Source organism: Bubalus kerabau, chromosome 12 (assembly GCF_029407905.1).
Source record: "Bubalus kerabau isolate K-KA32 ecotype Philippines breed swamp buffalo chromosome 12, PCC_UOA_SB_1v2, whole genome shotgun sequence".
Lineage (NCBI taxonomy): Eukaryota > Metazoa > Chordata > Mammalia > Artiodactyla > Bovidae > Bubalus > Bubalus kerabau.
The window spans coordinates 8,036,286-8,324,643 of NC_073635.1; the positions used below are offsets into that span (position 1 = coordinate 8,036,286).

The 288,358-nt window shown below is 36.1% G+C and overlaps 1 long non-coding RNA gene and 1 pseudogene across 3 annotated transcripts; both read left to right on the top strand.

Annotated features, from left to right (window-relative positions):
- The first annotated feature begins 104,464 nt into the window (after window positions 1-104,464).
- Window positions 104,465-236,465, top strand: LOC129624817 (putative ATP-dependent RNA helicase Pl10; annotated as a pseudogene).
- A 33,359-nt stretch (window positions 236,466-269,824) lies between these two features.
- Window positions 269,825-278,577, top strand: LOC129624070 (uncharacterized). 3 transcript variants are annotated; one of them, XR_008700724.1, is made up of 7 exons: window positions 269,825-270,141; window positions 272,124-272,278; window positions 272,705-272,833; window positions 272,981-273,120; window positions 274,272-274,350; window positions 275,932-276,258; window positions 278,443-278,577. It is a non-coding gene; the product is annotated as an uncharacterized LOC129624070 (long non-coding RNA). The 3 variants fall into 3 exon arrangements; XR_008700726.1 differs by having other exon boundaries at window positions 275,932-276,136; XR_008700725.1 differs by lacking the exon at window positions 269,825-270,141 and adding an exon at window positions 271,059-271,528.
- Window positions 278,578-288,358: the final 9,781 nt, after the last annotated feature.

Consider the following 288,358-nt stretch of genomic DNA (forward strand, 5'->3'; position numbering starts at 1 on the left):
TCAAACTTTATCTGACCCTGAACATACTAGGGTCTTAAAGGAAGCCTGGAGGTATGCAACAGGGCTTCACATGTCCAGTGATAGATACCCAGTAGGGGAAACTGCAGTCCCCTCCTCCGATCCTAATTGAAATTATAATGACCCTGAGCACGCCTGGGAAAGAGATCATTTTCTAATCTGTGTGAAGGCAGGACTGAAAGCAGCCCAACAAAAAGTAATTAGCTATGCCCAGGTCTTAGCAATAACTTAGAAGCCCAATAGGAGAAGGCAATGGCACCCCACTCCAGTACTCTGGCCTGGAAAATCCCATGGACGGAGGAGCCTGGTAGGCTGTAGTCCATGAGGTCGCTAAGAGTCGGACACGACTGAGCGACTTGACTTTCACTTTTCACTTTCATGCATTGGAGAAGGAAATGGCAACCCACTCCAGTGTTCTTGCCTGGAGAATGCCAGGGACGGGGGAGCCTGGTGGGCTGCCGTCTATGGGGTCGCACAGAGTCAGACTCGACTGGAGCGATTTAGCAGCAGTAGCAGCAGCAAACATCCTGTTAGCATAGGGTCTCTTCAGGTGTAAGATGTTAGGCAAGACTAGCTAGCCAGTAATTTTCCAAGACAAAACTAGTTAGCTCTGAGTGGAAAAATGTTGTTACTGATTTTCCACTCAAGGCCAGCTACTTTGCCCTGGAAATGAACCACTTCAAGTTCTATTTCTTACAGAATATAAATTCAAATTTTGCCAAAATTATGTTTTTACACAACTTCATCGAAATAGATTTGACTACTAGGCAATAGAAAATTCATAGTACTAGTAGAGTATAGGAGCAACATGGAATGACATCTTTATGTATTTATTTACTATAATTGCTTTAAAGGCTTCAGTGTAAATTTTTGCCTGGGAAGTTGATACCGGTCCCCCTTTCCATCAGTCTGTTTCTCTTTCTCTCACATTTCTCCCTCTTTTACTCTCTTCCTCTCTCCTTTTTTTACTCACAATGATGGAATTTCTGCTTATATTTGCCTATCAAGTAAGGTAATTTCATCCTTGTTTTCAGAGTTATTATATATACTTAATGCATCACTTTTCACTTTCATGCATTGGAGAAGGAAATGGCAACCCACTCCAGTGTTCTTGCCTGGAGAATCCCAGGTACGGGGCAGCCTGGTGGGCTGCCATCTCTGGGGTCACACAGAGTCGGACATGACTGAAGCGACTTAGCAGCAGGAGCAGCAGCAGCAGCAGTGCATTTATCCTACGAAAAATTTAAAACATTATGTGTTTATTATATATTTGTATAAAATGTTCACCATGTTTTCTGTTTTGTGAATTAAATAACAAATCAAAATTATAAAATGATCGAGGATGCTCATATTAGTTTCTCATTAAAAGTGAACTTCCAGGATGTACATTCCAGAAATAAGGATTTTGCACGTTAAAACTTACTCATGTAAAATGTTATGTGATACTTTTCATTAGACTGAAAAAATAAGAGAAACTAAAATTACTATTTAATATTAATTATTACCAGCTAGTCAGTAAGTCCATCATGAGATTAGTAGTAACATTTCATTAGACTTTTCTGTTCTAGAAATATTTTTTTAAGAAATTTCCTGTTTTAGGATAGTGTTTAGCTTCTAATCAGATATTTGCTACTTCCATGTGACCGCATTATACTACTGAGCTGGATGAATATGTTTATGAAATAATCGGATTTTGTTTACAACAATATGACTGACAATAAGATATTTCCAATCCATTATTTTTCTTTTTTTTAATTTAATTATATCCACAATGATGGAATCTCTTTTCAAATAATTCTACTTAGAGCATTTTGACATAAACTGAGAAAAAAAATGTAAATAAGATCTCTGTTTGTTGTCATTCTTAGTAAAGTACCTACAATTTGTGGTGATAAAATTAGCATAGACATTTCCATGCATTTGCTAAATTCTTCAAAATATCAAAAAACAGTCTATCCTTATATTAGTTTACTCTTTTACCTGAAGAGGGACTAGATGATTTAAAGGATGCCCCGTAAATGTGTTCAGTAGAGGATTATTCTAAAAGCCACAAGATATTAGATTTTTGTATTCAGTGTTTCTGTTAATCGTAAATTAGTTTACTTTCTATTTATTGTGAGCAAATATTTGCTTTGTGTAAGTGTATTTTTGAGCTATTAGGGAAATGAAGGGGTAAAAATAATCTTATTTACTTTGAGTAGTTCATCATAATCTGAAAGTTTTTATTTTAAAAATTTTTATTTGGGGAATAGTTGATTTACAGTGTTGTATCAGTTTCAGGTATAAAGCAAGGTAAATCATATATATATATATATATATATATATACACACACACACACACACACACACACACATACATACATACATACATGTATATCCACTCTTTTTAAAGTTCTTTTCCTATATAGGCTTTTATAGAGTACTGAGTAGAGATACCTGTGCTATATACCAGGTCATTATATAGTTCTGTGTATAGGTCAATTCAGGCTTCCCAGACAGCACTGGTGGTAAAGAACCCACCTGCCAATGCAGGAGACATAAAAGACGCAAGTTCAATCCCTGGATCAAGAAGATACCAGAGGAGGGCATGGCAACCCCCTCTAGTATTCTTGCTTGGAGAATCCCATGGAAAGAAGAGCCTGACAGGTTGCAGACAGTCAGACACAACTGAAGCTACTGAGCAAGCATAGGCCAATCCTAGTCTCCAGTTTCTCTCTCTTCCCCCTAATCTTCTGGTAACCATAAGTTTGTTTTCCACATCTGTAGCCCTATTTCTGTCTTGTAGATAAGTTCATTTGTATCTTTTTTAGATTCCACATATAAGAAATATCATATAATATTTGACTTTCTCTGTCTTATTTCACCCAGTATGACAATCTCCATGCCCAAACATGTTGCTGCAAATGGCATTATTCCCTTCTTTTTATGGCTAAGTAATATTTTATTGTATATATGTTCCAAACATTCTTTATCCATTATTCTGTTGATAGACATTTAGGTGGCTTTCATGTCTTGGCTATTATAGCATAATAATATAATAGTATATATTATATAATATAATATTATATAATAGTATAATAGTACTACAATGAACATCTTTTTGAATTATGGTTTTCTGGATATATGCCAAGGAGTGGGGTTTCTGAATCATATGGTAACTCTACTTTTAGATTTTAACTCTACCAATTTACATTTTCATCCATAGGGTTGGAGATTTCCCTTTCTTCCACACCCTTTCCAGCATTTATTATTTATAGATTTTTTGATAATGGTCATTCAGACAAGTATGGGATTTTGTTTCTCTAATAATTAATGATGCTGTGCATCTTGTCTTGCAATTTTTAGTCATCTTTATGTATTCTTGGAGAAATATCTATTTAAATCTATTCATTTTTTGATTGGATAATTTTGCTTTGTTTTGTTTGATACTTTGCTGCATGAACTGTTTGCATATTTTGAAGATTAATATCTTGTAGGTTGCTACATTTGCAAATATTTTTTCCCATTCCTAGGGCTGTCATTTTGTTTTGTTTTTGGTTTCCTTTGCTGTGCAAAAATGTAGGTTTCACAAGTCGCATTTGTTTATTTTTGATTTTATTTTCATTAGTCTAGGATGTGGATGGAAAAATACCTTGCTGCAAATTATGTCAAAAAGTCTCCTGCCTATGTTTTCCTTTAAGAGTTTTTTGTAGTATCTAGTGTTACATTTAGATCTTTAATCCATTTAGAGTTTCTTTTTATGTGTATGGTGTTAGGGAGCATTCTAATTTCATTCTTTTACATAGAGCTATCCGGTTTTCCCAGCACCAGTCGTCAAAGAAACTGTCTTTTCTCCATTGTATATTCTTGCCTCCTGTGTCACAGATTAGATGACCATAAGTGTGAGGGTTTATCTCTCTACTGTCTATCCTGTTCTATTGATTTATATTTCTGTACTTATCTCAATACCTTAGATTTTGATTACTGTGGCTTTGTAGTATAGTCTGAACTCAGGGATCCTGATTCCTACAGCTCTTTTTTTTCTTTCTCAAGATTGCTTTGACTCTTTATAATTTTTTGTGTTTTTATATAATTATAAACTTTTTTGTTCTAATTCTGTGAAAAATTCCATTGGTACTTTGATAAGGATTTTACTGAATCTGTAGATTGCTTTTGGTGGTATAGTGATTTTGATAATATTGATTTTTCCAATCTAAGAACATGACATATCCCTCCATTTGTTTGTTTTCTTATATACTGATGTGCTTCTGTGTTGAGTGCATATGTATTTACAATTATTATATCACTTCTTGGATTGATCCCTTAATTCTTATTTAGTAGTCTTTCTTCTCTCATGGTAGTCTTTACAATGGAAAAATAGATTGAGAAAATATAAGAAATGTTTAACAAAGACCTAGTAGAACTAAAAAAAACAAACAAACATAGATGAACAATATAATAACTGAAATGAAGATCACACTTAGAAGGAATCAATAGCAGAATAAGTAAGGAAGAAGAATGGATGAATGAACAGTAAGATGTAATGGTGGAAATCACCACTGTGGAGAAGAATAAAGAAAAATGATTGAAACAAATCAGGACAGTCTCAGAGACTACTGGGATAACATTAAATACACAAACATTTGAATTATAGATGGCACAGAAAAAGAAAAAAAAATGGGGGTCTTGAGAAGATATTTGAAGAGAATATAGTAAAAAATTTCCCTAACATGGGAAAGGAAACAGTCACCAAAGTCCAGGAAGCTAAAACTGTCCTACACAGGATAAACCCATGGAGAAACACATCAAGACACACATTAATCAAACTAACAAAATTTAAATACATGGAAAAATATTAAAAGTTTTACAGGAAAATGGCAAACAACATTCAAGGGATTTTCCATAATGTTGCCAGCTGAGTATTCAGCAGCAATTCTTCAGGCCAGAGTTAAGTGGCAGGAAATATTTAAAGTGATGAAAGAATGAATGCTACAATCAAGAATACTCTACTCAACAAGGCTCTCAGTCATATTTAAGAGGATATGATTAGAAATAACAAAATCGCAAATGAGAAAGCTCACTGGTCAAGGCAAAGATACAGTAAAAAGAAGTCAACCACATACATATGATATCAAAACTAGCAACTATGATAAGAGGAGAGTACAAATGGAGGAAAGGAGAACTGAATTTGAAATCAAGAGGCCATCATCTGTTGATGGACACTTAGATTATTTCCAAAACTTGACTATTATGAATAATGCTGCAGTGACCATCAGTTCAATTCATTTCAGCTCAGTCACTCAGTCGTGTCTGACTCTTTGCAACCCCATGGACTGCAGCAAACCAGGCTTCCCTGCACATCACCAACCGCTGGAGCTTGCTCAAACTCATGTACACTGAATCGGTGATGCTATCCAACATCTCATTCTCTGTCATCCCCTTCTCTTCCTCTGCCTTCAATATTTCCCAGCATCAGGGACTTTTCCAATGAGTAAATTCTTCACATCAGGTGGCCAAAGTATTGGAGTTTCAGCTTCAAAATAAGTCCTTCCAATGGATATTCAGTACCAATTTCCTTTAGGATTGAGTGGTTTGATCTCCTTGCAGTTCAAGGGATTCTCAAGAGTCTTCTCCAACACCAAAGTTCAAAATCACCAATTCGTCAGCACTCAACTTTCTTTATAGTCCAACTCTCACACCCATACATGACTACTGGAAAAACCATAGCTTTAACTAGATGGACTTTTGTTGGCAATGTAATGTCTCTGCTTTTTAATATGCTGCCTAGTTTGGTCATAGCTTTTCTTCCAAGGATCAAGAGTCTTTTAATTTCATGGCTACAGTCACCATCTGCAGTAATTTTCGGAGACCCCCAAAATAAAGTCTGCTACTGTTTCCATTGTTTCCCCATTTATTTGCCATGAAGTGATGGGACTGGATGCCATGATCTTAGTTTTTCAAATACTCTGTTTTAAGCCAGTTTTCCCCCACTCCACTTTCACTTTAATCAAGAGGATCTTTAGTTCCTCTTCACTTTTTGCCATAAGGGTAGTGTCTTCTGTGTATCTGAGGTTATTGATATTTCTCCTGGCAGTCTTAATTCTAGCTTGTGCTTCATCCAGCCTGGCATTTCTCATGATATACTATACATATAAGTTAAATAAGCAGGACTTATTTAAGGCCTTATTTAAGACAAAATATAGCCTTGTTCTGTCCCAATTTGGATACAGTCTGTTGTTTTATGTCTGGTTCTGACTGTTGCTTCTTGACCTGCATATAGATTTCTCAGGAGGCAGGTAAGGTGGTCTGGTATTCCCATATCTTGAAGAATTTTCAACAGTTTGTTGTGATCCACACAGTCAAAGGCTTTGGCATAGTAAATAAAGCAGAAATAGATGTTTTTCTGGAACTCTCTTGCTTTTTCCATGATCCAACGGGTGTTGCAATTTGATCCCTGGTTCCTCTTCCTTTTCTAAATCCAGGTTGAACATCTGGAGGCTCATGGTTCACATACTGTTGAAGTCTCACTTGGGGAATTTTGAGCATTATTTTGTTAGCATGTGAGATGAGTGCAATTGTGCAGTAGTTTGAACATTCTTTGGCATTGCCTTTCTTTGGGATTGGAATGAAGTTGACCTTTCCCAGTCCTGTGGCATCTGCTGAGCTTTTCAAATTTGCTGGCAAATTGAACGCAGCACTTTAACAGCATCTTTTAAGATTTGAAGTAGCTCAACCGGTATTCCATCACCTCTACTAGCTTTGTTCATAGTGACGTTTCCTAAGGCCCATTTGACTTCACACTCCAAGATATCTGACTCTAGGTGAGTGATCACACCATCATGGTTATCTGGGTCATGAAGATGCTTTTTGTATAGATCTTCTGTGTATTTTTAGCACTTCTTAATATATTTTGCTTCTGTTAGCTCCATATAATTTATGTTCTTCATTATGCCCATCTTTGCATGAAATGTTCCCTTAGTATCTCTAATTTTCTTGAAAAGATCTCTAGTCTTCTATTTCTTTACGTTGATCACTGAGGAAGGCTTTCTTATCTATCCTTGCTATTCTTTGGAACTCTGCATTCAAATGGGTATACCTTTCCTTTTCTCCTTTGCTTTAGCTTCTTTTCTTTTCCCAGCTATTTGTAAGGCCTCCTCAAACAACCATTTTCCCTTTTTTCATTTCTTTTTCTTGTGGATGGTCTTTATCACTGCCTCCTGTACAATACCACAAACCTCTGTCCATAGTTCTTCAGGCACTCTGTCTATCAGATCTAGTCCCTTGAATCTGTTTGTCACTTTCACTGTTTAGTCATAAGGGATTTGATTTAGGTCATACCTGAATGGTCTAGTGGTTTTCCTTACTTTCTTCATTTTAAGTCTGAATTTGGCAATAAGGAGTTCATGATATGAGCCACAGTCAACTCCCAGTCTTGTTTTTGCTGACTGTATAGAGCTTCTTCATCTTTGACTGCAAAAAATATAATCAATACCCTCTCCCATTCAGTATGTTGCTTTTTCTTTTCACTGATAGTTTCCTTCCTTGTGTTTTATTTTTAGTTTGATATAATCTGATTTGTTTATTTTTTTATTTTGCTGCCCTTGCCCTAGGGTAGATCCAAAAATATTACTAAGACCAATGTCAATCAGTATCCTGCCTGTGTTTTCAGCCAGGCATTTATCATTTGAGGTTTCACATTTAAATCTTTACATCATTTTGATTTTATTTTTGTATATGGTTAAAAAAAATTGCTCCCTTTGTTCCTTTTATATATTGCAATATTTTGAAGAAATTGTATTTTCCTCACTATATATTTATTACTTCATTGTCCTAAATTAAGTAGCCACATAATTATGGGTTTATTTCTGGGTTCTCTATTTTTTCCATTGAGACATATATATATATATCTTCTGTGCCAGTTTCATACTACTTTGATTAATAAAACTTTGTTTCATAGTTTGAAATCATGGACTGTGATACCCAGCACTGTTCTTTTTTAATATTATTTAATTATTCAGGATATCTTATTGTTTGTTCAGTGTGAATTTTTTAATTATTTTGTGTAGTTCTGTGGAAAACAAAATGCTGTTGCTATTTCGATAGGAGTTGCATTGAATCTGTAGTTTGCTTTACGGTACTATGGACATTTTAATAATATTAATGTTCTGGTCCATTAGTATGGTATCAGTCATTTCAGTTGCTCAGTCGTGTCTGACTCTTTGTGACCTCATGGACTGCAGCATGCCAGACTTCCCTGTCCATCAAACTCCCAAAGCTTACTCAAACTAATATCCACTAAGTCGGTGATGCCATCCAATCATCTCATTCTCTGTTGTCCCCTTCTCCTCCTGCCTTCAATCTTTCCCAGCATCAGTGTTTTTTTTAAAATGAGTGTTCTTCGCATCAGGTTGCTAAAGTATTAGAGTTTCAGCATCAGACTCAATCCTTCCAGTGAATGTTCAGGACTGATTTCCTTTAGGATGGACTGGTTGGATCTCCTTGCAGTCCAACGGACTTCAAGAGTCTTCTCTAACACCATAGTTCAAAAGCATCAAATCTTTGGCATTCAGCTTTCTTTATAGTCCAACTCTTACACCCATACATGACTATTGGAAAAACCATAGCCTTGGCCTTTGTTGGCAAAGTAATATCTCTGCTTTTTAATATGCTGTCTAGGCTGGTCATAGCTTTTCTTCCAAGGAACAAGTGTCTTAATTTCATGGCTGCAGTCACCTTCTGCAGTGAGTTTGGAGCCCAAGATAATAAAGTTTCTCACTGTTTCCATTGTTTCCTTATCTATCTCCCCATTTATTTGTGATGTAGTCATTGTCTTTCACTAGTGTCTTATAGTTTTCTGGGTATAAGTCTTTTACCTCAGGTTGACCAGATCTATTCCTAGGTATTTTATTCTTTCTGATGCAATTTTAAATGGGATTGTTTTCTGAATTTTTCTCATAGTTTGTATGTAGTGTATAGAAATGCAAAAAGATTCTGTATATTGATGTTTTATCTTGTAAGTTTATTAAACTATTAATCTTAATCATTTTACTGGTGAAGTTTTAGGGTTTTCTATATATAGTATCATGCATCTGTTAATAGTGATAGTTTCACTTCTTTTTCAGTTTAGTTGCCTTCTTTTCATGTATGATTTCTGTAGCTGAAACATCTAATACTGTGTTGAACAAAAGTTCCAAGAGTGCATATCCTTGTTTTCTTCCTAAAATTAGAGGAAAAACTTTTAACTTTTCACCATTGAGTTTAGCTTTTCATCATAATGTTAGCTGTGGTTTTGTAATATTTGGCCTTTATTATGTTTCCTCAATATTTTTGTGGCTTGGTTACTGCTGCTGTTGCTAAGTCGCTTCAGTCATGTCCAACTCCTAGTGACCTCATGGACTGCAGCCTACCAGACTCCTCCATCCATGGGCTTTTCCAGGCAAGAGTACTGGAATGAGTTGCCTTTCCATGTGGCTTAGTTGCTGATTCATTTTTATAACTGAATGATATTCCACTGAAGAGAAATACCATAGTTTATCCATCTATTGAAGGACATCTTGTTTCCAGTTTTTGGTGATGATAAAGTTTTAAAAAACATTTTTGCACAGACTTTTGCTTGGTCATAAGTTTTGAAATCAATTTGGCAAATATCTAGGAGCACAATTACCAGATCATATGCTAAAACTATGTTTAGCTTTGTAAAATGTTGGCAGGCTGTCTTCCAAAGTCTCTGTACCATTTTTCATTCACAGCAGGAATGAAGGAGAGGTCTTATTTCTGATTTCATGCTGGTATTTAGTACTGTCAGATTTTTGGATTTTAGCCAGTTTAATTGGTGTGTTGTGCTGTCTCTTTGTAGTTTTAAATGTGTCCATAACAGCATATAATATTGACTGCCTCTTCATGTACTAATCTGTTGCTGGTACATCAATTTCATGAAGTGTCCAAATCATTTCCAGATTTTTAATTGTGCCATTTACTTTCACTCTTAAGTGTAAGTTTATATTGTACATTTTTCTACTAATTTTTTTTTTCTTTTCTTTCCTTTTTTTTTAGGTTTTACGTTTATTTTTTTTAATTGAAGACTAGTTGCTGTACAGAGTTGTGTTAGTTTCTGCCAAACATCAGTGTGAATCAGCCATAGGTATACACACGCCCCTTCCCTCTTGAATCTCCCTCCCTTCTCCTCCCCTTCCCACCACTCTAAATTGTTAGGGACCCCTGGTTGAGTTCCCTGAGTCATACAGCAAACTTCCATTAGCTATTCATTTTATATATAGTAATGCAAGTTTCCATGTTACTCTCTCCATACATCCCACCTCTCCTTCCTCCCCCACCTCCTTGTCCCTAATCTACTGATTTTTTATATATGATTTGCAATTTTATTTCTCCCAGTCAGTGACTAGTTTTTACATTTTCTTAACAGTGTCTACAGCAAAGCAGAGGTTTTTCATTTCAATAAACACTCAAATCAATTGTTTTATAGGTTGTAATTTTGGATTTTATATCTAAAACACATAATCAAACCAAAAATCACATCAGTTTTTGCCTAGAATTTTTTTTTCTATAAATGTTATAGTATTATTATTTTTTAAATTTAATTTTAAGATCCACTTTGGGTTAATTTTCGTGAAGGATATGTGATCTATCATCTGCCTCTAGGTTAAATTTTTGGCATTTTTAAGAACCATTTATTGAGAAAACTGTCATTCATACATTAAATTTTCTTTACTCCTGTCAAAAATTAATTTACTATATTTATGTGATTCCATGATAGGCTTCCCAGGTGGCTCAGTAGTAAGGAATCCTCTTGCCAATGCAAGAAACTCCGGAGATGCAAGTTTGATCCCTGGGTTGGGAAGATCCCCTAGAAGTGGAAATGACAACTCACTCCAGTATTTTTTCCTGAAAAATCCCATAAACAGAGGAGTCTGGTGAGCTATATTCCACAGGACTGCAAAGAGTTGGACACAACTGAGTGACTGAAAATATACTACAGGCTTGCTTTTTATTCCATTAATCTATTTGTCTATTCTTTCACTGATACCATTGTGTCTAATTACAAAAGAGTTGTTGTAAGTCCAGAATTAGAGTAGTGTCAGTCCTCAAATTTTGTTCTTTTCCAGTATTTTATTGGTTATTTCTGGGCTGCTGCTTTTTCATATAAAATTTTAAATTATTTGTTGTTATCTACAATGCAGCTTGCTTGGATTTTCAATGAAATGGCCTTAGATTTATAAATAAAGTTATTAATAATTGCCATCTTTAATATATTGTCTATCTATGGATACAAAATTACTCTCCACTTACTTAGATGATCTTTAATTTCTTTCATCATAGCTCTTTCTTTTACATATTCCCCATACAAATCTTGCAAATATTTTGTGGAGATGTATCTGCATGTTTGTTTGTTTGTTTGTTTTGCAATTATTGTAATACATGTACCATGGTAATGCTAACCAAAAGATGCTGGAGTAGCTGCATTAATTTCAGACATAGAAGACTTCAGAATAAAGAAAAAATTAAAAATTAGGTATAAAAAGTTATTAAAAATAACACAGGGATTAATTTTACATGAAGACTTTTTTTTTTGTCCTTTATTTGTTATTGGAGGCTGGGGTTGTTGGGAGATACAGTGCAAAATAGCCTTGAAGGAGAAGGTCCTTGGGAAAATGGCAAAGGGCCAGAAGTACCCAGGCATTGTGTACTGATAGCTGAAAACCATTTCTTGCTTTGGCCATGCTCAGTGCCAAAATTTAGCGATTAAACATTAAAGACGTTGTCTGAGAAAATGGGTCATGGATAAACACATGGGTTTTTAAGAACACGCTGGTCCTTGAAGTATCTTTTACTGACTATATCTTAGCCTTGTACGTGCTCTGCTGGCCGTATGCTCTAAGCTCTTTGTTCCTTGCTCCTATAAAAAGGCTTGACTGCAGAAATAAAGTTGTCAGTCCTTGCAGAGACTGTCTGACCATTGTTCTTTCAGGTTCACTGTTTCCAAGTCCCAGGGAAGAAAATTCCCCCAAGGGTCTCAGTTGAAACTATTGCAAATAATATTCTGGATCATAAACATGACATATACAAAATAGCTAAATTATTTCTAAGGATAATAAATTAATTAGATAATTATTTGTATTAGATTGTTATTCAAATCATTAATATATGTTACTAAATAATAGTACATAGATTTTACTTAAGAAGAGGTCTTCAGTGTAATAAATAGGAAATTTAGAAAAGAATCCTCATAACTTAAGATATTACCCATTGAATAATAAAAGTTATATATATTAGTTGTTTTTAAATGCTATTCATAGAACCATAGACATAACAACTTTTGAAATGTGTATGTACAGAATCAAATTCCATTATGGTTAAAATGTTTTCAAAATGTATTTAATTTTTATAGTCATCTGTAAATTGTTTCTGAGAAAATTCAGTGAAATAAAAATAGATCATGTAGCACAATCATCCTAATATTACAGAATGAAATTTCATTTTGAAAAAAGAAATGAATAAATGGTAGAAAGAGCAAAAGATGTTTGCCTACAAACATTAGTCATTTTGCTCTTAGCTATTTGAAACATTATTTATGAAGTATTTTATGGATATGATTATGCTCATTGAAAAACACACTTACCTGTTACTACACTTCTTCTCTGGTCTTAGACATGGGAAATGTTAGTAGAACAGTGATAAAAGATTAAATAAGTGGAAAACTATAGCTGAGGGTATGTATCAGGACATGTTGTCTTCAAACCAGGAAAAAAGCTAGATAAGTTTAATATCCAAGTTGACAAACAAAACATTGATCCAGTTACAGTGAAAGACTGAAGAAAATATTTTTTTGAACAACCTGAAGCACCTTGAAATGCAACTCCTGGTTACAAAAGCATAGTGGCCACAGTAGTGCCCCAAATTGTCTATGACAATTGCAATTAAACTGAGCTGTGGCGACATTTGTAATCTGAAATGAACATATAAGCATTTCCAATTCCCTACTGTTTGTTGTGTACTTCACAATGCAAATTTTAGAAATGTCAGGGAAACCTTTTAAGTTTGGAAACTTGAAAGCCCACCTTGACTGGCTCTATTTGAAAGAAGGCAAGCCATATTGTTCTCAAATTGAGTTACTATCTTGCATTTTCACAGAGTAAATCTTCAGTGAAGGACTTGTATTGTTTCCTGCATACCCAATGTAAAATAATACATTTCACTTGAAAAAAGAATGCACACAATGAAGGTTCCTTTACTCCACAAAGGATAAAGAGAGTCCTGTACAAGAGATTCAGGTTATAATGAAAGAATGAAGAGCCCTACAAAATGGAGCTCAAACTGAGCTTTTCTGCGTTCTTATAAATGAATCTGGAAAACTTCCCAGATCATTACTGCTTTTATAAGGCAATATCTGAATGGTGAGGCTGAAATTGGAGTGAAAATAAAAGAGCTTAGTCTCATCACCAATGCAAGGGCTTTGGATGTTGAATTCGTTCTAGTGTTGCCCAAGTATGTTCAGGAATTTTTACACCTTCATTGAGCCACCTGCAAAACTCTCTCATAACATACTCAATATAAGACACCTAAAGAATTCATTATTCTGAATAGACCAGTAAAAAAGAGTGACCTTTATGCTTTTCATTTAAATCTAAAAATAATGGAAAAGATTATGTCATATAAAAGTCTTAAATAATTCTTCAACACTTTTCAATTTTGTAAAACAAAGGGAAATTATCCCTGGCCTTTAACCCTAAATTTGGCTTCATTGTTTTCCTTGAATTTTGAGTTTAGAAAAAAAAAAAGGTCAAACCATCTAATAATTTGCTCTATAATTCATATCTTCCACATAAAATTTAATTTATGCATAGAACCTAAGCATAGACATTTAGAAATGAAAAAATTTGTTTGACAGTTTAAGCTTGGCAGTCAGACAATAAAAGAAGTCCCTAAAATCTTAATGAAACTTTTATTTATTTATTTTTATTTTTGACTCTCTTATATTATATATATTATTGGATAACTTTAATTGTATATATTGAATAGCAGTTACAATTGTTTAAAAAAAAAACATATCTTTTTTTGAAATCCAGCCCCATATGATTCCCAGATGAGAACAAATATTTACAGCCCAAAGTATTGAGCTGCCTTTTTCATTGCTTAAAAAATCAGTTATCTCTATATGAACTTCCCTCTTTTGTAAGCAGCCTTAAAGGAAGTCTTTTCCTTCCTGTAGTGGTCCAGAGACCTGGAAATGAAATGTAGGTATTTTTCACAACTGAGACCCTAGAATTATACTAGCTCCAGGCAAGTCAAGAGTAGGAGATTTACCTTGAGGATACATAGTCATTTAGGTTTCCCTCCTGTGGCCAGTGGTTCACTCCCTCCTGGCAGAAAATCTATGTAAATCTTGCAGGAATACAAACTCTTTCGGATTAAGGTAAGGATCCAGATATTCATGAAAACAAAAGATTGATTAAAAACAGCTTGAAAAGTTAATGTATATATATATAAAATTTTATTCAATATATATTTTATTGCATATATATAACACATAAGGAAGAAATGTATTAGAATCATGACAAAATGATTGAGTTGCTCTTTAAATATGTTTTTCAATATAAATCTGTAATAAAATCATTTATAAAAATATTATCTTAATACCCAATATTAACATTTATTTGTTAATGAAAAAATTAAATGTTCTTTACTAAGAGTTCGGGAAAATGATGTCACCAAAGCTTACTATTCTTGCAAACTTTGGAAGAAACCTTATATGTTCATGGTGAAAATTCTAGGAAAGTATATTAAATCAGAAATATATTGTGTTACACTCATATAATAAACTTTTGTCCAAGACATATATATATATATATATATATATATATATATATATAGCTTCCAAGGTGGCACTAGTGGTAAAGAACCTGGCTCTCAATGCAGTAGATGCATGAGATGTGGGTTCGATCCCTAGGTCAGGAAGATGCCCTGGAGGAGCACATGGCAACTCACTCTAGTACTCTTGCCTGGAGAATCCCATGGACAGAGGAGCAACAACTTGGACACAACTGAAGTAACTGAGTGCACATACACACACACACACATATAGACACTTCAATTAACCACCCACAGAAAAATAAAATGCAGTCATGAATAATATATCCATTTAATTGAAAAATTAAAATGTGACACTAAGAGGAAGTAAATATGAAATATTTCTAGTATCTTTTAAAGGACTCCAGTGTTTAGCCTTGTTCATTTTGTTGATCACATTTTGATAGATATATTAAGCAAATACATGTTGAACTCTTACTAATTTATTCTCTTTTAAAACTGTCCCATTTCGAAGAGTGATGTTCTAAGTAATGATATCATTGTATCAGCTAATGGTGATTAATCTAAATTTTGACATTATTCCCAGAAATTCTATTTTCAGTGTTAATTCTTCCAGTAACAATTAAGATAATATTCACATATTTATTAAAATAAAATGTCTTGTAAACATTTTTACAAACGAACAAAAAGAGGAATTTAAAAAATCAATATTTCTATGAAATCAAGATGACTATTTTTCATTATTTTTCAGCAAATAAAATAGAACTAAAACTAGAATAATAAGCTCCCTAACAAAAACCTGTATTTCATAATGCAATTTTAAGCATTCTGATATGGGTATAGCAAATGTTTTTAAATTAATACAAATGTATTAGGGAATTTCATTTTCAAATGCATACACCAGTATTAACTTAATCTTTTCTAATTTTCTCTTGAATACTTTTGTTTCAAAATTCTGAAAATAAATCTTAGACTTTGTTTTAAATATATTATCTATTACTATATACTAACCTTATGGATTCAAAACCTTCCAATCTCTTCTTTCACTCTGTAAAGGTTCTTCATTCCTTATTTTTTAATATAAATTTATTTATTTTAATTGGATGGTAATTACTTTACAATATTGTGTTGGTTTTGCCATACATCAACATGAATCCTCCATGGGTGTACACGTGTTTCATTTCTTAATGTAACATTCATTAAAAACATTTCATTGTGAACTAATATTCTCAAAATAAATAGATATTTAGCATAATAAAATGATAAGCATAATTTTCTTGACTCCATTAGTGATCGTATATATAATATTAATAATGAATAATCTCTATTAATAGGAAAAGACAATTTATGATATTATATTAAGTAAATATAAATATGAAGAGACGACAAATCCAGGAAACTAAGAAACAATAGCTACAAGCTTGAATCTATTTTTACTCAAAGTAAAAATACTCTCCTTACCTCAGTGAAATACTTTTTAAAAAATTCTCTCTTTTAATGTATTTATGTATAAGACTTCAGTTGGCACTTAAAGTATATGTATCTATCTATTTAACTGAGATTTTGGCAAATGATTATGTATGTTTCCATGTATAGGTTGAAAATGTTTAATTTGTATTGGCTCAAATTTAAATTGATTAAGACAGTTTTAAATAGATGGCAAAATACATTTTAGATTCTGGATGTTAAATAACAGTTTTTTCCCCCATGAAGCACACTTAGAACACTTTCCAACACATACTAGATCTTTAAAAGCAAATAAAAATTCTAATGGGATTTTAATTAACCACAAGTAAAAAAATAATTCAAAAATCATAAGACTTTGTAGCTCCATTAATCTAGATACATTATGTTTCAACATGGGCTGGAAATATTTTTTCAGCCTCTTACTATATACTTAAAGTAGAAATATCAATAACCTCATATATGCAGATGACATCATCCTTATGGCAGAAAGTGAAGAGGAACTAAAAATCCTCTTGATGAAAGTGAAAGAGGAGAGTGAAAAAGTTGGCTTAAAGCTCAACATTCAGAAAACTAAAATCATGGCATCTGGTCCCATCACTTCATGGGAAATAGATGGGGAAACAGTGGAAACAGTGGCTGACTATTTTTTGGGGCTCCAAAATCACTGCAGATGGTGACTGCAGCCATGAAATTAAAAGACGCTTACTCCTTGGAAGGAAAGTTATGACCAAACTAGATAGCATTTTCTAAAGCAGAGACATTACTTTGCCAACAAAGGTCCATCTAGTCAAGGCTATGGTTTTTCCTGTGGTCATGTATGAATGTGAAAGTTGGACTGTGAAGAAAGATGAGCACCGAAGAATTGATGCTTTTGAACTGTGGTGTTGGAGAAGACTCTTGAGAGTCCCTTGGACTGCAAGGAGATCCAACCAGTTCATTCTAAAGGAGATCAGCCCTGGGTGTTCATTGGAAGGAATGATGCTAAAGCTGAAACTCCAGTACTTTGGCCACCTCATGCAAAGAGTTGACTCATTGAAAAAGACTGATGCTGGGAGGGACTGGGGGCAGGAGGAGAGGGGACGACAGAGGATGAGATGGCTTGATGGAATCACCGACTGGATGCACATGAGTTTGGGTGAACTCCGGGAGTTGGTGATGGACAGGGAGGCCTGGTGTGCTGCTATTCATGGGGTCGCAAAGAGTTGGACACGACTGAGCGACTGAACTGAAGTGAACTGAACTGATATGTATCTATCTATTTAACTGAGATGTTAGAAGATGATTATATTTGTTTCAATGTATAAAAGAATTTCAAATGTATTCTGTAGACATAGAAACGTGGAGTTGATAAGTAAGATACTTATAGAGAAATTAAAAAAATAATCTAAGGTAAAAAGTATGCAAAATTTCATACAGAAGGGAAAAAATGTCAATGTGAAAGAGAAGACAGTTGTATGTATGTAAAACAAATATCATGAGGAAAGGCTTGAGACTGTGAGGAAATCCTCCAATTAAGAAGGAATTGGCCAAGCACTCTCTAGTATTGTCAGATTAGTTTCTCAAATGAATAACATTGCACGTGCTCAGGATAGGGTAAACAAAAATAAATCCTTAATGAAATTTCAAGTAAATAGCCCATTTTTTATGTAAGGAACTAGGAAAAGAACAAATCAAAGGCCTAAGTTAGTTGAAGAAAAGATTAGAGCAAAAGCAATTTAAATAGAGAGTAAAAAAAAAAATAGAAGTCATCAATAAAACTTCAAAGTTGCCTATTTGGAAAGATACACAAAATTGATAAACCTTTAGTCAGATTTATTAGGAAAAAAAGAGACAGCTCAAATGAATAAAATTGGAACTGAAAGAAAAGAAGTTACAATGGATCCCACAGAAATACAATAAATCATAAGAGATTACTAAATATTTTTATTCTCCAGCAAAATGAACAAGCTAAAAAAAATGGATAAACTTCTGGAAGCATACAATTTCCTAAGACAATGTGAACAGATCAAACAGATAATCACTGGTAACAAATCTGAATCAGTTTAAAAAAAAATTAAAAATCAAAAGTACAAGAACAGAAATTTCAGATGAATTCCAAATATTTAAAATATATTAATGTCTATTGTTCTCAAATTGTTCTCCAAAATTAAAGTGGGAACATTTCCAAACTCATTCCTTAGGCCAGCATCATCCTGATATCAAAACCAGAAAAGGACGCAAGCCAGTATCACTAATGAACATAGATGCAAAATCTTCAACAAATTATTAGCAAACCAAATCAACAATAATTGAAAGGATTATACACCTTGATAATATGGGAATTAACCCACTGATGCAGAGATGGGTCAATATTCAAAAATTAATCAATGTGATACACTACCTTAACAAATTGAACAAAAATTATATGATCATCACTGGAGAGGCAGAAAAAGCTATTGATAAATTTCAACATCCATTTATTATAAAAACTCTCAACAAAGTGGTTGCAGAGAAAGCATACCTCAACATAATAAAAGGTACATATGAGAAATCTACAGTCAACAGTATGCTCAATAGTGGAAAGCTCCAAACACTTTAAGATCAGGAGCAAGACAGGGATGCCTACTCTACATCACTGTTGTTCAATATATTATTTGAAGTCCTAGCCATAGAAATTAGAAGAGAAAAATAAGCTGAAAGAATCCAAATTGGAAGGGAAGTAAAACAGGTCACTGTTTTCAGATTGAATGATACTATACAGAAGAATTGAAGATGACACATACATGTGGAAAGGTACATCATGTTCATGAACTGAAAGAACTGGATATTGTTAAAATGACAATACTCCCTAAGGCAATCTACAGGTTTAATGAAATTCCTATCAAAATACCAATAGCATTTTTCACAGAACTGGAACAAATCTTTCTAAAATTTGTATGGAGCCATAACAGACCATCAAACACCATAGCAATCTTGAGGGGAAAAAAATAAGCTGGAGTTATCACATTCCCAGATTTGAAACAACCATGACAAAATAATCAAAATAATATGGTACTGGCATAAAAGCAGACGTATAGATCAATGAACAGAATAAGGAGCCCATAAATAATATAGTCAATCTGATAAATGAGTCATAAATATAATGCTGGGAAAGGCAGCCTCTTTATAAATAGTATTTCGAAAACTGGCTGCTATGTGCAAATGAATCAAATTGGACTACTCTCTCATAATATATACAAAAACTGAACTCAAAATTGATTAAAGATTTAAATATAAAACCTGAAGTCATAAAACCCCTTAAAAAATATATATGTTCTTTGATTCTATGACATCTGTCTTCCCAATGTTTTTCTTTTTTTTTTTTTGGATCTGTCTCTTCAGTCAAGGGAAACTGAAGAAAATAAACTAATAGGACTATGTCAAACTACCAATCTTTTGTACAGCGAAGAAAACTATCAACAAAAGGAAAATGTTACCTACTGACTGGGGAAAGAGATTTACAAATGATATATCTAGTTAAGGGTTAATATCTAAAATACATAAAGAATTTATACAACTGAACATTAAAAAAATGATTTAAAAATGGGCAAATCATCTGGATAGATGTCTTTCCAAAGAACACATACATACAGATGATCAACACAGACAAGAGAAGATGCTTAGCATCTCTAATCATCATGGAAATAAAAATGGAAACCACAATGAGCTACCATCTCAAACATGTCATAATACCTATTATCAAAAAGGCAACAAATAAGTGTTGGCAAGAATGTGGAGAAAAGGGAGCCATCCTGTTCTATTGGTGGAAATGTAAATTTTGGTATAGTCACTATAGAAACTAGTATGGAGGCTCTTCGGAAAATTAAAAACAGAACTACCATAAAATGCAGCAACTCCACTTCAGCATATTTTTCCAAAGAAAACTAAAACACTAACTTGAAAAGATGTATGTACCCTTATGTGCATTGCAGTATTTTTCACTATAACCAAGATATGAAAACATCTGTTTTCAGATGTATCAACAGACACATAGGTGTCTGTTGATAGATGAATCAGCATAGAAAATAATGAAATCTTGCCATTTGTGACATGGATGAACTGAGAGGTATTATGCTAAGGAAATTATTCAGACAGAAAAGGACAAAAGTATGATTTCACTTATATGTGGAATCTAATAAAAAATAAATGAGCAAACATAACAAAACCATAACAGGATCATAAATACACACAACAAACAAATGGTTGCCAGAGGGGAAGGGTTGGAAGGTTGAGTGTAATAGGTTAGGGAAACTAGGAGTGTAATTAGCTCCCAGTTACAAAATAAATAAATCAAGGGGATGAAACGTTCAGCATGGGGAATATGTTCAGTATTAATGTAATACTCAGAGAAGGCAATGGCACCCCACTCCAGTACTCTTGCTTGGAAAATCCCATGGACGGAGGAGCCTGTTAGGCTGCAATCCATGGGGTCGCGAAGAGTCGGACACGACTGAGCGACTTCACTTTCACTTTTCACTTTCATGCATTGGAGAAGGAAATGGCAACCCCACTCCAGTGTTCTTGCCTGGAGAATCCCAGGGACGGGGGAGCCTGGTGGGCTGCCCTCTATGGGGTCGCACAGGGTGGGACACGACTGAAGTGACTTAGCATAGCATTAGCAATGTAATACTTTTGTATGGTGACAGTGAAACACATTTATGAGTATTAACATGAATTAAATTCCATAATAATAATATTGAGTAATGAATGGCATTTGTAAAATTGTTATACAATATGATAGAATAGAATAGAAATTTTGTAAAGTTTAGAACACCATAAATAGTAATGCATAGTATGTGCAGTAAATTTCATATTGAAAAGATCATTGAAACTAATCAAAAGAAGAACACACTTCAGAACAATAGTTACAAGTGTGAGAAGGAGAAAGAAGGGGAGATTTATTCATAAGTGGCCTAGCAGTTCATAACTGTCCCCATTAACAGAGGAGAGAGACAGAGAGAGAACAGGGGATGGGGAGCACTTATTTCTTACATTGCTTTTGAGCTTTCTGCATATTTAAAGTTTTTCACAATTAAAAATATTTTACAATTGTACACATTTTTCATATTTCTGTATTCTTTTGGTATGATCTTGTGTATAGTTATTTCAAAATACAAGAAAGAAAAAACAGTATAAAACCAAATCAATGAACTTATTCCACAGGCACAAATGTGATATTGAGAGCATAAATTGCTAGACACTGGAGATTTTAAGGTAAAATTTTAAAATAACAACTTTAATTTCAAAAATTGATTTCAGATAGGCCACCCTGCCCAGTTCCAAAATATTCTCTGAAACATTAAAACCATTTTGATATCAATTTATAGGAACTAGGTACATAACTTGTGATCTAACAAGTGATATAACACTTGCAACTCCCTTTTCCCAAAAGGGAAACACCTTTTCACAAACTGCTTTACAATGATCATTACACTATACTGAAAAGTTACAAAACAAAACAAAGTAAGAGGCAGAATGATGTTTCACATATGAAATTTCTATGGACAATTTCATATTGAGAAATACATGAACAAAAGTAGGTTATGGATCCTGATTTTATTGAAGGCTGACTACTGCAACATTAAAGAATATGAAAAGTGTCGAATCATGTAGCCATCTGCTATTAAAGACCTGACTTAGCTTGGTAATTTCTTCATGTCAAAGTCTCTGATGATATTCTAAATTTTAGAAGTATGGAGATTTAGCAGTGCTCTAATTAAAACTGCAGCTTTAGTGCACCAGATGAAGACTATTTCAGGATAAATTAATATCAATTAAAAAAGAAGAAACTAGCCTGAGTGTTTGTGGGAAGTACCAGAGCAGTCCTGAGGGGTAGAATAATTTGTTTTGTGGCCATAGCAGCACAAAAAGTATACATTGTGTACCAGTGTCAATTAGAAGAAGTTAATGAGATCTAAAAAGCTACACAATAAAGCATGTATCCTAGGACTCTCCAACTTTTGATTAGACTGAGACAAACTAAATTCTTCGTGGTGAATAACACAATGTGTTGAAGCTCAATGAACAAATGCACTAATAAAGGCAAATACATGTAAAAGATTACTTGCATATGATCACAATGAAAAAAGTTGAAAACATATTTCATAAGGAGAATATTTATCTGCTTAAATATTATCAAAAGTATTTTGAAATATTTAGCATATAGTAAATTCATGCTTGCTGAAAATTCTTCACAAAGAAAATTCCTATATGAATGAATATAGTGTGGAGTAAAACAACTTTATTTCTTCTCAGACTTTGAAAAAAAAGTTATTGAATAAGTTGGCTCTAAAAATACTTTACCATAAATCAAATTTGTAAATTTTAAAATGTTGCTTTTTTTAAAATTTTATTTTATTTAACTTTACAATATTGTATTGGTTTTGCCATATATCAAAATGAATCTGCCACAGGTATACATGTGTTCCCCATCCTGAACCCTCTTCCCTCCTCTCTCCCCATACCATCCCTCTGGGTCATCCCAGTGCACCAGCCCCAAGCATCCAGTATCGTGCATCGAACCTGGACTGGTGACTCTTTTCGTATATGATATTATATATATTTCAATGCCATCCTCCCAAATCATCCCACCCTCTCCCTCTCCCACAGAGTCCAAAAGACTGTTCTATACATCAGTGTCTCTTTTGTTGTCTCGTATACAGGGTTATTTTAGTAAAGAGCTATCTTGCAAATTAATTATGGATTTTGGGTTACATTTTTAAAACATTTGAAATTTAAGATTCACTGAGTAGTTTAAGTTTCTTGGTGCTGCATCATGTTTCTTTACTATTTCTTTTGTTCATTTTCTCAGTCATGACTTTGTGACCCTGTGGACTGCAGCATGCCAGGCTTCCCTGTCCTTCACCATCTCCCAGAGTTTGCTCAGACTCATGTCCACTGAGTCAGTGATACCATCCAACAATCTCATCCTCTGTCGTCCCCTCCTCCTCCTGCCCTCAATCTTTCCCAGAATCAGGGTTTTTTCCAATGAGTCAGCTCTTCACATTAGGTGGCCAAAGGATTGGAGCTTCAGCTTCAGAACTAGTCCTTCCACTGAATATTCAGGAATGATTTCCCTTAGGATTGACTGGTTTGATCTCCTTGTTTTCCAATCAATTCTCTTTTAATACTTTATATTAAAAACTTTAAATGAATACATGCAAAAAATCAACAAATCAAACAAAGAAAATAACAATTTTTAAGATAATAATTGAAAACTCTATAGCAAAGCATGACAGCAAAGAGTTTACTATGCATTTTTCAAGATGTAACTGAAAGCATGTTATATAAAATATAGATCTATTGCTCTCTCATAGTCTTTTACTTAAACCTAAAGTTGTTAAAATAGCACAAAAGGGACTTGTTTTTTTGATAACAGTAGGTTAAGACAGAATTTTCAGGCACTTATAAGTCAATCATCTGAATAAAAAGAAAACACAGAGTAAAGACTCTAGAATTTGGAGTGCTTTTTCCTTAGAGTGATTTGCTTATTAAGAGTCAGCCAACACATGTATACCTGTGGCGGATTCATTTTGATGTTTGGCAAAACTAATACAATTATGTAAAGTTTAAAAATAAAATAAAAGTAAAAAAAAAAAAAAAAGAGTCAGCCAAGATCCGAGATATTAAGAAAGACTGTCCATACTTCATGAAACTATGAGGGCAAAAATTGCAAGAATCTTTAGCCTGCCAGAGGGACCATAATCCACCAAACCCTAGTGGTGGGGAAAAAAACGAGAAACACCAAAAGTGTTCTTCAAGTCCAACTTGAGATGATATCTGTTCTGTCACTGGATTTAGATACATAATAATTACTCTTGCTCCTAGGTTACTGCCACATGTAAATATTTTATAGAGAAACAAATCATTTTAAGTCTTATATTATTTCTATAATTATTCTAGTGTTTGCAAAAATCAAACAGTGATAAGATAGGAAACTATAGTCTGGAAAACAAGTATTAGAAAAAAATATGAACATTAATGATGTACATATATATGGCAACCAGTTAACCAAAGAATAATTTAATCTAAAGAAAGTAAAAGAAATTAAAGAATAAAGACAAGGAAAGAAAATAACAAAATAAAAAATAAACACATAATATGAGTATCAGTTAGTGATTAACTAATGTTTTAAATAAAACATTAATAATGATTTGTAATATAATATATAAAAAAAAGATCTTAATGACTGAGATAACCAAGATGGTGTGATCCTCACCTAGAGCCAGACATCGTGGAGTGTGAAGTCAAATGGGCCTTAGGAAGCATCACTACAAACAAAGCTAGTGGAGGTGATGGAATTCCAACTAAGCTATTTCAAGTCTTAAAATATTTTGCTGTTAAAGTGATGCACTCAGTATTCTAATAAATTTGGAAAGTTCAAAAGATGCCACAGGACTGGAAAAGGTCAGTTTTCATTTCAATCCCAAAGAAAAGCAATGCCGAAGAATGTTCTAACTACCACACAATTGCACTCATCTCACATGCTAGCAAAGTAATGCTCAAATTCGAGGCTTCAACAGTAGGTGAATCAAGAACTTTCTTACGTTCAAGCTGAATTTATAAAAGGCAGAGGAGCCAGAGATCAAATTGCCAACATCCAATAGATCATAGGAAAAGCAAGAGAATTCCAGAAGAACATCCACTTCTGCTTCATTGACTATGCTAAAACCTTTGACTGTGTGGATCATAACTAACTGTGGAAAATTCTTAAAGAGATGGGAATACCAGACTACCTTACCTGCCTCCTGAGTAATCTGTATGCGAGTCAAGAAGAAACAGTTAGAATCAAACGTGGAACAATGGACTAGCTCCAAATTGGGAAAGGAATACATTAAGGCTGAATATTGTCATTCTGTTTATTTAACCTATTTGCAGAGTACATCATGTGAAATGCTAGGCTGGATGAAGCACAAGCTAGAATCAAGATTGCTGGGAGAAATATCAATAACCTCAGATACAGCAGATGACACCCTCCTTATGGCAGAAAGCAATGAGGAACTAAGAGCTTCTTGATGAAGATGAAAAAGGAGAGTGAAAAAGCTGACTTAAAACTCTAAATTCAGAAAACTAAGATCATGGCAACTGGTCCCATCACTTCATGACAAATAGAAAGGGAAAAAGTGGAAGCAGTGGCAGACTTTCTTTATGGGCTCCAAAATCACTGTGGACGATGACTACAGCCACCAAATTAAAAGACGCCTGCTCTTCAAAAGGAAAGCTATGACAAACCTAGAGAATATATTAAAAAGCAGAGATATTATTTTGCTGACAAAGGTCTGTCCAGTCAAAACTATGGTTTTTCCAGTAGTCATGTATAGAAGTGAGAGGTGGACAATAAAGAAGGTTGAGCACTGAAGAATTGATGGTTTTGAACTGTGGTGTTGGAAAAGACTCTTGAGAGTCCCTTGGACTGCAAGGAGATCAAACCAGTCAATCTAAAGTAAATCAGTCCTGAATATTCATAAGAATGACTAATGTTGAAGCTGAATCTTCAGTATTTTGGCCACGATGCAAATAACTGACCCATTAGAAAAAATGATGATGCTGGGAAAGATTGAAGGCAAGAGGAGAAGGGGATGACAGAAGACGAGATGGTTGGATGGCATCACTGATTAAATGTACCCGAGTTTGAGCAAGCTCTGGGACATGGTGAAGGACATGTAAGCCCTGTGTGCTGCAATCCATGGGGTCGAACAGATTCAGACAGGACTGAGTGACTGTACAACAATGATGCTAATAACTTCACAACCTCTGGTGATAGTGATAAAGAGAAATTATGAGATGCAGTGTCAAACTTTTTATTCACCCACCACCAAAGTAGTTCTGTTTCTTTAAGATATTTTCATTACAATTATATGACAACATAAGTATATGTTAAGTTTATAATGGGATACAATCCTTAAAATGTCAACAGTAAAATATTAGTGATGGAAGTATGCTGCGTATCTTTTTTGTCTTTTTCCTTAAAGCATATTTAAGACTACTTGGACTTTGTGATTTAAATAATAATAAGGTAAAATAAAAAAAATAGTGTGAAGATTCCTTAAAAAACTGGAAATAGAACTGCCTTATGACCCAGCAATCCCACTGCTGGGCATACACACCGAGGAAACCAGAAGGGAAAGAGACACGTGTACCCCAATGTTCATCGCAGCACTGTTTATAATAGCCAGGACATGGAAGCAACCTAGATGTCCATCAGCAGATGAATGGATAAGAAAGCAGTGGTACATATACACAATTGAGTATTACTCAGCCATTAAAAAGAATACATTTGAATCAGTTCTAATGAGGTGGATGAAACTGGAGCCTATTATACAGAGTGACATAAGCCAGAAAGAAAAACACCAATACAGTATATTAATGCATGTATATGGTATTTAGAAAAATAATAACAACCCTGTATGTGAGACAGCAAAAGAGACACAGGTGTATAGAACAATCTTTTGGACTCTGTGGTGGGGGGGGGCTATGATTTGGGAGAATGGCATTAAAACATGTATAATATCATATAAGAAACGAATCACCAGTCCAGGTTCGATGCAGGATACAGGAAGCTTGGGGCTGGTGCACTAGGATGACCCAGAGGGATGGTATGGGGAAGGAGGTGGGAGGGGGGTTCAAGATGGGGAACACATGTACACCCGTGGTGGATGTATGTTGATGTGTGGCAAAACCAATACAATATTGTAAAGTAAAAATAATAATAATAATAAAATTAAAAAAAAAATACAAATTGCCAGTCCAGGTTTGATGCAGGATACAGGATGCTTGGGGCTGGTGCACTGGATGACCCAGAGGGATGGTATGGGGAGGGAGGTGGGAGGGGGGTTCAGGATGGGGAACACGTGTACACCCGTAGCAGATTCACTGTGATGTACTGCAAAACCAAGACAATATTGTAAAGTAATTAGCACACAATTACAATAAATAAATTTATATTAAAAAAATAAATAATAACTCTCCCCCCAAATACAACTATGATATGCATGGTAAAACTTGAAACCCTGGTTAACTTCTAATCACTGGAATATTACTTATTTCAATGGAGTGCAATTTATCAAATTAGTTGTTAGCTGACAACTGACCATATAATAACACATCCTTGGTTTGTCAAACATTTGGAAATTATTACTATCTAAATCACAAAAATAGCATCTATAAAGCTGAATTAAAATATTTAAATTTTCTAGCATAAATTTTTGTCATAGCAATTGTATTTTTAAGCCTATCCTAGTTAAACAGATAGTAAAAAATGTATATCACTCATGTAGCCAATGATTATATGACTTCTTTTTACAGTATTTCTCATTAACGTATATTCAAAATGTAAGTGTTAGTTGCTAAGTCATTTCTGACTCTTTGCAACCCCATGAACTGTAACCTTCCTGGTTCCTCTGCCCATGGAATTCTCCAGGCAAGAATATTGAAGTGGGTTGCCATTCCCTTCTCCAGAGGATCTTCCTGACCCAGAGAAGAAGTCAGAACAATATTGTAAAGCAGTTATCCTCCAATTAAAAATACATTAAAAAATAAAATAGATAAAACTGTATTTCCACCGGAAATGAGAAAGTCAAGTTGCTTCCACAGCATTTCAAATTCATAAGCTACTCAGAGAGCATATTCACTATCAGTGTAATTGTTGAAAGTTTTGTCCTTGGTCAAAGTATAGCCCCATGTAAAACTGTTCAGTTTGTTGAGCTGAAGTAGCAGTAGGTAAAGACGGTGCATTGATAACAACAAAAGGAATTTCAGTAGCATGCTCAGTACTATTTGCCATTGTTGCCTTTTAAGTAAGACCCATCAGTGATCCATGAGGAGTTACAGGAGGTGAGGTAGCTGGCTGAGAGATATGAATGTGATGAGAATTCAAGAGCACTTCCACTGCATGAGATTACAAAAGTGGCTAAAGGGGCTTCTGCAATAAAGTTTTTGGCAGCCCTAAATCAAATGGTTAGTGACCTCGTTCCACAGGGTCTAGAAGTTGGCTATAATACTCCCTGGGTCAAAAACAATCCTTGTTTTTAGGTAAGTACCCCAATGACATTTCTGTACTTTTTATATACAAAAAAAGATAAAGGCAAATATGATATGATGCCCAAGGGCAGGTGGGTTCTTCAATGTTTCTTTAAAGGTCTTAAAGGCTCTGTGAAATTGAATCACAGTTAAAAATTGGATCAGAGTTATTATTGGTCAGTAACATATGAGGGCTTCCGGACAGATCAGACCCAGTACAGGAGACACAGGAGATGCAGGTCCTGTCCCTGAGTCAGGAAGATTCACTGGAGGAGGAAATGGTAAACCATTCCAGTATTCTTGCCTATAAAACCGCATGGACAGTGGAGCCTGGCGGGTTACAGTCTGTGGAGTTGTAAAAAGTTAGACACAACTGAGCACCTGAGCACAAGCACAAATACATACAGAGGTTTAACCATAATAGAAAATAATTCTTTGTTTTTTCATTTTACTAGTAATCAGCCAGGATGAGCCAAGCAACATTTTGAGCAATGTGACTAGATATCTCTTCAACTAAACATCCAATTTCATCACTAGCAAGTTTTATCTCCCACAAAATACTAGAACATGAACACAATTCAGCCAACTTCTTTGCCAACTTTATTGCAAAAATTACTTATCTTTCTATTTCCAATAACATATTCCTCATTTCCATATGAGATCTCATTAGAAAGGCCCTTAGCAATAAATAGTTCCTTTTTTTTTTATTTTATTTTTAATCAGCACAGCAAGAGTCTCTCTCCCTTGGCTAGGCTGCTGGTGAGACAGGATGAGGGGCAGCCAGCTGAGCAGGTATTCCAGCCTCTCATCAGGTTTACTTTTAATGTGTTCAAGGCAATGTAGGTTTTTTTTCTAGCATGCACTTCCAAAATCTTCCAGCATCTTCCTATTATGTAAAGACAAACGGTTTCCACAATTTTAGGTATTAACTACAGCAGTGTCTCTCTTCATCAGTGCTCATTTTTGCCTTAGCCAGTTGAATTGCTATAGCAGAATACCACAGACTAGATGACTTACAAACAAAAATTGATTTCTCACAGTTCTGAAGGCTGGGGAGTACAAGGTCAAGGCACTGGCAGATCCCACTTTTGGTGAGATTTCAAGGGATGTTCACTTTGAGATCACACTTGTTTAGACAATATGAAGCTGTTCATTCCTCCTCACATGTCCCTTAAGACAATTATTTTTTTTTTTTTAATCAAGTGCTTCTATACGCTTAGAGTTGAAGCATTCTAGAAGACTTAGCCATCTGTTACTGAGATGGTTTTATAATCGGGAGAAGAAGACATTACTTTGGAAGGCTTTCAATACTCATTCATTTTCTAACCATCACCAAAATAAAGCTAAAGTTACTTATTAAGAACTCATATTTTCAGGGACCTGATACTATATTTATTCAGTATTTCCTGACATTCTCTTCTTTGTATTTAATTCTGTCATATTATCAAACTGTTTATAGTCTCCTGTTCGATTTGCTTGTGTTCAAGTTATCATCACTTGTTTTAGAATTCTGCTTAGACTTTTATCAATTTCTCAATCTCATGTTGATGTGCTTTACCAGTAGAAGGTTTGCTTAAAATCCTTGGTTGAGCTAGTGTCTTTTGCTATGTTGCCATTGTAACCTGAGCATACTTTTATCTCAAAACTAAGAAATCTTATTTACCTTTTTATTATATCTTCTTAGATGACAAGAACTTCAGAAAAAGTATTTTTCTTAATTATCTTCATATTTTCAATAATAAGATGCATGCCGAGACATAACTGTCAGAGAACAAACATTTTTGAGTCATTGTTTAATAAAAAATCCTTGTTATATTAAAGGTAAAGTATCATTTGGATGCAATAAGCTCCAAAGCCAGTTTGTCATTTTTATATAGAAACTTTAACATAACATAAACACATTTTTACAAATTCTGTTACATTTTGCAAGATGCTGTAATTAGAGGTGGAGAGAATGCATACTGCAATATCAAGATTTGGAGTTTGCATTTTTATTACATTTTGTAATTCAGTAAAATAATATTCCTCAATGTTATTCTGCAAAATTGAAATAATACTGGTAACATAATTAGATGTAAAAATACATGTGAATCTTCCTTAAATTAACATGTTAAACACAAGTTCACATATGTTAACTTATTCAAATTAAGAAACTATATTTTTATTCAAAACACTAGTATGAAATATTGTTTAAATTTAATATTTCATTCATTCATATTAATCCTAATTATAATACATCCACCTTTTATCAAAATTCCTCTGAGTAATACTATCACTTAGTAAGTATTTTACACATGTCCATGTGAGATATCTTACTATTCTCCCATGAAGTGCCCACAACTAATATCCCTTAGGTAGTGGTGAGCAATACTACTGTTTACAATGTAAAATTGTGTTTTCTAAGACTTAAAAATCTCACATATATAGGAATTTTTATGTTTAACTACAATATTGCCTTGACACTATTTCTTTGAGTTTTCTGGGAGAAAAAATTAGAGCAATTTGTATATATGTCCATTAATTAATATCCTCCATGTAACAAATTTGTTGGGATAGTTTTATCTATATTTTTAAACCTCTATAAAGTCTTCAGATAGGAATAGGTGTATCTAACATTTATCCAAGCTATTCTCTGACTTTATAAGCCCACTTTTCCTTAGGTGACCTCCCCATCAGATACTTTTCATACCTGTAAACATCGTATTGAATCATTCTATGATGAGGTAGCTCAGACTTATCCTGCACTGCCCCAAGTAAAATTTATCCATTCATTTATTCCTCTTCTTTAGTAAATATTTTTTGATTAGTTACTATATGTCAAGTGCTATTTTCGACATTCAAGAAAAAAAATTGCAAATGAAATAATTAGATCACTATTATGTTAGTTTGAATCTGGGACATCTCTATTTAATGACACATTTGATAATTTTTTGTTATTCTTCCAGAGTAATTCTGATGCTATATTTCTATCACCATTGCATTTCCGGAACTACTTACAAGGTGATGATAGCATGTCCTTGTAACCATGGTCTGTGTCTTGAAGTCTTAAGGAGATACCAAGTTTTTTCCAATGGTTGATTCCCAAGATGTAATGATCCCTTCTAAAGGAGAAGTCCTTTTCTTAAGTAATATTTAGCACATTCGCAAGGACACCTTGTTACAATAGGGAGAAATGTGTGTAGTTGCATCTATTAACATTTATTCTCCTGTTTTCTTCCAGGAACTCATTGGTACTTGAAAAATATATATTTAGGGGTGGACTTTGTCTTGGTACACAAAAAAATTCTCTTGGAAGCTTGAACCACTACTACTTCCTGGGACTTAGAAATGGATCTCAAACATCTCTGGTGTTTTTACCTTTGAGTGTCCATGCACCATATTCTCCACCGAATTTGTCAGAAATTACATAAATAGGTCAGGTCAGAGTTTAAACTTTATCCCATGTGGTATTCAAACTCTAGGAAAGTTAGAAAAGTCAGCATACCAGTTTCATTGTCTCAAAATATTCCAAGTGAATAAAATAAGCTAAGAGTTAGAGGACTGAAATTGGTACCTGTCATGTACTACAATTTTGTATAATTAATAAGCATTGTTGCAGCTTTTTTTTTTTTAAGATGAGATATTGGTAATGTAATGATTAACTGCTAATGTGGATGCTTGGGGCTGGTGCACTGGGACGACCCAGAGGGATGGTGTGGGGAGGGAGGAGGGAGGAGGGTTCAGGATGGGGAGCACATGTATACCTGTGGCAGATTCGTTTTGATGTTTGGCAAAACTAACACAGTGTTTCAGGTTTAAAAATAAAATAAAATTGAAAAAAAAAATGAACAGCTACAAAAAAAATAAATAAAAGCCTAAAAAAAGAAATATTTCAAAAATATTATAATTTAAACCAACACTTAACATATATTATCATAACAGATTCTGGCTCAAAGTTTTGCTGGTGGAGTCATGGTGGCCCAGTGTCTCTAATGACTTTGATTAGAGTTCTTAGGGTTTCTATTCCAAATTTATGTTACTAATCTTAAGCTTTTCAGGTTTCAGTTTAGTTCAATTCAGTCGCTCAGTAGTGTCCGACTCTTCACGACCCCATGAATTCCAGCACACCAGGCCTCCCTGTCCATCACCAACTCCCGGAGTTCACCCAGACTCACACCCATCGAGTCAGTGATGCCATCCAGCCATCTCATCCTCTGTCATCCCCTTTTCTTCTGGGCCCCAATCCCTCCTAGCATCAGAGTCTTTTCCAATGAGTCAATTCTTTGCGTGAGGTGGGCAAAGTATTGGAGTTTCAGCTTTAGCATCATTCCTTCCAAAGAAAACCCAGGACTGATCTCCTTTAGAACGGACTGGTTAGATCTCCTTGCAGTCCAAGGGACTCTCAAGAGTCTTCTCCAACACCACAGTTCAAAAGCATCAATTCTTCGGTGCTCAGCCTTCTTCACAGTCCAACTCTCACATCCATACATGACTACTCGAAAAACCATAGCCTTGACTAGACGGATCTTTGTTGGCAAAGTAATGTCTCTGCTTTTGAATATGCTGTCTAGGTTGGTCAAAACTTTCCTTCCAAGGAGTAAGCGTCTTTTAATTTCATGGCTGAAATCACCATCTGCAGTGATTTTGGAGCCCAAAAATATAACGTCTGACATTGTTTCCCCATCTATTTCCCATGAAGTGATGGGACCAGATGGTTTAGTACTGTTTTATTGTAGTATATAAATTGTCAGTTAAAATACAGTGTATTTTACTCATATTATTTTGTTCACACACATGTTAAAAATAAACTATAATTCAATAATATTTTATTAAATTCGTTTAAGCAAAGAAGATAATTTTTATCATTTTATTAAAAATGTTTAAATCCAAGCATTTTAAACTATATTTCCATTTTCTGTCATATATACTCTAAACTCATAGCAATACTTTTCCTCTTCATTGAAAATGTTACTTTTAGATATTTTTTTCATTAATAGTCTTGCCTACTATTCTTTGAAGTATTTTATTTTCCATTTCTGAGCTACCTCAATTTCTTCTCAGTGTGATGGCAGTCTCCACATTGACAAGGACCAGGCCTTTATCAGGAGTGACTGGAGTGCGAGCTAATGAAAGATGAAAGGAGATGGTTGTATTGGGGTCATTCTGGCAGGGAACCCACAGTACCAGGAAGGTTTCAATCTGTTATCTCTCTGCTGGGCCTGGGAGCAAGCAATCTGTGTGCACACCCCCCTTCAGGAGTGGAGTTTCCCACAGCCCTTCTATAAGTTCCACTGGTTTTCAAATCAGTCAAAAATCTTGTCTTCTTGGTGTCAGATCTCAGAGTTGGCATGCCTATATATGTGGTTCAAACCTATCACTCTTTAGGGAGGACCCCTGAATCTGTGATACTCTGTTCTGGGTAACCTGACAAGAGTGTGGATCCCAACTAGATCATTTCTCCACCTTGCTTAACAGACTCTATCCATTATAATTTTAGTTGTAGAAGAGCCATTCTTCTAGCCTACAGGTCATACCCAGAGACAGTTGCTGTGAATGTAGTTGAGGTTTTGATGTGCTCATGGCGAGAGGTGAGCCCAGGGTGTTTTTCCTGTGAAATATTAACCCCTCCTTCTGCATTCTTTCATTTAAATCTCATAAGAACTCTTCAAAAGAGGTTCTATAAATACCCTTTGTATCTAAAGGTTTAAGACATTAAGTTAGTTTCCTAAGTTTTCACACTTAAGAACATTTAGAATTGAACTTTTAGATAAATGTAACTCAAATTCATGGATTGGACTTAACTGTAAGTGTGTTAATATTATTTAACCTGAGAATGATGAACAAGTTATATTGTTTCACATGATTGTGGTTCATTCATGTGAAGGTATACTGTTTTTGTTTTAGAGCTTGAGTCAGTCAGATAAATCCTCCTGGGATTAAAAAACATGGAGATATTAAAAAGTGGAAAATTTATTTTTTTTTTATTCCTTGATAGTCTTCCTTGTATACTTTGTTTCTCTTCTTGCTTTAGAATAGTTATAGCATAGATGATGAATCTCTTGAGTTTGTGATTACTGTTGTTATTTTCTTATAATATATTAAATATGTTTGTGTTTTTCTACATTTTAATAATTTCCTCAGTTTACTTTATAAATAAAAACTTTCACTTTGAGAAGTGTATTTAAAAATCACAGTTGAAACATGAAAATTTTAATTTTTAGTTTCAAAATCATGTTTTTTTTTAATTCTAGAAATTGCCTTCTTTTATTATTTTTCAATATCTTTGGATACAATACCCTCACAAATCTCTTTATATATATATATATATATATATATATATATATATATATATATATCCCTTAAAATATTTTTTCTTTTTTCTAAAAGTGTATTATTTTAGATTTTTATAAAATATTCCAGAACTGCATGAATAATGCATATTATAAAGAATGCATATGTTTTTGTCACCATTCAATAATCAAACTGTTGGGGCTTCCTTGGTGGATCAATGATAAAAAAACCATCTGCCAGTGCAAGAGACATGGGTTCAATCCCTGATCTGAAAAGACCCCACATGCTGCAGCACAACTAAACCCATGCTCTATAACCACTGAGCATGTGCTCATGAGCCTGGGAGCCACAGCTACTCAGCCCATGTTCTGCAACTACTGAACCTGCGTAGCCTACTGCTCAGCTCTGCAACAATAGAAGCCACCACAATAAGAAACCCATGCACCACAACTGGAAAATAACCTACTTGCCACAGCTAGATAAAACCTACATAGCCAAAAATAAATAAATGATAAAATTATATATAAAAAAAGTAATCCATTTCTTCCAAGTTGTCCATTTTATTGGCATATAATTGCTTATAGTAGTCTCATGATCTTTTGCATTTTTGAGTTTTCTGTTGTGATTTCTCCATTTTCATTTCTAATTTTATTGCTTTGATTCTTCCTTTTTTTTCTTATGACTATGGCTAATGGTTTACCTATTTCATTTATCTTCTCAAAAAACCAGGTTTTAGTGTTGTTGATTTTTGCTATCGTCTCCTTCATTTCTTTTTTGCTTATTTCTGCTCTGATTTTTATTTCTTTCCTTCTACTAACTTTGAGGCTCTTTTTTTCTTTTTCTTCTAGTTGCTTTATGTGTTAAGTTAGTTTGTTTATTTGTTGTTTCTCTTGTTTCTTGAGGTAGGCTTGTATTGCTATGAACTCTTAGCACTGCTTTTAGTAAACCCCATAGGTTTTGTGTTGTCGAGTTTTCATTAGTTTCTAAACATATTTTGATTTCGTTTTCTATTTCTTCTTTGATCTGTTGGTTATTCAGAAATGAGTTGCTTAACCTCCATATGTGTGTAGTTTTAATAGTCCCCACCCCCCGAAGTTGTCATCTAATCTCACCACATTGTGATCAGAAAAAAATGCTTGAAATGATTTCATTTTTTTAAAAAATTTATGAAGTCCAAATTTATGACCCAGAATGTGATCTATCCTGGAGAATATTCCATGTGCACTTGAGAAAAAGATGAATTCCACTGTTTTTGGGTTGAAATGCCCTAGAGATATCAATTAGGTCTAACTGGTTCATTGTATCATTTAGAGTTTGCATTTCCTTGCTAATTTTGTTTGGTTGATCTATTCATAGGTGTGAGTCGGGTTTAAAGTCCTCCACTATTATTGTGTTACTGTTAATTTCCCCTTTCATAATTGCTAGCATTTTCTTTACATAATGAGGTGCTCGTTTGTTGGGTGCATGTATGTTTATAGTTGTTACATCTTGGTCTTGGTTTGATCCTTTGATCATTATGTAGTATCTTTCTTTATCTCTTATAACAGTCTTTGTTTCAAAGTATATTTTATCTGATATGAGTACTGATACTCCTGCTTTCCTTTGGCCTCCATTTGCATGAAATGTCTTTTTCCAACCCTTTGCTTTCAGTCTGCATGCGCCCCTAAATTTGAGGTGGGTCTCTTGTAGACAGCATATATAGGGGTCTTTTTTTTTTATTTCAATCTATTCAGCCAGTTTTTGTCTTTTGGTTGAAGCATTTAACCCATTTGCATTTAAGGTAATTATTGATAAGTACAACCCAATCCCATTACCATTCAAACTTTGAACAGTGATATTTAATTTAAATTATCATTCACATACTCCTCTTAGATTATTTTAAAGCAAATTCCAGGCATAATTTTAAACTGAGTAATACTCCACTGAATATATACCTTATATTCTATATCCATTCCTCTGCCATGGATACTTAGGTTTCTTCCATGTCTTGGATATTGTAAAAATTGCTTCAATGATCATTGGGGGCATGCATCCTTTTGAACCATAGTTTTCCCTGGATATATACACAGGAGTGGGATTGCTGGGTCTGGACTGTGAAGAAGGCTGAGCGCCGAAGAATTGATGCTTTTGAACTGTGGTGTTGGAAAAGACTCTTGAGAGTCCCTTAGACTGCAAGGAGATCCAACCAGTCCATTCTGAAGGAGATCAGCCTTGGGATTTCTTTGGAAGGAATGATGCTGAAGCTGAAACTCCAGTACTTTGGCCACCTCATGTGAAGAGCTGACTCATTGGAAAAGACTCTGATGCTGGGAGGATTGGGGGCAGGAGGAGAAGGGGACGACAGAGGATGAGATGGCTGGATGGCATCACTGACTCGATGGACATGAGTCTGAGTGAACTCCGGGAGTTGGTTATGGACAGGGAGGCCTGGCATGCTGCAGTTCATGGGGTCGCAAAGAGTCGGACACAACTGAGCGACTGATCTGATCTGATCTGATGGAGGGATTAAAGAACTTCTTGATGAAGGTGAAAGAAGAGAGTGAAAAAGCCAACAGGAAACACAGTATTTAAAAAAAAAATACAAATTAAGATCATGATATCTAGTCCCATCATTTAATTCCAAATAGAAGGGGGTAAAAGTGGAAACAATAACATATTTTCTTTTCTTGAACTTCAAAATCATTGCAGATGGTGACTGCTTCCACAAAACTAAAAGACACTTGTTCCTTGAAAGAAAAGCTATGAAAAAACTATACAGCATGTTAAAAATCAGAGACATCACTCTGCCAACAAAAGTCCATATAGTCAAAGCTATGGTTTTTCCAGTAGTCATGTGCTAATATGAGAGTTGGGCCATAAAGAAGCCTGAGTGCCTAAGAAGTGATGCTTTCAAATTGTGGTGCTAGAGAGGAATTAGGAGTCCCCTGGGCAGAAAGGAGATCAAACCAGTCAATCCTAAGGAAAATCAACCCTGGATATTCATTTGAAGGGCTTATGCTGAAGCTCAAGCTCCAGTATTTTGGCCACTTGATGTGAAGAGCCAACTCTTTGCAGAAGACCTTGATATTGCCAAAGACTGAAGGCAAAGGAGAAGGTAGTAGCAAAGGATGAGATGTTTATATAGCATCACTGGCTCAATGGACATGAATTTGAGCCAACTCTGGGAGGTAGTGGAGCACAGACGAATCTGGCAGGCTGCTGTCCATGAGGTGACAAAGAGTTGGCCATGTATTAGCAACTGAAAAACAACAACAGCAACAGCAAATATTGGCTGTAATTTTAGTTTTCCAAGGAACCTTCATAATGTTCTCCAAAGAGACTGTATCAATGTACATTCCCAATAGTATAGAAGGGTTTCCTTTTGTATACACCCTCTCCAGCATTTATTGCTTTTGGACTTTTTAATGATGGACATTCTGACTGGGGTGAGTTGATAATATTGTAGTTTTGATTAGCATTTCTATAATAATTAGGGATGTTGAGCATCTTTTCATGTGCCTCTTAGCCATCTGTATGTCTTCTTTGAAGAAGTGTCTATTTAGGTCTTCTGTCCAATTTTTCTGATTGGGTTTTTTGTTTTTCTGAGATTGAGCTACATGAATTGTTTATAAAATTTGGAGACCTATCCCTTGCTGGTCACATTGCTTGCAAATATTTTCTCCCATTCTCTGAGTTGTCTTTTCATTTTATTGTTTTCTTTTCTCTGTAAAAGCTTTTGAGTTTATTAGATCCTAATTGTTTATTTTTGTTTTTATTTCCATTAGTCTAGGTGATGCCTCAGATAAGACATTGAAGCAATTTATGACATAGAGTGTTCGTCTTATGTTTTCCTTTAAGAGTTTATAGTAGACAGTTCTATTTTTGGTCTTTAATCCATTTTGAGTTTATATTTGTGTATGGTGTTAAATTGGAGAGGGCAATGGCACCCCACTCCAATACTCTTGCCTGGAAAATCTCATGGACAGAGGAGCCTGGTGGGCTGCAGTCCATGGGGTCGCTAAGAGTTGGACACGACTGAGCGACTTCACTTTCACTTTTCACTTTCATGCATTGGAGGAGGAAATGGCAACCCACTCCAGTGTTCTTGTCCGGAGAATCCCAGGGAAGGGGGAGCCTGGTGGGCTGCTGTCTATGGGGTCGCACAGAGTTGGACACGACTGAAGCGACTTAGCAGCAGTATGGTGTTAAATAATGTTGTTCTAATGTTATTGTTTTTATTTTATTTACATGTAATCAATAATCTCAGATATGCAGATGACACCACCCTTATGGCAGAAAGTGAAGAGGACATCAAAAGCCTCTTGATGAAAGTGAAAGTGGAGAGTGAAAAAATTGGCTTAAAGCTCAACATTCAGAAAACAAAGATCATGGCATCCGATCCCACCACTTTATGGGAAATAGATGGGGAAACAGTGGAAACAGTGTCAGACTTAATTTTTCTAGGCTCCAAAATCACTACAGATGGTGACTGCAGCCATGAAATTAAAAGACGCTTACTCATTGGAAGGAAAGTTAGGTCCAACCTAGATAGCATATCCAAAAGCAGAGACATTACTTTGCCAACCAAGGTTCATCTAGTCAAGGATGGTTTTTCCAGTGGTCATGTATGGATGTGAGGGTTGGACAGTGAAGAAAACTGAGCAATGAAGAATTGATGCTTTTGAACTATGGTGTTGGAGAAGACTTGAGAATCCCTTGGACTGCAAGGAGGTCCAACCAGTCCATCCTAAAGGAGATCAGTCCTGGGTGTTCATTGGAAGGACTGATGCTGAAGCTGAAACTCCAATGTTTTGGCACCTCATGCGATGAGTTGGCTCATTGGAAAATACCCTGATGCTGGGCGGAATTGGGGGCAGGAGGAGAAAGGGACGACAGAGGATGAGATGGCTGGATGGCATCACTGACTCAATGGCCATGAGTTTGAGTAAACTCCGGGAGTTGGTGATGGACAGGGTGGCTTGGCGTGTTGTGATTCATGGGGTCGCAAAGAGTCAGACACGACTGAGCAACTGAACTGAACTGAAGTGTGGGGAAAAGGGGTAGATGGGGAGTTTTGAATTGGAGTGTAAACACTGCTATATTTAAAATAGATAAAACCCAGGACCAAAGGTATACCACAGGGAATGCTGTTCAATATTCTGTAATAACACAAATGTTAAAAGAATTTGAAAAAAGAGTAGATCCTTATGTATGTATAACTGCATCACTTTGCTGTACACCTGAAAGTAATATTACATTATTTCAATTATCATTTACATTCCAATATAAAATAAAATGCTAAAAGCAAATAGAAATACTTCATTAACTATGTTTAAAATATATTGATAATCTTCATGTATCAAAATGCCATTATTGTATGTAAAGAAATAACAGTAATACTTTAATGTCATGAAATATCTAGCCAGTAATCAAATATATTTGCTGTGTGTTTGTTTTATAGTTTATTTCTTGTATTCAATAAAGTGTTTATGTTTTTAGAGTATCATAACTTGTTTCTTATTAATAGTCATTTATTTTCTCTCTTTCCCTCCCTTTTTGCTTTGCAATTTGCCTGTTAAGTAACATATAATAACATACCTAATTTCTGGATTTGCTTGTTCATTGATTTATTTAAAATGTTCATCTTTGCTTTCCCTTTAGTTGCATTTAGACCTTGAGAATTTGGTAGATGCAGGTGAGATTTAATCATGCATTTTTTAGAGAAAGTATGCAAAGTCTGTTTTTCTATGTTTATGTCATATAAATCACCATTATTTATTATTGCTTAGAACTTGTATTTCATTAGAGATTATAAATAGGTAATATTCTAATATCATTCACTTTTCATTTATTAGCTATACCATCTCCATAGGAAAGATAATTCTTTTCATCAGCTCTTGTGTTACTTTGAAGTATGTTTATTACAATGAAGATAAATGCCTGATTTTCTACCATTCCCACCCTATTTATCAGTATTCAAATATCTGGTAATATCACTAGCATTATCTTAAGCTGTCCAAAGTACATTTTGTTTCTGAATCTTTGCAAACACTGAGACTTAGTGTGGTATGGCCTAATCTCTTACAGTTACTATTGCTATTGAAACTTGTTCTACTTTTGACCAGTGTGAGGCTCTTCTTCCTAATTTCTTTATAGACAAATGCAGTAGTCTTTGTCTTACTGTGAGATTTTGTTTCAGGTTCATCTTCTAAATATTTTATCCCAGCATAGATATAAACTATTTCTACTAGGACTCCTAACTTTAATAGAAAATGATGTTTGGATGCCATAATTAAGACACCAGAGGTTATCATTTCTACTGGGTTAATATGCCTTTTTTGTTTCCCAAAGGGCACAGTAGTAAAGAATCCTTCTGCCAGTGTAGGAGATGCAAGAGATGTGCGTTGGATCCCTAGGTCAGGAAGATCCCCTGGAGTAGGAAATAGCAACTCACTCCAGTATTCTTGCCTGGAAAATCCCATGGACAGAGGTGCCTGGTGGGCTACACAGTCCATGGGTTTGAAAACAGCTGGACATGGCTAAGCACAAATACAGCTCATCCTTATTGAAGAAAAAACCCATAATGGGCTCATTATGATATTCTATAGCCAAATTTAGGATCATGGGGTTTTCACTTAGCAATTTTTTAAATTTATATTATTATTTTCATATAAAACATGTTGAAAGGACACAAAACAAATACATAGGTTAATAAGAAAACACTTTTATGCAAACAGACAGATACAGTCTCTTTCTTTCCTTTTTTTTTTTTTTTTTACTGAAAAACAAAGTAGGTGGGAGAATAAATTTTGAAGCATAGATAATAAATTCAGATGGAGTTGCAATTCACATTGAGATATTCATATTGAGACCTATCTTAGGATTCAGAATACCATTGCCAAGAGAAAGTGGTTATAAACATAGACATAAATAGGATTGAAAATATCCCTTGAGTTTGTAAAGTTAGAGTGAATATATTAAAGTTGGGTTCCTATGAATTTTGGTTCTGTTAAAAGAGTAGAAAATAGGAAGCAGAACTAACCATAAAGATCAAAGGTGACAAAAGGGAGGCATAACTCAAGAGCTTGCAGTGAAAAAATAGAGAACAAATATTATATTCCTGCATAAAAAAATATTCATATGTCATAAACATGACAAATAAAAAGAATAAAAGAGTGACCAGGAAATGGCCATTCAGGTGATTATCTGCAACCATGTTCAGGAGAGTTGGATTGGATGGTTGTGTAAGAAATCATATTTCTGTGGTTGGGAAAGTGAATCATATTTTTGTGTTTAGGAGAAGAAATAAGCAGCCAAGATAATAAAGAAACTTTGAAATTGGAAAGCAAATTTCAGCCACTCAAATCTGCCCACTCTTCAATCATGTTAGTTTTGAAATGATGTCTTTACAGATCCTCCTCACTAATAACAAGCGAAGCCAGGTGACACAAATTTTATAAAATTTCATACACTAGAGTTCCTATGAATATGCTCCTTAAATAAGCTCTTCTATATTTTTAAAGTAAAAAAAATAAATCTAAAAGCCATTATTTTAAAATCATATTTTATTGATCTTTTTTTTTACTTCTTTTAAAGCAGGCAAGGAACATATAGCTTTAAGAAATTATTGCTAATTTTTTAGTCCTTTGGAAGGAAAAAAATTATTTTCTCCTTATGGTTCTTATGCATTACTAAGTTCTTTTGTATAATGTAAATCATTTGAAGTTTTCCATAATATGGAATTAAAAACATAGAAAATTATGAAATATTTCAGTTGATAGTCATATTACAAATATCTTCTTCTTTTAAAAAATAAAGCTATTTTTATTTATCATACTTATTAGAAGACAATTTTCTTGCAGTTTTCCAAGTGCTGCAGTTGGGTATTGTTGGAATATCCTCATATGAAGAAATGATACTTGCCAAAATTACCAATTTTTTATCAGTGGAAATAGCTGGTAACATTCCTATTATTACAAACTATCTATCATATATTATTTCCCTTAATCTAAAACAAAAATATGTAAATGTATTTTGAAAAAGATAAAATAAATTGATTAAAGTGAGAATTTTGTGATTGAGTTGGTACAAAGTATTATAAATAGTATTTTTAGTAATAGTCTTTAGATAAGCAACATGAGACTATCGCCTCTAAAATTTACCAATTATTTAAAAAAAATTTTTTAAATCTTCCACTGATAAATTACTTCTATTTTCTATCAATATGAGCTTTATCTTTTAATTATCATTTGAAAGTTAGGCAATAATTTGAAGATTATTCTTATACAAATTGTTCCTTTTTTTTTTTTTCCTGTGCTAAAGATAGCTATTCTCCAAACGTTTTTTTTTTTTTTTTTTTCATTCATGTGGTTGCTAGCTTTGCAGTATTTTTAAAATAGTATTTTGTTAAATAAACAAAGTACCAATGTGTCCACTCGCTCCCTCAACATATGGTTAACAGCAGATGGTGCAGGTGATTATTCATAGAATTTCTTAAAACAGATGAAAATTCCAGGTGTGTTTGTTGCTGGTACTACACCTAACCTAACCAATTAAATAAGTTCCTCTTTGAATGTAACCCCATTTATATAACACTGAGAAAGATATTTACTAATAGTCTTCTCTCAATTGGTTTAGCCACTTTTCTTATTACATTCATTCTTAGAATTCCATTGCTTCTCCCTGATACTTTTAAATATTTCAACTTTAAATTTTGATCAATGATATATTAGTGGGGGTGGGTGGGGGATGAATAAAACAAAAAGCGTACATTGGAGTTTATAATAAAACAATTTTCCTTCTAGTTCTCCTTGCATATATCCAGACAAATTGTGCACTACATAAGTATAAACATACTCATGAATACATATATACACACAAGTATAGACATCAAACTGTGGAAAATTCTTAAAGAGATTGGGAATACCAGACCACCTTAACTATCTCCTGAAAAACCTGTATGCAGGTCAAGAAGCAACAATTGGAACCAGAAATGGAACAATGGACTTGTTCAAAACTGGGAAAGGAGTAAGCCAAGGCTCTCTATTTTCACCGTGCTTATTAAACTTATGTGCAGAGTACATTGAAATGCTGGGCTGGATGAATCACAAGCTGGAATCAAGAATACCAAGAGAAATTTTGACAACCTAAGATATGCAGGTGCCACTCTAATGGCAGAAAGTAAGGAGGAGGTAAAGAGCTTCTTGAATAAGGTGAAAGAGGAGAGTGAAAAAGGTGGCTTAAAATTCAGAATTCAAAAAAGTAAGATCATGGCATCTGGTCCCATCATTGCATAGCAAATAGATAGGGAAAAAATAGAAACAGTAACAGATTTTATTTTCCTTGGCTCCATGATCACTGCAAATGGTGACTTTTAATTTCAGCCATGAAATTAAAAGATGATTGCTCCTTGGAAGAAAAGCTATGACAAACCCAGACAGTGTATTTAAAATCAGAGACATCACTTTGCTGACCGAAGTCCTTGTAGTGAAAGCTATGGTTTTTCCAGTAGTTGTGTATGGATGTGACAGTTAGACCATAATGAAGTCTGGACTCTGAAGAACTGATGCTTTTACACTGCGGTGCTGGAGAAGACTTTTGAGAGTACCTTGGAAAGCAAAAAAAGCAAACATGTCAATTCTAAAAGAAATCAACACTGAATATTCATTGGGAAGACTGATGCTGAAGCTGAAGCTCCAATACTTCGGCCACCTGATGTAAAAAGCCAACTCATTAGAAAAGATCCTGATGCTGGGAAAGATTGAGGACATGAGGAGAAGAGGGTGAGAGAGAATGAGCTGTTTGGATCGTATCTTTAACACAATGGATATGAGTCTGAGCAATTCTGGGAGATAGTGTACAGGGAAATCTGACATGTTGCAGTCTGTGGGGTCACAAATAGCCAAACACAACTTAGTGACTGAAAAACAAAATACACATATATGTGTATTATAAGTAACTTACATATCTTTTCATATCCACACCAAAATTTTATTGTTTTTTGCTTCATTATGTGCTTTATTTCACTGATTTTAATGTTTACTGCTTTTTAAAATCAGCAATAATACATGAGAACTGAGTAATTATTTGTGTGCTCTCTCTCCTCTAATGCTGTAATGAAGAATATAGGCATACTTAGTTTAATCACACCTCCTTTTGCTCTGCTTCATTGATATTGCATTTTTTTTAAACAAATTTAAAGTTGGTAGCAACCCTGTGAGAAGCAAGTATGTATTCACCATTATTTCTAACAGTATTTGCTGTTTTTGTCTTTGGGTCATATTTTGGTAATTCCTGCAATATTTCAAATATATTACTAATGCATTTGGTGTGCTGATCTATGATTTTGATGTTACTATTATAATTGTTTGGGGTCTCTATGAACCATCCCCTTAAAACAGTGAACTTAACTGATAAGTATGTGTGTTTTGACAGCTTGACTGACCAGCTATTTCCTCATCTTTCTCCCATTGGCCTACTCTATTTACTAAGATATGTTTTTACTGATTAATAAAAGTGAAATATTAGTCATTCAGTCATGTCTGACTCTTTGCAATCCCATAGACTGCAGCAGGCCAGGCTCCTCTGTCCATGGAATTCTCCAGGCAAGAATATTGGAGTGGCTTGCCAATCCCTTATCCAGGGGATCCTCCAACCTAGGGATCAAACCTGAGTCTCCCACATACTGGCAGATTCTTTATCATCTGAGTGACCAGTGAAGCCCATTAATTAGTTAATTAATGTTAGACTAGAAATGATTAAGCTTAGTGAGAATGGAATGCCAAAAGCAAAGATAGTCCAAATTGTGTACCTATTGTGCCAAACAGTTAATCAAGTTGTGAATGCAAAGGAAAAGTTCTTAAAGGAAATTAAAAGTCTTACTGTACTGAACACTAGAGTGATAATATGGAGAAGGCAATGGCAATCCACTCTAGTCCTCTTGCCTGGAAAATCCCATGGGTGGAGGAGCCTGGTAGGCTGCAGTCCATGGGGTCGGGAAGAGTAGAACACGACTGAGCAACTTCCCTTTTCTTTTTCACTTTCATGCATAGGAGAAGGTCATGGTAGCCCACTCCAGTGTTCTTGCCTGGAGAATCCCAGGGACGGGGGAGCCTGGTGTGCTGCCGTCTATGGGGTCGCACAGGCCCTTCCTCTCTAAAATTCTATGAGGGCTGAGAGAGGTGAGGGAGTCTGAAGCTAGCAGAAGTTGATACATGAGGCTGAAGGAAGGAAGCCATCTCCATAACAAAGAAGTACAAGGTGAAGAAGTAAATATTGATGTAGATCAAGTGCTAATGAAAGTCGTTCTCCACAGCTGGTTTTTCATGGTTTTAAGAGAGTCATTTCCTAGGCAGGTTGATCAGAAGTCTAGGGGTCCCCAAGGACAGAGAAGCTGGAATTCTAAAGGAGGAAGAAAGGACAAACTTTTTTCCTCTACATTCCTTAGATTTATGTAACAATAATATATCCTGCCTGAGGATAGTCTCTGGAATATATCTTCTGGCTAATCCTGTAATCTTAAAATGTAAATTATGGGAGTCAGTCAGTTCAGTCTCTCAGTCGTGTCCGACTCTTTGCAACCCCATGAATCGCAGCACGCCAGGCCTCCCTGTCCATCACCAACTCCCAGAGTTTACTCAAACCCATATCCATCCACACAGTGATGACATCCAGCCATCTCATCCTCTGTAGTCCCCTTCTCCTCCTGTCCCCAATCCTTCCCAGCATCAGGGTCATTTACAATGAGTCAACACTTTACATGAGGTGGCCAAAGTATTGGAGTTTCAGCATCAGCATCAGTCTTTCCAATGAACACCCAGGACTGATCTCCTTTAGGATGGACTGGTTGGATCTCCTTGCAGTCCAAGGGACTCTCAAGAGTCTTCTCCAACACCACAGTTCAAAGGCACCAATTCTTCGGTGCTCAGCTTTCTTTACAGTCCAACTCTCATATCCATACATGACCACTGGAAAAATCATAGCCTTGACTGTGTGGACCATTGGTGGAAAAGTAGTGTCTGCTTTTTAATATGCTGTCTACGTTGGTCATAACTTTCCTTCCAAGGAGTAAGCGTCTTTTAATTTCATGGCTGCAATACCATCTGCAGTGATTTTAGAGCCCCCCAAAAATGTCTGACACTGTTTCCACTGTTTCCCCATCTATTTCCCATGAAGTGATGGGATGAGATGCCATGAATTTAGTTTTCTGAATGTTGAACTTTAAGCCAACTTTTTCACTCTCCCCTTTCACTTTCATCAAGAGGCTTTTTAGTCCTTCTTTCTTTCTGTCATAATGGTGGTGTCATCTGCGTATGTGAGGTTATTGATATTTCTCCTGGCAATCTTGATTCCAGCTTGTGTTTCTTCCAGCCCAGCGTTTCTCATGATGTACTCCACACATAAGTTAAATAAGCAGGGTGACAATATACAGCCTTGACAAACTCCTTTTCCTATTTGGAACCAGTCTGTTGTTCTATGTCCAGTTCTAACTGTTGCTTCCTGACCTGCATACAGGTTTCTCAAGAGGCAGGTCAGGTGGTCTGGTATTCCCATCTCTTGAAGAATTTCCCACAGTTTATTGTGATCCACACAGTCAAAGGCTTTGGCATAGTCAATAAAGCAGAAATAGATGTTTTTCTGGAATTCTCTTGCTTTTTCAATGATCCTGCAGATGTTGGCAATTTGATCTCTGGTTCCTCTGCCTTTTCTAAAACCAGCTTGAACATGTAGAATTTAACAGTTCACATACTGCTGAAGCCTGGCTTGGAAAATTTTGAGCATTACTTTACTAGCGTGTGAGATGAGTGCAATTGTGTGGTAGTTTGAGCATTCTTTGGAATTGCCTTTCTTTGGGATTGGAATGAAAACTGATCATTTCCAGTCCTTTGGCCACTGCTGAGTTTTCCAGATTTGCTGACATATTGAGTGCAGCACTTTCACGGCATCATCTATCAGGATTTGAAATAGCTCCACTGGGGCTATTTGCCATTCATCGCCTCCACTAGCTTTGTTCATAGTGATGCTTCCTAAGGCCCACTTGACTTCATATTGCAGGATAGCTGGCTCTACGTTAGTGATCACACCATCATGATTATCTGGGTCATGAAGCCTTTTTTGTACAGTTCTTCTGTGTATTGTTGCCACCTCTTCTTAATATCTTCTGCTTCTGTTAGGTCCATACCATTTCTGTCCTTTATCAAACCCATCTTCACATAAAATGTTCCCTTGGTATGTCCAATTTTCTTGAAGACATCTCTAGTCTTTCCCATTCTGTTGTTGTCTTCTGTTTCTTTGCATTGATTGCTGAGGAAAGCTTTTTTTAATCTAGCCTTTCTCATCTTTGGAGCTCTGCATTCAGATGTTTATATCTTTCATTTTCTCCTTTGCTTTTGGCTTCTCTTTTTTTCACAGCAGTTTGTAATGTCTCCTCAGGCAGCCATTTTGCTTTTTTGCATTCATTTTCCATGGGGCTGGTCTTGATCCCTGTCTCCTGTACAATGTCAGGAACCTTCGTCCATAGTTCATCAGGCACTCTGTCTATCAGTTCTAGTCCCTTAAATCTATTTCTCACTTCCACTGTATAATCATATGGGATTTGATTTAGGTCATACCTGAATGGTCTATTGCTTTCCCCTACTTTCTTCAATTTAAGTCAAGTATCCTATCACTTTGCCATTCTGTCAGACCTCTCCACCATGACCCGTCCATCTTAGGTGGCCCCACATGGCATGGCTTAGTTTCACTGAGTTAGACAAGGCTGTGGTCCATGTGATCAGATAGGCTAGTTTTCTGTGATTATGGTTTCAGTGTGCTACCCTCTGATGATGTCTCACAACACCTACCTTCTTACTTGGGTTTCTCTTACCTTGGACGTGGGGTATCTCTTCACGACTGCTCCAGCAAAGGACAGCTGCTGCTCTGTATCTTGGACGAGGTCGCCCCTCCTGACCTTGAACGTGGAGTAGCTTCTCTCGGCCCTCTTGCACCCTTGCAGCCACCGCTCCTTGGATGTGGGGTTTGCTCCTCTCAGCTGCCCGCCCCTCACCTCGGACGTGGGGTAACTCCTCTCAGCCGCTGCCCCAGACCTCGAATGTGGGGTAGCTCCTCTCGGCTGCTCCTGCACTGTTCAGGATCATAGGAGTAGGTCTTGTCTTTACAAGGATTATATAACAATAATGTATCCTGCTATCTTAGAATGTAAATTATGGGAGTAGGTCTGGTGAGGTCTTTACAACCTCCAGACATTCTTTTGAATCATTCAGTTCAGTTCAGTCGCTCAGTCCTGTCTGACTCTTTGTGACCCCATGAATTGCAGCACGCCGGGACTCCCTATCCATCACCAACTCCCAGAGTTTACTCAAACTCATGTCCATCGAGTTGGTGATGCCATCCAGGCATCTCATCCTCTGCCGTCCCCTTCTCCTCCTGCCCACAATCCTTCACAGCATCAGGGTCTTTTCCAATGAGTCAACTCTTCCCATGAGGTAGCCAAAGTATCGGAGTTTCAGCTTTAGCATCAGTCCTTCCAATGAACACCCAGGACTGGTCTCCTTTAGGATGGACTGGTTGGACCTCCTTGCAGTCCAAGGGACTGTCAAGAGTCTTCTCCAACACCACAGTTCAAAAGCATCAGTTCTTCAGTGCTCAGCTTTCTTCACAGTCCAACTCTCACATCTATACATGACCACTGGAAAAACCATAGCCTTGACTAGACGGACATTTGTTGGCAATGTTTCTGCTTTTTAATATGCTATCTAGGTTGGTTATAACTTTCCTTCCAAGGAGTAAGCGTCTTTTAATTTCATGGCTGCAGTTAGCATCTGCAGTGATTTTGGAGCCCTAAAAAATAAAATCTGACACTGTTTCCACTGTTACCCCATTTTTGCCATCAAGTGTGACCGAGCGTGCCAGGCTGTGTGGGCAAAGGAGTGGCCAAGACGAGCTACCCCATGTCCGAGGTCAGAGGCGGTGGCATAGAGGAGCTACCCCATGCCAGAAGTCAGGGGAGGCGGCCAAGAGGAGCAACCCCACGTCCAAGGAGCGGTGGCTGCTCTGGCAAAGGAGGGCCGAGAGGAGCTACTTCACATTCAAGGTCAGGAGGGGCGGCCGTGAGGAGATACCCCTCGTCTAAGGTAAGGAGCAGCGGCTGTGCTTTGCTGGAGCAGTCGTGAAGAGATATCCCACGTCCAAGGTAAGAAAAACCCAAGTAAGACAGTAGGTGTTGCAAGAGGGCATAAGAGGGCAGACACACTAAACCATAATCACAGAAAACTAGCCAATCTGATAACACGGGCAACAGCCTTGTTTAGCTCAATGAAACTAAGCCATGCCGTGGGGGGCCACCCAAGACGGATGGGTCATGGTGGAGAGGTCTGACAGAATATGGTCCACTGGAGAAGGGAATGGCAAACCACTTCAGTATTCTTGCCTTGAGAACCCCATGAACAGTATGAAAGGGAAAAATGATAGGATGCTGAAAGAAGAACTCTCCAGGTTGGTAAGTGTCCAATGTGCTACTGGAGATCAGTGGAGAAATAACTTCAGAAAGAATGGCAGGATGGAGCCAACGCAAAAACAATACCCAGTTGTGGATGTGACTGGTGACAGAAGCAAGGTCTGATGCAGTTAAGAGCAATATTGCATAGGAACCTGGAATGTTAGGTCCATGAATCAAGGCAAATTGGAAGTGGTCAAACAGGAGATGGCAAGAGTGAACATAGACATTCTAGGAACCAGTGAACTAAATGGACTGGAATGGGTGAATTTAACTCAGATGACCATTATATCTACTACTGTGGGCAGGCATCCCTTTGAAGAAATGGAGTAGCCATCATGGTCAACAAAAGAGTCTAAAATGCAGTATTTTGATGCAATCTCAAAAATGACAGAATGATCTCTGTTCGTTTCTAATGCAAACCATTCAATATCACGGTAATCCAAATCTATGCCCCAACTAGTAACGCTGAAGAAGCTGAAGTTGAACGGTTCTATGAAGATCTATAAGACCTTTTAGAACTAACACCCCCAAAAGATGTCCTTTTCATTATAGGGGACTGGAATGTAAAAGTAGGAAGTCAAGAAACACCTGGAGTAACAGGCACACTTGGCCTTGAACTACAGAATGAAGCAGGTCAAAGGCTAATAGAGTTTTGCCAAGAAAACACACTGGTCATAGCAAACACCCTCTTCCAAAAACACAAGAGAAGACTCTACACACAGATATCATCAGATGATCAACATCGAAATCAGATGGATCATATTCTTTGCAGCCAAAGATGGAGAAGCTCTATACAGCTAGCAAAAACAAGACTGGGAGCTGACTGTGGCTTAGATCATGAACTCCGTATTGTCAAATTTAGACTTAAATTGAATAAAGTAGGGAAAACCACTAGAGCATTCAGGTATGACCTAAATCAAATCCCATATGATTATACAGTGGAAGTGAGAAATAGATTGAAGGGACTAGATCTGATATTCAGAGTACCTGATGAACTATGGACGGAGGTTCTTGACATTGTACAGGAGACAGGGATCAAGACTATCCCCATGGAAAAGAATGCAAAAAAGCAAAATGGCTGTCTGGGTGGGTCTTACAAATAGCTGTGAAAAGAAGAGAAGCCAAATGCAAAGGAGAAAATGAAAGATATATGCATCTGAATGCAGAGTTCCAAAGATTAGCAAGGAGAGATAAGAAAGCCTTCCTCAGCAATCAATGCAAAGAAAGAGAGGAAAAAAACAGAATGGGAAAGACTAGAGATGTCTTCAAGAAAATTAGACATACCAAGGGAATATTTTATGCAAAGATGGGCTCGATAAAGGACAGAAATGGTATGGACCTAACAGAAGCAGAAGATTTTAAGAAGAGGTGGCAACAATACACAGAAGAACTGTACAAAAAAGATCTTCACGACCCAGATAATCACGATGGTGTGATTACTAACGTAGAGCCAGATATCCTGGAATGTGAATTCAAGTGGGCCTTAGAAAGCATCACTATGAACAAAGCTAGTGAAGGTGATGGAATTCCAGTGGAGCTATTTCAAATCCTGAAAGATGATACTGTGAAAGTGCTGCACTCAATATGTCAGCAAATCTGGAAAACTCAGCAGTGGCCACAGGACTGGAAAAGGTCAGTTTTCATTCCTATCCCAAAGAAAGGCAATGCCAAAGAATGCTCAAACTACCCTCAGATTGCACTCATCTCACACGCTAGTAAAGTAATGCTCAAAATTTTCCAAGCCAGGCTTCAGCAGTACGTGAGCCGTGAACTTCCAGATGTTCAAGCTGGTTTTAGAAAAGGCAGAGGAACCAGAGATCAAATTGCCAACATCCGCTGGTCATGGAAAAAGCAAGGGAGTTTCAGAAAGCCATTTATTTCTGCTTTTGCTTCATTGGAGAGTATATGACTCCATTGCTAACACTAGCAAGCGGGTACTCTTTCTACCCCTTTCTGATGTGTATGTCAGAAGCTTTCTCTATCTCCTTTATACTTTAAGAACACTTTATTACACAAAAGCTCTGAGAGATCAAGCCTCGTCTCTGGTCCTGGATTGAATTCTTCTCCTCCAGAGCCAAGAAATCCGGCATCTTTGCGTGGTTCAGCAACAATCTCTCAGTTCTTCAGATGAAATTCTCTGTGACTTTGGAAAATCCTTAACAAAATATACATCTCAATTTTATTTGTAAAGTTATATATATAGCACCCACATCCTAAGGTTTTATTCAGGTATTTGTTATTTGCTTAGAACAAGGCCTACATAGGCAAAGTATCATACAAATGACTATTTATAAAACTTGGAATATCTAAGTCACCTCTTTTTTTCAACTTTGGTTACTTTAAGTCTGAATCCTTATTGGGGATAGTGTGAAAGTACTTTCAGGCTATAGTCCATAGGATCTCAAGGGATCTGACATGACTGTGTGCACACAAAGTCACACATGCACACACATGCATGGGTAGTTTCAGAACCTCACTTCCATTTCCATGAGTTCCATTTCTTTCTCTTATCCAGTATAGAGCTAGAATTTTTTTTTTCCATGTTCTTGGATTTTGGTGAAAGAGAAATAAGAGAATAGAAATATCTTACCTTCCTTGATTTGACATTAGCAAGTTCATGGATTGGTACCTGCCCATTTTGCTGTCATTGTGACTATACAATTGTAACTTCTTTGATGCTTCTTCACTGATTTCTTAAGACAATGTCCTTAAAGTTGTGAAACTGAGATGTCATTGATGATTAGAGTGTATATTGGCTCAATTATTTTGGAGAGATTTTAATTATACCAGAAAGTTAAAATGCTTATACTCTGTGACCTTTAAATTTCATTTCTAAATGTCTCTACTAGAGAAATTGTGATTGATATGTTCCTAAGGACACTAATATGAGACTGTTTATTGAAGAACTCCTGTATTAATGAAAAAGAAGGAGCTAACTAACTAGCCCTTAACTGATAATTGAACTAGTTATTCACACATATTACCTGACCTGTCAATATAGTTGGTCAAAATTTCTCTGCTAATTTTTACACTTCTTCTTCCTATACTATTTCATTTGAATGCATTACCTTTTTTAAGTTGTACTGTCTTTCTCATATCTGCTTTCTTACTCAGATTATTTTTAATTTTATTTATTTGTATTGAAGTATAGTAGCTTTACAATGTGTTAATTTCAGCCACACGACAAATTGAATCAGGCATATGTATTCATAGACCATTTAAAAAAAAATTCTTTCCCATTTAGATCACCACAGAGCACTGAGTAGAGTTCCTGTATTGTACAGTAGCTTAGTTAACTATTTGATACATGAGAGTATATCAGTCCGAATCTCCCAGTTTATCACACCACCCTCTCCTTGGTATCCATACATTTGTTTTCTACATCTGTGTCTCTTTTTCTGCTTTACAAATAAGTTCATGGCTGATTAATGTTGATATATGGCAGAAACCAACACAATATTGTAAAGCAATTATCCTCCAATTAAACATAATTTTTTTAATTAAAAAAGTTAATCTTTTTTATCTAGAAAAATGTTAATCTTTCATCTAGAAAAAGGGTACCTCATATAAACAATATGACATTTGTTTTTCTCTTTCTGATTCAGTGTGCCTCTCTGGTCTTCCCAGGTGGCTCAGATGGTAAAGAATCTGCCTGCAAGGCAGCATAACCAGGTTTGATCCCTGGGTTGGGCAGACCCTCTGTAGAAGAGAATGACAACTTACTCCAGTATTTTTGCCTTGAGAATTCCATGGACAGGAGAGCCTAGTGGGCTACAGTCCACGGGGTTGTAAAGCAATGGACACAACTGAGTGATTAACACACTTGCATGCAGTTTCTAGGGCCATCCACATCACTATAGATAGCACAGTTTCATTCAGTTTTATGGCTAATATTCCAGCGTATATATGTACTGAAAGTGAACGTGTTAGTCTCTCAGTCGTGTCCGACTCTTTGCGACCCCATGGGCTATAGCCGGATAGGCTCCTCTGTCCATGAAATTCTCCAGGCAAGAATACTACAGTGTGTTGCCATTTCCTTCTCTGGAGGATCTTCCAGTCTGAGATATCAAACCAGGGTCTCCTGCATTGAAGACACTTTTTTTTTTTTTTTTCCCTTTGCCATCTGAGCCACCAGGGAAGCCTATATATATGTACTACCTCTTCTTTATTCATTCCTCTGTTGTAGGACATTTAGATTAGTTTCATGCTCTGGATATTGTAAATAAGATTGCAATGAACATTTAGCTGTATGTATATTTTTGAATCATGCTTTTCTCTGGAGTGAGATTGCTGTGTCATATGATAATTCTATTTTTATTTTTTTAAAAGAACATCCATACTGCTCTTCATAATGGCTGTACCAGTTTATATCCCCTCAAGCAAGTAAGAGGAGTCCCTTTTCTCCAAATCCACTTCAGCAGTTATTGCTTGTAGATTTTTTTTTAAATGATGGCAATTCTAACTGATGTGACGTTTTGATTTGCATTTCTCTAATAATCAATGATATTGAGCTTCTTTTCATGTGTTTGTTGACCATCTGTATGTCTTTTGAGAAATATCTATTTAGGTCTACTGCTCATTTGTTTACTGAGTTGTTTGCTTGTTTTTGATATCACACTGCATGAGCTGTTTGCAAAATTTGGAGGCTAATCCCTGTTGGTTGCACTGTTTACAAACATTTCCTCCCATTCTGAGGGTTGTCTTTTCATCTTGTTTGTGATTTTCTTTCCTGTGCAAAAGCTTTTAAGTTTAAATAGGTCTCATTTGTTTATTTTTGTTTTTATTTTCATTACTCTAGGAGGTGAGTTAAAAAAAAAAAAAAGATCTTGCTGTAATTTACTTCAATGAATATTCTGCCTATGCTTTCCTCTAAGAGTTCATAGTGTCTGAGCTTACATTTTAGTCTTGAATCGATTTTGAGTTTATTTGTTGAATGGTGTTATGTAGTATTCTAATTTCATTCTTTCACATGTTTAAGGATGCATGGATTTTCAACTTATCAGCTTTGAAGACCACAATACTTAACAATGCTTATCTCACGTAACCATTAATACAGAAAATTTTGGATTAGTACAGCCAATAAATATTTAAACCATACTATCCCTCTCCATATGTTCAATATAATAAAATCACTCAATATTTTTCTAAGGCTTCTAACATGACCCATGATGTCCCACATGATTTGTCAATAGCCTGGATTCTTTATTTTAATGGAATATGCTTCCATATTATCCTTCTATGGTTTTATAAGTGGATCAGTGACTTTTCTTTTCATAGCCTAAAATTATATTTACATGCTAAAATTAACATATGTTCTTCCTTATCTCCCTCCTTCTCCCATAGACACACATACATACACATGAGCACCCACTGTACACCACATACATGCACACAACTTTAACATAGTCTGTACTTATACAAATTTTATGTCAGTGTTTAAATATGACTTCCTTTGGAAAGTCTCCTTTGATCACTTATATGGCCATAAGCTCTCACTGTAAACTGCAATCTGTTTTCACAGTTATCATTGTAACTACAATTGGATAATTATGTTTCCATTGCTTTTGTTTTATAAACACCTCTCCCACTATACGGTGCATATATTGTAAAATAAATGGATGAGTGCATGCATGAATGATTGAATGAGTGGAAACAAGCCTACCTAAATTAAAATATCCAATGAATGTCAATAAATATAGATTTCTTATATATATTTTAAAAAACTAGAGTAATACTGTATTTTACAAAGCAGTGAGGATTGAAATATATATAGTGCAGTAAATTATATAATACATAGTAAGTTGGTAAATTACTGCCTCACTATCAGGTATTAGTAATAATGTTCTTTTTTTAATTTTAGAAAGTCATCAAAAATCATAAAATTATGATAAAAGACTATATGAGAGATTAGATCATCTGAAAACTCTCTTACTGTAAGCGTTGTAAAATGCTTCAGAAAATTCCATTAAATGACTAGATACATTTTCAAGGAAACACAGAAAAAATACTCAGGAGTTAAAATCAAGTGGAAAAAAAAAAAGAACACTGAATATTTCATGGTAAAGGTTGTTAATTTGAGGAATTTAGAAGCTTAAGTTTTGATGCCTCACTGGGGACAGGAATTTAAACTTTGAACATGAGAAGTAGGTTAGAATTGAGATATATATCTATGTTTAGCATGCATGAAAGGCTTCATACTGAGCAAGGAGCTGGCTAGAAAAATAAAGGAATTAGTACAGAGACAATAAGGAATTTGAAAAGAACTGGCTAGCAAGGGGGAAAAAAAGAATTATCATCCCTGAAAGATGAAAAGAAACATTTTTTTTTTTTTCCTTAGAGTGTGGTCAAAAATAATGAGCTCACAATCCAAAACTATAAAACACATGAGGAAAAAAATCCTACTATGAGTTAGAGTTAGCACATATGTAAACAGGTTAAATACAAATACATAAATGGGTTAAATACAAAAACAGTAACTTTAACAATACTATTAAAAACAGAGTAGACAAAGTCTTCTCAAATTTATAAGTTAAATGGAGGCAAGATACACATAAACTGTAGTAAGATGCAAAATGTTTGCTTCTAATTCTTATAATATAGGATATATATGATTACTAAGTACTAGAGAACATATGTCTTAATGCCCAGAACCTGTCAACATATTTTATTATTGGCTAAGATAAATGAAGGTGACAGAGGGAATTAAGGAATTAAATTGCTACAGCAGAAATAAGGAACTAATGTAATTGCAATTTACCTTCACTTTCAAAGTGATGCAATGCATCTTTGCCCAGATATTGTGATGTATCTCCTGAGAATCTATATGTGAGTTAAGAAGCAACAGTTAGAACCAGACATGGAAAACGGACTGGTTCCAAATTAGGAAAGGATTATGTCAAGGCTGTATAGTAACACCTTGCTTATTAACTTGTATGTAGAGTACATCATGTGAAACATCAGGCTGGATGAAGCACAAGCTGAAATCAAGATTACCAAGAGAAATATAAAAAACCTCAGATATGCAGATGACACACCCTTTTGACAGAAAGCGAAGCACAACTAAAAAGCCTCTTGATGAAAATGAAAGAGGAGAGTGAAAAAGCTGGTTTAAAACTCAACATTCACAATACTAAGATCATGACATCTAGACCCATCACTTCATGGAAAATAGATGGGGAAACAGTGGAAACAGTGACAGGCTTTATTTTTTTGGGTTCCAGAATCACGGCAGATGGTGACTGCAGCCATGAAATTAAAACACGCTTGCTACTAGGAAGGAAAGCTATGACCAACTTAGACAGCATATTAAGCAGCAGGGACATTACTTTGCCAACAAGGGTTCATCTAGTCAAAGCTGTGGTTTTTCTAGCAGTCATGTATAGATGTGAGAGATGGACCATTACGAAAACTGAATGCCAATGAATTTATGATTTTGAACTGTGATGTTAGACTGTGAGGAGATCCAACCAGTCCATCCTAAAGGACTGAATATCAGTCCTGAATATTCATTGGAAGGACTGATGCTGAAGCTGAGGCTCCAAAACTTTGGCCACCTGATGAGAAGAACTGACTCACTAGAAAAGACCCTGATTCTGGGAAAGATTGAAGGCAGAAAGAGAAGGAGGTGACAGAGGATGAGATGGTTGGATGGAATCATCAACTCAATGGCCATGAGTTTAAGCAAGCTTCAGGAGTTGGAGATGGACAGGGAAGCCTGGCATGCTGTAGTTCACGGGGTTGCAAAGATTTGGCAACTACTGAGTGGCTAAACTGAACTGAATTCAGTGGCTTCACACAGCATTTTTTTCAGGCAAGATCTTAGTCACATGCAGCTATCTCCAGGAGTACAGGTATGATATCACACTGATAATATTTCCTCTGAAAGCAATTGTTTTAACACTAATTCAGAATTTATAAAAATACTCACAAAGGATCCCTCTACAGGGGGATGGACACAGGATGTAATCCCACCATTCCTAAAATATTATTTGGTTAGATAGAGGCTGCTTCATCCCTGAAACCATCAATTAAAAAAAAAAAAAAAACTTGAATAGACAACAAGCATAAACATTCCAGATAACCATGGATATGCTGATTAATGCTATGAGTATATTTTTGTAGATCATACCAGAAAACAACACCACCACCACCACCAAAAGCCTGAACATTAGTTCTAAATTTACACTTTGGCTAGGATGGCAAACAAAGGGAAAGCTCAAATACTGTTGGTTTTATCATAGTTCATGCTAGTTTGTGATTTAGCAATGACCAGTTAATTCAAAGAGGCATATACTATATGATTAAGATGAATCAAATTAAGATGGGTTTTGCATGGAACAGGCTCAATATTTACCTGTTTTCCTGGCATAATAATTCATAGCTCCCTTTTTTATTCTAAAAATAATTGCAATTTGAGCAATAAGCTACTTAGTCATCCTATCTGTAATCTTGTGTTTATACTACTATGCATACACTAGAAATACATTTACATGTGCCCAGATATAATCCTATAAGAATGTTATTGTGGCATTGTTTATCATAGAAAATTTACAAATGCCATCTATTCTCATTTTCTTAGAAATATAAACTCTATTTTATTTGGATATTATTGTGCTCAATAAACAAGTAAGAAGTAATTATCAGTCATTCATTGCTTTTAGAAGTTTCCATATGTCATGTGACTGGGTAACGATCTAATGTAGAAAACTCTGGGTGAGAGTTTCAGGGAAGCACTCTGAAAAGGAGATCAACTGGCCTATATATTTATACAACCTGTTTTCATCCTCTTTCTTCAAAATTATCACAATGTTTGCAGTTCCAATTCCTGAAATACAGTTAAAAGGGGAAGACCAAAAAAAAATCACACCACCTTCAGCATTGATATCCATGAGCTATGGATTCAATACTAGCAAGCAATTAACTCCCGTAGAAGAACATTATGTGGAAAAAGTAACCCTTTTCTAGTTGGGTTAATATTAGTTATATTTTTTCCTATGATATGTAATCTAAGTGTCCAAACATTGAATATAACAAAAAAGTATTGTATTGTCACAGAATGAATCATTATACAGGGGTTAAAGTACAAAAAAAAAAAAACAAAACAGAATTATATTAACAACGTGGACACATTTTTTTAAAGTCATTAAATGGTACATCAAATTTTATATAATTTTTAAATATGTAAAAATGTATTTCTATGTACACCCATAAAAATGTATTTACATAAAATATGTAAATAAATACTTCTATGTGGAAAATATATTTTCACATAGAAATGTATGTTCCACATACATTTGGGAAAACTTATCATCAGCAATATCATTCTTATCGGGAAAGATTCAAGTTTAAGGAAAGGTATCCAATTATTTAAATTTTATGATTCATTATTAATTTCTTTAAAAATAATAAAAGTGAAACAAATAGTGAAAGACATAGTTGACTTTCCTTTGCATAACCATTAGTTATATTATTCATTGGGTTTTGCTTTTTTCTCTAATAATTGATAAGTGATAATTGGATATATATATATATATATATAAATTGTGTAGGAAAGACAAAAGGGTAAAATATTTGTTAACTTCTGTGTAATTTCTTTTGGATTAAATTTCTTGTATGATACAATAAAAAAGGAAATATTGCTGTTACTCAAGGTAGGGTTTTGGTCAAACTATTATATTTAAACAGTGTGGATCACAAAAAACTGGAAAATTCTGAAAGAGATGGGCATACCAGACCATCTGACATGCCTTTTGAGAAACCTGTGTGCAGGTCAGGAAACAACAGTTAGAACTGGACATGGAACAACGGACTGGTTACAAATAGGAAAAGGAGTACGTCGAGGCTGTATATTGTCACTCTGCTTATTTAACTTATATGCAGAGTACATCATGAGAAACCCTGGGCTGGAGGAAGCACAAGATGGAATCAAGATTCCCAGGAGAAATATCAATAACCTCAGATATGCAGATGACACCACCCTTATGGCAGAAAGTGAAGAAGAACTAAAGAGCCTCTTGATGAAAGTGAAAGAAGAGAGTGAAAAAGTTGGCTGAAAGCTCAACATTCAGAAAACTAAGATCATGGCATCTGGTCCCATCACTTCATGGCAAATAGATGGGGAAACAGTGGGCTGACTTTATTTTTCTGGGCTCCAAATTCACTGCAGATGGCGATGGCAGCAATGAAATTAAAAGATGCTTACTCCTTGGAAGGAAAGTTATGACCAAATTAGATGGCATATTAAAAAGTAGAGACATTACTTTGCGAACAAAGGTCCGTCTAGTCAAGGCTATGGTTTTTCCAGTGGTCATGTATGGATGTAAGAATTGGACTATAAAGAAAGTTGAGCACCAATGAATTGATTCTTTTGAACTGTGGTGTTGTAGAAGACTCTTGAGAGTCCCTTGGACTGCAAGGAGATCCAACCAGTCCATCCTAAAGGAGATCAGTACTTGGTATTCATTGGAAGGTCTGATGCTGAAGGTGAAACTCCAATACTTTGGCCACCTGATGAGAAGAGCTGACTCAATTGAAAAGACCGTGATGCTGGGAAAGATTGACGGCAGGATGAGAAGGGGACGACAGAGGATGAGATGGTTGGATGGTATCACCAACTCAATGGACATGAGTTTGGGTGGACTCCAGGAGTTGGTGATGGACAGGGATGCCTGGCGTGCTGCAATTCATGGGGTCATAAAAAGTTGGACATGACAGAGCAACTGAACTGAACTGAACTGATTATATTTAAATGGAGTTCAATTGAAAACCATATATTTAATATAGGTATATATATATATATAATTATAAGCATTGATCAATTTTGAAATTATTCTCATTAAATTACAAATATTCATATATATATATATATATATATATATATATATATATATATATATATATATTACTCTTCCCTGAAATGTTTGACTTACCCTACATAATTTTCCAGGGCTGCTGTGTGGTAAATTCTATACTCAATGATCTGTTTACATATTGATAATTATTGTTTCCTTTTTAAAAAGATGTTGCACTTGTAAATCATCATGCATTTTTCTTCTTTTTTTTAATTTAAATTTATTTATTTTAATTGGAGGCCAATTACTTTAAAATATTTTATTTGTTTTGCCATGCATCAACATGAATTCACCACAGGTGTACACGTGTTCCCCATCCTGAACCCCCTTCCCACCTCCCTTCCCATACCATCCCTCTGGGTCATCCCGGTGCACCAGCCCCAAGCATCCTGTATCATGCATCGAACCTGGACTGGCGATTCGTTTCTTATATGATATTATACATGTTTCAATGCCATTCTCCCAAATCTTCCCACCCTCTCCCTCTCCCACAGAGTCCAAAAGACTTTTCTATACATCAGTGTCTCTTTTGCTGTCTCACTTACAGGGTTGTCATTACCATCTGTCTAAATTCCATATATATGCATTAGTATACTGTATTGGTGTTTTTCTTTCTGGCTTACTTCACTCTGTATAATAGGCTCCAGTTTCATCCACCTCATTAGAACTGATGCAAATGTATTCTTTTTAATGGCTGAGTAATACTCCAGTGTGTATATGTACCACAGCTTTCTTATCCATTTGTCTGCTGATGGACATCTAGGTTGCTTCCATGCCCTGGCTATTTTAAACAGTGCTGTGATGAACATTGAGGTATTCATGTCTCTTTCAGTTCTGATTTTCTCGGTGTGTATGCCCAGCAGTGGGATTGCTGGGTCATAAGGCAGGTCTAGTTCCAGTTTTTTAAGGAATCTCCACACTGTTCTCCGTAGTGGCTGTACTAGTTTGCATTCCCACCAACAGTGTAAGAGGGTTCCCTTTTCTGCACACCCTCTCCTGCATTTATTGCTTGTAGACTTTTTAAATGAGATAGTTGGTTCAAATAATCCGGTTTGCCATATTTTCAAAATAAAAGTTTGTTCTTTTATCTGTATTATTCATAGCACTTAGCACATCTTTCTACCTAAGGTACTTAATAAACACTTGCTAAATGATACAAAAAATGTCTCCTCCTTTCTTTTCTCAATTCTATTATGGGCAAAATTCCTCTATTTCATCATGGTGTATGTATGTGCACAAAAGGAACCTATATTAAAACAGAGCTGTGGCTTGGCTGCTGGTATCAAAGTTTTAGTCCCTCAGCAGTGTCCAACTCTTCCCCTTCCTGTGTAGTCAGTACTCACTACAGGGTTTTAATCTATTGCATCTGTCACTTCCAAGGCGGTTCCCTCTGTTTTAGCTTCTTCTGTTTGCTGGTCCCTTCAGTGTCTGATTTCCACCCTGACACAAGGGGGGCAGTGGTGGACACTTTTTTTAGGCTCACTTATTCAGTCGCGCTGTGGGGAGGGAGGGACGTTGCAAACAAATAACACTGGCGTGTGCTCACAGTGTCTCAGCCACACTGGGCCTGTTGCCACTCACGGCGTGTGTGCCCTCCCTGCCTATGCTGCTCAGGCTCTAGGTTTATCTGCTGGGAACCGTCCGAGGCTGGCCCTGGGCTGCATGCACCTCCCATGCTCCACCTCTAAGCCACTCAGGTTCAGGCACTCAGGTAGTCCTCAAAGGTGCATACTCGGTTGGGCCTACGTTTTGTGCCCTTCCCAGGTCCGAGCAGCTCAGGTGATGAGGTTTTCAGCGAGGGCAGTCACTGTGACTTATTGCCTCCCCCATCCCTGCTGCTTAGTTTTCTGAGTGTACAACCAGCACACCTTCTCAGGCAGATGTTGACCGTCCAGAATCCCAAGAAATCTTAGTTAGCAAAGAAGCCTGCTTGTAGTTTGGTAGATACTATCTCTCTGGGGCTGCGATTGGCCGCTTCCGGCTCTGGCTGCCTGTCACTGGAGGGGGATGGTCGGCAGCCGGCTAGTTCTGTTCAGTCCTTTGTTCTGTGCATGGGCCCCATGGTGTCTTAGGTTAGGGCTTTTCGCGTGGTAGCTATTCCACAGTCTGGTTTGCTAGCCCAAGTTAGTTAGCTCAGATTGCCCTCAGGGCATTCAGGCCAGGTCCTTACTCTAAGCAATGCAGCCTGCGCCTCCTTGTCCAGCCCCTGCTTGCTAGTGGCGGGTGCAGGCATCTGCGCTGCTTCTCCACTGGGGGAATTACTGTTGGGCTCATTATCTGTGGGGTTTGATTATTTATTTTTCCTCCCTGTTATGTTGCCCTCTGTGCTTCTAAGGCTCACCACAGACTCAGCAGTGAGAGTGTTTCCTGGTGTTTGGAAACGTCTCTCTTTTTAAGACTCCCTTCCTGGGACACAGCTCCATTCCTACCTCTTTTGTCTCTTTTTTTGTCTTTTATATTTTTTCCTGTCTCATTTTGAAGAAAATGGGCTGCTTTTCTGGGTGCCTGATGTCCTCTGCTGGCATTGAGAAGTTGTTTTGTGGAATTTACTCAGTGTTTAAATGTTCTTTTGATGAATATGTGGGGGAGAAAGTGGTCTCCCCATTGTATTCCTCTGCCATCTTAGGACCACCCATATTTCTTCTTCAATGAAACTCTGAAATTTCCCTGTAGAGAGATGAAAAGTATAAATGTAAACCATGAAAAGAGATTTTATATATTTTAATTATTTCTCATTATAGGAGGAATTACACATTTTACATTAAATTCATGCTATTAAATAAGTGTAAACTGTAAGGAGTTTATTATTTTTGTTCATTATTAGCTAAATTTCTATATTAGTATCATGCTGGTAAATATAACCAGCTATATAATCAGTTTTATCTAAATTAATACAAACAATAACACCCCCTTAGCATATAAGAGGAATATGAATTAAATAATCAGATGGTTCTCAATGTATCCATTTTACCCTACTGCATCTATTTGCAGAAATGGGGGCATATGTTCTCTTTACACATTTGCGGGATTCTACTCTTTCAATTTTCAGTGTGAGTCCGTGCCATGCATATTACAGATAAGTCACTCTTACCTACTTATGAAAGAATATCATAGGCATTGGAGCCTAACCTTTTGCTCCTTTCTGTATTATTTTCTGAGTAATAATTGGTATGGTTGGATTTCTCTAGTAAGTGATATAGTGTTTTTTTTCTCTCTCTGCTTTTAAGAGTTTTTCTTTAATTTGATTTTTAACAATTTAGCTTGTTATGGTTCTGGGTTGAATCTTTACATTTACCCTTCTTGAAATTTACTGAGATTTTAGTATATGTAAAATAATGTTTTTCTTCAAATTAAGGGAAGCTTTCAGTCATTGCCATTATGTCCTTGTGCACTATTTTCTGTCAATTTCCCTCTAATCTCTCCTTGAAATATCCCTATTACTCATATCTTAGTGGAATTAATGGTGTTCTACATTTCTCTGAGGTTCCCTTTGTTTTCATTTTGCTCTGTTTTGCAGATTGCATATTCCCTATTGGACTAAATTCAGGCTCGCTAGTTCTTTTCTTCCAGTCAAAATCTATTGTTGAGACACATTAGGAATTTTTCATTTCACTTGTTATACTTTTTAAACAAAATTTCTATTTGGCCCCTTTTTTAAAAAAGGCAATATCTTTTGTGATGCTCTCTAATTGATGCAATGTTGTCTCATATCTTCCTTTATATTTTTAAATGTCTCATTTGGTTCTTTGAACATATTTAAAGTAGCTGGCTTGAAAAAAGTGTATCCTAAATCCACCCTTAGGCTCCTTAAAAGAGTTCATATTGCCTGTTCTTTAGGTCTTATGTGTGGCTCACACATGCTTACTTTGTTCTGTTTTTACTCTTTTGTTCATTTGCTTTGATCTCTCAATGTTTAGTTGTATAAAAACTTGACTTTTAAATAATAAAACATAGCACTTTTTGGTAACAACCCCCATCTGCTTCCCTACTTCTGGTAGTACTTGTTATTATCATTATTGGTTAGACATTTTGTTTGTTTAAGTGACTTGGCTTAGCTTTTTCTGCAGATTGTATTTCTCATGCAGTGTGCAGCCTCTGGTACACCTGCTCATGTTTTTCTCTCTTGGGTTTTATCTTTCAGCTTATCTACTGAACTTTCACCTCTGAGTTTTCATAAGCCATTTGCTGATCAAAGATTGTGTTTAAATCCATTAGCCAGTTAAGTTGTTTCTAATATATTTGGAGAAATATATTAGAACTGCAGGTTGCCATTGCAGTTCACCGAGTTTACATTTTTGCCCTGCATTCAAGTAGGGACTAGTAGTTTAAAGTTTTCCTTCACCCATTCATTATTGAAGAGAAGGAGCATGTGGGCATGCCTACAACCTTCCAAACTAAGGGATGCGTGTGATTTCATTTTTAAACCTGGTTTCATAAGAATGGCTACTGGGTTGAGGAAGTTGATTTTCAGTCACTGGTCGGAAGTTCTGTTTAAGGCCCTTGTGCTATTAAAATCTCTGCTTTTTGTTGATTCAGGTGAAGCTTGTGGAATGCTTGCCCACCTGCCTTGTGTCCAGTTTTATTGCTCCCGAGTGGATGCAGTCAAGTTCACGAGCACAACTCTTCTAACTCCCAGTGCTGGCTCCCAGGAGGGTTATTCTTAATAACTGTCACCTTGCCCGAGTCTATTAAAATTTTGGCTTCTTATAACAGGGAGCTACCAATTCATTCAAAATTTTCTCTTCCAGTATTTCCATTCTTTCCAACAATGCCTTTAGCATGGGATTCTATAAGTTTTGCTCCAAGTGTCACTTCAAGGTGTGTGTGCATGCATGTTCAGTCATGTCTGACTCTTTGAGATCCTGTGGACTATAGCCCATCAGGCTCCTCTCTCTATGGAATTTTCCAGGCAAGAATACTGGAGCGTGTTGCCATTTCCCTCTTCAGGGGATCTTCCCAACTCAGGTATCGAATCCCACGTCTACTTGCATCTCCTGCATTGACGGCCAGGCTGAGTCACCAGGAAATAGTCACTTCAAGTAGAGCTGCAAAACTCTTTGCCTTTATGGCTTCTCCTTACCTGGGACAGATTTGCTGCCCTGCTGTCTGAGGACAGAAATGTGCTATTACAAGAGTGATACAGCTACTCCTACTAGGCACTTGATGGAGAATGGCTGAGTGATCCCTGATCCTTTTGGATTTTCCTTCTATCATGTACATCTCTGTCCTATAAGCAAGCTTGGGTTAAAGCTGATTGGGGCCCTTGGCATCTCAATCTGCCATAGCTGAGGTAGAGCTCTGACTCGAGAGGATGGATGCAGCCGAGGAGATTTCATCTTCTTAGCAGTACTTGCCAATGGTAGAGTTTCTGTGACATGTCTTTGGGATGGTGGGTGGTGAAAATGTCAGAAAACTGTCCCTGTCAGGTTGAAATCATAGTACCTGGACAAGACTGTAGCTGAGAAGTAAGAATTCCCATGTTCTTGTCCTGATCTACTCAAAGCAGAGCACCTTGTCTAATGCTTCAATGGCTCTGAGGTAGGGTGGGAGTCAGGAGGTGGAGCCTCCCGCACAGGCCACAGGTGCTCCTGCTCTTCTCACTGTGATGCTGTAGACTGAATGAGTGCTTCTCCGTTTGCTGTGCTCCCTTACAACAATTTCCACTGCCATACATTATCGTATTTTTATAGTTTTCTCTAGTGAAATTATTCTTTGGATGAAAAGAAGGTCTGTGGATGTTTTCTTCTGCTGTTACATAGTCCATCACCAAAATACATTACTTTAAGCGTCATAATATTAAGTAAATTAATGTGTGTAATGCATGCTTGTTATTTATTTATGCTATTTATTTGATGAGCTTAAATATGATGTTACCCCAGCAGCCATTTTCACAATGTATAGTCTAAACTTGGCTGGTTTCCTTCTCTTAAAACATGTCAGTTATTTTCTCTCTTATCACATGTTTTTACTTTCATAGCAAGCTGTATAACACATTGCTGCTGCTGCTGCTGCTAAGTCGCTTCAGTCGTGTCCGACTCTGTGCGACCCCATAGACGGCAGCCCATCAGGCTCCCCCTTCCCTTGGGATTCTCCAGGAAAGAACACTGGAGTGGGTTGCCATATATCCTCTTTAATATACCATTTGAGGAGTTACTTTTTGTTTCACACAAACACTATGCTCATTTTTTTTTAACCACTTAGAACACATATATGTGTAAATTTACTCTTTCTTAGGCAGACTCATGAATAAGTGAATGGATAATTTTACTATATATCTGAATTATATACATTTATAATAAATATGACAAAATTTCAACTTTTGACTGGTATGAAATTATACTAACATGGACTCGCCATTTGTGAAAAAATTATTTTAGACACAGCTACCTTGAAGATAATGAAGCTTAAGCTTCAGAGCCTTTCATTTGGAAGGGTCTGTTCAATATATATAGCATATGAGTGTGTATATATATATATATAATATAAGTAAACTATATGGTTTATGGTATGTGAATAAATATATATCTAAGTTAATGTAATAAATGATTTTTTAAATCAATATACACTATTCTGTCAATTTAAAAAGGAATTTTAGTAAATCTTCCTTATGTGTTGTTATCTGATTAAATGTACTTACTTTGAAAACTTAGTGGTTATATAAAATTGAAATATAATTGAAGACACTATTTTAGTTGAGACACAAAGCATATACTGAAAGGAAAAAGATCACATTCTTTGAAATGTAAAAACTTCTATATATGAAATAGAAAGTAAAACTTGATAGTCAATTTATGAGGATATTAATAGGAAATGGAATGGTGACAGTCACCAAACTATATGTAAAGAAAAAATATAACAAAAGATAAAGAACATTGTGAGAATTAAACACTGCCAAACTAGAAATGAAAAAGAAGAATATGAAAGTAAGAGTTAAGGCATGCACAGTTTGTAAGGTCTGCACAGCAGAAAATACTACCCAAAACAAGGTAGTTATTTAGTTCACAAAATGTTAAACATAGTCACCACATGTTCTAGCAATTATACTACATGGTATATTCCCAACATAAGTGAAAATATATGTTCCCAGAAAAGCTTATATATTAATACTTAGTGTTATTACACCTTAAAGGCCCAAAGTAGAAATAATGCATGTTTCCATCAGTGAATGCCTGGATGAATAAAATGTTACATTTTTGCCTAAGAAAGAAGTCAGAAAAAAGAAACACTTATTTTATGATTATGTTTATATGCAATGCAATGAAAGGAAAATTTATAAATACAGAAAGCACCTTAAGTGAAACTGAAGTCGCTCAGTCGTGTCCGACTCTTTGCGACCCATGGACTGTAGCCCACCGAACTCCTCCATCCATGGGATTCTCCAGGCAAGAATACTGGAGTGGGTTGCCATTTCCTTCTCCAAGTGTTGGGGTATTAGGGGTAAATTGTTAATGGCCATGTAGTACTCTTTTTCTTTTGAATTTTCAAAATGATAATGATTGTGATGTTTGCAATTCTGTGAATATACTCATAAACTCTGAATTGTACACTTAAGAGAATACTGACAACATCTTCACTTTGAAGAATTATTTAACTTTGAGAGGCACAGTGAACATTGACTTTTTTTTAAATTAAAACACAGTTTATGTTATCATAATGTTAAATGCATAATAAACCAATTTGAAGCTGAGAGCAAAACAGTGAAAAAGTATCACAAATTAAAAATTACTTAAAAAGATAGCTGAAATATCTCGAAATCAATCAACCCATATAATGGAAACACTTGAAGAAGTTTGAGTTTGCAACAGCTTTATGTTGCAGAGCTGTGGGAAATTTCTCTAGGTCATCAGCACTAATAAACAATATTAATCAACCATACTAAAGAAAAGATTGAATCTTCTTTCTCTTCTCTCTGTGAAATATCTTTTTCCATTTTTTTTTTGTATTCTGTAGAAAAAAGTAAAAAAAAAAATCGGCAAAGTTAAAATCAAAATTATAATTCTTTCAGAAAGTTAATATCTCTTGTTATGTCTCTGATTGTGCTTGTGATAATACAGTCCTTTCATAATGTGTAGTTTGTTGTAATTTTTATCACATCAAATACTTTCATATATGATTCATAATTTTGTGGATTATGAAATTGGATATGATCAGAGTCCTACAAAATCTGGATCTATGGTGTTAGATCATTTAATAGAGTTTCACCTTTCACTAATTTTTGTAACAGGTAACAAAAAGCATGTAGCATACATGTGTAAAGCACTAATAAGCACTTTTCCTGCATCTGCAAGTAATAGGATATTGCCCAACGATGACTCCAAAGTCACTCAATTTTCAAAGGCCCATATTAAAGAAATTCTTTGTTTGGAAATTGCCATCAGTCTGATAGTGCTGTGATGCACAAAATGAGAAGATGTTTAGCAACTTTAAGAAATCCTAAAGCATGAGAATGCATGGTGATTTGAAATTGCTGTCAGAGACGCAAAAACCACATGAGTTGCCTCTCAAGGATGATTGATTTGGTTTTGATAATATTACCTTAAGAAAACACTGCAGAAGGCAAGATGAGCAAATTGCAAAGGATATTAATGCCATTCCAATCAGGGGCACATGGCAGACACTCCTTTCCCCACTGAAGTCACCCTGATTGTGCTTTTAGTAGCATTGTGAGTGTTTGCTCAGTTTTGTCTGACTTTTTGTGATCCCATAGACTGTAGCTTTTCAGGCTCTTCTGTCCATGGACGTTTTGAGGCAAGAATACTGAATTGGGTTGCCACTTTATATTCCAGGGGAATCTTCCCAACCCAGTGATCAAACCCACATCTCTTGCATCTCCTACATTGGCAGGTGGTTTCTTTACCACTAGTTCCACCTGGGAAGCCAAATCTCATTGTCTGATCAGTTGCCCTCTCTGTAGGCTGGAGGTATTGCACCTTCAGGACTGGAATCAAGTTGGAAGCAAGAAGAGGAAGGTGTGAGAGAAATAGACATGAAGAGTAATGAAGTATTTGTTCATCTTGAACACAAAATCCCTGAAGATCTGACTCGATCAATCGTGCTAAGTGTAGGGGCGAGATTAAAATCAAGTATGAAATTGAATCATTAGAATTCAAAATACATTTTAATAACAGAAAGTGACAGAAAATATATAGAACTGCCCTGAGTTATCATTTTGTTCAATATTCTTTGGAAGCAAGTAGATACTTTAACAATGGAATTGAGTGGGTAGTTGTTAGGAAAAAATAAAAACATTGAATTTTTAATTCAATATATTAAGAGCAATAATAAGCACTTAATGCAAATGTTGATATTTTAGGAATCATATTTAGTTGTAGAACCAGATTTCTACTCTTCGTATATTTAAAAAACAAGAGAGTAAGTCTACTTCAAAATGTTATTCAATAAATGGTTGAGCATTAAATATTTTGGTAAAAATACTGATAAAATACTATGACATTTTAGGAGAGGAAAATACTTCTTTATGGCTATGGTTATTAGAAAAATATCTGCAGACAATGACTTTGCAAGCTTAGTGAATATTAAATTTATGGAGAAATATGAAAGGATATAACAAATTGGAAAGAGATTTCAAATAACAGATGCTGTTTGGGTGGGAGGTTAATGTTTATAAAGGAAATATATATGAATTTACTCAAGATGATTTTATGACAGTATTTCTTTGCAGCATAAATTATAGAATTAAAGATATATATGCATATATCAATGAAAGAAGAAATGACAGCCCAATCCAGTATTCTTGCCTGGAGAATCCCATGGACAGAGGAGCCTGGCAGGCTATAGTCCATGGGGTCGCAGAGAGTTGGACATGACCGAAGTGACTTAGCACACATGCATGCATATAACAAACAGTTAATGCATTTTAATGCTTATGGCTTGTTATTGGACCATAGGAAAAGAAATCCAGAAAGTTAAAGTAGTAGATATTTTGCTTATATTTTATTTTTATTGTTATTTAATTCATAAAGCAACAATATTTTGATTAAAACATTTTTTTTTAAATAAGTTACTATGGAACATATAGCTTTGCTATCAAACTTTAAAAGGGAGCATGATATAAGATGAGGACTAGACAGATGATTCATAGATGAAAACAATATCAGCAAAGTTTCATCTACCAGAAATATTTAAATCATTCTATTGGTTAAAATGTTGACTGCATTGCTCCCCATTAAGTAGGTAACACAAAAGACTTATTGTGCCATTTCTACTTATGTCCTAAATGTGATCTTGGAAGTGTACTTAAAAGAATCTCTGGGAAAAAAAAAAAAACAGCAAGAATTCTCAATTATTTTCTAAACATATGCATAAGAAACTTCTCCAGGGTAGAAATAAACTGAGCAAAACCCATTCTCCTTGAAACCAATCGTTAGCTGGAAACAGAGCGTAATTTCCTGTAACAAAAACTCTTGTAACAGAAACAACAAAGAAAAATGGTCATCTTACTACACTTGCTTTTGTTGATTTAAAAGTGTTTGGCAAACATCTTGAACATATTGAAATTTGATTCATATGTAAATTATTTCAAAATGAAAAATAAATTTTCTTTTCACCATGAGTATTTTAGAGAGACCTTATGAGATGTTAGAATGGTATAAAATACATTTTACTCTCTCCTTATGACACTTGAAAGCTTCATATTTTCAAAGATTGTTTATTTCAGAATATATGTTTGAAAAATGTAAAGATCATGTTTCTCTAGTTCACTTTTATTAGCTCATAGTAGAGCAGAAATGTATGTTAAACTACAAAAATAATTATGTAGGCTGTTTATTTTATACCATTGCATCTGCATGTAAAATAGGATAAAATTACCAATCAGACTAACATTTGTTTATGTTACAGTATAGATACATATATATCTTCTATTTTGAAAAGTTAGGTTAGTATACATATATTCATGGATCTGTGTCAAGATTTTATTTTAAGGATATAATTTATTGTTCTTAAAACCTGTGTATGCATACAGTTACTGTAATTTCCCTGACAAAACTTTGAGTTGACAAAGTTTGAATGCAATATAGGGTAGAATGGAGTTACTTTTGCAATTAGAGATAACAAATAACACATTTACATTTACATCAGTGTTGACCAAAATAAGGTCATAATTGTTTAAATGAACTGCTGAAATGTGCAAGTATTTCATACCTAACAGAAATCAAAATTTATGTTTCAGAAATTATGTTTCAAAGTGAAACTTTTTCAAAAGCAATCATGTTTTGAAAAGTACACAATTGAATAGTGTGATAACTGTGGAAGTTTACATATATATGTGTAAGTGCATGTGTGCTATAGTTTCAGTCATGTCCAACTGTTCGAGGCCCTATGTTCTACAGCCCATCAGGCTCTTCTGTCCTTGGGATTCTCCAAGCAAGAATACTGGAGTGGGTTGCCACTTCCTTCTCGAACCCACAATGCATCTCCTGAATTTGCAGGCAGGTTCTTTATAAATTAGTCCCTCCTGGGAATCCCATATATGCATATGTATATATCTATCTTTTACATATGTGTAATTTTTGCTGAATGCTTTACTATTGTTTGAAATGTATGTATTTTCAAGGTTTTTATGAAAAATTTTTAGACCTTAAAAAGATACTTAACCCAAAACTGTTGAAAAGACTAATCTATGTGTTTGAAAATTATTTTACATATACTCTTTACTTAAATAGTATACAATACTATAAAATATATGAAGGCACATATTTCAGAAGTAGATTTTCCTCAATGAGCACTTTATTGTAACTAGCACTGAAGATCAAGAAGCAGAACATTACAAGCACCACAGAAGCCATGATGCCCTCTCCAAGGATAAACAATATAGTGACTGTTAAAATAATTATAATTACTATGAACTCTTTCTAAATTTCATCAAAATGAGATCATATAGTATGTTGTTCTTATTATCTGGCCTTTTTAGCTCAAGTTTATTTTTTGTGAGAGTCATCATATTATCATGTGAAGAAACAGGTTGTTATTCTCATCATTTTATGGTGTTCCAGGGGAACTGATATTTAACACCTTATCCTTCACTCTACTGTTAATAAATAATCAGAATGTTTCTAGGATAAGGCTATTACAAATAATGCTATAATAATAATTCTGGTATATATATATTAGTGAATTTGTACATAAAATTCTACCTAGCATACATGGAAGAAAGAAATTTCTGAATCAAAGAATATAAATATTTTATGATTTAGTAGGTCTAGCCAAGAAACTTTCCAAAATATTTATACCAGTTTTCATTTCTCTGATGAATGAACTGAATTAATGACTAGTGATTAATGAACTAGACATTCTAAAGCCATACATCCTGGAGTCTGAAGAGAAGTGGGCCTTAGGAAGCATCACTATGCAAAAAGTTAGTGGAGGTGATGGAACTCCTATTGAGTTACTTCAAATCCTAAAAGATGATGCTGTTAAAGTGCTGCACTCAATATACCAGCAAAATATAGAAAACTCAGCAGTGGCCACAGGACTGGAAAAGGTCAGTTTTCATTCCAATCCCAAAGAAAGGCAATGCCAAAGAATGCTCAAACTACAGCACAATTGCACTCAGCTTACATACCAGCAAAATAATGCTCAAAAATATCCATCCCAGGCTTCAACGGTACATGAGCCATGATCCAGATGTTGAAGTTGGATTTAGAAAAGACAGAGGAACCAGAGATCAAATCGCCACATCTGTTGGATCATCTAGAAAACAAGAGAGTACCATAAAAGCATCTACTTCTGCTTTATTGACTATGCCAAAGCCTTTGACTGTGTGGATCACAACAAACTGTTGAAAATTCTTAAAGAGATGGGAATACCAGACCACCTGACATGCCTCCTGAGAAACCTGTGTGCTGGTCAAGAAGCAACAGTTAGAACCAGGCATGGAACAACAGACTGGTTCCGAATTGGGAAAGGAGTACATCAAGGTTGTATATTGTCACCCTGCATATTTAACTTATATGCAGTGTATATCATGTGAAATGCCAGGCTGGATAAAGCACAAACTGGAATCAAGATTGCTGGAAGAAATATCAATAGTCTCACATACACAGATGACATCATCCTTATGGCAGAAAGTGAAGAAAAACTAAAGGGCCTCTTGATGAAAGTGAAAGAGGAGAGTGAAAACGTTGGCTTAAAACAACATTCAAAAAATGAAGATCATGGCATCTGGTCCTAATGGCAAATAGATGGGGAAACAATGTAAACAGTGGCAAATAGATGGGGAAACAATGTAAACAGTGACAGACTTTATTTTCTTGGGCTCTGTAATCACTGCAGATGGTGACTGCAGCCATGAAATTAAAAGATGCTTGCCCCTCAGAAGAAAAGCTATGAACAACCTAGACAGAATATTAAAAATCAGAAACATTACTGACAAAGATCTGTCTAGTCAAAGCTATGGTTTTTCCAGTAGTCATGTATGGATGTGAGAGTTGGACTATAAAGAAAGTTGAGCATCAAAGAATTGATGCTTTTGAACTGTGATGTTGGAGAAGACTCTTGAGAGTCCCTTGGACTGCAAGGAGATCAAACCAGTCCATCCTAAAGGAAATCAGCCCTGAACATTCATTGAAAGGACTGATGCTGAAGCTGAAACTCCAATACTTTGACCACCTGATGTGAAGAACTGACTCACTGGGAAAGACCCTGATAATGGAAAAGATTGAAGGCAGAGGAGAAGGATTGACAGAGGATGAAATTGCTGGATGGCATCACTGACTGGATGGAGGTGAGGCTGAGCAAGCTCTGGGACTTGATGTTGAACAGGGAACCCTGGTGTGCTGCCGTCTATGGCATCCCAAGGAGTCAGACATGATTGAGCGACTGAACTGACTGACTGATTAATAAACTTGAACTTCTTAATGTGTTCTCTAATGATTTCGATGCCCTTATCCTGAAATTTCAAGTTTTACCTGTACTCATTGGATTATCTATTATTTTGTCATTAGTTTGTTATTTTTTAAAATTCAGGACACAGTCTTTCTTCTCATCAGATACAGATACCCTATGTTCTCTCTGACTTGAGGCTTAACTTCTCTTTCTATAATGGTGTCTTTTAATGGAGACACCATGTTAATGTAACTCAAAATATCAGTCTTTGGGCTAATAATTTGTGTGTTCTATTTGCAATCATAAAATTATTTTCACATGAAGAAAAATATCTTCTTTCATATTAAGGCTAAAGTTCATCTAGGATTAATTTTTAATGTGGCATGTGGTATGTTTCAAGACTAATTTACTTTCCAAATGGATATCCAATCAACCCAGCACCATTTATTTAAAAACTTATCCTTTACTTACTGCCTTATGAAAGTTTGTTTGTAAACTGTACATTCTATTTTATCAATCATTGTTTACTTGTGCCAATTTCATACAGTCTTAATTATTGAATATACAAATATTTCATACCTGTTATAATAAGTCTTCTAGATTTTTTTTAAATTTTATTTTATTTTTAAAACTTTACATAATTGTATTAGTTTTGCCAAATATCAAAATGAATCCACCACAGGTATACATGTGTTCCCCATCCTGAACCCTCCTCCCTCCTCCCTCCCCATTCCATCCCTCTGGGTCGTCCCAGTGCACCAGCCCCTAACATTTATCTTGGTTATACTTTTCTGTCTATACATCTATTTATCTGAATTGTCAGATTACACAAAAATCTTCATTAATAACACACATACACACATTGCACACACAGAGAGAGATGTATATTCTTCTATATGTTCAAACCTTTCAAAATGTCCTCAGTAATGATTTAAGGCTCATGTTTTTATTTCTAGGTATGTGATTTTTTTTATGTTTTTAAAATGGTTGTCAGTTAACACTTGCTCATTCTGTGTACACACACATTTATTTGATTGTTTTTCAATATCTAACAGTTTATCAAGGTATAATTTATAGAAAATAAGCTGTAGACATTTATGATAGAAAATTTGAGATGTCAACTTATATAAACATTCATAAATTCATTAGAGTTGCAGAATTGATGTTTATTATCCACAAAACATTATATTATTTTGTAAATCATTCTTCCCATTTCTTTATCATGAACCCAGTCAAACACTGATTGCATTCTATCACAAAGAATTAGGTTGCATGTTCTATACTTTTATATAAATAATATCAAGTAAGTGATTTTTGTCTGAGTTCTTTCACTTAGCTTATTTATTTGGAGATTCATCCATGTTGTCACATGTGTCAGTTGATCATGACTCTTAATTGCTGAATATCATTTAGTAATATGGCATTGAATATTATTATATGTATTTATCATAATTTTTTAGCCATCCATCTATTATATTGATACTGTGAATTACAATGATTATCAAATTTACATGCATCCTTCCCCCAAAATGCATTTCTATTTACAGTATATATGTCAAGCTAGAAAGCCAGAAATCTGCTATATATTTTTATTACCTATTAATTTTATACCATATTACCACATACAATCGGTTATCATGTTCTAAGAATGAAGTGTGTCTAACTTTGCTTTGACTACAAACAATAAACGTTCACATTCATTTATTTTGAAAATAATTTACAAATAAAATATATAACATGATTTTATGTCTAGACTTAAGACATGTAACTTCAATGAAATAACTTCTCTTTTTCTTATTCATATTTTCACTAATTATAATCTCATAGGCCATATAATTTTGAGCTTGATTTTTATTATTTAACATACATGATTTTTTAAAATTCCACAAAACAACTATTTACTTACCTCTCCTGAACTGAACATTTAAGTACTTTTCGCTTATTTTGCTATTATAAATAATGTTTTATTGAATCTCTTAGTGCAAGACACTTCCCTTTCATTTGCAGTTATTTCTATATGATTGATTTCTAGAAGTGGAATAAATGTCAATGAACATGAATAATTTGAAGACTCTTCCTACCTATTACCAATTTGTTTCCCAAAAGAGATGAAATAATTTGTACAATCTCCAGCAGTGCCCATTTCCTTTTAGTCTGGAGAGTATTGACCACTCTCTTTTTAAACAGAGTAAAACACATGGAAAATAAAATCTATGCTACCTTGATATATTTGTTACATTAATTCTACTTTTAAACAGTTTCTCCAATCAATCCACTATCCTTTATTATTGTAACTGGCTTGGATTTTACCCTTATGTGTCACCTATCACGAAGCATTTGCTTCTTAAACAGTATTTCTGCCTTTGTTCTAATCTCCCTTCATTCTTTTGTCAACACTGTTAAAAATGAACTTCTAAAACTCTAATTTAGATCTTTACCTCTCATGTGTATAACACTAACTCTGTATGCACAGTAAGTGCACAATAGAATCCCAATCACATGGCAGAGAATTTAGAAGAGTACTTATCTCAGCAGCTTCCCTGGTGGCTCAGACGGTAGAGTCTGCCTACAATGCTAGAGATCCTGGTTCAATACCAGGTCTGGGAAGACCTCCTAGAGAAAGGAATGGTTACTCATTCCAGTAGTCTTTCCTGGAGAATTCCATGGTCAGAGGAGCCTGCTAGGCCACAATCCACGGGGTCAGAAAGAGTCGGACATGATAGGGCTGAGCATCTAACACTTTCACTTATCTCAATCAAAATATGTTTCTGCCTTTGAGCTACAGCAAAATGCTACCTCAAATTTCTATCTATATCCCCAGTCCTTGCATCTTTGATTTTAAGCTCTATAAGGACAGGGATTGAGGACAGGGCTATGTCTGTCAATTTGTTCACATATCCCTAGTTCTAGGCTTAGTGCATGACACAGTCACAGCATAATGATACAATCAATTATGAGTATCTTTAATATGCTTTGCTTACTATTTCAGTTTCATTCTAACAGATTTCTAAAACAAATATTAATAATATAGTCACAGTAATTTACTGATATGCGGATACATTTCCTGGTATATTATGCTCTGTCATTTCCCTTTTCTCCAAATATGATGTAGTCTATTCTATATCTAACTAAATAATCATTTTTGGCAATGAAGACTTAACATGAATGAATTTTGCTCTGTAAATTTTTTAAGAACCTCTATTTTAGCAACTGTCTAGACTCTTTCTCTGTCCATACTTTGGTCAATTTCTTACCCTTACTGAGATTTCCATTTGGAAAAAGGACTTTTTCTTATACATCTATGAATCACTATTGTTGACATCATCTGCCCCGTTAAGCAAAAGCATGAAAAAGAATCAATTACTTCAAGTGTTTTGTGAGGAAAGTGACTAATAGGCATAAAATGTAAGTGATGTGCCCTGTAGGACCAAATGCTGAAGTGATTTCTTACTAGATAAATGCCCTAACAGAAAAAAGTATACTTTGGATGAACCATGGGGCCTAGTTCATAGTTTTTTTAATAATATAAAGTTCTGATACAGAGACTGTGTTCGTTTACTTCACAAGATTCTGGTGAATAAGACCATGTGGCAGATTATTAGTTCATGACAGTAATTTAAAATTGCATGTTGTATCACCAATAGCTGGAAATCCAATGTTTTGTGTTAGTATGAGCACCTGTTATTTAAGTCATAAAACCTAATATTAATCATATAGCTAACCTTTATATAACTGAGCTTTCAATTATTACAGAACTTCAATTAAAATTGAATTGCTAACAAAAGTTATTCCACTACTATATCTTTACCTGACTCCACCAGCATCATGCTTATGGTCTTGGGTGACCAGATTGACCTGATACTGTAGGTCATTTCTGATGTTAGTCCTTTAATCGGGTTTTAATTACTCTTATTGTTAACAATTTGAATTATTCCTCTGAAATTGCTGCCTCTGGTCACACTAGATATGCAAGCCACTCATATCTCAAGCAAACTCAGTTCTGTAAGATACTTGGTGCCATACGGGCATGCTAAATATGGGTGGGTAGAGAAGATGATTTTATTCAACATCAGCTCAGATTTTTATTAGTGTTTCAATTTAAGAACCATGTCTTTGATTGCCAGAACACAGAATAAGTTTTAATATTTTTATAGGTATTATTTAAGGCTAGTTTAAAGTTTCAGAGATGATACACACAAACCCAAACTGGTTAATGTTAATTATAAATTTTAAATAGCATTTTTATTTGAATAGCACTAAACATATGGATTTTTTTTAATTTTTAAAACATTTCCATAAAAACATTTAAAACTGTAGAAAATTATTTTTTTTAATGTGCTTTTTTCAAAAATGTTGGGGAATAGCCAAAGCCAGGATATGAGAAAATAGAAAATAAATGATGCTGTTTCCCAGCAGAGATATTGATATGCACATTAATGTGTTACTGGAATAGGATCAGAACAACAAAAGAATCAATGTGAGTCTGGTCCCAAATTAAAAACATATTTTTCCTTTACTGAGAGTGTAATATATAAGTATTCATCAAAAACCATGCTTGAACTCTTATTCCATTCAGATTCATTTTTCCAGATCTTTATCTGGATGCATTAACCTCAACTAGTTTTATCTTAGAATACTTGTTTTTTATAATCTTAACTGTTATCAACAATAGAGAACTTTGCAATTCAAAAAGTAAAAGTATTTAATTGTGGCAAAAGCATACTTCGTGAGAGATACACAGGAGTGTTGATTCTCATTCAACCCTCAATCACTTTATCAGAAACCAAAAATTATATAAGGGAATATTGAATTAGCATTAAAAGGAAAATTTACTTCTCAGTGGAAAGTTTCCATGACTCATCTAATATTTAATAGTACCATCATAATCAGTATGATATTATTCATATATTTCTTGTTTCTTCAGGTATTTTTTAGCCTACAATATATAGTTCCACAAAAACGGCCATGTCTAAGCAAACAAAACAATGTTTTCTAATGAGCATGCAAATATATTACAAGGGTGCACCCTAAGTAATTAAGATACTCGAGTTGTTTCTGCTCTCATTAAAAGACTATGTTTAATAATTTTTGAAATACATTTTATATACTCACATATGAAAATATTCTCGCCATAGTTCAAAATGTATGTCAGCATTGATAAAGCTTTAATACCTAAGATGATCAGCCTAATGAAATATTTTTCTAGTTCATTTTCCCACTATATCAATATAAAATAATGCTAATTTTATCTTTTTATTGAATATTTCTTTCAAAAGTCTTAAAATTTAAGATCTTTTAATTTTTGTGCCTCCATCTTTATGAATTTTATTTATGCATATAAATTATTTAAGACATTTCATAAGAGAATTCTTTAAGAAATTCTAAGTGCTTAAAAAAAAAATAGTCAATACACTTGTGTGTGTGCTCAGTCGCATCCAACTGTTTGCAACCCCATGGACTGTAGCCTGGCAGGCTCCTCTGTCCATGGGATTCTCCAAGCAAGAATACTGAAGCAGATTGCTATTTCCTACCCAGGGCATCTTCCCAACTTAGGGATCAAACTCACATCTCTTATGTTTCATGCGTTGGCAGGTGGACTGCTTACCACTGTGCCACTTGTCAAGTTCAATCAATATTTATGTATATGTGTCTATATATTTACCTTTATAATTTTTTAAATGAAAACTTTTTCCAAATGAGATCAACTTTCTTCAGATGGAAAAAGATATGGAGTCAGCCCTGCTCAAAACAAAACTTAACTTTTGTTTTACCAAAAAAACACCTTTACTTTGCTTTCATTTCTTTAAATCAAGCTTACTAAGGTATGATTTACATGCCTTAAATGTCACCCTTTAATAGTTGCATGCATTTCAATTAGATTTATGGGCAAGCATGGCTGCCCAGTATATAATCTGCCCCTAATGCTGGGGATGCAGGTTCAATCCCTGGGTCGGTAAGTTTCCCTGGCGAAGGAAATTGCGACCTACTCCAGTATTCTGGCCTGGAGAATTCCAGAAATAGACGAGCCTGGTAGGCTACAATCCATGGGGTCCCAAAGAGTTGGACAGGACTGAATGACTACATGAGATTTGCCAAATCTTTGGAGTCATCACCACAACTGGGATTTAGAACCTTTTTATCACTGCAGAAAGTTTCATCAAGCACCTTTGTAATTAAGTCTCTTCTCTCTACTCCCAACCCATGGCACCCCCTAGAAATGAATGCTGTCCTATTATATTTCCTTTACAAGAGTGTGACATTTGCATTCCTACCAGATGTATATTGAATGCTCACTGATTCTGCTTTTGCAAGAGCACATTGTATTTTACATCTTGTTTGATATCATTGCTCTCGTTCTTGTTAACTTTAGCCTTCTAAAGGACATAAAATAATGCCTCATTATAGTTTAAGGTTTTATCTTCCTAACAGCTAACTATTTTGAACACCTTTTTCATGTGTTTATTTTGACATCTTCTTTTCTCTTTTGGTGAAGTGTCTGTTTAAATCTTTTGTCTAGTTTTAATAAATTTAGATCTTTGTGTTCTTGTTTAATTGTAAGAGCTCTATACATTTTACATTCTTTATCAGATATATGTTTTGGAAAGATGTTCATCTTGACAGTTATTTATCTTTTCATTTTCTTAACAGTAGTTTTAACAGCAGATTTTTAAAATGGGTTTCAGTATATCAAGTTTTCTTTTACTTACAGTATATTTTGTTTCAAAAAATCCTTGGATTACCAAGTGTCAAGATTTCCTTTTTTTTTTTTTTTTTTTTTTTCTTTTTTTAATTTTATTTTATTTTTAAACTTTACATAACTGTATTAGATTTGCCAAATATCAAAATGAATCCGCCACAGGTTTACATGTGTTCCCCATCCTGAACCCTCCTCCCTCCTCCCTCCCCATTCCATCCCTCTGGGTCGTCCCGGTGCACCAGCCCCAAGCATCCAGTATCGTGCATCGAACCTGGACTGGCAACTCATTTCATACATGATATTTTACATGTTTCAATGCCATTCTCCCAAATCTTCCCACCCTCTCCCTCTCCCACAGAGTCCATCCTTTTTTAAAGAATTTTTTTAGGTTTTATATGTAAGCATATAATTTATTTTGTCTTATTATTTTTTATCATGTGAGGTAAAAACTGAGATTTGTTTCTACTTATCCTGCTCATAAGTTACTCAGCTGTTCTTGTATCATCTGTAGAAAAGACTATTGGGTCTGCATGCTAAGGCTCTTCAGTGGTGTCTGACTCTGTGTGAGACCATGGACTGCCACCTGCCAGGCTCCTCTGTTCATGCGATTCTCCAGGCAAGAATACTGGGGTGTGGGTGTTCCATGCCCTGAAAAGACTAGACTTTCTCTCACTTGCTTATCTAAGTACTTTTGTGCAAACTAGTTTGAGTTTACATATTTGAAAGTATTTCTGAACTATGTACTATGCTCTATTCTCTCCAAATTTATGCTAACATTGAACTACCTTGATCAGTATCTTACTTTATATACAGCAAATCATAACATTAAATTCTCCACCTTTGATTTTTCTTTTTTTTTTCTTTTTTGCTCGGAAATATTAGCTTACTTAGTTCCTTGGCTTTTATGTACAAACTTTAGAACCTACTTACCACTTCTAGTTAAACAACAATAGAACTTTGACTGGGTTGATATTGTAATTATAAATCAATTTGTAAAAAAATAACATTTTGAAAATATTCACTCAAGATTATTGAGTCTTCCAGTCCATGAAGACAATTTATCTCTTTGTTTAATTTAATTTCTTTAATCAGTGTTCAGAAGTTTTCAGCATGTATAACACATGCCATATTTTACTGCACTGTGCTTTGTTGTGCTTAACAGATACTGTGTTTTGTACTAATTGAAGGTCTGTGGCAACGACACATTGAGAAAGTCTATTGGTGTTATTTTTCCAGCATTTGCTTACATTGAGTCTCTGTGTAAATTTTGGTGTTTTTTAATAATATTTCAAATCTTTTTCATTATGATTATATTTGTTATGGTGGTCTGTAATTAGTGATCTTTGATGTTTTTGTAAAATGATCAGCCTCAGATGATGGTTAGCATTTTTTAGCAATAAAATATTTTTAATTAAGGCAGGTACATTGGTTTTATAGGCATAATACTATAGCACACATAATAGACTACAGTATAGTGTAAATGTACCTTTTTTATGTACTGGGAGATGAAAAAATCCAAGGGCACCCTATTTATTGCAGTATATCCTTTAATGTGGTAATCTACAACCAGCCCTCAGTTATCTCCAGTATATGTCTATATGTTGACCATCCTTTGTTAGTATTATTAAAGACTAATTCCAGATTCTGTTGCCAAATTAATGTGTTATTTTTATGGTCATTGCCATAATTATGTGACCTGTAAATTAGAAAGTCTTGTGCTTTGAAATGTCATTGAATTAATCTCAGAATTCTTGACTAGCTAATATTATATTAATATTTATTTAGTGCTTTTTACATTCTGGGTTGTTTTCAAAGTACTTACATTTTTGTCAATAATGCCAAAAATCAGACAAAATTAATGTTATCCTCGTCTGCAATTTACAGAAGCATAAGTTGACATGTGTTCTAATATATTGTATTAAATGTGCTAAAGTGGCAAGAGTGGGCACTCTTTTCTTGTTCCTGATCTTAGAGGAAATGCTTTCAGCTTCACAGCATTGAATATGATGTTAGCTGTGAGGCTGTCATGCATGCGTGCTAAGTCACTTCAGTTGTATCTGATTCCTCATGACCCCATGGACTAAAGCCCACCAGGCTCTTCTTTCCATGGGATTCTCCAGCAAGAATACTGGACTGGGTTGTCATTGCCTCCTTCAGGGGATCTTCCTGACCCAGGGATCAAATATTTGTCTCTTATGTCTCCTACATTGGCAGGAGGATTCTTAAACACTAGTACCACCTGGAAAGTCATGAAGTTGTCACATATGACCTTTATTATGCTGAGTTATGTTCCTTATATGCCCAATTTATAGAGAGTTTTTATCATCAGAAAGTCTACAAATTATAAATGCTAGAGACGATAAGGAGAAAAAGGAATCCTCTAACACTGTTGGTGAGAATGTAAATTGGTGCAGCCACTATGGAATACAATATGGAGATACTTAAAAAAAAGTAACTAAAAATAAAGGTACCATATGACCTCGTGAATTCAATTCTGGGTATATATCCAGAAAAGATGAAAATTCTAATTTAAAAAGTTACATGCACCCTAATGTCCATATCAGCACTGTATACAATAGCCAAGACATGGAGGCAAACTAAGTATAAATAACCAGATGAATGGTAAAGATGAAGTACATGTATAAAATGAAATAATGTCATTTGCAGCAATATAGATGGAGCTAGAAATTATCACATTAAATGAAGTACATCAAAGAAAAATAGCATATGATATCACTTATGAGAGATGAATTTTTTTTCTGATGGCATTTGATAGTTTATTTGCAAATTATTATTTTTCTATTTTGTATTTAGTCTATTTTATTTATTGGACTGTAATCTTCATGGTTTCTATCCTTCAGCTAACTTTAGGCTTAATTTTTTTTTCCCTTTGTAACTTCTTGAAGTGTAAAGTTTTGTTTTTTTTTTAATTTGCCATCTTTATTTTAATGTAGGCATTAATTGTTCTAAACTTTCTTATTTTTTTTAATAAACACAATTTTATTGTACTGTGCTATGGAGCAATCTTCTTTGGGTTGACCTTGCTTGGGGTTCTTTTAGCTTACTGTACTTGGATGTTCATGTGCTCACAAGATTTGAAAATATTTAGCTATTATTTCTTTAAAAAATTATCCTGCCTCTTTCTCTGTCTCTTCTTCTGGGACTCCCATGACACAGATGATTTGCTTGGTTGATGGTATTCTATAATTTATGTAGGCTTCCCTCACTCTTTTTCTTTCATTTTTTTGGTTCCTCTAATTAATTTCAAATCCATTTTCAAATATCTTCAATTTTGCTGATTCATTCTTCTATATTATCAAGTCTGTTATTAAAGCTTTGCATTGATTTTTGTTTTTGTTTTTTTAGTTCTGTCATTGTATTATTTAACTCCAGGATTTTTGTTTGGTTTTTTATGGTTTCTATGCCAAAGCCTTTGACTGTGTGGATCACAATAAACTGTGGAAAATTCTGAAAGAGATGGGAATACCAGACTACCTGATCTGCCTCTTGAGAAATTTGTATGCAGGTCAGGAAGCAACAGTTAGAACTGGACATGGAACAACAGACTGGCTCCAAATAAAAAAAGGAGTACGTCAAGGCTGTATATTGTCACCCTGCTTATTTAACTTATATGCAGAGTACATCATGAGAAACGCTGGACTGGAAGAAGCACAAGCTGGAATCAAGATTGCCAGGAGAAATATCAATAACCTCAGATATGCAGATGACACCATCCTTATGGCAGAAAGTGAAGAGGAACTCAAAAGCCTCTTGATGAAAGTGAAAGTGGAGAGTGAAAAAGTTGGCTTAAAGCTCAACATTCAGAAAACGAAGATCATAGCATCCAGTCCCATCACTTCATGAGAAATAGATGGGGAAACAGTGTCAGACTTCATTTTTCTGGGTTCCAACATCACTGCAGATGGTGACTGCAGCCATGAAATTAAAAGACGCTTACTCCTTGGAAGGAAAATTATGACCAACCTAGGTAGCATATTCAAAAGCAGAGACATTACTTTGCCAATAATGGTCCGTCTATTCAAGGCTATGGTTTTTCCTGTGGTCATGTATGGATGTAAGAGTTGGACTGTGAAGAAGGCGGAGCGCCAAAGAATTGATGCTTTTGAACTGTGGTGTTGGAGAAGACTCTTGAGAGTCCCTTGGACTGCAAGGAGATCCAACCAGTCCATTCTGAAGGAGATCAGCCCTGGGATTTCTTTGGAAGGAATGATGCTAAAGATGAAACTCAAGTACTTTGGACACCTCCTGTGAAGAGTTGACTCATTGGAAAAGACTCTGATGCTGGGAGGGATTGGGGGCAAGAGGAGAAGGGGACGACAGAGGATGAGATGGCTGGATGGCATCACTGACTTGATGGACGTGAATCTGAGTGAACTCTGGGAGTTGGTGATGGACAGGGAGGCCTGGCATGGTGCGATTCATGGGGTCGCAAAGAGCCGGACACGACTGAGCAACTGATCTGATCTGATCGAATGTTTCAATGTAAAACTTAAAATTTGTTCAAGAATTATTTTCTTGATTTTTTTCAGTCATTATATGTTCTATTGTATTTTATTCAGTTTTTAAAAGGTGATTGTTTTGAGTAATTTGTCAGTCAAATCATAGGTCTCTATTTCTTTGAGGTCAGTTACTGGAGCTTTATTAATTTCCTTTGGTGTTGTCATATTTGCTTCATTGTTCATGATCCTGGTAGCCTTCCATTAGTGTCTATATGTTTAAAGGAGCAAACACCTCTTGCAGTATTTAAAGGCTGGTTTCAAAGGATAGATGCTGTTTTGATCTGTCCCCTAGGCTTTGGCAATGACCTCAGAATCACCATTATGCTGAATTGGAGACAGATATGTAGCTGTCACCAGGGCACAGTGTCTCCTGCCTGTCCCCTGTGTTAGCAGACCTGCTTATGGACTCGTGCTGGGAGGAGATTGATTTTTAGTGTATGGCCTCTTCACTATCCCTGGGGGAGGAGATGGGAGATTCTTTCACTGGTATTCTGAACCCTCAGGACCATTGGCAGACTTTCAGGCTGTGCATATACTGAAGTCATATATAGGTCTCTTTCAGGATTTCCAAGGATGCAGACAGGAGTGTCTCCTTCCTAGTTCCTGTGCCAGTAGACCTGCTTACATGCTGTAGCCAAGAGGGAGCTGAGGTATAATTTAGGGCCCTTTCAGTATCTTTGGGAACACAGACAGAAGTGTCCCCTGTCTGGTCTCTGTACCATAATCTGCTGTCTAGCCAAGCTTGGTGGGCTTATCTCCAGGAACTCCAAGACCATGCCAAGTAGGATAGAGGCTGTTCATGAACCACTTCAGTGTCCACAGCCAGGACAAATGTCTGTATATGTGCAGTCTGTATATGTGTTACTCGATGCACAGGTGGGCATGAGTACTCCATAGTCTCTTGGCTTATGGTGCTGCTGACAGATTCAAAGCCAAACTGAGTTATAAATGACTTCTCAGGAGTGTATAGCTGTGTCTGCGTTTGAAGCCAGGACCAGAGATAGAGGGTCAACTACCTGGATGAGAACCTGCCTTCTCAAAATGGCTTTTACCAGTCTTGAAATGCACCAGGTTTCATGATCTCCTCTTTGAATCCCAAAGCTATGACAAAGGCACTTGTGTCCATGGATAGAAGGCAAATGATTGTTTTTGAGAAGCAATATGGACAAGGGAAATCTTATTTGTCCATCTTACTGACATCAAACCTCTATTTTAATTTTTAAAAGTCAATATTATAGAGATACTACAACATTTACTTACATGTCTTTTTTTCTACTGTTTATTTACTATGGTTTATTAATATATATAAAGAGAGGAAGAGAGAGACTCGTGAAGGTGAAAGTCACTCAGCTCTTTGTGATCCCATGGGCTATACGGTCCGTGGATTTCTCCAAGCCAGAATACTCGAGGGAGTAGCCTTTCCCTTCTCCAGGGAATCTTCCCAACCCAGGGATCAAACCCAGTCTCCCACATTGCAGGCAGATTCTTTACCAGCGGAGCCACAAGGGAAGCCCAGGAATACTGGAGTGGGTAGTCTTTCCCTTCTCCAGCGGATCTTCCTGACCCAGGAATCAATCTGGGGGTCTCCTGCATTGCAGGTGGATTCTTTGCTAACTGAGCTATCAGGGAACCCCATATAAGTCTCATAAATTATAATAATTTGGAACAAACTGAATATATATTTAATGGACAATTTCTATTCCCACATGTTATTGCTCTATGCAAACCTAATAGAAATGACTATAGAATCTTAAAAAATATTCCCAGTTCCAATAATTTTAATTTTTAAAAGCCTTTTTGAAGCACTAATTTTTTTCTTAAAACACATTGAATTATTATGAACCACTTTAAGAAATCTTTTATTTTTTACAAAAGCTAATGACAGTATAAATATACTAACCAAATTATTTTAGAAAAATTATAATCTGACAAATTTTTTGGAGTCTGTTTATAGAGATTGATGTAATATAACAAAAACATTAAATAATAAATGTATATATATGTATATACAAACATGAATATAAGTGCATATATAAATCCAATAACCAAATGGTAATGTAATATAAAATAACAATTCAACAAAAATGTAAAATTTATGTAATTTGGCTTGATTTATTCTTTATAGGCTCATCTATATAGATTGATATGAGATATATTTTCATATTTGTATCAAGAATATAGTATTCCAGGCAGTTAAGACTGGTCCATGGAAACAGATAGAAGTAAATCAGTAAAACAGTCAAACATTTTGAAGTCTCATTTGGAGAAAATAGACAGATATACATGAATATACAAAAATGTACCACTGGGAATTTAGGAAATGGGAGCATGGGGGACAAATCAAGACCTTGTGACTACAGTCTAGCCACAGGTTTCTTGCATTCATATGGATTATTAGCTACTCTTGGAAGTGATCTTTATTTCTCAATTTTTTATATATTCCTTTCTGAAAGGGCTAAAAGGACATTTTATTAAAGAACATCCTCTCTAAGGAAGTCAGCAACCTTTGCACTAAAATTCCCAGAAGAATAATAACAGAATTATATGCCAAACTAAAATTTTCCTTTCAAGAGTATAGCAGTCAACTAAGTTTTTATCTTCCATAGTGATTGAAAGAATATAAAGAAATTGTTGCTTAATTTGAGTATTTATTTATCACTATTTCTATGTATGGTGTGCGTGTATGTGTTGGTATATAAACTAGATAAAGGTGAGATTTTTGTTTTTGTCCCTTCCATGCAAAAAGATAAAACTATGTATTGTGTATTTTATGCCACAAAACAAGGAAAGATAGAAAATTGAATAAAAAAATAGTTAAAAGCATGGTCACAGATTTTAGACAACTGTATTTAGTAGCTCAACTGAAGCTACACAAAATTTCTCTAGAAACAAGGTGTGCTTTTTTTTTATTAATTTATTTTTTATTGCAGAATATTTGCTTTACAGAATTTTGCCATTTTCTGTCAAACCTCAACACGAATCAGCCAGAGGTATACATATATCTCCTCCCTTTTGAACCTCCCTCCCATCACCCACCCCATCCCATCCCTCTAGGTTGATACAAAGCCCCTGTTTGAGTTTCCTGAGCCAGCAAATTTCCATTGGCTATCTATTCTACATATGGTAATGTAGGTATCCATGTTACTCTTTCTTTTTTTTTTTTTTTTTTTTTTTTTTTTTGTTGGAGAAGACTCTTTTTTTTTTTTTTTTTTTTTTATTTTTAAACTTTACATAACTGTATTAGATTTGCCAAATATCAAAATGAATCCGCCACAGGTTTACATGTGTTCCCCATCCTGAACCCTCCTCCCTCCTCCCTCCCCATTCCATCCCTCTGGGTCGTCCCTGTGCACCAGCCCCAAGCATCCAGTATCGTGCATCGAACCTGGACTGGCAACTCATTTCATACATGATATTTTACATGTTTCAATGCCATTCTCCCAAATCTTCCCACCCTCTCCCTCTCCCACAGAGTCCATAAGACTGTTCTATACATCGGTGTCTCTTTTGCTGTCTCGTACATAGGGTTATTGTTACCATCTTTCTAAATTCCATATATATGCGTTAGTATACTGTATTGGTGTTTTTCTTTCTGGCTTACTTCACTCTGTATAATAGGCTCCAGTTTCATCCACCTCATTAGAACTCTTTCTATACCTCTCACCCTCTCCTCCCCTCTCCCCAGTCCATAAGTCTATTCTCTATATCAGTTTCTCCATTGTTGCCCTGTAAATAAATTCTTCAGTAATGTTTTTCCAGATTCCGTATATATGTGTTAGAATATGGTATTTGTCTTTCTCTTTCTGACTCACTTCACTCTGTATAATAGATTCCACTTCATTAAAACTGACTCAAACACATCCCTTTTTAGGGCTGAGTAATATTCCATTGTGCATATATACCACAACTTCTTTATCCATTCATCCGTAGATGGCCATCTAGGTTGCTTCCATGTTCTATCTGTTGTAAATAGTGCTGCAATGAACAATGGGATACATGTGTCTGTTTCAATTTTGGTTTACTCAGGATACATGCCAAGGAGTGGGACTGCTAGGTCTTGTGGTGTTTTTATTCCTAGTTTTTAAAGGAATCTCCATACTGTCTTCCATAGTAGCCGTATCAATTTACATTCCCACAAACAGTGAAAAGGCATTCTCTTTCCTCTACACCCTTTCCAGGATTTATTGCTTGTAGACTTTTTGATGAGGGCCATTCTGACCGATGTGAGGTGATATCTCATTGTAGTTTTGATTTGTATCTCTCTAATAATGAGCGATGTTGAGCATCTTTTCATGTTTTCATTAGCCATCTGTATGTCTTCTTGGAGAAACATCTGTTGAGGTCTTTTCCCCACTTTTTGATTGGGTTGTTTGTTTTTCTTGTATTGAGCTGTATGAGCTGTTTGTATGTTTTGGAAATTAATCTTTTGTCAGTTGTTTCATTTGCTATTATTTTTCTCCCATTCTGAGGGTTGTCTTTTCACCTTGCTTACAATTTCCTTTGCTGTGCAAAAGCTTTTAAATTTAATCAGGTCCCACTTGTTTACTTTTGTTTTCATTTCTGTTACTCTAGGAGGTGGATCATAGAGGATCTTGCTTTGATTTATGTGTTCTACATATGTTTTCCTCTGAGTTTTATAGTTTCTGGTCTTACATTTAGATCTTTAATTCATTTTGAGTTTATCTTTGTGTATGGTGTTAAGAAGTATTCTAATTTCATTTTTTTCTTGTAGATGTCCAGTTTTTGCAGCACCGTTTATTACAGAGGCTGTCTGTCCCATTGTATACTCTTCCCTCAATTGTCAAAAACAAGGTATCCATAGGTGCATGGGTTTATTTCTGGCCTTTCTTTCTTCTTCCATTGGTCTATATTTCTGCTTTTGTGCCAGTATCATACTGTCTTGATGACTGTAGCTTGGAGTAGGACCTGAAGTCAGGAGGCTTGATTCCTCCAGCTCCAGTCTTCTTTCTCAATAGTGCTTTGGCTATTTGGGGTCGTTTGTGTTTCCATATGAATTGTGAAATGTTTTGTTCTAATTCTGTGAAAAATGCCATTGGTAATTTGATAGGGATCATATTGAATCTGTAGTTTGCTTTTGGTAGTATAATCATTTTCACAGTATCGATTCTTCCTACCCAGGAACATGGAATATCTCTCTGTTTATGTCATCTTTGATTTCTTTCAATAGTGTCATAATTTCTGTGTACAGTTCTTTCATCTCCTTAGGAAAGTTTTTTCCTAGGTATTTAATTACTTTTGCTGCAATGGTGAAAGGGATTGATTCTTTAATTGCTCGTTCTGATTTTTAATTGTTAGCATATAGAAATGCAAGTGATTTTTTTTGCATTGATTTTGTATCCTGCAACTTTGCTAAATTTACTGATTTTCTGATACTATCTTTAGGGCTTTTTCTAATCAGGACTCCTTTTTTCTTTTTTTTTTTTTTCTTTTCTTCTCTGATTGCTGTAGCTAGGACTTCCAGAATTATGTTGAATAGTAGTGCTGAAAGTGGACACCCTTGTCTTGTTCCTGATCTTAGGGGGAATGCTTTCAGTTTGTCACCATTGGAAATAATATTTACTGTAGGCTTATCATATATGGCCTTTATTATGTTGAAGTAGGTTCCTTCTATACACATTTTTTGAAGAGTTTTAATAATAAATAGGTGCTGAATTTTGTCAAAGGCTTTTTATGCATCTATTGAGATGATCATATGGTTTTTATCTTTCAACTTGTTAATATGGTGTATTACATTGATTGTTTTCTGTATATTGAAAAATTCTTAGAAACAAGGTGCTTTTAAAAACATTGGCTTTGATCGGACAGAGTTGAACTTGAATCATAGTCTCTGTTTTCCTTGTGTATCCATTAAAACGTCACTCATTTATTCCTGAGTTTTTTTTTTTTTTCACTTGCAATGTGAGGATAATAAAGTAGATTTCATATATTTGTGTCCTTAAATAGTACAACATATATAAAGCTACAAATAGTGTGTTATACTAGACAGTAAAAAATGATAGACATTATTGTTGTTGTTGTTAATTGAAATTAATACTTGAATAACAAATCTTAATGACTAAATTATAAATTATTTTATATTAGATGAATTATTTATAATTGTATTCATAGTTAATATAATAATAACATAATTGAATATAGTATACTTAAATTAAATGTGACAATAAATTAATAATTTTTTCCATTGCAAAATATTATGTTTTTCTTGAAAAAGATTGGTGTTCTAGTTATTTTGTAATCGGTGGTGTGCTATGGTTTTCCTAACTTGATTAATTGCGTTTCAAAGTCAAAGTTCCATGTTCTAATTTACAGTAAATGTCAAAGTCCACTGCACATAAAACTTTACATTTTTTTGATATTTTTTTCCTTAAAGATTTCCTCTGGTCATTTTTCATCCAATAGTACTATTTCCATACTTACACACATATCTTGTCATATACAAATGAGGGGTGACCACTGGCACACAGAATCACAGAATCAAAGTTATTTCATTACAGAAGATACTAAACCACTGAAAGGAAAGATTATGTATTCTCCTATTCATTGCCCAGGTGGTAGGCAGTGCCACAGATGGTTTTCATAAAATGAATAGCTTATATATTATCCAAATGAAAATGAGTTTCTTCTTTTATTCCAACAACCAATATAAGACAAAGAAACCTATCCTGTTGATGACAAACAGCTCACATAAACCAGAGTTTCTTGTGTTTAGGATGTCTGAACTAAAATTAGAAATTAACTGCATCACTCTTCAAAGCACTTAAGTACAGTGCTTGATAATGGTGCTATTTTGTTCCTACCGTTGACAGTTCTAGAAACAGTTACTTCCAACTTGTATTAACATATTATCATCAATTATGTTTCACCATCTGTGGATCTAATTAAGTTTACCCTTAAATTTGATTTTACCAGACATCATTCACAAGCAAGACATGTTTACTAAGCATCCATTTTGCAAAGAGAAGAAATAGAAATCAGTTAAGCTGCTCCTAAATAATTTTGATGTTAACAAATTGGGATTAAATAACATTACTTAAGTTACACTATTCTAAGAGCAGTGGCTGGCTATCCCAGGATATGGTGGTTGCTATAAGGACACCAATGCATACCAAGAATATTCATATATTTTACTGTGTAGAAAAGTGGTCAAATTCATTTCTTTCTCCTTCCCACTTTAATGTTCATTACTCAACTGTAATAAATGGTATGTATTTTTTTAGATTTTTCAAAAACTTCACCTTCTTAGAAATATCAGCAATGACATACCTGATTATGCATTTTTATACATATTAAATCTGCACTCTTAACTGAGTAGACTATTAATAGTCATTTTAAAAATGAGTATTGCCTGTTGTGGATTCACGTTGATATATGGCAAAATGAATACAATATTGTAAATTTAAAAAATAAAATTAAATTAAAAAAAAAAACACCAGAACCAAAAAAAAAAAAAAAAAATGAGTAGTGCAATTAATGATAAAAGCCTTAAGTGACTTATTTATTTTTCCATACTTTAAATAAATATACTTAAAATGCATTTTTTTCTTTTTCTCACTTTTAGCTTTCTTGAAGAAATGAGAAAGCTCACATTATCAGTCAGTCAGTTCAATCAGTCATGTCTGACTCTTTGCAACTCCATGAACTGCAGCATGCCAGGCTTCCCTGTCCACCACCAACAGCTGGAGCTTTCTCAAACTCATGTCCATTGGGTCAGTGATGGCATCCAACCATCTCATCCTCTGATGTCCCCTTCTCCTCCCACCTTCAATCATTCCCAGCATCAGGGTCTTTTCTAATAAGTCAGTTCTTTGCATCAGGTGGCCAAAATATTGGAGCTTCAGCTTCACCATCAGTCTTTCCAATGAATATTCAGGATTGCTTTCCTTTATGATTGACTGGTTGGATCTCCTTGCAGTCCAAGGGACTCTCAAGAATCTTCTCATTCACCACAGTTCAAAAGCATCAGTTCTTTAGGGCTCAGCTTTCTTTATGGTCCAACTTTCACATCCATACATGACTACTAGAAAAACCATCGCTTTGACTAGATGGACCTTTGTTGGCAAAATAATGCCTCTTGTTTTTAACACACTGTGCAGGTTTGTAATAGCTTTTCTTCCAAGGAGCAAGTGTCTTTTAATTTCATGGGTGCATCACAATCTGCAGTAATTTTGGAGCCCAAGAAAATAAAGTCTATCAGTTTGCATTATTTCCCCATCTATTTGCCATGAAGTGTGAGAAAGCTCACAAGGAAACAAAATTGAATGTGAAAAAAGTAAGAGAGCCTTTCAATCACTTTGGATTATGAAAGTTGTATTTCAGGCTCTGTTTACATATGTGTGCCTGTATGTACTAAATCACTTCAGTCCTGCCTGTCTCTTTGCAGCCCTATGGACTGTAGCCCACCAGTCTCCTCTGTCCATGGCATTCTCCAGGCAAAAATAATGGAATGGATTGCCATTTCCTTCTCCAAGGCATCTTTCCAACCCAGGAATTGCACTTGTGTCTCTTAGGTCTTCTGCACTGGCAGGTGTGTTCTTTACCACTATCTCTACCTGGGAAGCTCCACTGTTTACATATAAATATATAAAAAGGTAGTAAAGTATGTTCCTCTCATAAAGGGTACATTGAAAACTATTTTTGACCTAGAAAAAAATGGCCAAATATTCCAGAAAAGGGGATTGTGGCAAATGATGACAAATAGAAGATTTTTACTTATTTGTTTATAAAACTATTTTCCAAAAACTGAGCATAAGGCAAAAAATGAAAATAGCAATATTTTATTTAGTGGCTTTTCACTGAACCATATTTGCAGGTCATCCATACAAAGATTAATGTAAATTAAATCTGTAGGCTTATTTAGTGAATAAATTATTTGTTGGATGACAGTGAACATCCTGCAGAAGGATATTCTATTTCAGTCACTAGGTTGATATATAGTAAACAGGAATATTCAATCTCCAAATAAAGAAAGGCATTATCTAGTACACTCTTCTAGTGTTCCTGTGGAAATTGATAGAAGAATTGCATCTCTAAAACAATGTCAAGAAAATCACTCAAGTGTAATTTTATTTTCAACAGACATACTCTCAGTAATCAAAAGGAAATACATGATTACATTTAAAGAGATGTCTGTGAATAGATACATAGAAATAATTTTAAATAGTAAAACAAACCAACATATTAACCACTATGTTTAAAAAACATTATACTGACAAATTTCATTTGAAAATAATCAGAGTTTATAAAACTATTCACATTTAAAAGCTAATCTGTTCCCAATTTATACTCATAACATCAGAAAATATGGACTTCTAATCACCTCCACCAAATCATCATTAATTCAATTAAGAAAAGCTAAAAGTGAAAGAAGTTTGGTCTAGTATTATGACTGTTTTAAAAGCATTAATTAAAAAAATAAAAGCATTAATTTTTATTACCAGTAAACTATATCTTTTTTAATTTTTTATATCAACTGATTAAAATCAAGGATTATCTACGTGGAGCATATAGTTCTTAGAACTAAAATTAAACAAAAAATAAGTATATAAAACTTTGAGTATTTGAATTACACAACAAAGATCATATTCTTTCTGAGTAAAGAAACTGGCTTCACTAATTCGGTAGTAAGTCAGTTCTCATAGAATTACCAAACAGAAAATCCATACCTAAATGACAATGGTGTGCCAAAGATGTGAACACTTAAAATGTCTCTGTCTAGAATCCCAGGCAAATTCATATTTCAAAACATAAACATATAAGAGAGTGAAATCAATATTGTATTGAAGGCTCTAAATACAATTCCTAAAACCCATAGTCAAGTGCTAATAGCTACATTGTAGTCAGTGTACCCTGGAGCAGTATTTCACAAAATGAAGACCTGGTAGTTTATCAAGATCTGTAAAAAGAGGTTGCACAGGGAGATGCAGGAGAGATTTATCCTGTTGTTCAGAAATGAAAGATCACAGATGTAAGCCTTCAAGTTACAGTGATGGATATTTATGTGTGTGTATATGTGGCTTTTTCATAAAGGTTGTTGGCCTTCTCTATCTCCTGGAATTTTCCTTCTAATTTTAGTCTTATTATGTCATCTTTCACTTTGTTTTAATTGTATGGTTTATATACTACTTTAACAACTTCACAGCAGTTGTAATTGGAGAAATAGTGGTACCCAATGCAAACTAAACTGTTAACTTGCAATATGGCCCTGGTGAAAATCATGAAATCATGAGGACTGCTAAGTTAAGAGAAAGATCTGAGGATAACTTCTGAACTGAATAAAAAAGCACATACATTACTGAATTTTAGATTAAAATGCTGGTAACCAATTTGTTCAGGTACCAGCTTTGTTTGCTTTCCATCTTGTTAATCAGTTTCCAAATATCAGACTTTTTTTTTTTTTTTTTTTTTAGTGAGCATTTCCACTGTCACCGTTGTAGTTTATACTGCAGAATTCTGTTTGGATTGAAAGCAACATACTCATTCACCACAGTTATTTACAACAAGAATCATGTGTCTGTTCCTAAAGTTTCATAATTTAAAGCCATGTACACATGGCTTTAGCATCCCTGCTTTCTGTACGTCAAGCACTGTGATAGTTTATCATTGACTTCCCCAATAACCTGATGCATCAAAAGCAATTTTATGTTAGGAAGCATGTAAAAGTTAAACAAATTATCTTTGTTTTATCCCGATATCTATCCATATTACAGATGAGCGCAAGGAAACACAGGTTGCTGTTGTTGTTTTTTTTTTCCTTAACATTCTTAAACATGTGGTAGAAAGTGATAGACCCATGGCTAAAGCCCAAGCGCCCAACTTCAGAATGTCATCATGTCAGTCAGTACACAGCAACACCAGCCATGCATAAAGGACAATTAGTCATTGGGGGCAGAGAAGGGTGGATGGGGAGTAGAGTTAAAGCTTTTTGCTTCCTCATATATAATGAGTTAGTTGGACATACTTCTTCCTTCTTACCTAGTTAATAGGTAAACTAGCTTAATGGTGGAAAGCAAAGGATAAACTTCCACAGAAGGAGACTGACCAGTGTTGTCAAATGTTGTAGCTATACTCAGAAAACAAAAAGATTTTAGCAAAAATAAACTTTATGAGATCTTAACATAAAGGGCAGAAATCAGATCTCTGTCAGTGGTGGGTAAATGAGAGGGTGAGAAAGAGAAAATATGGGATTCAGACTATTTAGGGAAATTTGGATGAAAATGGGGACAGTCTGACTAGCAGCTGGAGCAGAACATGAGTCATGGCAGTGAAATTGCAATCTTATTTTTTAAGTTTGAAAGACACAGGAAGAAAGTTTCATAATGAAGCACTGGGTAACTTGATGATCTCAGAATGAAGTAAGGCTACAACATGGTGTTTAAATACTTTTAAATAGTGATTGGAAAATTATAATTCTTATATAAATTAATATATTCCTATTCCTATGTGGTATCTGATCAAACCATCTGCCTCTTTAAGAGCTTAGACTTGGAATCCCAGAGACCTTTTGAATGGTGGCGTCATTCGCAATAAGCTTTACAAAGACCCAACAACTTTATTATTATTACTATCATAATAGAGTGCACATTGCCAACATCCGTTGGATCACCAAAAAAGCAAAAGAGTTCCAGAAAAACATCTACATCTGCTTTATTGCCTGCACCAAAGCCTTTGACTCTGTGGATCACAACAAACTGGAAATTTCTTCAAGAAATGGGAATACCAGACCACTTGACTTGCCTCCTGAGTAATCTGTATGCAGGTCAAGAAACAACAGCTAGAACTGCACTTGGAACAACAGACTGGTTCCAAATGGGAAAAGGAGTATGTCAAGGCTGTATATTGTTACCCTGATTATTTAACTTGTATGCAGAGTACATCATGAGAAACGCTGGACTGGATGAAGCACAAGCTGGAATCAAGATTGCTAGGAGAAATATCAATAACCTCAGATACACAGATGACACCACCCTTATGGCAGAAAGTGAAGAAGAACAAAAGAGCCTCTTGATGAAAGTGAAAGAGGAGAGTGAAAAAGTTGGCTTAAAACTCAACATTCAGAAAACTAAGATCATGGCATCTGGTCCCATCATTTAATGGAAATAGATAGGAAAATGATGGAAACAGTGAGGGACTTTATTTTCTTGGGCTCCAAAATCACTGCAGGTGGTGACTTACAGCCATGAAATTAAAAGACACTTGCTCCTTGGGAGAAAAGCTATGGACAACCTAGACAGCAATATTAAAAAGCAGAGACATTACTTTGCCAACAAAGATCTGTCTAGTCAAAGCTATGGTTTTCCAATAGTCATGTACAGATGTGAGAGTTGGACTATAAAGAAAGCTGAGTGCTGAAGAATTAATGCTTTTGAATTGTGGTGTTGGAAAAGGCTCTTGAGAGGCCCTTGGACAGCAAGGAGATCCAACCAGTCCATCCTAAAGGAAATCAGCCCTGAGCATTCATTGGAAGGACTGATGTTGAAGCTGAAACTCCAATACTTTGGTCACCTGATGAGAAGAACGGATTCATTTGAAAAGACCCTGATGCTGGGAAAGATTGAAGGTGGGGGAGGAAGGGGAGGACAGAGGATGAGATGGTTGGATGGCATCACCAATGCAATGAACATGAATTTGGGTAACTGGGAAGTGGTGAGAGACAGAGAGGCTTGGCATGGTGCAGTCCATGAGGTTGCATAGAGTCAAACACAACTGAGCAACTGAATAACAACAATAGTGACTGATGGGACAGTGTGTCTTGTCTCTTACTTTGGGGTATAAGGGTAAATATGAATTAAAAATAATATGTTTGGGGGCTTCCCTGGTGGTCTGGTTGTTAAGAGTCCACCTTGCAGTGCAGGGTACGTGATTCAGTTTCTGGTCTGGGAAGGCCCCACATGCCTAGAGCAACTAAGCCCATGCACCACAACTACTGAGCCTGTGCTCTAGAGCCTGCAAGTCACAGTTACTGAGCTCACACACTGCAGCTACTGAAATCCGAGTGCATAGAATCTGTGCTCAGCAACCAGAGAAGCCACTGCAATGAGAAGCTTACACATCACAATGAAGAGTAGACCCCACTTGCCACAACTAGAGAAAGCCCAGGTGCAGCAACAAAGACCCAGCACAGCCTAATACACAGATAGGGGAAAAACAAAAAAAAACAAACAAAAAAAAAAACAGTAAATGTTTCATTCTCAACTTGAAAATAAGGGAAGTCATAGTTTTTAGAAAATTTGCAATTGTAAATTCTTTCTCTGTGTCTGAAATGACTATAACTCTTGTTAAGCTTTTGTAAGCCTCTTGCCAGCTTTCAGGCCCAGAGATATTTTTGTCAAGGTCCTGGGAATCAACTCCATGAAATATAAATATCAAGGAAGATCGTGCCCCCTCCCAGTGTCTGTGGGGGTGGAGGTGGGTAGGAGATTAATTTAGGTGGTTGTCTTTCCAAATTGCAAACCTACCTCATCACAAACAAGTGAATTCATTTTTCTATTGATAAAGTCGATTTGCCAATCAATGACCACACCAATTTTCAAGCGATTTTTAAGATGAATTATGAGTGACAAGTTATAGAGTTGAGTCAACTTAATTGAAGACTAGTCATTATTTGTCTTGAGAATATGTAAGTAACAGGCTGTATCTGCTTGAACTGTAAAAATGTTGAGATTTCTTCCTGTTTTTGCAATGTGTTAGTAAATTTCCTGTGATGTGAACCATTCTGTTCAATGGTTATTCAATAATAACATTTTTTGTTCTCTTCTACTTTTGTGGGAAGGTTTTCTAGGTTGGAAGGAGATTTTGTTTTTAGTTATATTTTCCCAACAGAGGATAAGTTGAGATGATATTTTTGTGGGCAAAAAATAATTACTTCATGTTAGTAAAACCACAAACTTTTTGCTTTATGAAATATTGATGGAAAAGTTAAAATAATGCTGATTAACAAAATGAGCAGAGCCTGACTACCAAGTCATCTGTCTTTCTATTCTTAAATATCTTCACCCAACTACATGTTTCACAAGGACAAAACTGTGGTTCCCTTACCAGTAGTTTCCTTTAAGTCTGAATGATGGAAATCATTGCCAGGAGGTTGGGGAACAAGAGAAAGAAGGAACCCAGAATATTTCTCCCAACAAGAACCCATGGGAAAGGAAGATTCCCTGGAGGAGGAATTTGCAATACACTCCAGTATTCTTGCTTGGGAAACCCCATGGACAGAGGAGCCTGGCAGGCTACAGTCAATAAGGTCACAAAGAGTCAGACACAACTGAGCACACATGTACACACATCCAAAAATGACTGACTTTTCTTCACCTTCAGCTCCCACTGAGTGGCCCCGGTTTTTGGGCCCCAGTTTTGGAACCATTCCTTGGTTCCTTCAGCTTTGAGGTACATAGTATCTGCCACTCTTGCTAACTCTGGGATTCTTCAAAATTCGCTGTCTTGGTGCTTATGACATTTGAAAAACTGATGTTTTGAACTAAAATTCTATAGCCCTACCAGGTTTGGACTCCTGTTTTGCACATTTAAAAGTCTTATGAGGAATCTGAGCAGTCTGGCCTTTATCAGTCAGTTCAGTTGGTCAGTTGTGTCTGAGTCTTTGTGACCCCATGGACGATAGCATGCCAGGCCTCCCTGTCTATCACCAACATCCGGAGTTTACTCAGACTCATGTCCATAGAGACGGTGATGCCATCCAACCATCTCATCCTCTGTCATCCCCTTCTCCTTCTGCCCTCAACCTTTCCCGGCATCAGGGTCTTTTCAAATGAGTCAGTTATTTGCATCAGGTGGTCAAAGTATTGGAGTTTCAACTTCAACATCAGTCCTTCCAATGAACACCCAGGACTGATCTCCTTTAGGATGGATTGGTTAGAACTCCTTGCAGTCCAAGGGACTCTCAAGAGTCTTCTCCAACATCAAAGTTCAAAAGCATCGATTCTTCTAACTCTCACATCCATACATGACTCCTGGAAAAACCATAGCTTTGACTAGACGGACATCTGTCGACAAAGTAATGTCTCTGCTTTTTAATATGCTACCTAGATCGGTCATAGCTTTCCTTCCAAGGAGAAACGTCTTTATGGTTTTCACTTTAGACAGGTAGAAGAATGTTTCTCTCTTATTAAAAACTAAATTGTCCAGTATTATCATGTATTTTCAAACAAATTATTCACTTGATGAAAAGAAATCATAATATAATGGAAGAATCAAGCCTCTTGCTCTTTAGGAAACACAATACACATTTTCAGTCATATTAAGACTATGAGACAAAGTTTAGTATTATTATAGTATTCTCTTATGAAAACAAGTTATCAGGTTTTTTGTTTGGGAACACTATTTCTTTCAACCAGTTTTATAGTCCACAGATAAACATCTTTCTGACTAACATATTTGTCATTTAAATTATTTTTTAGAATAACTTTTTAGATATTCTGTTGTGTAGATAAAGTTTACAAAATGAAAATATCTTTGTCTGCAATGCTCAAAGGGCTTCATTAGGAGATACTGCAAAAGGTTATTAACAAGAATTGATAATAATTGCAAGAATACTATAGATTTAAATTTGTATATGGCTTAACACAAAACAAAGATCATGGCATCTGGTCCCATCACTCCATGGGAAATAGATGGAGAAACAGTGGAAACAGTGTCAGACTTTATTTTTTGGGGCTCCAAAATCACTGCAGATGGTGACTGCAGCCATGAAATTAAAAGACGCTTACTCCTTGGAAGGAAAGTTATGACCAACCTAGATAGCATTTTCAAAACCAGAAACATTACTTTGCCAACAAAGGCCCGTCTAGTCAAGGCTATGGTTTTTCCTGTGGTCATGTATGGATGTGAGAGTTGGACTGTGAAGAAGGCTGAGCGCTGAAGAATTGATGCTTTTGAACTGTGGTGTTGGAGAAGACTCTTGAGAGTCCCTTGGACTGCAAGGAGATCCAACCAGTCCATTCTGAAGGAGATCAGCCCTGGGATTTCTTTGGAAGGAATGATGCTAAAGCTGAAACTCCAATACTTTGGCCACCTCATGCGAAGAGTTGACTCATTGGAAAAGACTCTGATGCTGGGAGGGATTGGGGCAGAAGGAGAAGGGGATGACAGAGGATGAGATGGCTGGATAGCATCACTGACTCGATGGACGTGAGTCTGGGTGAACTCTGGGAGTTGGTGATGGACAGGGAGGCCTGGCGTGCTGCGATTCATGAGGTCGCGAAGAGTCGGACATGACTGAGCCACTGAACTGAACTGAACTGATGGCTTAACACAAAAGGCTTCATTTTAGTTATGTGTAAAACTGTTCATATATGATAGGCAGGCAATAGTATTAGTCTTTAAATTTCAAAATGCTGCTTACATGAAAACTTAATATTTTATTAAAATAATAAAATTACATGCTTTGTGAATGATTGATTTCATTTCTCTTTATCTTGCTTTGTTCATGCTAAGTTGACACATTTCCTATGTCTGCAATTGTTTTTGTAGTGTGCTACCCAGTATTTTTTGCCTTAATTCGCAACCATGGTTCAAGTAATAGCTCAAAAACAGCTAAAATATATAGTTAGCACAGAATGTGCCAAAAATAAAACCAGACAGAATCAGTTTTTAATATCAGTTCAGTCACCCATTCATGTCCAACTCTTTGTGACCCCATGGACTGCAGTAGGCCAGGCTTCCCTGCCCATCACCAACTCCCAGAGCTTATTCAAACTCATTTCCATTGAGTCAGTGATGCTGCCCAACCACATGAACCATAAAACTCATGTAAAAATTGGTTTTTAATATAAACTGTAGCATTTACTAGTTATTTTGGTCAGCATATAAGTTAACTACTTTTTTCAATTATGTCTTTTGAAGGGATTGTTAAAAATATTATACAATAAAATATTTTAATAAATCACATTAATGTCACATCTTTATTCTTAAACTTCCATGTACAGAAATTATAGATACGAAATTTAATTGATAATACAAGTGAACTAATATGTATGGCATTTATTGCCATGTCCATAGCAAATAAAGAACTAAACTTTAAGTCATATAATAAGTTTCTTATTTCTGACTATTTCTGAGAGACAAAAAATGAGTCATCTGATGAAATTTAGATTTTCAGCACCTTGAGTCAAAAGTGGAATATACCATTTCTTATTGAGAATATCAAACATAGTTATTTATGCTTTAAGTACTTTAAGTTTTATCCTCATGGATTAGAAGAGTATACATAGTTATACCTAGGGATAAAAGGACTTATGATAAGGACACATGGTCTTATATGACAAACTGATATAATGCCTGTAGGCAGGAAAGAAAAAAAAAAAAGGTCACAAAATTCTCCTGGTGGCAGGTTTTTAACAAATAGCAGGGAAGACAACTTAAATTAATGTAATGAACAAACAGGTGAGCAGTGCACTCAAAAAAACCCCTTTAATCTAGTTTCAAAAGAGATGACAATTAAGTAAAAACCTGCAGAGCATGATCGCAATTACACAAACCCCCTGCCTTGCAAACTGTCTGAACTTAATCAGGCATGATTTCTTGCATAATAACAGAAACAAGGAACACGTTAAGTAAGTACATGCAAATCCCTGGGAACAGACTGAAAAGCTAGAAGACACACCCCATATATGGTATATTACTATTACACATTAATTGTTCAAAAAATTCTCATGTAGGGGAATCAGAAAAATGGCAAGTCATGAATATGTGTATGCATACAATGATACATTTCTTTTAGAGGACACCACAGAAAACAAAACCGTCTATGATATTTTCTACTAGAGATTAAAGATAATGAGCTCTGTTCACAAGGGTTGATAATCTCTCTTTGTTATTTAAGAAATGTGAGTAGCAAGATTTTATACAATTATTTACAAGAGTACTTATGATATAAACAGAAGTGACTCTACATTTTCTTGCCAACTTTTCTGAATAAGTGCTGAACAGCAGGCCAAGAAATTCCAATTAAGGAAAAGAACACTCTTATTAATAAAGGACTGTTATCATCACAGATGCAGGCACATTAGGGACACGAGAGGCTTCTGAAGTCAGTGCCTGTCTCCCTCCGCCACATCTGGAAGTTCCTTTGACAAAACAGTGTGGTTCATCCTGTGTCATTTTAAATCTATAGAACAATTTGTCTTCACAACACATTTTAAATTAATCCTAACCTTTTTTACTTAACTGTTTTATGTGATGGATTCTGAATGAGTAAACTAAGAAATATAAAAGCTGGGGAAAAGGTCTATAGAAGTTAAACCTTTAGTATATAATTATATATTGCTTTTATATTGTTTACTTTTAATTCAGTTCTGAAATGTTACACCATAAAAGAGGAATGTAAATGGAAAAGACCAACAGTAGATTTACAGCTCTGAGCTGAATATCACTGACAGTATTGGCAAGGTTGTAAAGCAATTTGAATGGTCACACTTTACTGGTAGGAATACAGTACAAAAATGGTACAACCATGATGGAAAACTGTCAGTATGCACTCAACTTGAACCCAGACATACCCTTTGACATTGGTATTTCACTACTAAATATATACCCCGAAGAAATTCACACAGATGTGCATCAAGAGACATATATAGGTGCACTCCTAACAGTATCCTTTGTTTTTGTATGATCCAAAAACTGGAAGAAATGTCGATATATATCTCTAAAGTCTACATTTTTTATTTTCATTTTTTCAGTGTGGGGTATTAAAATAGGTAATATGTGTTTTATTGTTTTGTGCACTACTTTTTAAAATTTAACATTAAATACTGATCATTTTACACACCTTTGAAAGGGTTTCAAAAATAAATCTATCCTCTGAATAAATAATATTTAACTGAACTCAATATGGTTATACCTATAAATTGTTTCTGTGTTCTCTTATTAAGTTAACACAACAGTTGCTCTCTCATTTAAATGTGTCATGCATCTTTTTTTTTTCTCCCTAAAGATTAAAAATACAGAAATGTTGGTTATCAGTACATGAACACTGTTAAGAGTATTGACACACATTGCAAAGTTTCTTTCCATAAAGCTTATTTAAAGTTTACTGCTCCAAAAATAACGTCTAAGCATATCCCACTAATAAAATGTTGTCATTGCTTACGTTAATGCAGCTTAACAAATGTTCATATTTTTTAATCATAATGACTTACTAAAATGTAAAGCAGTATGAGAATGGACATATGACTTTAATAATCTCATTTCTTCCTGATAATGATGTAAATAGTGTACCTGCAACATACTTTACCTACATGCACACACCACTGACAGTTCCAGGATATCTTTAATTATTAATCAATTCCTGAATGTGTTACCTAAATTAATTAAAATATTGAGGTTACATTTGTGAATCGAAGTTATATAATTATATGAAACATATGCTGTATAGAATATATTGAATGACTTCCAAGAAGAGCCCTGGCTTAATAATACAAAAAGAATAAATATGCATAAAATGTATTTTAAATTAAATATTTTAAACATAAAAAATAAAATAGGTTCTTATACATTTCTCTCTGTTTGCTTTCTGTTTTGTTACGAAAACATATTTCAATTGAGTAAACTGTAAGGATCCAATTGGCTTTATTGAATGATTCCTTGAATTAGGCAATGTTCCATCTAACAAGTCGAGGGGAGTTCCAAGGGCTACAGAAATGGAAGGGTTTTAGAAGGCAGGGTAAGTAGGTCATCAACAGAAAACAGAATTATTTCAAATTTGTTAGGGTTAGGGTTGGATAAAAAAAAAAAATCTTATTAGGTGGGTTACCTCATCTCAGATTACCTCATTGATACTGATCAGAAAATTTCTGACTATTTTAGACTACATTTCAAAGGGAAGCTGAATTAGTTAGGTATCTAAGACCCAGCTTGTTGATGTGGTCTAGCATAAATGACCTCATTTAGGGCTTGTAGACTTTACAAACAGCTTTTAAAATTCAAAATTAATAGAGGCTGTATATCATTTTTTTTTCAATACAATTGACTACAATTCAATACAATGTTGAATTCAATACAATTCAATACAAAATCAATACTTTTTTTTTTTCATTACTCTGCCTAAACCAACCAATTTATTCTCAGGAATTCTTTATCATATATTATAGTTTCACTTGTTATTCTCTTTGTTTCATCCTTCTGAAATTAATACCATATCTACTGTATCCTTTGTGTGATTTAGAATGCTTTTTATTTCTTACATAAATTCTAATCTGTTTACCTTTTACTCTGGGTATAGAGTGAAATTCTTAAGGTATTTTAACCCACCAAACGATCTTTAACAATACAAATTTTAAATATGCCAGGTCTACATAGTTATGAGAAAATTTCTTTATAAACCCACTGACTAGAAAAATAAATATTACTTAAAGAAACTTATGAACTTTTAAACATTAAGCACCAAGCAAGTGTAAAATGAAAAAGAAAAATCCCTATGGTATATTAATTATAAAAGCAATCACTAGGGAATATAGTTTGCTGATAATGTGAATTAAAATATAATTTCTCCTTTTAGTTGTAATATGCAAATAGTTTGGAAGTCTTCTTTTCTATTTTAAAAACAAGAAAACATTTTAATAAACAGAAAATCTAGAACTTCTTTTTTAAAGATTCAATAGAGAACTAAAGGCCCTCAAATGGAAAGCAGGGAGACAGAAAAATACAGAGAATCATGGCTGAAATTAACATACCTGAAACAAGCTAGTGAATTCTGTAACTCAAAAGAACACTAACTTGTAATCTGACAAATTGTTTGAGATCAAGCATAAACTCTCTTGAGAGTTAAATCTCCTGGGACACAGTCTTTATATGGTTTTGCCTCTATGAACAATACCAGGTTTTCACTGTGAAAATCTAAAAATACATCCTCTTGTGTTTCAAGCAGAAAGAAAATATACAGATGGCTAACACGCACGTGAAAATGCTCAATATCACTCATTATTAGAGAAATGCAAATCAAAACTACAATGAGATGTCACCTCACCTTGGTCAAAGTGGCTATCATCAAAAATGTCTACAAATAATAAGTGCTGGAGAGCGGGTAGAGAAAACAGAAACCTCCTACATTGTGGGTAGTAATGTAAACTGGTATAATCACTTTGGAATACAGTATGAAGATTTCTTAAAACATTAAAAATAGAGCTACCATATGATCCAGCAATCCCAATCCTGTGCACATATTCAGAAAAGATTAAAACTCTAATTAGAAAAGATACATGCACCCCCAATGGTCATAGCAATAATTTACAATAGCCACAGCATGGAAGCAGCTCAAGTGTGCATCATTAGGTAATTGGCTTAAGAGATAATATGTATATACAAGGAAATATTATGCAGCCACAAAAGAATGGTATATTGCCATTTGCAACAACATACATTGATCTAGAGGATGTTCCACTAATAAAAGTAAATCAGAGAGAAAAGCGCAAATGTTATATTCTACCACTTATATGTGGAATCTAAAAAATAATACAAATGAACCTACATACAAAACAGAAATATTCACAGACATAGAAAACAAACTCATGGCTACCAAAGGGAGGAGACTATGGATACATTGGAAATATGGGATTATTAGATACAAACTACTACACATAAAATAGATAAGCAACAAGGATTTAGGTATAGAACAGGGAACATATTCAATGTCTTATAATACAGTATAATAGAAAAATGTCTGAAAAAAATATACATATAACTGAATCACTTTGCAGTACCGAGACTAACACAATATTGTAAACCAACCATACTCCAATTTTTTTTTTAATAATAGAAGATGGTCAAAGAATTAATAAATTAAGACAAAGTAAAATCTATTTTATTTAACCTCGATCACATAGATAACTATTTCTCAAGTCATAAGAGCAACATATATTGATTGATCATAGTGTATAGATAAGTGAAACAAATGACAGCAATATTATAAACGATGACAAGAGGAATTGGGAACAATCTAGATAAGGTACTTGTATTAGCTATGAAGAGATGAAGTGTTATTTGAATGTTGAGCTATATTATTTATATATGCATATCACAAACTACAGGGAAAGATGGAAAATTAAAATATGTATAAATGATAAAGCTATGAGAAAAGATGAAATCGTATAAAATGTGTTCATTGGTTTATTCATTCAAACCAGAGAAGACAGAAAAATACAAATAAAATGAAGTGAAGACAAAGGGAAAAAGAAACAGGTACACACATAGCAGATTCCAATCCAAATATATGAATGATTAATGTAAATATGAGAGTTCTAAATATACCAATTAAAAAGACAAAGTTTGCTGCCTAAATTAAAAAAAAAAAAACACAACTATATTTATCATAAGAAGCTCACTCTAGTTACAAAGATACTGCTTAAAATTCAAGGGATGGAGGAAGATATACCATGCTAACAGAAAGGCTGTAAAGGTTTATTTATTTCTGAAACAAAGAACAGTGTTTGGAAATAGAGTTAACATTATCATGATCAAAAGGTGCATAACATGAAGATAGGATAGCCTGTTCTCTACCAATAATAGAAAGAAGTAGATATATCTGAAAGCAGTTTGAGATTAAACAGCAATCTCTAAATATACATGGATCAAAATGGAACTGTCAAAAGAGATTTTAAAATATTTGAACTCAATGAAAATGAGCACAGAAGTTGTCAAATTTGTGGAATGCAATAAAAACATGTTTGGTGAGAAATTTCAGCCCTGTATCCATGCTGTAGAATAAATAAAAATATTGTATCAACAATCAGCCCTCACATTCGAAAACTACAGAGAAAACAGTGATATAAGCACAAAGTAAGGATAAAAAATAAATAATACAAGATTAAAATTAAAATTATGAAATACGGAAAATAAATGATGCAAGAGTTTGTCTATTAAAAAGATAAATTTTTTGTTGTAGTTCAGTCTTAAAGGTGTGTCTGACTCTCTGTGACCCTATGTACTGCATCAAGCCAGGTTTCCCTGTCCTTCACTATCTCCTGGAGTTTGCTCAAACTCACCTTCATTGAGTCCATGATGCTATCTAAATATTTCATTCTCTGTGCCCCTTTTTCCTCCTGCTTTCAGTCTTTCCAAGCATCAAGATCTTTTCCAATGAGTACACACCTCACATCAGGTGGCCAAAGTATTGGAGCTTCAGCTTCAGCATCAGACCTTCCAACAGATATTCAGGACTGATTTCCCTTAGGATTGTCTTGTTTGATCTCCATGCTCTCCAAAGTACTCTCATGAGTATTCTCCAAAACCACACTTCAAAAACATCAATTCTTCAACACTCAGCCTTCTTTATTTTCCAACTCTCACATCCATACATGGCTATTGGAAAAACCAGAGCTTTGACTAGACGGATCTTTGTCAGCAAAGTGATATCTTTGGTTTCATATGGTGTCTAGGTTTGTCATACAAAGGTCTGTATAGTCAAAGCTATGGTTTTTTCCAGTACTCATGTACAGATATGTGAATTGGACCATAAAGAAGGCTGAGCATCGAAGAATTGATACTTTTGAACTGTGGTGTTGAAGACTTTTGAGAGTCTCTTGGACTGCAAGGAGATCCAACCAGTCAATTCTAAAGGAAATCAACTCTGAATACTCATTGGAAGGACTGATGCTGAAGCTGAAGCTCCAACATTTTGGCCACTTGATCAAAGAGCTGACTCCTTGGAAAAGACTCTGATACTGGGAAAGATTGAAGGCAGGAGGAGAAGGGAATAACATAGGACAAGATAGTTTTATGGCATCACCAACTCAATAGACATCAGTTTGAGCAAACTCTGGGAGATTATGAAGGACTGGGAAGCCTGGCATGCTGCAGTCCATGGGGTCACAAAGAGTCATATAGGAATGAGTGACTGAACAATAACAACAGCAAAAGTGTGTCATTTCTTTCCTTCCAAGGAGCAAGTGCCTTTTAATTTCATGACTGCAGTCACTGTCTGCAGTGATTTTGGAGCATAAGAAAATAAAATCTGTAACAATTTCCACTTTTTCTTCTTTTATTTGCCATTAATTGATGGGACTAAATGTCATGATCTTTAGGTTTTTGAATGTGGAGTTTTAAGTCAGCATTTTCACTCTCCTCTTTCACCCTCTTCAAGAGGCTTTTTACTTTCTCCCATAGTGTGGTATCATCTGTGTATTTGAAGGTATTGATATGTCTCCCCTCAGTCTTGATTCCAGCTTGTGCTTCATCCAGCCTAGTAAGCAGGGTGACAATATAGAGTCTTGAAGTACTCCTTTCCCGTTTTTGATCCAGTGGAGGAGACGGAATTCCAGTTGAGCTATTTCAAATCATGAAAGATGATGCTGTGAAAGTGCTGCACTCAATACACCAGCAAATTTGAAAAACTCAGCAGTGGCCACAGGACTGGAAAAGGTCAGTTTTCATTCCAATCCCAAAGAAAGGCAATGCCAAAGAATGCTCAAACTACAGCACAATTGCACTCATCTCACATGCTAGTAAATTAATGCTGAAAATTCTCCAAGCCTGGCTTCTGCAATATGTGAATTGTGAACTTCCTGATGTTCAAGCTGGTTTTAGAAAAGGCAGAGGAACCAGAGATCCAATTGCCAACATCCGCTGGATCATTGAAAAAGCAAGAGAGTTCCAGAAAAACATCTATTTCTGCTTTATTGACTACACCAAAGCCTTTGACTGTGTGGATCACAATAAACTGTGGGAAATTCTGAAAGAGATGGGAATATTAGACCACCTGATCTGCCTCTTCAGAAATGTGTATGCAGATCAGGAAGCAACAGTTAGAACTGGACATGGAACAACAGACTGGTTCCAAATAGGAAAAGGAGTTCGTCAAGGCTGTATATTGTCACCCTGCTTATTTAACTTATATGCAGAGTACATCATGAGAAACGCTGGACTGGAAGAAACACAAGCTGGAATCAAGATTGCCAGGAGAAATATCAATAACTTCAGATATGCAGATGACACCACCCTTATGGCAGAAAGTGAAGAGGAACTAAAAAGCCTCTTGATGAAAGTGAAAGTGGAGAGTGAAAAAGTTGGCTTAAAGCTCAACATTCAGAAAACAAAGATCATGGCATCCGGTCTTATCACTTCATGGGAAATAGAAGGGGAAACAGTGGAAATAGTCTCAGACTTTATTTTTTGGGAGCTCCAAAATCACTGCAGATGGTGACTGCAGCCATGAAATTAAAAGATGCTTACTCCTTGGAAGGAAAGTTATGACCAACCTAGATAGCATATTCAAAAGCAGAGACATTACTCTGCCAACAAAGGTCCGTCTAGTCAAGGCTATGGTTTTTCCTGCGGTCATGTATGGAAGTGAGAGTTGGACTGTGAAGAAGGCTGAGCGCCGAAGAATTGATGCTTTTGAAGTGTGGTGTTGGAGAAGACTCTTGAGAGTCCCTTGGAGTGCAAGGAGATCCAACCAGTCCATTCTGAAGGAGATCAGCCCTGGGATTTCTTTGGAAGGAATGATGCTAAAGCTGAAACTCCAGTACTTTGGCCACCTCATGCGAAGAGTTGACTCATTGGAAAAGACCCTGATGCTGGGAGGGATTGGGGGCAGGAGGAGAAGGGGATGACAGAGGATGAGATGGCTGGATGGCATCACTGACTAAATGGATGTGAGTCTGAGTAAACTCCAGGAGTTGCTGATGGACAGGGAGACCTGGTGTGCTGCGATTCATGGGGTCGCAAAGAGTCGGACACAACTGAGCAACTGAACTGCACTGAACTGATTGTTCCATGTCCAATTCCAATTCTTGCTTCTTGATCTGTATACAGTTTTCTCAAAATATCAATATCATGGATAAACAATATGGATAGGCTGATCAATAAAAAAGAGGAATGATGCATATTACTAAAAATGAAAGAAAGGTTACCAGTAATAACCCCATGGACAGTGCTGGAGAAGACTCTTGAGAAGCACTTGGACAGTAAGGACATACCACCCAATCCTACAGCAAATCAACCCAGAATATTTACTGGTAATGGTTTTCTCTTGTGGCTCAGCTGGTAAAGAATCTGCCTGCAATGTAAGAGATCTGGGGTTTGATCCCAGGTTTTGGAATATCCCCTTAGAAGGGAAAGGCTACACACTCCAATATTCTGGCTGGAGAATTCTATAGACTGTATAGTCCATGGTGTTGCAAAGAGTCAGACATGACTGTGTAACTTTCACTTCACTTCCCTTCTGATACTGAAACTGCAGCTGCAATAGTTTGGCTACCTGATGTAAAGAGCCTATTTACTGGAAAAGACCCTGATTCTGGGATAGATTGAAGGCAGGAGGAGAAAGGGATGACAGAGGATGAGATTGTTTCATGGCATCACTGACTCAATGGACATGAGATTGAACATACTCCAGGAGACAGTGAAGAATAGAGAGGCCTGTCAAGCCGCAGTTCATGGGATCTCAAAGTCAGAAAATACTTAATGACTGAACAACAACAGCAGGGGGGGAAATATCTACAAATGTGTCCACAAATTTAATAACAGATGAAATAAACCAATTTCTAGAAGATCAAAATACCAAAACTTACACAAGAAGTAAATATTCTAAATATGCCCTCATCCATTAAAAATTCAATTAGCAGTAATAACTATCCAAAAATTGAAGCATCATTCCTGGATGGTTTCACTGGTTGTTTCTACCAAACTTTTAAAGAATAAATAACATCAATTCTCTACAGTCTTTTTTCCAGAAGATTGAAGAAGCAGGAATTCTTCTTCACACATTCTATGAAGTTAACATAACTCCAATATCAAAGCCAAATAAGCCATTACAGAAGGAAAATCTGCACAGCAAAAGCTCTAAAGAACACAGATACAAAATTTATCAAGAAAATTTTAGCAAATTAAAACCACACTATATTAATATAATTATACATAAATGTCACTTGAGATTAATTCCAGGTATCCAAAGCTGGTCAATATTCAGAAATCAATCTGGGTCTTCCAATCACAGACCAAAGAAGAAAATCAAATGATTCTAACAACTGATGCAGAAGAAAATATTTGTCAAAATTTATGACCCACTCATGATAAAAATTCTTAGGAAACTACTAGAGGTGATGTTCCTAAACTTGGTAAAGTACATCTACAAAATCCCTACAATTGCTACATATTTAAGATGTTAAGAAACTGGATGCTTTTGGCCTAAGTTTAAGAACAGGACAAGGATGGTCTTTCTTACACTTCTATTCAATGCACTGCTGGAAATTCTAGTTCATGAAAACTAATACAAAATGTGGATGGAGGAGGTATACACTTATAAACTGCTATTATTTTCAGATAATATGATTATCTATGCAGAAAATCCCAAATACTAAAAAAATCCTGGAATTAATAAGTCATCACAGTACAGTTAGAATATAAGATTAAAATAGGAAAGCAATTTTTCCCAATATACTAATAATGAACAATTGGAATTTGAAATAAGAAACATGTATCATTTATTTTATCATAAAAATGTATGTAAAGCAAGAGAAAATATACACTCCATTATAAATTTATCAAAATATGTAACAGAATTATTTTTGGAAATGCATAAAACTGATGAAAAATAGCTATAAATAAAATTTAAAAAATTGTTCATGGATGAGAAGTCTTGACTTGTTAAGAGGTCAGTTACTAGGTGGCCTTAGTGGTAAAGAATCCATCTGCCAATGCAGGAGACACAAGAAACTCAGGTTTAATCCCTTTAATCAGTAAGACCCCCTGGAGCAGGAAATGGCAATCCCCTGAAGTATTCTTGCTTGGAAATTCCGTGGACAGAGGAACTTGGAGGGCTACAGTCCATGGGGTCGCATGACTCAGCACAAGCACACAGACTCCTAAATTAATCTATTATTTACACAATTCCAATCAACATTTAGGAAACATATTTTGAAGATATTGACAAATTGCATCTAAAATTTATGCTGAAAAGCAAAAGACCTAGATTTGATAAAACAGTTCTTAAAAAGAACAAAATTATAAGACTGATATCTCCTGACCATAAAGCTTCTATAATGAATGCCATTTGGTATTAGCAAAAAACAGACAAATAGATCAATCAAACAGGAAAGAGAGCTCAGCAATAAAGGGACAGAGGCAGTTCAATGGAACAAGAATAGTCCTTTCTACAAATGATGATGGAAAAATTGGAACTCTACTTAAAGAAAAAATAATCTAGACATAAACCTTAAATCTTTTACAAACATTGATTTATAATGGATCATATACCTGAATGAAAAAGCAAAACTATGAAACTTTTCGAAAGTAATATAGGTAAACATGGGTGACCTTGAGTTTGAGAATGTGTTTAAAGACAATACGCCCAAAGCACAATGCATTTAAAAATTGATGTTAGTCTCCATTAAAATTAAAACCTCCATTCTGTGACAAGCCCTGCTAAGAGAATAAGACAATAAGCCACAAACTGGGAAAAATATTTATAAAATATATGTCTTATAAAGAATATGTTTCCAGGTCTGTCTATGTTCCTGCTCCCTTGGTTGTAAAGAATATGCCTGCCAATGTGGAAGACATAGGTTTGATCCTTGGTCGGGGAAGATACCACATGCAGTGAAGTAACTAAGCCCATACACTACAGCTACTGAGCCTGAGCTCTGGAGCCTGGGAGCGCAGCTATTGCGCCTACATGCTGCAGCTACTGAAGCCGCCTCACCCTCGAGCCCATTCTCTGCAACAAGAGGAGCCACTGCAGTGAGAAGCCTGAGCAATGCACCCAGAGAGTAGCAGCTGCTCTCCACAACAAGAGAAAAGCATGCACAGCAGTGGAGACCCAGCAGTCAACATAAATAAATAAAATTATATATGTTTATAAAGAATGTGTCCAAAATTTACAGAGTTCTTAAAACTCAAAGCAAAAAATACAGTTAGAAAATGGCAAATCATCTGAACAGAAATTTCATCAAAGTGGATATATAGATTACAAATAAGCCTATGAGAAAATGATAAATAGTGTATGCCTTTAAGTAATTATACATAGAAACAATGTGATACCTATTAAGACAGTTAAAATTGATAAACCTGAAAATACCAAATGGAAGCAAGGATGTAGAGCAAAATGAATTCTCAAGAACTGTTAGCTGCAATTAAGATTGCAGAGCCATTTTAGAAGATAGCTGGAAGCTTTTTTTTTTTTTTTTAAGAAAGCTAAACATAGTCTTACCATATGATCCAGAAATAGCACTCATGGGTGTTCATCCAACTGAGTTCAAAACTTATGTCCATACACTGATGTTTATTGCAGTTTTCTTCATAACTGCCTGTAATTGAAGGCAACAAAAACGTCTTTCATAGGTGAATGGAAAAAATGATAGTTAATTCAGTCAAGGAATGTTTTTCTGCAACAAAAAGTATATATTGTGCCATGAAAAGACAAAGTATGAAAAGATACTAAAGGTATATTGCTAAATGGAAGAGGTCAGCCTGAGAAGACTACAGACTATATGATTCCAGCTATATAATATTCTGAAAAAGGCAAACCTACAGTGGGAGTGAAAAATATCTGTAGTTGAAATAGTATCAAAGCAGGGAATTATGTGAAACATGGGATTTTTCAGGCAGAGCTTTTCTGCATGACATGTAATGGTGGATAAAGAAAGGCAATACTGAGTTGTGTCTGACTCTTGTGACCCTATGGACTGTAGCCTGCCAGCCTCCTCTGCCCTTAGGAATTTCCAAGCAAGAATACTGGAGTGGGTTGCCATTTCTTCTCCAGGAGATCTTCCCGACCCAGAAATTGAACACAGGTCTCCAATATTACAGGTAGATTCTTTACCAACTGAGCTATCAGGGAAGCCTATAAGTGTGGATACATGACATTATATATTTGTCAAAACCAATAGAAAGCAAAACACAAGTAGTAAACCCTAATATAAATTATGGAATTTAATTAGCAGTAACATATAAATATGTGTGTCTTTATTGTAATATATAAATCATATAAAATTAAGGTTTTTTTTTTTTTTTTTAGGGAAAAATGTGCTGAAGTGTTAGCATGTAGCAAATGGAAATTCTCTGCTCAATTTTCCCTAAATTTAAAATTATTTAAAAATAAGTCTTACTAATTAAGAATAAGAAAAAGTACACATTTAAAATAGCAGAGATTTTATGTAAATAAATAAAATATTCGTGGAATACTTTATATGAAATTTGTAACAGTTGTTTTCGGTAAGGAATAGCTCTAGTATACAAATGAGAAAGCAACACTTCACTGATTTCCTTTTGGATTTTTATACTGAAAAAATATAAATAACTTACAGTTCAAATATAGTTAATTGTTGTATTAAAATTGAGAAAAATAACAATATTCAACTTCAGTATTATTCAAGCTATGTATTGTAATTCGGACTTTGAGAAAACTTAAAAAAGACACACGTTGGAAACTGCAATCTTACCAGTCCCTAGAAATCTATCTTTCAAAAAAGTCAAGTAACTATACATTCATATAACAAAACATCAATATTAATAAGAAAAGTTATATTTTTTGGTTTATTATTTTTACCTGTCTTATGACCCCAAATCATTTATTTTATTGGAATGTAAAACAGTGTCTATAATTTAACTTTTTCTGAAGTGACTACTCTCTACTATTATAAAGTAAAAAAAGAAAAAAAAAGTCAAAATTACCACAATTAATTCTTATTTGGGTATTTGTTTCAGGACGTTTTATTGAGAGATCTTTTAGAACACTTCAAATTTACTTTTCAGCTTCCCTGGTGGCTCAGATGGTAAAGTGTCTGTCTATGATATGGGAGATCCAGGTTCGATCCCTGGGTTGGGAAGATCCCTTGGAGAAGGAAATGGCAATCCACTCCAGTACTATTGCCTGGAAAATCCCATGGATGGAGGAGCCTGGTAGGCTACAGTCCATGGGGTCGCAAAGAGTTGGACACGACTGAACGACTTCACGTTCTTGTTCACATTCTGTATGTATATACAATGGAATATTACTCAACCATAAAAAAAGAATGGGATCGTGCGATTTGCAGCAACATGAATGGATCTAGAGATTGTCACAGTGAGTGAAGTAAGTCAGATGGAGAAAGATAAATATCATATGTTATCATTTATATGTGTGTGTGTGCATGCTAAGTTGCTTCAGTCATGTCTGTGTGTGACCCTATGCACCAGTCTTCCAGGCTCATCTGACCATAGGATTCTCCAGGCAAGAATACTGGAGTGGGTTGCTATTTCCTCCTCCAAGCGATCTTCCTGACCCAGGGATCAAACCTGTGTCTTATACATCTCCTGCATTGGCAGGCAGATTCTTTACCACTGGTGCCATCTGGGAAGCCCCTTTTATATATGGAATAATAAAAAAAAAAAAGATACGAATGAACTTATTTACAAATAGAAATAGATTCACAGACGTTAAAGAAAAAACAAATTTAAGATTACCAGATGGGAAAGGGGCAGGGAAGGATAAATTTGGACATTGGGATTGAAACTACTATATATAAAATAGATAATAAAGACATATTGTACTACAGTATAGCAAAGGGAACTCTCTCAATGCTCTGTAATGACCTATATGAGAAAAGAATCTAAAAAAGAATGGATAAATGTGTATGTATAAATGATTCACTTTGTTGTACACCTGGAACTAATACAACACTGTAAATCAACTATACTCCAGTGAAATTTTAAAAATAAAATGAAAAAAAAATATGGTTTGCAACTGAGAAGTTCTCCTGAAGTTGCTTATAATTTCCTACCATCCAAATTTTATAAATCTATATCCCAAAAATATAATAACTTTCAGAGAAATACTAGAAAATCAGATCCTAAAGGTCAGGATGTATATATATTTGCTTGACACCCTAACCATTAGCAAAATGTCTGGTAGAGAGCTTGAATTTTTGTTAAACATTATTTAAAATATTTTTCTTCATAATATTCTGCTCTTCAGTCTCATTTTAGAGAAAATGTTTATATTATTGATTATTCTATTTATTATACTTGCAGATATATCTGTATCAAAGATAAGACAATACAAGCTTTGCTTGGTTTAATAATATTATTTGTTTTTATTTGTTGTATTGATAGAATGTACCAATATGACATGAATGTTAATAATGTTAAGCAGTAGAAAACCCACCTTCAATTTCATTAACACATTACCTTTTCCAAGTTTTATTTGTTTAACTAATTTACCTAGCTATGATGTGAGATTCAAATTAGGTATCATTTAACTCATATGTTTTCTCTAACACAATCATAATCAGTTTCTTTCCTGATGAACATATTTTAATGATCCTGGGTAATTTTATTTCATGAATTTAAAATTTAAATTAATTTTACTTCAGTTATGGCACTTTTAAAGTTATTGACCTTTTTTTGATTTCACACTTTTTAGCATATGTATCTATAAATATACAGATTTGTTAAAGATGCCCTGAAGTTTTTTACAATTTGGTGATGAAAATATAGTTTAACTGGTTACTTTTATACTGCTAAGAAAATTTCTTTGGTTTACATGCCAATCTGTTTTTTGGGGGTTGACTTTGACATACGATGATTTGAAAAAACTGTACAGCTTTAAAAGTTTGACATATGTTTACACAGTGTAATCATCAATGCCTAAAGCAAGATAATGAATGTGTGTGTGTGTTAGTTCCTCAGTTGTGTCCGACCCCATGGACTGTAGCCCTCCAGGCTCCTCCATCATTAGGATTTTCCAGGCCAGAATACTGGAGTGGGTTGCCATTAATTCTCCAGGGGATCTTCCTGACCCAGGGACTGAACCTGGGTCTCCTGCATTGCAATCAGACTCTACCATCCAGAAGCCCTGGAAGATAATGAATACATCTAGATTTTTCAAATGCTTCCCATATCCTATTCAAATCCCTCCCTATCCTGTGTCAAGGCAATTATTAACATGTTTATTTTCATTATAGACTCATCTGCATTTTCTAGAATTTTACATCAATGAAGTCATACAGTGTGCATTCTTTATTTTCACTCAGCAAAATTATTTTGAGATTCATCAGTGCAGTAGTGTGTCATTAGCTCACCCTTTTTATGGCTAAATATTACTTCATTATATGTGTATACCATAGTTTTTGATCCAATCAACTGTTTTAACAGTCGTTTTCCAGTATTGGGCTGTTTTCCAGCATTGGGCTATTACTAAAGAATTGTTATGAACATTATCTTTATGCAAGTTTTGTATGTCTATACTTTAATTTATCTTATATAAGCTTAGAAATGAATGACTGGATCATATAGTAGGTATATATTTAATTTTTTAAGAACACACAACTGATCTCCAACATTTTTTTTTTTTAATTTGCATTTCCTTCAGCAATCTGTGAGACTTTAAAATACATGCTATCTTAGTATAGTCAGTCTTTTAAAATTGTAACTATGCTAAAAGTTATGCAGTAGCATGTCTGGGGATTTGTTTGCATTTCCTTAAAGAATCATGATGGTGAGCATCTTTATAAGTGCTTAGTTGCTATTGAAATGTCTTCTCTGGTTAAGTCCTGCTTTAACCATTTGCCCTCTTTATATTTGTTCTATTATTGAGCTTCAGGAGTGTTCATATGAGTGGCTTTCATGTCATGTGTTGAATATTTGATTTTCAAGTACTTCCAGTTAGTGGCTAATCTTTTCATAATCTCAGAACTATCTTTCAAATAGCAGATTTTTTTTTATTTTGATGAAGCATAATTTATCATATTTTTATGGGCAATATTTTTGATATGTTTAGTTAACTCTGTGTTTTTCTCTTGTGTCTTCATTTGGACATCTTATGGTTTGAGGTTATAAATTTCAGTTTATTATTTGCTCCAAAGTATTCATTTTTTGGTTTCATGGTGTAAAATAATTGTCTACATTTTTAAAATTAAAGCAAGACTGACACACTATGTTATATTAATTACAGATGTAGAATAAAATGATTCAATACTTTTATAGATTATAGATAATATAACATCATTATAAAGTACTGTCCAGATTCCCTGTGATATATAATACAAATTTGTAAATTATTTTATGCCTAGTAGATTGTACCTCTTTATCATCTTTACTTATCTTGCCCATTTCCACACTTCTCACCCCTCTGGTAAACCACTAATTTTCTCTCTGTATCTCTGAGGTTATTTTTGTTTTGTCACCTCTGTTCACTTGTTTTATTCTTCACATTCACACATAAGTGAAATCATACATGGACTGCAGCACGCCAGACTTCCCTGTCCATCACCAACTCCTGAAGATTGCTCAAACTCATGTCCATTGAGTCGGTGATGCCATCCAACCATCTCATCCTCTGTCATCTCCTTCTCCTTCAATCTTTCCTAGAATCAGGATCTTTTCAAATGAGTCAGTTCTTCGCATCAGGTGGCCAAAGTAATGGAATTTCAGCTTCAGCATCAGTCTTTCTAATGAATATTCAGGACTGATTAACATCCTTTAGATGGACTGATTGGATCTGCATGCAGTCCAAAGGATTCTCAAGAGTCTTCTCCAACAGCAAAGTTCAAAAGCATCAATTCTTCACCACTCAGGTTTCTTTATAGTCCAATTCTCACATCTATACATGACTAGTGGAAAAACCATAGCTTTGACTACATGGACCTTTGTTGGCAAAGTAATGTCTCTACTTTTTAATATGCTGTCTAGTTTGGTCATAACTTTTCTTCCAAGGAGTAAGTGTCCTTCAATTTCATAGCTTCAGTCACCATCTGCAGTGATTTTGAGCCCCCCAAAATAAAGTCTTTCACTGTTTACATTGTTTCCCCATGTATTTGCCATGATGTGATGGGAACAGATGCCATTGTCTTTGTTTTCTGAATGATGAGTTTTAAGTCAACTTTTTAAGTCTCAAGAGGCTGCCAAGATGGCGGAAGAGTAGGATGGGGAGAACACTTTCTCCCCCACAAATTCATCAAAAGAGCATTTAAACACCGAGTAAATTCCACAAAACAACTTCTGAATGCTGGCAGAGGACATCAGATACCCAGAAAAGCAACCCAAGTCTTCAAAAGGACGTAGGAAAAAATATAAAAGACAAAAAAAGAGACAAAAGAGGGAGGGATGGAGTTCTGTCCCGGGAAGGGAGTCTTAGAAAAGTTTCCAAACACCAGGAAACCTTCTCACTGCCGAATCTGTGCCGAGGTTTGGAAGCAGAGAGGGCAACATAACAGGGAGAAAAAATAAATAAACAATTAAAACCCGCAGATTGTGAGCCCTACAGTAACTCCCCCAGTGGAGAAGCAGTGCAGACGCCTGCACACGCCATTAGCAAGCGGGGGCTGGGCAGGGAGGTGTGGCGCAGGCTGCATCGCTTAGAGTAAAGATCTGGCCTGAATACCCTGAGCGCTATCTGAGCGAAATAATTTGGGCTAGCAAACCAGACTGTGGGATATCTACCACGCGAAAAGTCAGCCCTAGCCTAAGACACCGTCAGGCCCGCGCATGGAACAAAGGACTGAACAGAGATAGCCAGCTGCAGACCTTCCCCCTCTGGTGACAGGCAGCCAGAACCGGAAGGGGGCAATCGCAGCCCCAGAGAGACATTATCTATAAAACTGTAAGCAGGCTTCTTTGCTAACTAAAACTTCTTGGGGGTCTGGATGGTCCACATCTGCCTGAGAAGGTGTGCCAGTTGTACACCTAGATAACTGAGCGGCGGGGAGGCGATAAGTTGCAGCAAACGCGCTCGCCAAACACCTCATCACCTGAGCTGCTGCACCTGGGAAGGGCACAAAACGCAGGCCCTACTGAGAGTCTGCACCTCTGAGGACTACCCGAGTGCCTGAACCTGAGCGGCTTGGACCTGGGAGGTGCAGGCAGCCCAGGGCCGGCCACAGATGGTTCCCGGCAGAGCAACCTAGAGCCTGAGCAATGTGGGCAGGGAGGCTACACATGCCGTGAGCGGGGGCAGACCCAGTGTGGCTGAGGCACTGTGAGCACACGCCAGTGTTATTTGTTTGCAGCATCCCTCCCTCCCTCCCCACAGCGCAACTGAACACGTGAGCCTAAAAAAAAAAAACAAAGTGTCCTTCACCGTCCCCTTTGTGTCAGGGCGGAAACCAGACACTGAAGAGACCAGAAAACAGAAGAAGCTATAACAGAGGGAACCTCCTTGGAAGCTACAGGCAATAGATTCAAACCCTATGGTTAGAACTGAATACATAGGAAGGGGCCTATAGATCTTGAGAAATAGAAGTCGGACCAAGGAACTAGCCAAAAATGAACTGAACCCACAATACTCACAACAAAACCAGAGAAAGTCCTAGATATATTTTTACTATTTTTATGATCATTCTTTCTTTTTTTAATTAAAAAAAAATTTAGGTCCTCTATTATTCCTTTAATTTTCACTTTTATAACCTATTACTTTGCAAAAAAAAAAAAAAGGCTATTTTTTTTCTCTTCAGCAAACTTCATGTATATATTTTTTATAATTTTTTGACCTTTTTTTTTTCTTCTCCTTCTTTTCTTTAACATTGTATTTTTGAAATTCCAAACTCTACTGTAGATTTTTAACTTTTGCTTTTTGGTATTAGTTATCAATTTTGTACCTATATTTTCTTTATAATTTTCGCAACCTTGTTTGTTTTTGTTTGTTTGTTTTTTCTCTCTTTCTTTTCCTTCTTCTTTTCTTTAACATCGTATTTTTGAAATTCCAAACTCTACTCTAGATTTTTAATTTTTGCTTTTATGTATCTGTTACCAATTTTGTACCTTTAAGAACCCAATCTTCAGTACCCATTTTTCACTAGGGAGCGAGATTACTGGCTTGAATGCTCTCTCTCCGTTTGGACTCTCCTTTTTCTCCACCAGGTCGCCTGTGTCTCATCCCTAACCCCTCTCTACTCTACCCAACTCTGTGAATTTCTGTGTGTTCCAGACGATGGAGAACACTTAGGGAACTGATTACTGGCTGGATCTGCCTCCATCCTTTTCATTCCCCCCTTTTATCCTTCTGGCCACCTCTGTCTCATTCCTCCTTCTTCTCTTCTCTGTATAACTCCATGAACATCTCTGAGCAGTACAGTTGTGGAGTGCACATAAGGAAGTGATTACTGGCTAGTCTGCTCTCTCCACTATTGATTCCACCTCATCTCATTCAGGTCACCTCTAACTCCCTCCTCCCTCTTCTCTTCTCCATGTAATGCTGTGAACCTCTCTGGGTGACCCTCATGGTAGAGAAACTTTTCATCTTTAACGTAGATGTTTTATCAATGGTGCTGTACAGAAGGAGAAGTTTTGAAACTACTGTAAAAATAACACCTATAACTGGAAGCAGGAGGCTTAAGTCCAAACCCTGACTCCAGGGAACTCCTGACTCCAAGGAACATTAATTGACAGGAGCTCATCAAACACCTCCATACCTACACTGAAACCAAGTACCACCCAAGGGCCAACAAGTTCCGAAACAAGACATACCACGCAAATTCTCCAGCAACAAAGAAACACAGCCCTGAGCTTCAAGATACAGGCTGCCCAAAATCACCCCCAAACCATAGACAACTCATAACTCATTACTGGACACTTCATTGCACTCCGGAGAGAAGAAATACAGCTCCACCCACCAGAACACGGACACAAGCTTCCCTAACCAGGAAACCTTGACAAGGCACCTGTACAAACCCACACAGAGTGAGGAAACGCCACAATAAAGAGAACTCCACAAACTGCCAGAATATAGAAAGGACACCCCAAACTCAGCAATTTAAACAAGATGAAGAGACAGAGGCATACCCAGCAGATAAAGGAACAGGATAAATGCCCACCAAACCAAACAAAAGAGGAAGAGATAGGGAATCTACCTGATAAAGAATTCTGAATAATGATAGTGAAATTGATCCAAAATCTTGAAATCAAAATGGAATCACAGATAAATAGCCTGTAGACAAGGATTGAGAAGATGCAAGAAAGGTTTAACAAGGACCTAGAAGAAATAAAAAAGTCAATATATAATGAATAATGCAGTAAATGAAATTAAAAACACTCTGGAGGCAACAAGTAGTAGACTAACAGAGGCAGAAGATAGGATTAGTGAATTAGAAGATAGAATGATAGAAATAAATGAATCAGAGAGGATAAAAGAAAAATGAATTAAAAGAAATGAGGACGATCTCAGAGACCTCCAGGACAATATTAAACGCTACACCATTCGAATCATAGGGGTCCCAGAAGAAGAAGACAAAAAGAAAGACCATGAGAAAATACTTGAGGAGATAATAGTTGAAAACTTCCCTAAAATGGGGAAGGAAATAATCACCCAAGTCCAAGAAACCCAGAGAGTCCCAAACAGGATAAACCCAAGGTGAAACACCCCAAGACACATATTAATCAAATTAACAAAGATCAAACACAAAGAACAAATATTAAAAGCAGCAAGGGAAAAACAACATATAACACACAAGGGAATTCCCATAAGGTTAACAGCTGATCTTTCAATAGAAACTCTTCAAGCCAGGAGGGAATGGCAACATACTTAAAATGATGAAAGAAAATAACCTACAGCCCAGATTATTGTACCCAGCAAGGATCTCATTCAAATATGAAGGAGAAATCAAAAGCTTTTCAGACAAGCAAAAGCTGAGAGAATTCTGCACCACCAAACCAGCTCTCCAACAAATACTAAAGGATAGTCTCTAGACAGGAAACACAAAAAGGGTGTATAAATTCAAACCCAAAACAATAAAGTAAATGGCAACGGGATCATACTTATCAGTAATTACCTTAAACGTAAATGGGTTGAATGCCCCAACAAAAAGACAAAGACTGGCTTAATGGATACAAAAACAAGACCCCTACATATGTTGTCTACAAGAGACCCACCTCAAAACAGGGGACACATACAGACTGAAAGTGAAGGGCTGGAAAAAGATTTTCCATGCAAATAGGGACCAAAAGAAAGCAGGAGTAGCAATACTCATATCAGATATAATAGACTTTAAAAGAAAGGCTGTGAAAGGAGACAAAGACGGTCACTACATAATGATCAAAGGATCAATCCAAGAAGAAGATATAACAATTATAAATATATATGCACCCAACACGGGAGCAGTATGTAAGACAAATGCTAACAAGTATGAAAGGATAAATTAACACTAAAACAATAATAGTGGGAGACTTTAATACCCTACTCACACCTATGGATAGATCAACTAAACAGAAAATTAACAAGGAAACACAAACTTTAAACGATACAATAGACCAGTTAGACCTAATTGATATCTATAGGGCATTTCATCCCAAAACAATGAATTTCACCTTTTTCTCAAGTGCACATGGAACCTTCTACAGGATAGACCATATCCTGGGCCATAAATCTAGCCTTGGTAAATTCAAAAAAATTGAAATCATTCCAAGCATCTTTTCTGACCACAATGCAGTAAGATTAGATCTCAATTACTGGAGAAAATCTATTAAAAATTCCAACATATGGAGGCTAAACAACACGCTGCTGAATAACCAACAAATCACAGAAGAAATCAAAAAAGAAATCAAAATTTGCATAGAAACGAATGAAAATGAAAACACAACAACCCAAAACCTGTGGGACACTGTAAAAGCAGTCCTAAGGGGAAAGTTCATAGCAATACAGGCACACCTCAAGAAACAAGAAAAAAGTCAAATAAATAACCTAACTCTACACCTAAAGCAACTAGAAAAGGAAGAAATGAAGAACCCCAGAGTTAGTAGAAGGAAAGAAATCTTAAAAATTAGAGCAGAAATAAATGCAAAAGAAACAAAAGAGACCATAGCAAAAATCAACAAAGCCAAAAGCTGGTTCTTTGAAAGGAGAAATAAAATTGACAAATGATTAGCCAGATTCATCAAGAAACAAAGGGAGAAAAATCAAATCAATAAAATTAGAAATGAAAATGGAGAGATCACAACAGACAACACAGAAATACAAAGGATCATAAGAGACTACTATCAGCAATTATATGCCAATAAAATGGACAATGTGGAAGAAACGGACAAATTCTTAGAAAAGTACAACTTTCCAAAACTCGACTAGGAAGAAATAGAAAATCTTAACAGACCCACCAAAAGCACGGAAATTGAAACTGTAATCAAAAATCTTCCAGCAAACAAAAGTCCAGGTCCAGATGGCTTCACAGCTGAATTCTACCCAAAATTTAGAGAAGAGCTAACACCTATCCTGCTCAAACTCTTCCAGAAAATTGCAGAGGAAGGGAAATTTCCAAACTCATTCTATGAGGCCACCATCACCCTAATACCAAAACCTGACAAAGATGCCACAAAAAAAGAAAACTACAGGCTAATATCACTGATGAACATAGATGCAAAAATCCTTAACAAAATTCTAGCAATCAGAATCCAACAACACATTAAAAAGATCATACATCATGACCAAGTGGGCTTTATCCCAAGGATGCAAGGATTCTTCAATATCCGCAAATCAATCAATGTAATACACCACATTAACAAATTGAAAAATAAAAACCATATAATTATCTCAATAGATGCAGAGAAAGCCTGTGACAAAATTCAACATCCATTTATGATAAAAACTCTCCAGAAAGCAGGAATAGAAGGAACATACTTCAACATAATAAAAGCTATATATGACAAACCCACAGCAAACATTATCCTCAATGGTGAAAAATTGAAAGCATTTCCTCTAAAGTCAGGAACAAGACAAGGGTGCCCACTTTCACCATTACTATTCAACATAGTTTTGGAAGTTTTGGCCACAGCAATCAGAGCAGAAAAAGAAATAAAAGGAATCCAAATTGGAAAAGAAGAAGTAAAGCTCTCACTGTTTGCAGATGACATGATCCTCTACATAGAAAACCCTAAAGACTCCACCAGAAAATTACTAGAACTAATCAATGACTATAGTAAAGTTGCAGGATATAAAATCAACACACAGAAATCCAATTGCATTCCTATACATTAATAATGAGAAAACAGAAAGAGAAATTAAGGAAACAATTCCATTCACCATTGCAACGGAAAGAATAAAATACTTAGGAATATATATACCTAAAGAAACTAAAGACCTATATATAGAAAACTATAAAACACTGGTGAAAGAAATCAAAGAGGACACTAATAGATGGAGAAATATACCATGGTCATGGGTTGGAAGAATCAATATAGTGAAAATGAGTATACTACCCAAAGCAATTTATAGATTCAATGCAATCCCTATCGAGCTACCAACGGTATTCTTCACAGAGCTAGAACAAATAATTTCACAATTTGTATGGAAATACAAAAAACCCTCAAATAGCCAAAGCGATCTTGAGAAAGAAGAATGGAACTGGAGGAATCAACCTACCTGACTTCAGGCTGTACTACAAAGCCACAGTTATCAAGACAGTATGGTACTGTCCCAAAGACAGAAATATAGATCAATGGAACAAAATAGAAAGCCCAGAGATAAATCCACACACATATGGACACCTTATCTTTGACAAAGGAGGCAAGAATATACAACGGATTAAAGGCAATCTCTTTAACAAGAGGTGCTGGGAAATCTGGTCAACCACTGGTAAACGAATGAAACTAGAACACTGTCTAACACCATACACAAAAATAAACTCAAGATGAATTAAAGATCTAAACGTAAGACCAGAAACTATAAAACTCTTAGAGGAGAACATAGGCAAAACACTCTCCGACAAACATCACAGCAGAATCCTCTATGACCCACCTCCCAGAATATTGGAAATAAAAGCAAAAATAAACAAATGGGACCTAATTAACCTTAAAAGCTTCTGCACATCAAAGGAAACTATTTTTTTTTTAAGGCAAACAGCATTGAGTTTTATTTTTTTTTTGAATTTTAACAATATATTTTATTTGACCCAATATATGCAAAGTATTATCAATCCAACATGTAACCAATATAAAAAATTATTGAGCTATTTTTTTTTTGGATTTGTAATTTTTATTTATTTTTTAAATTTTATTTTATTTTTAAACTTTACATAACTGTATTAGTTTTGGTGAAAAGGCAGCCTTCAGAATGGGAGAAAATAATAGCAAATGAAGCAACTGACAAACAACTAATCTCAAAAATATACAAGCAACTCCTACAGCTCAACTCCAGAAAAATAAATGACCCAATCAAAAAATGGGCCCAAGAACTAAAGAGACATTTCTCCAAAGAAGACATACAGATGGCTAACAAACACATGAAAAGATGCTCAACCTCACTCATTATCAGAGAAATGCAAATCAAAACCACTATAAGGTACCATTTCACACCAGTCAGAATGGCTGCGATCCAAAAGTCTACAAGTAATAAATGCTGGAGAGGGTGTGGAGAAAAGGGAACCCTCTTCCACTGTTGGTGGGAATGCAAACTAGTACAGCCACTATGGAGAACAGTGTGGAGATTCCTTAAAAAATTGGAAATAGAGCTGCCTTATGATCCAGCAATCCCACTGCTGGGCATACACACTGAGGAAACCAGAAGGGAAAGAGACACGAGTACCCCAATGTTCATCGCAGCACTGTTTATAATAGCCAGGACATGGAAGCAACCTAGATGTCCATCAGCAGATGAATGGATAAGAAAGCAGTGGTACATATACACAATGGAGTATTACTCAGCCATTAAAAAGAATACATTTGAATCAGTTCTAATGAGGTGGATGAAACTGGAGCCTATTATACAAAGTGAAGTAAGCCAGAAAGAAAAACACCAATACAGTATACTAACGCATATATATGGAATTTAGGAAGATGGTAACAATAACCCTGTGTACGAGACAGCAAAAGAGACACTGATGTATAGAACAGTCTTATGGACACTGTTGGAGAGGGAGAGGGTGGGAAGATTTGGGAGAATGGCATTGAAACATGTATAATATCATGTATGAAACGAGAAAAAAAAGAAAAAAAAACAGAAAAAAAAAGAGGCTCTTTAATTTTCTTCACTATCTGCATATCTGAGGTTATTGATATTTCTCCTGGCAATCTTAATTCCAGTTTGTGCTTCATCCAGCCCAGCATTTCACATGATGTACTATGCATATAAGTTAAATAAGCAGGGTGACAATATACAGCCTTGATGTATTCCTTTCCCAATTTGGAACCAGTCTGTTGTTCCATGTCCAGCTCTAACTGTTGCTTCTTGACCTGCATACAGATTTCTCAGGAGGCAGGTCAGGTGGTCTGGTATTCCCATCTCTTGAAGAATTTTACAGTTTGTTGTGTTCAACAAAGTCAAAGGTTTTGGCATAGTTAATAAAGCAGAAGTAGATGTTTTTCTGGAACTCTGTTGTTTTTTCAGTGATGCAACGGATGTTGGCAGTTGGATCTCTGGTTCCTCTGCCTTTTCTAAAACCAGCTTAAACATGTAGAATTTCATGGTTCACGTACTGTTGAAGCCTGGCTTGGGAAATTTCGAGCATTACATTGCTAGTATGTGAGATGAGTGCAATTGTGTGGTAGTTTGAACATTCTTTGGCATTGCCTTTCTTTGGAATTGGAATGAAAATTGACCTTTTCCAGTCCTGTCGCCATTGCTGAGTTTTACAACTTTGCTGATGAATTAAGTGCAGCACTTTCACAGCATCATGTTATAAGATTTGAAATAGCTTAATTGGAATTCCATCACCTCCAGTAGCTTTGTTGGTAGTGATGCTTCCTAAGGCCCATTTGAATTTACACTCCAAGATGTCTGGCTCTAGGTGAGCGATCACACCATCGTGGTTATCTGTGTCATCAAGATCTCTTTTGTGTAGTTCTTCTGTATATTCTTGCCACCTCTTCTTAATATCTTCTGTTTCTGTTAGGTCCATACCACTTCTGTGCTTTATCGAGCCCATCTTTGCATGAAATATTCCCTTGGTATCTCTAAATTTCTTAAAGAGATTTCTAGTCTTTCCCATTCTATTTTTTTTCCATTTTTTTTTCTTTGATCACTGAGGAAGGCTTTTTTATTATAGACCTTCTGGGTCTATACACTTGGTTACAAATGGCAAAATTTTGTTGTTATTCGTATGAATATTATATAAATGAGTAATAACAAAATGAATAATATTCATTTATATAATATACATTTATATATACATATACATGTACATGTCTAGACATTATCTAAACACCCATACCATTTCATTTTTATTCATTCATATGTTTACTGAAAAATTGCTTTCATATCTTGGCTATTGTAATTAATACTGTCATGAAAATGGGGTGCATATATCTTTATGATTAAACGTTTTTGTTTTTATTTTGTTTTTTTTCCTATATATCCAGCAGTGAAATGCAGAGCCATCTGATACTTCTGGGCTTCCTAGGTGGGCTAGTGGTAAAGAGCCTGTCTGCTAATGTAGGTGACATAAGAGCTGAGATTCAATCCCTGGGTCAGAAAGGTCCTCTGGAAGAGGGCATGGCAACCCACTGCAGTATTCTTGCCTGGAGAGAGGAGCGTGGTGGCTACAGTCCATGGAGTCGCAAAGAGTTGGACAAAACTGAATCAAATTAGCACAGCACCAAGAAAAAGAGAGAGAGCTCAAACACACATGTTATTCCTAGTTTTACTTTTTTTGATTAAGCTGTTTCCCATCAGAGAAGGCAATGGTACTCCAATCCAGTACTCTTGCCTGGAAAATCCCATGGGTGGAGGAGCCTGGTAGGCTGCAGTCCATGGGGTCGCTAAGAGTCAGACACGACTGAGCGACTTCACTTTCACTTTTCACTTTCATGCATTGGAGAAGGAAATGGCAACCCACTCCAATGTTCTTGCCTGGAGAATCCCAGGGACGGGGGAGCCTGGTGGCTGCCATCTATGGGGTCACACAGAGTCGGACACGACTGAAGTGACTTAGCAGTAGCAGTATCCTGTTTTCCATAGTGACTACACCAATTTACACTCCCACCAATAGTTTACTAGTCTACTTTCTTGTCTTTCACATGATAGCCATTCTGACAGGAGTGATATCTCATTGAGGTTTTATTTTGTTTTCCCCTGATGATTAGTGGTGTTGACCATTTTTTCATGTGCTTTTTGTCATTATTTTTTTCCCCTTTGGAAGGATTCCTATTTTGATCCTCTACACATATGAGTTATTTTTTGTGTAGGATTATATATGTTCTTTATTTATTTTGATTATTAACACTTTGTCAGACATATCTACATATATTGATATCTTCTCTCTTTCAATAGGTGTATAGGTTTTTTGGTGGGGAGAGATGACTTCCTCACTGGGCAGAAACTTTTGCTTGATTAAATAACATTTATTAATATTTATTTTGCTTTTGTTTCCCTTGCCTGAGGAGCTGGATCCTATATATAGAGAGATGTGATCTATGTCAGCCCCACTTACAAATATTTCTCTTGATGTCTAGTTGTCTTTTTATTTCTTTAACAGTGTCTTTCACAGAGTAGAAGTTTTAACTTTTAATAAAAAATCATTTATTGATGTTTTATATCATGGATTATCATTTTGGTTATGTAGCTGAAATGTTAGTGCCAACCTCAAGGTAACCTGATATTTTCTTTCTTTTTTTTTCTATTAGTTTTATAATACTGAATTTAAAATCAAACCCATAATCTATTGTTTCAAGTCATTTTTATGAACACTGTAACATCTTTGCTTAAAGTATTGATCAATTGATTGATTTCTTGCATGTAGACTTCCAAGAAAAAAATACTACTATTATTGAAAGGAATACCCATTTCTACTGAATGTGTGTGTGTGTGTGTGTGTGTGTGTTTTAACCAGATACTGTGCAGTACATTGCTGGGCACTCTATTTCATTCCACTGACCTGTTAGTATAGTATTTTGCAGGTCCTAAGCTCTCTTCAATATGATAGCTTTTTACAAACTATGAAGTTGGGTAGTGTCACTCCTCCAACTTTGCTCTTCTTCCTCAATATAGTATTGATTATTTGGGAATGTTTTGCCCTTCCATACAAATTTCAGACTCTTTTTGTCTAAATCCACAGAAGAGCTTGCTGGCATTTTGACTGAGATTGAAATCTCATTTTAATCTGTCTAGGAGTTGAGCTGTATTTAGTGTTTCTTATAACCGTAGCAAAGACTTAAACTTCACTTGTGTTCTGATATTTTTCTCCCCTGTCTCTTTGATTCCCTAACTACCCCTCTTCTTTAGACTGAGTCTTCATCTTGAAGGTCTTTTTTTGGGTGTTTTTGGGCTGCAGTTCAGTTATACTGAAGCTCTATAGGTGTGATAGTAACGTGTCAGAAGTGTAATGTTCTATAACCTTATGATTAAATCTCAGGACTTGTATTACTGGGCTCCACTTTTCACAAATGTTTCTCGTCATTTATTTATTCTTTTAGTTAAAACAGAAACGCTAGTGTATACTGGACCGGGTAATTTTCTTTCACCCTGGTTAAGTATCAGTTCAGTTCAGTCGCTCAGTCGTGTCCGACTCTTTGCGACCCCATGAATCACAGCACGCCAGGCCTCCCTGTCCATCACCAACTCCCAGAGTTCACTCACTCACGTCCATCGAGTCAGTGATGCCATGCAGCCATCTCATCCTCTCTCCTCCCCTTCTCCTCCTGCCCCCAATGGTTCTGGTTAAATTTTACTGTTGCTGATTGGGACTTTGTTATGAAAACGTTATTGGAATATATTTCAAAAAGACTGTTTTTCCCATTCCCTCTGCCAGAAACATTTTTTTTTTTTTCTTTCCCCTTGGCTCTTTACCATGAGAACTTGGAGATGCTTGAGTAATTAAGCTGCTATGGCATGGGTGCTGAAGTAAGAAAAATAAATTCTACATTTAAATTTCATGAATATATTAAATAAAGCTTCTGGTAACAGAATGCTAGACTTTATTGTCATTTATCCTTTGTCTTAGAAATTCAAATTCTATTTTTACCTCATTTTTGCATATTGTCAAAATTATATTAAAAATATGTATTTTTCATCTTCATCTAGAATCTTAAGCATTTATCTATTTTGTTTAATGGTTTAATGGTTCTCCTAATATTTATTATATTCCTTCACAATATAATATTTAACAAAAACCACATACGTGGTATATTGGAAAGCCAATTTAAAAATCCATTGAAATAAAATTTTTACAATATTCTTCAACTGAGGGATTCCACCCTAAATTATTAATTATTTAATTTTTATCATTAATTGTTTTTTCAACACAACAACTAATATATACAATTTTAATACATCACTTCAGTTCAGTCTCTCAGTCATCTCCAACTCTTTGAGACCCTATGAGCCACAGCACATCAGGCCTCCCTGTCCATTACCAAATCCCAGAGTCCACCCAAATGTACATCCATCGTGTTGGTGATGCCGTCCAACCATCTTATCCTCTGTTGTCCCCTTCTCCTCCCACCTGAAATCTTTCCCAGGATCAAGATCTTTTTAAATGAATCAGCTTTCCACATCAGGTGGCCAAAGTATTGGAGTTTCAGCTTCAGCATCAGTCCCTCCAATGAACACCCAGGACTGGTTGCCTTTAGGATGGACTGGTTGGATTTCCTTGCAGTCCAAGAGACTCTCAAGAGTATTCCCCAACACCACAGTTCAAAAGCATCAATTCTTCAGTGCTCAGCTTTCTTTATAGTCCAACTCTCACATCCATATATGATCACTGGAAAATCCATAGCCTTGACTAGACAGATCTTTGCTGACAAAGTAATGTCTCTGCTTTTTAATATGCTGTCTAGGTTGGTCACAACTTTTCTTCCAAGGAGAAGAAAAGTCTTTTTATTTCATGGCTTCAATCACCATCTGCAGTGAATTTGGAGCCCAGAATAATTAAGTCAGCCACTTTTTCCCCATCTATTTGCCATGAAGTGATGGGACCAGATGCCATGATCTTAGTTTTCTGAATGTTGAACTTAAAGCCAACTTTTTCATTCTCTTCTTTCACTTTCATCAAGAAACTCTTTTGTTCTTCTTCACTTTCTGCCATAAGGGTGGTGTCATCTGCATATCTGAGGTTATTGATATTTCTCCCAGCAATCTTGATTCCAGCTTGTACTTCTTCCAGCCCAGAGTTTCTCATGATATATTCTGCATATAAGTTAAATAAGCAGGGTGACAATATATAACCTTGACATACTCCTTTTCCTATTTGGAACCAGTCTGTTGTTCCATGTCCAGTTCTAACTGTTGCTTCCGGACCTGCATACTGGAAGAGTACATATATACTCTCAAGAGGCAAGTCAGGTGGTCTGGTATTCCTATCTCTTTCAAAATTTTCCACAGTTTATTTTGATCCACACGGTCAAAGGCTTTGGCATAGTCAATAAAAAGAAATAGATATTTTTCTGTTTAATTAGGTCCCATTTATTTATTTTTGCTTTTATTTCCAATATTCTGGGAGGTGGGTCATAGAGGATCCTGCTGTGATGTATGTCGGAGACTGTTTTGCCTATGTTCTCCTCTAGGAGTTTTATAGTTTCTGGTCTTATGTTGAGATCTTTAATCCATTTTGAGTTTATTTTTGTGTATGGTGTTAGAAAGTGTGATAGTTTCATTCTTTTATGAGTGGTTGACCAGTTTTCCCAGCACCACTTGTTAAAGAGTTTGCCTTTAATCCATTGTATATTCTTGCCTCCTTTGTCAAAGATAAGGTGTCCATAGGTGCGTGGATTTATCTCTGGGCTTTCTATTTTGTTCCATTGATCTATATTTCTGTCTTTGTGCCAGTACCATAATGTCTTGATAACTGTGGCTTTGTAGTACAGCCTGAAGTCAGGCAGGTTGATTCCTCCAGTTCCATTCTTCTTTCTCAAGATTGCTTTGGCTATTTGAGGTTTTTTGTATTTCCATGCAAATTGTGAAATTATTTGTTCTAGCTCTGTGAAGAATACCGTTGGTAGCTTGATAGGGATTGCATTGAATCTATAAATTGCTTTGGGTAGTATACTCATTGTCACTATATTGATTCTTCCAATCCATGACCATGGTATATTTCTCCATCTATTAGTGTCCTCATTGATTTCTTTCACCAGTGTTTTATAGTTTTCTATATATAGGTCTTTAGTTTCTTTAGGTAGATATATTCCTAAGTATTTTATTCTTTTCGTTGCAATGGTGAATGGAATTGTTTTCTGGAACTCTCTTGCTTTTTCCACGATCCAGGGGATGTTGGCAATTTGATCTCTGGTTCCTCTACCTTTACTAAAACCAGCTTAAACATCTGTAAGATCACAGTTCACGTACTGCTAAAGCCTTGCTTGGAGAATTTTGAGCATTACTTTACTAGCATGTGAGATGAATGCAACTGTGTGGTAGTTTGAGCATTCTTTGGCATTGCCTTTCTTTGGGATAGGAATGAAAACTGACTTTTTCCAGTCCTGTGGCCACTGCTGAGTTTTCCAAATTTGCTGAAAAAGGGCAGTGCTTTCACAGCATAAAATATTTATATTCCTATTTATAATCTATATATTGAAGCAATTCACAAAAGAAAGGAATTATGCAAATAGAAAAAAGGCATAAAAATTATTAAAGGCTTACTCTGTGTCAGGTGCATTTCCAAAGGTGTGTGTAGGTTTACATGGTTACTTGTCACAGTAAATACATGAAAAGATAAATTTTAAATATAAGAAAATTGTGAAACATGAAGCAACGGTTTCCCAATACTATTTTTCCTAACTAGACAATTAGGTACAAAGCCTTCAGTTATTTGAAGATAATTATATCCATTTAATTATGTCCTAACCAATGTATTTTAATAATCAGTGATGTTCTAAACTTGCTGAAAAGGACATCGTTTACCATCTCATTGTTCTTTCCAAGTCTGCAGGTTGAAAAGTGACTTTAATAATCTAATTTTGACCATAAAAAATGGAGCAATGTATCACCAGATTAAAAGAGAGAGAGAGAGAAAGAATATTGTGAAAGCCCTAATTGAGCTGATTTGCCATTCATATGGTCTGCTCAGAATTGCTTTTAACTGCAGAATTTTATATAACTGAGAAAGATTATCTTGCTAAAGTCACTGCAATTTTTGTATGTTCATTACCATATCTCAGCTTATACCTTAACATACTGCTCTAATTTGCCCAGTGAGAACGTGAGAGGAATGGAAACAAAAAAATCAAAACACAGAAGTTTAACTGAAAGCCTGGGGTTCTTAAGCTGTACACCATATTTTCTAAAGTGATGGTAAACAAATACTTCTTTCCATACTTTTACAACATTCTGGTTCTTTCCAACCCCACTGTGCATGCAAACACTGGCCTCTAAACATATTTTAAAATTAGTTTTTAAGCACAACTTGATATCAAAATCATGAGAGTTCATGGGGAAGAAGCATATTTCTTGTAATTCTAGAAATTCTTAAAATGCTTCATTTGAGGGTATAAGTCAGTTTCACTTCTATTCAGCTTTCCTAATTGTGTGATATTTTTTTATCATTCTGGATACAAAAGATATTTGAGGTTTTCTCATGAAGATAAAACTATACATCCAAATCAATTTGCATTCTACAGATATGGAAACTTAGCAGGTGCAAGAAATGATTTGATTTAAGTTGGTATTATTGGTAATGATGGCACTATGAAAAGTGATCTTTTGAACATATGATAGAAACAACCCCTTTGAAAGAAATGAAAACTCTAAAATACATAACAAATGAGCTTTGTGTGAGCAGTGTCAAATAATCTGATAGTGTTTTTAGAGTTTTAAGTTGAGGTTCATTTTTTTTTAATTGTATATGCTTCTGAATATAAAGTTTTAATTTGTATAAGCAAGACTGAATATTGATGAGTAAAAATGAATTTTATAATTCAAATGCATATATTTAAAAATTTTTAACAACAATAAGAAAGATTTTGCCACACTCTTTCCTCTACAAAAATGCTCACATGTATTTATTATATTTAGTCTATGTTTTATTCTGTTTAGACTATTGTGTAGACCATGGATGAAGAGTTTTTTTAATATTCTAATTATCAATATTTTAAGCTTTGCAAGCCATATAGTTTTTGTTGAAACTACTTAATTCTGTCAATATAGTGTGAATACTTCCATAAACCATATATTTTTAAATGGGTATAGAGATCCTTAGCAGAATTTTATTTACAAAATTAGGTAGCGGTCTGTGAATCATATCTGCTGATCCTTGATTAGATGAGGGCTTTTCAATAGAATTTTCTGGAGGGATGGAAATGCTGTATGACATGTTGTGCAATGTAGAAGTCACTAGCAACATTTGGCTATTGATCACTAGAAATCTGTAATAATGTTAAGAAACTAAATTTTAAATTTTATTTGAGTCAATTATTTAAAAATAAATAAATAAATAAAATTATATATAGCATATAGCTTATAAGAATTTAGCACAAGTATAGACATGCATATTAAACTTTAATGAATATCATATTATTTTTACTTATTACACTTATTTCTATCATCGATAATGAAAAAAAAAAAAGACTACCTACTGAATGAGAAAAGATATTTGCAAAAAATAAGTTTGATAAAAAATTAATATCCAAAATATATAAAGAACTCAGTATTAAAAAAAAAAAAAAACAGAAACACAATCTAAATAAAAAGATGGTCAGAGAACCTGAAAAGGTATTTTTCCAAAGAAGACATAGAGAGGGTTAACAGGCACATGATAAGATGCTCAAATCACTAATTATCAGGGAAATGCAAATCAAAAGTATAACAAGGTACCATCTCACACTGGTTAGAATGACTACCTGCAAAAAGATAATAAATAATGTGTTGCTGAAGATGAGGAGAAAAATTGAACTCATGCACTGTTGGTGGAATTGTAAACTGATGCAGCCACTATAAAAATATTATGGCCCTTTCTCAAAGTAATTAAAAGTAGAAGTACTGTATAATTCCATAATTCCACTCCAGGGTATTTATCTGAAGAAAATGAGAGCACTAATTTTAAAAGATATATGCATCCTAAAGCATTATTTACATATCCAAGATGATTTACATATCAACAGATGAATAAGAAGGAATATATGTGTGTGTGTGTGTATATATATATATATATATATCTTTTTTTCCAAAAACAGACATTTAGAGGGTTAACAGGCACATGATAAGATGTTCAACATCATGTATATAATTATACATGTATATGTGAAAGTCAAAGTGTTAGCCACTCAGTCATGCTCAACTCTGCAAACTTCTACTCTGTGGCCTGCCAGGTTCCCCTGTCCATGAAATTCTCTAGGCAAGAATACTGGAAAGAAAGTGAAGTCTCTCAGTTGTACCCAACTCTTTGCGACCCCATGGACAGTAGCCTGCACCAAGCTTCTCTGTCCATGGGATTTTCTAAGCAAGAGTACTGTAGTGGGTTGCTGTTTCCTTCTCCAGGGAATCTTCCCGATCCAGAGATCAAACCCAGGTCTCCTTCATTGTAGACAGACGCTTTACCGTCTGAGCCACCAGGGAAGTCCAACTTCAAAGCAGCGCTGCAGTGGCACAGCCCTTCCCACCACGGGGAGGGCTGCTAGCGGGGCACATGCTGAGAAGGTGAAGCAAGGGCATATGCTGTGTCGGAAGACCAATGGCCCCACTGATGCCCGAGGTGGGGGACAGGAGACCAAAGGCTAGGGCCAGAGGCTACACCCAACCTCTGTCTTCCTCACCCTCCCCGACCAGCAGGGGGAAAGACAGGCGAGGTGCCCAGCAGACAGACTGAGAAGAGCGGGCAAGTTCACCTGGAAAGCCCGTCCCTCGTCCTGCATGGCTTAGGTTTGGCCCTGGAGAGCAAGACCGCACCACATCGATCTGTTGAGCCAAGGTGGAGCTATTCCCACCTCCAAGGGATATTCCCAACTCAGGGATCAAACCTGGATCTCTAGTAGGCAAATGTATATAAATATGTATAAATAGAATATTACTCAGAGGTAAGAAATGAATGAAGCTTTACTCTTTGTGACAACATGGATGACTTTAGAGGGTGTTATGAATTGTGAAATAAACAGAGAAAGACAAAACCTGTATGCTTTCACTTATATGCAAAATCCAAGGAATTAAACAAAGGAACGCAAATAGACTCACAGATACCAAAAACAGATTGGTGATTGCCAGACGAGAGTGTTGGGGGGAAGAGCACAATAGGTGAGAAGGGTTAAGAAGTACAAATTACCAGGTGTAAAGTAAATGTCACAAGAAAGCAATTTACAACATACAGAATACCGCAGATATTTTATAACATTATATTGAGTATAATCTGTAAAAATAGCAAATTACTACATTGTAAACCTAAACCTAATATAATGCTGTAAGTAAACTTTGTCAATTAAGAAGAGAAAAAAAAATGTTTATAATATTTTATTAGATCTTTATGTTACAAAAGTTTTACAAAATAATTAAACCTATAGACTTTTGAAATTGAGGAGCACAATAAAAACTGTTATGCTATTGTAGATAACTTACTTTGTGGATCTTGACTTTTTCTGAGAAATTTTTATCCTGTAGAATAATATTTTTGTGCACAAATTTATTGTAAAAAATATTTTACCATAGTATATTTAAAATATAGTCAGCTTCATATCAGGTTTCCCATGTGACACAATGGTAAGAAATTTGCCTTTCAATGCAGGAAACATAGGCTTGACTCCTGGGTAAGGAAGATCCCCTAGAGGAGGAAATGGCAACCTACTTCAATATTCTTGCCCAGAAAATTCCGTGGATAGAGGAGACTAACAGGGTTGGACACAACTGAGCGACTGAGCATGCACACAGCTTTAATAACAAAAATCCAAATAAAATTAGTTTAAGCAGAGTCAACATTCTAGAAATCAGATTGCTTTATTATCAATAACAAAGGCTCAACATTATTTTCAGAGTTCCAATTTCTCTCTTTTTTCAAATTGCACTTTTCAGTATGTTTTTTCTATGTAACTTTTCTCTAGGTCTCAAGAAAAACTACTGCAACCACATGCATACCTTAAATCATCTGTATACTTGTCTCTCTAGTCAGGAGAGTAGTAAATCCTATGAAAAAACAAGGCAAATTCCTAAAAATATTATCCATATACTTCCCTTTAGAAATATTGCCCAAATTATCCCATGTGCTTTTAGATATTTTTTTCCCACCACCAAGTGGAATTGAATTTCATAATTAGACTATAACAATTACAATTTTGCTCTTGAGTTAGGGTCTACTTTGCAAATATCCTAAATTCACTAAATTTGAATATCTGAAAAAAATTGGATTTTGCTAACAGAGAGTGGCAAAATTTTGTTAATGATCAACACAAATTATTTTCAACAACTGTATATTTAGGAAAATAAAAATTTTGAAAAAAGATAATGCTATGCTGTGTAATAAAATTCAATGTAGAAGAAATGATGGTAAATAAGCTATGTCAGAAAAATAGTTTACTTATTTGATATAATTAGGAACTACTATTAATTCATTTGATGTAATATAAGTTGGCTTTAATAAATCATTTGACACCATGTCTCAAAAAAACTTATGAAGAAATTAAATGAAAATGGCTTGGATATGAACACTGTCACTTGGACTGAAACTGACTAACAGACCATAAACAAAAATTAATGATAAATGGCACTTTGGAAGTATTTTCAGTTTAGAAAAATTAACATCTTTATAAATACCATGAATACCATTATAAATAACAATTATATTTTTCAATGTTTTTAGCAAATGTTTTTATCAATGTGAATAACAAATTTTTGAAAGAAATTATAAGTAAATTAATTCAAAGATTTAACATTATTTTTATGGATGCTTGAGCTTGTGATAGAAAATAAGCTAAAGAAAGATTGCACACAGAGTTTTTTATTCCCCCAAAATGCTACAACTGTGAACATCCTTTCAAGGCTTAATTTATTATATTTATGGCTTCAAAGACATTTCCCTGAGAAAGGCTTTTCTCCTGTAAGTCAAAGTGTCAGTATCTTTGAAAGAAGATGTTATTTAAACCTACCAATTTTTCTTTCTTGAGGTAGTTTTTTAACATTTTGTATTGCAATTCAGTTGCTAAATATTATCTGTGCAGACTGTGTGCTTGTCTTTCCTTTATTATTTATTAGACTAGTCATGCCAAAATCAGTTAGAATACCTAAATGAAAGACAGTCTCTGCATTTATGGCAATTATAAAGACAACAGCTGTAGATTTCTTAGATAAATTCTCAATATTTTTGTTTAACAATTGCATACATGGTGCTTACTATTTGCCTGGCATTGTTCTAAGTTTTTTTTTTTTTTTATAATGTCTCATATATTGATACAATAGTAATTATAATGGTATTTAATAATAAATATTTCCTCATTTACAACAATTCAGAACTTTTGCATTTTCTTCATTCTCTCCATAAACTCTGCTAGACAGCCTAGGTTTCAGTAGTCAGTCACAGAATAATTGAAGCTTGGTTGATGAAAAACACCATGAAAACATCATACTGGCTTGACAACTTCAGGACCTTCATACATGTAGAAAAAAATCTATTTGTTTTATTCATTATTTTCTTTTTTGCTATATGTAAAAAAGGTGACAGTGTATATATATTCTAAATATAGAAAACAAACAGGTGGTTGTCAAAGGGGAGTGGGTAGGAGGATGAGAGGAACAGGTGAGAGAGAAATAAGAGGTATAAGCTTCCAATTACAAAATAAATGTCATGGGTATGAAATGAACAGTGTGGAAATAGAGATAGCTATTATATATCTTTGTATAGTGACAGATTGTATTTAGACTTACTGTGGTCATCATTTGAAATGTAGAGAAATATTAAATCACTAGATTGTGCACCAGAATTAAACAGTGTTGTAGGTCAGCTACACTTCAAAAGGGGATAAAAAACAAACAGAAAAAGATATTAGATTTGAAGTTACCAAAGGTAGTGGGTAGAGATAAGGGAATTGAATGAAAGTAGCTGATTCCTGGGTCTGGGACAAACCCCTGGAGAAGAAAATGGCAACCCAGTTCAGTGTTCTTGCTTGGGAAATTCCATGGACAGAGGAGCCTGGTGGATTTGCAAAACAGTTGAACACAGTTAGAGACTAAAGCACAACAATAACAAAGTCAAAAGTATGAATTTCCAGTTATAAGATAAATAGAGTTCAGTTCAGTTCAGTTGCTCAGTCGTGTCCGACTCTTTGCGACCCCATGAATAGCAGCACGCCAGGCCTCCCTGTCCATCACCAACTCCCGGAGTTCAAAAAACTCACTTCCATCGAGTAGGTGATGCCATCCAGCCATCTCATCCTCTGTCGTCCCCTTCTCCTCCTGCCCCCAATCCCTCCCAGCATCAGAGTCTTTTCCAATGAGTCAACTCTTCGCATGAGGTGCCCAAAGTACTGAAGTTTCAGCTTCACCATCATTCCCTCCAAAGAACACCCAGGGCTGATCTCCTTCAGAATGGACTGGTTGGTTCTCCTTGCAGTCCAAGGAACTCTCAAGAGTCTTCTCCAACACCACAGTTCAAAAGCATCAGTTCTTCGGTGCTCAGCCTTCTTCACAGTCTAACTCTCACATCCATACATGACCACAGGTAAAACCATAGCCTTGACTGGACGGACCTTTTTTGGCAAAGTAATGTCTCAGCTTTTGAATATGCTATCTAGGTTGGTCATAACTTTCCTTCCAAAGGAGTAAGCATCTTTCAATTTCATGGCTGCAGTCACCTTCTGCAGTGATTTTGGAGCCCCCAAAAATAAAGGCTGACAATGTTTCCACTGTTTCCCCATCTATTTCCCATGAAGTGATGGGACCGGATGTCATGATCTTCATTTTCTGAATGTTGAGCTTTAAGCCAATTTTTTCACTCTCCACTTTCACTTTCATCAAGAGGCTTTTGAGTTCCTCTTCACTTTCTGCCATAAGGGTGGTGTCATCTGCATATCTGAGTTATTGATATTTCTCCTGGCAATCTTGATTCCAGCTTGTGCGTCTTCCAGTCCAGCATTTCTCATGATATACTCTGCATATAAGTTAAATAAGCAGGTTGACAATATACAACCTTGACATACTCCTTTTCTTATTTGGAACCAGTCTGTTGTTCCATGTCCAATTCTAACTGTTGCTTCCTGACCTGCATACAGCTTTCTCAAGAGGCAGGTCAGGTGGTCTGGTATTCCCATCTCTTTCAGAATTTCCCACAGTTTGTTGTGATCCACACAGTCAAAGGCTTTGGCATAGTCAATAAAACAGGAATAGATGTTTTTCTGGAACTCTCTTGCTTTTTCCATGATCCAGCAGAAGTTGGCAATTTGATCTCTGGTTCCTCTGCCTTTACTAAAACCAGTTTGAACATCAGGAAGTTCACGGTTCACGTATTGCTGAAGCCTGGCTTGGAGAATTTTGAGCATTTCTTTACTAGCATGTGAGATGAGTGTAATTGTGCAGTAGTTTGAACATTCTTTGGCATTGCCTTTCTTTGGGATTGGAATGAAAACTGGCCTTTTCCAGTCCTGTGGCCACTGCTGAGTTTTCCAAATTTGCTGGCATATTGAGTGCAGCACTTTCACAGCATCATCTTTCAGGATTTGGAATAGCTCAACTGGAATTCCATCACCTCCACTAGCTTTGTTCGTAGTGATGCTTTCTAAGGCCCACTTCACTTCACATTCCACTATGTCTGGCTCTAGGTCAGTGATCACACCGTCATGATTATCTGGGTCGTGATTAACATTTATGTATGTATATACATATGAAATTTGTTGAGACAAAATTCTAAGATTTCTCATCACAAGGAAATGTTTTCTATTTATTTTATTCTGTATCTGTATATGATGATTGTGGTTACCTACCCATTATTGGACTGTGAGGAAAGCTGAGCACCGAAGAATTGATGCTTTTGAACTGTGGTGTTGGAGAAGACTCTTGAGAGTCCCTTGGACTGCAAGGAGACCCAACCAGTCCATTCTGAAGGAGATCAGCCCTGGGATTTCTTTGGAAGGAATGATGCTAAAGCTGAAACTCCAGTACTTTGGGCACCACATGCGAAGAGTTGACTCATTGGAAAAGACCCTGATGCTGGGAGGGATTGGGGGCAGGAGGGGAAGGGGACACCAGAGGATGAGATGGCTGGATGGCATCACTGACTCGATGGACATGAGTCTGAGTGCACTTCGGGAGTTGATGATGGACAGGGAGGCCTGGCGCACTGCAATTCATGGGGTTGCAAAGAGTCGGACACGACTGAGCGACTGAACTGAACTGAACTGAACCATTATTGTGGCAATCATTTCATGATGTATGCAAATCAAATCATTATGATGAATACCTTAAACTTACATAGTGTTATGTATCAATTATATAACAAAATAACTGGAAGGAAAAATCATTGATTTTGAATAGGTTGAAAAAAGATACAGCTAAACACAAATTAAAAACAAAAATAAATTGAAATATACGGTGAAAGACTTCCAACCCCAAAAGTACCTTTATGGTTTAAGCCCAGGTGGATACTAAACCATAATATCTGAATTATATAACTGAAGAAGAAAGTGAGACAGCAGGACAAACAAAGACCCATTCTGACTGAGTCAGCCCTCTTTGGGAGCCTTTCCAAGGTCTTAAAATACTTTTATTTGAAATTAGTAAATCATAACTTTGTCACATAGTCACATGTAAAGTAGTTTGACAATATAGTCTTTTAGTCTGGAATACATTTCCTAGCTAAAAATCAGGATTTTCCTTCTCTATGGAAGATGAGATGATGTTTTGTTAGGCAATTAATAATCTCTGAAACTAAACATAGTATAAGCTGAAATGTTAAATGGGTGTGAAAAATGCTAATAATCATATTAAATAATATATTTTCTTAAAATATAAATCTGATCATGTTCACACGCACAACAGTTTTTAAAATGTGGCTATTTTTGAGGCTGAATAACAACTGGAAAACTAGAAAAGCTTTCGGTATAATTTAGTCTGAGGCCAAAGGCCTGGGAATTGGGTCACTGGTGTTAAGTACCAGAGTTTGAAAGCCCAGTATTCAGGAGCTGCAATGTCTGAAGGCAAGAGAAGATGGATAGCTCAGCTCAAGGAGAATTTGCCAGTTTAAGATTTTTTTACTCCATTCATGTCCCAAGGGATGGAATGATGTCAGCCTATATTGCTGAGGGTGAATTTCTTCACTCAGTCTACTGAATCAAATACTGAAATCCTTTTCAGAAATACTCACACAGGCATATCCAGAAATAATGTTGACTGGACTTGGCATCCCTTAATGTGGTCAACTTGACACATAAAATCAACCATCACAGGGACAATTCATTCAATGAAGCGAACGCTACTCTGATACTAAAACCACATGAAGAGATTGTGAGAAAACAAAGCTAAAGTTAAATATAGTTTATAAATATAGATGGCAAAATTCTTAATAAAATCTTAGCAAATTGTGTTTAACAATACAAAACAGCAACAAAAAAAACAAAAAATGTCTTGACTAAATGTGGTTTATTTCATGAAACCAGATTGTTAATTGGTCCAGTGACAAGCCAGAAAGTAGAAGGAAAACACATCAAAATAATTCACATATGTACACAAAGTATATAAAAAAAAAGATAACAATGTGAATAAGTACAGTTTGAATCAATGATATGCAGTAAATTGATATAATTGCAGGAGTAAAGCTTAAATTGATCATTTTGTCATAATGAAGTATCATGTTTCTAATGGTGGTAGTTATTTATTCTCTAACTGTGATCAAATATGCCAGTTTTGCCTTAATATTATGCTCCCCTTTTTACATAGTAATAGAATTTTAGCCTATGTTGGCATCTGAGCTACATACCTCAGTCGCTTTTGGAGCATGATATGACCTTTTAGCTAATATCTGGTTAACACTTCCATTAGGTTTTCAATATCCATATTAATTAATGTTCTGAATTCACATGCAAGGTTTCTGCAATAGAGTAGACTATTTTGATGTGATGGTTGGATGGCATCACTGACTCAATGGACATAAGTCTGAGTAAACTCCATGAGTTGGTGATGGACAGGCAAGCCTGGTGTGCTGCAGTTCATGGGGTCACAAAGAGTCAGACAGGACTGAGGGACTGAATGAACTGAATTTTTACTTACAAACAAGTAATATCCATATTATTTCTGTATCCACTTTTTACCTGGGAGTGGGCAGAAAAAGAACTAAATATATAAGAGGTCTGTGTTTTAGGATAGAACCACTCAAAAAACTGAATTTGGAGTATTTACATAGAGTAAATTACCCTTCCCTTCTGAGAGAATCACCTTGGAAACTTAGTGGGCAGAATCTTTCCTTGAACACTGATGTGTCAAAAAATATCTCCAGATAGAAGATGAGGATATGTGCTCAAGACACATTTGTGATGCTTCTATGATTGTTGGTCTGAAAAATCTTTGAATATAAACAAATATATGTGTGCTAAGTCATTTCAGTTATGTCCAACTCTTTGTGACCCTATGTACTATAACCCACCAGGCTCCTCTGTCCATGGGATTCTCCAGACAAGAATACAGGAGTGGGTTGCCATGCCCTCCTCCAGGAGATCTTCCCAAACCAGGGATTGAACCCAGGTCTTCTGTACTGCAGGTGTATTATTATTTTTTTTTTTACCAGCTGAGCTACCAGGGAAGCCCACTCACATCATATCCCAGAAAATTCTGTTTTGACATATTCCTACCTAAAAAGAACAACCCAGGGATCAAACCTATGTCTTTATGCCTCCTGCATTGGCAAGCAGATTCTTTACCACTAGTGCCACTTGGGAAGCCATCTGCAGTTAATCTCTCTGGGGTCTTGAGAATCAATATTGAAATTTTTAAAAATTTATTTATTTTCTAATTGAAGGATACTTGCTTTACAAAATTTTGTTGTTTTCTGTCAAACCTTAACATGAATCAGCCATCATTTCAGTTCAGTTCAGTCACTCAGTCGTGTCTGACTATTTGTGACCCCATGAATAACAGCACACCAGGCCTCCCTGTCGATTACTAACTCCCGGAGTCCACCAAAACCCATGTCAATCAAGTCGGTGATGCCATCCAACCATCTCATCCTCTATCATCCCCTTCTCCTCCTGCCCTCAATGTTTCCCAGCATCAGGGTCTTTTCAAAAGAGTCAACTCTTCACATCAAGTGGCCAAAGTATTGGAGTTTCAGTGTCAGCATCAGTCTTTCCAATGAATATTCAGGACTGATTTCCTTTAGGATGGATTGGTTGGATGTCCTTGCAGTCCAAGGGACTCTCAGGAGTCTTCTCCAACACCACAGTTCAAAAGCATCAATTCTTCGGTGCTCAGCTTTTTTTATAGTCCAACTCTCACATCCACACATGACTACTGGAAAATCCATAGCCTTGACTAGACGGACCTTTGTTGACAAAATAATGTCTCTGCTTTTTAATATGCTATCTAGGTTGGTCATAACTTTCCTTCCAAGGAGTAAGCGTCTTTTAATTTCATGGCTGCAGTCACCATCTGCAGTGAATTTGGAGCCCAGAAAAATAAAGTCAGCCACTGTTCCCACTGTTTCCCCATCTATTTCCCATGAAGTGATGGGGCCAGATGCCATGATCTTAGTTTTCTGAATGTTGAGCTTTAAGCCATTTTTTTCACTCTCCTCTTTCACTTTCATCAAGAGGCTCTTTAGTTCTTCTTCACTTTCTGCCATAAGAGTGGTGTCATCTGCAAACCTGAGGTTATTGATATTTCTCCTGGCAAACTTGATTTCAGCTTGTGCTTCCTGTAGTCCAGCGTTTCTCATGATGTACTCTGTATATATGTTAAATAAGTAGGGTGACAATATACAGCCTTGATATACTCCATAGGTATACATATGTCCTCACCCTTATGAACCTCCCTCCCACCCCCCCTCCACCCCTCTAGGTTGATACAGATCCCCTGTTTGAGTTGCCTGAGACATTGGCTATCTATTTTACCTATGGTAATGTAAGTTTCCGTGCTACTCTCTCCATACATCTCACCCTCTCCTCCCCTTTCCCCATGTCCATAAGTCTATTGTCTATGTCTGTTTCTCCATTGCTGCCCTGTAAATAAATTCTTCAGTACCATTTTTTCTAGAGTACATATATATGCGTTAGAATATGATATTTATTTTTCTCTTTCTTACTTACTTCACTCTGTATAATAGGTTCTAGGTTCAGCCATCTCATTAGAACTGACCCAAATGTGTTCCTTCTTCTATGGGTGATTAATATTCCATTGTGTATATGTGAGAGGGTAACAGGCAGGAAGGCCAAAGGGAGGAAACAGGCTGCAAGTGTTCTCTCTCCATTCAACAGCAGGAGGAGACAGATTACAAGTGTGAGATTTTTTCCTTCACCACACAAAATTAAAAGGAACTTTCTCTATGGAAATGTTTTTCTTATACTATATTAGTGAAACTATGTATTTGAATTGGAATTTGCCTTTCCTCAAAATGGTTCCACCTAAGCCTAACATTTTTGTTTTTTTTCTTTTCTCAAACATATGGCTAAGAATAGCTCAACAAACCAGTATTCATATCAATTGTTTTATGGTTGGGGAATGACACACCTCATGCCATACTATCTCAAAAGTGCTTGTTGTGGGAGAGAAGCCTGGTGAAACTCCAGCAGGCTTGAGGTGTCTCTCTTACCTGATTGATGAGCTTTCTAAAAGACAAAAACAGCTTGCTATAACTATGCCAAATCATTTGACTGTGTGGATCATAATAAACTGTGGAAAATTCTGAAAGAGATGGGAATTCCAGACCACCTGACCTGCCTCTTGAGAAACCTGTATGCAGGTCAGGAAGCAACAGTTAGAACTGGACATGGAACAATAGACAGGTTCCAAATAGGAAAAGGAGTACGTCAAGGCTGTATATTGTCACCCTGTTTATTTAACTTATATGCAGAGTACATCATGAGAAATGCTGATCTGGAGGAAGCACAAGCTGGAATCAAGATTGCAGGGAGAAATATCAATAACCTCAGATATGTAGATGACACCACCCTTATGGCAGAAAGTGAAGAAGAACTAAAGAGCTTCTAGATGAAAGTGAAAGAAGAGAGTGAAAAAGTTGGTTTAAAGCTCAACATTCAGAAAACTAAGATGACAACATCCAGTCTCATCACTTCATGGCAAATTGATGGGGAAACAGTGGAAACAGTGGCTGACTTTATTTTTCTGGGCTCCAAAATCACTGTAGATGGTGATTTAAGCCATGAAATTAAAAGATTCTTACTCCTTGGAAGGAAAGTTATGACCGACCTAGACAGCATATGAAAAACCAGAGACAGTACTTTGTCAAGAAAGGTCTGCCTAGTCAAGGCTATGGTTTTTCCAGTGGTCATGTATGGATGTGAGAGTTGGACTATAAAGAAAGCTGAGTGCCGAAGAATTGATGCTTTTGAACTGTGGTGTTGGAGAAGACTCCTGAGAGTCCCTTGGACTGCAAGGACATCCAACCATTCCATCCTAAAGGAAATCAGTCCTGAATATTCATTGGAAAGACTGATGCTGACACTGAAACTCCAATATTTTGGCCACCTGATGTGAAGAGCTGACTCTTTTGAAAAGACCCTGATGCTGGGAAAGATTGAGGGCGGGAGGAGAAGGGAATGACGGGAGATGAGACCATTGGATGGCATCACTGACTTGATGGACACGGGTTTTGGTGGACTCCGAGAGTTGGTGATGGACAGGGAGGCCTGGTGTGCTGCGGTTCATGGGGTCACAAACAGTTGGACACGACTCAGAGACTGGACTGAACTGAAAACTAGCAGAGGGGCACTCTTCACCCACTTCTGATGTCTATACCAGAACCTTTCTCTATCCCTTTTTTTTTTTTTTACTTTAATAAAACTACACAAAAGCTACACAAAAGCTCTTGAGAGATCAAGCCAGGTCCCTGGTCCTGATGCTAAATTTTTTTTCTTAAAAGATCACAAATACAACATCATTCACCATAAGCTATCATCTGTACCACAACTTCATTATCCATTCATCTGTCAATGGATATCTAGGTTGCTTCCATGTTCTACCTATTGTAAATAATGTTGTAATGAACAATGGGATACATGTGTCTTTTTTAATTTTGGCTTCCTCAGGGTTTATGCCTAAGTGTGGGATTGCTTGTTCAAATGGTGATTTTATTTCTAGTTCTTTAAGGAATCTCCATACCGTCTTCCATAGTGGCTGTATCAATTTACATTCCCACCAACAGTGCAGGAGCTTTCCCTTTTCTCCATACCCTCTCCAGCATTTATTGTTTGAAGATTTTGATGATGACCATTCTGACTGGTGCAAGATAATATCTTATTGCAGTTTTGATTTGCATTTTACTAATAATGGGGATGTTGATCATCTCTACATGTGTTTGTTAGCCATCTGTGTGTCTTCTTTGGAGAAATGACTGTTTAGGTCTTTTTCTCACTTTTTGACTGAATTTTTTGTTTTTCTGGTATTGAGTTGTATGAGCTGCTTGTATATTTTGAAAATTAGTCCTTTGTCACTTGTTTCATTTGCTATTGTTTGCTCCCATCCTGAGGGTTATCATTTCATATCAGTTTTCTTTGCTGTGCAAAAACTTTTAAGTTTAATCAGGTCCCATTTGTTTACTTTTGTTTTTATTTCTGTTAACACTAGGATGTGGATCATAAAGGATCTTGTTTTGATTTATGTCATCAAAATCAAAGTGTTCTGCCTATGTTTTCTTCTAAGAGTTTTATAGTTTCTGGTCTTACATTTAGGTCTTTCCTCCATTTTGAGTTTATCTTTTTGTATGGTGTTAGGAAGTATTCTAAATTCATTCTTATACATGTAGCTGTCCAGTTTTCCCAGCACCACTTATTGAAGAGGCCGTCTTTGCCCCATTGTATATTCTTGCATCCTTTGTCAAAAATAAGGTACAGAGGAGGAGCTAAGATGGCGGAGGAATAGGACTGGGAGACCACTTTCTTCCCCACAAAGTCATCAAAAGAACATTTAAACACTGAGTAAATTCCAGAAAACAACTTCTGAATGCTGGCAGAGGACATCAGGCACCCAGAAAAGCAGCCCATTGTCTTCTAAAGGAGGTAGGAAAAAATATAAAAGACAAAAAATGAGACAAAAGAGGGAGGGACAGAGCTCCGTCCTGGAAAGGGAGTCTTAAAAAGAGAGAAGTTTCCAAACACCAGGAAACACTCACTGCCGAGTCTGTGCTGAGCCTTGGAAGCACAGAGGGCAACATAACAGGGAGGAAAAATAAATAAACAATTAAAACCCACAGATTACGAGCCCAACAGTAACTCCCAAAGGAGAAGCAGCGCAGATGCCTACACCTACCACTAGCAAGTTGGGGCTGGGCAGTGAGGCACGGGCTGCATCCCTTAGAGTAAGGAACTGGCCTGAATGCCCTGAGTGCTATCTGAGTGAAATAACTTGGGCTAGCAAACCAGACTGTGGGATAACTACCACACGAAAAGCCAGTCCTAACCTAAGACACCGCCAGGCCTGTGCACAGAACAAAGGACTGAACAGAGATAGCCGGCTGCAGACCATCCCCCTCTGGTGACAGGCAGCCAGAGCCAGAAGGGGGCAATCACAGCCCCAGAGAGACATTATCTACAAAACTGTAAGCAGGCTTCTTTGCTAACTAAGACTTCTTGGGGTTCTGGATGGTCAACATCCGCCTGAGAAGGTGCACCGGTTGTACACCCAGAAAACCGAGTGGTGGGGAGGCGATAAGTCTCAGCGACCGTGCTCACCAAACACCTCATCACCTGAGCTGCTCGCACCTGGGAAGGGCACAAAACGCAAGCCCAACCAAGTCTGTGCCTCTGAGGACCACCTGAGTGCTTGAACCTAAGCGGCTTAGACCTGGGAGGTGCATGCAGCCCAGGGCCGGCCCTGGATGGTTCCTGGCAGAGCAACCGAGAGCCTGAGCAGTGTGGGCAGAGAGGGTACACACGCCGTGAGCAGGGGCAGGCCCAGTGTGGATGAGGCACTGTGAGCACACGCCAGTGTTATTTGTTTGCAGTGTCCCTCCCTCCCCACAGTGGACTGAACAAGTGAGCCTAAAAAAAAAAAAAAAAGTGTCCACCACTGCCCACTTTGTGTCAGGGCTGAAATCAAACACTGAAGAGACCAGCAAATAGAAGAAGCTAAAACAGAGGGAACTGCCTTGGAAGCAACAGGTGCAATAGATTAAAACCCTGTCATTAGTACTGACTACACAGGAAGGGGCCTATAGATCTTGAGAAATATAAGCCGGACCAAGGAACTAGCTGAAAATGAACTGACCCCACAATACCCACAACAACACCAGAGAATGTCCTAGATATATTTTTACTATTTTTACGATCATTCTTTCTTTCTTTTTTTTTAATTTTAAAAAAATTTTTAAGTCCTCTATTACTCCTTTAATTTTCACTTTTATAACCTACTATTACTTGGCAAAAAAAAAAAAAAAAAAAAAAAAGACCATATTTTTTTAAAAGCAAACTTCATATATTTATTTTTTATAATTTTTGTGACTTTTTTTTCTTGTTCTTTTTTTTTTCTGCTTTTCTTTAACACTGTATTTCTGAAATTCCAAACTCCACTCTAGATTTTTAATTTTTGCTTTTTGGTATTTGTTATCAATTTTGTACCTATATTTTCTTTATAATTTTTGTGACTTTGTTTTTTTCTCCCTCTTGCTTTCTTTTTCTTATTCTTTTCTTTAACATTGTATTCTTGAAATTCCAAACTCCACTCTAGATTCTTAATTTTTGCTTTTTGGTATTTGTTATTAATTTTGTACCTCTAAGAACCCAATCTTCAGGACCCATTTTTACTTGGGAGCAAGATTACTGGCTTGACTGCTCTCTCCCCCTTTGGACTCTCCTTTTTTTCCACCAGGTCGCTTGTGTATCCTCCCTAACCCCTCTCTGCTCTACCCAACTCTATGAATTTCTGTGTGTTCCAGACGGTGGAGAACACTTAGGGAACTGATTACTGGCTGGATCTGTCTCTCTCCTTTTCATTTCCCCCCTTTATCCTCCTGGCCACCTCTGTCTCCTTCCTCCCTCTTCTCTTCTCTGTATAACTCCGTGAACATCTCTGAGCAGTCCAGTTGTGGAATGCACATAAGGACGTGATTACTGGCTAGCCTGCTCTCTCCTCTATTGATTCCACCTCATCTCATTCAGGTCACCACTATCCCCCTCCTCCCTCTTCTCTTCTCCATGTAACTCTGTGAACCTCTCTGGGCGTCCCTCATTGTGGAGAAACTTTTCATCTTTAACCTAGATGTTTTATCAGTGGTGCTGTACAGAAGGAGAAGTTTTGAGACTACTGTAAAAATAAGACCTATAACTGGAAGCAGGAGGCTTAAGTCCAAACCCTGACTCCAGGGAACTCCTGATTCCAGGGAACATTAGTCGACAGGAGCTCATCAAACGCCTCCATACCTACACTGAAACCAAGCACCACCCAAGGGCCAACAAGTTCCGAAACAAGACATACCATGCAAATTCTCCAGCAACACAGGAAAACAGCCCTGAGCTCCAATGTACAGGCTGCCCAAAGTTACTACAAACCATAGACATCTCACAACTCATTACTGGACACTTCATTGCACTCCAGAGAGAAGAAATCTAGCTCCACCCACCAGAGCACCGACACAAGCTTCCCTAACCAAGAAACCTTGTCAAGCCACCTGTACAAACCCACACACAGTGAGGAAATTCCTCAATAAAGAGAATTCCACAAACTGCCAGAAAACAGAAAGGACACCTCAAACTCAGCAATATAAACAAGATGAAGAGACAGAGGCATACCTAGAAGGTAAAAGAACAGGATAAATGCCCATCAAACCAAACAAAAGAGGAAGAGATAGGGAATCTTCCTGAAAAAGAATTCTGAATAATGATAGTGAAAATGATCCAAAATCTTGAAATCAAAATGGAATCACAGATAAATAGCCTGGAGACAAGAATTGAGAAGATGCAAGAAAGATTTAACAAGGATCTAGAAAAATAAAAAAGATTCAATATATAATTAATAATGCAATAAATGAGATCAAAAACACTCTGGAGGCAACAAATAGTAGAATAACAGAGGCAGAAGATAGAATTAGTGAACTAGAAGATAGAATGGTAGAAATAAATGAATCAGAGAGGATAAAAAAAAAACAAAAAAAAAAAAAAACGAATGAAAAGAAATGAGGGCAATCTCAGAGGCCTCCAGGACAATATTAAACACTACACCATTCAAATCATAGGAGTCCCAGAAGAAGACAAAAAAAAAAAAAAAAAAAAAAAAAACCATGAGAAAATACTTGAGGAGATAATAGTTGAAAACTTCCCTAAAATATGGAAGGAAATAATCACCCAAGCCCAAGAAACTCAGAGAGTCCCAAACAGGATAAACCCAAGGCGAAACACCCCAAGACACATATTAATCAAATTAACAAAGATCAAACACAAAGAACAAATATTTAACGCAGCAAGGGGAAAAAAACAAATATCACACAAGGGAATTGCCATAAGGATAACAGCTAATCTTTCAATAGAAACACTTCAAGCCAGGAGGGAATGGCAAGACATACTTAAAGTGATGAAAGAAAATAACCTACAGCCCAGATTATTGTACCCAGCAAGGATCTCATTCAAATATGAAGGAGAAATCAAAAGCTTTACAGACAAGCAAAAGCTGAGAGAATTCTGCACCACCAAACCAGCTTCCCAACAGATACTAAAGGATATTCTCTAGAAAGGAAACACAAAAAGGGTGTATAAACTTGAAACCAAAACAATAAAGTAAATGGCAATGGGATCATGCTTATCAATAATTAACTTAAATGTAAATGGGTTGAATGCCCCAACCAAAATAAAGACTGGCTGACTGGATAAAAAAACAAGACCCCTGTATATGTTGTCTACAAGAGACCCATCTCAAAACAGGGGACACATACAGACTGAAAGTGAAGGGCTGGAAAAAGATTTTCCATGCAAATAGAGACCAAAAGAAAGCAGGAGTAGCAATACTCATATCAGATAAAATAGACTTTAAAACAAAGGCTGTGAAAAGAGACAAAGAAGGTCACTACATATTGATCAAAGGATCAATCCAAGAAGAAGATATAACAATTATAAATATATATGCACCCAACATAGGAGCACCACAATATGTAAGACAAATGCTAACAAGTATGAAAGGGGAAATTAACAATAACACAATAACAGTGGGAGACTTTAATACCCCACTCACACCTATGGATAGATGAACTAAACAGAAAATTAACGAGGAAACACAAACTTTAAACGGTACAATAGATCAGTTAGACCTAATGGATATCTATAGTACATTTCACCCCAAAACAATGGATTTCACTTTTTTTTCTCAAGGGCACACGGAACCTTCTCCAGGATAGATCACATCCTGGGCCACAAATCTAGCCTTGGTAAATTCAAAAAAATTAAAATCATTCCAAGCATCTTTTCTGACCACAATGCAGTAAGATAAGAGGTCAATTACAGGAGAAAAACTATTAAAAATGCCGACATATGGAGACTGAACAAAAAGCTGCTGAATAACCAACAAATCACAGAAGAAATCAAAAAAGAAATCAAAATTTGCATGGAAATGAATGAAAATGAAAACACAACAACCCAAAACCTGTAGGACACTGTAAAAGCAGTCCTAAGGGGAAAGTTCATAGCAATACAGGCATACCTCAAGAAACAAGAAAAAAGTCAAATAAAAACATAACTCTATACCTAAAGCAACTAGAAAAGGAAGAAATGAAGAACCCCAGGGTTAGTAGAAAGAAAGAAATCTTAAAAATTAGAGCAGAAATAAATGCAAAAGAAACAAAAGACATCAAAGCAAAAATCAACAAAGCCAAAAGCTGGTTCTTTGAAAGGATAAATAAAATTGACAAACCACTAGCAGACTCATCAAGAAACAAAGGGAGAAAAATCAAATCAATAAAATTAGAAATGAAAATGGAGAGATCACAACAGACAACACAGAAATACAAAGGCTCATAAGAGACTACTATGAGCAATTACATGCCAATAAAACGGACAACGTGGAAGAAATGGACAAATTCTTAGAAAAGTACAACTTTACAAAACTCGACCAGGAAGAAATAGAAAATCTTAACAGACCCATCACAAGCACGGAAATTAAAACTGTAATCAGAAATCTTCCAGCAAATAAAGCCCAGGTCCAAAAGGCTTCACAGCTGAATTCTACCAAAAATTTAGAGAAGAGCTAACACCTATCCTGCTCAAACTCTTCCAGAAAATTGCAGAGGAAGGCCAACTTCCAAACTCATTCTATGAGGCCACCATCACCCTAATACCAAAACCTGAAAATTGTGCCACAAAAAAAGAAAACTACAGGCCAATATCATTGATGATCATAGATGCAAAAATCCTTAACAAAATTCTAGCAATCAGAATCCAACAACACATTAAAAAGATCATATACCATGAACAAGTGGCCTTTATCCCAGGGATGCAAGGAGTCTTTAATGTCCACAAATCAATCAATGTAATACACATTAACAAATTGAAAAATAAAAACCATATGATTATCTCAATAGATGCAGAGAAAGCCTTTGATAAAATTTAACATCCATTTATGATAAAAACTCTCCAGAAAGCAGGAATAGAAGGAACATACCTCAACATAATAAAAGCTATATATGACAAACCCACAGCAAACATTATCCTCAATGGTGAAAAACTGAAAGAATTTCCCCCAAAGTCAGGAACAAGACAAGGGTGCCCACTTTCACCACTACCATTCAACATAGTTTTGGAAGTTTTGGCCACAGCAATCAGAGCCAAAAAAGAAATAAAAGGAATCCAAATTGGAAAAGAAGAAGTAAAACTCTCACTGTTTGCAGATGACATGATCCTCTACATAGAAAACCCTAAAGACTCCACCAGAAAATTACTAGAACTAATCAATGACTATAGTAAAGTTGCAGGGTATAAAAGCAACACACAGAAATCCCTTGCATTCCTATACATTAATAATGAGAAAATAGAAAGAGAAATTAAGGAAACAATTCCATTCACCATTGCAACGAAAAGAATAAAATACTTAGGAATATATCTACCTAAAGAAACTAAAAACCTATATATAGAAAACTATAAAACACTGGTGAAAGAAATCAAAGAGAACACTAACAGATGGAGAAATATATCATGGTCATGGATTGGAAGAATCAATATAGTGAAAATGAGTATACTACCCAAAGCAATTTATGGATTCAATGCAATCTCTATCAAGCTACCAAAGGTATTCTTCACAGAGCTAGAACAAATAATTTCACAATTTGTATGGAAATACAAAAAAAAACTCAAATAGCCAAAGCAATCTTGAGAAAGAAGAATGCAACTGGAGTAATCAACCTGCCTGACTTCAGGCTGTACTACAAAGCCACAGTCATCAAGACAGTATGGTACTGGCACAAAGACAGAAATATAGATCAATGGAACAAAATAGAAAGCCCAGAGATAAACCCACGCACCTATGGACACCTTATCTTTGACAAAGGAGGCAAGAATATACAATGGATTAAAGACAATCTCTTTAACAAGTGGTGCTGGGAAAACTGGTCAACCACTTGTAAAAGAATGAAACTAAAACACTTTCTAACACCATGAACAAAAATAAACTCAAAAGGGATTAAAGATCTAAATGTAAGAACAGAAACTATAAAACTCCCAGAGGAGAACATAGGCAAAACACTCTTTGACATACACCACAGCAGGGTCCTCTATGACCCACCTCCCAGAATATTGGAAATAAAAGCAAAAATAAACAAATGGGACCTAATTAAACTTAAAAGCTTCTGCACAACAAAGGAAACTATAAGCAAGGTGAAAAGACAGCATTCAGAATGCGAGAAAATAATAGCAAATGAAGCAACTGACAAACAACTAATCTCAAAAATATACAAGCAACTCCTACAGCTCAACTCCAGAAAAATAAATGACCCAATCAAAAAATGGGCCCAAGAACTAAAGAGACATTTCTCCAAAGAAGACATACAGATGGCTAACAAACACATGAAAAGATGCTCAACATCACTCATTATCAGAGAAATGCAAATCAAAACCACAATGAGGTACCATTTCACGCCAGTCAGAATGCTGTGATCCAAAAGTCTACAAGCAATAAATGCTGGAGAGGGTGTGGAGAAAAAGGAACCCTCTTACACTGCTGGTGGGAATGCAAACTAGTACAGCCACTATAGAAAACAGTGTGGAGATTCCTTAAAAAATGGGAAATAGAACTGCCTTATGACCCAGCAATCCCACTGCTGGGCATACACACCAAGGAAACCAGAATTGAAAGAGATATGTGTACCCCAATGTTCATCACAGCACTGTTTATAATAGCCAGGACATGGAAGCAACCTAGATGTCCATTGGCAGATGAATGGATAAGAAAGCAGTGGTACATATACACAATGGAGTATTATTCAGCTATTAAAACGAATACATTTGAATCAGTTCTAATGAGGTGGATGAAACTGGAGCCTATTATACAGAGTGAAGTAAGCCAGAAAGAAAAACACCAATACAGTATACTAAGGCATATATATGGAATTTAGAAAGATGGTAACAATAACCCTGTGTACGAGACAGCAAAAGAGACACTGATGTACAGAACAGTCTTATGGACTCTGTGGGAGAGGGAGAGGGTGGGATGATTTGGGAGAATGGCATTGAAACATATAATATCATATATGAAATGAGTCACCAGCCCAGGTTCGATGCACAATACTGAATGCTTGGGGCTGGTGCACTAGGAGGACACAGAGGGATGGTACGGGGAGGGAGGAGGGAGGAGGGTTCAGGATGAGGAACATGTGTATACCTGTGGCGGATTCGTGTTGATATATGGCAAAACCAATACAATATTGTAAAGTTAAAAAAAATAAAATTAAAAAAATAAACAAAAAATAAAAAATATATTTTCACCCTCCATAATTATATTAAGTGTATGAAGTTATTCTTCTCATTCCCCATTCAACTCCTGGGTCCCTGACTTTCCCAAGTGCAAACACATGATTGATTTCATGAAGAAAACCCACAGGATCTGCAGGTTGTGAAAATCTTTGATCTTCCTCAGGGAGGAAGAAAAGAGGGGCCCAGAGGATGGAATGGGCAAGAGCTGTTTTCCTCAGATGATCTGCTAGACCCTTCCTTAGCCAACCCAGTGCATGCTGCCCCGCACTCTCTTATTTCCAGAACACTGGCTTGCAAACAAGTGGGAACTGAGAATCATTCTTGCCCTGTCTGTATGCAAATCATCTTTAAAGTTTTGTTGTCTTTGGAAACAATGTCCAATAGGCTGGACAAATACAATGTTATGCTATAAAAAATTATGTCGTCAAAAATTATGTTGTAGGTGAATACTTAATATGGAAAAATATTGTGAAGTAAAATTAACAATATATAAAACAAAACAAAACAAAAAAAGGTACCTGTAGGTTCATGGGTTTATTTCTGGGCTTTCTATCTTTTTCAGTTGGTCTATATTTGTGTTTTTGTGCCCGTGCTATACTGTCTTGGTGACTGTAGCTTTTTAGTATAATCTGAAATCAGGAAGTTGATTTCTCCAGCTCCATTCTTTTTTATCAAGACTGCATTGGCTATTCTAGGTCTTTTTTATTTCCGTATGAATTGTGATTATTTTGTTCTACTTCTGTGAAAAATGCCATTGGTAATTCAGTAGGGATTGCACTGAATATGTATATTGCATCTTGTAGTATAGTCATTTTCACAATACTGATTCTTCCTACCCAGGAACATGGAATATCTCTCCATTTGTTTATGTTGTCTTTGATTTCTTTCATTAATGTCATAATTTTCTGTGTACAGTTCTTTTGTCTTCTTAGGTAAGTTTTTTCCTAGATATTTAATTATTTTGTTGCAATGGTGAATGGGATTGATTCCTTAATATCTCATTCTTATTTGTCATTGTTAATATATAGAAATGCAAGTGATTTCTGTGTATTGATTTTGTATCCTGCAACTTTGCTAAATTAACTGATTAGCTCTAGGAATTTTCTGATACTATCTTTAGGGTTTTTTATGTACAGTATAATATTATCTGCAAACAAAGAGAGCTTTACTTCTTTTCTGAGCTTAAATTTTTTATTTATTTTTTTCTTCTCTAATTGCTGTAGCTAGGACTTCCACAACTATGTTGAATATAGTGGTGAAAGTGGACACCTTGTCTTGTTCCTGATCTTAGGGGGAATGCTTTCAGGTTTTTACCATTGAGAATAATCTTTGGTGTAGACTTATCATATATGGCCTTTACTATATTGAGGTACGCTCCTCTATACTCATTTTTTGAATAGTTTTAATCATAAATAGGTGGTGAATTTTGTCAAAGGCTTTTTCTGTACCTATTGAGAATATCATATGATTTTTAAGCTTTCAGTTTGCTAATATGGTATATCACATTGATTGATTTGTGAATATAAAAGAATGCTTGCATATCTGGAATAAACCCAACTTGATCCTGGTGTATGAGCTTTTTGATATGTTGCTGAATTCTGTTTGCTATTGGCCTGTAGTTTTCTTTTTGTGTGTTGTCTTGCCTGGTTTTGTTATCAGAGTGATGGTGGCCTCATAGAATGAATTTGCAAGTGTTCCTTCACTGTAATTTTTGAAAGAGTTTTAGAAGAATAGGCATTCTCTAAACATTCTCTAAATGTTTCATATAATTTTCCTGTGAAACCACCTGGTCCTGGGCTTTTGTAGTTTGGGAGATTTTTGATCACAGCTTCAATTTCAGTGCTTGTAATTGGGTTGTTCATAATTTCTACTTCTTCCTGCTTCTGTCTTGGAAGATTGAACTTTTCTAAGAATCTGTCCATTTCTTCCAGATTATCGATTTTATTGACATATTGTTGTTCAAAATAGTCTCTTATAATCCTTTGTATGTCAGCATTGTCTATTGTAATCTCCACTTTTTCGTTTCTAATTTTGTTGATTTGATTCTTCTCTCTTTTTTTCCTTGATGGGTCTGGATTAATGATTGCCAATTTTGTTTATGTTCTCAAAGAACCAGCTTTTAGTTTTATTAATCCTTATTATTGTTTCTTTCATTTTTTTTTTTCATTTATTTCTGCTAAGATCTTCATGATTTCTTTCCTTCTACTAATTTTGGGATTTTTTGTTCTTATATTTCCAATTGCTTTGTGTGTAAAGTTAGGTTGTCTATTCGATGTTTTTCCTGTTTCTTGACATAGAATTGTATTGCTATAAACTTCCCTCTTAGAACTACTTTTCTGCATCCCATGTTATGAGTTGTGTTTTCATTGACATTTATTTCTAGCATTTTTTTTAATTCGCTTTTTATTTCTTCAGTAACTATTTGGTTATTTAGAAAGCGAATTGTTTAATCTCCACCTGTTTTTGTTTTTCACATTTTTTTTTTTTTCTTGTAATTGATATCTAGTCTCATATTATTGTGGTCAGAGAAGATGCCTGATACAATTTCAATTTTCTTAAATTTACAGAGGTATTATTTGTGACCCAGGATGTGGTCTATCCTGGAGAATGTACCATGTTCACTTGAGAAGAAGTATCAGCTCAGTTCAGTCGCTCAGTCGTGTCCAACGCTTCATGACCCCATGAACCGAAGCACACCAGGCCTCCCTGTCCATCACCAACTCCAGGAGTCCACCCAAACCCATGTCCATCGAGTCAGTGATGCCATCTAACCATCTCATCCTCTGTCATCCCCTTAAAGATTTGTGTAGAGTCCTTTTATTTTATTTTTTTTTTTTGTATGTTTGTTTGTTTTTCCTCTGATGGGCAAGGCTGAGTGAGGTGGTAATCCTGTCTTCTGGTGATTAGGTATTTTTGTTTTGTTTGTTGTTTAGATGAGGTGTTCTGCACAGAATGCTACTGATGGTTGGATGATGCCAGGTCTTATATTCAAGTGGTTTCCTTTGTGTGAGTTCTCACTATTTGATACTCACAAGGGTTAGTCCCCTGGAAGTCTAGGGTCTTGAAGTCAGTGCTCCTATCCCAAAGGCTCAGGGATTAATATCACAGATCACAATGCTGCATGAAAGATGAGTCTTTAAACCCAGGTCTGACTGAATCTCATACTCTTTGTAGCTCTCAAGCCTTTCCTCCAAATTCTGTCCAGAGGGTGCCATGTGGGGACTGTTCAGGCCTCCCCATTCTTATGTTGGATGCTCTTTGAGGTGGCATAGAGTTTTCCTAGAATCCCTGAGTTTTGTTTTCCTCTTGGATGTGTCAAAATTGTGGAGCTCCCATTAAGGTGTGTATCAGAGGAACACTGCCTGGGAAATGGCCTCTATATTGTTTTAAATTAATATATTAAGTCTCACTGTTTGACCTAGCTCTCAAGTTTCAGCAAAACTTGGTCAAACAGACCTAAGTTTTGCAGAAATGCAAAAATATTTTCTCATATTACCACAAGGGGAAGATAAGTCATATTTTCAAAATTTTGCTTATAACATCATGAAAGGTGCACATCCTGAATTTTACTTTTTTCTCTTTCATAGTAACAAGATCCAAATATGATAGCTGGCATGTTGCCAGTCATGTGGACAATAGTATAGAAGTTTCATAATGAAGATGGAAGAACAACAAATTTGCATGAATTTGGCTACTTCTCTGATTTGTTTGTTTGGCAGGTGAAATAAAGCAACTATTTTATTACACCTTATGATTCTGTAATTCAGTGACATGAAGAGCTCTGCTGGCTAATTCTTCTTTTCTATGTGATTTTGACTGAGTTTTTATTTCTGTGGCTGGTTTTGTATGGAAAATCAAGATATTGTTTCTACTGAACATAAAAATCATATTAATGCCAGTAAATATAGATGGGTCTCTCTGACAAAAACTATAGTGGTATCTTTGAAGATTCTCCAGTCACATGGTGTATTCATTTACTCTTCCCTTTAGATCTGAGTGCTCTCTGTAAATGCTTTGCCTGAAAACTATGGCAGAATGAACATTGTACCAGTATTTCTGCACATGTTCTTCCTACCAGTCTGTAAGACTTCCTTCCTGAAGCTTTCAGTTTCCGTGTGAAAGGTTCAATTGCTTGTAGAAAGAACTTGTGTAGAGATACTGAGACTACATGAAAAGAGAGCAGGAACCAGGTTTACAAGTCTTTCTGCTAAGAGGCTAGTCATTTAAGTGAAGGCATTACTGACTGAATGAACATGAATTTGAGCAAACTCTGGGAGGTGTGAAAGACAGAAAAATCTGGCATACTGTAGTCCATGGGGTCACAAAGAGTGAGACATGACTTAACAATGAACAGTTACACACACACACACACTATATATGCATATATATATATATATATATATGCTGCTAAGTCGCTTCAGTCGTGTCCAACTCTGTACAACCCCATAGATGGCAGCTCACCAGGCTCCACCATCCCTGGGATTCTCCAGGCAAGAACACTGGAGTGGGTTGCCATTTCCTTCTCTAATGCACGAAAGTGAAAAGTGAAAGTGAAGTCGCTCAGTAGTGTCCGACTCTTAGCAACACCATGGACTGCAGCCCACCAGGCTCCTCTGTCCATGGGATTTTCCAGGCAAGAGTACTGGAATGGGTCGCCATTGCCTTCTCCATATATATATATATATATATATATATATATATATATATATATATATATAGAGAGAGAGAGAGAGAGAGAGAGGAGAGAGGTAAAACTTTGCATAGGTTGGGGATTTTACTCTATTTGAATGTAACATAAACAGCTGATTTTATTGCCTCAATTGTTTAGTGATCATACCACATATTTGGTATCGGTCTCAGTGTTATTAACACCATCAGGTTAAAAAGAAATCAAAATTTGCATAGAAACGAATGAAAATGAAAACACAACAACCCAAAACCTGTGGGACACGGTAAAAGCAGTCCTAAGGGGAAAGTTCATAGCAATACAGGCATACCTCAAGAAACAAGAAAAAGGTCAAATAAATAACCTAACTTTACACCTAAAGCAAATAGAAAAGGAAGAAATGAAGAACCCCAGGGTTAGTAGAAGGAAAGAAATCTTAAAACTTAGAGCAGAAATAAATGCAAAAGAAACAAAAGAGATCATAGCAAAAATCAACAAAACCAAAAGCTGGTTCTTTGAAAGGATAAATAAAATTGACAAACCATTAGCCAGACTCATCAAGAAACAAAGGGAGAAAAATCAAATCAATAAAATTAGAAATGAAAATGGAGAGATCACAACAGACAACACAGAAATACACAGGATCATAAGAGAGTACTATCAACAATAATATGCCAATAAAATGGACAACGTGGAAGAAATGGACAAATTCTTAGAAAAGTACAACTTTCCAAAACTCGACCAGGAAGAAATAGAAAATCTTAACAGACCCATCACAAGCACGGAAATTGAAACTGTCATCAAAAATCTTCCAGCAAACAAAAGCCCAGGTCCAGACGGCTTCACAGCTGAATTCTACCAAAAATTTAGAGACGAGCTAACACCTATCCTGCTCAAACTCTTCCAGAAAATTGCAGAGGATGGTAAACTTCCAAACTCATTCTATGAGGCCACCATCACCCTAATACCAAAACCTGAAAATTGTGCCACAAAAAAAGAAAACTACAGGCCAATATCACTGATGAACATAGATGCAAAAATCCTTAACAAAGCTCTAGCAATCAGAATCCAAAAACACATTAAAAAGATCAAACACCATGACCAAGTGGGCTTTATTCCAGGGATGCAAGGATTCTTCAATATCCGCAAATCAATCAATGTAATACACCACATTAACAAATTGAAAAAATAAAAACCATATGATTATCTCAATAGATGCAGAGAAAGCCTTTGACAAAATTCAACATCCATTTATGATCAAAACTCTCCAGAAAGCAGGAATAGAAGGAACATACCTCAACATAATCAAAGCTATATATGACAAACCCACAGCAAACATTATCCTCAATGGTGAAAAATTGAAAGCATTTCCTCTAAAGTCAGGAAAAAGACAAGGGTGCCCACTTTCACCATTACTATTCAACATAGTTTTGGAAGTTTTGGCCACAGCAATCAGAGCAGAAAAAGAAATAAAAGGAATCCAAATTGGAAAAGAAGAAGTAAAGCTCTCACTGTTTGCAGATGACATGATCCTCTACATAGAAAACCCTAAAGACTCCACCAGAAAATTACTAGAACTAATCAATGACTATAGTAAAGTTGCAGGATATAAAATCAACACCCAGAAATCCCTTGCATTCCTATACACTAATAATGAGAAAACAGAAAGAGAAATTAAGGAAACAATTCCATTCACCATTGCAACAGAAAGAATAAAATACTTAGGAATATATATACCTAAAGAAACTAAAGACCTATATATAGAAAACTATAAAACACTGGTGAAAGAAATCAAAGAGGACAGTAATAGGTGGAGAAATATACCATGTTCATGGATTGGAAGAATCAATATAGTGAAAATGAGTATACTACCCAAAGCAATCTATAGATTCAATGCAATCCCTATCAAGCTACCAACAGTATTCTTCACAGAGCTAGAACAAATAATTTCACAATTTGTATGGAAATACAAAAAAACCTCAAATAGCCAAAGCAATCTTGAGAAAGAAGAATGGAACTGGAGGAATCAACCTACCTGACTTCAGGCTCTACTACAAAGCCACAGTTATCAAGACAGTATGGTACTGGCACAAAGACAGGAATATAGATCAATGGAACAAAATAGAAAGCCCAGAGATAAATCCACACACATATAGACACCTTATCTTTGACAAAGGAGGCAAGAATATACAATGGATTAAAGACAATCTCTTTAACAATGGTGCTAGGAACTCTGGTCAACCACTGGTAAAAGAATGAAACTAGAACACTTTCTGACACCATACACAAAAATAAACTCAAAATGTGTTAAAGATCTCAATGTAAGACCAGAAACTATAAAACTCCTAGAGGAGAACATAGGCAAAACACTCTCTGACATATATCACAGCAGAATCCTCTATGACCCACCTCCCAGAATATTGGAAATAAAAGCAAAAATAAACAAATGGGACCTAATTAATCTTAAAAGCTTCTGCACATCAAAGGAAACTATAAGCAAGGTGAAAAGACAGCCTTCAGAATGGGAGAAAATAATAGCAAATGAAGCAACTGACAAAGAACTAATCTCGAGAATATACAAGCAACTCCTACAGCTCAGTTCCAGAAAAAAAAATGACCCAATCAAAAAATGGGCCCAAGAACTAAAGAGACATTTCTCCAAAGAAGACATACAGAAGGCTAACAAACACATGAAAAGATGCTCAACATCACTCATTATCAGAGAAATGCAAATCAAAACCATTATGAGGTACCATTTCACACCAGTCAGAATGGCTGCGATCCAAAAGTCTACAAGCAATAAATGCTGGACAGGGTGTGGAGAAAAGGGAACCCTCTTACACTGTTGGTGGGAATGCAAACTAGTACAGCCACTATGGAGAACAGTGTGGACATTCCTTAAAAAACTGGAAATAGAACTGCCTTATGATCCAGCAATCCCACTGCTGGGCATACACACTGAAGAAACCAGAAGGGAAAGAGACACGTGTACCCCAATGTTCATCGCAGCACTGTTTATAATAGCCAGGACATGGAAGCAACCTAGATGTCCATCAGCAGATTAATGGATAAGAAAGCAGTGGTGCATATACACAATGGAGTATTACTCAGCCATTAAAAAGAATACATTTGAATCAGTTCTAATGAGGTGGATGAAACTGGAGCCTATTATACAGAGTGAAGTAAGCCAGAAAGAAAAACGCCAATACAGTATACTAATGCATATATATGGAATTTAGAAAGATGGTAACAATAATCCTGTGTACGAGACAGCAAAAGAGACACTGATGTATAGAACAGTCTAATGGACTCTGTGGGAGAGGGAGAGGGTGGGAAGATTTGGGAGAATGGCATTGAAACATGTAAAATATCATGTATGAAATGAGTTGCCAGTCCAGGTTCGATGCATGATACTGGATGCTTGGGGCTGGTGCACTGGGACGACCCAGAGGCATGGTGTGGGGAGGGAGGAGGGAGGAGGGTTCAGGGTGGGGAACACATGTATACCTGTGGTGGATTCATTTTGATATTTGGCAAAACTAATACAATTATATAAAGTTTAAAAATAAAATAAAATTAAAAAATAATAAAGTGCTAAATAACTCGATTAAAATGCTGTTAAAGTGCTGCACCTTGTATGCCAGAATATTTGGAAAATTCAGCCACAGGCCTGGAAAAGGTCAGTTTTCATTTAAATCCCAAAGAAAGGCCATGCCAAAGAATGTTCAAACTACCACACAATTGCACTCATTTTATATGCTAGCAAAGTAATGCTCAAAATTTTCCAAGCTAGGCTTCAACAGTACATTAACTAAGAACTTCCAGATGTTAAATGTGAATTTAGAAAAAGCAGACGAAATAGAAATCAAATAGCCAACAGCCGTTGAATCACAGAAAAAACTAGAGAATTCCAGAAAAAAAAAAAAATCTACTTTTGCTTCATTGAATATGTTAAAAAACTTTGACTGTGTGGATCACAACAAATTGTGGAAAATTCTTCAAGAGATGGAAATACAAGACCACCTTATCTGCCTCCAGAGAAATATGTATGCAGGTCAAGAAGTAATAGTTAGAACCAGACATGGAACAATGGAATTGCTCCAAATTGGGAAAGAGTATGTCAAGACTACATATTGTTTTCCATGAAAAATGCTGGGCTGGTTGAAGCACAAGCAGGAATAAAGATTGCTGGGAGAAATATCAACCTCAGATATGCAGATGACATCACCCTTATGACAGAAAGTGAAGAGGAGCTGAAGAGGAGCTAAAGAACCTCTTGATGAAACTGAAAGATGAGACTGAAAAAGCTGACTTAAAACTCAGCTTTCAAAAGCCTAAGATCGTGGCATCCAGTCCAATCACTTCATGGCCAATAGATGGGAAAACAATGGAAACAGTGAGAGACATTATTTTCGTGGGATCAAAAATCACTGCAGATGGTGACTGCAGCCATGAAATTAAAAGACGATTACTCCTTGGAAAAAAAAGTTATGACAAACCTAGACAGCATATTAAAAAGCAGTCCTTGGGGTTGCAAAGAGTCAGACACAACTGAGTTAACTGAACTGAAATAACTTGATAAAAACTTTAATCAATGTATAATATATTTGATCATTTCAGTTCTAAACAAAATTTTCCAGAAGTGTCACTAACGTATTTTTCTTTCTTCTCCTCACCCCAGGTTAAGTCTTAACCTCTTTTTTAACATACTAGGTTATTATAAAATTGTATGCAAATAAACTGTTACACCATATGGGAATATCTTTAATGTGGTGAAAAACAAATGTTCTATGTTGGCTGAAAATCTTGAGCTAGGAAAGGGCAACATTTCAGATATTCCCAGTTCCTTTTCTGTTGTAAGAATGAATAATTGAGGTATTGTGATGATGTGTAAAATTTATATTTGATGTCATTTGAAGAAAAACTAATAGAAGAATAACCATATTCCAGGAGAAAGGTACAGAAAGAAAAGGGTGACAGGTTTTTTCATCACTTGAGAGAAGTAATCATCTCTTTGATTGTTTGACATTCCTGAATAGAATATTCTGCATAGAATTTCATGATAGTATCTAATGATCTATTTTTATGAAAAGATATTTTCCAAGGATTCAGAACTTTGATACTTAAAATGTAAAACTAGTGCATTTAAAAAAAATCTATTTTGAATTGAAGGATAATTGCTTTACAATACTGTGTTGGTTTCTGCCATAGATCAACATAAATTAGTCATAGGTATACATATGTCCCCTCCCTCTTGAACCTCCTTCCTACTTCCCACCCCATCCCACACTTCTAGGTTGTCAAAAAGCTCCAGTTGGAGCTCCCTGAGCTATACAGAAAATTCCCACTGGTTATCTAACTTACATATGGTACTGTCATATATATGTTTTCAAATGGAGAGAGTAGCATTAAAAAAAGTGTATTTTAATTAAAACAAAAACACTCTGCAGGATGAAAGGAATGCTTAGCTTATTGTTTATAAATCTATTTTAACACTAGTCCCAGAAAGTTATGCATATTTTTGAGACCTAGTAGAATGTGGGCAAATGATGATGATAAGGCAGTAATAACTGCAGTTAGTCTTTAAATATTTTTTGTATCTTTAGGATATTCTGTCGTTAACACATGTACAGGTGTAAAATCTGAGGCATAAAATTTAAGTGATATGTCTAAGACATGTAAAATTAAGTTCTATATGAAGAGTATTAAAATCTTAAGGCATATAAACCATTATAAAACAGCATGATATTGCTGTGTATGGATAATCAGCTATTGAAGTCAACGACCTAATACTGGACATCTGTTTTAAAATTTGTATTTCTTCAAGAGACATAATTTATGTCTCTTGAATCTGCTTTATGAGTGATCAAGGTGAAGATGAGGGTTACTTACTGCACTTTGTTTTTACTGTGGTTTTGAAAGGCAATGATAATTTATTTCCTTCAGCTCCAAAATCACTGTGGATGCTTACTGCAGCCATGAAATTAAAAGAGGCTTGCTCCTTGGAAGAAAGCTATGACAAACATAAACAGCATATTAAAAAGCAGAGACGTCACTTTGCCAACAGAAGTCCGTATAGGCAAAGCTATGGTTCTTCCAAGACTTATGTATGGATGTGACAGTTGAATCATAAAGAAGGCCAAGTGCCAAAGAATTGATGCTTTTGAATCGTGGTGTTGGAGAAGACTCTTTTTTTTTTTTTTTTTTTTGAAAGTTTTTTTTTTTTTTACTTTACAATATTGTATTGGTTTTGCCATATATCAACATGAATCTGCCACAGGTATACACGTGTTCCCCATCCTGAACCCTCCTCCCTCCTCCCTCCCCGTACTCTTGAGAGTCCTTTGGACTGCAAGGAGATCAAATTAGTTAATTCTAAAGGAAATAATCTCTGAACACTCATTGGAAGAACTGATGCTAAAGCTGAAGCTGCAGTAATTTGGCTGCCTCATGTGACGAGCCAGCTCACTGGAAAAGACCCTGATGCTGAGAAAAGGAGAAAGCAATATGAGAAGAGGGAGACAGACAATGAGATGGTTAGATGACATCACAAAATTAAAGGATATATATTTGAACAAACTCCAGGAGATAATGAAAGACAGACAGAGGACCCTGGTGTGCATGGGGTTGCAAAGAGTCAGACACAACTTCATGACCAAACCACACTGATAATTGCTCATTTATTTAATAAAAATAAGTATCATAGTCTTAAAATAATAAACAAATTGCCAATGATGAAAAATTTTATATAGTGAAATTTTAATTTTAACATGCTTTAACAATCTAAAATTTCATAGACTTTGTCACTCAAAAAAATATCATGTTATAACCATCTAAACCATAAAAGTAGACACAGTGATAAAATGAATGCATACATTTTCTACATTAATAAGTTATTCATTTTTAACATTCATCATTTTTTTCCTTTCTGTAAGCATTTCAAGCATCACTATGAACAAAGCTGGTGGAGGTGACAGAATTCCAGTTGAGCTCTTTCAAATCCTGAAAGATGATGCTGTGAAAGTGATGTACTCAATAAGCCAGGAAATTTGGAAAACTCAGCAGTGGCCACACGACTGGAAAAGGTCAGTTCTCATCCCAATTCTGAAGAAAGGCAATGCCAAAGAATGCTCAAACTACCACACAATTGTACTCATCTCACATGCCAGCAAAGTAATGCTCAAAATTCTCCAAGCCAGGCTTCATCAATACGTGAACCATGAATTGAACTGATAATAAGATTGCAATTATTAAGAAAATGTCCTAATTTTATAGCTTTATATTGAAATGTTTCAAGATAAAATGTCATAATATATTTGATTGGTTTTCAAATGCTTCAGTTCACTTCAGTTCAGTCGCTCAGTCATGTCCGATTCTTTGCGACCCATGGACTGCAGCAGGTCAGGCCTCCCTGTCCATCACCAGTTCCTGCAATTTATTCAAACTCATGTCCGTTGAGTAGGTGATGCCATCCAACCATCTCATCCTCTATCATTCCCTTCTCCTCTCACCACAATCATTCCTAGCATCAGGGTCTTTTAAAAAGGGTCAGCTCTTCACATGAGGTGGCCAAAGTATTGGAGTTTCAAGCTTCAGCATCAGTCCTTCCAATGAATGTTCAGAACTGATTTCCTTTAGGGTAGACTGGTTGGATCTCCTTGAAGTCCAAGAGATTCTCAAGAGTCTTCTCCAACACTGCAGTTCAAAAGCATCAATTCTTTGGTGCTCAGCTTTCTTTATAGTCCAACACTTACATCCATACATGACTACTGGAGAAACCATAGCCTTAACTAGACGGACCTTTGTTGGCAAAGTAATGTATTTGCCTTTTAACATGCTGTCTAGGTTGGTCGTAACTTTTCTTCCAAGGAGTAAGCATCTTTTTATTTCATGGATGCAGTCACCATCTGCAGTGATTTTGGAGCTCAGGAAAATAAAGTCTGGCACTGTTTCCACTGTTTTTCCATCTATTTGTCATGAAGTGATGGGACCAGATGCCATGATCTTAGTTTTTTCTGAATGTTGAGCTTTAAGCCAACTTTTCACTCTCCACTTTCACTTTCATCAAGAAACTCTTTCATTTTTCTTCAATTTCTGCCATAAAGGTGGTGTCATTTGCATATCTGACATTATTGACATTTTTCCAGGCAATCTTGATTCCAGCTTGTGCTTTATCCAGCCCAGCATTTCTCATGATGTACTCTGCATATAAGTTAAATAAGCAGGGAGACAATATACAGCTTTGATGTACTCCTTTTCCTATTTGGAACCAGTCTGTTGTTCCATGTCCAGTTCTGTTTCTTCCTGACCTGCATACAGGTTTCTCAAGAGGCAGGTCAGGTTGTCTGGTATTCCCATCTCTTTCAGAGTTTTCCACAGTTTATTGTGGTCCATGCAGTCAAAGTCTTTGGCATAGTCAATAAAACAGAAATATATGTTTTTCTGGAACTCCCTTGTTTTTTCAATGATCCAGCAGATGTTGGCAATTTGATCTCTTGTTCCTGTGCCTTTTCTAAAATCAGTTTGAATATCTGGAAGTTCATCACAGTTAAATAAATTTACCACAATTCTTCTACATCAACTAATCAGTGGCTATATTAAATTTTCTGTCATTGCTCTTAAAGTGTCTTTTAAGTTCATTTATTTTGATGGTAATATAAAAAAGGTATATCACAGTTAGTTGTTCTGTATATTAAACAACTTTTCTCTGTCTTTTCATTTTTGCAAATGATTCCTATTTTATTTCTAATGTCTTTTTCAGTCAATGTTTTTTTTTTTCTTTTCACATTCTTTTCTCAATTTTTAAATTGCAGTATAATTCTAAGAGCACAACCTTGAATTTTAAAAACGTACAATTCAGTGCTTTTTAATATATTCATAAAGATGTGTGAACATCAACACTGTCTAAAATCAGAATATTTTTACCACCCCAAGGAGAAATCCCATACCCCATACCAGTTACTCCTTTAATACCCACTCTCCTCCCTACACTCGGCAACCACCAATGTACTTCCTTTATGTACTTGATTACTCTGGGCATTTATTTGTATGTATATTCAATTTGTAGTCTTTGTTGACTTCCTTCACCTAGAATAGAATAGTGTTTTCAAATATCAACCATGTTGGATCATGTAACAGTATTTTGCTATTTTATGAGAGAATAATATTCAATTGTGTGGAAATATTACATTTTATTTCCTCCATTCACTCATTGATGGTTTTTGAGTTGTTTATATATTTTAGTTTTTATAAACGATGTTGATATTAACAATTATTATCAGATTTTGCACGGAAATATGCTTTCAATTCTCTTGGTAATATGTTTAAAATTGTTAAGTCATGACACTAAAAACACAGGCAAAAAAGTGAAATGAATGAGTGAGATTATATGAAACTAAGAATATTTGCATGGAAAAGGAAACAATCAGCAAAATGAAGTGGTAACCACAGAAATGGCTGAGGAAATATTTGCAAAACATCTATCTGATAACAACTGAATACCAAATACATATTGAATGTCACTCAATTCAATAATAAAAATATAAATAATTTGAATAAAATGAACAAAGAGCCTGAAAAGACATTTCTCCAAAGAAAACTTGCAAATGATCCAGAAGTCTATGAAAAGGGTCTAGTATCTGTAAGCATCAGGGAAATGTAAGTCAAAACTTCAGTGAGAGATTTTTAAAAATTCTACAGTGCATTGCAATCTTCAAAGGTTTTGTACATACAATTTCATATAATTCCATTAAAAAAAAACACAATAAAATATTACCTCACACTTGGTAGTATGGTTATTAGCAAAAGACAGGAAATAATACATTTTGGTAAAGTTGTAAAAAAAGAGGAAAGCCTTATACAGAGAATGAGAGTTCTTGAGTTATAGTGTAGAGTGTTGTATAGATGTCTCTTAGGTTTAATTTACCTTTGTAGCTGGCCTTCTCTTTCTTTTTGGTTTTCCATCTTTTTGTTTTATAAATTATTGAACCCAGGATATTGGTGTCTCCAATTAATGGAACCTAGATATCAATACTTCTTCTTAGTCCCCCTGCATCCTGCATTACAATACACAGCCACAAGCGAGAAATGCTGCTGCTGCTGCATTGCTTCAGTCATGTCCGACTCTGTGTGGCCCCATAGACAGCAGACCACCGGCATCCCCCGTCCCTGGGATTCTCCAGGCAAGAATATATATATATATATATATATATATATATATATATATATATATATATATATATACATACACACACACACACACACACATGCATATCTATAGACACATGTTCTGATCAATCTATAATAGAGCAGTTGTTCTTGGAACCATGCTTTTGGGACAATTTTTCAGTCATAGTTTAAGACACAAGTACTGAACTGACAGTAGAATTTTTATGCTTTTATATCAATTTAAGAGGAAAATTTTATGTCTGCTGACAATAATACACAAGTTTTTATTCTTTCATTTTAGTTTTATTTTTCTATTATTTTCTTTTATTATATTTTATAAAAGCAATGTCTTGTGATACTTAAAAAAAAAAGTATTTTCTTGTTCATAAACAACTTGAAAAGCATTGAGCATTTTCATTTTCACCATCAGTGGTGTTTCTTAGGCCTTTATCTAATACTTTAGAAAAGATCTCTTTCTCTTTCTACTAACACTTGCAGCCCAAGAAAAACCTCAATTCTATGTCACCAGAAGTATGTGGACAGGTACACGGATAGATTCCTAGGTAGGGTAGATTTACTTCAGGAAATTTCAATTTTGTTTGTGTTCAATCACACATCTCAATTCTAATTTTCATAAACAATGACAATGACCATATAAGGAAACTGTGGTTCTAGATTCAGATGAGTCTAGGAGATAAAGAAATAAAGAAAATGTGTATAAAACTTAGAAGGAGATAAAGTGGTAAAAGTTGCTTGTTGTTTTTGTATCTATCTCTTTAAGTCAGAATTTTATAAAGGTTCTGAACATGCTATTAACATAAGCCTTACGGGAGAAGTCAATGAAGATAGAGCTAATGAATATTAGTGCAGAAAATGACAACCAGAACAACTGGAACACAGTGGAAGTTAGGAGTGGCTTAGATGAGTCAATCTTGAGCAGAAAAAAAGAAAATCATTGTGAATCCTATAATGGTGCTAAGCATAATTATGTGTATGTATTTGAATGTGTATGCATGCACTATTCCTCACATTGTTCTCTCATACAGTATATGAGATTTATTGCTCTTGAGTATATTACTCTAACGATGTTGAGGTTGGAGAGATATAACTTGTTCAAAAACATTATCTTTTAAGCCCTACAAACAAAATACTGATAGTGTGAAAACTACTCAACAGGTGGGTAAAATGTTCATTTTTAAGAACATTTTACGTAAGCTGTCATTCATGAAAATATACTTTTGTTTCCTGAAATAATTTGCTAAGTATGCAGGAATGAACATTTTAATTCTATAATTATTTAATATCTCATAAGACTTATCCCTAAAACATCACCTGAAACTTTAAACATTTTAACATATAAGGAGAAAAAAGTGCAACTAGATTTCCTATTTCCACTTAAATGTGAAGTGTAAGTATACCTTGAATTTTTATATTTCTTCCATGTTTTGGACAAGTTATAATTTCCATTTCATTGTTTATTACCATCCTTTAAGTAATTAACTAATAAAATATATTAAAATAAATATTATAAATATTTAGGAGCCAATTACATATAATTTTCCCTATTCTCTCATAAATAAAAATCATATTTTTACATACTTCAAAAACATACACTGTATAGATTTATACAAAATAAAAAACCTTCACTGAAATTATTTTATTTAATATATCTACATTATTATAATTTATCACTTTACACATTCCCCAGAAGAGAAAAAAATTTAAAATATATGTAAGTTTCTATGATAATTAACTGGGAATCTAATTGCAAATACTGCATCCTACATATAGCATAGAGAAGGCAATGGGCAATTTGGATCAGAGGGCCTTGGAATGTTTTTACTGATGATTTGTTGTCTACCAAGATTCTGAAAGAAATTTGTATCTCCTATAAAATCTAAGTATGGGGAGGACATTTTTACAATCTTAGTATCATTAAGACTGTATCATTTAAATGTCTTCAAGTTTTTTTTTCCTTCCAAATTTGCTATCATCCATCAAGATAACAACATAATGTCTTATAAAACAGAAAAATAATCGTTAGGAAAAACAGTAAGACAAATAAAAACAAATAGAAAAGGTAGAGGGATGCTCACCTATTGGTGACTATCTTTTTAGAATAAAGATTTTAATGGACTTTTCTTGCGAGAATTTCATATCATCTCATCTGCATTTACTATTTTGGACATAAGTGTTGTTTCCTCTAGTAAATTCCATAATCTATGCAATTAATATGAAATATTATTACCCTTAATTTCCAGCTCAATGCATTCAGTATCTGATTAGCAGAGACATAAACTAATATAATTCAAATATATCATCCAAGAGGAAATGTGACTTTCCTCTTGCATATTAACAAAAATGATAGATGATAGAGGAGAGAATAAATATAATATGTGAGAGAATGAGTACTCTAAAGAATTCTTACCCAGAAAATTGATTTATCCACATGAAAAAATCAAATAAAAGCCAACAGGCAAGATGTATGATAATAGTATAAATGAAAAGGAGCTGTTATATGTAGTCTCCTACATTTCATTGCATCATCTACACTGCATTTGCCAGTTTGGTTAATATTTTACTTCTTCAGCACTTATGAACTTTATACCAATTTCTTAATATTGATGAACAAAAATGTAAATTCTCATCTCACTTTTTAAAAATTGAAGTATAGAGAATTTCGGGTGTATAGCAAAGTCTTCAGTTATACACATAGAGTCTTTTCCATAATAGCCTATTATAAAATACTGATTATAGTTCTTGTGATATACAATAGCCCTTTCTTCTTTACTTTATATAGAGTAGTGTGCATCTGTTGGGCTTCCCAGATGATGCTAAGGATAAAGAATCTGGCTGCCACTGAAGGAGATACAAGAAATGGGGGTTCAATCCCTGGATCAGGAAGACCCCCCAGGAGAAAAGCATGGCAACACACTCAGTATTCTTCCTAGAGAATCCTGTAAATACAGGAGCCTGGTGGGCTATGGTCCATACAGTCACAAAGAGTCAGACATGACTGAAGCAACTTAATATGCACACAGTGTTCATCTCTTAATCTCAAACTGCCTATTTATTCCTCTCTCACTTCTTTCCCCATCACACAGATTTGTTTCCTATGTCATTGAGTTCATTTCTGCTTTGTAAATATATTCATTTGTATCATTTTTTTTTTTAGATTCCACATATAAGTGCTATCATATGATATTGGTCTTTATCTCCTCTTTTTTAGACTGAGATGAAATTAATATAACATAAGAATAATCATTTCAGAGTGAACAAAATATCATTTTACATATTCACAATGTTGTTTAAAACACAATTTGCAGTGTTGTGGAGAGCTTCTGATAAATTCATTCAATCATGTTCTTCTTAGCTTTCTGGATTTTATTCATCATAAAGACAAGCTATACTTTGTCAAAATGTTTTACTGCATTAACTGAGATAGTTGTTTTTTTTTCCCCTCCTTTTTGTGCTATTGTGTTGTTTTTAAAAATATATTTCTTAATTTTCACATTTTATTAATTTTCAAATTTTTTTCTATAATTTATGTTTATCCTCTAGCTTTCAAAATATAGTATTCTTTTGTGGCCTAACATATGGTCTGTCCTGGAGAATGTTTTTTGGGTATCATTCAGAAAACAAAGATCATGGAATCTGATCCCATCACTTCATGGCATATAGATGGGGAAACAGCAGAAACAGTGGCTGACTTTATTTTTCTGGGCTCCAAAATCAGTGAAAATAATAGTAAATGAAGCAACTGACAAATAACCAATCTCAAAAATATGCAAGCAACTCCTACAGCTCAGTTCCAGAAAAATAAATGACCCAATCAAAAAATGGGCCAAAGAACTAAATAGACATTTCTCCAAAGAAGACATACAGATGGCTAACAAACACATGAAAATATGCTCAACATCACTCATTATAAGAGAAACACAAATCAAAACCACTATGAGGTACCATTTCATGCCAGTCAGAATGGCTGCGTTCCAAAAGTCTACAAGCAATAAATGCTGGAGAGGGTGTGGAGAAAAGGGAACCCTCTTACACTGTTGGTGGGAATGCAAACTAGTACATCTACTATGGAGAACAGTGTGGAGATTCCTTAAAAAACTGGAAATAGAACTGCCTTATGATCCAGCAATCCCACTGCTGGGCATACACACTGAGGAAACCAGAATTGAAAGAGACACGTGTACCCCAATGTTCATCGCAGCACTGTTTATAATAGCCAGGACATGGAAGCAACCTAGATGTCCATCATCTGATGAATGAATAAGAAAGCTGTGGTACATATACACAATGGAGAATTACTCAGCCACTAAAAAAAAAAAAAAAATACATTTAAATCAGTTCCAATGAGGTGGATGAAACTGGAGCCTATTATACAGAGTGAAGTAAGCCAGAAGGAAAAACACCAATACAGTATCAGATCAGATCAGATCAGTCACTCAGTCGTGTCCGACTCTTTGCAACCCCATGAATCGCAGCATGCCAGGCCTCCCTGTCCATCACCAACTTCCGGAGTTCACTCAGACTCACATCCATCGAGTCAGTGATGCCATCCAGCCCCTTCTCCTCTTGCCCGCAATCCATCCCAGCATCAGAGTCTTTTCTAATGAGTCAACTCTTCGCACGAGGTGGCCAAAGTACTGGAGTTTCAGCTTTAGCAACATTCCTTCCAAAGAAATCCCACGGCTGATCTCCTTCAGAATGGACTGGTTGGATCTCCTTGCAGTCCAAGGGACTCTCAAGAGCCTTCTCCAATACCACAGTTCAAAAGCATCAATTATTTGGCACTCAGCCTTCTTCACAGTCCAACTCTCACATCCATACATGACCACAGGAAAAACCATAGCCTTGACTAGACGAACCTTTGCTGGCAAAGTAATGTCTCTGCTTTTGAATATGCTGTCTAGGTTGGTCATAACTTTCCTTTGAAGGAGTAAGCGTCTTTTAATTTCATGGCTGCAGTCACCATCTGCAGTGATTTTGGAGCCCCCAAAAATAAAGGCTGACACTGTTTCCACTGTTTCCCCATCTATTTCCCATGAAGTGATGGGACCGGATACCATGATCTGTGTTTTCTGAATGTTGAGCTTTAAGCCAGCTTTTTCACTCTCCACTTTCACCTTCATCAAGAGGCTTTTGAGTTCCTCTTCACTTTCTGCCATAACGGTGGTGTCATCTGCATACTTGAGATTATTGATATATCTCCCGGCAATCTTGATTTCAGCTTGTGTTTCTTCCAGTCCAGCATTTCTCATGATGTACCCTGCATATAAGTTGAATAAACAGGGTGCCAATATACAGCCTTGACGTACTCCGTTTCCTATTTGGAGCCAGTCTGTTGTCCCATGTCCAGTTCTAACTGTTGCTTCCTGACCTGCATACAAATTTCTCAAGAGGCAGATCAGGTGGTCTGGTTTTCCCATCTCTTTCAGAATTTCCCACAGTTTATTGTGATCCACACAGTCAAAGGCTTTGGCATAGTCAATAAAGCAGAAATATATGTTTTTTTCTGGAACTCTCTTGCTTTTTCCATGATCCAGCGGATGTTGGCAATTTGATCTCTGGTTCCTCTGCCTTTTCTAAAACCAGCTTGAATATCAGGAAGTTCACGGTTCACATATTGCTGAAGCCTGGCTTGGAGAATTTTGAGCATTACTTTACTAGCGTGTGAGATGAGTGCAATTGTATGATAGTTTGAGCATTCTTTGGCATTGCCTTTCTTTGGGATTGGAATGAAAACTGACCTTTTCCAGTCCTGTGGCCACTGCTGAGTTTTCCAAATTTGCTGGCATATTGAGCGCAGCACTTTCACAGTATCATCTTTCAGGATTTGAAATAGCTCAACTGTAATTCTATCACCTCCACTAGCTTTGTTCGTAGTGATGCTTTCTAAGGCCCACTTGACTTCACATTCCATTATGTCTGGCTCTAGGTCCATGATCACACCATTGTGATTATCTGGGTCATGAAGATCTTTTTTGTACAGTTCTTCTGTGTATTCTTACCATCTCTTAATATCTTCTGCTTCTGTTAGGCCATACCATTTCTGTCCTTTATCAAGCTCATCTTTGCATGAAATGTTCCTTTGGTATCTCTGATTTTCTTGAAGAGATCTCAGTCTTTCCCATTCTGTTGTTTTCCTGTATTTCTTTGCATTGATCGCTGAAGAAGGCTTTCTTATCTCTTCTTGCTATTCTTTGGAACTCTGTATTCAGATGCTTATATCTTTCCTTTTCTCCTTTGCTTTTCACTTCTCTTCTTTTCACAGCTATTTGTAAGGCCTCTTCAGACAGCCATTTTACTTTTATGCATTTCTTTTCCATGGGAATGGTCTTGATCCCTGTCTCCTGTACAATGTCATGAACCTCATTCCATAGCTCATCAGGCACTCTATCTATCAGATCTAGGCCCTTAAATCTATTTCTCACTTCCACTCTATAATCATAAGCGATTTGATTTAGGTCATACCTGAATGGTCTAGTGGTTTTCCCTACTTTCTTCAATTTAAGTCTGAATTTGGCAATAAGGAGTTCATGGTCTGAGCCACAGTCAGCTCCTGGTCTTGTTTTTGCTGACTGTATAGAGCTTCTCCATCTTTGGCTGCAAAGAATATAATCAATCTGATTTTGGTGTTGATCATCTGGTGATGTCCATGTATAGAGTCTTCTCTTGTGTTGTTGGAAGAGGGTGTTTGTTATGACCAGTGCATTTTCTTGGTAAAACACTATTAGTGTTTGCCCTGCTTCATTCCATATTCCAAGGCCAAATTTGCCTGTTACTCCAGGTGTTTCTTGACTTTCTATACTAATGCATATATATGAAATTTAGAAAGATGGTAACAATAACCCTGTATATGAGACAGCAAAAGAGACACAGATGAATAGAACAGTCTTATGGACTCTGTGGGAGAGGGAGAGGGTGGGAAGATTTGGGAGAATGGCACTGAAACATGTATAATATCATATATGAAACAAGTCGCCAGTCCAGGTTCGATGCACGATACTGGATGCTTGGGGCTGGTGCACTGGGATAACCCAGAGGGATGGTAGGGGAGGGAGGAGGGTTCAGGATGGGGAATACATGTATACCTGTGTCAGATTCATTTTGATATATGGCAAAACCAATACAATATTGTAAAGTTAAAAAATAAAATAAAATAAATAAAATAAAAATTAAAAAAACTTAAAAAAAAAGATGCTTTCTCCTTGTAAGAAAAGTTAGAAAACTTAGAAAAGACCAACTTAGACAGCATATTAAAAGGCAGAGACGTTACTTTGCCAACAAATGTTCATCTAGTCAAGGCTATGATTCTTCCTATAGTCATGTATAGATGTGAGAGTTGGACTATAAAGAAAGTTGTGCACCAAAGAATTGATGCTTTTGAACTGTGGTATTGGAGAAGACACTTGAGAGTCCCTTGGACTGCAAGGAGATCCAACCAGTCCATCCTAAAAGAGATCAGTCCTGGGTGTTCATTGCAAGGACTGATGTTGAAGCTGAAATTTCAATACTTTGGCCACCTATGCAAAAAGAAGACTCATTGGAAAAGACCCTGATGCTGGGAAAGATTTAAGGCTGGAGGAGAAAGGGACGACAGAGGATGAGATGGTTGGATGACATCACCGACTCACCAGACATGAGTTTGAGTAAACCCCGGGAGTTGGTGATGGACAGGGAGTCCTGGTACACTGAAGTCCATGGGCTCACAAAGAGTTAGACAAGACTGAACGACTGAATGGAACAGAAGAAGGGTATACAGTCTGTGCAATTGTGGGGAAAATATGCTATGAATTCAACATTCAGAAAACAAAGATCATGGCATCTGGTCCCATCATTTCATGGGAAATAGACAGGAAAACAGTGGAAACAGTGTCAGCCTTTATTTTGGGGGGCTCCGAAATCACTGCAGATGGTGACTGTGAGCCATGAAATTAAAAGACACTTACTTCTTGGAAGGAAAGTTATGACCAGCCTAGATAGCATATTGAAAAGCAGAGACATTACTTTGCCAGCAAAGGTCCATCTAGTCAAGGCTATGGTTTTTCCAGTGGTCATGTATGGATGTGAGAGTTGTACTGTGAAGAAAGCTGAGTGCCGAAGAATTGATGCTTTTGAATGGTGGTGTTGGAGACGGCTCTTGAGAGTCCCTTGGACTGCAAGGACATCCAACCAGTCCATTCTAAAGGAGATGAGTCCTGAGTGTTCTTTGGAAGGAATTATGCTAAAGCTGAATCTCCAGTCCTTTGGCCACCTCATGCGAAGAGCTGACTCATTGGAAAAGACTGATGCTGGGAGGGATTCCGGGCAGGAGGAGAAGGGGATGACAGAGGATGAGATGGCTGGATGGCATCACTAACTCTATGGACGTGAGTTTGGGTGAACTCCAGGAGTTGGTGATGGACAGGGAGGCCTGGAGTGCTGCAATTCATAGGGTCGCAGAGTCGGACACGACTGAGTGACTGAACTGAACTGAACTGATGCTATGTATGGGGCTTCCCCAGTGGTGCTAGTGGTAAAGTTCTCGCCCACCAATACAAAAGATATAAGAGACTATGGTTCCATCCCTGAGTCAGAAGGATTCCCTAGAGGAAGACAGTCCAGTATTCTTGCTTGGAGAATACTAAGGACAGATAAGCCTGGAGGCTACAGTCCATATGGGTATAAGAAGTCAGACACAACAGAAGTGACTTAGCATGCATGTATCCATGCATTTCATGTATGTCTGTTATATCTTGTTAATGAAGAGCTATTCAGTCATGTACAACTCTTTGGGACCCCATGGGCTGCACAAACAAGACTTTATGTCCTTCACCATCTCCCAGAGCTTGATTAAACTCATGTCCATGGAGTTGGTGATGCCATTAAATCACCTTACCCTCCGTTATCACTTTCTCTTCATGCCTGCAATCTTTACCAGCATCAGGGTCTTTTCTAATGAGTCAGCTCTTTGCATCAGGTGGCCAAAGTATTGGAGCTTCAGCAGCAGCCCTTCTAATGAATATTCAGGATTAATTTCCTTTAGGATTGACTCGTTTAATTTTGTTGCAATCCAAGAGACTCTCAAGAGTCTTCTCTAACACCACAGTTCAAAAACAGCAATTCTTTGATGCTCAGCCTTCTTTTTGTACCATTCATAGGGTTCTCAAGTCAATAATACTCAAGTGGTTTGCCATGAACAGTGTGAAAAGGCAAAAAGATGTGACACTGAAAGATGAACGCCCCAGGTTGGTAGGTGCCCAATATGCTATTGAAGATCAGTGGAGAAATAACTTGAAAAGAATGAAGAGATGGAGCTAAAGCAAAAACAATTCCCAGTTGTTGGAGGTGACTGGTAATGGAAGTAAAGTTCAGTGTTGTAAAGAGCAATATTGTATAGGAACCTGGAATGTTAGGCCCATGGATCAAGGCAAATGGGAAGTGGTGAAACAGGAGATGACAAGAGTGAACATCGACATTTTAGGAATCAGTGAACCAAAATGGACCAAACGGGTGAATTTAACTCAGATGACCATTGTATCTACTACTGTGGGCAAGAATCCCTTAGAATAAATGGAGTAGCCATTACAGTCAACAAAAGAGTCTGAAATGCAGTACTTGGATGCAATTTCAAAAATGACAGAATGATCTCTCTTTGTTTCCAAGGCAAACCATTCAATATCACAGTAATGCAAGTCTATGCTCTGATCAGTAATGCTGAAGAAACTGAAGTTGAATGATTCTAACATATAAGACCTTCTAGAACTAGCACACCAAAAAGATGTCCTTTCATAATAAGGGACTGTAACACATAGGTAGGAAGTCAAGATATATCTGGAGTAACAGACAAATGTGGCCTTGGAGTACAAAATTAAGAGGGTCAAAGTCTAACATTGTTTTGCCAAGAGAATGCACTGGTCATAGGAAACGCCCTCTTCTAACAACACAGGAGAAGGCTCTGCATATGGACATCACCAGATCATCAATACCAACATCATATTGATTATACTCTCTGCAGACAAAGATGGAGAAGCTCTATTCAGTCAGCAAACACAAAACCAGGAGGTGACCGTGCCTCTGATGATGAACTCCTTGTTGCCAAATTCAAACTTAAACTGAAGAAAGTAGGGGAAAACCACTAGACCATTCAGGTATGACAAATAAAATCCCTTATGATTATAAAGTGGAAGTGATGGATTCAAAGGATTAGATTTGCTAGTCAAGGTGCCTGCAGAACTATGGCAGAGGTTCATGACATTTTACAGGAGGGAGTGATCAGGAACATCCCCAAGAAAAAGAAATGAAAAAAGCAAAATGGTTGTCTGAGGAGGCCTTACAAATAGTTGAGAAAAGAAGAGAAGCTAAAGGCAAAGAAGAAAAGGAAATATATACCCATTTGAATTCAGAGTTCCAAAGAATGGCAAGGAGAGATAATAAAAGGCTTCTTCAGTGATCAGTGAAAAGATATAGAGGAAAAAAATAGAATGGGAAAGACTAGAGTTCTCTTCAAGAAAATTAGAGATGCCAAGGGAACCTTTCATAGATGGGCACAATATAGGACAGAAATGGTATGGACCCAATAGAAGCAGAAGATATTAAGAAGATGTGGCAAGAATACACAGAAGAACTATACAAAAAAAGATCTTCATGATCCAGATAACCATGATGGTGTGATCACTCACCTAGAGACAGACACCTGGAATGTGAAGTCAAGTGGGCCATAGGAAGTACCACAAACAACAAAGCTAGTGGAGGTGATGGGATTCCATTTGAGCTATTTCAAATCCTAAAGATGATGCTGTGAAAGTGCTACATTCAATATGCAAGCAAATTTGGAAAACTCAGCAGTGGCCACAGGACTGGAAAAGGTGAGTTTTCATTCCAATCCCAAGGAAAGGCAATGTCAAAGAATGTTCAAACTACGGCACAATTGCACTCATCTCATATGCTAGCAAAGTAATGCTCAAAATTCTCCAAGAAAGGCTTCAACAGTATGTGAACCATGAACTTCCAGATGTTCAAGCTGGATTTAGAAAAGGCAGAGGAGCCAGAGATCAAATTGCCAGCATCTGTTGGATCACTGAAAAAGTAAAACAGTTCCATAAAAACATTTACTTCTGTTTTATTGACTAAACCAAATCCTTTGACTGTGTGGATCACAAGAAACTGTAGAAAATCTTAAAGTATGGGCATACAAGACCACTTGACCTGCCTCCTGAGAAATATGTGTGAAGATCAAGAAGGAACAGTTAAAACTGGGCATGGAACAATAGAAAAAGGAGTATGTCAATGCTGCATATTGTCACCCTGCTTATTTAACTTATGTGCAGAGTATATCATGCGAAATGTTGGGCTGTATGAAGCACAAGCTGGAATCAAGATTGCCAGGAGAAATATTAATAACCTCAGATATTCAGAAGGCACCACCTTTATGGCAGAAAGTGAAGCAGAACTAAAGAGCCTCTTGATGAAAGTGAAAGATGAGAGTGAAAAAGTTCGCTTTAAACTCAAAACTTTAAAAACTAAGTTCATGGCATCTGGTCCCATCACTTCATGCAAATAGATAGGGAAACAATGGATACAGTGACATTGTATTTTCTTGGGCTCCAAAATCACTGCAGATGGTGACTGCAGCCATGAAATTAAAAGACGCATGCTCCTTAGAAGAAAAGCTATGACCAATCTGGACAGCATGTTAAAAAGTAGAGACATTACTTTGCCAAAAGAGTCCATCTCGTCAAAGCTATAGTTTTTCCAGTAGTCATGTATGGATGTGAGAGTTGGACTATAATGAAAGCTAAATGCCAAATAATTGATGGTTTTTTAACCATGGTGTTAGAGAAGACTCTTGAGAATCCTTAGGGCTGTAAGGAGATCCAGACAGTCTATCCTAAAGTAAATCAGTCCTGATTATTCATTGGAAAGACTGATGCTACAGCTGAAGCTCCAATACTTTGGCCACCTGATGTGAAGAACTGACTCATTTGAAAAGACTCTGATGCTAGGAAAGATTGAAATTGGGAGGAGAAGGGGATGGCAGAGGATGAGATAGTTGGATGGCATCACTGACTTGATTGACATGAATTTGAGTAAGCTCTGGGATTTGATGATGGACAGGGGAGACTGGCTTGCTGCAGTCCATGGGGTCACAGAGTCAGACATGACTGAACAATTGAATTGAACTAAACAGCCTTCTTTATCGTCCAACTCTCTTATCCATGCGTGACAACTGGAAAAACCATAGCCTTGATTAGATGGAACTTTGTTGTCAAAGTAATGTCTCTGTTTTTTTAATATGCTGTCTAGGTTTGCCATAGCTTTTCTTCCAAGGAGCAAGCATCTTTTAATTTCATGGCTGCAGTCACCATCTCAGTGATTTTGGAGCCCAAGAAGAGAAAGTCTCTCACTGTTTCCATGTGGCCCCGTCTATTTGCCATGAAGTAATGGGACCAGCAAACTCTTACATCTAGTTGACTGAATGTTGCCTTAGATTGCAAGCGTTGGTAAGCCAATTCATATTTGTTGAATAGTTTCAGAAGTTAGAATTCGAAGATCAAGATGTCAGCCATATTTTTCCCTTTTAATGGCTGTCAGGAAGAATCACTTCAGTACCTCTACCTTAGCTTCTGTTTGCTGGACACCTTTGGTAATTTTTGTCTGGAAAACTATTTTACATGTTGACATGTTCCTGCTACGTATGTATCTGTATCCAAATTCCTTTTTATTATGGCAGGAGTCATATTGGAACAGGGGCTCACCCTACTCAACTAACTGCATTTGCAATGATATTTCCAAGTAAATTCAGTATCTGAGGTATGGGAAATTTGGACCCCCCCACACACACATATTAATTTTGGAAGAGACACAATTCAACCTATAACAAAAAAGATCTGTCCAACTTTCAGGTTCTTATTGTCAAGAGTTGAGGTAGGTCATCAGAGAGTTGAGTCCCTCTACATTTGAAGTGTCCTTCAGGGTTTTGTGAAACGTTCTTGGTGGAATCCCTGGACCAATTATCAGGATCTGAAGCTAGTTATTGAGTTTCATGGATCAATTGTGATGACCACCACCTCCTTTCCCTAATCTTATCTCTCTCCAGACTGAGTAGCCTGATTTATGCTGAAACTATCATTATTCTGCTTTGGATGAAAAGGGACCTTTGGGCCAAATCCTACAAGCCTGGGATAGCTGGAATTTGCTGTCACTTTATCCTGTTAAATCAGAGACCATGAAGTATCTCTTGGCACTGAGCTGTGCTGCCTCAGAGGAAGTGTGACCACTATAAGGAAAAACTATTTTTGTCTTCTTCAATGTATCTATTCTCATATTTTTCTCCACTAAGGAAGTGGAAACTCTCAGGTAGATTCCCAGGCCCCTATAACAGTATTCTCATCCATGTTGCTGTTGTTTGGTCAGCAAGTCATGTCCAACTCTTTTTGACCCTGTAGACTGCAGCATGCTAGGCCTTCTTGTTCCTCACCATCTCCTGGAGCTTGCCCAAACTCATGTCAAATTGAATTGATGATGCCATCAAACCATTTCATCCTCTGACACCCTTTTTTTTATGCCTTCAATCTTTCCCAGCATCAAGGTCTTTTCCAATGAGTCAGCTGTTTGCACCAGGTGGCCAAAGTATTGGAACTTCAACTTCAGCATCATCCATTAGCATTTGCTAAAATTATCTCTCTATGGACTACAACTTCCTTTTTCACCATCTAGCTGATTAAATTCTTAAATTTGTTTCAATGATGTTTTTTAGTTTTCCTTATACAAGCCTTATCACTTTCATTAAATTTAATCTTCCTTTTGCTAATCTTTAGATGCTATTGTGAATATAATTTTTACTTAATATAATTTTCAATTTTTTAGTGTGGGTATATTCAAATTTTCAGGTTGATCTTGTAATTTGCTACTTTAATTTGTTTTATTAGCTCTAGTTTCTTTCCTGTGAATTCTTTAGTATATTCTATATACCTAGAATCATGTAATTTGTAAGTAGATATAGTTTTCCTTATTTATTTCCTTTTTAGGTAGTATTTAATTCCTTTTACTGCTGTACTGTTCTGGCTGAACAAGTACAAGTTTAAACAGCAGAGGTAGAAGTGAGTAGTGCAATCTTATTTCTGATTTTAGGGGAATTTTTTTTAATTATTCTTTCAGATTTGATGATGATGTTATCAATGTGTTTTTTATTAATGCCTTTATCACATTTAAATTTTCTTCTATTCCCAGTTTTCTGGATTTTTATCATAAAATGGGGCTGGGTTTTATCAAATACCTTTTCTGTCTCAATTTAAATAATCATATGTATTTTCCCTTAATTCTATCTATGTTGAATATTATATGGATTATATTCTTATGTTGACCTACCCTTGCATTCCTGGGATAAATTATACTTGGTCATGCTTAATAACCCTTTTAATATGCTGTTGAATTTATTTTGACATATTTTGTTGAGGATTTTTACAACTATATTCATAAAGGACTTCATGTAATTTTCTTTTCCTGTGATTTATCTGTCTTGATATCAAGGTAATACTGATTTTAAATAATAAGTTAGAAAGTGATTCCTCCTATTCATTCTTAAATGAATTTGAGAAGGATTGTTGTAAATTTATCTTTAAGGTTTTGGTAGCTTTTTCCAGTGAAGATCTCTGTTCTTGGACTTTGCTTTGGTTTGATGTATTCGATTGCATATTTAACTTGTTTAGTTGTTATGAGATTCTGAGATTTTCTATTTCTTCTGGATCCTTCTATATTTCAAGAAATGTATCCAATTTATCTAACTCATTTAATTTGTCAACATACAAATGGTTACATAATTTTCTTATAATTCTCTTTATTTCTGTAAGTTCTATAGTAAAATCCCGACTTTAGTTTCTGTTTGCAGTTTTCCAATCTTTGTTTTTACTTTATCTTCTTAGCTAAAGGCTTGTCAATAAGAGCCAATTTTCAGTATAATTAACTGTTTTCTTCTATGTAATTCTTTATACTTTTCTTTCATCTCTTGGCTTTCATTTAATTGGTTCTTCTTTTTCTAGTTGTATGAGATATAAAATTAGATTATTGATTTACTGTTTTTCTTTTTTTAATGTAAGCATAAAGTGAAGTGAAAGTCACCCAGTCATGTCTGACTCTTTACAACCCCATGGACAATACAGTCCATGGAATTCTCTGGGACAAAATACTGGAGTGAGTAGCCTTTCCCTTCTCCAGGGGATCTTCCCAACCCAGGGAATGAACCCACGTCTCCCACATAGCAGGCAGATTTTTTACCAGCTGAGTCACCAGGAAAGCCCAAGAATACTGGAGTGAGTAGCCTATCCCTTCTCCAGGGGATCCTCCTGGCCCAGGAATCTAACCAGGCTCTCCTGCATTACTCATGGATTCTTTACAAACTGAGCTATCAGGGAAGCCCAAAGTAACCGACAGCTCTAAATTTCCTATAGAATATTGCCTTTACTGCATCTCTTAAGTTTTGATGTGCTATGCTTTCATTTGTCTTTAGGTATTCTAATAGCAAGTGAAAATTTCACACAAAGATGGGCACAATAAATGACAGAAATGATAGAGAGCAAGTAGAGGAAGATATTAAGAAGAGATGCAAAGAATACATGGAAGAACTATACAAAAAAGGATCTTAATGAACCAGTTAACCATAATGGTGTGGTCAGTCACCCAGAGCCAGAACTTCAGGAGTATGATGTCATGTGGGCCTTAGGAAGCACTGTTGTGAATAAAGCTAATGTATGCAATGAAATTCCAATAGAATTCTCCAAAACCCTAAAATATGATGCTATCAAAGTGCTGCACTCCCAATATGTCCACAAATCTGGAAAACCCAGCAGTGGGCACGGGACTGGAAAAGGTCAGTCCTCATCCCAATTCCTAAGAAGGGTAGTACTAAAGAATGTTCAAACTATCAGAATATTGCAGTCATCCCCCATGCTAATAAGGTCATGCTTAAAATCTTGCATGCTAGGCTTCAACATTACATGAACCAAGAATTTCCAGTTCTCCAAGCTTGGTTTAGAAAAGGCAGTGGAACCAGAAATCAAATTGCCAATATTTGCTGGAGAAGAGGGCATCAGAGGATGTGATAGCTGGATGGCATCACCGATGCAACGGACATGAACTTGGACAAACCGAGGGAGATGGTGAGAGACAGGTTGCAGTTCATGGGGTTGCAAAGAGTCGGAGACAACTGAACGACTGAAGAACAACATTCTAATTTTCTCTGTCATTTCTTCTTTGACACCTTCATTATTTAATGATGCATTCCCTGATTTCCACATTGCCTGTTTACTTTCTAATTTTTCTTCTGTGGGTTCCTAGATTTATTCCATTGTCATCCTAGAAAATACTTTGCATGATTTTAATCTTTTAAAATTTATTGAGAATTGTTTTGTGGCTTAAAATTTGGTCTATTCTGGAAAGCATTCTATGTACATTGATAAGGACATGAAATCTATTATTTTCTAGAAGAATTTAGATATGTTTATTAGGCCTAGTGCATCTATAATATTGTTTAAGCCCTTAATTATTTATTGATCATCTGTCTAGATGCTCTAACCTTTATTGAAAGTGATATGTTGAAATTTCCAACTATTGCTGTAGAACTATTTTTCCTTTCAATTCTTTCAATGTGTGCTTCATATATTTGGGATGTCTGTGTTTTGTTCACATACGTCACAATATATTTTTGCTAATACTTAATGATTGTTTATTGAGCACTCCTCTCAATAGATTGCTATAAATTTTGTATTTAATTATAGAATTTCAAAATTGATTCTATCATTTTATGCCAACCTAAAAGTGGAAGAACCAAGTCCAAGAGCAGCCTTGTCTACCATTTTATGATATCACTGAACTACCAGTGTAGTTTTTAAAATTATTCATTATTAGTATTTTTTGAAATTTTTTTCTACACTGTAAAAAAATTGGAAAACACTTTCTGTGAGCTCAGATCAATTATAAAAAATCAAATACATTATATATCACTTTTTGAAAATTGGAATGGTGACCCTTGTATGTGTAATATGTCTAAAAGTGTTGTCAAACTTCCTTGAATTTAACAGAATAGACTAAAATCATCATAAAAAAGATTTAAAGGACATTTCTCTTAGTATATATGCTATGTCAGACCTTGATTCCTTCTAGTATAGTTTGTCCTTTGACTTATCTTAAGACTGCAGCCATGAAATTAAAAGACGCTTACTCCTTGGAATAAAAGTTATGATCAACCTAGATAGCATATTGAAAAGCAGAGACATTACTTTGCCAACAAAGGTCTGTCTAGTCAAGGCTATAGTTTTTCCAGTGGTCATGTATGGATGTGAAATTTGGACTGTGAAGAAAGCTGAGCGCTGAAGAATTGATGCTTTGAACTGTGGTGTTGGAGAAGACTCTTGAGAGTCCCTTGGACTGCAAGGAGATCCAACCAGTCCATTCTGAAGGAGATCAGCCTTGGGGTTTCTTTGGAAGGAATGTTGCTAAAGCTGAAACTCCAGTACTTTGGCCACCTCATGCGAAGAGTTGACTCATTGGAAAAGTCTCTGATGCTGGGAGGGATTGGGGGCAGGAGGAGAATGGGACGACAGAGGATGAGATGGCTGGGTGGCATCACTGACTCGATGGACGTGAGTCTGAGTGAACTCTGAAAGATGGTGATGGACAGGGAGGCCTGGCATGCTGCAATTCATGGGGTTGCAAAGAGTCGGACACAACTGAGCGACTAAACTGAACTGAAGCTAACTTAATGCATTATGCAGAAGTTTCTCCTCTTTGCTCCTATATATAAACTGAATATGTTTCTATTAGATCTCTTGCCTCATTTTTAGTATGATTTTAGTTGTATTACCTATTGAATTGGAGGAAAATGTCTTATATGACACTTGACTTAGTTTTCCATAAAGCAAAGGCAGATAATCAGTAAACATCTTTGAATAATTGAAAGCAGGTAGTAAAATATACCATTTAGCTTTTATTTTACTTATAGCAGAAATGGTTATTTTGCCATTAAGTAGTCTATTTATATAATATCTAAGAGGTCAAATTTTCTGTATTCATATTTTAAAATTGCAGTTTTTCTATGACATTTTAAAAATTATGCCCCATAATTATCCACCGTAAGAATAGTGCTGTGTCTTGCTTGGTTTCAAGTATCGTGTTCTACAACAGCAGGAGCTAGTTTAACAATTTTCCTAAGACTTCAGCTGGTTTCAAAATCATTCTAATAATTGTATCCATCTGGTTTGCAGAAATAGAAGGAACTGATAACAGCACTAAACCTAAAGAACTTAAAACATAATGATAAACAGCATTGAATTCTGCTCATCATAAGTCACTGAAATTTGAGGAATATCAACAGGTTTGAATCTTTATACCACTTATTTCTTGATCACTGGATTCCTAGTGCTAAGAACTTCAACATCAAATGTGAACAAATTCAGAAACCTTTACCCTAGAGAGGCATTAGAAATCAGCTATATATTTAGGTTTAAAGTGGAGTCCACTTCTTTGCTATGTTTTTTACAAATATACATTAAAGATGAGGAGAGGGGAGTGACAGAGAATGAGATGTTTGAATGACATCATTGACTCAATATACATGACTTTGAGCAAACCCCCAGAGATAGTGAAGGACAGGGAAGCCTTGCATGCTATAATCCATGGGGTGGGTTGCAAAGAGTTGGTCATGATTGAGGGACTGAAGAACAACATTAAATAGAACACCACCTCATATTTATATTAATTTTCAATTTGCAAAGCATTTTGATATGCAGTGATTATTGCTGTTGTTTAGTCATAAGTCATGTCTGACACTTTCAAGACCACATGGACTGTAACCTGCTAGGTTTTTCTGACCATGACGTTTCCTAGACAAGAGCACTGGAGTGGGTTGCCTTTCCCTTCTCCAGGGTATCTTCCTGACCCTGGGATCCAACTCTCACCTCCCACATTGTCAGGTGGATTCTTTACCATTATGCCAACAGGGAAGCCCCATGGGATAATTATTTTCTCTTTTTGTCATTCACATGAACTAGTGGAGATAGTATATAATTTTATGAGTAAAGGACTAATCCTCTCAAGTAGCAAATGTAGTAGACATGATTACACTCATTCTACATGATGTGTAAAACCTAAACTTGTTTTTCCAACCTGTGTTATTTATTTATTTATTTATTTATTTATATTCTACTCTAGCAAGATATATCACAGTCTGTTAAAGGAAGCTTGTAACCAAAATTTTCAGTATGCGATGTGAGGCAAAGAAGGTTAAAGGTACAATCGTGTTTGTCACATTGAATCTATTTTCAATGTATAAAATAATTTCATATTTAATAATACTTTATTTATTTATTTATTTACTTTACAATACTGTATTGGTTTTTCCATACATCAACATGCATCTGCCATGGGTGTACACGTGTTCCCCATCCTGAACCCCCCTCCCACCTCCCTCCCCATACCATCCCTCTGGGTCAAGAAAACACTTTGAAAGTACAGTTAAATGTGCATATGTACATTTTAAAAGGCTGGACATTTGTTACAGTATTTCTGGATTTCTCTGTCTTGCAATAAGCAATTTTAAAAAGGCATTTTAATAAAAATTATCTTTGTTTCTCTAAAAGAAATATAAGAATCAGAACTTCTTGACCTCAAACATTAATGCATTTTTAGAAAATTATCACAATCTACAATTTTGAAATTGTTAAATGAAAATGACAAATTGAATTAAAAAACTCCTGTCTATAGCTTGCAAAAGTAAATTTACAATTAAATTTTAGAGGATTTGAGATGATTTAGTAACTTCCCTTTGTATCGCAAACTGCCTTTAAGTTTTTTTATTACTTTATTTTTAAAATTTTCATTAAGACATAATTGACAAAAAAATGATATTAGTTTCAAGTACACCATATCGTATAATGCTTGATATGTGTATACATCACAGAGTGATCATTTCAATACTAGTACTTAACATCTGTCACTATACAGACTTACAAGATTATTTTATTTTATGATAAGGACTTTCAAGATCAACTTTAAAGAATATCTTTTAATAGCAAAAGAGATTAGTTGAGATTACTAATCTGGACAGGAGAAACACCAGTCCATCATTTTTACATTTGAGAATTTGCTATTGAATATTTTTTCTTCTACTTAAATATTACTTTTTGGACAACTCAGGATATCTCAGTTACAAATGAAAGTAAAAGTGGTAGGAACGTATATAATCTATATTCTGTTCTTTAATCAACTGAAGCAAATGTGCATTTTATAAACATGCATCATATTGAACCAGATTCCATACAAGTGAATCTGTGTAAAATGTTAGTTTCAAATTATTGTTTACTATATCAAAAGTATTTTGATAAGCAGAGTTTACTGTAACCATAAATCAGAAGTAAATTTCAAGGAAACATTAAAATATTGTGAAATAAATGACCAGGGTCTCCAAAATTGCAATTATGCAGTATCTTGAGATCACTTAGTAATGCTTAATATTAGATATTCTGCTATTTTTGTCCATGAATTAAATCATTTTAGCTTTACTGTGCTATTTAAATGTAAATATTGATATTAAATGTGACTTTATCTTTTGGCCTTTTAATCCCATTTTAGGATCAAAGAACTAACTCATAAATATAAAATATAGGAATAGAATTCCAATATGCAAATGCTACATAAATATCTCTTATGTTGACTGAATTTTTCCATTCCCTATGATTTATCTATGAGTTATTTTTGTATTAATTTAATTTATGCTTAACTAAACACCATTAATACAATGATGAAGAAAAACATTTTAAATATATTCATAATATTCAAAATGTTTACAAAGATCCTTACATATTTGCAAAAAATACTAACTCTAATGGAAATAAGCATTTATTAATCTACCACTAGTACCCAAGCTTCATAGATGCATACCCAAGCAAATAGATGAGGAAACAGTGGAAACAGTGGCAGACTTTATTTTGGGGGGCTCCAAAATCACTGCAGATGGTGATTGCAACCATGAAATGAAAAGACGCTTACTCCTTGGAAGGAAAGTTATGACTAACCTAGACAGCATATTAAAAAGCAGAGACATTAGTTTGCCAACAAAGGTCCATCTAGTCAAGGCTATGGTTTTTCCAGTGGTCATGTATGGATGTGAGAGTTGGACTATAAAGAATGCTGAGTGCCAAAGAATTGATGCTTTTGAACGGTGGTGTTGGAGAAGGCACTTGAAAGTCTCTTGGACTGCAAGTGGATCCAACCAGTGCATCCTAAAGGAGGTCAAACCCAGGTCTCCCGCATTGTGGGTGGATTATTTACCAGCTGAGCCACAAGGGAAGCCAAAGAATACTGGAATGGGTAACCGATCCCTTCTCCAGTGGATCTTCCTGACTCTGGAATCAAACCAGGGTCTCATGCATTGCAGGTAGAATTCTTTACCAACTGAGCTATGAGGGAAGCCTGATTTAAATTTAACTTTCCACTAATGTGACCCAATTAGCAAATGTTTACTTAATTCTAATTTATTTATATTTCCTTAATTAAAATATTAAGTTCTAGAATAGTTTTGTTTGTTGGAATTCTTGGAAGCTAAAATATATTGGCTCAGCAAGGCAGTTGGCCTCAAATTTTATTACAATTTTAGTTTCTAGACTGGAATCTTTTGAATTCTTGCCATGTCAAATATTGTATGCCATCTATCAGAATGATATGTGAAATTACAGAAATGGCATTAAAGTTATGTTACATTGACAGTTTTTTCTGTTTAAATGCTCAACATTTTATTTTCAGAGGGAATTTATTTTCTATTTCTTTTATCATTCTCTTTTGGGAGGCAATTTATCATGTTTGATCTACATTGTTCATTATTTAAGATTTTTTCTTTTATTGTTTTGACACCTAATGTAAGAATCTTACAAAACTGAAAACATTTATACTGTATCTCATATTCTAATTTAATTTCATGTTGTCATACTATATCTTGCATGGAGGAATTTTCACTAGTGGGTTTATTTATTTATTTATTTATTTAGGTCTTACTATGACATTCTTTTTTGATCAGAATTACTTTTGTCCAGGATATTTTTTTTCTTTTGTTCTTATAGCTGTCATCCCCAATCCCGGGAAATCTGTGTAGTCTCCTCTATACTAGTGGGTTTAAATATAGAAGAGTTGAAAGTAAAAACATTTAACAATTGGTTTATCTTTTATTATTTATTTATTATTTATACCATTATCATCTTTTTGAGTTCTGAAATAATATACTGCCAGTGTCTATTAAATGTGTTTTTAATATACCACAGTCAGAGTGTGTACATTTTCATTTAAAGAATAAATAATTGTGTTGTTACTATTGAGAGAAGTTTGGTTTAATAGAAAATAACATTTTCATTATCAGGGACATAATTATTTGTGTATGAATAAAATGTTACAGAATAAATACTGGTACTGTGTTGCTAAACAAAACCTTGATTTTTGAAATATGGCACAAAGTAGGAGAATTGAGATTTACTCTGTACAAGAAATCTATCACTCCTGTCTTTGTACTTAAGAATTCTGGGACTTTCATTGCTAAAATTTGATGTATGCTTTTTTTAGTCAGGAAGTAGAAAATTTGTGACGTCTTCTGTGTTATTTTTTTGGAGTTAAAAATTAAGGCATAAATTGCATACAGGGAACTGCTCAGATCTTGTTTTATATTTTTTAGTTTTGGCAAATGGTATAATTTCTTAATCCATCAGTTCAGTTCATTTCAGTCTCTCAGTCATGTGACCCGATGAATCGCAGCATGCTAGGCCTCCCTGTCCATCACCAACTTCCAGAGCTTACTCAAACTCAGGTCCATCAAATCGGTGATGCCATCCAGCGATCTCATCCTTTGTTGTCCCCTTTTCTTCCTGCCCCCAATCCCTCCCAGGATCAGGGTCTTTTGAAATGAGTCAACTCTGCACATGAGGGGGCCAAAGTTTCAGCTTCAGCATCAGTCCTTCCAATGAACAGCCTGGAATGATTTCCTTTAGGATGGACTGGTTGGATCTCCTTGCAGTCCAAGGGACTCTCAAGAGTCTTCTCCAACCCCACTATTCAAAAGCATCAGTTCTTCGGCACTCAGCTTTCTTCACAGTCCAACTCTTACATCCATAAATGACTACTGGAAAAACCATAACCTTGACTAGACAGACCTTTGTTGGCAAAGTAATGTCTCTGCTTTTTAATATGTTGTCTATTTTGGTCATAACTTACCTTCCAAGGAGTAAGTGTCTTTTCATTTTATGGCTGCAGTCACCATCTGCAGTCATTTTGGAGCCCAGAAAAATGAAGTCAGCCACTGTTTCTACTGTTTCCCCATCTATTTCCCATGAAGTGATGGGACCAGATGCCATGATCTTAGTTTTCTGAATGTTGAGCTTTAAGACAACTTTTTCACTCTCCTCTTTCACTTTCATCAAAGAGGCTCTTTAGTTCTTCTTCACTTTCTGCCAAAAGGGTGGTGTCATCTGCATATGTGAGGTTATTGATATTTCTCCCGGCAATCTTGATTCCAGCTTGTGTTTCTTCCAGTCCAGCGTTTCTCATGATGTACTCTGCATACAAGTTAAATAAGCAGGGTGACAATATACAGCCTTGACTTACTCCTTTTCCTATTTGGAACCAGTCTGTTGTGCCCTGTCTAGTTCTAACTGTTGCTTCCTGATCTGCATATAGGTTTCTCAAGAGGCAGGTCAGGTGGTCTGGTATTCCCATCTGTTTCAGAATTTTCCACTGTTGATTGTGATCCACACAGTCAAAGGCTTTGGGATAATCAATAAAGCAGAAATAGATGTTTTTCTGGAACTCTCTTGCTTTTTCCATGATCCAGCGGATGTTGGCAATTTGATCTCTGGTCCCTCTGCCTTTTCTAAATCCAGTTTGAATATCTGGAATTTCATGGTTCATGTATTGCTGAAGCCTGGCTTGGAGAATTTTGAGCATTACTTTACTAGCGTGTGAGATAAGTGCAATTGTGCGGTAGTTTGAGCATTCTTTGGCATTTCCTTTCTTTGGAATTGGAATGAAAACTTACCTTTTCCAGTCCTGTGGCCACTGCTGAGTTTTCCAAAATTGCTGGCATATTGAGTGCAGCACTTTCACAGCATCATCCCTAACCCTATAAAAATACAGAATATTCATCACTGTAGAGTCAACTCTCTCTCAAACCCTAATTAACCATAACAATATAGGCTCAATTAGACTTTTAAATACTAGAAATGCAATTAGAACTGTTAGAAGACATGATTAACAAATTATATAACATTAACTCTGTACAATATTTTTTTTTCTTCTTTATGATTTTTCTATTTCTTAAGGAATGATGTAAGACTGCTGCTGAGTTGCTTCAGTTGTGTCCAGCTTTTTGCGACCCCATGGACTGGAGCCCAGAGAAGGCAATGGCACCCCACTCGAGTACTCTTGCCTGGAAAATTCCATGGATGGAGGAGCCTGGTGGGCTGCAGTACATGGTGTCGCTAAGAGTCGGACACAACTGAGCAACTTCACTCTCACTTTTCATTTTCCTGCATTGGAGAGGGAAATGGCAACCCACTCCACTATTCTTGCCTGGAGAATCCCAGGGACGGCGGAGCCTGGTGGGCTGCTGTCTATGGGGTCGCACAGAGTCGGACATGACTGAAGTGGCTTAGCAGCAGGACTGGAGCCTGCCAGGGTCCATTGTCTGTGGGATTCTCCAGGAAAAAATTCTAGAGTGAGTTCTCATTTTCTTCTCTAGGGGACCTTCCTGACCTATGGATAGAACCCACATCTCTTACATCTCCTGCATCAACAGGCAGGTTTTTTATCGTTGGTATCACCTGGGCAGCAATCACTGGAAATGCAAATAACACTCTGTAAAGCTTATTTTGAGTTTAATATGTTCTGATGAATGGGAGGTAGATAACCAGAAATTTTTCTTCTTTGAGTATATGTGTGGATATTTGTGCACATAAAATATACCATTTACGTTTCAGAATTACCTTCTATGATATAGTCTTTGTTGTTATTCAGTCACTAAGTGGTGTCCAACTCTCTGTGACCTCGTAGACTGCAGCAAGCTAAGCTATCCTGTCCTTCACCATCTCCCGGAGTTTGTTCAAACTTGTGTCCATTGAGTTGGTGATGATATCCAAGCATCTCATCCTCTGTCACCTACTTCTCCTCCTGCCGTCAGTCTTTCCCAGCATCAGGGTCTTTTCCAACAAGTCCAGTTTTTGCATCAGATGGCCAAATTACTGGAACTTCAGCTTCAATATCAGTCCTTCTAAAGACTTTTCAGGATTGATTTCATTTAGGATTGACTGGATTGATCTCCTTGCAGTCCAAGGAACTCTCAAGAGTCTTCTCCAGCACCAAAATTTGAAACAATTAATTCTTCAAGACTTCATTAGGGTCCAACTCACATCTGTACATGACTACTTGTAAAGCAGAGCTTTGACTATGTGGACCTTTGGTCAGTAAAGGGATGTCTCTGTTTTTTAATATGCTGTGCAGGTTTGTCACAGTTTTTCTTCCAAGGAACAAGCGTCATTTAATTTTGTGGCTGAAGTCACCATCCTCAGTGATTTTAGAGCCCAGGAAAATAAAATATGCTAATTTTCCCACATTTTCTCCCATCTATTTGCCACAAAGTGATGGAACCAGATGTCATGGCCTTAGTTTTTGAATGTTGAGTTTTAAGCCAGCTTTTTTACTCTCTTCTTTTATCCTCATCAAGAAGCTCTTAAATTCCTCTTCACTTTCTGCCATTAGAGTGGAATCATCTGCATTTTTGCAGTTGTTGACATTCTCCCATAGTCTTGATTCCAACTTGTGATTCATCCAGTCTGGCATTTCACATGATGTACTCTGCATAAAAGCTAAATGAGCAGTGTGATAATACATAGCCATTACATCTTTCCCAATTTTGAACCAGTATGTTATTTGAATCAAGATTGCCGGGAGAATATCCAAAACTGCAAAAATGCAGATAATAAGAGCCTCTTGAAAGTGAAAATGGAGAGTGAAAAAGCTGGCTTAAAACTCAACATTCAAAAAACTAAGATCATGGCATCCATGTTCCCATCATTTAATGGCAAATAGATGGGGAAACTATGCAAACAGTAACAGGCTTTATTTTCTTGAGCTCAAAAATCACTGTAGATGATAACTTCAGCCATGAAATTAAAAGAGACTTGCTCCTTGGAAGAAGAGCTGAGACCAACCTAGACAGCATATTAAAAAGCAGAGACATTATTTTGCCAACAAAGATCCATATATTCAAAGCTATTTTTTCTCCAGTTGTCATGTATAGATGTGAGAGTAGGACCATAAAAAAAGCTGAGCACTGAAGAATTGATGCTTTTGAACTGTTGTGCTGGAGAAGACTCTTGAAGTCCCCTGGACAGCAAGGAAATCAAACCATTCAATCCTAAAGGAATTCAACGCTGAATATTCATTTGAAGGACTGATGCTGAATTTGAAGCCCCAATACTTGAGCACCTGATTCGAAAAGCGAACTCATTGGAAAAGACCCTGATGGTGGGAAAGATTGAAGGCAGAAGAACACTGTCCTCTGTTAAAAGGGACAACAGAGGATGAAATGGTTGGATGTCAACAGACATGAGTTTAAGCAAGCTCTGGGAGATGGTGAAGGACAGGGAAACCTGGTGTGCTGCAGTCCATGGAGTCGTAAAGAGTTGGACATGACTGAGTGTGAACAACAGCCGTACATCTAGGAACTGATTAAGCATATTGGCATTTCATCTTGCACATTTATCACACATTAATAAAGTCAATACCTGTATCCTCAAGATTCTCCCTGGTACTAACATTTCTAACAATAGGCAATACAAATTTTTATAAATTAAAAAATAACCATATGAATAAAGCTTCTTTCTGTGTAGGAAAACCACCTTATCAATTAAAAGTATAATACTCAAGAGTGATCCTAAATTCCCTTCATCTCTAGGAAATTTAAATGCAGTGATATTTACATGGATAGAAAATGTTATTAGGTATGAATAGACTACCAGTAGATGTTTGTTGTTTAAACAAGATTCAAGTGCATTTTTAACCAATGATTACTTATTTTAAATCTTAATGGAGATTAAATTTACACTGAATTATTGTGTTTCTGTTCATCAATGATATTGGTTTGAAGTTTTATTTTTTATGTGGTGTATGTTTTGTCTAATTTTGTTATTGAGCTGCTGGTGGTCTCATAGTATGAGTTGGGGCATATTCCTTCCTCTGCATTTTTTTGGAATAGTTAAAAAATGTTTTCAAAAAATTGCACCATTTTTTCCTTGACATAATAGTTTAATATCTATTAAAATTTTATTTGATCACTTTCTAGAAAATTCCATTCCTTAGTTGGTGAGCAATGCATAAGTTAGTTAATTTTCATGACTTGCTATTGGTGAAAAGAAAATGACAGGCCCCAAATGAAGTTTCTTACTCTAAGTCCCATATCCGGAAACTTAAGCTAACTGCAGTTTCAGGTCTCCTGGAAATAGCATCTTAAACCAATCAATTACCTGATCAGCAGGGGTTGTGTCATTTGCGGGATAGACTCCAGCCCTCTCCTAAAGAAAACTAACCTTGCCATAACAAACCAATTTGTTTTCTTAGTGTAGCTTCTTTGTTCCTTCCTCTGTTTATAAAATTCTCTCATTTCATACAGTTTCTAAGAGTGTTTTTCTAGGTTGCTGTCCAATTTATGAATCACTGAATAAAGTCAATAGGATATTTAAAGTGTATTCCAGTTATTATTATTATTATTTTTTTTTACACCACTAGCCTTTTTCTGTCTTACATTTAAAAAATCAGTATTTGAGCAACAGAAACCAAGAAACAAAACCACAAATCAAGGTAAGATGAAGTTGTTGCTATTGTTTAGTCTCTTAGTCATGCAGTAGGGTGGTGTTTTTCTGAGAAGTTCAAAAACTCAAGTATGCTCTCATTCACAGAACAAAAGAGCTATTTAATGAGAGGAGTACTGAGCTGTTGATAACGCCTCCTCTTTTGGGGATGTTACCTGCTGACATTTCAATTTATCATCAGTTAATATTTTTCACTGTTTTAAAGACTAAGAATGGAGTATTACACTAGAATTATTCACTTTTCTTTATTCATTCATATCTCAAGCTTTCAATATCTGCTGTGCACCTGTCATATTCTAAAGTCTGACCTTATCTCTGTTATCTGTCATTGAAAACCTTGCAATTAGAAGTACGGGAATATTGTCAGCACAGTGCAGTATGTGGTACACTACAGATATACAGAGGGATGTACAGCAGGGCAGAACACGGAAAACTCAGGTTGTACCAGCAAATTCTTAGAAAGAGACATACTAGGTATATATTAAGAAATGACTAAGAGTTCATCAGAGAAAGAAAAGGGAGAGGGACTATATCTTTGCTTCTATGCCTCTTAAAAAATGTGAAAAAACTCCTATTTCTTATATTTCTGATCATAGAAAACTAATCTAATTAAATAGATGACATGACAAAAAAGGATAAATTATGTCTTATAACCAAATTTTATGAATATTCATGTCATATTATTTTTTAAATAAAAGATATCACACGGTCGTACTGCTTTTTGTGAGCCCTTGTCAGATAAATTTCTGCTCTGATGAAGTATTAGAAAATTTCCTTTCATTTATCTCTTTCCCTAGATCCCTGTGTGTAAAACACCTTAAGGGCTCAGCTGATAAAATAGAAATGCAGATGAACATTACCATGGTATTACCTGCAAATGTTTTCTTTGAAATCATAGTGGAATTTGGTGACTTTGATTAACTCATGTACTGGAAAAAATTTTGCAGTCTTCAATTTGATAAATATTGTCACTTGTGTAATTTCTTATTTTTACCTATTTTCCAACTTTTCTTATAAACATGGACATTCCATCTAGTATTTTCTATCCCATATATGTATTCCATGCATTAAAATTACTCATTAATGTGTTCATTTTATTATTTCCTTCTATTACTTTCACTTGAAATGGATTCAAACTTGTAAAACAGATGCAAGAACCTTATAAAGAATAGTCTCAAACCTTTTATCCCAGATACCACAAATGTTACCATATGATTTTATATCTATCCCCTCCCACCTTTCTCTTTCTCCTCTCTTCTCCCTCCCTTCATGGTACAGCCACAGAATGAGTTGTTCTGGAAATGAAGTTCATAATTTAAATATGATACTTTATCACATCTATATACTGTATGCATTGTCTACTCTAAAAACCAGGGGATACATGTGTTCCCCATCCTGAACCCTCCTCCCTCCTCCCTCCCCATTCCATCCCTCTGGGTCGTCCCAGTGCACCAGCCCCAAGCATCCAGTATCGTGCATCGAACCTGGACTGGCAACTCATTTCATACATGATATTTTACATGTTTCAATGCCATTCTCCCAAATCTTCCCACCCTCTCCCTCTCCCACAGAGTCCATAAGACTGTTCTATACATCAGTGTCTCTTTTGCTGTCTCGTACACAGGGTTATTGTTACCATCTTTCTAAATTCCATATATATGCGTTAGTATACTGTATTGGTGTTTTTCTTTCTGGCTTACTTCACTCTGTATAATAGGCTCCAGTTTCATCCACCTCATTAGAACTGATTCAAATGTATTCTTTTTAATGGCTGAATAATACTCCATTGTGTATATGTACCACAGCTTTCTTATCCATTCATCTGCTGATGGACATCTAGGTTGCTTCCATGTCCTGGCTATTATAAACAGTGCTGCGATGAACATTGGGGTACTCGTGTCTCTTTCCCTTCTGGTTTTCTCAGTGTGTATGCCCAGCAGTGGGATTGCTGGATCATAAGGCATGTCTATTTCCAGTTTTTTAAGGAATCTCCACACTGTTCTCCATAGTGGCTGTACAAGTTTGCATTCCCACCAACAGTGCAAGAGGGTTCCCTTTTCTCCACACCCTCTCCAGCATTTATTACTTGTAGACTTTTGGATCACAGCCATCCAGAGGGATGGAATGGGGAGGGAGGAGGGAGGAGGGTTCAGGATGGGGAACACATGTATACCTGTGGCGGATTCATTTTGATATTTGGCAAAACTAATACAGTTATGTAAAGTTTAAAAATAAAATAAAATTAAAAAAAAAAAAACAGGGGATCTGCTCATCTTATTATGATGCAAAACTCTCCATCAGAAAGCCAACATCCTAAATCTCATTTAAGTTATACCTGCTTTCCCAAAAAAGTATCTTTTCTCCTCCATTCTAGGATTTTTTTTTTATTTTAAGTACAAAATAAAAAGCCAAAATAAGTAAAAATGATGGGGTTAAGGGTTGACTTGATTTGTTTTTACTTTGTTTGTATTTTAAAGTATGTTTATTGAGATATATACCATAGTTACATACTATACTATCAGTTCAATCAGTTCAGTCACTCAGTCGTGTCTGACTCTTTGCGACCCCTGGTCTGCAGCACACCAGGCCTCCTTGTCCATCACCAACTTCCGGAGCTAACTCAAACTCATATCCATTAGGTCGGTGATGCCATCCAACCATCTCATCCTCTGTCATCCCCTTCTCCTCCTGCTTTCAATCTTTCCCAGCATCAGGGTCTTTTCAAGAGTCAGTTCTTCACATCAGATGGCCAAAGCATTGGAGTTTCAGCTTCAGCATCAGTCGTTCCATTGAATATTCAGGACTGATTTCCTTTAGGATGGACTGGTTGAATCTCCTTGGTGTCCAAAGGACTCTCAAGAGTTTTATGCAACACCACATTCAAAAGCATCAATTCTTTGGCACTCAGCTTTCTTTATAGTTCAATTCTCATATCTGTACATGACTAATGGAAAAAAGAATGCTTTGACTAGACAGACCTTGTTGGCAAAGTAATGTATCTGCTTTTTAATAGGCTGTCTAGATTGGTCATAGCTTTTCTTCCAAGCAGCAAATATCTTTTAATTTCATGGCTGCAGTCACCATCTGCAGTGATTTTGGAGCCCCAAAAAATAAAGTGTCTGCCATGATCTTAGTTTTCTGAATGTTGAGTTTACAGCCAACTTTTTCAGTCTCCTCTTTCACTTTCATCAAGAGACTCTTTAGTTCTTCGCTTTCTGAAATAAAGGTGATGTCATCTGCATATTTGAGGTTATTGATATTTCTCCCGGCAATCTTGAATACAGCTTTTGCTTCATCCAGCCCAGCATTTCTCATGATGTACTCTGCATATAAGTTAAATAAGCAGGGTGACAATATACAGACTTGATGTACTTCTTTCCTGATTTGGAACCAGTCTGTTGTTCCATGTGCAGTTCTAACTGTTGCTTCTTGACCTGCATACAGATTTCTTAGAAGGCAGGTCAGGTGGTCTGGTATTACCATCTCTTGAAGTATTTTCCACAGTTTGTTGTGATCCAAATAGTCAAAGACTTTGGCATAGTCAATAAAGCAAAAGTGAATGTTTTTCTGGAACTCTCGCTTTTTCAATGATCCAGCGGATGTTGGCAATTTGATCTCTGATTCCTCTGCCTTTTCTAAATCCAGCTTGAACATCTGTAAATTTACAGTTCACGTAATGTTGAAGCCTGGCCTGAAGAGTGTTGAGCATTACTTTGCTAGTGTGTGAGATGAATACACACTCCCACTCCTTTAAAATGTGAAAGTGAAAGAGTGGAAATATGTAAGCATATTGTTTTATACTTATCTCCACGATCATATTTACTTGTCCTCTATTTTTAATGTGGATTTGAATTGCTATCTGGTGTCACTTTTTCATTCTTAAACTTCATTTTTTTTTTTTTGGCTAATGAATCTTTTCTAGTGTTACATTTTCTCAATTTCTATTTATTTGGGAAGGTCTTTACTTTTCTATTATTATTGAAACAGTGATTTACACTACATAAGTTTACATAAGGTTTTTTGTTTGTTTGGTTTTGTTTTTCCTTTCAGTACTTTTAATATGCCTTCTGGCCTCCTTTTTGTGTGAGAGACAAGCTGCTAATTTAATGTGGCTTCCTTCAATGAGTTGTTTTTCTCTTGTTTCAGGATTTTTTTCTTTGTCTTTCAACATTTTTACTATTATTAGTCTAGAGTAGAATCTCTTTCATTTATCCTGTTTAGAGTTAATTGAGATTCCTTCATGTGTGGATTAATGATTTTCATATAATTTTGGAAATTTTCTGTTTTTATTTATTCTTCTTTTTCTGCTCCTGTTTCTCTCCTCTGCATTTGGTAAGATTTCTCTGAGGTTTTCTGAGTAATTGTTATATTGCTTTCTTTCATTCACTTTGCAAAATCTCTATTGATATATCTTCATATTTGCTGTTTCTTTCTCCTGTTGACACAAATACACTCTTTAAATTTCAGAATTTCCATTTGGTTCTCTTTCATATTTCTTTCTCTTTACTGACATTTTCTATTTGATAAGACACTGTCATTATACCTTTCTATACACTTGTACACAAAGGTTCTTTTAGTTTTTTTGAATATATTTATAATAGTGATGTCGGTATTTTATCTGCTAGAACAAAGCATGTTTTGTATGCTTTCTTTTTTTAAATTTAAATTTATTTATTTTAATTGGAGGCTAATTACTTTACAATATTGCTTTCTTAAAGGCAGTTTCAGTTGCATGCTTTTGTCACTGTTTATGGGTCATACTCTCCTGTTCCTTTGAATTTCTCATGAATTTTTGGTTGAAAATGTTTTAATTAATGTTTAGAAGTAAGTCTGGAAATCACTCACAAACTCTTTGGCTTATTCTTGTGGTTTGCATGTTTATATTCTTTAGTGATTTAGTTGATTGTATTAATGGTATATATTATCCCCATAGTGTAGAGTCTTCAATGTTGCTTCTCAAAAGGTTCAGCTGTGGATGTGTGCATAGCTACTCTAGAATAATATTGGCTTTTTCCACAATCCTCTTGGACTGTCTCTTTCATTACTTGTTCTGTTAAGGTGCCTGCTTGTTGCCATTACATCCAGTTGTTTATGTCTACTAATTGCTTGCTGCTTGTCATATGTTTTGTTGCTGTTTATTTTCTAAATGCCCTCACTAATGAATCACTTTATAATGTATTATACATAGTATAGTACATAGTATTATGTATAACATATCATATCAGATCAGACAGATCAGTCACTCAGTCATGTCCGACTCTTTGCGACCCCATGAATTGCAGCACGCCAGGCCTCCCTGTCCATCACCAACTCCCAGAGTTCACTCAGACTCACGACCATCGAGTCAGTGATGCCATCCAGCCATCTCATCCTCTGTCGTCCCCTTCTCCTCCTGCCCTCAATCCCTACCAGCATCAGAGTCTTTTCCAATGAGTCAACTCTTCGCATGAGGTGGCCAAAGTACTAGTTTCAGCTTTAGCATCATTCCTTCCAAAGAAATCCCAGGGCTGATCTCCTTCAGAATGGACTGGTTGGATCTCCTTGCAGTCCAAGGGACTCTCAAGAGTCTTCTCCAACACCACAGTTCAAAAGCATCAATTCTTTGGTGCTCAGCCTTCTTCACAGTCCAACTCTAACATCCATACATGACCACAGGAAAAACCATAGCCTTGACTAGACGAACCTTTGTTGGCAAAGTAATGTCTCTGCTTTTGAACATGCTATCTAGGTTGATCATAACTTTCTTTCCAAGGAGTAAGCGTCTTTTAATTTCATGGCTGCAGTCACCATCTGCAGTGATTTTGGAGCCCAGAAAAATAAAGTCTGACACTGTTTCCACTCTTTTCCCACCTATTTCCCATGAAGTGGTGGGACTGGATACCATGATCTTCATTTTCTTAATGTTGAGCCTTAAGCCAACTTTTTCACTCTCCAGTTTCACTTTCATCAAGAAGTTTTGAGTTCCTTTTCACTTTCTGCCATAAGAGTGGTGCCATCTGTATATCTGAGGTTATTGATATTTCTCCCGGCAATCTTGATTCCAGTTTGTGTTTCTTCCAGTCCAGCATTTCTCATGATGAACTCTGCATATAAGTTAAATAAACAGGGCGACAATATACAGCCTTGACGAACTCCTTTTCCTATTTGGAACCAGTCTGTTGTTCCATGTCCAGTTCTAACTGTTACTTCCTGACCTGCATACAAATTTCTCAAGAGGCAGATCAGGTGGTCTGGTTTTCACATCTCTTTCAGAATTTCTCACAGTTGATTGTGATCCAGACAGTCAAAGGCTTTGGCATAGTCAATAAAGCAGAAACAGATGTTTTTCTGGAACTCTCTTGCTTTTTCCATGATCCAGCAGATGTTGGCAATTTGATCTCTGATTCCTCTGCCTTTTCTAAAACTAGCTTGAACATCAGGAAGTTCACAGTTCACATATTGCTGAAACCTGGCTTGGAGAATTTTGTGCATTACTTTACTAGCGTGTGAGATGAGTGCAATTGTGCGGTAGTTTGAGCATTCTTTGTCATTGCCTCTCTTTGGGATTGGAATGAACACTGACCTTTTCCAGTCCTGTGGCCACTGCTGAGTTTTCCAAATTTGCTGGCATATTGAGTGCAGCACTTTCACAGCATCATCTTTCAGGATTTGGAATAGTTCAAATGGAATTCCATCACCTCCACTAGCTTTGTTCATAGTGATGCTTTCTAAGGCCCACTTGACTTCACATTCCAGGATGTCTGGCTCTAGGTCATCTCCTCACCACCGCCCTTCCTGACCTTCAATGTGGGATAGCTCCTCTAGGCCCTCCTGTGCCCACGCAGCCACGGCTCCTTGGATGTGGGGTATAACATATACTGCATCATATATAATATGATATAATTTATATTATTATATATTTATTAATACAGTTGAATCCAGGCTCCTTCCCAAGGGTAGTATTTGAGGTCAATATTTAAAACTTGATCCAAACTCATCTTCTAGTAATTTCTTTTCCTTGTTTTCTTTGTTAAATTCATAAATGTTCTCTGGTTTCAATTTTAGTTCTCATGAAACTACCAGCTTCACCTTAGTTGTTTATCACCAATATAGCTATTGTTTTCAGCAATACTCATATTATTGAATTTCCTCCAAACTCTGTCCCTAAAGAAGTTTGTTCCTGGGAGAGCTATAGACATATTTACTTTTATGGTTGGCTTCTCCCTATGGAAAAGATCTCTTTACTAGTCTCCAGGCCTAGGAGCAGAGACTGCTATTCTTGAAGTGATACCCTTTTCGGTGCCCTGGATACAGTGATAGTGTCTGGGATTCTTGACTTGCTCCATACACCATGGAACCTCTATTTCTTCTGAAGCTGAAGCATGAGAAATCAGGGTGAAATATTTTCAGTCTTCTCTCCTTGAGAAGGGCTTCCCTGGTGGCTCAGATGATAAAGCATCCTTCTGTAGTGCAGCAGACCCCGGTTTGATCCCAGGGTCGGTAAGATCTCCTGGAGAAGGGAGTGGCAACCCCTTCTCGGGTATTCTTGCCTGGAGAATTCCATGGACAGAAGAACATATGCTACAGTCTGTGGGATTGCAAAGAGTCGGACATGACTGAGTGACTAACACTTTCATTCCTTGAAAAATCATTGCATTCTGCCTTACTGATGAAAGGTGGGTGGAGGAGTGAAGCCTCACCTCTTTCATTTTCTCTTCCTGGAAAGAGATCAGTGCTGAATGAAGATGGAGCCCTGTCTTATTGTGCTCTGAAAGTTCTACAGCATAAATGTAGGAGCAGAGAGTATGTGGGTCTTGAGTCAAATGGCAAGAACTTTCACTCTTTTTTTCAAGATGTAGGAGATTTTCCAGAATAAATATTTCTCAATTTATTTATCATTTATTTTATTTATTATCTTAGACATATAAATCTTAACATAATTTTCAGAGACTAAATTTTGCCTTTTGAAGTGATTTTTAAAAACAAATTATGGTTGTCTGAGTGGGAACAGAATTTATGGAGCTGCCAATACTACATTTACATCCTGCAAATGTCATATACATTTTATGAAGGTGGTCATTGTGTATTTCATGACACATGAGCCAAAAATGGAAGAACTTGAGAAAATTGCACACCACCACCAAAAAAAAAAAGTATTGAAAAGTAACAGTCCTTGTAGAGGGAATAGCAAGCACAGAATCCCTCAATCCCATTTCTGATTTGTTCACAGAATAGAGAGGACTCTTGCATAAATGTAGAGGAGTGACCAATAAATATATATTTAACTTTCTATGATGATGGCAAAGCAAATGCACTTATTTAAATATCTTGAACCACCAGTTCCATACCAACCTATTCCATATCTATTTCTGCTTATAAATTCTGTACTAAAATTGCTTCCATTACTTCAAACTCAGTGTGTCTAAAGCTAATACCACATATTAAAAATTACCTATATGTTTTAAGGACAGAGTAAACAACTAAAATTCAGTCTTCTTTCATATGTCCTATTCTATTATCATTTGTCTCAATTCCTCAACTCATTTTAAGCTTTTATTATAGTTATCACCTATTATTTCTCTTTCAGGTAAAATTACTTGGGACAGTTTCATTGGATTGATTTAGTCACCCAGAAAGTCAATACTAGTGTTTGTATTTATAAGGTGGTTAGAGGTTAAGATTACTGTTTCCAGAAATTTGGACTTTTATTTTTTTTTTTTTGAAGATTTTAAATTTTATTTTATTTTTAAACTTTACATAATCCGCCACAGGTATACATGTGTTCAGAAATTTGGACTTTAAAAAAAAATGTATATATATATTTTTTTAATTTTATTTTATTTTTAAACTTTACAATATTGTATTAGTTTTGCCAAATATCAAAATGAATCCGCCACAGGTATACATGTGTTCCCCATCCTGAACCCTCCTCCCTCCTCCCTCCCCATTCCATCCCTCTGGGTCGTCCCAGTGCACCAGCCCCAAGCATCCAGCATCGTGCATCGAACCTGGCCTGGCAACTCGTTTCATACATGATATTTTACATGTTTCAATGCCGTATATTTTTATAAATTAGCTAGTATCAGCAGTCTCCATAATGGCCCAAGGATAGGACTGTTTCATTTATGACAACTTTGCTTTGTTATCTATGGGTTTTTCTCCTCCTTAAATCACATGTAAGCTATAAGAATATAGTAGGTTGTTAATAAAGGTTTATTGTGGTGCTATAGAGGCACATCTTCATTCTTCAACAAGACATAATATAATTGCTTTAATGGGACAAAAGAAATAGATGGTGAGATAATAATAGCATTTAATCCAACCTTATAGTTTTACAAATGAGATGAAACTAAATTGCAGTGTTTGAGATCATCAACAACTTAAAAACCTTATTTCTCTAGACTCTCTGAAATTAAAAGTCACTGGGGCATAAAATCTGGACTACCATGAGGTAGAAACCATAATTACATTAACATATAGTTGAAATGTTTCAATTAAACCCATTAAAAGAACTAGCTTGAGAATTTCCCCATCACTCTTATTGAGTTTGAACTTCCCAAACAAATATAATGTGTAGCTTTAACTATTATTCAGCATGAACTATTGGTAAAACACCCCACCTTTCTCTCTTCTGGAAAAGGAAATAGATAAGTTCAGAAATTTGCATGATGGAAGAATGAGAATGTTATACTATCGGATTTTATTTATGTGAAAGTCTTGAAAAGCAAGGATGGAACTCAATCTTTTCTGGAAGACATGATTCATGCCTAATTGGGGTTCATTTTCAGAAAGTTCAGTCACTGGGGAAGAAATAAATCTACTTTAGAGTAATCTCTTATGGTAACTTGAATCCTCACAAGATCAGAAGCTGCTGAGACTAAGTAAGCTAGTTTCCTTTGATGGCATTTAAGTCGGTGAGAAAACAGAGGGAATAAGAAGGATATATTACTAAACTCTCCATCCTTGAACACAAAGAAAAAATATCACACAGTTTATCCTTGCAATTTGTCACACATGCTCCTCCATGTAATTCGGCAGTGATGATTATGTGACTCAAATAGCAAATTCACCCTTGGCATGTTATGTATATAACTCACCAAAACTTTTTTCGTGAAAGTGCTTCTTTGTATTTTAAGGATTTTCTTTCACACAATCAACATAAGGCAGATTATAACATTCTAAAATTCATTTTGAATGTATAGTTATTTATTCTACTGGGAATTATTGATGAAAACCAAACTCTGCTTTTGAGTAATGGGAGATGCTATTGCTAAAATATTTTGCCTTTTTCTGAATATTAATATATAATTACTTATTCCCATTGATTTAGCTACTCATATCACTATAATACAATTGATTCTTATTCTCTTTTTCTTCTTTTTCCCCTTCCCACAGTAAACTTTATTGATTTCTTTGAAATAATGAAACCTCAATCAAGCACAACACTTACTCATAAACAGTGTACCTCCATGCTCCATCTCTATGGAAGTGAAAACTTATATGTTTAATAAATAGAAGTAAACAGAGCATCAAAGTAATAAGTGCACATTTAAGTAAGTTTTTTGTTGTTGTTGTTTTGTCTTAAAAACTTTAATCCTAGTATTAATCTATAGAAGTTTCTTCAGGTTTCAGATATATCTACCTTTTGAATTCAGGCTATAATTTACAGTCTAGTTTTATTTATTGGGGCTTCCCTGATGGCTCAGAGGTTAAAGGGTCTGCCTGCAATGTGGAAGACCTGGGTTTGATCCCTGGGTCGGGAAGATCCCCTGGAGAAGGAAATGGCATCCCACCCTAGTGTTCTTGCCTGGAGAATCCCATGGACGGAGGAGCCTGGTGGGCTACAGTCCACGGGGTCACAAAGAGTCAGACATGACTAAGCCACTTAACTTTCTTTTATTCCAAGATTCTTTATCACTACTTATGAGAAACCTGAAACACATTTTCACCATATGAAGAGTGACATTTTACAATGGTTAATTTCCCAAGTCAGTCTTCCATGTTCAACTACCATATTATAGTTAAAATCCATTTTAAATTAAAAATAACTACTATTAGAATACATTTTCCAGGGCAAAATGATCTGAAAGTCAAAGACTTGTAATTAAATTGACTAGAAGCACTGCTATGTTTGGAGTGATGTGAGTTTGATGTATGATTCTTGTTTGGTCACAATTAGTTGGACTTGCTTGAACTTTCTGAATCAAAAGCTATTCTTCAGGATAGACAGCATCAGATCTGATCAGTAAAGTGCTTGAAAGTTGTTGCCATCCTTATGACAAGAAAAAGATATACCAACTGAAAATCAGGCTTTTCTGAGACTCATCAGATAAGTATATCATTGATGTAGCTCAACAAATCACTATTACTAAAATTTTGAAAGATAATCATATTCAGAGAGATACTGATCCTGAATTTTATTACCTACAGCAAAAGCTGCTAGAATCAATAGGATAGTGATGGCAGTCACTAAAATGTCTATTTTAGAGAATGGAAATGGCAACCCACTCCAGTGTTCTTGCCTGGAGAATCCCAGGGATGGGGGAGCCTGGTGGGCTGCCGTCTATGGGGTCGCACAGAGTCGGACATGACTGAAGCGACTTAGCAGCAGCAGCAGCAGCAATATGAGAAAGAGAAATTCTTGCACTGGCACGGTGGATTTTATATAAGGATACTCAGCAGTTTCCCATGAAGAGGATGTCAGAAAAATTTCTTTGTGACATTGGTCAAGGTGAGGGGGAAAGTAGTATTTGGAAAACCACCCAGATTCTTCTCCCTATCAAAGTTCTAATCTTGAGGGGGAAAAACTTCCACAAAGGGAAATTCTTAAACCTTTCTGCACTGTGAAAATGTGATTCTGTCTCAGTCCTTATCTCACCAAAGGAGGGAACATTCAACAGAAGAAAAGGCTTTCACTTTCTACAGAAAGTAGATGTGAAAGGGAACAGAGATCAGGGGATAAAAACCTGTACATGTGGAAGAGCTGCAGAAATCCTAGTGAAAAACTACACACCTGAGAAACAGTCCATAAAAAGACGGAGACAAAATCACGGAATTATAGACCATTCCTTCCTACTTCTTATGACAATACCATGAGCCTCCAGGATTATAACTAAGAATTGTAGCTAAAAGAAATGTCAGACACAAACTTTCTTTAAGGATCTGTACAAAGGGAAGCCTTAAAATGTATGGAGACAAATATAAAGACTCTAAAGAAATTTGATATCTGTTGTACATGGGCCTACAGCATACACTAACATAACCCTATTCTTAACCAGATTAACATAAATCCTCACACTGAAGTATTTAAATCCCCATTACTTTACATAACATATCAGCTTCAATGAAAGAAGAAAAATTCAAGGCATGCTAAAAGGCAAGAAAAAATATTCTGAAAAAGTAAAGCAACTAATCAGAGCCAGACTCAGATATGACACATGTAGGAATTATCAGAAGAGATCATTAAAATTACTAAGGTAAGTGTTCAAAAGGGAAAAAGTAAACAACATGACAGATGTTGTTACTGTAACAGATGAAATGTTGATAATGTAACAGATGAAAACACTAAGAAAGTGTCAAAGGAAATTTTAGAAATTAAAAATACAGTAACAGAACTGGAAATTGCCTTGGACAGATTCATTAATATATTCTACATAGCTGAGGAAACAGTAAGTGAACTTGAAGCTAGAGTAATAGAAATTTTACAAACTGAAACATAAAGAGAAATATGAATTTAAAATAAAATTAAATAAGGAAAGATAATGAACAGAACACCCTAGAACTGTGGGAAAATCATAATAATTAAAAAGGCAAAACATACAATTGGAATACCCAGAAAAGAAGAAAGAGACCGTGTGGAAGAAATATTTTGATTCATATATCCAGTTAGAAATTAGTAATAAGTAATTGAGTAATTGCTAATTGATGACAGGCACTAAGTTATAAATTCAATAATCTAAGAGAACAACAAGAAAGACTTAAAAAGCAAAAAAAAAAATTCTTTATGTCAGAATCATTCCCTTTATATTGATTTATGCAAATATATCAGTGACATTGTCTCCGATGTGTACTGCAAGTTCGTAGAAATGCAAAATATTTTCAAGAACTGATAGAAAGACATCAGAAAACAGTCTACAAAAGGATTCAATAAAACTAATTTGTGTTAAAAAAAAAGCTACAAGTAGGTATACCATATTTAAACTGCAGGGGGGGGGAAGAGAAATTATTGAAGGAAGATAAAGAAAAATAGAATATTCATTCTTTTAACGTTTTATTTTATATTAGAGCATAGTTGATTAACAATGTTGTGCTAGTTTCAGGTGTATAGTGAAATGATTCTGTTATACATGTAATATATGTATTTATTTTTTTTCAGATTCTTTTCTCATTTAGGATACTCATTTAAAGATAAATAAGAATAAGGATTTCAGCAGGCTTTTCATCAAAAACATGCAGAAAAACAAAAAGGAATGTGGGTTGAAACATTTAGTGTTAAAAAAAAAAAATCTAGAAATCTATATCCAACCTATAGCTAGTGAAATTATCCTTCAAAAGTGAAGAAGAAATAAAGACTTGGGGGAAAAAAATGAAAGAAATATTTCTAGCAGACTTGTTCTGCAAGAAATGTGAAAGGAAGTTCTTTAGGCAAAAAAAAAAAAAAAAAAAAAAAAAGATACGTCAGAAACTTGGATCTATATAAAAAAGAGGGTTGCCGAAGGTATAAATGAAAACAAAATAAAGCTTTTCTTTCTTATTCTCTACTGATATAAAAGACAGCTGCCTGTTTAAAGCAATCTGGTAACAACATATCAAGAATGTAGAATCTATGGTAATTGGTATCAGAGAAGGCAATGGCACCCCACTCCAGTACTCTTGCCTGGAAAATCCCATGGACGGAGGAGCTTGGTGGGCTACAGTCCATGGTGTCGCGAAGAGTCGGACACAACTGAGCAGCTTCACTTTCGCTTTTCACTTTCATGTATCGGAGAAGGAAATGGCAACCCACTCCAGTGTTGTTGCCTGGAGAATCCCAGGGACTGGGGAGCCTGGTGGGCTGCCGTCTATGGGGTCGCACAGAGTCGGACACGACTGACGCGACTTAGCAGTGGTAGCAGCAGCAATATCACAAGCTCTGTCTGGGACAGAGGAAGTGAGGATAAATGCTTAAGGGTAATTGAAATTTTGCTGTGCTTAGTCACTCAGTTGTGTCTGACTCGTTGAGATCCCACAGACTGTAGCAGGTCAGGCTCCTCTGTCCATGGGGATTCTCCAGGCAAGAATACTCAAGTGGGCTGCCATGCCCTTCTCCAGGGGATCTTCCCAACCCAGGGACTGAACACAGGTCTCTTGCATTGCAGTCACATTCTTTACCATCTGAGATACCAGATTGGCTTTGGGATAAAAAAGCAATGTGTGTATTTTCAGACTTGATTATAGTCAATTATAAAGACTTTGCCTGTCATGTCTTACAGGCTAAAGCCGCCTTCCCCACCCTGGACTTGGTGCACAACTCCTGCATTTCAGTCTCTGAAGAGGGTTGCAGGAGGGTCTGAGGCTCCCAGGCAGTCAGGTTCTTCACATTCTCCATGGCACTTTCGGACTCAATCCCAGGTGCTTTCCACTCCTGTTCGCTCCCCGCCCCCAACCCTCTACCCCCCAGCCCTGACTCAGGGTCCTTCTCGTAGGCTCTCAGCAGTGAGCCAATCCCCACATCTGAGCAGTCCACCTGGGGAAAGGAAAGGCGGAAGCTGGGCTACCTTGGTTTTGCTATGCTATGCTATGCTAAGTCACTTCAGTCCTGTCCGACTCTGTGAGATCCCATAGACGGCAGCCCACCAGGCTCCCCCATCCCTTAGATTCTCCAGGCAAGAACACTGGAGTGGGTTGCTTGGTTTTAGCCTCTTGCTTATTCCCCATTGCAGTAAATGATTAAAGACTTTCCTTTGTTAGTTTGTTGTTTTAGTTGGCTCCTCCGACATCTGTCACCTAGGTTCTTTACAGCTCAACTCAGCTGAGGTCCTGACAGTTGCAAAGAAAGAGTTATAGTGAGAAGGGCCGGTGCACATACATTATGTAAACACACATATTGTAAATTCTAGGACAACTATTAACATAGTTTTAAGAAAAATGAAAAACTAAATAATACACAAAGGGAAAATGTTAAGAAAAAAAGAGAATCAACAAAAAAGTTGGAGAATTTAAAACCTCTCTGTTACAAATTGATAGATTAAGCAAACAGAAAACCAGGAAGGACAGAGTTGACCTGAACAGGACTAAGGACTGACTAACTTGATCAAACTAACTTCATAGAATTTTCCATCCAATTGCAGAAAACACATCTTCTCAAGCATACTTGAAATATTTACAGAAGTACATCACATTCACATAAAACTGAACTGATCTGGGCAGGTTGGTAACAAAGTCTGAGTGCTCCCTCTTTGGGCACTCTCAGGAGCTTCAGACCACAGAAGCTGCCGTCACACAGGGAACTTTGCCCACAATCTTATACCTTATATGCTGGAGAAACCAAAGCCAACCTTTATTTACTCCTTTTTCAAAACATTTTTGGACCTGCTTGGGAGTCAACCATCTTCTCTGTAGAAAGTTTTAGTATGTTAGTAGTAAATATTCCTATACTTTCTCGGTGCATATGTGTTGTCATCTGTATTAAAATCTTAAGTATGTCTGAGTGATTTACACACATATAGGGTAAATGTAGAAAGTAACATAATGACCCATAATAGGTAATCAAAAATATGATCCTAAGAAATGTAACTCTTACCTTGGTTTAAAATAAAATGAAATAAAATAGTTTTGATTTTCATAAATATTTCCAAAATAGAAAGAATAATGATTTCTCTTTAATATACTTAACTTAGTCAAGTTTGTAGATGCTTTAAGAATAGACAATTCTTTTCAATGTAACTCTTACCTTGGTTTAAAATAAAATGAAATAAAATAGTTTTGATTTTCATAAATATTTCCAAAATAGAATTATGATTTCTCTTTAGATATACTTAACTTAGTCAAGTTTGTAGATGCTTTAAGAATAGACAATTCTTTGCAATTCATTGCATCTTTTCAGATACTATTGACTTGCTCATTCTACCTTGAGGCCATTTTTTTTTTACCCCCCACTGTTTCCCATATATATAAGAAAATCTGTCTGTGGTTCTGAAAATAAAAGTGTTTCTCGCCCAACACAGATTTCTTTGAAAACCTAATAGGAAAGCAGTTGGAAAAAGAGACAGGGGTTCTTTTTTACTTTTCTCTCAACCTCCCTGTTTGATACTTTTCCCTCATGACTTGGATTTATTTTGGTCTTGGTTTGTGATCGCACTCTAATTTGCACAGCTCAATTCACCCAGATGGAAAATATAGCTACCCATGGGGGTAGCAGTACTTTTTTTTAGACATATTTTTTTTCAAGGTTTAATGGTTTATATATCCTCAGGATTAACGTTCTTAAACAGTGGGCACTCAATATTTTCACTGATTGATGTTTAAAAAAAAAAAAAAAGTATTTCTGAAACTCTATGTCTTAACATCTTTATAACCCTTATCATATGTCATCATAATATCTAGCAATATCAGTGGAGAACAAAGACTTACAAAAATCATTTCTTGGAAGAGAATATATTTGTGTAGAAATTTGTAAATTGTATGGCACTTATGTATTTTATACATCTCAGGTTCTGTGTGCAATTCAATTTTCATCTATCTTGTTGATACAAGGTTAGCTACTTAGGGTATTAGTTTTTGAAAACTTTCAGGAAAGATAATTCCCTTTTACTTTAACTGAATGTGTTTATGAGCATACCTAACACTACATGAATTCCCTCTTCTCCCATGTTTGCTTGTAAATGTAAAAGAAAGATCAGCCTTCAACAAATTCATTTAAAATTTAATTTAGAAAGAAGAGATATTCCTTGAGGGGAAATATATTTTAATTTATTATTAGAGACAAATTAGAGAATTCACTTGAGGTGGGGAAAAATTTGTAGTTTCACGGGGTAATCTCAGTTACTTCAGTGGAAATACTTTAGCACCTTTACTCTCATCAGACCCTGCCATATATTATAACACCCCCGAATAGATCAAAAGCAAAAGCATCACTATAATGCATGGTCATCTGATTTTTTATTGTGAAATCACACTTCAAAATGTCTCATTTGTATTTTATCTTTTTGATAGTTGTTACCTTAACAGAAACTAGTATAAATGCAATTAAAAAAAAAAAAGTTGTCTTCCTCATGTAATCATGTTTCAGACAATTATACTACTTTTTCCTCTGGGATCTTAGAAAATAATACTGTGATCTGAATGTATTTACTAGCAGGGGGTAGAATTCAGTGATATGTTTCTTTGATGCTGGGCTCTCTTTATATACTACCACTAAGACTTCATTTCTTACTTGGTAAGATCTCCATATTCTTTTTTTATTATAAATTTATTTACTTTAATTGGAGGCTAATCACTTAGGAAAAGCTTGAGTAGTTTTTTTTTTTTTTAATAAAATGAAGCTTGACAAGAAATATTAGCTGTTTTAAATGTCAGTCAATTATTCAACAATTAAAGGAACTTGATCAACTGTAAAACTATTTGCTCAAGATTTCACATTAAGACAAGTAAGAAGTCTGTACTAGATAATAATTTTGCAGATATGTTCTGTCCATGTCTCTTTTCCCATACATGCTGCTTTGATCACTTTCTCTGCCACTGAAAATCTACATTCAAATATATAGTATTTTACTTACCAAAATTAAATGATAATTTTATCCTCATGTCTTCCCCTATAGGTTTACTACAACTAAAGGAAAAAAATAGAGAGATAATATGGCATTCATTTAAAATCTCCGGTGCTTTGCATATGATCACAATTCTCAAATATCACTCAAATATTTGGTGATCTGAATGAAAGTGGTATATTGATGATATTTATAGAATGCAGTATTTAAATGAAATTTATAAAATAATTTAATTAAATGCCACATGTAATCAGAGTATATTAATCCAGAGTCTCACAAAAAATACTGTAATTTAAACCATGCCAATTATGTTCCTGTCACTACTTAATATTTTGTTATTTTTAATACAGCAATGCTACTATAAAAAACAATGATGTATTCTCAAAGCACCCATTCTAAAGCCCATCCTACAGGCAGGATCTCAACATAATTATTTTTTTATTCTTGTATCAAAAGTCCAAAAATATTCATTCTGTATTAAAATCTGCTCTATGGAGATCTATGGTGTATTGACATACAGGATATAGTGCTTACAGTATGGACATATAGGGAACAACTAGTTAATGAAATCTCTGGTGAAACAGGGTTCATAAATAAAATGTTCAGGTATAAGTTTTCCCATAGGTAAATCCCCAGAATCATATCCAGTTAAAATTAAAATTTCAGTTCAGTTCAGTTCAGTCACTCATTTGTGTCTGACTCTGCAACCCCATGGACTGCAGCATGCCAACCATCCCTGTCCATCACCAACTCCCAGAGGCTACTCAAACTCATGTCCCTCACATCAGTGATGCCATCCAAACATCTCATCGTCTATCATCCCCTTCTCCTCCTGCCTTCAAACTTTACCATCATCAGGATCTCTTCCAATGAGTCAGTTCTTCACATCAGGTGGCCAAAGTATTGGAGTTTCAGCTTCAGCATCAGTCCTTCCAAGGAATATTCAGGAATTATCTCCTTTAGGATGGACTGGTTGGATCTCCTTGCTGTCCAAGGGACTCTCAAGAATCTTCTCCAACACCGCCGTTCAAAAGCATCAATTCTTCAGTGCTCAGCTTTCCTTATAGTCCAACTCTCACATCCACACATGACTACTGGTAAAACCATGGCTTTGACTATATGGACCTTTTTTGGTAAAGTAATGTCTCTGCTTTTTAATATGCTGTCTAGTTTGGTTGCAAAGAGTTGGACACAACTGAGTGACTGGACTGAACTGAACTAGGTTGGAGGGGCCTGGTAGGCTGCAGTCCATGGGGTCACTAAGAGTCGGACACGACTGTGTGACATCACTTTGACTTTTCACTTTCATGCATTGGAGAAGGAAATGGCAACCCATTCCAGTATTCTTGCCTAGAGAATCCCAGGGATGGGGGAGCCTGGTGGGCTGCCGTCTATGGGATCACACAGAGTCAGACATGACTGAAGCAACTTAGCAGCAGCAGCAGCAGGTTGGTCATAGCTTTTCTTCCAAGGAGCAAGCATCTTTTAATTTTATGGCCACAGACAACATCTGCAATGATTTTGGAGCCCCCCAAAATTAAGTCTCTCACTGTTTCCATTGTTTCCCCATCTATTTGCCATTACGTGATGGGACCGAATGCCATGATCTTAGCTTTCTGAATGATGAGTTTTAAGCAAACTGTTTCACTCTCCTCTTTTATCAAGAGGCTCTTTAGTTCTTCACTTTCTGTCATAAGGGTGGTTTCATCTGCATATCTAAGGTTATTGATAGTTCTCCCTGCCATCTTGATTCCAGCTTGTGCTTCATCCACCCTGGCATTTCACATGATGTACTCTGCATATAAGTTAAATAAGCAGGGTGACAATATACAGTCTTGACATACTCCTTTCCCGTTTTGGAACCAATCTGTTGTTCCATGTCCAGTTCTGTTGCTTCTTGACCTGCATACAGATTTCTCAGGGGGCAGGTCAGGTGGTCTGGTAATCTGGTATCAGTATATAGAAGTTTACTTCCATAGAGAGGGCATTGTTTATCTTTGATCTGGGAGCTAAGAAAGCTGGTTATATTTTGGGCCAAAGATATGAGTTCAAGCAACTTACTGAATCCATTGCAATATGGTGGGCAGGACACAGTCTCCTATGGAAAGTAGGTACAAAGGATTTGGACAGCTTAAATCTTATCTCATACGTTTTTGCTTTTCTATCTTACAAACATACAGATGTTTGTAAGTGGAGATAATTATAAATGTATTAATCTATAATTTTGGAAAAGTGAATTTTGAATGCATATCTAAATATTTTACTGAAGTGAATTTATTTACAATTGATTTCAATTGCTTAAATCTGATAGCTTAACAAATTTATCTTTTTAGCTTTTACAACATCATATTCACTTTTAAATTACTGTGAATATTATTATCTGTTGAGTGTAAGCAGTAGGATACAGAAAGAAATTCATACAATTCAAAAGTATTATTATTGTTATTTTAAAGGACTTAAAAAAAAGTTTTAGGTTCACAGAAAAATTGATAGGAAGACACAGAGATTTCCCATATATCCTCTGTCCTCACACATGTATATTAACCTCCATTACCAACTCCTCCCACCAGAGTGATATATTTATTATATTTATTACAGTTGATAAACTGACACCACCACATCATAATCCCCAAAGTCCATAGTTTACATTAGTGTTCATTCAATGTTGTATATTCTACAGGTTTGGACCAATGTATAATGACATGTATTCATTGTCCTAACATCATGCAGAGTATTTTTACTGCCCTAAATATCATCTGTTCTTGGCCCATTCATCCTGTTTCATCAACTCCTCCCCGACTCTTGACAAACACTGATCTTTTTCTGGGTTCATAATTCTACTTTTACAGAATGTCATATAGTTTGTAGTCTTTTGAGATTGGCTTCTTTAGGTTAGTAATATGCATTTAAGTTCATCCTTGGTTTTTTGTGACTTGAAAGCTCATTTCCTTTTAGCACTGAATAAAATTCCTTCATCTATATGTACTACAATTTATTTATGCATTCATCCACTGAAGGACATCTTGATTGCTTTAAGTTTTGGTAAATATGAATAAAACTGTTGTAAACATCATATGCAGGTTTTATGTGGACATCGTTTTCACACTCTCTGGGTAAATATCTAAGAACACAATTGCTGAATTATATGGTAAAACCTTGTTGACTTTTATAAGAAACTGTCAAACTCTCTTCCAAAGTGTTTGAACCTTTTTTCATTTCCACCAAGGGTTACCATATCTCCACATTCTCCTCAGCATTTGTTTTTGTCAGTGTTCCAGATTTTAAGCTGTTTTAATCCATGATGAGGAGCATTTTTCCATATACTTATTTCATAACTCTTTATCTTCCTTGTGAGATGTTTGTTAGAGTCTGTGAGCCATTATCTTTGATTTTTTTTTTTTTTGTAATTTGATTATTGCATGCCTACATGGATGTTTTTTGACATTTATCCTCCTGATGTTCTAGAGCTTTCTGAATTAATGCTTTGGTATCTTACATTATACTGGAGATATTACTGTTCATTGGTCTTTTAAATATTCTTTCTCTCTTTTTATCCTGACACTTACATCATGCATGTTATATACCTTTAATTATTGTTTCACAGTACTTGAATGTTCTTTTCTTTTTTTTTGGAAAGTTTTTATTCTATTTGCTTTCCAATTTGGGAGGTTTCTATTGAGATACCCTAGCCCTAAGCTCAGAGACTCTTTCCTCAGCTATGACCAGTCTACTAGTAAGGTCATCAGATGTTTTTCTCATTTCTGTTATACTGAGTTTTATTTATAGCTTTCTTTTTTTGTTTGTTTTTTTTTTTTTTATAAATTTTATTTTATTTTTAAACTTTACATAACTGTATTAGATTTGCCAAATATCAAAATGAATCCGCCACAGGTTTACATGTGTTCCCCATCCTGAACCCTCCTCCCTCCTCCCTCCCCATTCCATCCCTCTGGGTCGTCCCAGTGCACCAGCCCCAAGCATCCAGTATCATTGAAACATGTTTTGTTTTTTAATCTCTGAGTTTTCATCTCTCTGTTTACCTTGCCTATCTGCTATTGTATGACATCTATTTTATCCAAGAGAGCACTTAGCATATTAATCATTTGTTCTTGTTCTTCTTCAGCCACTAAGTTTGCCTGACTCTTTGGGACCCCATGGACTGCAGCACACCAGACTTCACTGTTTTCCTTATCTCCTGGATCTTGTTCAAATTTATGTTCATTGATTCGGTGATGCTATCTAAACTTCTCATCCTCTGCTGCCCCCTTCTCATCTTGTCTTCAATCTTTCTCAGCATTAGGGTATTTTCCAATAAGTCGGCTCTTCACATCAGGTGGCCGCAGTATTGGACCTTCAGCTTCAGCATTAGTCCTTCCAATGAATATTCAGGACTGGTTTCCTTTAGGATTGACTTATTTGATCTCCTTGCAGTCCAAGGGACTCTCAAGAGCCTTCTCCAACACAATTCCAAAGCATATATTCTTCCACACTCAGTCATCATTATGATGCAACACTCACATCCTTAGATGACTACTGGGAAAACCATAGCTTTGACTATATGATCATTTGTAACCAAAGAAAAGTCTCTGCTTTTTAATATGCTGTCTACATTTGTCTCAGTATGGACCTAACAGAAGCAGAAGATATTAAAACGAGGTGGCAAGAATACACAGAAGACTTATATGAGGAGGATCTTAATGACCCAGAAAACCACAATGGTGTGATCACTCACCTAGAGCGGCACATCTTCGAGTGCAGTCAGGTGGGCCTTAGCAAGCATCACTATGAACAAAGCTAGTGGAGTTGACAGAATTCCAGCTGAGCTATTTCAAATCCTGAAAGATGACACTGTGAAAGTTATACACTCAATTTTCCAGCAAATTTGGAAAACTCAGCAGTGGCCACAGCATTAGAAAAGGACAATTTTCATTCCAATTCCAGCAAAGAGCAATGCAAAAGAATGCTGAAACTACCACACAATTTCACTCATTTCATGTGCTAGAAAAGTAATGCTCAAAAGTCTTCAAGCTAGGCTTCAACAGTACATGAACTGAGAACTTCCAGATGTTAAATCTGGATTTAGAAAAGAGAGATGAGCCAGAGATCACATTGCCTACATTCATTGGATCATAGAAAATCAGGAGAATTCCAGAAAAAACATCTGCTTCATCGACTATGCTAAAGCCTTTGACGGTATGAGTCACAACAAACTGTGTAAAATTCTTAAAGAGATGGTAATACCAAACCACCTTGTCTGCCTCAGTGAAACCTGCACACGAGTCAAGAACCAACAGTTAGCATCAGACATGTAACAGTGAACTGGTTCAAAATTGGGAAAGGGGAATGTCAAGACTGTGTATTGTCACTCTGTTTGTTTAAATTATATGCAGAGTACATCACATGAAATGCCAGACTGGATGAGGCACAAGCTGAAATCAAGATTGCTGGGACAAATGTCAATAACCTCAGATATGCAGATGACATCGCCCTTATGAATCACCTTTTTGAATGTTGAGTTTCAAGCCAGCTTTTTTACTCTCCTGTTCAATCCTATCAATAGGCTGTATAGTTCCTTCTCACTTTCTACCATTAGAGTGGTCATTTGCATATCTGAAGTTTTTGCTCTTTCTCCTGACAAACTTGATTCCAGTTTTTGATTCATCCATCCCAGCGTTTTGCATGATGAACTCTGCATATAAGTTAAATAAGCAGGGTGACAATATACATCTTTGAAGTACTCCTTTCCTAATACTGACTCAGTCAGGTGTTTCATGTCCAATCCTAACTTTTGCTGCTTGACCCACATACAGATTTCTCAGGAGACAGGTAAGGTGGTCTGGTCTTCTCATCTCTTTAAAACTTTCCACAGTTTGTTGTGATCCACAGAGTCAAAGGCTTTAGCATAGTCAGTAAAGCAGAAGTAGACTTTTTTTTTTTTTTTTTTTCAGAACTCCTCAGTATGACCCATCTGTCTTAGGTGGCCCTGCATAGCATGGCTCATAGCTCATTGAGTTATGAGACACTCTTTGGTTTTGTGATCCATGAAGGGGATTAATCACAGTTGTCTTAAATTATGTTTTGGATAATTTCAACAGCCTTGCTATGTTTGATTCTGATTTATTCTGCCCCTTCAAATTCTGTTTTTCAGGAAGTATTGTTCCTGAAGCTAAGTTCCAGTACTTTGACCACCTGATGTGAAGAGCCAACTGATTGGAAAAGACCTTCTGTTATACCTTATAATTTTTCTTGATAGCCAGACAGGATGGATTGGATAAAGGAACTGTGTAAATTGGCCTTCTCTAATGTTGTGGTGAGGGCACAGGGGAAGCATTTTGAGTCTTGAGATTAAGGCTCAGTATTTTAGTGAGGAGAAATATCAATAACCTCAGATATGCAGATGACACCACCCTTATGGCAGAAAGTGAAGAGGAACTCAAAAGCCTCTTGATGAAAGTGAAAGAGGAGAGTGAAAAAGTTGGCTTAAAGCTCAATATTCAGAAAACTAAGATCATGGCATCTGGTCCCATCACTTCATGTGAAACAGATGGGGAAACAGTGGAAACAGTGTCAGACTTTATTTTACCATCCTTGCCTCTGGACTGTAAAATTCTCATGTTTAATTTTTTTTTTTCTTTTTTTTTTCTACTCGCCTTAGGTGGGAGAGTTTGGCTACCATGGTCTTGAGTTGTTTCTTTGCTTTTTTCCTTTCTCCCAGTTAATTAGGATTTGATAACCCTTCTGCAGGCAGGTTAAGCTCTGCTGAGCTAGTTTCAGCTGAGAGCAAGCCATGGTGTATTTCTTTTCCCCCATTCAGTATTAACTCTCAGAACTTTCCATATCTAACCTCCAGCAATATGGCAAATACAGTTCTGGTTTCCTACTTGGGCACTGGTTCCCATGTCAATTTCCCCCCATTTCTGCTTTGGTAAGTTGCTATTCTCTGTATTTGTCCATCTGGTCTCCCTCATAAGCATTATTGTGCCTGTGTCCTCATCTCTCTGGGAGATTTTAGAAGAACTGAAGATTTTTTAGTTGTTTAACTTTTACTTGTTGGACAAAGAGCTGGCTTCTAAACTTCTTACATGCAGAACTGGAAACTCCAGAATTATTATTTATTTAGTAAATTTTCATTGAAATTTTACTGTGTGCCAGAAATCTACTCAGTAGATGGGGATTAAACACAAATAAGACAGAGAAAATTTATATTTTAGGTGCTTATGATTTACTAATTATAATTTAAAAGACTTTTAATATTAACTGATTCCATTAGAGCTTAAAAGGGAAGCACATATTGTTACAGAGAGGCAAAACCTGATCTTGCTGTAAAAGAATAAATTATTTCTACATGGCTGAAATCCTGGTATGTATATAAACTAACTGATCTCACAACAATGTTGCTATGAACATTGTAGTTCTACTATATCAAGAATGTATGGTAGTATATTAAATTAAAATACCAAAAAGAAAATAAAACAGGTAGAACAACTTTCCTATAGGCAACCAAGTATAATGCAAATGAAAATTCAAATCTTAAAACCTCTAGCTGTTTTGAGCCTATTTGCTATGGTCTGAATGCTTATGCGCCATCAAAATTTGCATGTTGAAATCTTAACATTCAAAGATGATGGTAGTAGGATCTTTGGGAGGAGTTTAAGTCATGATGGTGGAAATCTAGTAAATTGGATTGAATTTTTTAAATAACATTATGAGACATACGAGGACTCTTCCTCCCTCATAGCTCAGTTAGTAAATAATCTGCCTTCAGTGCAGGAAACCTGGGTTCAATCCCTGGGTTAGGAAGATCCCCTTGAGAAGAAAATGGAAACTCACTTCAGTATTCTTGCCCAGAAAATCTCAAGGCCAGAGGATCCTGGTGAACTGCAGTCCATGGGGTTGCAAAGAGTTGGGCACAACTGAGTGGCTAGCATTTTCTTTCTTTTTCTGCCATGTAAAGACCCAATGAAAAGTTTCACTTAACATGATGGCACACTGATCTCAGAACTGTAAGAAATCAATATTTATTGTATATAAGCTACTTAGTTTGTGGTATTTTGTTATAGCACCTCAGGAACTAAGACAGTATATAATCTATGTAAATTTAAGTAAATTGTCATACTAGTATGGTCTTTTTCAAGCTAGCACATAATCCATGAATCCTGAGAATCTAAAACAATTGTTTATCAATATTAAACATAAGTGAGTGCTTAACAGAAAGATCCAGTGCAGTTCTGTTGCTGATTCATGTCTGACTCTTTGCAACCCCACTGACTGCAGCATACCAGGCTTCCCTGTCTATCACCAGCTCCTGGAGCTTGCTCAAACTCATTTGCATCAATCTGGTGATGCCATGCTACCATCTCATCCTCTGTCATCCCCTTTTCTTCCTGCCTTCAATCTTTCCCAGCATCAGGGTCTTTTCAAATGAGTCAGTTCTTCACATCAAGTGGCCAAAGTATTGGAGCTTCAGCATCAGTCCTTCCAATGAATATTCAGGATTGATTTCCTTTAGGATTGATTGGTTTGATTTCCTTGCAGTTCAAGGGCCTCTCAAGAGTCTTCTCCAACACCACAGTTCAAAAGAATCAATTCTTTGCCGCTAGGTTTTCCTTATAGTCCAACTCTCACATCCATACATGACTACTCAAAAAAACATAGCTTTGACTATACGGACCTTTGTCAGATTAGAAAATAAATTTAATTTTTACTACACTTGCAACTGGCATTCAGACTTTCTGTCTGACCTCAAAAATACTATTAATATGTTAAAAATATTTGTATACTCTATAATAAATTGCATATTAATACTGACTCCACTGTGTAGGCAATTTATATAATTCAGCCAATATATTTCTGTTAAATGCTCAGAAGACAGAAAAATCACATTAAGATAGTAGAAATAACTCTGGAATTTTATTTTCTCATCAAGAAAGGAGGTTTTTGTGTTATATATATATATATATATATATATATATATATATATATATATATACTTATATATGCTTTAAGAATCCCTTATAAAAATCACTAAATGCTCACCAAAGGTCACATGCCAAAGATTTTTATTTTGAAGATAAATTTATTATCATATCAGTAGTGTTGAAAAGAAGAAAGAAAGAGGAAGAGAGGAAGGGGGAGAGAAGGAATTAAAAACCAAGCAATATCACAGCAGATTATATAGCTGTAAAGAAGTAAAGAAATAAATGAAAAAATTATCAAGGCACCCAAGTTAATATAAGTGCCTATGATGTGATTGGCTTATGGAAAGAAAGTCTGGAGTAAAACCATAATTAAAACTTATCGTGTTTGACTTTGAACAACACTCTTTATTTCTTTAAACTTTAAGTTCCTCATTTGAAATGATGAGTGATTTTGCAGTCCACAGAACTGTAAAGCTGAAAAAAATGAGATGTTTGGAAAAATCCATCAACATATTGAGTAGCACACAGTTGAGGTTCTATAAATGCTTCATGATTTCTTTCTTAATAAAACAGTTAATGATAGTCAAAGGAGCTGGAACTTGGGAAAAAATATAAAAGGATGACAAAAATAAGGAAATAGACAAATTAAGAGAAAATACAATACCCTACATTACTGTATTATTTTTGATAACTAAACTTGATAAAACTATCTCAGTATACCTCCAAAGCTAGTCAACTGATGGATGTGACTATGCTCTGGGTAAGATATTTCCTGGAATCACTTACATTAAAGAGTTCTCCAGCATTAACACATCTGTTATATCTTAATAAAGTTAATATAAGTATAATAATGATAATATAAGTAACTCACCATAGCCATTATCTAGGAAATCAAATTATTTCCTTTTATCTGTGGGAGTGAAAAAAGTTAAAGGGATTGAAAATCATAATTAAAAAATATGAATCTAGTGGCACAGCTTTCAATTATGGGGCTATGAATAAAAATAGTAAAATAGTTTTAAATAGTTATGATAGTTTGGCAAGATGCAGATCTTTACAAGACTTCCTCACTGATCCACCTCAGCCTCAGTGAAGATATGGGGACCTGTACCTAATCATCCACTGAATTAGAAATGTAAGTATGTGTAGACTTGTGTTGTTTCTGCTAATTTATTTTTTTATATACTTAGTTTGGGGAATAGCTTTCTTGGGGGAATATTTATAATTTAAACAATAAAAGCCTGAGGACCTATAAATAAATTTCATCTAAGTTTGGGAAATGAACTAGTCAGTTCAAGGGACCACTAATCTCTCTGAATTAAATCCCTCACTGTACAGCTTTGGGAAAGTTTGCTATCCATTTAAATAATCATAAAGATAAATGTTTTGATATTTCACTTAGGGTTCAGAATGTAAAATTAAGCTAAAGTACATATTGAAGTTTATCTCATTTGAGCTTCTCTTCTAAGATTATAAAAATAATTTGTTAATCTGCCAAGTTCTGTAGTTACCAGAGTATACTTTTCTTATGAAATATTTTGATGATTCATTTTTAATCATGCTATATTGAAGCATATACAAAATCAGGGGAAAATAGTCTTTTTAACATGGACTACCATATTTAATCCAATTACTATGGTTTTCCAGTAGTCATGTATGGATGTGAGAGTTGGACTATAAAGAAAACTGAAAACCAAAGAATTGATGCTTTTGAACTGTGGTGTTGGAGAAGACTCTTGAGAGTTCCTTGGACTGCAAGGAGATCCAACCAGTCCATCCTAAAGGAGATCAGTCCTGGGTGTTCATTGGAAGGAAGGAAGTTGAAGCTGAAACTCCAATACTTTGGCCACCTGATACAAAGAGCCGACTCATTTGAAAAGACTATGATGCTGGAAAAGATTGAGGGAAGGAGGAGAAGTGGACAACAGAGGATAAGATGGTTGGATGGCATCACCATGGTTGGATGGGTGAACTCAGGAATTTGGTGATGGACAGGGAGGCTTAGCATGCTGCAGTTCATGGGGGTGCAAAGAGTTGGACACGACTGAGCAACTGAACTGAACTGAACATTTTAATTAAATTTTACTGGAGTATAGTTGATTTACAATGTTGTGTAAGTTTCTGCAGTACAGCAAAGTGAATCACACACACACATATATATATATATATATATATATATATATACACACACACACACATAAATATCCCCTCTTGTTTTAGATTCTGTGTGTGTTAGTCCCTCAGTCATGTCTGACTTTATGTGACCCCATGGACTATAGCCCACCAGACTCCTCTGTTCATGGAATTCTGTTTCATCAGAGGAAATCTGTATGTTGAAATAGTGTGCATTCCCATACTTAAATATTCGTTACCAAGAATGCTTAAATTCCCATCAAACACAAAACATTTAAACATATGTCTCATCTTCTCATGAAAACTTCTGCTTTAATTATTTCTGGGCAATTTCTGAATAACTGGGAAAAAGAAGAAATTAATTTTCTCTTATTCATTCAGTTTTGGTAGAGGTAGAAAATTTCATATAAGGTGGAGTCTGGGAAAGCTGTGTACTCAGAATATAAAGAAGAAATCTTGTATTTTCTCAGTTAATCCAGAAGGTGTGATCATTGTAAGAAGAGAAGGCTGCATTAAAGGAATAATAGCATCTATGTAAAACATCTCTTTATTGTGAACTAATGTTAATTTAAAAGGAAATGTGGTATCTTGTACAGAATGTTTCAGTGACATAGGAATCAAACATCGTAACTTATTCTATTAAATTTGTTACTAGATTGCAAGCTTGGAACTGGCAAGTCAGTTAACTTCTTGATCCCTATTTCTTTATATGTAAGGTAATAGCCTGGATATGTATTTTATAAGTCTTTAACAATTTGAAAAATCAGATCATTCTAAAAATTAAATGGTATTATCCTTTATCAATTTCAAAGGAACAAAAAGCACAAAGTACTGGTTATACTTCATCTGCTCATAATCCAAGAAAGATCAGTAATAAAATAATGTCTTTTGTATTAGACTTGTGATTTTCTTCATTGCATTTTGAAACCTAAAAAAAATTATTTATAGATTTAGAAGTATGGGAATTTTTTAACCTGTAGCATTTACACATGTATTTTATTTACAATACTTAAAAGGAGGGTAAAGAGTTTGCACTGCACTTGTCAGTATTTAACCTTGAATATGTCAAGAAGCATTATCTGTGAATTTATTTATATAATATACTCCAAAGTCCACATAGTTATAGTAATTCTAACTGCATGTAATATTCAACACAAACCCATTTGTAGTCAAAACTGAAATCCAAACCAATCTCTAAAATTATAGTTTTGACTTTGCACAATTACATTATGGCATTATGCTACATTCAGACCATTAAGAAATTCACAGTTCTTTGCCTAGCAGCCAAAAACTTAACTCCTTATCACAAAGAATATATCATTAAGTCATATTGGAGCTCAGAATAGAATAAACAAACAAACAAAAAACAAATTATAAAATCTCAGTCTTTTTGACTGAAATATACCATATAATGCTTTAATAGAAATGATACTGTGATTAGAGAATTATCAATGAAACACATTTGAAGAGGTTTTTTAGATTAAGTAATTTAAAATTTATTTAGAAAATTTATAAAATATTAACTTACACATTTATTAAATACTTTTTTTAGCCATATTTATATTCATTGAGTGATAATGTCATAATTTTTTTTAATTCTAAGTTATTCCAAGACATTTCTTTCAAGCATGGTTATATATCTGGAGACCTTGTTTTTTGGGACAAAATTCTATGCATTCTAGAGAGCCACAGTTCTCAAATGAGAGCACCTTTACTGTTAATCAAACATACTCATCAGCAGAGGGAGATTCCAAGTTCTCTGTGCTCTTTATGGATGGATCCTGTGATGGTAGAAAATTCACCTCCTCTGGGCCAGCAGTTTGTGCATACCTGAATTCTACAGATAATATCAGTCAAGGAAGTAGAACCACAAAGGGTATTATATTTCTTCTCACTCAAGGAATGAAGAAATTAGTAAACAAATCTATGGTAAAGACAGTTCAGGGTTCAATTCACTTCAGTCCAGTCACTTAGTCATGTCTGACTCTGTAACATCTACTTCTGCTTGATTGACTAAACCAAAGCCTTTAACTGTATGAATTGCAACAAACTGAGTAAAATTCTTAAAGAGATGAGAATACCAGCCTACCTTCTCCCTGCCTCCTAAGAAATCTGTATGCAGGTCAAGAGGCACCAAATAAAACCAAACATGGAACAATGGACTGGTTCCAAATTGGGAAAGGCATATGTCAAGACTGTATATTATTACCCTGCTTATTTAACTTATATGCAGATTACATCATGAAAAATGCTGAGCTGGATGAAGCACAAGCTGGAATCAAGATTGCTGGGGAAAATATCAGTAACTTCAGATATGCAGATAACACCACCCTTATGGCAAAAAGCAAGAAGAATTAAAGAGCCTCTTTTTTTTTTAATTTTATTTTATTTTTAAATTTTACAATATTGTATTAGTTTTGCTAAACATCGAAATGAATCCGCCACAGGTATACCCGTGCTCCCCATCCTAAAGAGCCTCTTGATGGAAGTGAAAGAAGAGAGTGAAAAAGCTGGCTTAAAACTCAACACTAAAAGAACTAAGATCACGGCAACTGGTCCAATCACTTCCTGGCAAATAGATGGGGAAACAATGGAAACAGTGATAGACTTTATTTTCTTGAGCTTCAAAAATGATGTATAGAACAGTCTTATGGACTCTGTGGGAGAGGGAGAGGGTGGGAAGATTTGGGAGAATGGCATTGAAACATGTAAAATATCATGTATGAAACGAGTTGCCAGGCCAGGTTCGAGGCACGATGCTGGATGCTTGGGGCTGGTGCACTGGGACGACCCAGAGGGACGGAATGGGGCGGGAGGAGGGAGGAGGGTTCAGGATGGGGAACACATGTATACCTGTGGCGGATTCATTTTGATATTTGGCAAAACTAATACAATTAAGTAAAGTTTAAAAATAAAATAAAATAAAAAATCATTAGTGTTAGTTCCAGAAGATCTTGTAGGTCTTCACAGAACTGTTCAACTTCAGCTTCTTCAGCATTACTGGTCGGGGCGTAGACTTGGATTACTGTGCTATTGAATGGCTTGCCTTGGAAAAGATCAGAAATCATTCTGTAGTTTTTGAGATTACACCCAAGTACTGCATTTCAGACTCTTTTGTTGACTATGAAGGTTCCTGCATTTCTTCTAAGGGATTCTTGCCCGCAGTAGTAGATATAAGGGTGAACTGAATTAAAATCACCCATTCCATTCCATTTCAGTTCACTGATTCCTAAAATGTCCGTGATCGCTCATGCCATCTCCTGTTTGACCACTCAAAATTACCTTGACATGGACCTAACATGAGCCTAACAAGGTTCTTACACACTCTAAAGAGAATTCAGGGTAGAGTTCTAGTAAAGATAAGGACACAGACAGTATTTTGAGTCTCACAGTATTCAAGAGGGAAGTCTAGATCTTTCAGTGATTGTGAAGTGACTAAAGGGAAGGTTTGATGATAAGGAAGGGGGTGTCTATGACAAAAGTGGTTGCCATGGTGACAGATGTGACTTTGAAAATTTGAATAAGGTGGAAACAATCACTGGAGTGACAAATAGATGAAGATGTTTGGTCAAAACCATTTCCACCACAGCAGGATCCTCTATGACCCACCTCCCAGAATATTGGACATAAAAGCAAAAATAAACAAATGGGACCTAATTAAACTTAAAAGCTTCTGCACATCAAAGGAAACTATAAGCAAGGTGAAAATACAGCCTTCAGAATGGGAGAAAATAATAGCAAATGAGGCAACTGACAAACAACTAATCTCAAACATATACAAGCAACTCCTACAGCTCAATTCCAGAAAAATAAATGACCCAATCAAAAAATGGGCCAAAGAACTAAAGAGACATTTCTCCAAAGAAGACATACAGAAGGCTAACAAACACATGAAAAGATGCTCAACATCACTCATTATCAGAGAAATGCAAATCAAAACCACTAGGAGGTACCATTTCACGCCAGTCAGAATGCCTGCAATCCAAAAGTCTACAAGCAATAAATGCTGGAGAGGGTGTGGAGAAAAGGGAACCCTCCTACACTGTTGGTGGGAATGCAAACTAGTACAGCCACTATGGAGAACAGTGTGGAGATTCCTTAAAAAACTGGAAATAGACCTGCCTTATGATCCAGCAATCCCACTGCTAGGCATACACACTGAGGAAACCAGAATTGAAAGAGACACTTGTACCCCAATGTTCATCGCAGCACTGTTTATAATAGCCAGGTCATGAAAGCAACCTAGATGTCCATCAGCAGATTAATGGATAAGAAAGCAGTGGTACATATACACAATGGAGTATTACTCAGCCATTAAAAAGAGTACATTTGAATCAGTTCTAATGAGGTGGATGAAACTGGAGCCTATTATACAGAGTGAAGTAAGCCAGAAAGAAAAACACCAATACAATATACTAACACATATATATGGAATTTAGAAAGATGATAACAATAACCCTGTATATGAGACAGCAAAAGAGACACTGATGTATAGAACAGTCTTTTGGACTCTGTGGGAGAGGGAGAGGGTGGGATGATTTGGGAGAATGGCATTGAAATATGTATAATATCATGTATGAAACGAGTCACCAGTCCAGGTTCGATGCACGATACTGGATGCTTGGGGCTGGTGCACTGGGACCACTCAGAGGGATGGTATGGGGAGGAAGGAGGGTTCAGGATGGGGAACACATGTATACCTGTGGCAGATTCATCTTGATATATGGCAAAACCAATACAATATTGTAAAGTTAAATAAAATAAAATAAAATAAAAACATTTCCACCAAGTTAATATTTTAATAGGAACTTTTTTCTAAATATAACACTGGGATTAACTGAAAAATATGACCTTTAAATTGAGGCAAAAGTTGTCTCCCACCCGTTGAAAGTTTTATTGATGTTGAGATGGGAAAAATTATTATAGGAAATATCAATTTTATTTGTTGCTATACTCACTTGGCTCCATTGCAAAACTGTGCTGTTCATTTTATGAAAGATTAAAAAAAAAATGCACTTGATGTCTTCTACTCAAACAACATTTCTAAAACTTGCAGCATTCCTCTTGCTGATCTTGAATCAGATTTATTCACATGGTCAAGGAGAGTTTTTGAGGGCCAGGAAGGAAAATGCAAAGTATGGTCTCTGCCAACAATATCCAGTCTCCTTGGTATTAGCACCAACAAGAGAAATTTGGCAGTACTCATCTATAAGGAAGCCAGAAATTTTTCATAATGGTCTGAAGATAGTCCTTACATCATTTATGGTGATGCTGATAGTGGTTATCAGGTTTGATACTTAGAATGTGGATGAGACATGTTAGCTACTCCTGGAGGCATGGTAGACACGAAGGAAAGAGAAAAGATTAAAGTTCCACAAATATCAGGTATTGGGTAATGTGAATCTGATACTGATATGATATATAAAGCTCAGATATATAGACTATTTGAACAAGATGGTATGTCACTGAAGGAAGTTTACCAAAACATGTTTAGTGCTCCTTTCCCTAAGGAAATACAGGTACTTGCTCATGATTTCTTGATGAAATCACAAATACATCTTTTTGGTTGTAGGAATGTCAGCTCTACCTTTGAGAAAGTGAAAGTGAAGTCGCTCAGTCATGCCCGACTCTTTGTGACCCGACCCCATGGACTGTAGCCCACCAGGCTCCTCCCTCTGTGGGTTTCTCCAGGCAAGAATGCTGGAGTGAATTGCCATTTCCTTCTCCAGGAGATCTTCCCAACACAGGGATCAAACCCGGGTCTCCTGCACTGCAGACAGATGCTTTACCATCTGAGCCACCAGGGAAGCTACCTTTGAGAACGTCACATCAAAAGAGTCGGATAAGCAAATGCATCAGGAATGAATTTCTTGACCATAGTGTTTGTGGAGCCCCAAAAGGGTACAGATTCCCTGTAGAATTTTTTACACCATGAAGGATAATATCCTTGAACCAGGACCCAGGGAGAATGATCTTAAAGAGATGATGAAGAAAACTTCACAAATTCCTCTTAGGGAAAAGCCCAATTCTAGTGACCAGAGCCGTAGCAGCGAAAGGACTGGACATTTTCAATGGGAAACAAGTTATCAATTTTGATTTTCAGAATTGTATCACTCTTCATCCTCCTCACAACGCCAGTTCTCTTTTTTTCACACTATTTGCACTGCTCGCTGGTGGGCAAGGTGTGATCTAAGAGGCTGGAAGAAGACTCAAGGAGCTGTAGGAACTGCAGACACATGTATTCTCTCCTGGCTGATGCAGCAGCCATAGCATAAAGTAACCTCTCTCCTGGTTGGTGCAGCAGCCATAACAGCATTCTCACCTAGTTGAGGCGGCAGCTGTAGCAGTATACATGCTGTATTCTCTCCTCTTGTGGCTGACCCAGCAGACACAGCTGTGATGCAACAGAAAGGCCACCACTTTCCGGTGGAGCACATATATCTGGACAGCATAAAGTAGCTCCTGACCATGTGAGTACCTTGTGATGGGCATGCACAGTGCTACAAGTGCTTTCAGCTATTACATAGTCATTATTTACAAAACATGGGGGAAGACAGCCTGACTCTCCATCTTGGCTAGTTTGCTTTCTCCCCAGAAGAATGACATTGAAAGAAATATGCATCGCCTTGACTGTACAGGATGTGTAGGAAATCTTGGCCTTGCCAGCTTGTTCTTTAACTAAAGAATCATAAATATGACCAAAGATTCATTAGATCTTTTTTTGTGGAAGCTAAAGAAATGCAAAGAAGCAAAATGGCTGTCTGGGGAGGCCTTACAAATAGCTGTGAAAAGAAGAGAAGCCAAGGAGAAAAGGAAAGATATAAGCATCTGAATGCAGAGTTCCAAAGACTAGCAAGAAGAAATAAGAAAGCCTTCCTCAGTGATCAATGCAAAGAAATAGAGGAAAAAAACAGAATGGGAAAGACTAGAGATCTCTTCAAGAAAATGAGAGATACCAAGGGAACATTTCATGCAAAGATGGGCTCGATAAAGGACAGAAATGATATGGACCTAACAGAAGCAGAAGATATTCAGAAGAGGTGGCAAGAATACACAGAAGAACTGTACAAAAAAGATCCTCATGACCCAGATAATCATGATGGTGTGATCACTCATCTAGAGACAGACATCCTGGAACGTGAAGTCAAGTGGGCCTTAGAAAGCATCACTATGAACAAAGCTAGTGGAGGTGATGGAATTCCAGTTGAACTGTTTCAAATCCTGAAAGATGATGCTGTGAAAGTGCTGCACTCAATATGCCAGCACATTTGGAAAACTCAGCAGTGGCCACAGCACTGGAAAAGGTCAGTTTTCATTCCAATCCCAAAGAAAGGCAATGCCTAAGAATGCCCAAACTACCACACAATTGCACTCATCTCACATGCTAGTAAAGTAAGGCTCAAAATTCTCCAAGCCAGGCTTCAGCAATATGTGAACCGTGAACTTCCTGATGTTCAAGCTGGTTTTAGAAAAGGCAGAGGAACCAGAGATCAAATTGCCAACATCCGCTGGATCATCAAAAAAAGCAAGAGAGTTCCAGAAATACGTCTATTTCTGCTTTGTTGACTATGCCAAAGCCTTTGACTGTGTGGATCACAATAAACTGTGGAAAATTCTGAAAGAGATGGGAATACCAGACTACCTGACCTGCCTCTTGAGAAACCTATATGCAGGTCAGGAAGCAACAGTTAGAGCTGGACACAGAACAACAGACTGGTTCCAAATAGCAAAAGGAGTACATCAGGGCTGTATATTATCACCCTGCTTATTTAACTTATATGCAGAGTACATCATGAGAAATGCTGGACTGGAAGAAACACAAGCTAGAATCAAGATTTCCGGGAGAAATATCAATAACCTCAGATATGCAGATGGCACCACCCTTATGGCAGAAAGTGAAGAGGAACTAAAAAGTCTCTTGATGTGAAAGTGGAGAGTGAAAAAGTTGGCTTAAAGCTCAACATTCAGAAAATGAAGATCATGGCATCTGGTCCCATTACTTCATGGGAAATAGATGGAGAAACAGTGGAAAAAGTGTCAGACTTTATTTTTCTGGGCTCCAAAATCACTGCAGATGGTGACTGCAGGCATGAAATTTAAAGACGCTTACTCCTTGGAAGGAAAGTTATGACCAACCTAGACAGCATATTCAAAAGCAGAGACATTACTTTGCCAACAAAGGTCCGTCTAGTCAAGGCTATGGTTTCTCCAGTGGTCATGTATGGATGTGAGAGTTGGACTGTGAAAAAGGCTGAGTGCTGAAGAATTGATGCTTTTGAACTGTGGTGTTGGAGAAGACTCTTGAGAGTCCTTTGGAATGCAAGGAGATCCAACCAGTCCATTCTGAAGGAGATCAGCCCTGGGATTTCTTTGGAGGGAATGATGCTGAAGCTGAAACTCCAGTACTTTGGCCACCTCATGCGAAGAGCTGACTCATTGGAAAAGACTCTAATGCTGGGAGGGATTGGGGACTGAAGGAGAAGGGGACGACAGAGGATGAAATGGCTGGATGGCATCACTGACTCAGTGGACGTGAGTCTGGGTGAACTCCGGGAGTTGGTGATGGACATCCCTGGCGTGCTGGGATTCATGGGGTTGCAAAGAGTCGGACACGACTGAGTGACTGAACTGAACTGAACTGAAACAAAAAGTGCCCCCGTCATTTGAAAAGGTGGCATATCAACACTTCTACAAGGGTAGCAGCCATAGACATTATAAGAGTAGTAGATTCTGAGGCAGATTTGTGTCAGAGGTTATCAACATAGTCGTGTTGCCAGCAATTCCAGCTTGGTGCCAGCGGGAGTGGAGGTGGTGGAAGCAACCACAAACAGCTGCAGAGAATTTGGTGGGCGTAGTGATGGAGGTTTTGAACATTGGTGGATATGGAGGAAATTATAACTACTGAGGGGCTGACTGGTGGAGCAGCTGAGCCTACTTTGTAGTAGTGCTGTACTGTGCTTAGTCACTCAGTTGTGTCTGACGTTTTGTGACCTCATGAACTGTAGCCCTCCAGGCATTTCTGTCCATGGGGATTCTCTAGGTAAGAATACTAGAGTGGGTTGCCATGCCCTCCTCCAGGGAATCTTTCCAACCCAGGGGTCAAACCCAGGTCTCTCGCATTATAGGTGGAATTTTTTTACCACCTGAGTCACCAGGAAAGTCCATGGATACTGGAGTGGGTAGCCTATCCCTTCTTCAGTGGATCTTCCCAACCCAGGAATCAAATAGGGGTCTCCTGCATTGCAGGTGGATTCTTTACCAGCTGAGCTACCAGAGCAGTCCATATATAGAAACAACATGTAATTTAGCCAGAGGATACATTGTGTAGGTGCAAAAACTTGTATCAAATTGCCAACTGTGATGCTCCATTGATTCTCTTTTTAAGGGAACACAAGGTCAAAAGAGGACATGAAAGGAGCAATCAGCAGCCTTGTTCATAAGGTAATTTGAAGACTTCGACTGCTCTAGTGTGTATTAACTCTCCTTCCCCTTAACCCCATCCTAAATTGCTTTCATAATTTGGTGACTGCAAATCATCTGTTTGTCATGAATATGTTATTTTGATGTCCTATTGCTCAATAATTCTCAAGATAACAACTTTTTTTGGTAAAATACATTTACTGTACTTGAGCTGAATATTTTTGTAAATCTATAAATTTTAAATTAAACCATACAAACAACTTAAACTTATGTATACACACGAAACTCTATTCACTATTTAAGTATGTAAAGAGTAGACTGTATTTATTATAGTAAACTTTTCTTTTAAGGATATTTGACTTACCAAATATATCATTATAGAGAACAGCAGATATATTTTTCCAGATTATAATATTGAGATAGCAATGTCATCCTGTATCTGTAATATAAAAATGTGGTTTGCCTTATGATTGTAAGGAGACCTGATTCTAATGAAGCAACTCTCAGACATATGGGGGATAAGGAAAATTATCAGAGAGGCTCAGTGGTTCTTGATGAATCTATCTAGTATTGGAAAATTAAACACTACCTGATTACTGTTTGCTGAGACTGGGCTTATCCAGGCACACATTTAAGGTTTTAATTTACCTCTACTGTAAAATATAATTTCTAAGGATTTAATATATCACCTGTCCGTAATAAATCTGTCATGAAAGTGATTTAGTTTTACATGACTTTTAGAAGCAATCTTAGAGACTAAGAAAATTTCAACTAAATCACAGGTTTTAATGTTTGCTATATGAATAGATACACCTGTAATAATACTTTAGTAGTTAGTGGTAGTTAGTGGTGACATTTGCCTTGAATGGAAAAGTTCAGTTCAGTCACTCAGTCATGTCCAACTCTTTGTGACCCCATGAACCGCAGCACGCCAGGCCTCCCTGTCCATCACCAACTCCCGGAGTCCACCCAAACCCATGTCCATTGAGTTGGTGATGCCATCCAACCATCTCATCCTCTGTTGTCCCCTTCTCCTCCTGCCTTCAATCTTTCCCAGCATCAGGAACTTTTCCAATGAGTCAGCTCTTTGCATCAGGTGGCCAAAGTATTGGAGTTTCAGCTTCAACTTCAGTCCTTCCAATGAAAACCCAGGACTTATCTTCTTTAGGATGTACTGATTGAATCTCCTTGCAGTCCAAGGGACTCTCAAGAGCATTCTCCAACACCACTGTTCAAAAGCATCAATTCTTCAGCACTCAGCTTTCTTTATAGTCCAACTCTCACATCCATACATGACTACTTGGAAAAAACCATAACTTTGACTACATGGACTTTTCTTGACAAAGTGATGTCTCTGCTATTTAATATGCTGTCTAGGTTGGTCACAAACTTAAATCCTTTAGAATGTCCTATATTAGTATAATTTAGTAAGGTAGGACATATTCTTAAAATGCCTGATCTCTGGATATTCAATTTCAAGTGGCTGATGTTTACAGAAGCAAGAGGAAAAGAAAAAAAAATATTATAGAAGAATGAAAAGAAAAAAGGATTTATTATGAGATTTAAGGGGAGAAGGTAAAAACTTAATCATGAGCTAAAAGTTCACCAGTGTCTTTATTCTGGTCACATGTACCCTGCTAACCACATTTAGAGCTTAAATTTCAAAAAGTCTCTCTCAAATGGCACTTCAAAAATATATCAGCTTCAACTGCCATTTTAAGTATTAAAAAAAAAATATATATTCCACAAAGCAGAAGTTAAAAGAAATAAAAAAATAAGAAAGCTTCACACAACATGATGAATAAGCTTTTTTGGTTTATGCTGCTTTTGTATCATGAATAGATTAGAAATATGTCTTCTTTTACTCAATTTTCATTTTCACTTTTTAGTCAAACATGTCTGGTATGTACACTGAATTATTTTTCTGCTGAAAGTTGCCCTTTTCTATGTTCATATTAGAAAACAAAAATATAATTTTCATTATATATAGTTAAAACTGGGGACTGTGAAATCTAAAATCAAAAAATCTTTTTATACTTATTTACATGTAGTTAGATACATGGAAATGTATCTAAAGAACCTTAACTTAATTTGAGTAATTAGAAGAGAAAGAGATATTGCAGAAGGCCCAGAAAATGCTCTAAGTCAATTCTACTGCTGGACTGAAAGCATAGGGCCACTGGGCAGCAGCATTTCGCATAGGTTCACATTGAAATGATCCAGTGCATTACAAGCTATACACGTTAGTAAGTTCTGCACACTTTTTCCAAGAGATAAAGTAAATAAGAAAATAAAAAAGCTGTGAGCTACTTATGCCACAGTTGTCACTGTCATTGCAGACTCTACTGGCTGGGCCACCGGGAACCCCAATCTCAATATACTAAAACCAAATGTTTTTTCTTTGTTGTTGTTTTTACTATAATATAATAATAGTAAGAGTAAAAGATACAGTTTTGCTCTGAGTTCCCAAAGAAACAACAAAAATGGAATTACATAAAGTTAAATAATCAACTGATATTTAGTATCAATTTGATAAAACGTTCTTGCTTTAATTTAGGACATAAGTGTTTCCCTAGCAATTACACTGCAATGTTAGGTAAATCCAACAAAGTAGTGATAGACATGAAAATAATTCTTCCCGATTGTATGTGTTTATTTTGATATATCTTCTACTAAGATCATGAGCTTGTTCTGTGAGTTTGAATAATCAATAGACTTGGTTTGAATTGTGGGTGAACTCATTATATATCTTCAAACTTGAGAATAATCCATTTTTCACTTACCAAGAGACAATTTAAAAATTAATAGAAACACACAAGGAATAGAATGGACACCTCGTGAAAGGACAATATAGATCAATGGTTTAGGATGAAGAAAAACTGGGTGTGAATCTCATTTCTTTTTTCTTACATGCAAACATGGACAAGTTACATATTATCTTGCATTTCAGTTTCCTCATTTATAAAAAGAAGATAGTAATATCTACCTCATTACATTTTTGTGGATTTTAAATAAGCTGATGCATATGAAAAGATGATGATAGAGTCAGGTATATTATGAATGTTTGATATTAAGCTATTCCAGACTTCCCTTATTGTGGGAAAAAAATATTTGGCAAATATAAATTTCCCTAAGTAGTGTTCACTAACTGGTTGATCATATTCTTTGCTTCTAAGTTATTTGCTTTAGTTTCTTTTTTTATATCATATTTATTATAATTTGTTCCCCCTCTATAGGGTGATAATTTTTTTAAATTATAGATTCAGTATTAGTTAAGTGTATCATATATAGAAAATCTACAATGTGATGATTAAGATATTCTTTTCATATATATATATATGTGTGTATATTTATATACATATATATATATAGGTTTCATATATAAGTAAGAGATTATCTCAGGTAAAAATTACTGCTGTACAATGTAAAACAGCTGAATAGATAAAGTGTATTGAAGATTGTTAGTCGAAAATTAAAAAAAAAAAGGAAGGAAAAATAATGTCTTATATCTCTAATTTGTGTCTATGGACCTTAAATATAATGATAAAATTTATATATTTATAATATTAAGAAATTAGAAATACTGAAAGTCTTACTCAGAATTATACTGCACTAAAACCCTTGCTTCTGATTATAAAGAAATATATCTTATAGACATGTAAACAAATGACTTCTAATTTTTTTCAAATATCAGAATTTTAACAGAATGAAAAAATAGCATAACATGAACATGCTGTCTCATCTCACAAGATAATCTATTCAGATATTTAAGTATACAGTTACACTGGGAATAATTCAATGAAATATACATATGGCCTATATCAGATTCTTATACTGGGAAAATATAACACCTTGTGATATACAAAAATCATTCATTAATCAAATTTCATTGAAACATCCTATTTTATAGTAACATTTCAATTTTGTGAGAAAAAAATTAGAAACAATGTTGAACATTGTTAATATTAACATCTCCACTCATAGAAATAATCATCATTTCATTTCTGCAAGTATAATGAAGATTTGCAGAATATTGAGTTGCTAAATTCACAATATTTTTGGTTCAAGTATAACTAAGTAACTGTTCCATTTCATATCTGTGCTTAAGAGAGCTTAAGCCCTATTACATTAAGGTAATATATGATCTAGGCAGTATTAATATCAGGTGATAAGTTGATATATAGTCATATCTTTTTTTATTGTGCTTTACTCTGTTGAGGTTCACAGATAATGCATTTTATACAAATTAAAGGTTTGTGGCAACCCTACATAGGGCAGGTCTATGGGTACCATTTTTCTAGCAATATTTCCTCATATGTATCTATGATATACTATATCATGATGATATATTATATATCATATAATATTATGATGTATTATATCATGGTCATTATCACATATGACCATGTGATAATGGTCACGTTTGGTAACTCTCAATAGTTCAAACATTTTTATTATTATTATTATTATATTTGTTATGGTGATCAGTAATCTTTTTATACCTGTAATTCTAATCAGTAATTCTAATTATTTTGAAATGTCACGAATCACACCTATAAGACTGCTGCTAAGTCACTTCAGTCATGTCCGACTCTGTGCGACCCCATAGATGGCAGCCCACCAGGCTCCACCATCCCTGGGGTTCTCCAGGCAAGAACACTGGAGTGGGTTGCCATTTCCTTCTCCAATGCATGAAAGTGAAAAATGAAAGTGAAGTCGCTCAGTCGTGTCCGATTCTTGATGACCCCATGGACTGCAGCCTACCAGGCTCCTCAATCCATGAGATTTTACAGGCAAGAGTATTGGAGTGGGGTGCCATTGCCTTCTCTGACCTATAAGACAGTGAACTTAATAAATGTGTGTGACAGTCTTCTCCTGCTGCTGCTACTGCTGCTGCTGCTAAATCGCTTCAGTTGTGTCCAACTCTGTGGAACCCCATACATAGACAGCAGCCCACCAGGCTCCCCTGTACCTGGGATTCTTCAGGCAAGAACACTGGAGTGGGTTGCCAGTTCCTTCTCCAATGCATGAAAGTGAAAAGTGAAAGTGAAGTCGCTTAGTCATGTCTGACTCTTAGAGACCCTATGGACTGAAGTGCACCAGGCTCCTCCGTCCATGGGATTTTCAAGGCAAGAGTACTGGAGTGGGATGCCATTGCCTTCTCTGGACAATCTGCTCACTTACCAGCAATTCCCCATCTTTCTTTCTCTCCTGGGACCTCCCTCTTCCTGAGATGCAGCAATATTGAAATTGACCTATTAATAATCCTCCAATGGCCTTTAAGTGAAAGGAAGAGTCATACATCTCTTACTTTAAACTGAAAAACCATAAAGGTTCAGTTTAGTGATAAAGGCATGTTGAAGGCTGAGATAGGCCAAAATCTAGGCCTTTTACATACAACAGCTGGCCAAGTTGTGACTGCAAAGGAAAATTTCTCAAAGGAAAATTAAAAGTACTACTCCAGTAAGCACTTGAATGATAAGAAAGCAAAACAGCCTTCTTGGTGATATGGAGAAATTTTAGTAATGTGGATAGATTAAACCAAATGCAACATTCCCCTTAACTCAAAGACAGTCCAAAGCAAGATCCTAACTCTCTTCAATTGTATGAAGGCAGAGATAGCTGAGGAAATTGCAGATGAAAAGTTTGAAGCTAGCAAGAGGTTGGCTCATGGGATTGAAGAAAAGCCATCTACAAAAATAACAGTAAAAGGTGAAACAATAAACACTGATATAGAAACCTCACCAAGTTATTCGATCAAGCCAAAATAATTACGATGAATACACTAAGCAATGCATTTTAAGTGTAAATAAAACTACTTTATATTAGAAAAAGTCTCCATCTAGGACTTTCATAGCTAGAGAGGATAAAGCAATGCCTAGCTTCAAAGTTTCAAAGGACAGCCTGACTGCTAATGAAGTTGGTGACTTTAATTTGAAAACACTATTTATTTGTGCTTAGTTGCTCATTTGTGTTCAACTCTCTGCAGATCCATGGACTATAGCCTTCCAGGCTCCTCTGTCCATGGGATTCTCCAGGCAAGAATACTGGAGTGAGCTGTGATGTCCTACTCCAGTGGATCTTCCCAAACTAAGGAAACCAACCCAGGTCTTCTCTTTCATTGAAGGTAGACCCTCTACCACTGGTATCACTACTCATTTATTACCATTCCAAAAATCTTAGTGTCCTTGAGAATTATACTGAATCTACCTTTCCTATAATCTATAAGCAGAATAAAAACCCCTGGATAATAATACATCTATTGACAACATGGTTTATCACATATTTTAAGCTCTCCATTGAAACCTACTGTTCAAGGAAAAAAAAAAAAATCTCTAAAATACTACTGTATGTTGACAGGATACCTGGTCATCAAAGAGCTCTGATAGAGATGTACAAGGAGATTTTATTTTCATTCTTGCTAATTCAGCATCTATTCTGCAGCCCACAGATTAAGGCGTAATTAGCCTTTCAAGTTTTATCATTTAAGAAATGAATTTCATACGCCTATAAGTGGCATAGGTAGTGATTCTTTAGATGGATCCAGGCAAAGTAAATTGAAAACCGTATGGAGACAATTCACCATTCTTGGTGTGATTAAAAACATTCATGAGAAAATGTCGCGGTATCAACATTAACAGTGATTTGAAAGAAGTCGATTCCAACCCGTATGGATTATTTTGAACTGCTCAGAATTATGGTGGAGGAAATAACTATAGATAAGGAAGACAAAGCAAACATACATACACACAAAAGAATTACAAGTCAAACCTGAACATATGACCAAATTTCTAAATACAAGCTCATGACAAAACTTTAATGGATAAGGAGTTGCCTCTTATAAATGAGCAATAAAAATGTGTTTTTGTTTGTTTTTTGAGACAGAATCTACTCCTGGTGCAGACAGTGTGAAGATTGTTGAAATCACAACAAAGGATTTAGACTATTACTCATTTTAGTAATGGTAAGTAGCAGGTTTTGAGAGCACTGACTGTAATTTTTAAGAAAAGGGTTTCAACGAAACCGATCTACCATGGGTTGTATGCTATTAAACAGCACTGTGTGCTATAGAGAAATAATTTACAAAAGGACAAAGTCAATTAATGAGGCAAAATTTATTGTTTTCTAATTTGAAGAAATTGTCACAACCACCCAGTCTTTAACAACCACCACTCTGATCAATCAGCAAGCAACAACATCAAGAAAATTCAGTTCAGTTCAGTTCAGTCGCTCAGTCGTGTCCGACTCTTTGCGACCCCATGAAGAGCAGCACACCAGGCCTTTCTGTCCATCACCAACTCCCAGAGTTCACTCAGACTCACGTCCATTGAGTTGGTGATGCCATCCAGCCATCTCATCCTCTGTCGTCCCTTTTTCGTCCCAGCTCACAATCCCTCCCAGCATCAGGGTCTTTTCCAATGAGTCAACTCTTTGCATGAGGTGGCCAAAGTACTGGAGCTTCAGCTTTAGCATTATTCCCTCCAAAGTACACCCAGGGCTGATCTCCTTCAGAATGGACTGTTTGGATCTCCTTGCATTCCAAAGGACTCTCAGGAGTCTTCTCCAACATGACAGTTCAAAATCATCAATTCTTCAGCGCTCAGCTTTCTTCACAATCCAGCTCTCACATCCATACATGACCACTGGAAAAACAGTAGCCTTGACTAGATGGACCTTTGTTGGCAAAGTAATGTCTCTGCTTTTCAATATGCTATCTAGGTTGGTCATAACTTTCCTTCTAAGGAGTAAGTGTCTTTTAATTTCATGGCTGCAGTCACCATCTGCAGTGATTTTGGAGCCCCAAAAAATAAAGTCTGACACTGTTTCCACTGTTTCCCCATCTATTTCCCATGAAGGGATGGGACCAGATGCCATGATCTTCGTTTTCTGAATGTTGAGCTTTAAGCCAACTTTTTCACTCTCCTCTTTCACTTTCATCAAGAGGCTTTTTAGTTCCTCCTCACTTTCTGCCATAAGGGTGGTGTCATCTGCATATCTGAGGTTATTGATATTTCTCCTCGCAATCTTGATTCCAGCTTGTGCTTCTTCCAGTCCAGCGTTTCTCATGATGTACTCTGCATATAAGTTAAATAAGCAGGGTGACAATCTACAGCCTTGATGTACTCCTTTTGCTATTTGGAACCAGTCTGTTGTTCCATGTCCAGTTCTAACTGTTGCTTGCTGACATGCATATAGGTTTCTCAAGAGGCAAGTCAAATGGTCTGGTATTCCTCTCTCTTTCAGAATTTTCTAGAGTTTATTGTGATCCACACAGTCAAAGGCTTTGGCATAGTCAATAAAGCAGAAATAGATGTTTTTCTGGAACTCTCTTGCTTTTTCCGTGATCCAGCAGATGTTGGCAATTTGATCTCTGATTCCTCTGTCTTTTCTAAAACCAGCTTGAACATCTGGAATTTTACGGTTCACATATTGCTGAAGCCTGGCTTGGAGAATTTTGAGCATTACTTTACTAGCTTGTGAGATGAGTGCAACTGTGCAGTAGTTTGAACATTCTTTGGCATTGCTTTTCTTTGGGATTGGAATGAAAACTGACCTTTTCCAGTCCTGTGGCCACTGCTGAGTTTTCCAAATTTGCTGGCATATTGAGTGCAGCACAAAATTAGCTATATATAAAAATATAGGTATATAATTTCAATGTAGATATCATTTATATAGTATCTAAATATATATATATATATATAAATATATATATGGTAATGTATTCATGCATGCATGCTAAGTCATTTCCATTTTGTCTTATTTTGTGTGACCCTTGGACTGTAGCTACCCAGGCTCTTCTGTCCATGAGATTCTCCAGGCAAGAATACTGGAGTGGATTGCTCTTTCCTTCTACAGGGATCTTCCATACCTAGGGATTGAACCTGGGTCTCCTGCATTGCAGGCAGATTCTTTACCATCTGAGCCAGCAGGTAAACCCAATGATAAAGAATCTGTCTGCAATGCTAGAGACCCAGGTTTGATCCCTGGGTTGGGAAGATCCCCTGGAGAAAGGCATGGCAACCCACTCCAGTACTCTTTCCTAGATAATCCCATGGACAGAGGAGCCTGGAAGACTACACTCAACGGGGTCACAGAGTCAGACATGACAGAGCGAGTCACTAGAGAAGCCCTCAATTTAGTTTAGTCCAGAGTAAAAGCCGGAATACTTACTGATCATTATAAGAAAGCAAGATATTTAGTGATGCCTTTCCTATTGAATCAGAATTGGAGCTAAAGAAATGCCCAAACTAACCCACATTTATAGATAGCCAGTCAAAATCAGATTTCATTAGGACTAAAGTGAGCAAGACATATTACCAAATTTTCCAGGCTCTGTAAAAATATCAGGAAGGAAAAAAGCCAGAGCCAGTGTGGAAGTGAGGGAGGCACAAGCTCACAGGCAATGTAGTCAAACTGCTCAGGGCCTGGTGTCCATGCTCTGGGGAGAAGCATGGTTTGCTCTCCCATTAGCATCATATGTATGTGTGTGAGTGCGTATGTTCTACAAAAGGAGAGATTGAAAGTTTATTCATCACCTGAATTTTAGGCAAATGGAAACAAACCTTTATAAAAGTTTTAAAGAAAACCTTTATTTGAAAACTTGATTCTGGAAAAATATAAAGAATTTGTATTATACTGTTTTGAAAAATGACAAAGAAAAAATTGATGAAACAGTGACTCCTGTAGGGTCAAAAATTGGAGCCCAGGAAGCATGACATTCTGATTTATAAGTTCAAATCCATGTCATTTGCAGTCAATGGCTCCCATATCCCATTCCTGGCCCCTGGATATCATAGCTGAGAGAATAAAGAAAAATCTGGTGTTCTTGATTCAGAATATCACAAGTGCTTGACTCTGTTTCACTGAAACCCAGGCAACTAAAGTGTTTTTTTTTGTTGTTGTTGTTGTTTTTTTTTAATGAAATATGTGAGTGAAGATACTGCTTCAGTTATTACCTTTGTTCCCATAACATTTGCAGCTGATGCTTAGGCTTTGACTTAGAATAAGCCAAAACATTTCATTCAAAATGAAATTGCTCAGATGTTTGATCATGCAAGTAGAAAGAACATAAAGAAGCTTCTAGTGGCAAGTGGGTGGGCCTCCTTGGATACACCCAGGATGGGCAAATCCAAAGGTAGAAAAGCCAAGAACTGATGAGCAAGAGATTTAGAATATGACCCCTAAACCTGTGCTCTAGGAAAGAAACAATGGTCTTCTATTGCATTTGCTCAATTATTCACTAGTACAGCTCAAAGGGGAAAGAAATTTTTTGTCTTGGGGCCCAAATACATTTCTGTTGAGTTTTTGTAGTGGTACCTATAGTCTGGGCTTTCCTGGGGACTTCATGGTAGAGAATCCACCTGCCAATGCAGGAAACTCGAGTTCAGTCCCTGGGTCAGGAAGATCCCCTGGAGAAAGTAATAGCAGCCCACTCCAGTATTCTTGTCTGGAAAACCCCATTAACAGAAGGAGCCTGACAGGCTATGGTCCATTGTGTCACAAAAGAGTCAGACGTGGCTTAGCAACTAAAACAACCACAACAGACTTTAGGTTTCTCAGCTTCATGGTATGACCCTCCCCAGCCCCCTACATGACATACTGTAATCTATAAAACCTGTATCTTCTTCTCAGAGGGGAGCTGGGAGATCTAGGGAAGGACTTCTGGAAATGTACTAATAATAAGACACCATTAAGACTTTCTGCTGAAATTCGCAACATTGTGCAGTTTGTCATCCTGCCCATGATTATATCACTCAACTTTAAAACATGCTTATTAGGAAGGTTACTCTTGCATCAAAACACCCAAGTGAAACGTTTCAGTTTGTCAAAAGAATGAAGCTGTTAAATCACCTGACCCCTCTGTCCAGACCTTAATTTAGGAAGGGAAAGAGCACATCTTTACATGGAAAAAAAAGATTGTGGAGCATGCAAAAAAGCAAAGAACTCTCGGAAAAAAATAAGTGGCTAACACTATGAACAGACTATTTTCTTTATAGTAAATAAAGGAAAAAAAAAAATTGGGCTTCTCAGGTACTGCTAGTGTTAAAGAACCTACCTGACAATGCAGGAGATATAAAAGACATGCGTTCGATCCCTGGCTTGGGAAGATGCCCTAGAGGAGGGCATGGCAACCCACTCCAGTATTCTTTCCTGGAGAATCCCATGGACAGAGGAGCCCGGTGGACTACAATCCATAGGGTCACAAAGAGTTGGACCCAAATGAAGCAAACTAGCATGCATGCACCATAAGTAGATTCTTTTGTTCATAATAAAACAAACAAACAAAGCTCTCACACAGGGATTAACACTGGGCAAATTTCTGCATGCTGCAATATCTCTGTGCATTCTCTTTGAATAAAGTTGATCCATATAAGTATCTTTTAAAAAGAAATTTTAATAATGCCAACATTTCTCTTGCTCATCTCTGAGCAACAGAATAGAGAATAGAAGAAATATAGAGCAGGGATAAAAACAATAGGAAAACCAACAGTCCACTGTGTGTTTCTAGGCCAGAAGAAGTGGATATTTCAACAGGGCAAGTGTATACCCCAGAAGTGAGTAGAACTTGAGCTGTTGTTATTTCTCCCAGAGAACTGTGGGCAATTCATGAACACAAACAGCATGAACTGTGGATGCCTGAGGGCAGAAGTTCAGGGCATTCCTATAAAAGGACTCAGTCAAATTAGGTCTACATAGATAGAATTTCTCCAGGTCCTCCAAAGAACTTAAATGTTAATCTTGGATTGCACCACACAAAGGACATGCATGGACAATTAATGTCAACCAAAGTGTCAAAAATAGCAAAGTAAAATAAAGCAAGTGTCAGTTGGATAAAAAGATGCTTCTTTTCCCAGCTCTCTTCAATCTCCTCAATAAGTTTGAAAAATCTAGCCTTGAAAAGGAAAAGTACAAAAAGTGATTTAAAGTTAAATGTAAACTTCCTTTTTTATTTGCACCATTTAAAGTCTCAGAAAAAAATAAGAATTGGGCTGTGTCTTTGGAGGAGGAGATAAATTAATTAGAAAAATATTATTTCTTTATAACCTCTAAGTGATCAGATAATTTTGATATCTGCTTAAGATACAGTTTACAGATAAATGTGGAGATTTGACAGGGTCTGATTACATTCAGTAGATTAAAAAACTTTTATACCCACTTCCATATACTAGCTACCATACTTAACATTCTTCAATAGTTACATTCATTTTTAATAGAGCTGTATTACTTCTGTTGTTCAGTCGCTATATCATGACCAACTCTGCAACCCCATGGACTGCACCATACCAGCCTCCTTTGTCCTCCACGATATCCAGGAGTTTGCTCAGATTCATGTCCATTGAGTCAGTGATGCCGTCTAACCATCTCATCCTCTTTTGCCCCTTTCTAATTTTACTTTCAAGATTGCCAGGAGAAATATCAATAACCTCAGAGATGCAGATGACACCACCCTTATGGCAGAAAGTGAAGAGGAACTAAAAAACCTCTTGATGAAAGTGAAAGAGGAGATTGAAAAAGTTGGCGTAAAGCTCAACATTCAGAAAACGAAGATCATGGCATCTGGTCCCATCACTTCATGGGAAATAGATGGGGAAACAGTGGAAACAGTACTTTGTTTTGTGGGGCTCCAAAATCACTGCAGATGGTGATGGCAGCCATGAAATTAAAAGATGCTTACTCCTTGGAAGGAAAGTTATGACCAATGTATATAGCATATTCAAAAGCAGAGACATTACTTTGCCAACAAAGGTCCGACTAGTCAAGGCTATGGTTTTTCCAGTATTCATGTATGGATGTAAGAGCTGGACTGTGAAGAAAGCTGAGCGCCAAAGAATTGATGCTTTTGAACTGTGGTGTTGGAGAAGACTCTTGAGAGTCCCTGGACTGCAAGGAGATCCAACCAGTCCATTCTAAAGGAGATCATTCCTGGGTGTTTATTGGAAGGACTGATGCTAAAGCTGAAACTCCAATACTTTGGCCACCTGATGCAAAGATTTGACTCATTGGAAAAGACTCTAATTCTGTGAGGGATTGGGGGCAGGAGGAGAAGGGGACGACAGAGGATGAGATGGCTGGATGGCATCACTGACTCGATGGACATGAGTTTGAGTAAACTCCAGGAGTTGGTGATGGACAGGGAGGCCTGCCGTGCTGCTATTCATGGGGTCACAAAGAGTCGGACATGACTGAGGGACTGAACTGAACTGAATTTTACTTTCAGTCTTTCCCACCATCAGGGTCATTCCAGTGAATTGGCTCTTCATATCAGGTGGCCAAAGTATTGGAGTTTCACCTTCAGCATCAATCCTTCCAGTGAATATTCAAGACTGACTTCTTTTAGGATTGACTGGTTTGATCTCCTTGCAGTCTGTGGAACAGACAAGAGTCTTCTCCAGCACCATCAACCTAAGGTGTCAATTATTTGTCACTCAGCCTTCTTTAAAGCCCAACTCTCACATCTGTACATGACTACTGGAAAAACCATAGTTTTGACTATAAGGGCCTTGGTTGGCAAAGTGCTGTCTCTGCTTTTTAATACACTGTCTAGGTTTGTCATAGGTTTGCTTCCAAGGGGAAAGCATCTTTTAATTTCATGGCTTCAGTTACCATCTAGTGATTTTGGAGTCCAAGAAAATAAAATATGTCACTGTTTCCACTTTTACCCAAGCTGTTTGTCATGAAGTGATGGCACCAGATACTGTGATCTTAGTTTTTTTTTAATGTTGAGCTTTAGGCTAGCTTTCTCACTCTCCTCTTTCACCTTCATCAAGAGGCTCAAAGTTCCTGCTCATTTCTGCCATTATTGTGGTTCAGTTCAGTCACTCAGTCATTGTCCGACTCTTTGCGACCCAATGGACTGTAGCATGCCAGGCCTCCTTGTCCATCACCGACTCCCGGAGTTTACTCAAATTCATGTCCATTGAGTCTGTGATGCTATCCAACCATCTCATCCTCTGTTGTCCCCTTCTCTTCCCACCTTCAATCTTTTTCATCATCAGAGTCTTTTCAAATGAGTCAGTTCTTTTGCATCAGGTGGCCAGAGTATTGGAGTTTCAGCTTTATTATAGTTTCCTTATAGTGGTATCATATGCATATGTGAGGCTATTGATATTTCTCCCAGCAATCTTGATTCCAGCTTGTAATTCATCCAGCCTGGCATTCCAAATGATGTACTCTGCATAGAAGTTAAACAAGAAGAGTGACGAAATATATTCTTGTTGTACTCCTTTCCCAATTTTGAACTAGTCTTTTGTTACATGTCTGGTTCTAACCGTTGCTTCTTGACCTGCATACAGGTTTCTCTGGAGGCATAAAGTGGTCTGGTATTCCCATCCCTTTAAGAATTTTCCAGTTTGCTGTGATCCACACAGTCAAAGGCTTTGGCACAGTCTGTGAAGCAGAAGTAGATTTTTTTTTTTTTTTTCTGGAATTCTGTTGCTTTTTCTATGATCCACCAGATGTTGGCAATTTAATCTCTGGTCTGTCTTGTGGCTCAGTTGGTAAAGAATCCACCCACAATGCAGCAGACATGGGTTTGATCCCTGGTTGGGAAGATTCCATGGAGAAGGGAAAGGCTACACACTCCAGCATTCTGGCCTGAAGAATTGCATGGACTGTATAGTCCATGGGATTGCAAAGAGTCAGATAAGACTGAGTAACTTTCACTTTCACTTTCCCTCTGTCTTTTCTAAATCCATTTTGTACATAGAGAAGTTCTTTGTTTACATGCTGTTGAAGCCTACCTTGAAGTATTTTGAGCATTACCTAGCTAGCATGTGAAATGAGGACAATTATATAGTAGTTTGAATATTCTTTAGCATTGCCCTTCTTTAGCATTTGAATGAAAACTGACCTTTTCCAGGCCTTATGCCATTGCTGAGTTTTCCAAATTTGCTGGCATATTGAGTGTAGCACTTTAATAGCATCATCTTTCAGGATTGAAATAGCTCAGCTGGAAATCAACCACCCCTATTAAAAATGTTAAAGAGATACTTTGATAGTCTAAACAGAGGGATAACTGCTTCTAACCCAAAGAGAGGAGGCCATGTTGCATACTTCAGGCAATGCAAGTTTAGATCCTTTCAGATCCTCAGAATATAGACATGTATCCTGGTTAACTTCATGTAACTTCCTGGTTACAACCAAAGTCCTGAACACTTGGGTGGCTTGTGTAAGAGCATGGAAACTTTGAGGCTTCTCTAAGTGGGCTGAAGAAGTGAGAGAGAGAGAGAGAAAAAAACAAAAAAACAAAAAACAAACAAACAAAAAACAGACATTTCTGCAAACTTACTGTGCAACAAGTGTACTATGTGGAGGATTCTTAGAAATTTAACAGTCTTTGAATGGTGCTGAGATTCTTTTTTAACCTATTTCAAAGTTAAAATAAAATTAGTACTGCAGTCGATATTTAAGGGGCTTCCCTGGTGGCTCAGATGATAAAGAATCACCTGCAGTGAAGGAAACCTGGGTTCAATCCCTGGGTTAGGAGGATCCCCTGTAGAAGGGAACAGCTATCACTCCAATATTCTTGTCTGGAGAATTCCATGGACAGAGGAACATGACAGGCTAGTCCACTGGGTCACAAAGAGTAGGACATGACTAAATGACTAACACTCATTCATTCATATATTTAAGATATAAACATTTTGGTTCTTGATAATGAAACATGTTTTTCAGAAGTTTCAGCTATGTAAAACTATTCATGATTCAGTAAAGTAGTTAGTTCCTTTCTGTCTTGCACGATGATTCTGTTCTCAGAAGTTCTACAAATGCCAACCAGACGTGGTTGAAGGAAAAATCCACATCTTACATTCTCAGAGAAATTTACTGTGAAATCCTGACTTGATTCCTACTTGGTGATTTCCACTGGACCAATTTTCACTTGAAATTCTAGTCTTGAGCTCTGAGCAGTTTGGTCCTTGTTGATTCTCCTGGGTTCCCTGGAACCCCTTTAGTTTTCTTGCTTCAATAGTTCTTCTTAAGCAGAGAAAATAAAGCTCCAGGCCAAAATAAGATAGAAAAAGCAAAGGGGAAAAGCAGACAAACAAACAAACAAAAAAACCTGGCACATCTTTCTCTCTTGTGATTTTATTACTTCATGCACTAAAGGGCACATACTCAGTTTTCATGAAATGAGAAAACTCTGAGGCCAATTTGTATTTTTCTTTCTCTCTTTTTATATTTCCATGATAGTTTTTCTATTTAGTAATATCAAGGGGATTATTTGCAATAAGTATTAATAAAATATGTGTCCTAAGTAATCATATGCTAGGCAATATATTTCACTTAAAATGTGATATATCTTAGAATTATTATATATTTTCTCATGTACAATTATGATATAATAGACTCTTGAAAGAAGATTATGGTGGTTTCTTAGTTTAACCTAATGGCGATATAGTTTGTAGAAAGACAATGGTTTTCCATCACTAGTAGAATGGATACTATTTGGTAATAGATCAAGTATGAGATATGAAAGAAAAATAAAATTTAATTCCCTCTTGAGTAGTTCATTTCTTACAAATGAAGAGATCAAGTTGTTTGTGCTAGGATTGAATTAGGTACACAAATATATTTGAAAAATAGGCAATCAATATTGAAACATTTAAAGCTCAGAAAAGCACTAAGAGAGAAACACACTTATGAAATTATGGTATAGAGGTGACATTCAAAATCAAATTCAAAAGACATGTAAGAGTTTGCCTAAGGAGAGAGAAGAAACAGAAATTAATAGATGCTAAGGACTTGGGTTGAATAACTAAATAATTAGTGATCTGGTAGGTTCTGACTGCTAATATATATAGTCTTTTTTAATATTATTCAAGTCTGGAGAGTTCTCAGGTCAGATTGTCTTTTAAAAAAATCAATACTCTGAATTCTTCCTATTTTAGGGAATTTATTTTTTTCTATTGCTATATTTAAGAAGAATGATTAGGTTTATTTTACATTATAGCAATCAACATTTATTTCATCTTTACTTAATTTTCAGTTTATAGCTACCATGAAAGAGTTTGCATAATTTGATACATTTTTTACTTCTACAGCATGTAATTATGAAGAAAAGATATTACTTTATATGTTTTGTGAAATGTTAGATTTTTAGATATTTAAGTGAAAGTGAAAGTCACTCAGTCGTGTCCCATTCTTTGAGACCACACAATCTATATAGTTCATGAAGTTCTCCAGGCCAGAATACTGGAATGGGTAGCTTTTCCCTTCTCCAGAGAATCTTCCCAACCCAGGGATCAAACCCAGGTCTCCCATATTGCATTAGGATTCTTTACCAGCTAAGCTACAAGGGAAGCCCAAGAATAATGGAGTTGGTAGCTTATCCCTTCTCCAGCGGATCTTTCCGACCCAGGAATTGAACTGGGGTCTCCTGCATTGCAAGCAGATTCTTTACCAACCGAGCTATGAGAGAAGCCTTTAGATATTTAATTTAGCATAAAATAATTAATATGAGGTACTATTAATGATAAAAGTTCTTAAACTTTGATGTAAGCAGCAATAAGGTAACCAGATACAATTTTATCTGGATGTTGAAGATATTTGTTTAAAAACAAACAAACAAAAAAAACATAATATGTTTGGAAATAAATTTCCAGGAAAATTCCATATTCTCTTTACAGCGTTGCTGAGAGGTATAGGGAGATTACCATTAGTGAGTAAGAAAGAAAATATATATTTAACAATTAAGGGATGGTAATAGCATGAGGCACACCTGAGTTTATGTTATGGGATAAGTTATTAAACAATCTCCTTTGGAATGCTTTGAATAATTATCCCATACATTTTCTACCCTGGCCAGTGTCACTCTTAGAAACTTGAAACTCTGAATTTTCACTAGTAATTCTGGTTAACCTGCATAGGATCATCCACAATAAATATTCATTACAGCCAGAGTTAGAAAAAAAAGAAGAAAATATCCCCAAGGTAATAATAATGTAGGGACAGGAACGTAAATAGGGTTTTAGTACTTTATGTGTCCTTCTCCATTTCCTGTCACTGAAAAGGAGACTTTTTATAAATGAGACGCTGAGTTACAAACTTCTCTGTGTAACAAAAGTAAGGGTCACACAATCCAGCATTTCCTGTACCAATATTTGATATTTAACTTGTTTATAGCATTTCCATATTTTATTTCAGAGTAGAAAAAATATAGATCATAGTCAAATCTAAATTACAATTCTAAAACAACCAATTTTTTTTTTTTTTATTCCTCTGGTCATGTCTACTTGATTTATCCTATTGGGTTTCTTGGATTTTATGATTTTTGGATCTTGGATCTTTGGATCTTGGATCTATGATTCTTGGATTTTCTGATTCTTGCTACTAGAGAGTCGAACAAATTCATGGGTATTTTATCCAGATGACAAATTCTCTCAGATAGGACAAATCATATATTTGCTAACTTTTTACCCTTTAGGGAACTATCTTTAACTTTTTTTTAAATTTTAACATTTAGGGATTTCTCTATTTCATATGCATTTAAGTGACAACTTCTAATTTTGTCTTTTATTTGGAAATCAATAATTATTGTATGTATTGCTTTGTTACAGGGCATTCTGGAATATGGTAAAATTAAGTTGGCTATTTGGTTACTGTTTTACCAATACAACATATTTTATTTTTATAGCAAATAACTTTTATGATTTTATTTCAAATAAGAGCAACAATACACAAAAGAATGAAAATCACTACTCAGTTGTAAAATAAATGAACATTTTACTCATATTTTATCCTATAAGAATGTATAAGATTGTATGATTAATAGAAGACTTGGGAAAATTTTCTCCAAACATTTTTGTCAAACATCAGCTCAGTTCAGTTCAGTCGCTCAGTTGTGTCCGACTCTTTGCGATCCCATGAATCACAGCACGCCAGGCCTCCCTGTCCATCACCAAATCTGGAGCTTACTCAAACTCACGTCCATCGAGTCGGTGATGCCATCCAGCCATCTCATCATCTTTCGTCCCCTTCTCCTTCTGACCCATATCCCTCCTAGCATCAGTCTTTTCCAGTGAGTCAGCACTTCTCATGAGGTGGCCAAAGTACTGGAGCTTCAGCTTCAGCATCGTTCCCTCCAAAGAAAAACCAGGGCTGATCTCCTTCAGAATGGACTGTTTGGATCTCCTTGCAGTCCAAGGGACTCTCAGGAGTCTTCTCCAACACCACAGTTCAAAAGCATCAATTCTTCAGCGCTCAGCTTTCTTCACAGTCCAACTCTCACATCCATACATGACCACTGGAAAAACAGTAGCCTTGACTAGATGGGCCTTTGTTGGCAAAGTAATGTCTGCTTTTCAATTTGCTATATAGGTTGTTCATAACTTTTCTTCCAAGGAGTAAGCGTCTTTTAATTTCATGGCTGCAGTCACCATCTGCAGTGATTTTGGAGCCCAGAAAAATAAAGTCTGACACTTTTTCCACTGTTTCCCCATCTATTTCTCATGAAGTGATGGGACCAGATGCCATGATCTTCGTTTTCTGTATGTTGAGCTTTAAGCCAACTTTTTCACTCTCCTATTTCACTTTCATCAAGAGGCTTTTTAGTTCCTCTTCACTTTCTGTTATAAGGGTGGTGCCATCTGCATATCTGAGGTTATTGATCTTTCTCCCAGAAATCTTGATTCCAGCTTGTGCTTCTTACAGCCCAGCGTTTCTCATGAGGTATTCTGCATATAAGTTAAATAAGCAGGGTGACAATATACAGCCTTGATGTACTCCTTTTCCTATTTGGAACTAGTCTGTTGTTCCATGTCCAGTTCTAACTGTTGCTTCCTGACCTGCATATAGGTTTCTGAAGAGGCAGATCAGGTGGTCTGGTATTCCCCTCTCTTTCAGAATTTTCCAGTTTATTGTGATCCACACAGTCAAAGGCTTTGGCATAGTCAATAAAGCAGAAAGAGATGTTTTTCTGGAACTCTCTTGCTTGTTTGATGACCCAGCAGATGTTGGCAAGTTGATCTCTGGTTCCTCTACCTTTTCTAAAACCAGCATGAACATCTGGAAGTTCATGGTTCACGTATTGCTGAAGCCTAGCTTGGAGAATTTTGAGCATTCCTTTAGTAGCATGTGAGATGAGTGCAATTGTGCGGAAGTTTGAGCATTCTTTGGCATTGCCTTTCGTTGGGATTGGAATGAAAACTGACCTTTTCCAGTCCTGTGGCCACTGCTGAGTTTTTTCCAAATTTGCTGGCATATTGAGTGCAGCACTTTCACAGCATCATCTTTCAGGATTTGAAATAGCTCCACTGGGATTCCATCACCTCCACTAGCTTTGTTCGTAGTGATGCTTTCTAAGGCCCACTTGACTTCACATTCCAGGATGTCTGGTTCTAGGTGAGTGATCATACGATCGTGATTATCTTGATAGTGAAGCTCTTTTTTGTACAGTTCTTCTTTGTATTCTTGCCATCTCTTCTTAATATCTTCTGCTTCTGTTAGGTCCATACCATTTCTGTCCTTTATCGAGCCCATCTTTGCATGAAATGTTCCCTTGGTATCTCTCATTTTCTTGAAGAGATCTCTCTTCTTTCCCATTCTGTAGTTTTCCTCTATTTCTTTGCATTGATTGCTGAGGAAGGCTTTCTTATCTCTTCTTGTTATTCTTTGGAACTCTGCATTCAGATGCTTATATCTTTCCTTTCTCCTTTGCTTTTCACTTCTCTTCTTTTCACAGTTTTTTTTAAGACCTCCCCAGACAGCCATTTTGTTTTTTTTTTCATTTCTTTTCCATGGGGATGGTCTTGATCCCTGTCTCCTGTACAGTGTCACAAACCTCAGTCCATAGTTCATCAGGCACTCTATCTATCAGATCTAGTCCCTTAAATCTATTTCTCACTTCCACTGTATAATCATAAGGAATTTGATTTAGGTCATACCTGAATGGTCTAGTGGTTTTCCCTACTTTCTTCAATTTAAGTCTGAATTTGGAAATGAAGAGCTCATGATCTGAGCCACAGTCAGCTCCAGGTCTTGTTTTTGTTGACTGTATAGAGCTTCTCCATCTTTGGCTGCAAAGAATATAATCAATCTGATTTTGGTGTTGACCTTCTGGTGATGTCCATGTGTAGAGTCTTCTCTTGTATTATTGGAAGAGGGTGTTTGCTACGACCAGTGCATTCTCTTGGCAAAACACTATTAGCCTTTGTCCTGCTTCATTCCATATTCCAAGGCCAAATTTGCCTGTTACTCCAGGTGTTTCTTGACTTCCTACTTTTGCATTCCAGTCCCCTATAATGAAAAGGACATCTTTTTGGGTGTTAATTCTAAAAGGTCTTGTAGGTCTTCATAGAACCGTTCAACTTCAGCTTCTTCAGCATTACTGGTTGGGGCATAGACTTGGATTACTGTGATATTGAATGGTTTGCCTTGGAAATGAACAGAGACCATTCTGTCGTTTTTGAGATTGACCATGATGGCTAATCCATTTCTTCTAAAGGATTCCAGCCCACAGTAGTAGATATAATTGTCATCTGAGTTAAACTCACCCATTCCAGTCCATTTTAGTTTGCTCATTCCTAGAATGTTGACGTTCACTCTTGCCATCTCCTGTTTGCACACTTCCCATTTGCCTTGATTTATGGACTTGACATTCCAGGTTCCTATGCAATATTGCTCTTTACAGCATCAGACCTTGCTTCTATCACCAGTCACTTCCACAACGGAGTACTGTTTTTGCTTTGCTTTCTGGAATTATTTCTCCACTGATCTCCAGTAGCATATTGGGCACCTACTGACCTGGGGAGTTCCTCTTTCAGTATCCTATCATTTTGCCTTTTCATACTTTTCATGGGGTTCTCAAGGCAAGAATACTGAAGTGGTTTGCCATTCCCTTCTCCAGTGGACCACATTCTGTCAAACATATCAATTCACAAAAGATAGTCAGACTACTTCAAAATATTAGTTTATCTATTTCAATATAGTTACATATGTCTTTTTGTATGTTTTTAAAATCCAAGTTAACAAATGTACTATGAAAGTAATAAAGAGATGTTCAACAAAAATTACAGCTTTGCTTAATAACTAAATCATACATTTTATTTTTCTGAAATATTTTGACATATGTCATACAAATTTAACTTGAGGCTTTCCTGGTGGCTCAGCTGGTAAAGAATCTACCTGCAGTACAGAAGACTTGGGTTCAATCCCTTGGTTGGGAAGGTCCCCTGGAGAAGGGGACCACTACCTACTCCAGTATTCTGGCCTGAAGAATTCCATGGACCATATAGTACATAGAGTTGCAGAGAGTCGGACTAGACTGAGCGACTTTCACTTTGGCAGGCTGCCTTTCATGGGGTTTCAAAGAGTGAGATATGACTGAGCGACTAACACACACACACAAACACACACACACACACACGAGTCATGTTATTTTTATGTTGATACAAAATTTTTAGAAATTTTAAGAACATATGGTATTGGTTAATGAAATTATGAAGGAATAAATCAACAAAATATGTTCTTACTATAAAGTCACCTTTCTTATTTTTCACATAACCTCATTATTTTCACAATAATATAGTGTATTCTTATAAATATTTCACACAAGGTGGGAATATAATGAATGTGAAATTTGATCAGCTCAGGTTCATCCTAAAGAAAATTCAATTGATTAATATTGTGTTACATGTCTTTATTTTTATATGTATTTACATATATTTGCCTGTTATTTCTACACAAACTGGATAACTATACAAACAGTATTTTATATCTTTCCTTTGTACCTAAAGAGTTTCTGATTATTATTAGCTGACACTAATTACTATTACTATTATTACTAATTATTATTACTATTAGCTGACAGTAATAGTTATGTATATAGTGATTGCTAAATATACTAAAGCAAGTATTTCAGGAAAAAATATCTTTTACTGCAAAAATGCCTGTTATTTAATTTAAAGTATGTTTTATTCTGTTATGGCTCATGTGAAAAGTGAAAATGTTAGTCTGTCAGTCCTGTATGACTCTTTGTGACCCCATGATCTGTAGCCTGAGCTCCTTTGTTCATGGGATTCTCCAGGGAAGAATACTGGAGTAAGTTGTCATTTCTTCATCCAGGGATCTTCTTGATCCAGGGATCAAACCCGGGTCTCCTGTATTGCAGGCAGATTCTTTACCATCTGAGACACCAAGGAAGCCCTATTACGAATCATATTGGGGGCTTAATAGAATAAATCATAACTAAAGAGGGGAATATATGTTTGCCAAACTTAAGCTTGAGATTCTTCTTTCTAAGATCACAATTTACTATCTATAAGAACTGTAAAGCTGTTCATTGTTGATGGGAATGCAAAACAATACATTTACTTTGAAAGAAAGCTTAGTGATTTCTTACTGAATTAGATACCCCTTATTATACAATTCACCAATTAAACTCCTTGGTATTTACCCAAAGGACATGAAAATTTATGTTCACACAAAAACCTGCACATGTTTTTTTATTGCTGATTTATTTATAATTGCCAAAACTTGGAAGAAACCAAGATTTGCTGTAGATGAATGCCCAGTAAGTGAAAGGATGAACAGTGGTACACATAGAGAATAGATACAGCACTATTAATAAAAATAAATGAAATATCAAGCAATGTAAGGAATGGAAGAATCTTAAATCCATATTTCAAGTGAAATAAAGCAATCTGAAAAGTCTCTCTATATATGATTACAACAATATTCCAACTAAATCCTGTAAAAGCAAAATTATGGAGACAGAATAAAGATAAATGGTTCACAGTGCTGGGGTGAAGGTGGAAAGAAGCAATAAGCAGAGAGATCAAAAAAATATTTTGTGTGATACTATAATGGTGGATTCATGTCACTCTGTTTGTTTAGATCCACAGAATGTAAAATAGCCAAGAGTGAACCCTAATGTAAGCTGTGGAATTTGGATGATAGTCATGAGTCTGTGTGGGTTTACCAATTTTATCAAATGTACCACTCTGGTGGGAGATGCTGATAAAAGAAGAGGCTTTGAATGTGTGTGAGCAAGGGATATATGGGAATTATTTATATCTTCTATGACTTTGGCTGTAAACCTAAAGCTGCTTTCCAAAAATAAAGTAGTAAAAAAGAAAGAATTGAGGATACATTCTCTGTGCTTTGCCATGGGATTACACTCAAAGTTATGGAAAGAGAAGGTAAAATTATCAGCATTTATTGGGGATCAATTCCCATTTAGTGAATATAAATCCATTACAATACTTACTTAAAGTTAGGCTTTTTAATTGTATCATTGATTTATTTAATTATGATATCTCTTTATGAGAAGACCGTTTCTGAAGAGGAATACCTTTAGATAACTGGAATTAGAAAAAAAAAAAAAAAAAGATGATACCTTATTTGTAATCTCCAATAAGGCTTTTTTTCCCTTTATGCATAATTTCTGATTATTCAGGAGTTATCTGATGGGTATAGGGAGAAACACACTTTAAAATAGCTTTCTATTGTATATGTCAATAAATGCAACTAACAAATATTCAGCTTAAGGTCCTTTTATTACAGAATTTTATAGATTGCTGCTCTTATTTCCTCTGCCTCTGAACACAAAACAAGGATGAGAAGATACAGAAAATGTTATATAAAGACACAGGATATCAGAACTAATTTTCCAGACCAAACAGGAAGATGGTCAACATCAATGAAAACTAAATTTCTAAAGAAACCATCACTTAAATGAGTATGATTTATTCCCCATTCTTTTGATAATGGAATTTCTTCAACTTTGCCAAAATGTAAGGGTAAAAGGTATGTAGGCAAAAGACCTATAAATGAAATGAAAGCTGTGTGGAAAAAAAAAAAACAAAAAAACTTTCTTCTTAGATACACTTTTTCTCATATTACCTCCTAATATGTAGCTCCAGAGTCATACAATAGCTTGTATTACAGAAAATAACATATTAAGTTGTCATTTTCATGTTCACATGGAGGGGTGTTATATTCCAATAATATATAAATTTGAGAATGGTGTCTAATCTATTTTTAATGTTTAAATGGTATCTAATTTCTTTTTCTAATTAAATTTTAATAATATTAATTACATTCAAAGAAAGATAAAATTCTGCTCTACCCTTAGATCAATACAGGGCTGATGCTATGTAGAACATTTTTTAATGAATAGAGATATTCTTGAACTACTAAAGCAAATCTACTAATATTCATAAATTGTCCATATCCATTTAATTTGATAGAATAATGTAAGATAACAAGAGTATAGTTTATCTGTTGCTAAAAAATGAACAGATAAGAAGCAATTGTCAGTCCAGCTTAAGTCTGAAGTCTGAGAGTTATTAGGTACATAAGAAAGCTGGCAGGAAGAATCTCCTGCTTCAAAACTCACTTATAGGGCTCTATCAGGATGGAAAACTGTGCAAAAATGAACTCAAATAAAACTTCAACGGTGCCTAGAGTATGAGAGACATAACTTTAAACATGCATTTGAAGTCAAAGAATGCAACCAAATCATGCACATCATGATCTTCACTGTACAGAAATGCTTTGTGAAGCAAAGATCAAAGGATGCCAGATCATATTGTGAAATTATTTCCTGAAAGCAAGTAAGGAGAAACTAAGTAAATTAAAAATAAGAACATCCTCATGATCACAGCGATGTTTTGAATGTGGATATGTAAATCTACACATGACATGAACGAGTGAAAGGGAATATTCTATTTGCTTAACAAGATTTCATTTTCTTTGTGTGTGTGTGTGTGTGTGGCAGTATATCACATTATTATTTGAATAGTGTTGTCCACTTGTCAAAATTACCTCTGGTTCTATCCAAAAATATATTCTCCTACTGATTGCTTCTTTGTCATATTCACTTTTTGAAAACACTGTAAGTTTTTCTGAACACAGTCACTTTACTTAATGCTGTGATGAGGTGAGAAAAACAATGAAGAGAGTCACTCAGGTATTTGTAGAAGCCATTCTGAACACCTGCTGGGAGAACTAGCATACTCTCAGATTAAAGTTTTGCTAAAGCTATAACAAAACAAATGTAAGTTAAGTCAGTGTACGGTTGAGTAGGGAAGTAATTGAGGAACTACTAATGATGCAGGCTTTTTTACTGCAAAATTAACTGGGTACTCTCATTCACCATGCCATGGAGATTTTCTATATAATTTGACAGACTCAGCTCACAGAATGGGTTCAGTCTGACAAGCAACACTTCTGTGGTACTAAACAATCAGTTCACACACAAATTGACAGCTTTCATTTGGAAACACAAAGATCAAAACCTGCTTGGAAAGAAGACTGCAGCAACTGTGAAGACAGAGTACAGGGTTACAATTAAACTATCTGAGTTTCTACTCAGAGATCAAAGGTCTCAGGAATTACAGTGGCATGGCATTGACAATGCAGAATAATTGCAGTTCTTCAGATCTGTTAAAATGCAGGCAATAGGGGAACATTGAAATACAGTGGTTATATATTTTCTAGAATTTTTCAGAGACCTTATTTCAAATATATAATCATTGTGGTATCAATTTAAATGTAACACAATGCCCCTCACTGGCTGATGTTGCCTGAAGTTTTCTGGTTACACATGCATTTCAGAAAAATAATATTTCTAGATTATGTTTCTTAGAGTGAAGAATCTGTTTTCTGCCAAGTTTATAGTTGAGACGGTATGCTTCAATAGAAATATAAAAACATACCAGAGGCCTTTAAGAGTAAGCAATGATGAAAATCAACTTTTCAATATTTGGGAAAAGGATTTAAAAGGCAGAGATTATTGTCATGTAGACTGAGACATGTGATATGTAGTGAGGAGTAGAAAGATATGAACAACAGGGCTTACTGAGAGTTGTGTGTGCTTGTGTGTGTGTGATCAGTTGCTCAGTCATGTCCAACTTTTTGTGACCACATGCACTGTATCCCGCAAGGCTCCACTGTACATAGGATTTCCCAGGCAAGAAGACTGCAATAGGTAGTCATTTCCTACTCCAGGGGATATTTTTCACCCAGGGATTACATTCATATCTCTTGCATCTCCTATAATGGCAGGTGGCTTCTTTACCACTGTGGATCCTCTGAAACAGGTAAGTCAAGAAAAAAAAAAACTGCATATCAAATCAAAAATGGTGGATAAGTACAGAACTATTCTTAGTAGAGAATGTTCATATCAGATTGCTTATTGATTACCATATTTAATAGATACCAAAGTGTAGTATATAGCAGAGTGTTCTCAAGTTCATAGAAAATACTAACCCCATCCTACTTCTGAACTTTATTTTGCTTCATAATAATTATTACCTCATAATATATAAAGAAGGCTGAACACTGAAAAATCAATGCTTTTGAACTGTGGTACTGCAGAAGACTTTTGAGAGTCCCTTGGACAGGCAAGATCAAACCAGTCCATCCTAAAGGAAATCAATCCTGAATATTCATTGGAAGGACTGATGCTGAAGCTGAAGTTCCAATATTTTGGCCACCTGATGAGAAGAACTGACTCATCAGAAAAGACTCTGATGCTGGGAAAGACTGAAGGTGGGAGGAGAAAGGGACAACAGAGGATGAGATGGTTGCATGTCATCACTGACTCAGTGGATGAATTTGAGCAAGCTTCAGGAGATGATGTAGGGCAGGGAAGCCTGGCATGCTGCAGTCCAAGGGGTCGTGAAGAGTCAGACACTACTGAGCAACTGAAGAACAAATACTGAGCCATAAGCAACAAGCTTTAGCCTCCATCCTCTCTGCAAAAACCTCACTGGATATTTGTTTTATTCTTCTGTCCCTCTCTACTCTTCTAAGGCCACACTAGTTTCCTTTATGATTAATACAAAGGCGTGCCCTCTCCCTCCTTGGAATATTTGCAGTTGCTGTCCATTTTATTTGAAATGTTCTTTACCTGGATATTATATCACTTAATGCTTTGCAGCTATCTATCAAGTTTGGCCTGAGAGAAAGCAACATTTTAAATGTTATAAGCCACTCACTCCCTTCTTAGTGAATTCTATATATATTCCTAGATTTTTCATTTTTTTAGGGATTCTCTGGTGGCTCAGATGGTAAAGAGTGCTTGCAATGCAGTAGACTGAGGTCCCATCCTGAGTTGGGAAGATCCCCTGGAGGAAACATGGCCAGCCTTTCCAGTATTCTTGCCTGGAGAATCCAATGGACAAAAGAGCCTGGAGAACTACAGTCCATGGGGTCGCAAAGAATCGGACATGACTGAGTGACTAATAGACAGATAAAAAAAAAAATGTGGATTCTAATATATTTATTTTATTGAAGTATAGTTGACTTAAAGTAGCTCAGGTACACACCAAAGTGATTCAGTTATACATACACACATGTATTATTTTTCAGATTATTTTCCATTATAGGTTACTACAAGATATTGACTATAGTGCCCTGTGCTGTACTGTAAACCTTTGCTGCTTTTGTTTTCAGTTGCTCAGTTTTGTTCAGTCTCTCAGTTGTGTCTGACTCTGTGACCCCATGGGCTGCGGCACTCCAGGCTTCCCTGTCCTTCACCAACTTCTGGAGCTTGTTTAATCTCATGTCCATTGAGTTGGTGATGCCATGCAACCATCTCATCCTCTGCTGTCCCCTTCTCTTCCTGCTTTCAATCTTTCCCAGCATCTGGGTCTTTTCCAATGAGTCAGTTCTTCATATCAGGTGGCCAAAGTATTGGACTTTCAGCTTCAGCATCAATCCTTCCAATTCAGTACTGATTTCCTTTAGGATTGACTGGTTGGATCTCCTTCAGTCCAAGGGACTCTCAAGAGTCTTCTGCAACACCACAGTTTAAGACTGTCAGCTCTTCAGCACTCAGCTTTCTTTATAGTACAACTTTCACACCCATACATGACCACTGGAAAAACCATACCCTTGACTAGACGGACCTTTGTTGGCAAAGTAATGTCTCTGTTTTTTAATGTATTCTTTGTTGCTTTTTGAGTATCTCTCTTTTTATTTTAGAAATCTAGTATTCTATTCATACAAGTCAAACAAGTGGAATTGAAGTGTCAACTTTTTAGCTAGGCAGATGTTTATAAGTTTTCAGAAATATATATATAATATTATATTATGCATACCATATATAAATATATGGATACAAAGTTATTCTCCTATGCTTGATAAAGATTTGAGAAAGAACATAAAAAAGAAGACATGGAGAAATTGGAAAATGTAATCTAAATGAATTGGGAGCTGCTGCTGCTAAGTCGCTTCAGTCGTGTCTGACTCTGTGCAACCCCATAGATGGCAGCCCACCAGGCTCCACTGTCCCTGGGATTCTCCAGGCAAGAACACTGGAGTGGGTTGCCATTTCCTTCTCCAATGCATGAAAGTGAAAAGTGAAAGTGAAGTTTCTTAGTCATGTCCCACTCTTCAAGACCCCATGGATTGCAGCCTACCAGGCTCCTCCATCCATGGGATTTTCCAGGCAAGAGTACTGGAGTGGGGTGCCATTGCCTTCTCCGGAATTTGGAGCACTGAATATGAAAGAGAAAAGGTAAACAAGCTAGGTAAAAGTAAAAGATAATAATGCAGTCCAGTTGTTTTTAAACATGGCTTCTCATTACAAACATATGTGGAGCTTAGAAGAAAAAAGAGACACCTGGGCATTTGTACATTACAGAAAATTCTAAGATTCATTTTGATATTTGGCAAAACTAATACAGTTATGTAAATTTTAAAAATAAAATAAAATTTAAAAAAAAAATTAAAATAAAAAAGGAAAAAAAATAAAAAATGATTACAGTTTTTTCTATTAAATGACAGTTTTGGCAATATAAAATTCTATTATTTTCTGCTACCCATTCAAGATACAATGGTATGAAGTTAATAATAGTTATATAATCAAAATAGTGAAAGATGTTTATCAGTTTTCACAATCAATAGTTTGACAAAAATAAAAGATAATTACAATTGCAAGCCATAATGGAAATATGATTAACCTACCAATATAAAATAATTACAATTTGGGTGGATAAGTAGAATGATGTGTTAAGTTGAAGTGCATGCCTGAACATGTTTTCATCCACCCAGACAGTCTATATCTTTTGCTTGGTGCATTTAATCCACTTACATTTAAGGTAAATATCAATATGCATGATCCTATTACCATCTTCTTAATTATTTTGGATTTACTTTCTGTAGGTCTTTTCCTTCTCTTGTGTTCCCTGCCTAGAGAAGTTCCTTTAGCATTTGTCATAAAGCTGGTTTGGTGGTGCTTGACGCTTTTGAACTGTGGTGTTGGCGAAGACTCTTGAGAGTCCCTTGGACTGCAAGGAGATCCAACCGGTCCATTCTGAAGGAGATCAGCCCTGGGATTTCTTTGGAAGGAATGATGCTAAAGCTGAAACTCCAGTACTTTGGCCACCTCATGTGAAGAGTTGACTCATTGGAAAAGACTGATGCTGGGAGGCATCGGGGGCAGGAGGAGAAGGGGACGACAGAGGATGAGATGGCTGGATGGCATCACTGACTCGATGGACGTGAGTCTGAGTGAACTCCAGGAGTTGGTGATGGACAGTGCTGGGGTCCAGCCTGGTGGATCCAGGGAATTAGAAAGGGAGACGGCTTCGGCAATCAGGATACAATAGAATTAAAGATATAAAGAGTGGTTAAATAAGGATAGCTCAATGAGAAACTTCAGTGGAGAAAAGAGGCTGAATAACTTGGTTTAGGTGGAAAGCTAATAAAATTCCAAAATAAGGAATTTACATCACCTATGTGGGCCACAGGCATCCTCCCATTCTCCCGAAGGAGAGGAGACACTAAGGCTTCCCTGGTCAGATCTTAGAAGCCCAGGCATAGTTAGTAGGCTTGACGAGCTTCCACGCTCCAATTCAGCCAGAAGGTAAGAGAAAGAACGATATGGGGAGACCAAGTTTTGGTGAACAAGGCCCGCACTTTATTTTCCAAAGTAGTTGTTATACCTTAAGTTGTGCATAGAGTGTAATGGGGGAAGGGGTAGAGTCAGCAGTAAGCCAGGCTTTCTTCCTGCAAACTTATCATATGCAAAAGTTTAGGTGATTTGCATCATCTTCTGGCCCGGAGGCCTGTTAACATTTTAAGACCCTTTCTTCAGAAAACTTATTTTTCTCTAAAGGTGATTAGTCAGGCGCCACCCTCCAAAAGCATTAGATAAAGTTGCATTCCTATAGGGCAAAGGTGTGGTGGGCTATAACAAGAAAAAGAATTAACTCAAGGGTCCAAGGTTACAAACATTAAGGCTACTACTTACACCAATTATATTAATCAATACACTGCCAGGGACACAGCAGGTAAGGGATATGCAAACTTAGCAGCAAACATTGGCCCAACAAGTGAAAATCCCTTCACCAATACAATTTCTAATCAATCTTTTTTTTTTTTTCTCTCTTTGATTTTATTTTATTTTTAAACTTTACATAATTGTATTAGTCTTTTAACCGCTCAAAGGAATCTGTATTTAGACAGTTTAAACACTCTTGTCACGCCCAGGAACTTTATTAACTGGAGCTGTAAGTTAACTCTTTTTTTCAGATAGAGGTAGTGGGGGACAGCCCCCTGTAAAGTCAGAGGTGTAGGTGAGAGTACAAAGCAGAAAGTAGGCAGACTCTGGTTTTGGGGGTAGATGCTCCAGAATTTCCAGGGGGACTCCTGAGGCTCGATCCCGCCTTTGCGTATGCTGAGCCTCCTTCCTCATGACCTTTGCCACTGACGGAATTCCTCATGCTGGCTCCCGGCAGACAGAGAGGCCTGGCATGCTGCGATTCATGGGGTCGTAGAGTCAGACACGACTGAGCGACTGAACTGAACTGAACTGAATTCTCTTAAATGTTCCTTGTCTGGAAAGCTTTTGATTTATTCATCGAATCTGAATGAGAATCTTACTGGGTAGAGTATTTTTGATTGTAGGTTCTTCTCTTCCATTACTTTAAATATATCTTGCCATTCCCTTCTGGCTTGTAGAGTCTGTGTTGAAAAATCAGCTGATAACCTGAGAGTTTCCTTGTATGTTGTCATTTTTCCCTGTTGCTTTTAATACTTTATCTTTGTCTTTGATTTTGGTCAGTTTGATTACTGTGTTTCTCAGTGTATTCCTCCTTGGGTGTATCCTGCCTGGGACTCTCTGTGCTTCCAGGATTTGGCTGACTATTTCCTTTCCCATGTTAGGTAAGTTTTCAGCTATTGTCTCCTCAGATATTTTCTTGGGTCCTTTCTCTCTTCTCCTTCTGGGACCCCTATAGTGTGAATGTTGGTGTATTTGATGTTGTCTCAGAGGTCTCTTAGGCAGTCTTCTTCTTTCATTTTATTTTTTTCATTATTTCTTCTATATTCTGTTCTGAGGTAGTAATTTCCACCATTCTGTCCTTCAGGTCATTTATCTAGTCTTCTGTTTCAGTCATTCTATTGATTCCTTCTAGTGTGTATGTGTGTGTGTGTGTGTGTATATATATATATATATATATAATTTTTTTTTTTTTTTTAGTTCTTCTAGGTCTTTGGTAGGAGAAGGCAATGGCACCCCACTCCAGTACTCTTGCCTGAAGAATCCCAGGGACGGGGAACCTTGTTGGCTGCCGTCTATGGGGTCACACAGAGTCGGACACGACTGAAGTGATTTAGCAGCTTAGCAGGTCTTTGGTAAACACTTCTTACATGTTCTTCATTCTGTTTCCAAGATCTTGGATCATCTTCACTATCTTTATTCTGAATTCTTTTTCTGGAAGGTTGCCTATCTTCACTTTAGTTGTTTTTCTGGGATTTTATCTTATCCCTTCATTTGGGGCATAACTCTCTGCTTTTTCATCCTGATTAACTTTCTGTAATGTTGTTTTATTCTAGTCATCTGTGGGATTGTGGTTCTTCTTTCCACTTCTGTCTGCCCTCTGGTGGATGAGGCTTCTGTAAGCTTCCTGATAAGAAGGAAAAACTGGACCTGCTCTGGTGGGCAGGTCCATACTCTAAACTTTAATCTAATTATCTGCTGATAGGTGGAGTTGCCTTCACTTCTTGTTAGTTGTTTGGCCTGAGGTGACCTAGTCCTGGGGTCTTCCTCCTCTCTGGTAGAGTTAATGGCGTCCTCCAAGAAGACTTACAACAAGCATCATCATCCAGGTCTTCTGCTGCCAGAACTCCATCCCTGTGGTAAGCCCCTGCTAACTCAAGTCTCCCCAGGAGACCTTCCAACACTAGCAGGTAGGTCTGCTTCAGTCTCCTATGAGGTCACTGCTCTTACCCCTGGGTCTTGGTTTGCACAAGGTTTTGTTTGTGCCCTCCAAGAGTGGGGCCTCTGTTTCCTCCAGGCCTGTGGATGTACTATAATCGAATTCTACTTCCTTTAAGATTTGATTCCCTGGAGATTCACAGTCCGATTGTCCGATCCCCAGGCTGGGAAGCTTGATATAAATCTCAGAACATTCAAAGCAGTGGGAGAACATCTTTGGTACTACGGTATTCCAATCTGTGGGTCACCCACCCAGCAGGTATGGGACTTGATTTGATCATGATTGCACCCTTCCTATCATCTTGTTCCAGCTTCTTCTTTGTCTTTGAACATGGGATATCATTTTTTGGTGAGTTCTAGCATCCTCCTGTCTATGGTTGTTCAACAGTTGCAATTTCGGTGTTCTCACAAGAGATGAGAGTAAGTTTTTCTAACTCATCACCTTGAACCAGCTCCCTGAGACTTGCTTATTAACCCCTAGATATTTTTTATGTAGTAGCTTTTATCATTGAAAATATATAATTTGGATATTATTCTAGGTGTCATACTATATGAGTATTTCATAAGTGCAGGTATTTTGTCTGTTTTGCACATTGCTAACAGGTGATGCTAATAGTATCCATGTTAAGCACATAGCAGATTCTCTGTAAACATTGCTTGAAGAAATATATTCACATTTCATAAGAGTTGTATACCTGTAACTATCTTTCTCTCAATAATAAAATCTTTTAGATAGGGTTGTATTTTATTTGTTTATTTCAGGCTTAGTTTTCTGTTATATGAGACCCACATGAATAATTATTTAATATGCAAGTTTTATTGGCAGATACTGCAGACTAGCAACATGTGGTCCAGTTATTAACTTCATTTGACTTTGATAATATTGACTTAAATAATTTATTAACCAATATTTATAAACATATTTCAGTTAAAAATCCATGTATTACATAGTAAAACTGGACTTCTTTCACTCATGCTACTAATCAATTACTGTGAACTATTAGCTGCCTAATCTAGAAAAGACATATGCCCACTAGTTAAAAATAGCCTCCCTCCCCAACTCATTTTATTAATTTATATTATTTGTCTTGTTTTCTTGATATTTTAGTTTGTAACCTCTGGTATAATTAATTGAAAACTTGAGAAGAATGCAGAAATATTATTTTCACTATGTATTTTAATCTCCTCAGGAAAATTGGTTTCAAATTATTTCTATTTTAAAATGGAATATAATTACTTGTTGATAGAAAAACTTTACTTGCTGTATTAACATTCATATTTTGATAATATTTATAATTATTTTCTGTTTGTCAATTAAGTATATTAGTTAATTCAATACATTAATTAACTTCAGCTTCCTAAATTAATTAAATCTAAAACATTACAAAGAGTCCTGTTGTTTTTGATTAGTGAATGGCCTTAAGAAAACCTGGACAAGAAACACAGGAGCAGAGCAATAGGATTTGGAGGCTGGAAAACATGAACAGAGGTTGGTTAACTTGATGTGTTCTTTAGTTTTGGTATTTTTTTCAACCCAATTTAGTGGAAATATAATGCTATGACAGTTTTTCAGAGTAAGCTGAAAATATATTAGAAATCATTTGAAAGTGTAATGAGAAGATATCTATATGTTGACTAACTAAGTGAACTTGAAGGTAGGCCAATCCTTTTTCTGGCTCCATTTCAGACTTAAAATCTGTACTAGAAATTTTCTAAGACCTTGATTTTACCTCTAGAAAGCTGGAAACATTCAAAGGAATGATTTAAATTTTACTGTATATCTGCATGTTTATGTTATTGTCTAGATACATGTACAAGGTTTGAAATTTGTTGATGCCATTGTTCTAATAAAGAACATAGCAAGAGTGATTTAGAAGAGGCAATTATATTTATGGGAGCTAATGTCCTTGAGAAAATAAAAGTATATGATTCTAAAGCCTGGAAAAAAGGAAAACTGCTTCTTTATTAATAGTTGATTCATTCTGGCTGCATCAGGTCTCAGCTGAATCATGTGGGATCTTCACTTCATAGTGTAGGATTTCTCACTGCAGGGACTCTAGTTGTGGCACGGCTCCAGAGGACATGGGCACAGTAGTTGCTCCATGGTATATGGGATCTTAGTGCTCTGACAAGGGATCAAGCCCACATCCCCCAGTATGCAAGGCAGATTCTTAATCACTAGGCTACCAGAGAATTCCAGAGGAAAGGTTCTTATGAGAATCACAAGAAACAGGAAGGAAGGCAGAAAATGTGGATAAGATGAAAGTGGCTTGACATACTTGGTTCAAGGAAAATTAGGTCATCACTAAGCAACCAAGTTTATATCTATGTATATACCTATTGTCACATCTATATTTTAGGTAGTCTTAGGAGGCCTTACAAATAGCTGAGGGAAGAAGAGAAGTTAAAGACAAAGGAGAAAAGGAAAGATACACCCATTTGAAGGCAGAGTTCCAAAAAATAGCAAGGAGATAAGAAAGCCTTCTTCAGTGATCAATGCAACGAAATAAAGGAAAACAGTAGAATGGGAAAGACTAGAGACCTCTTCAAGAAAATTAGAGATAACAAAGCACTATTTGTTGACAAAGGATTATGTCAAGGCTGTATATTGTCACCCTGCTTATTTAACTCATATGCAGAGTACATCATGTGAAATGCTGGGATGGATGAAGCACAATCTGGAATCAACATTGCCAGGAGAAATATCAATAACCTCAGATACACAGATGACACCATCTTTATGGCAGAAAGCAAAGAAGAACTAAAGAGCCTCTTGATGAAAGTGAAAGAGGAGAGTGAAAAAGTTGGCTTAAAATTCAACATTCAGGAAAATAAGATCATAGCATCCAGTCCCATCACTTCATGGCAAATTGATGGGGAAACAATAGAAAGAGTCACAGACTTCATTTTTTGGGCTCCAAAATCACTGCATAAGGTGACTGCAGCCATGAAATTAAACTTCTTTGAAGAAAAGCTATCACCAACCTAGACAGCATATTAAAAAGCAGAGACATTACTTTGCTGACAAAGATCTGTCTAGTCAGAGCTTTTTTTTTTTTTTTTCCCCCAGTGGTCATGTATGGATGTGAGAGTTGGACTATAAAGAAAGCTGAACACCAAGAATTGATGCTTTTGAACTGTGGAGTTGCAGAAGACTCAAGAGTCCCTTGGACTGTAAGGAGATTCAACCAGTCCATCATAAAGGAAATCATTCCTGAATATTCATTGGAAGGACTGATGCTGAAGCTGAAACCCCAGTACTTTGGCCACCTGTTGTGAGTAACTGACTTACCGGAAAAGGGCATGATATTTGGAACGACTGAAGGCAGGAGGAGAAAGGGATAACAGAGGATGAGATAGTTGGATTGCATCAGCAACTCAATGGACATAAGTTTGAGTAAGTCCCAGGAGTTGGTGATGGACAGGGATCCTGCAATGCTATAGTCCATGGGGTCGCAGACTCAGATACGACTGAGTGACTGAACTGAAGGCAACAGCATCCACTCAGAGTGAGAAGTGAGAAAAAATATTGGAGGTTTAAGGGGGAAAAAGACAGTATGAAAATAGATGTAGAATTGGGCAAGTACACATCATCATGAAGGACAATAGGATTGCTAGGCAGTGTTGTTACTATCTGGGATTTTGTTGGTGATGGACAGGGAGGCCTGGTGTGCTGCAATTCATGGGGTCACAAAGAGTCGGACACAACTGAGAGACTGAACTGAGAGATCACTCAACATAAATATGTGATTTTCCCCAGCTATAATCAGTTTCACAGGTGCCAGTGCAGATTAGGCTAACTTTAATATTAATAATTACTAATGATTATTGTAATATGTGTACTAATTAATTCAAAAATATAAATTAATTGACAACATTAACCTGCTGAGATAGGTATGATAATTGATCCAATATCACAAATGAGATATAGAGATTGAACTTGGAAATATGTTTGGGTTTATCCAGTGTGAAATTGGAGAAGGCAATGGCACCCGACTCAAGTACTCTTGCCTGGAAAATCCCATGGACGGAGGAGCCTAGTAGGCTGCAGTCCATGGGGTCGTGAAGAGTCAGACACGACTGAACGACTTCAATTTCACTTTTCACTTTCATGCATTGGAGAAGAAAATGGCAACCCACTCCAGTGTTCTTGCCTGGAGAATCCCAGGGTCGGGGGAGCCTGGTGGGCTACCATCTATGGGGTTGCACAGAGTCAGAGACGACTGAAGCGACTTAGCAGCAGCAGCAGTGTGAAATGGAATGAAGGAGGAGCAAGCTATGTGAGGAATGTAGTGATTCCTAGAGCAAGTGAATGATGAGATTTAAGTAGAGAGAGGGATAATTTATCTAACTTTAAGATATCAGATCAGATCAGATCAGTTGCTCAGTCGTGTCCGACTCTCTGCAACCCCATGAATCGCAGCACGCCCGGCCTCCCTGTCCATCACCGACTCCCAGAGTTCACCCAGACTCAACGTCCATCGAGTCAGTGATGCCATCCAGCCATCTCATCCTCTGTCGTCCCCTTCTCTTCCTGCCCCCAATCCCTCCCAGCATCAGAGTCTTTTCCAATGAGTCAACTCTTTACATGAGGTGGCCAAAGTACTGGAGTTTCAGCTTTAGCATCATTCCTTCCAAAGAAATCCCAGGGCTGATCTCTAGAATGGCTATTAAGCAGATTGGTTCCCTTCAAATAAGTAGCTGATTGTGAAATATTGAAAAGGTGTTTGGAAGTAATCTTGTCAAGGGATAGTGAGGCCTGAGATGAGGAATAGAAGGAAAAGAAAGGAAAATATTAGGTAAAGGGTCATGGCTTTTAATACATAGGGATTGAGAGAGGAAAATGGCTAGAAAAGAGGAGTGATCTTGAATGTGGAGGAGTAACTGAGAAATCAACACTGAGTGTAGCATTCCGAGTTTCTATCTAAATTTAGAATCACACATCTAATAAGCAACATTTAAAATGAAATGTTGCAAAACCTCTCAGTACTCTTGGAGAGTCATTCAAAGTCGTTTAATTAAATATGGTAGTATTATGTATGAATACCATGAGGCATGTTGGTCATACAATGTAATTGAATGCAGGTGTGTGTTTATCTCAAATACCAGATTCTGTCAGAGTTATGGTTCTCCAGTTAATAGTTAAAAAAAAAAAAAAAAAAAAGACATGGGTGTGATATACTGGTAAGCTATGTGGAAGTTTCCTAAATCAAAGGAAAAGTTGACAATTTTTAGTGGAAAAGACAGAACTCATATGATCTTAGAGGTAGAAATAATTCATCAGTTTTTACTATATTTATCCACTTGATGCCATTTCAACTTTTATTCTATTTCTCCTCACTTTTCTCAAAATTAAACTTCTTTAAATATATTTGTCTAATAGATGGTTAAGCCATGATAGTGAGAGGAATTGTCTGGGAAAAGAAGCCATCATGACCCTTTAAATTTAGGATAGGATATATAATGCTGCAGTAACAACTTAAAAATGCTAGGGACTTAATACAGCAAAAGTGTAATTTGTACTTACATGACATATCCAAAGGCTGTTGGCAATGAGTTTGTACTCATTCTATTCACATAGGAGCCAGGATCACAGAAGATTCACTATCTCAGAATATTGCAACTGCTGTAGACAACTTTCAGGTTTGTCTTGACAGATGAAGAGAGTATGGATAAGTTTGTACTTGCATTTAATTTTATTTGTAAATAAATATTACATGTTCCATTTACTTATCTTTCATTGGTTAAATTGTCTCATGGGCTCATGCAACATCAAAGAGAAAATTTTCTTGGCCAGAGAGATCTTGCTGAGCACCAGTAATGTCTACCACAGACCCTGTAGCTTCTAAAGGTGACTAAAGGGAGTGAATTACTGCCTTTGAGAAAGGGGGAATGGACACCGGGAAACAACTGTTTACTATACAAATCTTGTAAAAATTGACAGTCAAATTTAGTATGTGATTGGTACATAGAGCAGATTTTTTTTTATATCCATTATAGAAGCACACATAAAGATAACTTGAACAATCATGAGTGGCATAGCCCATTTCTTCTTGAAGCTCTTTCATTGCTCTTTAGTTAAATAAAATTATTTTTAATCCTTTGTGTCCAAGATCAAGGGTACAAATTCTGTGCAGCATTTTCCAAATTCTTTACCTGTTCTCTGCTCTTATTTCATTTACACGTAACTTTAACTCTAGCATCAGCATTTGTAACATAATTTGCTGTTATTTTTTATTGTCTTCTAAAAAATAATGAAATTACCTAAAGTTTCATTAGGTACTTTGAATAGTGAGCACAGAAGCATGTATATTTAATAAAAAATAATGAGTGTGTTACCAATCTTTTAATTTCAAGGCTTGACTCTGTTACTTGTAGAATACCTCTGGATTGTTAATTATTTGTAATTTGCAATGTTTTTAGAACTAATCCAATTTTACTTATTTATATCTACAAGTTGACCCAGATTTTTCAGATGATATTTATGCTGCTGTTTTTAAGTATGAGATGCATTCTATTTACTAGTGTTTTACTTTAAGGATAAGTGATTCAATGATTTAAAGCTGTTTCCCCTGTTATTTTTAAACAAATGAATACTAAAAACTTCCTAGATTTTTTACAATAGGTTTGTTACTATTTTAATATTCATTTTCGATGTTTTTCTTTTCAAATTTCCAATTTTATTAGTAAATGTAAAGCTCTTTCATCAATAAATAATTTGTATAAATCCATACCTAAAATTTGATGTAACAGAGAAACATAAACTTGAAATCCTGGCAATAGATTGTTACTGAAGAACAGTATATCTAAAAGTATAATAGCTTTTTATATCAATAGTTAAAGATTTAATGTTGTTCAAAAATAATTATTTTCTGTAAATCCTTGTCCAAGTTATCCTGTAAAACATTTGTCTGATCAACACAAGAGGAAAAAAACATCTTCAGATAATGTATGTGTCTCATACAATGGACATTTCATCCACTGTAATAGAATCCCAATTTTTTTTTTTTAATTTTCTTTAAAAGTCTTGGAGAAAAAAATCTTAAAAAAAGTATTTAAATATAATTGCAAGTAGTCATTTTCTACATAAGTCCATCTTGTATGGAATATTAAAAGGTTGTTGAATCACGTGAATACACCGGGATTCTTGGCCCCTGGAAGAGAAGAATTCAATCTGGGGCCAGAGACGAGGCTTGATCGCTCAGAGCTTTTGTTTAATAAAGTTTTATTAAAGTATAAAGGAGATAGAAAAAGCTTCTGACATAGGCATCAGAAGGGGGCAGAAAGAGTACCTGCTTGCTAGTGTTAACAATGAGGTTATATAATCCAAAGAATGTCTAGAGGTTGTAAAGACCTCATCAGACTTACTCCCATAATTTACATTTTTTTTAAATTTTATTTTATTTTTAAACTTTACATAATTGTATTAATTTTGCCAAATATCTTATGATCCAGCAATCCCACTGCTGGGCATACACACTGAGGAAACCAGAAGTGAAAGAGACACGTGTACCCCAATGTTCATCGCAGCACTGTTTATAATAGCCAGGACATGGAAGCAACCTAGATGTCCATCAGCAGATGAATGGATAAGAAAGCTATGGTACATAATTTATATTTTAAGATAACACTGTCCTCAGGCAAGATACATCCTTATAAAGACCAGGTCTACTCCCATATTTTAAGATAACAGAAGGTTGAATCCAAAGACTGTCCTTAGGCAGGATACATTATTGTTATATAATCCTAAGGAATGTGGAGAAAGAAAAAATGTTTGTCCTTTCTTCCTCCTTGAGAATTCCAGACCCCTCTCTCCTTGGGGACCCCTAAACTCCTTATCAACCTGCCTAGGAACTGACTCTCTCAATATACTTAGATTTGTCAGTCTTTTGTGATCCTTATCTTTTTCACAAATGAGATTTTATATTGAACTCTATTGAATTTTCTCCATTTGAAAGAGTTTAAAAAGGTGCTTTCCAAACAAAATATAGCATTGTTTATTATTTTTACACATACAACATGTCTTCCCTTTTAATTTGTTCCCTATTAGCTGCCGTCTATGGGGTCGCACAGAGTCGGACAAGACTGAAGCAACTTAGCAGCAGCATGTTTTCATTTACTTCAGTTCATCTGTAGTTTTATCATACCTCAATAATCTTATATTATCATTGATATATAAAGTTAAATCTCTAATATTTCTTATCCTAGATGGATATGTGATTTCTTTTTGACTTATTCAACTTTAAGTTTGCTCTAGAACTCTGGGCCTATTAACTCAACTAAAACCATATTGATCAACCACCAACCAAAAGCATTCACTTTTCATTCACAAAATTTTCACTTACTTCTTTAAAATATTCTAAATAACTCTTGCATTTATTATCAAGTTTGCATGTATGGAATTGAGCAGGAATCTGTGGAGTCTTCCTGGACAAAATCCCCATGAATTCTGCCCCTTGTTTATAGAAAGGATTTAGCTTCCTGCCTCTACCATAAGTTCTAAAAAGAAAATTTAATCAGAGAAGTATGATAGTGAAGAAACAAAGACAAGCGGTCTAGGAAGACAAAGTAGTAATAGTTTAGCCATAAGACAAAGCCAAGGACATTTAGGTACTCTTCCAAAGCTATAGAGCTGTATCTTTAGTTGTTCTGCAGATATACTAAAACCCTCACCAGCTGGAAGAAGATAACTAACTGTTTAATGACCATGAGCACTTATCTCCCAGACCTGAGTTTTGATAATACTGACCCTGTGACCTCACTTGTTACTTCACCATCCATCAAACAGAAGGATGTACACAAGCTAATCAGGCATTCCTCTCCCTCACCTTGCCTTTAAGACCCTACAGTGAAAGTCATCAGGGAGGTTGGGTCTTTTGAGCATGAGCTGTGTGTTATCCTTGCTTGGTCCTGCCATAAACACTGTACTTTCTTTCACCACAGCCTTGTGTCAGGACATTGGCTTTTTTGTGCAAAAGGCTAATGGACCCATGTTTGGCTTGCTAACATGAATAATATCTCAGTCATCTTCCCCAGATGCCATTTGACTGTGGTCAACATCTACTAATATTTATTTAATAAAAATGTATTTGCATATAACTTATATGCACTTTTGGTTTACTTCTACCACTGTACATGTTGTTGTTCAGTGAGCAAGTCATGTCCAATTCTTCACAACCCCATAAACTGTAGCAGGCCAGGCTTTCCTGTCCTTCACCTTATATAAGTAATCATAAACTTTCCTTTATGCACAGATCCATAAAGAAATCTACAACAATAAGTGCTCACTTATTAGGAAAATTAGGAAGGACTGATGTTGAAGCTGAAACTCCAATATTTTGGCCACCTGATGTGAAGAGCTGACTCATTTGAAAAGACCTTGATGTTGAGAAAGATTGAAGGCAGGAGGAGAAGGGGACGACAGAGGATGAGATGGCTGGATGATATCACTGACTCAATGGACATGAGTTTGGGTAAACTCCAGGAGTTGGTGATGGACAGGGAGGCCTGGCGTGCTTTGGTTCATGGGGTTGCAGAGTCGGACACGACTGAGCAACTGGACTGAACTGAATTAGGAAAATGATCATAGAGAAATTTAATTTTACTGTATATATAAAGGGAGAAGGCAATGGCACCCCACTCCAGTACTCTTGTCTGGAAAATCCCATGGATGGAGGAGCCTAGTAGGCTGCAGTCCATGGGGTCGCTAAGAGTCGGACACGACTGAGCGACTTCACTTTCACTTTTCACTTTCATGTATTGGAGAAGGAAATGGCAACCCACCCCAGTGTTGTTGCCTGGAGAATCCCAGGGATGGGGGAGCCTGGTAGGCTGCCGTCTATGGGGTCTCACAGAGTCGGGCACGACTGAAGTGACTTAGCAGTATATATAAAGAGTTGTTTAAACTTACCTTAGTCTTCTCAGGCTGTTATAACAAAATATCATATTATAGGTGGGTTAAACAATGAAACTTTATTTCCTTACAGTTCCGGAGACTGGAAGTCCAAGAACAAGGTGCCAGCAAAGATGATTTCTGAAGAGAACATGCTTTCAGGTTTCAGACAGTCACCTTCTTGCTTTATACTCACATGATCTCTTATTAGTAGGGAGAGAGAAGGAGTGCACACTCCGGTTTCTCTTCTTTTAAGAAACAAATACTATCAGAGCTCTACTTCACTCTTATGATTTCATTTAACCTTAATTATTTTCTTACTTCAGATATAGACATATTGGTGGCTTGGGCTTAAACATATTAATTTTGGAAGGGCACATACATTCAATCCATAGCACAAAATTTAAAGTTGGTAATAAAGTTGATTGTATAAGTTATTCTAAAACACAATTGGAGAAGGAAATGGCAACCCACTCCAATACTCTTGCCTGGAAAATCCCATGGACAGAGGAGCCTGGTAGGCTACAGTCCCTAGGGTCGCAAAGAGTCAGACACGACTGAGTGACTTGTCAATGTCAAAACACAATACATCTTGAAAAGTAGTTAGCTGTTAAAATTACACATAAAATTGTATTCTGATTAAGAAATATTGTTTAGAAATTTTTGATTCAAATATAACATTATAGGAGTATACATATGTAGTTAAAGATTTCTATTTTGTTATACAGATTGCATACATGCTAAGCTGCTTCAGTCATGTCTGACTCTTCACGACCATCTGGACCATAGCCCAACAGGCTCCTCTGTCCATGGGATTCTCCAGGACAGAACACTGGAGTGGGTTGCTGAAGGGTGAAGATCCCTTAAGGGGATCTTCCTCACCCACGGATTGAACCCATGTCTCTTATGTATCCTGCATTGACAGGCAGGTTCTTTACCACTAGTACCACCTGGGAAGCCCTTTATTATGTAAATCTTATTTATAAAAAATGCCCTATCCTTAGTTTGAAACTATAACCACATTTTTTGAAAAGTATTTTGACATCTCTATGATAAATAGAGATGAATCAACCTATATTTATGATATGAAGCTTAAATAGAAATATGACTTTGCATGATAATATTTTAAACCACATGCCTAAGGTCATTTCAAAGTAGTTAAGTGAAATACAACAGACTTTAAATACTTCCTTCAAAATAAGAATCTTATATTCATTAATAGTAGTCCTTATTTCATAATTAAAAAAAGGTTATTTCATAATTAAGAGAAAAGAATATCAAATGGTTCAAATATAAATTAAATTATTGACTATTATTTACATTGTGGAAAGAAAGCTAGAATAGTAGTTTCAAATATAAATCCATACTTGTATCACAATAATTAACAAAATAGCTATGAAACTTATGTTTGTTTAATAGATATAGGTAATGTTTGAAAGGAGTGTCAGAGACTATATTATTCCTATAATAAATATTGAGAAGAAAAGTAAGCCTAGTACTCCACCCACACTGCACACCAAAATTGGTTAATATACAGGTGGTGGCGAGAAAAATAGAATTTGGGGAGACAATGGATCCCTTTACAAAAAAGGAGATTATTACTGCTTTCTAAAAGAAAAAGGAATATTAAAAAAGAGAAGTTTAAGTCAAATATGAAAAAAGGAAGAAAAGTTAAAAGAAAAGCAACAGAGGTCAGAAGCTGAAAGGATGAGAGATCTGGAGATTTACTATGAGCCACTGCAAATTATAAAATATACATGAGTAGAAAGGTTTTTGAGCTTAATTTTTCTTTGAAGTATTTCCCTTTTCCTACCTGCAGAATATAGTTATAAAGATGTTTCAAATAAAATTGTGTTTGTTGTTGGATATGTATGTATGTGCACTTGTATGTTACAGGTAGATTGATGAAAAGATAACATACTGGCATGATTCTGTAAGTGATAGCAACATGTTCCAGGTTTATTTAGGTTACATGACACAAAAGCCAAAAATTTCCAGATGGCAGGGAACTGTTGGTTAGCAAAAATAAGTAGGAAGTACTAAAACTGGACAGAAACACAGAGAATTTATAATTGGCAGGTCAAAAATAGATCGAGAAAAACATTATAAAATCAAAATCTGCTGACAAAGCTGCCTAAGTTATGACTCCACCCCTTTCCCATTCCAGTTTTCTTCAATCCTTTGTTTTGCTGATCTTGTAGCTCATATTTATTTAATTCAAGTAATATTGTGGAGGGAGTCTATAGACAAAATGACTTGTGCTGATCAGAGAAAAGGACATTTCAGAAATTTCTGGACAGATGACTGGGAAAACTATCCCAATTTACTGGCAATGAATTAGACCTTTAAAACTTTGGCAAAAAGTAAGTAAATGGAAAGGAAAGAAGCTCTAAGAATATTTGAAGCTGACTATTCTATCACTTCATTGGAGGGAGCTTAAAAGCAAAATTGTGGAAAACAGAATTTTTTCCCCCTCATGAACAGTTTATGGATTTTGATTTATTACAGGTATTTATTACACCTGGCTAAAAATTTCCTCTAACTATGCTATGAACTAATTAAAAATTATTTTAAAAATGGCATTTATTTTGATTAAGTGTTTGACACATTGAATAATTGATTTCAGAGAGCAGGTGTCTTCTCAATAGCTACTCTTTTTTTTAAGACTGTATTAAATCTTTTATTGATTACACATGATAATGGATGATAGACATTTCATTCCCATCTGTAACTTTATCTGGTATTGTTATTTCTGTTCACAGCAATGTCGCTGAACTATGATGAGACTGAATTAAAAGAATTCTAATGGTGTCTTTAACAGTCCTAATCAGAGAGAGTAGACTGGAGAAAAAAGAAAAAGTGGATGAGTGAAGGATTTTAAAAACTGCTGAACATGTCAAATCCTCTTGATTTCCTGGAGAATAGCTAAAAGATATGTAGAAGCAAGAGATTCTTCAAAATCTTATCTTTTTACTTCTTTATTCTACTAACAGAAATTAAGATCCCTAGCTAGAGAACATAGAAAATTATAAAAATTTTAAAATGCCACAGTAGAGGATATTGGCAAATGTATCTAATATTTTCCCTGGAAAAAATGTTATCTTTATTGTCTTAATCAAAAAAAAATTCTGTCCTCTGTCCTGGAGGGAGACATTATGTCTTCCAAAGATGTGTGCTATCATATCAGATCAGTCGCTCAGTCCTGTCCGACTCTTTGCGACCCCATGAAGAGCAGCATGCCAGGCCTCCCTGTCCATCACCAACTCCCGGAGTTCACTGAGACTCACGTCCATCGAGTCAGTGATGCCATACAGCCATCTCATCCTCCGTCGTCCCTTTCTCCTCCCGCCCCCAATCCCTCCCAGCATCAGAGTCTTTTCCAATGAGTCAACTCTTCGCATCAGGTGGCCAAAGTACTGGAGTTTCAGCTTCAGCGTCATTCCTTCCAAAGAAATCCCAGGGCTGATCTCCTTCAGAATGGACTGGTTGGATCTCCTTGCAGTCCAAGGGACTCTCAAGAGTCTTCTCCAACACCACAGTTCAAAAGCATCAATTCTTCAGCACTCAGTTGATCAATGTTTCTGTTGAGAAACTTGAGACTTACCAAGTTGTAAGACACATGAAGAGCTGTTCCCCAATGAATAAATCTACCATGAATTATGAATGTGGATAACTGCCCTTTGGGAACTATTAGACTTCATAAGAAATCTAGAATTTAGGATTACTATATTTGTTTGGCAAAAGTTTTCAGAGATATTTCTTTCTGTTTTCAAAATGTGTATATTTAATCAATTATATATGACATATGTGTGTTATGTTAATAAAATAATAAATGGCTTAAAATAAAAGTAAATCCTTAAAAATACCAGAAAGAAAAGCTAGCACCTGAGAATCAACCATCTGAGAAATTATCTGCAATATATATCGCAAAAGTAATATTTTTATTTTTATATGAGTATAGTATTCACAGGACGTAAAAATTCATTCATGAATACTAAATTCCATGTGCAAAATAATTACATAATCTCAGTCTTATTAGAAATTAAAGAAATGCATATATAAATAATGAATTGTCACTCAAATTTTCAAAGATTTTTTTTTTTTTTTTTAGAAAGATGGTGACGATAACCCTGTATGCAAGACAACAAAGAGACAAAGGTGTATAGAACAGTCTTTTGGACTCTGTGGGAGAGGGAGAGGGTGGGATGATTTGGGAGAATGGCATTGAAACATGTATAATATCATATATGAAACGAATCGCCAGTCCAGGTTCAGTCCATGATACAGGATGCTCGGGGCTGGTGCACTGGGATGACCCAGAGGGATGGTATGGGGAGGGAGGTGGAGGGGGGTTCAGGATGGGGAACATGTGTACACCCATGGCAGATTCATGTTGATGTATGGCAAAACCAATACAATATTGTAAATTAAAAAAAAATTAAAAAGATTTATTTTAAAGGTTAATACTCAAATGTATCAGACAGATGAATCTCTCTTACAATCAATACAACTGTATGTCATTACAGGTTATGAGATTATTTCATAATTAATTAAGAATCTTAAGTAGTATGCTTTGAACCAGTATTTTTATTTCTATAATATTCTATTTATTTTATATTTAAAATGTTCAAAATGATATATGACACATAATCATCTAAAGTAAGAAATTTTAAACAATGTTATATAAAATAGTTATTATGAGAAGGGTAAGCATGTATAGAATGCTTTGTATTTTATAAGCAAAGTGTGTGTGTATGTAGTTTATTTAATCAGAATAATTATGTATATGCTGCTGCTGCTAAGTTGCTTTAGTCGTGTCCAACTCTGTGTGACCCCATAAACGGCAGCCCACCAGGCTCCCCCATCCCTGGGAGTCTCCAGGCAAGAACACTAGAGTGGGTTGCCATTTCCTTCTCCAATGCATGAAAGTGAAAAGTCAAAGTGATGTCACACAGTCGTGTCCGACTCTTAGCGACCCCACTGACTGCAGCCTTCCAGGCTCCTGTGTCCATGGGATTCTCCAGGCAAGAGTACTGGAGTGGGGTGCCATTGCCTTCTCCAAAATAATGTATATAGATAAAAATAATTATTTTAATGTTAAAGGAAAGAAATCAGGTTGGAGAGATTAAATGACATGTCCCAAATATATGTGCTGAAGTTGGAAGTTTATCCCAAGTTTGTAAGACATCAAAACTTGTGCTTTTGAGTATCACAAATAATTCAATCTTTAACTAAGATAAAATGCAATACAATTCTAGAGAAAAATTTGGAAAAATCGACACAGCCTATCAAATAAAAATAAGCAATTGAAAGTATAGAATGTAAATGTAATCATTTTTGTATTTATATTCAGAAATAAAAATTCTGAATTTATATTCATAAATATTTTTGCTATTTAATCTGGATGTCTGGACTATATGGTCTTAAATATTATTATTTTAATAAAACTCATAATAAGATGACATATATTTTAAATTTAAAATTATTATTTAGTTTGAATAAAACAATGTATACAATGAATAAATGATCAAATGCCAAGCAGTATCTGAATCAGGCAAAACAATAAGCAAATAATTTCAGTGAATATTTATTCCACTAATAGGAT